The sequence below is a fragment of the Girardinichthys multiradiatus genome, chromosome X, assembly GCF_021462225.1.
Source record: "Girardinichthys multiradiatus isolate DD_20200921_A chromosome X, DD_fGirMul_XY1, whole genome shotgun sequence".
NCBI lineage: Eukaryota > Metazoa > Chordata > Actinopteri > Cyprinodontiformes > Goodeidae > Girardinichthys > Girardinichthys multiradiatus.
Window position 1 is genome coordinate 28,314,191 of NC_061817.1, and position 288,358 is coordinate 28,602,548.

Here is a 288,358-nt window from a genome sequence, read left to right on the forward strand (position 1 = left end):
ACTAACACAAAGATTAACCAAATTGTTGAAGGTCATATAAAAACAGGTTACTATTATATCAATGTGGCCTTTATGGTATGTCCAAAAGGCCAAAAAAAGAAAAAACAAAAAAAAGACCCACTGTTCTTCCTGGTGCATAATAATGTCCAGGCTCATGTGTCAATAGCATGCAGGCAATTACAAGAGGATGAAGGAATAGATACAATTAAAAGGTCCTCCACGACCGAAATTCAAAAGAACATCTCTGGGATATCATGTTTGGGTTCATCTGATAGCACGAGGTTGCACCGCATGATTTTTGTTTCTAATTTTCTAAATGTGTTTTCAAAGTGTTTCTTTAATTTTTGTTGAGTAATGTAAAATACGTGCGTAAAGGTTGTTATTTTCAAAAGGTACCTTTAATCTGACGAATGAGCCTCATCGGATATTATAATTTATAATTTATTGAATATGCATTCCGATGCATATTATTGAATATATGAACTCGGGAGCAACATGATAAATCTAAGGATTTAAAAAAGGCAAACCTACTAAAGGCACAGGACACAGAGCTCTGACAGAGAAACAAGGTAATAAAGTATGATGCAGTATCACAAAAGAATCGAGGAGGGAACAATGGGGGTCCGGGCCAAGGTCGCTCAGGTTCAGGTACGAGCTCGGCCTAGCCCGGACAAGCGCAGTCTGCCTGTCTCCACCCCCAGAGGGAAGGGGAACACCCCCTCGGTCCGGGGGCTGGTTGTCCCTATGGGGTATCGGCACCTGGACCTGGGAGTACAGAGTATCTATGACAGGGGTTCTCACACATTTTCAGCATGCGAGCTACTTATAAAACAACCAAGTCAAAAAGCTCAACCTACCCACTACAAAAATGCAAAACATATAACTATTTTCAAATTTATTAAGGATTCTCTGTATGTACAATGTTTGTTGATGCACCTTGCATTACTGAATAAGCCAATATTGCACAACACACATAATAATTATTTAAATTTTTTGTAATTACCTGAATTACTTGAGTCAGCTGCTTCAACGAATGCTTCTTTTACCATCTCTCCGTCCTGGAAGGACTTATTGTTTTTAACGATGACGTGACTCACCTGGAATGATGCTTCGGTGGCGGCTTTCGCTTTTGAAGTTTGTTGAGTGAAAAATGACTGCTGTCCGGACAACTGGGATTTTAGTTCGTCCGCCTTTCTCTTTCTCAGCTGGCTTTTCAACGGAAAGTCGATGTCGTATTTTTCATGAACAGTCCGAAAATGCCGCTCCACATTTCATGTCATCTGAATGGTTGCCCCGTATGTCAATCAAGTGACGGGATGTTTGATAGGCTGACAAATATTTTTTTTAACATCACGCTGCGATCGACCAGTACTGCCTCCACAATCGACCAGTAGATCGCGATCAACGTAATGAGCACCCCTGATCTATGGGGAGTATGAGTGAGTGTACAACGTCCATTGTTGTTTGTCTTTACGTTGGGTGCGTGGGTGTGAGTGTTTTTATGTGTACGCATGAGGGTGGGAATGTGTGATTGTGACTGTGTGTGCCTGTTTTTTGTGTCAGGGTGGGTCTTGGGCTGCTCCCTCTCGAATAGGCACCCCATCAAATTTGGGGCCTATTCCCTCACCGCCACACTACCTGCCGGTGGTTGGTGTCTCTGCCCGCTGCTGTACTTGTGGTTCTCGGTATCCTGGGCTGGGTGCTTTGGTGTGTGCTGGCTCACTCCCGGTGGCTGCTTGCCAGGGCCTGGACCCCTGGGCTCTGTCGGACCTCTGCTTGGGGAGTGATATGTTCCGTGCTCTCCGGTTTCTGGGTCCATGGCTGGATCTGCTTGGGCGTAGACGGCTGCCAGCGATGCCTGTGGGCTCGTTGCTGCAGCTCGCTGGGGCTTCTGCACTGTGGCTGCTGGGTGGTTCCCCTGGGACTCTACCCTGCTCTTCTCTGGGGGTTTGCGGTGGTCCCGGTGGTGGTTCTCCTGGGGTTCCTGTGCTCTAGGGGGCCTTTGGATGTCTGTGACTCAGATCTCCACCATATCTGTCCTGGGTCCAGGGGGGCAGGTCTGTGGCTCCTCACACTCACTGTTGCATATTTTTATGGAGAAACCTTGCATACACAAGCCCGCTCACACTCAGACCCACAGGTTTTTAGATTCAGGTGTTAACAGCTACACAAATGTTCTATATTGAGCCCCATTTACCACTAAATACATCTTGCATTAATAAGTACCGTGCACTTTTCGGTAAAAACGCTGGTAATATAAACATTTCTGCAGATGTAGAAGCACCTTGTATTCTCTTCATCCTTCTTTCTTTCCTCCATTCTATTTTCCTTATCTCCACTTTTCCTTTTTGCCCAACTTTTCTCTTTTTTGTGCTTATTTTTTTTTCCTTTTCATTTCTGTCTCCGTGTCCGTAACAACTGAAATAATCCCAAAGCTGTTTCTAATAAAGTTTCTTTTTATAAATATCAAGCAGAGCTTTAAAGAGTTAGCTGTAATGCTCCATCTGTGAAAATAAATCTGTTGGGCTTTTTCTTGGCACTCAGACAATTCTGAGCTTTACTCTGCCAAACAGGACAGGGATAAAAAAAAAAAAAAGGAAAGAAGGTAAGCTGAGGGAGGGAGACTAATTACCATGAGTGGGGCAAAATGCAAGGAAATAATCAAACCCAGGAAAAACGGTAAACAGAGAACTGACAGAAACAATTCCAAAAGTACAAAGAAAAGAACACAAGAAATAAGTAAGAAACTGAACCTAAAGGAATGAACTGATATGGTAACAACACAAAGAACATAAAAAAGCAAGAAAGTGGTGAAAATAAAAGCCAAATGAAAATCAAAACCTAACCCCCAAGGATCACGACAGTTTGGGTTACCCGCTGTTGAGGAATTTTGGAACTTTGAGAGAAACTAAGAAATTTTCAATGAATTCACATTTGAACATTTGTCTTACAATGGCCCACTGTTGTCCTTGTGTGTTAAATGGATCACCATCTACTGCTCTACTTATGACAAGCCGCTGAGCTGTCTACCAATATGAATGTTTATGGGTATTTTACATTTTCAAAGAAAACTGTATAACAAGATATTTAAAAGAAATCAAATTTGCACATTAATACTTGCAGGGTTATCGACCAAGGTGCTTGGTCCTTCCAAAAAATCATTACTGTGACAAAGGGGGAGAGTGGATTTACATGTGCGTGACAAACAGAATGCAGATGTAATTCTCTGCCAGCACTATTAAGGGTGTTCTCCATTCACTGCACATGGTTTGTGAACAGTATGGCATTCTAATTTTTTCATTTCAGATGTATGGGGCACACACATTGCAGCTTAAGCCCTGGAGCTACAGACTGCATGTCTCATCTACTGCAGAAGCCAAGGCCATAAGAATAATTTGTTTGGGAAACCCATCATAAAATCAACTGGAAGTAACATGTCACTCTGACTTATGTCGTGGTGGCTCATTTTATCTTTCGACTCTAAAGAATAATAGAAACATACAGTTTAGTTTCCCACTGTTAGAATGCTCTTCCTGAAAATGAAAATGGGGATAGTTTAGGGAGGATTCTCACAGACTTACAGTACCCTGCAGTACCTTGCAGCATACATGAGTCTGTGATCGCAAAGATAGCTAACAGGTATGTCCGTGGCACAGTCATGTTCTTGTGTGGTAAAAATTAAAAATGGAAAGAGCTGAAATGAGCAGATTTTACAAATTGTAATAAATTATAAAAACCTCTGTTTAATGTTTCATTTTATTCAAGTAGTATGACCAAGAACTTTTGGCACTATTGGCCTTTAATTTATAAGTTGATCGAAAAGAAATGGGGTGAGAGCGAGAGGGGAAGACATGTAGCAAAGGTCAACAGACCGGGACTCAAAACTGTGACGGCTCCCTCAAGGACTCTAGTCACAGTAAATGGGTTGCTCATTTTACCCCTGCACCACAGCCGTCTACGACCAAGAATCTTTAAATTCACATCTACCTACTTCCAATGAGAATACATTTTAAATGCACATTCAAACCCACCCAAAAACAGAACTCACAGAATCTACCTCTTCCCAGCCAATCTTGATTCATATATATATATATATATTTCTTTTACATCTTTTTACTCTGAAATTGTGTGTTTAATTTGTAGATTTCTATTTATACTGCAGGAGGCAATTTTGACAAAAAGCCAGCTGCAAAAAGCAGTGGTCTCATGTTGCTTTTTATAAAGTCTCTCACCATTTTTACAGATCATTCAGATATTTTTGAAGTACAAGCTGCAAAATGCCACGTTTTGTAAGTATTCATGCTGTGCCAAGTTTTTTGATGTGCTCCGCTGTGTATTTGTTTATGTCTTGGAGACAGAATATGTGATTTATAGTTAGTCTGGTGGGGGTGGCAGCAAGGGAAGCTGTTATGTTCTTCCTTTCCTGTTTATCGTGCGCTGCTGCTGTTCTCTTCAGCTTGCTGTACGTTCACCCCGATACACACCCTCAGGCAGTATGCCTTTCATTATTTCTTTTGAAACTTTCATCTGAAGTCTCTGAGGGATTAGCCCTCTTGATTCCTGACACAGTCAATGAAAACAAGCCTCATATACAGGGAGGCTTACAGATGGAGAAGCCACACTCAGCCCTCCCTTCATATCTCAATGTGAAGCTTTATAATGCTTTACACAAGATTTTTATTCCATTTTGGTACATTCAGATTTGCATTAATTGTTATGTGTGCTAGTTGTTTTTATGAAATTGGTATTGCATTTTATCACTGTTTTTAAGACAAACACCTATGCCTGCCAGCCTACTCCCAAGCATAATGCACACATGTTGACCTGTATTCTTATTACTTGCTAAACCAAGTGTAGATCAATAATTGTCTTATAGATAATAAACAGTGCACCTAGATATTTGACGAATGTTTTATTTCAGTAAAATCTAACCTGTGTGTAAAATAAAATTTTATAGATAAAAGGGGTCAAATGACTGGCTGTGACTGACAAAAACATTTCTTGTATATTTTAAACTCCAAATGTTTCATAATAAGGCAACATTAAAAACAGTTTTCTTTAACAATGATTAGCTGCTCTGAACGGAAAGACTTTATTGCAAATATTTGCTAATTCATGCAAAAGAAAGTCACAATGTTTCCCATCAAGGACAGAATGTAAAGGCATGTTTTACATGCACCTGTTGATGAAAATTTAGCAATGATAAAATCCTTTCCCCTTTCACTTTAAAAAGCAGTTTTTTAGCCACAGAGTGTGTCAAGATTGACATAAGCAAACCTAGCAGGACGATAAGATGTGTTAGGTAGGAAACTGAATAAAAATCTTTATTTTAATTTAGTGAAGGTTTTGTCAGATCTAAAATAAATTCAGAATATATTCATGTAGAGCATCAGCTTCTTGGTGATTTAAAATTGACTACAATTAAAATGTAGCTTTGATGGACTTTCAGTTTCAATGTCAGACATTTTAATTTCTGACAACAAAAAAATCCCACAAAAATCTCAGTGAAGGCAGCTTAGTTAGAAATTATTTAAAGAAGAGAATCAAATGGATCTATATAATGTGGCAGGGACCAGACTCCAAACTCTGTATAAATCTATGTGTATGCTATATAATGTATGAAGGCATCTGACAATCATGTACCACCATGATGTCTTCTTGTTATTAGAAGACTTCATCCAAAATTTATAATAGTAAAAATGTGACAATTTTTGGGCAGATAAATTATTTTACACTTTCTATATGGTGCAATGACTCTATTACTCTTTGTAAGCTAAACTTTAAAATTAGTTTTGTAAAGTGTTCACTAATCTAGTAGAATTTAGCAGGTGTCCTTGTGCATGCAAATATTTACAAGACTGAAAAGCTATGTTCTGATGCTTTTGACACCCTGGTTACTCCTTTACTTTAAATGTTAAAGGTTAAACGGCTTAAAAGGTTCTCTATATCAGAATGGTCTAAAAGCTATTTCTACTTCTTATTCTCTATTTTGAGTCTATATGTATGCATTTTGTAACTATCTGAGTTCACCATTTTTAGTTGAAAATCACAGTTTATTTGGAAAAACTGTAGGTTCCTTTGTTCAATAATGCATACCAGATCCCAGATGTGCTAACATGAATGCACTGTCGAACCAGCAAACATAACAGACAGGAGAAAGAATTATGAGACACACTGAAGGGTAGAGACTGTGCTCCCAGTATTATTATTGAGTTTATTTATTGCTAAGAGGTCATTTGGTGACCTACAGAAAATTATTACCTGACTTTATAGAGCTTTATAGTGATTTTCAGCTCTTAGTTCCTGTGTATGACTTATTCCTATATAAAATAAGTTCATCATGTGCTCAGCACCAAATAGGAGACAGGCACAGTTAGCAATTAGCTGATTGAGGGACTATAAACAGAGCTATCAGAAAAAAAACTGTAATTATGTTCCCACAGTGTTTGAATGAATGCTAACAGTGCACCGTAACTGCGGTACAGATAAATACCCAGGGAATATGCTTATTGATTTTAACCTAAGAGAGGTTAAGTAATAATGAGAGTTCTTCCTCTTGAACATGTAGATAAAATTGCAGTTGTAATGGCCTATCAAAATAACACAAAGTAACAATTGCATGTTTGATTCCAGTAATTTCATTGGAAGAAATCATTGTATGTCACAACTGATGCCTAACATCGGAGCCACACACTGGTCAGAGCAGACACTAGGCTGATGTAATGTCTAAGAAGCAAACCAGTATGAACTGTTTAACACACTAAACAAAGCTGCAGATAATTCAAATTTAGAAAACAGAAGGAAGCTAATTTATGACTGAATTTACCAAAGATAAATGTGTTGAGCCTAAAAAATAACAAGGATTTTCATTTAACATAGACAATCCTGGAGTCTATGCATATTGAAAGGTGTAATCAGTAAATGCTATAACCAAAATAAAATAAACAAAATAAAACAAAGACAAATCTAAGTACATGTAAAAGTACTAACCGATGACATCAGAAACCAAAGGATATTGAGCCAAAGGCAAAACCTGAGCATAAATACAAATACAAGTACACAACTTTTAACGAAGTTCTTCAAACTATCTGCCTACTGCTAGTTGTACAAGAGACACTTCAAGCAGGGTCAGTGATAGCTGGCAAATTATTTTAGTTTTCACTCCATATACAATGAAAGCACGAGTTATAAGTCTGAGTTCCTTTGGTATTTACATGTTGTGTGATGACACACTCCCTCCTTTGAGCTTACTCCAGTCAGCACTTTTATTACTTTGCACTTTGCTACCAAGCAGGTGGACCTAATCTATTTAGTTCGCCCTTCAGTTATGGTTTACTGTCCGGGGGACTGGACACAAGTGTCTCCAATAATCCCTTAATTAGGCAATGATGGACTGTTCATTTAGTATGCAAAGCTGCAAATCTTCCCTTACACTGAGTGGAGCCCTCTGCAGTCATATGGAGGCCAACGCTAATGATCTCAGCAAGTGGCAGCAATCCATTGGAGCGCTGCAGCAAGACCGCATTAATCTTACGGGTGATCCAGTTGATGAATGACCCTGGCCCAGAAGCCCTGGCAGATCCCACCTTAATTATGCTGAGGGAGCCACACCTGGGAGGCACCGGGGGGACATTGCTAACTCAGGAGTGACTCCGGAGAAGGGCTGTGGTTCACAGACAGTGTGTTCCATGCAGATCAGCCCAAGCACTACTGCATCACTTTAGTAAAAGAGAGAGTCCTTAAAGCAAGTTCAGAGAGGACATTATTACTGGGACGAGGGTACGCTGCAAAACGTGCAAGTGAAAGTCAATAGTTTAGGACACTCAATTGATAGATCATTAGAGAAAAGTGACTCTTAGACCAGACTCAAATGAAAGTCATTTGAGAAGTTGCTTTTTCTGCAAAGATGCTTCCCACCGAACATTTTCACCTCTGCCCTAATTGTACTCCATTATCTAGCTGCGTTCTGACATCTTTAAAGAAAAAAGCACAAAGCACAGCAGGCCGAGTGTTGCATCAGACTAACATCAACACCCTGAAGATAACACGCTGGCACGACGGGAGAATGAAAAAAAGGGAATGCAATCAAAAAGCATGAGCAAACATTTTGAGAAAATGGGAGGAAAACACCAAGTCCTCTTTAAACATTTCAAAGAAAAACATTGCAACCATATTCCAAGTTCACTTTGACAGAAATGTGACTTATTTATGGAAAACTAGTTTATTAGGTTTTAGATTTAGAAGCCAAAGTACCCAAAATAATGGTCTGTTTTTAAATATTCAAATAGCATAATTTGGTTTCCCTTCAGTGCCATTAGAAAAATAGGACAACACATGTTTAGGGAGAAAAATATGGAGTAGACGATTTCAAAATCTTAAAATTTTAGTTTGCTCCAGGACGCATAATTATGTCATGTTAATAACAAAAACAGTAAACAAGGTCTTACATTTGTCCATGTTAGAAAACAAAACATATTGCAATCTTTGATTCAAAATGGCAAGGCCTTCAAAGAGCATTTCTTGTCATTGTTTACTAATGTTGTTACGGACACTCATGATGTACAACAGATTAATTTTCCAAACTAAATGAGGAATAGATTCTTATGCTTTCAAACACTAAGGTTGGAGTTTCTTTTTTAATTTATATAACTTTCTGGTTTCTCTAACACAACACTTGAAAAAGGATCATTTGTCTATTTTAATGAAGTAAAGCCACTGTGACTTATGCAGGCACACTTTAATTCTAGAATTGTGCCGCTCAAGGTTGGAGTAGCTCTGTTACTTTTGATTCTGATTTATTCTTTTTTGGGAACTATTCCTCTTGTGGTGGATACAGTTGATTTTCTTTGGACGACTGTCCACTCTGGTGTCGGATGCTGTGCAGCTTGGAAGATTTTTCTTAATACTTTCTATTTTTGGACATTTGTTATGATGCATTGCCATGGCAACGGGGTTGTTTCTTACAACTGGGAGCAGCTGATTAATATCTCAAAAGCTCAAATAATACTTCAACTACAACCCCAAATCCCTGATGAGTTGAAAAGGAGACGCCGTGGATGCAGAGCAGGAGCTAAGAGAAGAGAGAGAAGGAGGAAGTTCAAACCATCTCTTCCGTCGATTATGATGGGCAATGTGAGATCGTTGGGAAACAAGTTGGATGAACTCCAAGACCTACAAAGGACCCAGCCAGAGTACCGGGCATGCAGTATCATGTGTTTTACTAAGACATGGCTGCAGGATCATATCCCCGACTCCAGTGTCTCTCTGCCGGGCTTTTTAACCATACGAGCAGACAGAGATTTAAAGAGGAGCGGCAAATGTAAAGGAGGTGGACTGGCAGTATTTGTGAACAACAGAAGGTGTCATCCAGGACATGTTACTGTGAAGTGTCAACTCTGCAGTCCAGATATTGAACTGTTGGCAGTAAGTTTTCGTCCATATTATTTACCCAGAGAGTTCACCAGTGTTATTTTGGCAACAGTTTACGTTCCACCTTCCGCTGTTGCCGACACTGCATGTGATGCCATCAGCTCTGTTGTTGCTAAGCTACAGACACAAAACCCCAATGCTTTTGTGGCAATTTCTGGTGATTTTAACCATGCTTCACTCTCTGCTACACTTCCAACGTTTCAACAGTTTGTCAGCTGCTCTACCAGAGAAAACAAAACATTGGATTTGTTTTATGCAAATGTCAAGGACTCATACATCTCTACAGCAAGACCTCCGCTAGGCAAATCAGATCACAATCTTGTTTTTCTCTGCTCGAAATATAAGCCCCTTGTTCAGAGGCAACCTGTAATAAAGAGGACTGTGAGAAAATGGTCACAGGAAGCTGAAGAAGCTCTGCAAGGTTGCTTTGAGGCTACAGACTGGGACGCACTGTGCCAGCCACATGGAGAGGACATCAATGCCATGACTGAGTGTGTAACCGACTATATAAACGTCTGTGTGGATAACATCATCCCCACCAGAACCGTGAGATGCTTCCCCAATAACAAACCTTGGATCACCAGTGACCTGAAGGACCTGCTTAACAAGAAAAAAAGAGCCTTCAGAGAGGGAGACAGATAATTATTGAGGAGTTTACAGAAGCAACTTAAGAGATGTGTGGACAGGGATGAAGAAGATCACAGGCTTCAAGCAGAAGGATGATCAGACTGATGGAGGTCTGGACAGAGCCAATGAACTGAACATATTCTTCAATAGGTTGATGCTTCCTTTGCTTCCACCTGTGTGTCTCAAGACGTCAGGTGAAGAGACAACTGGAGAGACTGAATAGGAATAAGGCTGCAGGTCCAGATCATGTCAGCCCTAGAGTCCTGAAGGCCTGTGCAGAGCAGCTCTGTGGGATTCTGCAGCACCTCTTCAACCTTAGCCTGGCCCAGAAGAAGGTTCCGGTGTTGTGGAAGACCTCCTGTCTTGTTCCGGTACCAAAGAAAACTCACCCATCAGTCCTCAATGACTATAGACCTGCTGCCCTGACATCTCATATCATGAAGGTCCTAGAGAGACTCCTGTTGGCCCACCCGAGTAAGTAAACATTAAACCATCAGGACCCCCTTCAGTTTGCTTATCGCTGTGGAGTTGGAGTTGAAGATGCCATCATACACCTGCTTCAACAAAGCCACTGTCATCTGGACAAAGCCAGTAGCACTGTGAGGATCATGTTCTTTGATTTCTCTAATGCATTTAATACAATCCAACCTGATTTGCTTTGTCAGAAACTCCAGAAGACTCAGGTGGAGGCCTCAACAATCTCCTGGATCAAAGACTACCTGACAAACAGACCACAGTTTGTGAGACTGAAGGGTTGTGAGCCTAACCAGGTAGTCAGCAGCACAGGTGCACCACAGGGAACTGCACTCTCACCATTCCTTTTCACTCTGTACACCTCAGACTTCCAGTACAAGACAGACTCCTGTCATCTGCAGAAATACTCGGATGATTCTGCAGTCGTGGAGTGGATCAGAGATGGGCAAGAAGCTGAGTACAGGAAGGTGGTGGACCGCTTTGTGACATGGTGTGGAAACAATCATCTCATGTTGAACGTGACTAAAACAAAGGAGATGATTGTAGATTTTAAGAGAAACAGGAATAAGTCAAAAACTATTTCTATCATGGGAGCAGAAGTGGAGGTGGTGGAGGAGTATAAATACCTCGGTGTTCACCTGGACAACAGACTAGAGTGGAGATGCAACTGTGAAGCCATCTACAAGAAGGGACAGAGCAGACTGTACTTTTTGAGGAAGCTTAGGTCCTTTGGTGTTTGCAGCAAGATGCTGCATATCTTCTATAAGTCTGTTGTGGAAAGTGTGATCTCTTCTGCCATCAGCTCCTGGGGAAGCAGCATCAGAGCCAGGGACTTAAAAAAGCTCAACAATCTGATAAAAAAGGCTGGCTCTGTTCTGGGGACTCCTCTGGAACCTCTGGATATCATTGTGGAAAGACGGATTCTTCATAAAATGAAGAACATTATGGAGAACCCTGAGCATCCTCTTCATGAGACTGTCCTACAACAACAGAGTGTCTTCAGTCAGAAGCTTCTTCAGATCTGCTGTAAGATGGAGCGCTACAGGAGATCCTTAATGCTCACAGCCATCAGCATCTACAACGGCTCTTTGAGGAAACCTTCATAATATGAGCTATAACAACATTTAATTTCCCTTTGGAATTAATAAAGTATTTTTGAATTGAATTTAATTTAATTTAATTTAATATCTGTTATAAATCAGTAGTTGTTGATTCCGTTTTCCTTGTTTCTTCTTTATGTCAGTTTAACTATCTATCTATCTGGAAATGTCTACAACAAAAACATTTAACCTACTGATCAACCTGCAGACCAGTAACACATTTAGGATCAAAAGGTCGGATGAAAATTGGATAAAGCCCGTAGGATTTCTCTTAAGGGTCACTGAATTTAATACACATCCATCACATTTTATCATCTAATTAGTCTACAGTGTGGCAGCCTGATCAACTCTGGAAGAAGCCACAATTATTGATCAGTTAAAGGATAGTATCTATCATTTCACCTCAGCATTGACCCTCCGGCCACTTAAAAACAGGAAAGACAATATCTTTGTAGTAGGAAGGGATGTGAATCATGAATGCAATACACACATTGTTTTGTTTGTACCACTCACAAAAGACTTGTTCTTGACTCTAATACCACTTGGCTAACTTAGGAAATACATCTCTAAATATTTGGCAGCTGGCCCTAAGTTGATGTTTTATTGAATTCATACCCGCCTCACTTCCAGTCCGCCATCTTGGGTGGCTCTGTGTCGCTTTGCAGCTCTTCACAACATTGCAACATTGCATACTTTTTCACCCATGGATAAGTATCTAGAGTCGTTACTGCCACCTGATAAGGCCATGTACCTCAAGAAAATTGCGGTCATCAACAAGGTAGATGCATTTGTACTTCCTGTTGGTTTGTTTAGCGCAAATCTGGACGATTGGCAGCAAATATCACACAATGAAGGAAGGGTAAGTTACAAAAAACTTATGTACAAAAAAATATGTGGCAGTCCATTAGCGTTCATTATATGTTTCTTTCTTTATGATTATTATTGAGGAAATATTGCGAAAAATAATTCTTGCATTTCATATATATATTGTTCATTTAATCGTGGAAAACACATTTCAAATATTACTGATCTATTTGAATTACAGTGAACAAAAATCCCTAATGTCCGATTTCAGTCCCCGTTTTAGATTAGCTGTCCTCGGGCTAAGCCGTCTCCAGAAATGGCCCCGATTTTATCATTTTATGCATGAGAAGAATTGTGGACTGGTATTACTGTAGCTGGGGGTTAAGTATAGATCGAGCTCATATAATCCAGCCTGACCAGACCCGGGCCGGGGGTCATAAAAGCCCGACCCGATCCCGACCAACACACCCAAATATAATCCGATATGATTAAATATTTTATTTGCGCATTCACTGCGAAGATATAAACTTTCGTGATTTTATATATATATTGTTTTAAAACCCCTTGTCAAATCAAGGTGTGAGCGCAAGCTTACTGAAGTAGGTCACAGTGCTGAGTGCTGGGTGGCAGTGCTAAGTGCTGCCACCCAGAATCAACTAATCAACTCACGGTCTTTGCAGACTACTTTCCCGGATATTATTACATAAAATGTAGGCGAGCATTATTTATTTACCTGTCACAAAATGTGCACTGCACACTTGGGCATGAGTGTGATTCAAGCCATCCAAATCCACCCTGGATATCCGATTCAGCCACAGTAGTCGACGTTGTGTACTCAGTGTTTTTGTTTTCTCACACTGATTTTCTATCACAGCTGGAAGACAGCAGAATGAACCATAGTTATGTTAGAATGGTCTGAAGTTTTGCTTCACTGATCGTGCTAAAACAAAGAAAAGAGGCTGCAGCTGCCACCCAAGATGGCGATCAAGAGGTGCAGTCACATGACCACAACGTGTAAGGGTGTATTCACACCAGGAAAGTACTTTGGTCCGATTGTTTGGTCCAGACAAAAAGCGAACTTTATTTTTTTTTTATTTGGTGCGGTTTGTTTTCACATTGTACTTTTTGCAAGTGAACTCTTAATTGTAAACAAAGCTCCGCAGGTGACGATCTTTGTTCCCATTGGACAGAAATGACGGGGGTGGGACAGAGCACAGACCCGGAAATTTCGAAAAACAGCTGTAGACGTGCTGCATGCCGCAACTCTGTTCTGCATATTTGTGCCGTTATTAAAATTGCAATATTATTGTGAGGGTTAAGAGCAGCTTATTCAACACAGACTTTGAGACTTTCCATTTATAATGTTGGAACCCCGTCGGAGAATGCGTGCTGAACGTCGACGTTCTCTACGTGCCTTGTCCCACAACAAGCCGGTAGCGTTGCTAAGCAACACAAAGTTTATCAGGTATGATTACCTTACAACAAACACCTTTGTTACCGGCTACGGTGGCTTTTTATGTCCAAAGAGACGTACGCTTTTTGTAGTTGGTTCGGATCGGGGCCGATTTGTATTCAGACCATAAGCGAACTGCACCAGAGTCCGTGTGGAAGCGGACCAACACCACCTCAAAAAGTGGGTCTCGGTCTGGTTGTTTGGTCCGGACCAGGGTTCGCTTGAGTGTATTCACACCTGCACAAAAGGTCCAGACCAAGGGGAGAAACGAACTCTGGTCCGTTTAAAGCGGACCAAAAGTGGCAAGTGTGAATACACCCTAAAAAATCCCCATTGCAATCCAAAGAATTTAAGCCAGCAGACTGTTACCTCTGAAGTGAATTGTATTGATTAAATACTGAGATTAGGTTATGATTTTGACTCACAGTCCAAGGTAAATTTTCTCCTGATTATCTGCTGTTACACATAATCACTCATTACATTTATTTACAAGTGAGTGTATCCAATGTGTTGTTTGTGACTAAACATTAAACTCATTATTTTATTCAAATGATTCAGGATAGAAAGACTCTAAAAACTGTTACAGACATATATTATCAATACATACAGGGGTTGGACAATGAAACTGAAACGCCTGTCATTTTAGTGTTGGAAGTTTCATGGCTAAATTGGACCAGCCTGGTAGCCAGTCTTCATTGATTGCACATTGCACCAGTAAGAGCAGAGTGTGAAGGTTCAATTAGCAGGGTAAGAGCACAGTTTTGCTCAAAATATTGAAATGCACACAACATTATGGGTGACATACCAGAATTCAAAAGAGGACAAATTGTTGGTGCACGTCTTGCTGGCGCATCTGTGACCAAGACAGCAAGTCTATGTGATGTATCAAGAGCCATGGTATCCAGGGTAATGTCAGCATACCACCAAGAAGGACGAACCACATCCAACAGGATTAACTGTGGATGCAAGAGGAAGCTGTCTGAAAGGGATGTTCGGCTGCTAACCCAGATTGTATCCAAAAAACATAAAACCACGGCTGCCCAAATCACGGCAGAATTAAATGTGCACCTCAACTCTCCTGTTTCCACCAGAACTGTCCGTCGGGAGCTCCACAGGGTCAATATACACGGCCAGGCTGCTATAGCCAAACCTTTGGTCACTCATGCCAATGCCAAACGTCGATTTCAATGATGCAAGGAGCGCAAATCTTGTGCTGTGGACAATGTGAAACATGTATTGTTCTCTGATGAGTCCACCTTTACTGTTTTGCCCACATCCGGGAGAGTTACGGTGCAGAGAAGCCCCAAAGAAGCGTACCACCCAGACTGTTGCATGCCCAGAGTGAAGCATGGGGGTGGATCAGTGATGGTTTGGGCTGCCATATCATGGCATTCCCTTGGCCCAATACTTATGCTAGATGGGCACATCACTGCCAAGGACTACCGAACCATTCTTGACCATGTGCATCCAATGGTTCAATCATTGTATCCTGAAGGCGGTGCCATGTATCAGGATGACAATGCACCAATACACACAGCAAGACTGGTGAAAGATTGGTTTGATGAACATGAAAGTGAAGTTGAACATCTCCCATGGCCTGCACAGTCACCATGCACAGTCACCAGATCTAAATATTATTGAGCCACTTTGGGGTGTTTTGGAGGAGCGAGTCAGAAAACGTTTTCCTCCACCAGTATCACGTAGTGACCTGGCCACTATCCTGCAAGAAGAATGGCTTAAAATCCCTCTGACCACTGTGCAGGACTTGTATATGTCATTCCCAAGATGAATTGACGCTGCATTGGCCGCAAAAGGAGGCCCTTCCACATTATAATAAATAATTGTGGTCTAAAACCAGGTGTTTCAGTTTGATTGTCCAACCCCTGTATATCGTAACAATTAATACAACATCTTTTCTTTTATCCAATGTTAAGGCAACCAAAGTGTGATATTGCCTTTACAGTGCCTTGCAAAAGTATTCTCCCCCTGGCAATTTCATGTTTTGTTGCCCTCACAACCAGGAATTTACATGGACTGTTCGAGAATTTGCACCATTTCATTTACAGAACATGCCTACAGTTTTGAAGATGTATTATTTTTTCATGCGAAGCAAACAACAAATAGGACTAAATAACATAAAACTTCAGAGTGTATAAATATTCACTCACTAAAGTCAATACTTTGTAGAACCACCTTTTGCATCAACTACAGTTGCAAGTCACTATGGATAAGTTTTTATGAGCTCACCACATCTTGCTGCTGGGATTTTTGCCCATTCCTCAACGCAAAACGGCTCCAGCATCTTCATGTTGGATGGTTTTTGCGATGATCAAGTCTCACCACAGATTGGATTGAGGTCTTGACTTGGACTAGGCCCTTCCAATACATTTAAATGTTTCCTTTTGAAGAATGTGAGTGTTGCTTTAGGAGTATGCTTCAGGTCATTGTCCTGCTGAAAGGTGGACATCTGTCCCAGTCTCAAATCCCGGGCAGACTGACAGAGGTTTTGCTCAACAATATCCCTGTATTTAGCACCATCCATTTTTCTTTTGACATGGACCAGTTACCCAGTCCCTGCTGATAAAAAAACATCCCCAAAGCATGATGGGCTACCACTGTTTCATTGTGGTAATGGACTTCTTAAAATTATGGGATACTTTGGGTTTGTGCCAGACATAGCGTTTTCCTTGATGGCTGAAAAGTAAAATTTTAGTGTCATCTGACCAGAGCACCTTCCTCCATACATTTTGGGATTTACCCACATGCCATGTGGCAAACTCAAAATGTGCCTTTTTGTTTTTAATACTAAGTAATGGCTTTTTTTCTGGTCACTCTTCCATAAAGCTTAGCTCTATGGTGGGTGTGGCTTCTTGTGGTTCTATAGACAGATGCTCCAGTATCTGCTGTGGAACTCTACAACTCCTACTAGATTCCCATTGGTCTCTGTGCCACCTCTCTAAATAATACCCTCCTTGCCCGATCTGTGTTTTGGTGGGAGGCTTTCTCTTGGCAGGTTTTTTGTGGCACAATACCATGTGGTTTCTATTTGAATATGATGGATCTGATTGTGCTCCTGGTAACATCAACAATTTGGATATTTTTTATAACCCCATCCTCACTTGTACTTCTCAAAAACTTTGTCCCTGACTTGTTTGGAGAGCTTCTCCTCTGGGGCCATTCAGAAGATGTGTGTTTATACTAACAGATGTAACACTTAGATTGCACACAGGTGGACCTCATTTCGCTAATTACAGGTCCTTCTCAAAATATTAGCATATTGTGAGAAAGTTCATTATTTTCCATAATGTCATGATGAAAATTTAACATTCATATATTTTAGATTCATTGCACACTAACTGAAATATTTCAGGTCTTTTATTGTCTTAATACGGATGATTGTGGCATACAGCTCATGAAAACCCAAAATTCCTATCTCACAAAATTAGCATATCATTAAAAGGGTCTCTAAACGAGCTATGAACCTAATCATCTGAATCAACGAGTTAACTCTAAACACCTGCAAAAGATTCCTGAGGCCTTTAAAACTCCCATCCAGGGTTCATCACTCAAAACCCCAATCATGGGTAAGACTGCCGACCTGACTGCTGTCCAGAAGGCCACTATTGACACCCTCAAGCAAGAGGGTAAGACACAGAAAGAAATTTCTGAACGAATAGGCTGTTCCCAGAGTGCTGTATCAAGGCACCTCAGTGGGAAGTCTGTGGGAAGGAAAAAGTGTGGCAGAAAACGCTGCACAACGAGAAGAGGTGACCGGACCCTGAGGAAGATTGTGGAGAAGGGCCGATTCCAGACCTTGGGGGACCTGCGGAAGCAGTGGACTGAGTCTGGAGTAGAAACATCCAGAGCCACCGTGCACAGGCACGGAAATGGGCTACAGGTGCCGCATTCCCCAGGTCAAGCCACTTTTGAACCAGAAACAGCGGCAGAAGCACCTGACCTGGGCTACAGAGAAGCAGTACTGGACTGTTGCTCAGTGGTCCAAAGTACTTTTTTCGGATGAAAGCCAATTCTGCATGTCATTCGGAAATCAAGGTGCCAGAGTCTGGAGGAAGACTGGGGAGAAGGAAATGCCAAAATGCCAGAAGTCCAGTGTCACGTACCCACAGTCAGTGATGGTCTGGAGTGCCGTGTCAGCTGCTGGTGTTGGTCCACTGTGTTTTATCAAGGGCAGGGTCAATGCAGCTAGCTATCAGGAGATTTTGGAGCACTTCATGCTTCCATCTGCTGAAAAGCTTTATGGAGATGAAGATTTCATTTTTCAGCACGACCTGGCACCTGCTCACAGTGCCAAAACCACTGGTAAATGGTTTACTGACCATGGTATCACTGTGCTCAATTGGCCTGCCAACTCTCCTGACCTGAACCCCATAGAGAATCTGTGGGATATTGTGAAGAGAACGTTGAGAGACTCAAGATCCAACACTCTGGATGAGCTAAAGGCCGCTATCGAAGCATCCTGGGCCTCCATAAGACCTCAGCAGTGCCACAGGCTGATTGCCTCCATGCCACGCCGCATTGAAGCAGTCATTTCTGCCAAAGGATTCCCAACCAAGTATTGAGTGCATAACTGTACATGATTATTTGAAGGTTGACGTTTTTTGTATTAAAAACACTTTTCTTTTATTGGTCGGATGAAATATGCTAATTTTGTGAGATAGGAATTTTGGGTTTTCATGAGCTGTATGCCAAAATCATCCGTATTAAGACAATAAAAGACTTGAAATATTTCAGTTAGTGTGCAATGAATCTAAAATATATGAATGTTAAATTTTCATCATGACATTATGGAAAATAATGAACTTTATCACAATATGCTAATATTTTGAGAAGGACCTGTATATGCACATGCCAATTTTAAATTTTTTCTATATTTAATTCTTCTTTTCTTTATATTTATTTTCTGTTTTCACTTCACCAACTTGGACTATTTTGTGCAGATCCATCACATAAAATAAATTAAAAATGTTGGAATGTAGGAAAATAGGTAAAAAAGCCAAGGAGGGTGAATACTTTTGCAAGGCACTGTACTAGGAGAACTCTGCCATAGACATCATTCAAGACACATTGGCATCAAAATGCGTCAGGCTAAGCTCTGATGCTGTACAACAGCAGACTAAGTCTGCATTATATGTGTTCATTTCTAGGCTCTGTTTATTTGTGACCCCTCAGGCTTCTGGTCTCTAGATAGATAGAATTCATGACTTTGCTCGCCCCATTTTTTCCTATCTTGCATGAATATAAACATTAACCAGATTCCTGTTTGTATGATTTGTGTACAGGTGAGAAAAACTAAATGACTTCACCAGAGAATTTTGTCAGTAAAACATTTGACAGGCAGTATCCAAACTGGCAAAATGTAATTTAATGTCAGCTGGCTCCAATTAAATTCCTATTCTCAACTGTGTAACACTCATTGCTCTTTGTTTCACAGTATTGCTCTGCTTAATACAAAAAAAAGATTCAACATTTTTTCCAAGGTGCTTCTCACCACATTGAATAAAAGAAACCATTCCTTCATTCATTCATTCTGCAGAAAGATAAATAGGAATATGTGTTTAAGTGACACTCAAAAGCATTTTCCACATTAATTGTATTTTCATTATTAAATACAGACAACTAGATAACTGAATATTAAAGAGTGCACTAAAGTTGTTATTGCTGCCATGCTGCCATGTGTCTTGTTTCTTTTTCACTTTATACATGTATTTGCAAGACTGAAACATGTGCAGGCACCCTTATTTGTGACTGCAAAGCCTATGGCAACAAAAAGAGAGAAAATAAATAACATGTCCTTATTGATTCTCCATTTTTTAGTATGAGGATTGTTGTGATTTGCAGCTAAGAGACATTTGTTGCTTTATTGGTGTTTTTTGCATTCAGTTGTATTACTGTACAAAGTCCCTTAACAATTTATTTTTCACAGATATAGTGATAGTCAACACCACATAAAGTGGAGTGTCCTAGACATTATTATTTTTATGTAGCCCAGTGGTTGGTTTCAGCTCTAGCCACTGACTTAAATCATTCAGTCAGGGTTCTGTATGTCTGTATCTGCTAAAACTTGCACACAGTACTTGTTTGTCTCAGTTCCGCCAGAGTTCAGAATCAGGTTATTTCATACCAGAAGACCCAAATCTCGAAGGTGCTGCAGCCGCTCCTGAGTGGTAACTATATTGAGAGGGTGCCTCAGGGCTGATGTATTTTACACTGACAGCACAGGAACATAATATTTGTTGAATTCTACAAATTTGGACAGAAATTGAGTAACAGTCATAGGGGTGTCAGGTTTTTCCAAACTCCTTTGTATTATTCATACTGAGGCAGAATCACAACCTGAAGGAAATCTGTTCCCACATTAATACTCAATTAACATATCAATGAGAGTGTGCCTGTTGTTTAAGATGGTAATTGCCTCCAGGATAACCATGTTTAATTTCCACAACAAAACTGCTGACCAAAAGATGTGCACGGCTGAAAAACTCCATACATTTGTTGTCAGTTAATTTGTTTTAGTAAAATGAAAGAGTGGTTGAAATATCGCATAATGAGGCTTTGTGTTTCATATAGTGAACAATGACAACCCACTGCTGAAATCATAAAATTTTTAATATTTACAACATATTTACAATCCTGAACACAGCATTTGCAGTATAACAGCAGATGTTTGTTTATTCTAAATGAAGATGTAGTAGAGCCATCTCACATAATACAATCAAAACATATGGTTTAATGTTAATGCAAGTTGCAGATAAGGTTCAGTATGAGAGTAGCACATTTGTGCCATATTATGTTGAATAATGTTGTTTTCATGCTACACTATGATGATGCTTCACTCACCTCTGCATGTTGGATACTTAAAGACATAAGCAAAACTGATGACATGGTTTTACTTTCTGGTTAAATCATCTGACTATAACCAGACAGTCATCCTTAAATATAAAAACATAAATACATTTATGAGTTAAACAATTCAATGACGTCTGCAAAAGCTGACACCACCAAAGACTGAATTCTAGACACCTGATCAAAATACACTATTCAGAACAGGAGCACATCAAAAGCAGCACACTTTCTTCATAGCCCTGACAGGATTTATTGTTCCACTAAATTCCTTTCATTTTCTCACGCTTGGACCCAAGTGTCTTTCAAAATCACAGCATACATGGCAAGATATGAAGTAGCGTGACCTCAGGCTTATGGTTTGTTGTTTCAGTGACATTCTTGGTGGGTTTGGTGTGAAAAAATGGATAATTATGAGAAAAAGCACCTCATGCCCACTGTTAAATATGATAGAGAATATAATATGTTGTGGGATTTTTCTTTTTCAAAGTCCTGAGAAAACTCAATGAAGAACATGGCACCACAAACTCGAAAGGTTTTAAATAAAGACCAGGTGGACTCTACCAGTAAATATAAAAATGGGTCTTTATTGAATACTTTACCAGAATTCAAAACTTACAGTATGTTCAAATCCAAGTAGTAAAATGGTTCCCCTAACACAAAAACAAACCTTATTCTATGGCTTCTAGTCTGGGGACTATCTACCTAGCTGGTAAACTGAAGAGAAGAGAGCATAAGAGATCCTTGACCTCTAGATGCTTTGAAGATTCTTCTACCTATATACTCCAAATATGTAATATGTTACAAGAGAAAACGACTGTTTTAGTTATGCTAAAAAGGGGGTTGTACAAAATATCAACATCAGGGGTGCTAATAATTGTTACACATGGGGATTTCAGTAAAAATAATTGTTTTAAACTCTGCATTTTTTCCCCACTGAATGTACTCACTAATCAAAGAAAGACTGGATTTTCTATTGCAATAAACAATGAGTTCATATTAAGGGGCTTTACACATCTTTACAGGGGGTGGCAATAAATGTAACCAGCACTGTATATCTGTGTCTGAAGCAGCACTTGTGAAACAGTGATTTAAGCCCTGCTAAATTGTTTAATTCTGCAAATACCTGTTGCTTGAAGGTGAATTTAACATTGGCCTTTAAACTCGACCTACTGGATCTTATGCAGTGGGGCTGTCTGGCCCTGAGTTCATCTTCAGTGAACACAATTTTTCTTGAGTGACTGCTTATTTGTAAACACAAATAGACGATATCTCATCATGAAGCATCCATGGGGACACACAACGCCTGAGCGATTTATGAATGGGTGAGATAAGACACAGAACAAAGGGAAGATCAAACTGCTCAATATATTGTCCCTCGTGCTCAGATTGTAACTTATCATCAGCTCGGAGAAGCAGCAGCCACCTTAATGAAGCTACTTCAAGGTAGTCGGAAAACAGCAGGACCTTACAAATGTGGCAGTTGGTGTTAGAGAGCTCTCTGCTTCACCAAGTGGCAATTTATGAATACAACAATTTCAACAAACCCATTGAGCTCTCCTACGCTCTCTTGATAGCAAAACATCCAGGAACCATTGTGCTCCAAACACTTGCCCATGCTCTCCTCCCACTCACCCAGTCACCTGGATCGCTATGGAAAGCTCTCGTTTGTCGCACAAGGGATATTTCAAAAATATGGAGCTGGAACGGAGAATCAGAACTGAGTTTTTCAGTTTTGATCTTTTAAAGAGAACGTTGTCTTGTTCTTGTTCAGTAAAAGAGAAAATTCATCCTTCACAGAAACATCATTGATCAGATTTCTGCATCTTGTTTTTATAAGGTGTATAGTGTGAAGGTTTTTAGAAAACAATTGCCTAATGACAGATTTAGCCTAGTTTGTTATGTTTTCTATTTGATGGAGCGTAATACACATTTTTTAGCCTATATTTAAGATGAACTATTTTAATGTCTTAAGATCGTAACTATGCCTATCCCTATTTCTAATTACGTTGAGAGTTTTTTTTAATATAAATTAGACCTGAACATCCTTTAATAACAGCTCAGATTCCTGTCGCACAAGACAAAATGAGCTAAAAACTCACTTCAAAAAAGGATCTTAAATATTCTTATAAATGGTAAATATACTAGTTTTATTTTTAAACACCACCGGTTCATAACTGAATTCAAGAATATTGCATATATGCTAAAATAGTCAGCAACAATAATGTATTCTTCCTCTCTGTATGAAAGACTGCACAGTGACAGGATTTTGATAAATGCTAAGGTGCAATGGTGGTACACTGACGTCATTTACCAATACTTTTTCAAGGATATTCACACCATCTATGGTTTCCATCGCCAGTAAACAACAAGCATTTAGAAATGACAAATGTGATCAAACAGAATGTTCATATAAATATTTCCTTTTTCAAAGAACAGCTTAAAAACAGCAGCAGCTTTTTATTCTGAGAACCAGGCCCTGGAAATTGTTTGTGACTGATTACTTATTGTGACAATGGCTCTCCTGGTGTGTGATGAATTAGATCCACTAATAGAGGGAGACATGTGGGTGACATGTAATTTTAGATCATCATATTGTGGGAATAGAGTGTACAAGTTGAGGTCCACTGAATATTCCAGGCAGTAATTAGAGTCAGTGCCCATAAATGTGTAATATGTTTAGAATATGATATGCCAAAGCAGCAGCATGGTACACAATGCATGATTGTTTTCTGCAACTCCTTTCTTTTAGATTTACAGAGGAAAACTTAATGTTCCCCTTGACTTGACATTTTGAAATCAGAGCATTACACTCTTATTTGTTTTATATATCAACAATTTTAATGTAGTTTAATCTAAAGTAAAAAAATTAAATCAGTTTCTCTTTAAAATGCATAAAAAGCATTGATACAGTCTATCACATTTTGAATATCTGACTGTCCAGGTAAAGTGCCCTGCTTGATCCATGTTTATGAATGTTTACAGGACTCCTAAACCCAGTGCAAACTTTTTCAGGGATTTCAATGACCTCTTATCTGTGATATGTGTTGATTACGACTGTTCATTGTGGGAGACGTCAACATTCATGTTGACAACCCTTAAAACAGAGGGCCAAAACAACTCTTAAAAACTTTGGGATGACTTAAAATGTTAAATAGTCAACACACAAATGGGGACATATTTTGGACTTGATCATCAGTAGGGGTGTAAACATTTCAAAGATCTTAGTAAATGATGTTCCCCTATCAGACTGTTATCTTTGAAAGCATAATTTTTCAACTCAATTACCCAAAGATATATTACAAGAAACCAAATTTTTAAGGACAGTGCAACTGAAACCTTTAACCAAGTTCTTCTTCACTTCTGTTCTAAATTTTTAGACTTGATTGATTCCATCACTCCCATTAAGATGATGGTTGTCTCTGGTAAGAAGAAGTCTGCATAGAGAAATGATCCACCGATAAGAAGTGAAGAAATGGAGTGCTGAAAAGCCAAACGGAAGCAGCGAAAGACTGGACTCCAGGATCACTATAACATCTATAAAGAGAGACTTCACAGATATGACTTATACTGAAAAATGCAAGGGGATTTTTATTTTCTGAAATAACCAGTAAAAACATTAATAAAGCTTGTGCCTTGTTTGCCAGGGTTGACAGGTTAACAAACTGTGTCTGTAGCATCTGAGCTCCACTCTATCAGGGCCTGCAATGAGTTTGCTAACTTCTTTACAGAGAAAATTCAGAAAATTAGAAGGGTAGTATGTGAATCAATATTTAGTCTAATACCAGTGTTGTGTTCAATCAAAATAAATTTGGACAAAATGACTAATCTCTAACAAATCAACTACAAAGGCTTAGAAGATATTATACATCAACTATGTACCTACTCCTGCTGTCTCTATATTCTACCCACAGCTTCCTTTTAGAAATGTTTGTCTGTCATAGCGTCTGATTTGATAAAAATAATAAACTCATCCCTTTTGTCAGGTGTTTTCCCCATGCCTTTAAAACAGCAATTTTTAATCCATTGTTTCATCACGACTGATGAGATAATGGACCAATTTCCCATTCAGTAAGGTTTTTTGAAAAAGCTGTGCTTCAGTGGTCAAGTACCTTCTTAACAATGACCAGTTGCTCTGAGGTTTTCTAGTCAGGTTTCCGTGCTCACCTCTATAGCTGTCCTGTCTTCGTTTATGAATGTGTTGTTGGCATTATATCTTTGCATTTAAAGTCTTCTCCAAAAAAAGTGCAGCAAGTTACCTCCTTCATTTTGATACCCTGTTCCCTGCATTGACTGTGCCAAGTGCACATAGCCTACTGAGATGAGAAAAAAATAATAATATTCTGCCCCTCAATCATGGAAGTAGCAAAAATCAACCACATTCAGGTTGTATTTTTATTTGACTAGACACATGCTATTAGAATCGTTTTTAGTTATGCTCATATTTTTAGTTATTTTTTATATTTTACAAAGTGTGAAATGTTTATGTGCATTTAACTCCTGGAATCTGGGTCAGGACATGCGAATATCCCAATGGTTGAATAAAGTATAAATGAAATAAGATAAAACTCATCATTGTCTACTTCAACTCATTATAGTTCACAAAACTTTTTTTTTAAAAGTTTCCTATTGCAATTCTCCACAAAAAACCAGCAGGGTGCAGACATGAGCTTTCTTTAAAAAAAAATACATATCTAAATAATGTTTCTGAGACTGATTATAACAGTGAACTCCAAACAGCCTGAATTAATTCACCTTATGATCATCTCTTAGATATCTCAGCAGCGGGAGTCTAATCTCCGCCAGCAGCCACAGGAATGATAGAAAGCTTCTCCATCACACAACTCTCTTAGATTAGGAAATCTGACGTTTACAGCGCTGTTTTCTGCGCGGACACGAGGGAAGGTGGGTGTACACACTAGTTGTGCTGTGTGGCTTTACTGTGCCTCGGCTCAGACGTGCTCACACAGCCGATGCGCATATCGTAGGATCCTACCAATGTGAGAAGGCGTAAGGACCGAGCGGCAGCCTTGTTGTTAGTGAGAAGTGAGTACGTTTTTGTGCAAAGGCTGTCGACTTTCCGCAGCACAAAGTAAATAGAGAGAAGCACAAATGGTTGTGTGTTCATTTGTTTTACGTTGAGGAGACTGGGTGGATTTGTAGGTTTTCTGTCTGAATGGGAATCCACTCTTTTTATCGCAGACGGGACTGGACTTCAGACTCAGCGGCTGATAAGGAGAAGCCTGTACTTTGAACACTCTGCTGTTCGTTTTCTTTCTTCTTTCTCCCTTCTTCATAAGATGCCAGGATTCCATCCATCATACACCGTCCACTTCAGGCCGGGCTGTTCATCTGGAAGGGCGCCAGACCTTCAGTCTCTCAAATATGCAAGTTCAGTCCAATAAATGGTGACGTTGTCTGTCAGCCCTGGAATAAGAAATCAATACTCAAGAAATCAGACACGATATTCCTCTGGAATTTTAACGAACTGTTTTCCCAGCCATCCTGATAAATATGCGCTTTGGTTGGATTAGGGTGGTTTGGTCCAGCTTGGCGCTTTTTTAGCTTGAGCAGCGCTGATGGTGAGAGATTCTTAGTGTTGATTTTGTCCATGCAAGACTCGGGGTGGAAACATGTCTGGCCACTGCGTTGAGAGGATCGCTGCTATCAGAGATGGCATTTTGGTCCAGCACTTCGGTTTTCACCTCTAAAGTGCCCCGGAAAATCTTATTCATGTTCACCCTCTCCCTCTCCGTCACCTACTTGTTCTACAGCTTGATGAGCTGCTACAACTCGCTGCACTTCCCGCTGCAGGACAACTATGTGTTTCAAGGTAGGCTGGTGACAGAGGATGCAACTTTTGTGACACTGAGGGAGAAAGTTTACTCGGCTTCACCAGGTTTCACGGAATTCACACAGGCTGTGAGAACAACCTCGGTTCCTACGGTAAGAGAGCGCGATGATGCCGAACAAAGGACGGTGGAGTGGATTAGGACGCAGACGTCTCCAACTAAATCTGCGGCGATGTTTCGCCCCACCGCGCCGGAGAGGGAGCACCAGGAGATCAGCACCACGGACAGCGGACTCAGGGTGAACTGCACCTCGGATTACGGGGAGAAGAAACTTCCCCAAGCCATTATAATCGGAGTGAAGAAAGGGGGGACCCGAGCCCTGCTAGAGGCTCTCAGGGTGCACCCAGACGTGAGAGCCGTTGGGAATGAGCCACATTTCTTTGACAGGAACTACGAGAAGGGGCTGGACTGGTACAGGTGAGCTCTGAAATCAGACCTTTTATGGGCTTAAACAATGCACTGCAGATTTAATTAAAATCACCACAAACCAGGCTTCTGTAGCATAATTTGAGCACTTGGTATATGATTAATGGTCACAATGATCTTTTGTGTGATTTACAAATCAGTTTTTAATGCCCGTCATACTTAGTGTGCAATACCAGCTCCGTTTCTTGTACCAAGGTAAAGAAGGAGACACAAAAAGAAAACAATAATTATTTAACATATTTTTTATCGGGCTCCTTTTTTAAACTATAATATCAGCTTCATTTAACATCCACAGCAAAACAAAAAAGAAAAAAAAAACACATTATCTTTTGACTTCTCTCTGACTTTTGTTCTACAACTGGGCATGAAATAATCCACCTTCATTCTCTTCAATGGATAAAATTGGTACTAAATTACTATTGTTCTTCGGTAAGTTATTTGCAGATGCTTACACTTTGGCACCTGCAATAGTCACTCTATTCTAAAGTGTTTGTGAAGAAAATTGTGTTATATATCTGGTTTATCAAAATGAAATACTTTTCATATTGCTATTTCCACCTATTCAAAAAAGTAAATAGCCAAACATTCCTTTTACTCATATAACATACATCACAAGTGTGCTACCTATATGTGCTGAAATTCCAAATTGCCTCTGAGAAATGCTGCTAATTCTTAAACCTTTTTGAATTGTTAACACTACCTTCAGTTTGTCTCTCAGGTTTATTAGCTGCACCTCACCGATGTGTTCATGGGATGTAGAAAAAAATCAATTTGAGGCCTCATTCATGGTTAATTGGCCATGGCTCATTTAGGTGTTGTTCTCACAAGTTTTTGGCCATACACACATTTTCAAATGGAATCAATGAGCTGATGAGAACGATGCTGACTCAAAGTCCCTTCTGCTCCTTTGTAGAACGTGGTTTGTTATGTTTGCCTTGTGGAACATCTGCTTTCATCCTGCTGCATAGACACGGGAACTCTCGGCTGCTCATTTAGCCAGTGCTAATGCAAGCTGTTTGATTATGCCTAACATGAAAGGCTCATTAGATGGGAGGACGACATCCTTACATAAATAATAACAAATGTGCTTTTCGGGTCCCTGAGATAAAAACTTTGAGAACTTTGAGATTCATTTTACTTCCAATATTGCCAGATTTAGGACATCCACCTAAGGATTTCATTCTCAGAAAATAAAAATAAAAAATAAAAAAACTTCACGAAAAACTCCATGCTTCACAGTTTATGGGGACTGAAGATTTATATTCTCATTTCAACTGCCAACGAGAATAGTTAAATGGTTAAAAAGTAGCAAGCCACTTTTCTTTTTCAGCGATAAATAAATTAATTTGACTGAAGCTTGCCTCCGAATGATGCATTACATGACATCTTTCTGCTCAGCTGGTAATGCTCTGGCTAATGTGCACTTAATGGAAGTGAAATTATGATCACTTACAGATGTTTGAAACATCAGTGTAGTTAAATGAGACTAGTGATCTCATAAAGTGTGATTCATAAATTTAGGACTGTCTAAGTAACACCTGCTCCACATCTTGATGAAGATAATAGATAAACCACAGGCAACACCACACACTTCATTTATAACTGTTTTTTTATGTGTGTGTGTGCTTTTTTTAACCCAAAATTCTAACCTTGTTTGGCACAGTATCTTAATCGCATTACACAGTCCTACACATATCCAGTTTTAGTTATCTCAAGAGAGAACTTGCATTGAGGGGCTTTATTTATTTAGAATTACTATGCTACCCTATATCCAATGTCAGGATCAGGTACCTGTTACTGACATCTGAAAAAGAGAAATGTCTTGTGTGTTTATCACACCAGATGTTTTTACGAAGTTTTATTTTTTGATTGATTTTATTTGTTGCATAACATTTTTATTTAGAACATTGTTCATTAGCTTTGATATGTACATTAATATTTCATTGTATGGATATGATTTAATTTTTGACTGTGAAGTGAATTTGATAGATTATTTAGTGGAATGTGCAGCATTGTTCTTGTGACCCAGATGTGCTATACGATGATTACATTTTTAATGGATTTTTCTCCTTTATTTCTGCACCAATAACATCATAACTAGCCAATTAAATAAGTTATTGCACTATTGGCAAAGTGTTTTATAAAGGGCTGTGTAAAACTGTGTAACATTATTGGCAAGTTATTATGTTAATGTCATTTTGTTTGCAATAGATCTGACCCACATACGGAGAACACTCCGGAGAACAGAATATGTAAAGGATGCTTATTGTGACAAAGATAATCTGGAACAGATGATTCTCCAACTGTATGTGAAGAAGGGAAGAGAACTGGTGAAAATAGGGAACTGAATGATATCGAACTAAGAACAATGAATTAATGCAAACAAGAGAACAGCTTACTAAATAGGTGTGGTCAGGTCGCCAGGGAAAGAGACATTCAGGATCCAGGTTTGTAGAAGTTTCTAAGATGCTGTTCAGCGTGAGCTCGGAGCAAACAGGAATGAGTTCAGTGTGCAGATGTTTACTTTGGAGGGTGGACAGGGTACGCTTACGGCTTGGTCCAGGAGGCGAAGGTAGCAGGGAACCGCCAGCTAGATGGGAATCCAAACGAAGATGGTAGATAGGAGATGAAATCCTCAAAACGTAGATAGTCTTGATCATCCAGAACGGATGGAAAGGACTCCGGACAGGTAGTCAGTATTCAGTGACATAAATCCTGGGTTCAGGTTTACCTAGCCTGCAAAGGATCGTAAACAAAGTTACACGAGGTCGAAGAACAAAGCATAGACTTGTGTTTGGCTTGAGCTTGTTACCACTGTGGGCAAAACACTCTGGCATCAAAGTGTTGGCAGCCTCCTGCTTAAGTACTCCTCAAAGTAATCAGTGGAATAAGTCACACCTGTCACGCAGCACACCTGAGAACTCCAGCACCGTCTGAAAACACTGAACACATGTGGCAAGCACAAAGCACAAACACAAACACAAACACAACCCAGATCCTGACAGTTAATGGCTGTATTACACTTGAAATGGTCAAAATTATTATGTCATTGGCAGGTATTATGTTATTCGCTGTTGTTACTTTATTAAATTGTACACCCACTGTTAGTTTTCTGACAGAGACCAAGGACAGAAAAGTAGTTTTATTTTTGACATGCCTTAAAAAAAAACTTGTTGATTTAAGCTGTTATGGAAACTTGATTACCTTTTGGAAATTGGAAATTCCTTTAACTTTCCTACTATCCTCAGTGTGCTGGGTGGCAGTTATAAAGGTGGGTCCTTGTCATGTTCATTGGGCCGTGGCTAAACGTTTCCCATTGTGTTTAGGCCCTAGGAAGACAGGAAGCCATCAGTTTCACTGGTGACTCTGTAAAAAATGATAATTTCTTAACATTTGTTTTCCCACCAAACATATATTCAAGTTAGGGACTGGTTATTTAAATAATTATCAATATGAGAATATGCTCCTGCAATGAAAAAGTGAATTTATTTTATAGGGGTGCCAATAAATGAGAAGACAGCAATAGGATATTTGTCCAAATAATTGAAGTAGAAATTTGGACGATTCAATATTTCTTACTGAGAATACACAAATATATGTGCCTGTAAACAAAACTGCACAGATACACAGATTTCTATAATTTGTTTTCAAAAATTAAAGTCTGCATCCAGTACCAAAAACAGGCTTAGGCCCAGGCTGATGCTTGGTGCTTTGTGCTTATGAGATCTCTTGAACAACTTAGCTTTAGTTCTTTAAGTATACATAATGAATTTATTTAAAATACAGTCTCATCGTTACCACACACAGAGGGCTTCCAGTAGCCAATCAACACATCTACCTTTATTTGTGGGTAAAGAGAATGAGGCATCACAGCTAGGATTTCATCTCTTCTCTTCATTTTTGTCTCAAACTGGTATATATACTCAATCATTCTTCAGTTGAAAATTCCTGACGCATTATAATTAATATGGCAATTTTTATCACCAGCTCTCAAGTCTTTGCTGTTTATGCTTTAGTGGAAAGATAATGTATCTCATAAACTGCACTAAAGAATGGCATCGATTATCAGTCATACACGAAGATGTGTGCTCGCTGAAGGTGAACACTCAAAGCAGGTTTAGACATGTTTAATGAGGATGTAATGCATTAGACATGATGACTGTTTGGTATTTACACTTTTGGTAAATGTCAAACAATGGTGCTTACTGAAATGTTAACTATTAGAATGAATAAAGATCTCTTTTCTCATGCCAGAAAGTATTATCTATTTTACAATACATATATATACATCTATATCTATATATATACATACATAAATATATATATATATACATATATATACATCTATATCTATATATATACATACATAAATATATATATATATATATATATATATATATATATATATATATAGGGTTCTATTCCCGACCGGGGATCTTTCTGCATGGGGGATCTGTTCTCCCCGTGCATGCGTGGGTTCTCACCGGGTACTCCGGCTTCCTCCCACAGTCCAAAGACATGCCTGTTAGGTTAATTGGTCACTCTAATTGCCCTTAGGTGTATGAATGAGTGTGTGCATGGTTGTTTGTGTGTTGCCCTGCAATGGATGGCGACCTGTCCAGGGTGTATCCCGCCTCTCGTCCATAGACTGCTGGAGTTAGGCACCAGCTCCCCCGCAACCCACTATACAATAAGCGGTAGAAAATGACTGACTATATATATATATAGATATAGATATAGATATAGATATATACGTAGATATATACATTTATATATCTATATCTATATCTATATATATATATATTTAGGCAGGTGTGAAAAAATGCGGTACACAAAGAATGCTTTCAGAAATATAAAAGATGATTGTTTCTTTTATCAATTTACTAAATGCTAAGTGAGCGAACCCAAATATACATACAGCCAAAGTCATTAAGAACTATCTTAGAAGAACAAGACTTACTGGAATTGATGGTTTGGACCCCACAGAGCCCTGATCTCAACATCATTGAGTGTGTCTGGAATTACATGAAGAGACCGAAGGATGTGAGAGAGCCTACATCCACAGAGGATCTGCAGTTAGTTCTGCAAGATGTTTGGAACAACCTACCAACCGAGTTCCTTGAAAAACTGTGTGCAAGTGTATTTAGAAGAATTGATGCTTTTTTGAAGGCAACGGTGGTCACACCAAATATTGATTTGATTTAGAGTTCTCTTCTGTTCATTCACTGCATTTTGTTGATTGATTAAAATAAATGTTTAACACTTTCATTTTTGAAAGCCTTCTATGTTTACAGTATTTTTTCACGCCTGCTTAAACTTTTGCACAGTACTGTATATTTATACACTACCAGTCAAACGTTTTAGATACACTTTCTCAATTTCTCACTGGGTCACCTTATTTTCATGACTATTTAAATTGTAGATTCTCATCAAAGGCAACAAAACTATGAATGAACACAAATGAAATTATGTAGTAAACAAAACATGTGAAAGAACTCTCAACATTTTTATATTTTAGATTCTTTGCCACCCTTTGCTCTGATTACTGCTTTGCTCTCTTAGCATTCTCTCCATGAGCTTCATGAGACGTCCACATTAAATGGTTTTCCAAAGAGTCTTGAAAGAACTTCCCAGAGGTTCATTGAGATACCAAAGGCCAAAGGTTAATATTTCAGTCATCACAGCAAAGTGATGACTGAAACTACTTTAATGAATCTAAAATATAAAACATATTTAAAATTCTTCTACAATTTCTGTTTGCTACATAATTGCATATGTGTTCATTCACAGTTTTGATGTATTAAGTGAGAATCTACTACAATGCAAATAGCCATAATCATAAATAACCATTAAATGAGAAAGGTGTTCTAAAATCTTTGACCGGTAGTGTAAAAATGATCAAAATATGGGTGGATAATGTTAGCAGTTCCTAGCATCTAATTAGTCTATATTTGTATTTTACCTTTAAAACTTGAACTGTTTGTGTGTTTACTGTATTATGTTGCAAGCTGAGTAAATAAGTATTTTTATGCAAATGCAAAAATTCTAAAAATATTGAGTAAAATTAATCAAAAAATACACTTTAAAATGATGCATCTGTTTCAAGGAGCTCCAGTGTCTTTGATGTGTCTTTGAAATGTCCTGTCTGGAGGCCAACCTGTGAACTGTGCAAATGTAGTAAAATATCTAACAAACTAACCATTGGATGTTGTCAGCATATTGACAGGTAAAAGCATCCACTCATAATATTTATCAGTATAAAACTTTACAGAATATAAAAAATAATATATGTGCTGAACTTAATCAAATAACAAGTGCTGTGAGTGGTTTAACACCAGCCTGGGGGAATTGTAACACCATTCGATGGGACCACAGATCCTGCATTATAAAACTGCAAAAGAACATAAAAATCTGAGCTTTAAAAGAATAATCTTGGTCAAACATAAAAAGTGATTTGAGGTTTAATAAGTTGCTTTTGAATTATGACTTGCCAAAAAGAAGAAAACAAAGAAGACGTATGAAAAAAGAGATTTGTAAACTGCATAAGAAACTGGCTTTATCTAAATAAAGCGAAACTCTTGTCATGAATTTGCAAGAAAATCACCAGTGTCTTAAAAGTAAAATGTGCTCACTTCAGGGAATCAAATTGCTCCCGTAAAAAAACAATTTTAACACAACATAAATCAGCTCCCTGCAAAGCAGAGCCAGAGTCTTACTGAGGTTTGCAAGCTTTAATATCTCTATGTTATTAAAATGACACTTTAACCTCTTTGCAATAAAAGCCAAAAGGATGTTCCCATAAATCTTTTTGCAAGACATCTTCCTACCCTTTTACTGCTGCATCCCTGAGCTCAGACAGAAGTCAGCAATTGTGCTAAGTCCAGTGCAGACTCTAGTTTCATTTCAGCAAATTCCATTCTACAGACTGCTACAATACATTTTTGTTGCCAGTTTTTGCGTGTCATCTTTTATTCATGATCAAACATGGCCTTTGTAAATAGATGTCACAGTGTTGTCATTTCCAAGGATTGTTTTACTTTGTATGAGTTGCAGTGTTCTATAATCAATAGATCATTCAAAACTAAAAGTTTTAGCTAAGCCAAGGTTGTTCAGTATGGTTTATTCATTTCACATGTACCTTATCGTTGAGAAAGAACAATTCTTTGCACAGGATCATGAAAAAAATAAAACATAAAACCTAATTCATGAGAAAAACTGTGCATTGAGGCTAATAAGCAGATGTGGGTTTTCTAAGAAAAAATCTGTTGGAGCATTTGGTTTTGTGTTGCCATTCATTGGTCATGAGAAAGGACTTAGTGACAGGAGGTGTTTAATGGAGATGTGGCTCCATGGGCAAACCCAGCAGTAGAAAGTCCAAATCCAGCATTTATCTCCTGTTTAGCCCTTCTTTACCTCTCTTGGTTTGCTTCATGGGGCAGCTTAGCTCCTGACTCCTTCCACCTGATTGGTAGCCGAGGACTCCACTCACTAAGAAGATGAGAAAGAGCAAGGTGGGCCAGATCCCCAAGCAGGCAGGATGCTATCCCCTCCAGCTGGGCCTGTGAGCTTTAGCAGTGCCTCCCTGTCCCACAGCTCCCTGATGTGGCAGAATCTGCCAACCCCTGATAAGACAACGCCAAGACTCACAAGGACGTACTTCTCAGTGCTCAGATGCCGATGTTGCAGTTGTGGAGTTAAACTTTTTAATTAGCAGAACACCCTTAAACTGTTAGGAGAGTGGACCACATCACTCAGGTCTTTCTAATTTCCCATCCCCTGTCCATTTGATTCAACTAACAAACATCACAGAGCTGTGAGACTTCACTTACAACAGAAGCAATAATGAGTATTTCCTGTTTGACAGTGTTTAAATTCAGCATAGCTCAGAAAGACAGCTCATTACTTCTCGCCACCTGCAGGCCAGTCAGTATATCTTTGTCTCACACACACACGCACACACACACACACACACACACACACACACACACACACACACACACACACACACACACACAATAACCTATATATATATATATATATATATGTATATGTATATATATATATATACACATATTTGTATCGGGCAACCACTCCGCCACGATATAATCTTTTCCACCTCGTTAGATCAATATTGTGATGAAGTCATGTACTTCAAGTAAGAATTGACTTCTTGTGGTGAAAGGACACTGGTTGTTGATTGTCAAACATTCAGCTGATTGCAAAGTGCAGTAGAGTGCCAATGAGTGCTTGTGCAATCTAAAAGGTAAAGGTGGAAACTCTCATATACAGTGTTGTGAAGAAGTAATGACCCTCTTTCAGAATTCTTCAGGTCAAGCTTTTTTGTTTCAGATCATCAAATAATTTATATAAAACAAAAACAACAAGTGAATACAAATGCAAAATAAGTTTTCAAATGATGATTCAATTAGTTAAGGGAAAAAAGCTTTTCAAACCAACCTGACAAACCAGCAACTGCCATCAGGCATTTCAGACAACTGCCAGTGAGTCTTTTATTGTGGTTGAATTTTGGCCCACTCTTCTTTTCAGAATCGTTTTAATTCAACCAATTTACAGAGTTTCGAGTAAGAATGGCCTGATTAAGATCATGTCACAGGATCTCAAACAGATTTAAGTCGGACTTTGACTAGTGCACATCGATACCTTTATTTAGCTATTTTTGAGCTAGGCAAAGGTAGGCCCACTGGTGATGAACAGTGCTTGATCTTCAGGTCCTTGAGAATCTCTCAGTAAAGAGCAGGATTTAAATATGGTTTTATAGATTCTGAAGCAGCAAAGCAATCCCAGAGCATGTCACTACCACCACCATGTTTTATGTAAGATGCAACAAAACCCACACCATTCAAAAGGTTCTAGTTTCGTCTCATCAGTCCATCTGTTTTGGCAAATGTAAATTTGGCCTTTGTGCCGTTTTTTGGTCAGAAGTGGTTGTTACCACAGAACTCCATTGTTTTTCAATCATGAAAACTGACCATTAATGAGGCAAATGCTGTCCTTCTTGGCACTTTTGTGACCTTCTGGATGAAACATCAATGCAGTCTTGGAGATATTTTGATAGATCAGCCACTCCTATGAAGATTCACCATTGTTCCATGTTTTTTGATTGATGAATAGTGGAATCCCAAAGCCTCAGAAATAGCTTTGGACCCCTTTCTAGACTGATATATGTTAATGACATTGTTTCTCATCTGTTCTTGAACTTCTTTGGATCAGGGCATGATGTATTGGTTTTTAAATATTTTTATCTACTACATGTTGTCAGACAGGTTCTATGTAAGTGATTAATTGATCCTACATGTCTGGCAGTATTTAAGCCTGCTCGTGGGAGGTAAAATGGAACTCAGCTTTTCAAAAAGTGAGGTTAATGACAGTTTATCCATGATTAAAAAAGGGTTGATTATTTTCACACAGTGCCAGCTTAGCTTAATAGATGAATTCATCATTTGAATTTGGAAACTGCTTTTTGTACTAACTAAGATTATTAATCTGATATTACAACTTGTTTAATGACCTGAAAAATTCAAGTATGACAAAAAGCAAAAACAGAGGAAATCTGTAAGGGGGCAAATGCATTGTTCACAGCACTTTTAATTTCAGTATATTATTTCGTTGCATTGTTATCAGTCATTGTGATCAGTTAGTTAAGTGTTCCTAGATTTTAAAATCTTTCTCTGCGTTGAGAAACTTTACATGACATTACATGCTTGGGAACGTTTTATCTTCTAGATGTTTTAATTTCTCTTCTGTAATCATTTATTTTTTTCTGATTTAACAGTTTAAACATCTACATGAATTTACAACCGTTCTACATAGCTTTATATGTCTAATCATATCTGCATAACTGTGCTAAATCCCTGAAAAATTACAGCAATACAAAATTCAAAAATTTAGTGTGAGATCTCAACAAAACATAGGTTATGTAAAAAAGTATAAAATTCCTGAGATAATAAGATAAAACCATAATGTTAAATATAACACTTACTGCATGCATGCAGTAAGATCACAATGAAATTAACAACAGAAGCAATCATGCTTATTTACTGTTTGACATGTAAATAAGAATAATTCTGAGACCAGAAATGTTTAAGTAACAAGATATAATGTCTACGTGAATTAAATGTTGGCAAAACCCTTATTAAGTAGTTACACCGCTATCTTTCTATTTGTTTGCATGCCATTTGTAAACATGAAGTAGTTATGAAACACAGCTCATTATTTCAGAGGAAAAAAAAACATTTTTCACTAAACATGTGCAATGAAGGTGTAAATGTATGCCCCATATAAACAAAGTGATTTCTTTAACTTAAGGTGAAACCTATCAATTTATTTAGGTTCAAAGTCAGTTTTAGATCATACATTAAATAGAGCCGTTTCCAACAGTTCACAAAGTTCAAGTTTGATATGCTGGAAATATCACAATTTGATGGAGATCAACTCTTATTGGGCAAGCTAGAGTGTTACTGTACATTTCCTTTCAGAAAGTTTTTATTTTTACCACTGATTCATTGTTGCTAAATTAAAGCACCTTTCCTTACAGAATGGCAGATAAGTTTGATCCTTTTTCTAGAGATCACTGATGATGTAATAACATACCATCCTATTTACATATGCATAGAAGAAAAATCTTTTGGAGAAGTTAATTGGAATAGTACATTTTATCCTGCCTTTGAAATCTATGTATTTGGTCGTCCATCTCTCTCACACACATTTGTCCCTTTCTTTTAGCCTGCTCTAACTACTCTTCAATCCTTACAGTAAAAGTCTATTTTACTTAAGGTTAGATTTGAATTCACCATTTTTCCCTTTTCTGTCATTTGACATTGCTGTGAGTTACAGTTTTCCATCAAGTCTCATATCCATTTTTTTCTTTCCATCTAAAGAGTGGGATCTAATTTAAAGCTGCCTATTCCTCTCATGCCGCTGGGTTAGTGTGAAGGACTAAAGCTTGTGTTTTTCTGTCCACAACACAGACAGACTGTCTGCAATAAAATGACATTGCTGCATCTGTTAAATTAATTATTTAATGCTCAAAATAAAGTATAGGCTGAAGTCACTTTACGCTCAAAGGGATTCATTTCTCCCAAAAGATTAAATGCATGTGGCAGAATTGGAGTGTTCTGCATCTAGTCTGGAGAAACAATGACTCTGCTTGGCAGAATGCTGGTTTACAGACGACTCTAAATCTCTGCAAATAAGGCTACCTTGGGACAAATACGCATGTCAATCATACTTGTCAGGATTCCAATTTCCCTTCCACATCTCCTGGAGCACAGTGCTGCCTGTGCTCCTTATTGGCTGGAAGGGATCTGGTCTCATGACACAAGCTGATGCATTTGTTCAGTCAAAGGGAAAACCCTGACAGGAATGGTCATGGAGCCAAGATACAGGGGCCTCTGGGAGTATGTTTCAAATGTATTTCCAGAAGCTGATAGGTGCTTCTGTAGTATGGTATGCTGAAGGATGGTGGAAAGAAAATGTTTGTGTCTACTTCTGGAACAAGGAGCAATATCATGTGAGTATGACCATTATGCACTAAATATATGCAGCAATATGCTGCATAAACATTTTTTTTCTATTCATTAAAAAACTTTAACAATTTTTTAAGAGCTAGACATTTGAGATTGTTTTATCAAAATGCATGTCATTTCTTAACAGCTATAATTCAGTAAAAAAAAAACAAAAAAACAAAAACAAAAAACTGACTGACTGACTTAATTAAATTATAGCAATGTGATGTGTTGAGACTCTAGAGGTGAATTGGCTTCCAGGATCTTGTATGATCGCCTGTCCCACCATCTTTGAAGTTTTTCATCGCTTTATACAGTTTACTCATTTATGCTCTTTTTCCCCAATCACCATGTGGCGTTCTGTATAATTTTAGCACAGACATTGTATGAGCTGTGTATTAAACACATGAACTCCACTTCTAACATGCAACTACGACATGCTGTTGTGATGAGTTAGCTTTGGAAATCTTCTCAGTGCAATCCTGATTCTCCACCGCTGCAGCAAAACATATTGCTGACATCTCTGCCACAGATACTCAGAGCATTTGATAACCTGGAAGTCACGAACACAAGCTGTGGCATTTGCCAAACTCCCCTGAGATTTTGGATTAAGTTACTGAAATGCAAAAAGGATGCTTTTAGGGATTATGCTAATTGCTAATTGCTGTATCAGGAGGTGATTGTTTTTCCAGGGTAATTTGGATTATTGGCATTAGAGATTCAGAAGAAAGTTGATGTGTTCTGCCTCTGTAATAATGTTGTTACCTGCTCTCAACCATGAAGCCAACTCTTCCCTTGTGGGGGATTTCACACGAGCAAAATATTGTCTGCGAGCTTGTGCACGCACAGTTGACAACACAATCACACATAATAAAATGAACAATGAAATATGCTGCAGACAAATTGAAAACATTTTAGTTTAAATTAGAGCTCATGTAACAACATTAGTCCTGCCCTGGGGTTAATGTGAAGAATTTATTTTGGCCTCCTCTGCTTCCTCTCATGTTCAATATTCATTAAATGTGCATCGCAGATTTTGTTAGCTCTAAAAACTAAATGTTGGAATCACAACATCGCATATATAGTCACTTTCAAATTATGCTAAAAGCTTTGTGTCCGTGACCAACAGAGGGCCTTGTTCAACCCAAACACGTTTTAGAAATCAATTATTTTCTATATACATGCAACCTGCCTTAGCAGTGTTTTCATTCCACTTGCACTTGTTAAGTAAATATAAATATCTAGGAATACCGATTTTAGAAATTATTTGTTTTTAATATCACTAAAAGCAGCTTTACTTTTACATATACGTACAGGTCCTTCTCAAAATATTAGCATATTGTGATAAAGTTCATTATTTTCCATGTCATGATGAAAATTTAACATTCATATATTTTAGATTCATTGCACACTAACTGAAATATTTCAGGTCTTTTATTGTCTTAATACGGATGATTTTGGCATACAGCTCATGAAAACCCAAAATTCCTATCTCACAAAATTAGCATATCATTAAAAGGGTCTCTAAACGAGCTATGAACCTAATCATCTGAATCAACGAGTTAACTCTAAACACCTGCAAAAGATTCCTGAGGCCTTTAAAACTCCCAGCCTGGTTCATCACTCAAAACCCCAATCATGGGTAAGACTGCCGACCTGACTGCTGTCCAGAAGGCCACTATTGACACCCTCAAGCAAGAGGGTAAGACACAGAAAGAAATTTCTGAACGAATAGGCTGTTCCCAGAGTGCTGTATCAAGGCACCTCAGTGGGAAGTCTGTGGGAAGGAAAAAGTGTGGCAGAAAACGCTGCACAACGAGAAGAGGTGACCGGACCCTGAGGAAGATTGTGGAGAAGGGCCGATTCCAGACCTTGGGGGACCTGCGGAAGCAGTGGACTGAGTCTGGAGTAGAAACATCCAGAGCCACCGTGTACAGGCGTGTGCAGGAAATGGGCTACAGGTGCCACATTCCCCAGTCCTGGGCTACAGAGAAGCAGCACTGGACTGTTGCTCAGTGGTCCAAAGTACTTTTTTCGGATGAAAGCAAATTCTGCATGTCATTCGGAAATCAAGGTGCCAGAGTCTGGAGGAAGACTGGGGAGAAGGAAATGCCAAAATGCCAGAAGTCCAGTGTCAAGTACCCACAATCAGTGATGGTCTGGGGTGCCGTGTCAGCTGCTGGTGTTGGTCCACTGTGTTTTATCAAGGGCAGGGTCAATGCAGCTAGCTATCAGGAGATTTTGGAGCACTTCTTGCTTCCATCTGCTGAAAAGCTTTATGGAGATGAAGATTTCATTTTTCAGCACGACCTGGCACCTGCTCACAGTGCCAAAACCACTGGTAAATGGTTTACTGACCATGGTATCACTGTGCTCAATTGGCCTGCCAACTCTCCTGACCTGAACCCCATAGAGAATCTGTGGGATATTGTGAAGAGAACGTTGAGAGACTCAAGACCCAACACTCTGGATGAGCTAAAGGCCGCTATCGAAGCATCCTGGGCCTCCATAAGACCTCAGCAGTGCCACAGGCTGATTGCCTCCATGCCACGCCGCATTGAAGCAGTCATTTCTGCAAAAGGATTCCCGACCAAGAACTGAGTGCATAACTGTACATGATTATTTGAAGGTTGACGTTTTTTGTATTAAAAACACTTTTCTTTTATTGGTTGGATGAAATATGCTAATTTTGTGAGATAGGAATTTTGGGTTTTCATGAGCTGTATGCCAAAATCATCCGTATTAAGACAATAAAAGACCTGAAATATTTCAGTTAGTGTGCAATGAATCTAAAATATATGAATGTTAAATTGTAATCATGACATTATGGAAAATAATAAACTTTATCACAATATGCTAATTTTTTGAGAAGGACCTGTACAGTACAGACCAAAAGTTTGGACACACCTTCTCATTCAAAGAGGTTTGTTTATTTTCATGACTATGAATATTGTAGCTTCACACTGAAGGCATCAAAACTATGAATGAGCACATGTGGAATTATATGCTGAACAAAAAAGTGTGAAACAACTGAAAATATGTCTTATATTCTAGGTTCTTCAAAGTAGCCACCTTTGGCTTTGATTACTGCTCCGCACACTCTGGGCATTCTGTTGATGAGCTTCAAGAGGTAGTCACCTGAAATGGTTTTCCAACAGTCTTGAAGGAGTTCCCAAAGATGCTTAGCACTTGTTGGCCCTTTTGCCTTCACACTTTTCACTGTTCAGCATATGTGTTAATTCATAATTTTGATACCTTCAGCGTGAAGCTTCAATATTCATAGTCATGAAAATAAAGAACACTCTTTGAATGAGAAGTTGTGTCCAATGTTTTGGTCTGTACTGTATATTAAGCTTAGTTGGAGGTTACGCTTAATATATACAGGGGTTGGACAATGAAACTGAAACACCTGGTTTTAGACCACAATAATTTATTAGTATGGTGTAGGGCCTCCTTTTGCAGCCAATACAGCGTCAATTCGTCTTGGGAATACCAGTGATACCTTCAGTGTGAAGCTACAATATTCATAGTCCTGAAAATATAGAAAACTCTTTGAGTGAGAAGGTGTGTCCAAACTTTTGGACTGTACTGTATATATTTTGAAAAATATATATTTCCTGTTGCCTTAGTCAAGCTGTGTAATTAATGGCCAAATATATTAATTTGCAAGTCATCCACCAGACTGTTTTACTATTGTAAAAGCATTGCAAAGTTGCAAACCAAGTTTTACCACTCACTGAAACAAATCTGCATAATAAATTAAATCCTCTTGCATATATGAAAAATAATTTGCATGCATATAGAAATTGTGTACAATCTTTAAAAGACATTACAGGGCAGATGTTGATTTTCTACTTTTAGCACATTACTGTTTTGACTATTATTATACTGTTAAGAAAACATTTGAAAAGAGCACCAGTCTCAAGATGCTTTGATTGGTAACTAAATGCCTGAATGAAGTGATTGTGAACAACAACTCTTTGCAACTTTATCTGCAGTCCTTAATGCTGTGGAAGATGTAAGTGAATGTACAAGATAGATCAGAATGTTTTAATTACAAGCCTATTACATGGCAAGGAGATTGTGCAAGAGCATCAATTCAGATCCATCAGTGAGAAATTAATTTGTATGCAGTGGCAGATGCTGGTCTTTCAAGGAGTGGAAGCTCAAGTTCAAGATCGCTGATTCACTGATTTTGCTGTCACAAAGGGATTCAGCCTCAGACAGATCATCAATCATCATGCAGAAGATGAGCGTCCGGGCCAGCCGAGGCCAGCCAACTGCCCCATAGACCCCCAGAGACGTTGAGCGACCGATGGGCGAGACAAAGCCCAGCATTTATCCAATGACTCGTCTCGTTTCGCTGCAGTCGAGGCTGTCCCATAGACCCCCAGAGACGTTGAGCGACCGATGGGCGAGACAAAGCCCAGCATTTATCCAATGACTCGTCTCGTTTCGCTGCAGTCGAGGCTGTCCCATAGACTCCCAGAGATGCTGAGCGTCCGATGGGCGGGACAAAGCCCAGCATTTTTGCTTCGCTATTGAACTCACTGTTTAAAGCACAGTGAAGCTGCGGAAATGAGTGAGAGGAAAGCCGCGTCGTTACCAGTGATAAGAAGCTGATTCTGAACAAAAGTTGAGTGCGTTGTAGCGCAGATTTAATCAATGACATGTACACACAACAGAATATATTTGACCACTTATTTTTTGACGTTTTAGAGGAAGCTGAGCTTCCCTTGCAGTCTTAGAGCAATCGCCACTGTTTGTATGCCACGATATATTGTTGCTTGAGTAGCCAATCACCAGGTAAATTAATTAAAAAGTACTAATGTGTTGTTTACACTAGGGATGTCCTGATTCAAGCCTAAACATGGCCAAGGCATTTTAATCAATTCATTTTTGAATAATTAGTATTAGTTCCTGACTGATATCATATTTCAAGACATGTGAGCTATGTGGTTAAGAACTGCGATGATGCAACTTACTGGGTGTGTGAGCAGTCTGAAAACCACAGTGCTTGGCCTGCTAAACCAAAGGCCGTGCATATGTTCTCGATCTATGAAATCTGAGTTTGTGCTAACAACCAACATGCTTTTCACTCTATACCATGATGTTCACTGTGAAGAAAATACTCTATGGGTGCTTCAATATTCTTTCTGTGTCACATGATCTGCTCTGCGTTAAGTTTGCTGGAACACTACCAATCAAATTACATGATGTTCTAAGTTTATGAAGGAGTATAAAAGTGTCTTCTGTAGGCTTTTTCCACAACAGGAGTTTTATCAGAAACATAATTGGAAAACGCTGAAACCTATGCAACTCTAATTTACACTACAGAAAACTCTGAATGTCAAGGAATGGGTATTTTCTATAAGATAATTAACCATGAGCAAAACAGAGCCACATTCCAAATCATTGGCTTGCAGGCTAGTAGATATGTCACCTTCTATCTCAGAGAAGCATAGTATTTCTACATTTTGCGTCACCAAGATTTTTTTCAGTGGAGTGCACTTTTTTTTAAATCTCTGCCAAAGTGGATTTACCAGCCTTTGTTACCTCCTGCAGTATCTAACGGTGGCATTCTAGCAAGCGTCTGTCAATGGAAGCATATAAGTTTCTTGGCTGAGTTTAAATTTATCTTTGTCATCAATCTCACAGGGTTCTGGCTTCTATAGGTCAGTGTGGCTTATTGGCAAAATAGCGACTTACAAATTAAGATTGTTAGTTTGATCTAGCAAGGTGTCAAATTGTCTCAAGGCAAGAAACAAAGCATTCACATGCATTTCATATTCTAATCTGGATATGGCTAGTATCCTTGTAAGGAATTTTAATATCAACGAAAGGTAAAAAAAAAAAACAACAACTTGGAAATATTCATGGCCTACTTGAAATATCAATGTACAGCTAATTACTGAAGTGAAAACATTTGCTTTGTTGAAGCTGTATTAATACATTCCCTTAACATGTTCAAAATGCTCAAACAGATAGAGAAAGAGAAAACACCTTTCTAAGACCAGAAAAAAGATGTGGACTTGAAGTGTTGAAAGGTGGAGCAACAACGTACAAATGCTATATTTACAGTGATAAAAATCTCATGAAAAATAGCTAACATCATCACAAAGTCAATAGCACTTTCACTGCTGCGAGCTCATATAGCCTATTTATGCCCACAGATGTGACATGTTACAAAGATTACAGGGACAAAAAAGATTTCTCAGAAACCAGTTCTCCCAGATTTGTACATCTATGTAGCTTAAAATACATTAGATGAGTAATTGACCTTTAATATGCTTGGTATTCCATTAAATCCTTGCTGTACCGCTATTAGTGAAAACAGAACCTGCATGTTTGACTGTTTTATCCAAACAGACCGTTTTCCTCAAATTAAGCAGGAAAGAAGAATAAATCAGATCAAATACCTTGCTACAGAGTAATAAAACTAAAGGCGAGAAGTCTATTGAAGTCATCCAACACAGTAAAGTAGTAAGTTTTAAGCCTTCTATTAGGATCATGTGCATTAGGACCCTTGACTACTCCTTGGGTTCTCTTTTAAATGAGATGTGAACTGCAGTTAGTTTTTCATTCCTTGCATCTTAAGTACGACCATGGTGAACCGACCAGAAGTTGCTTTCTACTCTAATTGACCTCTAGTTTGTTTCAAGTCCACAACTAGGGAGGAGGCAGAATCCTAACTATGAATTGATTTTTGAATGAGCATACATTTACTTTAAAATGCTTGCATGACTCATTGAAGGTATGCAGTGCAGCAGCCCTGCTGTCTTAACTGATTTGAGTAACGAACACGCATTCTTCTTGTGACTCAAGGTCATTTTATCATCGCAGAGTTAAGCAGTGTCCTCTGGTTTTTATAAAGAAACGATTTACCATGAAAGCCTATCTGGCCTGAGGTGAGAAGGTGAATACTGTAACTGCTTAATTTATTTATTTCAATTTATTGCCTCTGCTGTCGCATCATATGAGACATGCTGGTCACTGAAGGATTGAGGTTTCACAAAGGAAAGAGAGATTGCCTCCTACTTAAAAGGGCAGAATATAGTCTTCTGTCATGCTGGATTTTTGGGCCATCAAAGCCGAGTGTAAATCTGAAAAACTAAATAAATATATGTTTTTGGTAAAATTTGGGCTTTCAGGCTTGTTTTGGACAAGCCCTCTAATCAGCATCACACTGTTGCTATGCTCACAGGGCTGGGAATCTAATAAATGAGGGCTTTGTCAATGTGTCCACTATCGGATGCTGGAAGGCAGAGTCTTTTGATTTCAGTGTGTCAGCTGAAAAGCACTCCAGCACATTTTTTTCTTCTAGCCCATGTTTAACATTCATTGCTATCTTTTTCATCTATTATTTATCTCTATGGATCTAGTGTGGCATTCTGTTTCTGCTTTAAGCATACTAGAATAATTAATTAATCCCTAACATTATTAAGTTGGATACATGTCAAGCTATATCTGCCTCCGAACACATTGTCTCCAATTAACGTTTTCTAAATTTCAGATATAATCTGTAGAATACAAATGAAGCAGTCCAAGCAGCTGCTGGCACTGCGCTGTCTTAGCTCAGAGCAAACTTTCTTTTAAAGTCATTTTGCATCACACCTTTTCTTTACAGGAATAAACATGTACACTGCGCACATCGAGTAAACGCCACTAAGTCTTGGGGGTTTAGAAATTTAAATGCACCATGATAATTAGATAAGCAATGGAGCAGTGCTAAAGGAAGAAATTTCACACCTTGAGTTTAAATAATGTATGGTGTGATTTTTCTAGGCTGTAATGTGCATATGTTTTTTCATGTTGTTTTTATGGCCTTGATGTTCAATAAACACAGGCTGTTGGTGAAATCACATTTTATTTCAAACAATCTGTGTCTGGGTATTATGGGCTACACTGCAACAGTGTTTCTAATTCAAGGAGATGTACAATTTAAATCAAAATGCTTGAATCTGTGTGTTGATTAAATAAAAGTTAAAGGCAGACAGAATCTATAAAGGCAAAGCCTCTGATAGTGGAGTCAGTGCTCCAGCATGTTCACTTTATAAACCATTTCCTACAGCTCGGACAACAGTGAATTCAACTATAAGGCCCCAGAAAACTGCTTTCTTCCCCCACTACTGTGTTGATTGCGGGTAATTTCTTTCACCTGACATCCTAGATGTGAACTGACTCCTGATTACACATTTAAAATGCTTATTTACTCTGTACATTGCTTCCTCTTTTAAAAAATATATTTATGCTTTTTGACATACGTCAGCTCCTGAACAATGTTGGGTGGAAGAAAATAATATTTTTGATTTTTAGGGTTGACACTTTACCTCACAGAGGGATATCTGTAGAGGTGTAGAAGCAAAATTTTCTGATGTATAATGAGAGAGTGGGTTGTTCAGGGTCTTTGACTTCAGACAGGCTATGCCTCCTGCCCTGTATAAGTGCTAACCCACAGAGTCAGATGTAGTTCTTTTTCCTCTATGAAGCCATTGGTTTTTGTTTCCTCAGACGTTTTTCTCTTTTCTTTGCTTTTTGTGAAAGCTCAAAATGTGAAAAGCACAACAATGTCCACCACATGTTCTGTCGTTTTTTTTAAAGTTGCCAGAAAAATCATGCAGTGAAAATTAATACAATTATCCAGCCACCCTTTGTTCTGACACACCAACAAAAAAGAAAGGAAAAAAATAAAAAGTTTTGTGCATTTGTTTTGAGCAACCTTTTAATAAGGTTCTGAGGAATATGATTATTTTATTACAATCATTAAAATTAAGGGATATTAAATTAAACCTAAAACATTGTTTATTTTGGATGAGATTAAAATGCAGAGACCCCCCCCCAAAAAAAAAAGAATTTCTTAAAATTTTTGTAAGTAATAAAATAGTATAAAACAACACCAAAATGGTCCATTTCTCTTTTAAGGTGTGGAAATCTTTATTTTGATGGTATTTGCATCAAAGCCAGATGTTCTTGTGGTCAAAAACCTTTACATCATTAGTACATTTGAATGATTTTTAGACGTATCCAAATCAAGTTGAGTTGAATTTTTTTTCATGAAAGCTCTAAAACCAGAAATTACATTTTCCTACTACTCACAATTGATAGCGACTAGTCTAAGCACACATAACCTACAGCCTATGGTTCTGGAATGTGTTAAGAAACCAACCTTTACTCATTCATTAAGTAGCACTGTTTCTTATTTTGTCACGTAATTTAGTGTATCCTAAAACGTTGACCTTACGTGAGTCACAAAATGTTCTGTCATATCTATGAAATTTCTGTGGTGCTTATGATAAAGGTTGTAAACTTTACAGTCTGCAACTGCATTACGGCAAACTAACCACAATAAATTTAGATTTGATGCACATATACTGATATTGTAGGGCATTCATATTTAAACTCGCTGCACGTGAGGTCATGTCTTCTTCTGTGCATGTGAGTAATTTCAGGGACAGTTCACAGTGGAATCTGATGGTGGTTTAAATTTGATCTCAGCAAAAGAATTGAAATTGTGAATGAAGACCTGCAGTTGCAACACTCATATTCAAAATTATTTGGCAGTCTGGCTTAGCTGGATGTTACATTGCTTGTATTACATTATCAGATGTGTTGAAAGAGTGATATTTTTTTTTTCCTAAAGCATCAAAGCAGCATATCTTAATATACCATTGAGTGGCAGGACACATACACAATAATGCCACTGAGGTGTTTATTTTCAAACATTTTGTTTTATTTTGCCTTTTTCCTATCAGATATAAAACACTTCTAAAATATTACCGTGACATCTAAAACAGAAGCAGTGTTATATTACACCACTAAATCATAAGAATAGCATAAAAAATGTTCACTCTGTGAGGATGTTTATTGTTACTTTTGTGTGACAATGGCATTTAACCCTGGATCTAACTTGCATCATAAGCTTAATTGGAAGGTGCTGCTGTGTTGCTCTGCACCCAAAAGGAATCATTTACTTTTAGCTTAGAGACATTAGTGCTGTATTCATTCATTTATTATATGCCACTTAACTGATATGCTAATTATCTGGTGAAGCTTTTACGTTACGTTGAATAGCATGGGGAAATGACTGGATTGGAACTGTGACCCAGTGCTTTAGATGATTGGGTACCTACTTGTATTTCTAAATGCATTAAACCTGAGTACATGTTTGTTTTCAGGCTCATTTTAAAATTTGTTCCTCATAAAATGACATTTCTAACTCAATGTTGCAGCAGTCAATCCAGCCATGAGAAAGTTTAGGGCATCTGATCCCTCATACTGTACTCTAAATTAAAGATAAAGATTTTGTTTCTGTACTGTGATACATTTGCAGAGAAAATAGAAAAAATAAATAAATAAACAGTTTTCGCATAAAGAACATAAGAACACAAATTAAAATTTATTCTGATGTGGCTAGGTCTCTCTGGCTCCAACTATCGTGCTCTCTCATTTTAGGTCAAAAGCTTAAAAGGCCAAATTAGGTCTGGGACACTGATAAAATTGATTCTAGGGTATATTAATCAGTGCCCATTCTCTTGTGTTGTCATTATTTCTTTTAATTCATTCTCCAGTCAAAAATAAACACAATTTATACATAAATCTCTCTGATTATCTGACTTGTTGAGCAACTACTTATACTGACAGTGGCGACAAACAAATAAATAAAAATCAGTCTTTACACTCTGCAATCGAGAATAAAAAATCCTTAAAAGATGTGGATGTATTTCTCAGGTTAGTCATATTAAGGAAACTCCAAATCACTTTTTAGCATTGGCATTAGGGTATTTAATTATCATGCTGCAATAATTTAAATGACAGATAAAGCAAAATGTTAGTCCTTCTAACATTTGAGAATGGTCAGACACCAGCTGCATGGCTGCATTATTCCTAGCCTGTTTGTACAGTTTTAGGCTTTGGGTATAATTTCTGTCTCCTCTAAGAAAGTGTTTTTATTCAGTGCCTCGCCTTGCCTCTTTATACCTCCATTCCCTAATGCCTTGATTTAATGCCCTTTCAGAGGTCATATATTGTTTTGGCAACAACAGACCAATTGTTTTAATACTGCTCTATTAACAACTACAAATAAATCAGGACCCAATATGAATTTCCTAATTTCCATGTAACTTTTCACTCCCCAAGTTAAAACCTGTGGTCTATGTCCAGACTATTCAAATGTCTGATTAATTATTGGATACGTATGTGTACATTTTATTGCATATCATTTAGGGATCTTGATTAATCTGTTAGAGGTGTAGTGTTGGCTCCACTCAAGAAGCTCTTGAACAAATGTGTCTATTTCAAGCTAAACTTCTTTGTAGCTTTTATTAGTTTTCTTGTACTATTATTTTTTTCCTAAGTTAGTCTTAGTGCAATGTGAGAGAGCAGAAGCTTGTTATCACATTTTACCAATCATCCAAAGTACTGGTGTGGTTAGACAGAAATATTAGACTGTCACGATGTGGTTTTGGATTGGACCAAAGTGCAGACAAGAGCTCGGCAGGATCATCTTTGTAATTCAAAGATTTATTTACAAGGTCAAAACATAGCAAAATCACTGCAGGTTTCCCAAAGCAAGGCGTGGCAAAAGATTCCCAAGGAAAGGTAGTGCAAAAAACAAAGCATAATCATGGACGAGAACGAGGTGTAACGAACACAAGGAACCAGCAACAAACAATGACACAAAACCAACTAATATACTGAGGGATAACAAAGGGCAGGTAATCAGAGAAAACAGGGAACAAGTGTGACAAGGAGGCAGAGAAGCAGAAGGAACAGATGAAACAAATACAAAGGCTGAGGATGGGCAAAGTAACTAATAAACAATAAACAGAAACATAGATCAAGCAAACCTATAGACAAAGATAAATAATCAAATGGGGAATAAGAAAACTAGAATAATCATGACTAAAGTAAACAGAGAAACTAGAGGGAACATAGGAACAACAATAACAACCTAAGAACAAACAAAGAACCCATAAAGAAAACCTGAATACAAAAGTAAACAAACCTAACCACATTGACTGAATTAACAAGAAAGGAAACAGAAAATAAACTAGTAAACAAGAAGAGTGCAAAGGAACAAATAATAAAACACAAAGATACTAAAGAGAAATAAAACTAGAGAATCCAGGGAAGACCAAGAACTATAATAATTACAATATTAATAATAATAAACCATACAAAGTAATAAGAAAACAACCATAAAAGAACTTAAGAAGTAAACACTAGGAGGCGGAAGAGGGAGAAAAGAAAACATAATACAAAAACCAAAATAGAAAAATCTAAGCAAAAGGTAAACAAACACCAAGCCACAAACAAAGTCCAAAAATGTCACTCCGTGACATAGACTTGTTGATTTCAGCGTGTGCTTATCTTGGTTTTGCTCTGTTTAATCAAGTTTACCCAGAAAGGACATTTAATTTTCTTGATTTGCAAATGTTCCATCATGTTTATAATAGTGAACTGTAATTAAATATTTTTGAACAAAAATCTTTGTTGTATGTTTATGGTAAAGACCATGGTGTTTGTAAATCATTAGTATATAATGAGTGTATGTAAACCTCTATTGGGAGATATGTTTAAAAACTGTGTTATCACAGCCTTTGTTTGGGATACGTTGTAGCTGTATGTACTGTATTTACAGCATATGCTGAAATAGTGAAGTGGTGCTCTTATAAACACATACTTGTGTTAGGGATGTAAACATCAGCTAGTGCTTGACTGAACTGACTCAGACTGTGTAAATTAATACATGCATAAAGATAAAAAAACAAAAACAATAAAGAGACAGGACACCATTTCTATGGTTATACAGGCATCTATATTGTTTATGTACCATTAAGCTCACACAGTATTCTCCCCCTTACTTTTCACATGAAAGCGTTTATTGCTTCAGGCTAGTCTCATTGAACAGCAGCTTGTATGATCCAAGCTGCAACAGACATTAACAAAGCACTCTGAGATAAAACAAATACTAAAATTAAAATAACACAAATTAAACATAAAAAACAGTGGACATTGAGCTTGAACACATTTCCTTCATACATAATTATGATTTTGTGGAAATGCCTTTTGTCAAGGAAAGTTATTAGTATCAAACACTGATGAAAATGAAGCCGCAGTAATCAAAGATTCTGCATTAATTACATAAATGAACAAATTAATCTTGCTGCTGAAGATAAACACCATCAAAGTTACTGGAGGAAGATAATGCAATATGGGTCCTTGGAGAAAATATGTGAAAGTGTATTCATGTTGACAAAAGGACATGCATGATTTTAGGGCCACACATGATAATAATAATGATGATGAATATGTGCTTTTCTCAGACAAAAAAAGACATACTGAGCAATGGGATCATTAGCTATTCCATTTTTCTCATCTCGCCATTAAAAATGTACAAAGCCGCCATAGCTGCAAAAAATGGCAGTCGGGAATTTGTCCTGATTTGCAAAGCAGCCAGTAAAATGTCTCGGAGTGGGTGGGCATTCTCTTAGATGTTAAGATGTATGAATTATGCATTAAGCTGTTATTCCAATATTTATCACAACTGTATATGTGATAACCCTTATTGTGTAGGAGGTGGCATGTATGAGGTCACATGTTTAGATCTCATGGTAGCAGCTAGGTGACTACAAATAATTTAATGTCAGAAACAGTGTCCAATTATCTAATTTTCAGTTGTTCAATTATAGAAATCTCATTAGAAGTCTGCAGTAAACTTAAGTTGATTTCAAGAAAGCAACTAGGTAAAGGAAGATTTAATGGATCTCACGTTTTTCTCTTCCATGCTTAACCAAATTATGCACTGAAACATTGTTTATCCATCAAACTAGGCACTCTTCCAGCAATCCACTCACAAAGAAATTCAAAATTAATTGGCAACACCAAAGCAGAGTCACAGCAAACAGACAACTTCCTTCTTCTCCCCATGATGCAAATGATATTCAGAACAAGAAAAAGAAGAACTCGCCGTGTTTTATGTCTTATCCCCTTGGTTCTAACGCCAAAACACAGTTGGTTTGTGGAGTGTTTTACCTTATCCACCCACACTTCCCCCGGGTTCCAGCTGAAATTTCCTGAATAAAAATTAAAGCAGGACAGAGAGCTGCAATCGAGAAGGCAAATGAAGGATTGTGAGTGACGGTCTGATAATTGGGGTCTGCTCCTGCTCTCCATACTCTCTCAGATCTGGGGAGAGTAAATGAATAAGAGTCATGGAGGAGTAAAGCAGTCAGGCTTACTCCGCAGACGATACTATTTAAAGTATCTTTAAAGCTGGGGCGCACTCACACACCCCCTTGTGCTCTTAAAACAGCCCTTTAGTGTACTCTTCCTCAGATATATTGCATGTTCCTCACATGTTCTAGACGTTGCCCTCTAACTATTACTGTGGATAATGCTTTTTATTCATGTGTGGAGGCAAAGGGGAGAGTTGCTAAATGCTGCACCTTGGCGTGAGCTGTTTACCACTGAGCCACTCAGCACAGTGACACATGCATTTACTTTGACTAATAAATCATTGATGGTCTTATGTGCATCGATGTAAATGCAGTGTCAGTTTTGATACTTGATTAGCATTTCTGTCACTTCGCTTTACGTTTAACATAATTCCAGCTGTGCAACTCAATTCACGTTGCCCATGGGCCTGACTATGATGAGCCATTCCTCAAACTGACAGCCAGTCATAGCAGCGCATCAACAAATGTGTAATTCCACTGAATATATGAAGCAAATAAAATGCAATGCAAGGAGTATTTGTATGCTGTAAAAATAAGAACAAGAACTGAATATGGAAATTATCTTCTTTTTTTCACAGAAACACAAATACATAATTTTTGTTTTGTAAATGTGTGTGTTGTATTTTAAAGATAAAGTGTACTTTCAATGTTACCTTCAAATCTATTAAAGCAAATGTATGTGTTTCTAAAGTAAATGTTTTGTACCAAACATTTATTTTGCTATAAAGTATTATACAGTTTACTGTTGGATTTCTAAAGCAGAAATAAAAACTATCAATTATACATTAGTTTGATAATAATACTAAACAGGGATATTAAACTAAACAATTCCAACAAAACAGGAACCAATCCCTGTCACTTTGGTAATGAAGACAAAAAAGAAATGTGTTAATGGTTTCTGCTTTAAAAAAAAAACAAAAACAAAAAACATATTCATTGCAATTTCAAATAAAAAACCCCAAAAATGACTAAATTAGTCACAGAACAGATAATCCTATTTTCACACACACACACACACACACACACACACACACACACACACACACACACACACACACACACACACACACACATACACACACACACAAAAAAAATCACCTATATTTTGGAAAATGAATGTAAGGAAATTTCTCAAGCAGCTAAATTTTACTCATTTATCTTAGGCTTTTAGTAAAAAACTGTCCTCATAAGTAAGTTGCTCTTATGTTACAAATATGTGCAGTTTGAGTGACAAATTTGCATTTAGGATTTGATGTTGTATGAGGTATAATAGAACACACCTAAAGAGAGTTTTTGTGGAGAGGTTATCAGCAGTCAACGTCTTACCTGCAAACGACAGCTGTCTAAATGACTTCAGTTTAGATAAATAGAAACTAGTTGTCTGGAAAAGTTGAGCTAATGGCGAACTGGAGATGGGACCATCTTATATCAGCTCTTGATGAGGTGGCGGGTTACACCTCTTTATTAAGCAGTGGTGCAGAAACCTAAACCTAAGGGATAGTCTAAATATCTGATCAGGCTGACATGCAGGCTTTTGGACTTTAGAAGAAAACCCAGTGGGCAGCAACAGAACTGGCCATTACAGCCATACCAGTAATGTCAAAACTATTTTAAGAAGAAGATGAATGGAGGGACATTTGCAGCAGAACAGCATCACTTGGGGTTTGGAAGAGCTTGGAAAAAAATCAGATTACAAATCAAACTCCTAGACTGTAGGAGATTAAGGGTTTGGTGAATGATCTGAATCAGTTTTTTAACCGGTTTGATCAGACACTAACCTCTCCCCCAGTCCAGTCTCTCCAGTCCACTTTCTCCTGCTGCAACCCCCGTTATCGTCAACACCTGCTTACTTTTCTTTCCAGAACTTCAAACCTCTGAGCTTTCAGCCATCACCCACCCCTTCTGCTTTGGAGGACTCCATCCCACAGCCCCCCTCTCCCACCCCTATTCTGTCCCTTTCAACACTTGGTGAGGAATGAGCTGTGAAGGATCAGGGTGGAAAAAGTTGCATGTCCAGATGGCATCAGCTCCAGGCTCCTGAGGTGCTGCACACATCAACTGTGTGGCATCACGGGGTACATGTTCAATGTGAGCCTGAAAATGGGGTACCACATCTGTGGAAGACCTCCTGTGTGGTACCAGTGCCAAACACCACACATACAGACAGCAGGTGGATCGGCTGGTACACTGGTGCGGTCAGAACTACCTTGAACTGAACCCACTCAAGACTGTGGAAATGGTGGTGGACTTTCGGAGAACACCACCCCCATACACCCCCCTCACCATCCTCAACAACACTGTATCGGCCGTGGACCACTTCAGGTTCTTAGGAACCACCATCTCTGAGGACCTGAGATGGTCTTCACACATAGACACTGTTTGAAAGAAGGCCCAGCAGAGACTGTACTTCCTGAGGCAACTCAAGAAGTTCAACCTTCCACAGGAGCTGCTGGTCATCTTCTACACTGCCATCATTCAGTCTGTCCTGTCTTCAACCATCTCAGTGTGGTTTGGCTCATCCACAAAACAGGACAGGTCCAGACTGCAACGAATAATCAGGACTGCAGAGAGAATCATCAGGGCTGACCTTCCCTCCATCCAGGACTTATACAGGTCTAGGGTCAAGAAAAGAGCTGCCAAAATCTCTGCAGACCCCACACACCCTGCACATAAACTGTTTAGAGTTTTACCTTCAGGCCGCCGCTACACAGCACTGTTCACTAAAACCAGCCGCCACAGAGACAGTTTCTTCCCCAAGGCTGTTGCTCTGTTGAACATTCAATAGAGTACAGAACAACAGCATACAGATGTTGCAAATGCACCTTTTCTATTAGATATGTGTATATTGTACATTGTAAATTGTAAATTTGTATATTCTGTAATGCAAAAACAGAACAAAAGAGCAAAGTGTACCGGAGTCAAATTCCTTGTTTGTATGCACGAACTTGGCAATAAAGCTGATTCTGATTCTGATTCTGATCTGAAGAACCTCAGCAGCTAGAGGCCGGTAGTATCTAATGAAGACCCTCAAGAGGTTGGTTCTAACCATCTTCATCCTCGGGTGGGATCTGTTACAGTTTGCTAACCCGCCTGGCATCGGAGTAGATGGTGCCATTATCTAGCTCCTGCACTGAACTCTGACCCATCTATAGAAGCCTGGAAGCACTGTGGGAATCAGATTATTTGATGTCTCCCATGCTTTTAATAACATTCATCTGGGATATCTGAGGGACAAGCTGTTTCTGTCAGGAGTGGACCACCACCTGTTCCAGTGGATACTGGACTACCTCACTGGCCACCCACAGTATGTGACAACAAGGGGCCATGTCTCTGACTGTACTGCAGACCTCTGCTTCGCCTACCATCTTTAGAAGTTCTCCGATAACTCTGCCATAGTTGGCCTCATCACAGGTGTGGACAACTCAGAGTCAGTGGACACAGAACTTTGTGGACTTGTGCCAGCAAAACCACTTCCTGATCAATGTGGAACAAAATCAAGTAGCTTATGGTGGATTTCTGCAGATGCAGACCCACCACACTGACACTGGTGAACATCCGGGGAACTGACGTTGAAATAATGGACTCTTATAAGTACTTGGGTGTTCACCTTACTGTACGTATTCTTATTTTTTTGTTTTTTATATTTTTTACCTTTGTGTGTATCTGCATGCTTCTATTTGTGTTTTACTTTACTGCTGGTACACCTGAATTTTCCCACTCTGAGACAATAATGCATGTTTCTATTTTTTATATCTTTCATATTTCACTTCTATGTTAGGCATTTTATTTTTGATATTATTTTCAATACGGATTGTCAAAATAATTTCTATTTGCAACATGCCAGAACAATGAGAAGATGTTTCAAATATTTTTCATTCTTTTCCTAATTAAGAGTCAAAACTTGACATACAGGTCCTTCTCAAAATATTAGCATATTGTGATAAAGTTAATTATTTTCTATAATGTCATGATGAAAATTTAACGTTCATATATTTTAGATTCATTGCACACTGAAATATTTCAGGTCTTTTATTGTCTTAATACGGATGATTTTGGCATACAGCTCATGAAAACCCAAAATTCCTATCTCACAAAATTAGCATATCATTAAAAGGGTCTCTAAACGAGCTATGAACCTAATCATCTGAATCAACGAGTTAACTCTAAACACCTGCAAAAGATTCCTGAGGCCTTTAAAACTCCCAGCCTGGTTCATCACTCAAAACCCCAATCATGGGTAAGACTGCCGACCTGACTGCTGTCCAGAAGGCCACTATTGACACCCTCAAGCAAGAGGATAAGACACAGAAAGAAATTTCTGAACGAATAGGCTGTTCCCAGAGTGCTGTATCAAGGCACCTCAGTGGGAAGTCTGTGGGAAGGAAAAAGTGTGGCAGAAAACGCTGCACAACAAGAAGAGGTGACCGGACCCTGAGGAAGATTGTGGAGAAGGGCCGATTCCAGACCTTGGGGGACCTGCGGAAGCAGTGGACTGAGTCTGGAGTAGAAACATCCAGAGCCACCGTGCACAGGCGTGTGCAGGAAATGGGCTACAGGTGCCGCATTCTCCAGGTCAAGCCACTTTTGAACCAGAAACAGCGGCAGAAGCGTCTGACCTGGGCTACAGAGAAGCAGCACTGGACTGTTGCTCAGTGGTCCAAAGTACTTTTTTCGGATGAAAGCATATTCTGCATGTCATTCGGAAATCAAGGTGCCAGAGTCTGGAGGAAGACTGGGGAGAAGGAAATGCCAAAATGCCAGAAGTCCAGTGTCAAGTACCCACAGTCAGTGATGGTCTGGGGTACCGTGTCAGCTGCTGGTGTTGGTCCACTGTGTTTTATCAAGGGCAGGGTCAATGCAGCTAGCTATCAGGAGATTTTGGAGCACTTCATGCTTCCATCTGCTGAAAAGCTTTATGGAGATGAAGATTTCATTTTTCAGCACGACCTGGCACCTGCTCACAGTGCCAAAACCACTGGTAAATGGTTTACTGACCATGGTATCACTGTGCTCAATTGGCCTGCCAACTCTCCTGACCTGAACCCCATAGAGAATCTGTGGGATATTGTGAAGAGAACGTTGAGAGACTCAAGACCCAACACTCTGGATGAGCTAAAGGCCGCTATCGAAGCATCCTGGGCCTCCATAAGACCTCAGCAGTGCCACAGGCTGATTGCCTCCATGCCACGCCGCATTGAAGCAGTCATTTCTGCAAAAGGATTCCCGACCAAGTATTGAGTGCATAACTGTACATGATTATTTGAAGGTTGACGTTTTTTGTATTAAAAACACTTTTCTTTTATTGGTGGGATGAAATATGCTAATTTTGTGAGATAGGAATTTTGGGTTTTCATGAGCTGTATGACAAAATCATCTGTATTAAGACAATAAAAGACCTGAAATATTTCAGTTAGTGTGCAATGAATCTAAAATATATGAATATTACATTTTCATCATTACATTATGGAAAATAATGAACTTTATCACAATATGCTAATATTTTGAGAAGGACCTGTACTGTTAGTTTCCTTAGTATTAGGTAGCATTGCCTTTAGACTGTATCACCTGGATCAAACACTTTGGGTATCCTTCCACAACCTTCTCACAATGGTTTGTAGGCATTTTGGACCATTCCCCCTGACCGAAGTGGTGTGAAAGAGTCCAATTCGTAGGTTGCCTTGCTCGTACACACATTTTGAGCTCTTCTCACACACTTTTCACACTGGTACTGAGATCAGGGTTTACTGATGGTAACTCCAAAGCATTGGATTTGTTGTCTTTAAGCCATTTTTAACTAGTTTTCAGTATGTTTCATGTCATTGTCAGTTTGAAAGACCTACTGCTGCCCCGGCTTTAACTGCCTGGCTGGTGTCTGGAAATGTTTTCAGTATATTTAAACAAAGTTCAATCCATAATGTCATCTATTTTCTGAAGTGCAAAAATCTTACCTTTGGCAAAACACCCACAAGATGATACTGCCATTCATAAACAGACCTATTCAATAAAGCTAAATATTTTTGAAAATTTCATGGATTTCACTAGCTCAATTTGCTAAGTGAAACACATTATATAGATTAATTACACACAGGGTTATGCTTTAAAGCCTTTATTTTTTTTAATTAGGATCATATTATGCTTACACCCAATGGAAACACAACAATGAAGATTAGAAAATTACATCAGATCAATAGAAAATGCACTTTAATATAGAAATGTGGGCTTAATGAAAAAAATTTGTGTTTAATACCTGCTTAAAGGTTTTTGTTTTCAAAGGCTACTTTTAAACTAACCAGCGAGCCTCATCTGAATGTATATACCAATTAAATATGACAGAACTCCACAGCTGGGATGGTGTTTTCAGGAAGCTTCCTTGTTTTTCGTTCAAATGTCACAATGGGAAATATGGCCAAATGCTTAAATATTGGGCCCAGTGGTGTTGCCTTGCAGCGAGAAGGTCCTTGGTTTGACTCCCGGCCAGGGGTCTTTCTGCATGGAGTTTTCATGTTCTCTCCGGGTGCTCTGGCTTCCTCCCATAGTCCAAAAACATGAATCAAAGTATTGTTTGAACAAAGTAACTCCATGCATACATAGGATAATTGTGACGTGATAAAATATGAGAACCTACAATTGGTTCTCCATCTGTGAAACCCTCCAGGACAATAAGGGACAAGTCAGCAGCAGATACTTAATACATATCTTCATTTTAGTTAGTACGGTACATCAAACTGACTGGTCCTTTTATATGCAACCTTAAAATGTAATCCCACCTCCATCTTTAAATTCTGCTGCATGCACCTAAAATAAAGTAAATTTACATTTGTTGTTTTAATATTTAATTTCACTTCCTTGACTCATTTACCAGAAAACCTGTTTGCTGAGGGTCACTCTGAGTGAACAAAAAGCAGTGTAAAATGATTACAAAAAAGTTGAAAACCATTGACAAAAAGAAGAAAAAAAAAAAAACACTATTTAAAACATTAAGTTATTGACACTATTTCAGAAAACTGACATTTTTGAGTTTTTCAAGATTCACAGACAATGTGGGTGTGACCTTGGAAGCTGGCCATAATTTAATTGAGGGAAGTGCTTGGGGCACACAGTTAATATGGTGATGAGAGAATATGTTAATATCCACCTTTATTCTCTGCCTCATTCATCCTGGCTGTAGTAATACCTGTCCATATTAATACCAGATGCATGTCTTGTGATGAAAGCAAGCCAGCCAGGTCACCATTTACAGAATTCCTGTCAGACAAGAACCTCTCTGTGGACATAACTAGCTTTTATTTCTCTGTTTATTTTAGATCTACACAAACCAGTTCAATCATTCAAGTCTCATTCATGTGATGAATTATAAAATGTTTAACCACTTATATTTTCAGCATCAATGTACATTACAAGTGCGTCCTAATACATCTGAATATTTTCTTATTTTACTTATTCTGTTCAGAAAGATTAAAGTGAATGAAAACCCAAAATTAATGTTCTCAGAAAATTTGAACATCACATAATACCAACAAAAACTGCTTCTGTATTTTCTTTAACACAGAGGTGTTATCTAATATGCCACAAAATTATGAGGAACACACCCTCAACAAGTAGAGAAAGCTGTACAAAATATTTGCAGTAGGCTGTTCATAAAGTGACTTGTCCTATCATATTAATGGAAAGTTGAGTGAAAGGAAAAAAGACAGTAAGCTTTGAGAGGACTGGGATCTAAAGCCTTTTCCAGGGTTTTGTGGGAGAATCATTTGGCTTGAAGTGTGGCAAAAAAACTGCTTTAGCAATGAATATACACAAGCATATCAAGGACATGTGCTGCAACTGTCTAGTTAACTGTGTTACACCCCTCCTCAATCAGAGACAACATCAGAAACATCTTACATGAGTTAAGGAGGAAAAGAGCCATGACATCCGCTGTGTTGGTCCATTTTGGTCCACTGTGCAGCCATCTACCTGGAAGAGTAAAAGCACGTTATGTTTCCCTCTGCTGAAAGGCTTTATTAAGATCCTGATGTCATTTTCCAGCAGAACTTGGCACCTTCCAACACTGCCAAGAATACAAATACTTTGTTCAATGACCATGGTATTGCTGTGCTTGACTGGCTAGCAAATTTGCCTGACCTAAACCCTGTAGCGTATCTACCAGGATTTGGCTGAAGTTCACTATTAAAGTAACATGGTCTTCTTTGACATTTCAACACTGTAACAGGCTGATTATATTCTTGCAGTAAATTATGCAAAAAAACTCAAATAAAATTTTACAAAAATAATGCTTGAAACACATATATCAATCAACAGATTGATATATGTGTTTCTGATGTTATCATACTATTTTTTTGTATCAGTCTTTTGCAGAACCTGACTTTGGGTCATAAGAGTCCAAAATGCTGTGTATCTCTGGAGGAGACTAACTTAGAGTTGCACTCTTTTCATAATCAACCAATGTTAAAAATAAGAAAATAGTCTTGCTTTGAAACACTCAAAAACAGCTGTTCATTTTCTACAAATGTTTCTACAAATTGTTTAATACTTAGCTAATCATTTCAGTATGGATATTGTTTATAGTTAAAATAATTGTAGTTGATATTTACTGAATAATAAAAAGCATTTTAAGAGTAGGTGTTAGGATTGTTGCTAGTATGTGGTTTTGAAAGATGCTTTTGTTTTTGTTCTGTTAAAGAACCCTTAAATCTCCCCTGTAAACAAGATGCCAAATTTAGCAGTTTTCCGGTTTTCAAGATTCTTAAAAGCTAAAGCAGAAAAGAGATCTTTGATCAGATATTTTCAACCTCCTTGTTGAATATACTAATAAAACATTGTCATATGTGTAACCCAAAAGTAATGCAAGTCAGAAAAATGCCAAAATTGAATCCCAGACTCCCAAGTGAAAACCCTGTTGTATTCAAAACTAGCATGTGATAATGGAAAAATAGTTAGCTTGCATTATGTTTCTTGAATTGCCCACTACGTGCACATAACGAATAAAATAATAGAGTTGTGACTGTAAATGTAAGAACAAATCATTTCACCTCAAAAATAACTTACAGTTAAAGCAAAACAGAGCAGAGATTAAACAAAAGGAAGAACCATGTCTTACATAACAAAATAGTGTAATTATGTGTTCACTCATGGATTTATTTGTTTTACCACTATATGTAAAAACAGTGGAATGTACAAAATCCCACTAGACAAGTCTGGGTTTAGTGGTTTTCTCTGATTCTCATCCAAAGCTGGTCAGATAATATTATCTGTGGCTTGACCCTTGCTATAAGGCTTAAGGCCTACATTCTACTGAACAAAGCAAATCTTCTTTATTTTCCCCTTTGAGAATTTCTGAATCTGAACATAATGAATACTGAAAGAACTGGTATTGTTGTGCTTCTCTTTTTTTTGTAGACATTGAACTCTAAATAGCAGAACTCTAGAGTAAAACTGACAGCTTTTATACATGGCTTTCTCTAGTTATTAGCATTCATGCTAAAGATGTGTACAAAATACAAAGATCCCACTCTTTATTGCTCCTTGCTCTTATTACTTTAATCCTCCACACTGTATGTGGATGCAAAATGAATCTGAGTGTGTATCCAGCCTTGCTTGTCACAGTTCCAGTTGTTTCAAAACCTTTACATTTTTGCTCTAACTGCAAACAAGTTTAGGTGAGTAACTGTTGAATGTGCTCTTGTTTTTCCTATTTTGAAAAGCCGCTAGGTGAAACAGGCCTCTGTGTAAGGTCATATTCATACCCTAGGGCAACAGGAAATCATGTATTATTATTATTGCTAAAGCTTTTACCCACAACAATCATGTCTCCTTCTCAAACACTTCAGCTTTTGAAATCATAGGTCAACCATCCTTCATACTAATAATTGAAACATTTTATGCCTTTGAATCACAGTATAAACTTGAAAATTATGTCTAAAGAGTATTTTCTACTGCTGTATTTTTATGCTTATAAGATTGCTGACATTGGCATATAGGCCCAGACTTTATATAATGCCTTTTAACAGCAGGTAAATACCTTAATTGGTGTTACTGTGGTAACCTTCCTAAGGTAGTGATGTGTTTTACATCGTCCAGCAATGACTAGGTTTACTGAGCTGGAATGGGTGCAACTGTATGCCCAACCAGCAGAGGCAGTTTTACTGTGATTCCTCTAACTGAAAATAATGGCAAAGAAAACTCCTATCCTGTAAGTTGTGGTGCATTTAAATGGATTTATCTGATGGTATTGTATTTTTAGCTTAATAAATTCAAAATAATCAGACAGTGTACTGACTTCAAATGGAAATAATGGGAATTGTCTCGTTTCATTTCCTTTTGACACCATGAGTGCCAGTTCTGGCAGGATGTAACTTTTGTGAGAGAATATCATTTCATACATGAGGAACACGGTGCTATAACCAGGGTGTCACACACCAGAAGCTCTGACTAATACTAAATACACAAGGAAATGTTATAGAGAGCAATGTTAAGTCCCCATATTTAACCAGTCAGCTTATTAAATCAGTTTGTGTTTGCAACAATATTTCTTGACCTTTTACAATACTGTTAGAAAGAGCATATATGAGCAACTGGGTATACATCTTCCCTACTGCTACAGGCTCTGACAGGTTTAGTGACAAAACTGTATTAACCCATTACTGAGGAAAAGAGCTGAGTCTGCCAGTCCCTGCTCCCATTTTCGCAGACTGATCTCACTCTGGACAAAGCCTCACACTTTGATCTGTGGAGTGAGCTCTGCCAGAACATCTTAACTGCCTCAGACTTTTTCCTCCTGAGTCTTCTGTGCAGCTTGAATGTGTGCTTGTTTTACAAAGAACAAAAGGAATAGCTCAAAGGTTTGACTATTGCGGTAGCCAAAATGCATATTTTCAGGTTTATCACTTCATCCTTACTTTGATGGCAGTTTAATCTTCCAATTTATTTTTTACCCTGTAGCTCATTGTAATTTATATTTATCCTCAAAGTGGCAAATAATGATGACTTTCCAATTAAAGAGTGCAAGATTGATTTTATTTGGATGTACCTCTCCATTTTAATGAGGTAATTGAAATGGATATCAAAGGGATTTTTCTGTGCTAAAACTTTAAAGGCAGTTGATACTCTCTAGATCCCTCTTTTTAAATTTATTTTAAAATATATCTAAAAACATGTCTTTAGTTAGAACTAAGTCAATTGCTTTAAGCTGTTGGCATTTAACCAGCAAAGTGAAACTGGATCTAAGTGATGCTAAATAGTGGGTACCCTTGGTACTTCTTCACATTTTGTCCTTTACAATGCTTTTCTTTTTTCTGGCATAGCTTAATTCCATTATTGAATAATTAGGACACCCTAACTGAATAGTTGCAATGTCAATTTGGACACCATTAACAGAAAAGAAGGCTACATATTTCTAGAAATTGTTACTCACTTTCTGTAATTATATCTCTGAATTGCTAATTAAAATCCTTGTTAGAGGTTGTGATATTCCTTTATTTATCCTCTCTCCGATGAGTTCCATGCTCTTGTCATTCCTTACAGCCTTGCATGAGAGTAGTCCTTTGCAGGCACAAACACGCATGCACACATACACTCGAACCCACACACCATCAGCACCACAACTGCTGATCCTATATCTGCTCTTGTCATGCTGGTTGAATAAGAAATAGTTCTGAGCTAAAGAAAAGACAATACTGGGTGTTTGCACTCTCCCATTCTGGGGTTATGGTCTGAGGAAGCTGATTAAATATCATGGGACCAGCTGTCCAACCAGTTTAATCAGGAAATATAGTAAGTGGGTTCACAGTGTTCCAAAGTGTTCACACTCGCCTATTCTAAAGAATGAAAGTAGCCACACATCCCACTGCCTCAAGCCTGTTCTTTCTCTGCAATTTATTTATGCATTTTCTGTTGCAAACAGCAACTACAGGTCATTCTCAAAAAATTAGCATATTGTGATAAAGTTCATTATTTTCCATAATGTCATGATGAAAATTTAACATTCATATATTTTAGATTCATTGCACACTAACTGAAATATTTCAGGTCTTTCATTGTCTTAATACGGATGATTTTGGCATACAGCTCATGAAAACCCAAAATTCATATCTCACAAAATTAGCATATCATTAAAAGGCTCTATAAACGAGCTATGAACCTAATCATCTGAATCAACGAGTTAACTCTAAACACCTGCAAAAGATTCCTGAGGCCTTTAAAACTCCCAGCCTGGTTCATCACTCAAAACCCCAATCATGAGTAAGACTGCCGACCTGACTGCTGTCCAGATGCCACTATTGACACCCTCAAGCAAGAGGGTAAGACACAGAAAGAAATTTCTGAACGAATAGGCTGTTCCCAGAGTGCTGTATCAAGGCACCTCAGTGGGAAGTCTGTGGGAAGGAAAAAGTGTGGCAGAAAACGCTGCACAACGAGAAGAGTTGACCGGACCCTGAGGAAGATTGTGGAGAAGGGCCGATTCCAGACCTTGGGGGACCTGCGGAACCAGTGGACTGTGTCTGGAGTAGAAACATCCAGAGCCACCGTGCACAGGCGTGTGCAGGAAATGGGCTACAGGTGCCACATTCCCCAGTCCTGGGCTACAAGAGAAGCAGCACTGGACTGTTGCTCAGTGGTCCAAAGTACTTTTTTCGGATGAAAGCAAATTCTGCATGTCATTCAGAAATCAAGGTGCCAGAGTCTGGAGGAAGACTGGGGAGAAGGAAATGCCAAAATGCCAGAAGTCCAGTGTCAAGTACCCACAATCAGTGATGGTCTGGGGTGCCGTGTCAGCTGCTGGTGTTGGTCCACTGTGTTTTATCAAGGGCAGAGTCAATGCAGCTAGCTATCAGGAGATTTTGGAGCACTTCATGCTTCCATCTGCTGAAAAACTTTATGGAGATGAAGATTTCATTTTTCAGCACGACCTGGCACCTGCTCACAGTGCCAAAACCACTGGTAAATGGTTTACTGACCATGGTATCACTGTGCTCAATTGGCCTGCCAACTCTCCTGACCTGAACCCCATAGAGAATCTGTGGGATATTGTGAAGAGAACATTGAGAGACTCAAGACCAAATACTCTGGATGAGCTATAGGCCGCTATCGAAGCATCCTGGGCCTCCATAAGACCTCAGCAGCGCCACAGGCTGATTGCCTCCATGCCACGCCGCATTGAAGCAGTAATTTCTGCAAAGGATTCCCGACCAAGTATTGAGTGCATAACTGTACATGATTATTTGAAGGTTGACGTTTTTTGTATTAAAAACACTTTTCTTTTATTGGTCGGATGAAATATGCTAATTTTGTGAGATAGGAATTTTGGGTTTTCATGAGCTGTATGCCACAATCATCCATATTAAGACAATAAAAGACTTGAAATATTTCAGTTAGTGTGCAATGAATCTAAAATATATGAATGTTAAATTTTCATCATTACATTATAGAAAATAATGAACTTTATCACAATATGCTAATTTTTTGAGAAGGACCTGTATATCCATTGCAGAAATCTTTCTCAAGAAAAGGCAATTTTACATTGATGCCTGGCTAGGCAGGTAAATCCAAATGAAGACTTTTCCAAATGTGTCAGTGCTTGTCCCTATGTTGGCAATAAACATGGATGGATGATATAAAAAAAATTATATACAGTCACATTCAATAAATCAGAATATGTGTCCCGGAAAATTCCAGCCTGTGAGAGATGAAATTCTTACTGGTTGTTAGGTGATCAAATACTTATATCATGCAATAAAATGCAAATTAATTACTTAAAAATCACAGATTATTTCTGGATTCTGGATTTTCTGGATTTTTGTTTTAGATTCCGTCACTCACAGTTGAAGAGTAAAAATCAAAGACTTCTACATGCTTTGCAAGTGGGAAAACCTGCAAAATCAGCAGTGTATTAAATACTCCCCATTTTATACATACATTGTTGATACATAGCCTGGAGAAGACAAGGTGCAGTTGATCCTTGACACAGGTGATCTGCTCAAAATTTCTAAAAGTTTGTAACACAAGCAAGTCTACCCCTTTGGCTCAAAATAACAAAAGAAAGATTTCGGAGTGTTTGGACTAAAATCCAGTTGAGATCCTTGGCCTGGCCAAAAGCTATTCTGCCGAGAAGATTGAACTAAATTTACTCCGAAATATGAAAGACTGAGTGCTAGTTGTGGTAAACTCTTGATAGCAGTTGTTGTTGCCCAGGGTTTAGGGGGTAATTATTTTTCTCAGAAGGGCCAAGTTGTTTGGAATAGCTTTTTTTACCTACAATTATCATTTAAAAACTGCCTTTTGTATTCCCTCAGGCTAACTTTGTCTGATGTTAGAATTCGTTTGATTATCTGAAACATGTTAGTGTGACAAAAAAGCAAAAACCAAAGACATTTTAAGGGGGCAAATTCTTTTCTTACTGCACTATAAATATGTAAATATAGGTGTGATTTTGCTACTTAGTTGTCATGTATTTGATATTGTATTCGTCTTGTTGAAGCACAAGCAATCAGTGATGAGGTCTCACCTAATGAGCTATGATGAATGAAGCTCCTAGTAAGCAGCCCATACCGTGGATTAACACTGGTTGCGCGTTTGCTGCGCCTCTGCCTCGCCGCACACTTAGCCGGCATTTGCCACAGTCCTGATTTACATTGGATACGCACTCATCAGCTCCGTCCCACTACGAAGCCCAGAGGTGCTCCAAGAAGCATGCGAGATTGTGCGATAAAAGCCAGAGATAAATGCAGAAGTCTCACCAAATCAATTTGTTCTGTGGAAGATAGCATAAAACAAACAGTTAAAACTGCCTAATAAAATCATCTTGTTTTGGTTATATTTTGTATGTATATTTTGCATAATCACAACTAATTAATTTTGAGAGCAAAGATGCATAAATATATACATATATTTAATAATATGGCGAAGACCTCAAGAAAATGTGAATTATTTTGAAAATATGGATGTTGTGCTCGTTCAGTTTCCTGTTGGGGCAGTGAGATCTGTGTAGACTGTTTCCTTCTGCCTAATTCACAAGCCAATCAGGTAACACTGTCCTCCTTATTCATAAGGTACAAAAGGGGCATTTTACACCAACTATCATTTGTTTTTAACCATCACACAGACTTTTGGTGGTTTCATTGTTTTCCTGCTTTCTCACGCATTCGCTTCAATGTCCACTCCTCTGTCAAAAGGCATTAGGTGACATAAAGGCCTCAAGGCTGGGCTTCCAGGAACAGGCCAAGATTGAGCAACTTCAGAGGCAGATTATAGTTTTTCTATGTTTGACAAAATGCAAACATGTATCCTAGAAATAGTTGTTATTGCTCCCTAAGTCAGTATAAAAATAGAAATTGGTTACTTCATAATAAAACAGCTTATATTATAAAACCTCCTAACCTCTTTATAAAAACACAATAAAACTTTAAAATGTCACACAGAATATTAAGTATATATGACATGCAGTGTATTTTTTTTTACATGTATTACATTATTGGTGTCTTAAATAATTTATTTAAATCTTTTGCCTGACTAAAAGGTAAGCAGTGACTTATGCCAGGCTTGAGCTCGTAACAACCATATCACAAATGCACTGCCACAGGAGCCCTAGGGGGTTTTCCAAAGATGGCACACTGTGCACAACCCATGATGCTATAGAAAGAGTTGGAAAGCCACAGCTGACCCTCTCTCATTTCAGTGCACTCAGCACATTGGGCCCATAATGTCTTGAGTGCTTGCCTGAGCTTGTGACATCACTCAGTACAGCCATTCTCCAGTTCTAGTTTCTCCTTCGATATCTAGGCTAACAAGAATAGAATAACTGGAAGAGCAAAAGATTGAATGAGGGGTTTTGGCAGAGGGAGGCAAAGAAAGAAAAAGCTTGCCTGGGGCAGAGCACACCAGAGAGCTCTTTCTGGTACGCACTAATCTGGCCACCCACTAGTTGTGAACCATGTATCCCCTGTGTATGAAGTGTATTCCAGGACAAACCCACCTTTCAATCACTGTCACATGCTGGACTAATGAGTGCCAGAGGGCATGAGGTCAATGACTAAGCTGATTTGCCTGCTGATAAGTGATCCCCAGGAGGTGCAGTGAAACAACTTCTGTTAAGTCTTTTCTTTACCAGGATGCCTCTGCCTCCCTAAAGTAAAAAAAAAAAAAGCGTGTTTGCCCACTTTAGGATCTTCTCATATGTTCAGCACTGACCTTTTCAGGAAATCAAATGAAGCAAAAAAAACCAAAACAAAACAAAACAAAAACAAGAGTTGCCATTCTTTATGTAAGATTTGGTTTGTAGACCACGATGCTTGCACTTACCTTTGTTATCTGTGTTCATAAAAATTATTTTGGACTGAGAACAGGGCTTTGTGATGGCCTCTCCAAAACATTTATATTATTGTCATTAAGCCTCTTTGTAACCAATCTGGTGGTACGCTAAGGTGCATTGTGCAGACCAATTTGTGCCCAAGCTTTCATAGCCTATATCTGGAGATATTGCTTTAATATTTCCAAAACATTTTCTTTCTTTATGATGCTTTTCTTATTTTGTGAAGAGTACACCAGTCCCTCCCACAGTAATACACCCACACAACCTGATGCTGTCACACCCATACTTCACTGTTGAGATGTTGTTCTCAGGCTTCCGAATATTCCCGATTGTCCTCTAAATGTAACAACGGCCACTAATTTGAAACACTTGAATTTTTGTGTCACCAGACAACAGAACATGCCTCCAAAATGTTTTTTGTTCCTGAGTGTATTTGTAAACTGTAATCTGGCTTTTTATGTTGCTTTTGGAATCATTTCTTCTTCCTCTCTGAGTCGCTTTTCAGCCCATCTCAGTATATAACTTCTTTCACTGTGAATGACAACACTCGCTTACCAGCTTCAGCATCATGGAAAGGTATTTTGCTTTTGTTCTGGAGCTGGCATTCACATTCTCCACCAAAGTACATCCATTTCTGGGACACAGGACACGTCTCTTTACTGAAAGATATGATGACTGGATATTGCCATGCTGTTTTTCTTGCATACATTGTTGAAACAGATAAATGTGGCAACTAAGACTATGTTTATTCCACACCACAGATAAAAAAAAATTATGATCAGACCAGTCAGGAAGACAAGCTCCACACGTGTGGCACTGCTAGACACAGTTCAACAGGTGGCAGACTTGACAATGCTCCGTAAACTCAAGGCAGTCATCAATAACACCTCCCACCCACTTCATGCTTTTGACATTTTACAAAGAAACTGATCCTCCAAGGTGCAGGACAAAAGCAGAACTCATTCCTGCTAGCAGCCATTAAGCTCTTCAACAAACAATAATATCTGGATATTCCATTCACTCATTCAGTCAATGCTGTATATTATTATATACTGCACTTTGAACAGCTTATGTTATTAATATTTCCATATTACGCACTAGAACATACTAGTGTTTTGATTGTTATTATGTTTGTTATTATATCTGTTTTGTATTAAAAGACTTTGGCTGACAGTGAAGCACATTTGGTATAATACAAAGCAACAGCATCCCCCACCCCCCATCGCTTCTTATGTTTTCCACCAAGCACCACATTGTTGGCCCTTAAGCACACAAAAAAACAGTCAAAAAAATGAATAAATTACTCTGTCTGATGTAAATGTACAGCCTCTGATATAAACTACCAATCTTAACAGCTCATGAAAATGGCAGAGAAAAATTTAAATAAACTGCTGGAAATGGAAATGAAGAATGAGACTGATGGTGTAGTGGTGCAAACTCTGTAAATGTTTCTTTTTTTTTGTTGTGCTGGTCTTATGCAAAGAGTTTACAGCTAGATCAAGTTTAAAACCAGTCTCTAGGAAGTGATAAGGAGCAACTGTTTGCATGTAACTGCTGGAGGTGGCTTTGTTACATGATTTACAGATGCCATTCAGATGCATAAGTAATAACAACCATCTGAACTAGTTTGCATATGATTATGTACCTATTTCTGGGAAGTAAAGGACCTAGACATGATTATCCTAGTTTTAGCACCCAATTTCATTAGACTAGACACATGAAAGCGAAACTGTTTGATTAAAAAAGTGTTTTGTTATCTTTATATACACCACTGGTAACCTTTTTTACAACTGCTAACATTTGTCTTTTTAATTATTACCTTCATATGGCTCTCAGATGAGTCCAAGACAAAGTTATGGCTTCCACCTTTCTAATTATCCTATATCTTGCAAGAGTTTTTTTTTTTTTCCTTGAATTCTATGGTTGCGTCTCTCTGTCATTATATTTCCCTTTATCTGTCACTCTCTTAAGTACACCTGAAGCAGCATTGACGAGGCTGAAAGCTTTAATCTTCTTAAAGAGACAAAAATCAAGAGAACGGCAAACTATGGGGTAAGAACGCTGTCAAAAACAATGTGTATGTAAAGACGGAAATGCATGCATATTAGTCAATAGTTGCGCATAAGTAAAATCCAAAAGAGGTATTGTGTATTTTCTCTGTAAGAATACAAAATAAAATGTTACAGCTTCAAGAAATTACAAACACAAAGTTCAAGTTTACAGTTGTGGTTTATTCTTTATGAATACAATATGCTATAAAAGTTTGAATACGATTTCTTTTCTATGAGAATACGAATTTACATCCGCGACTTGGCGTCACGTGATCTCAGGCTGGTTAGTGGAGCACAGAGTTAGTCGATTCACGTTGCGCATGCGCTGTCACATTCCTCACCGCCAGTAAACGTAGTGCCGGGATTGGATGAGGGAAAAAGGTAATGGGAGATAATTCAATCTAAAAAGAATATTAGGAACACAGGGGAGATAGTGGAGGAAATCAAGAGTATTATAAATAAAGCATTGTTCTTATTTTTATGAAATCCAAAACTAAAACATAGAATATAGTGGGTGGAGTTAAACAATGATGTACAGGAGGTGGCGGTATACACCTCTGAATTTGCCAGCAGAAGAAGAAGAAGAAGAAGCAATAGTGCCAAGATGTTGGACCAAGAGCATATATTAACGACATTAAAACATATATAAACTTTTTAACATTACCTGCCTTTGTACCGTAGTTTCTTGGTCCATAATCTTGGCGCTAGTGCTGCTGCTTCTTCTTCTTCTTCTGCTAGCGGTACGCAACAAATTCAAAGCTAAAACAGTCCGTATTTTACATTTCTATAATGTTGTAAAGTTTTCAAGGTCGCAATGTAAACCTTAAAATTGTATGGAGTATTACAATATATAAACTTTTAAAATGCAGCTTGTCTTCCTTCTAAAAACTGTATTCAAAAAACGTTGCATTGTGTGAATGTACATGGAGCAAGTGTTTATTTTCAGAACTAAGCATTCAAAGAAGATATCAGAGAGACTGATGCAAACACTCTATTTACTAAATGAAACATATTTGCTTTAGTAATTTTATCAGAAGTACCTAAGTCTGTTGCTGTTAAAATCTAAGCCAGCTTTCACATGCTACTTTAATGTTCCTGCCTTCAGGATTTTTTATTATTATTCTTTGTGTGTATGTGTTGTCACTAGTCCATGAATGATGCATACACATGCAGAGCTGCAGGGGCTCTCAAACAGTGACCCAGTGTTGCTTCACTCCCAGGACTGAAAGGGAGAAAGGAAAGAAGGAAAAAAAAAAACTGTGACCGCCTGGAAGTGTGTTGTGACATTTTGGAGTGAGTGATCCACAACAAATGTCTATTAATGGAGTGTTCCATTTCATGGAAGTCTGTTGTATTCTTCTAGCATTGCACAGGTCATCCCAACTCTCTCAACAGAGGTGACGCTCCACCAAGCTGCACAAATCAGTTTCCTGTTTCACTTTGCATGAAATACTGCTTAAAATTGGATTTTGCTTCATAAGTACCTGTTTCTCTGATGGGAATGCAAGTGACACCTCCTCTTACATTAGCCTTACTCTGCAGTATTGGTGTGTCCATGTTTCCCACCTACAGAGTGTCTTGTAATCAGTGCTCAGAACTGGAAGAAAGAAAGTTATTAAAGTTAATAGATAAGAAACAAGACATTACTGTCCCTGTGTTCCACAAGAAAGCTACGGCTAAAGTACAAGTCACTTCAAGGAGTGTGTTTTTAGCTGCAACTGTGCCTTCACCATACCTAAAATGCAAAAAGCAACAAAAAGCCTGGAAAGTTAAACCTCTTATCTTGGATGAAGTCACTAATGACCAATTTAAAATTGAGCATATAAAATTCTCAGACCTACCCAACTTTTTTAAAGCTAGTGACAAAGCAAAATAACATGGTACAACATTTGATACTGTAAACTTAACCTGATTCAGGCAGAAACCAATACAATTTTCTCATTTCATATGTTGTGCAAAACATAAGAAATGCAAAGAATGCACCATCAGCATCATCATCAACTGGCAACAGAGAAAATCACCCAGATTCTGAACAGAGACAATAAAACAAAAAATTTAACTATTCCCGAGAAATTAATTATAATGCTATACATACTTGCTGCTTATGTTCAGCACTTATTTTTTCTAAACATATAATGATTTACTTTAATCTAGCTGGTCATAATAGAATGTAAATGGCCCTTTCCCCAAACAAGTGCTTGTCCAAAAGCTACAAACAAGTTTTTGTGATGACTGGCCATGAGACCTTTACATCACTGTGGAGAAATTGTGGCCCTCTCTATTCTCATTTCTTTGCAGAAATGTTTAACTATACTGAAGAGTTTTTGAGCATGAATAGCCTGTTTAAGGTTACGTCATAGTATCTCAATCAGTTTAGACTTTCAGAATTTCATTTCTGTGAGCCATTCAGAGGAGAAGTTGCAGATATGCTTTGGATTATTGTCCTGCTGTATAACCTAGGTGCACGTGAGTTTAAGGTTGTAAAGCGATGGATGCATGTTCTCCCTCAACATTTTTTTTTGCAAGAGAAAAGAATAACATGGTTCCATCAATTACAGCAGGTTGTCCAGGTCCTGAAGCGGCAAAGCAACCAAAGACCATCACATTGTCATGTTTGACTGTTGGTATGATGCTCTTTTTATAAAATGCTGTTTTAGTTTTATGCCAAATTTACCAGAATGCACATATCCCCATAACCTCCACTTTTGTCTTTTGAGTCCAGAGAATATTTTCCCCAAAAGTCTTGAGGATCATAAAGATTTCGTTTTGGAAAACGTAAGATTAGACCTTGAAACTCTCCTTGCCCAGCATTTTTTTATTGTTGAATCATAAACACTAACCTTAACTGCAGCAAATGAGGAATCAGTGCTTTAGATGTTGTTTTGGGCTCTTTGTGCTCTTGGAGCTTCACTGGAGTATCAGAAACCTAGAAATGGCATTGTTGCCATTTCCAGAGAGATGGAGGTCAATAACTTTGTTTCATATCTGTTCTTGGATTTATATAGGGACATGATGATAGGATGTTGCTTTTTTATTACTCTGTTTGCTTACTTTATGCTGTCAGATTATATAAAAAATATTGCATTGAATATTTAGATTGAACTCAGCTTTTGGTATTAATCAGTTCATGATTTAACAAGGGGGGCAATGATCTTCTTTCTTGATCTGAAACATTTATGTGTGACACAAAATCATAAACAGAAGAACACACATAGGGAATGGATATCTCATTTGTAGATGATTCACCAATCTTTAAGAAATTACTTGAGGATTAAATAATATCTATCTGCATTTCCCACTATTTCCATACATGAAAGACAGAAAATAATGTTTAATTGAATAGGAATTATACTTAATTAACATAGACTAATTAATCATTGGACTAACCTTTAATTGAAGCACACTGTAATTGCATTACTTATGGTATGGAACAAAATATCTACAAATATTCTGCAAAGTTTGAGACAAAACCTTTTCTCACAATAGCCAATTGCTGTGTCATTCAAATGAATGGAAATGCTCTTTTTCTCACTTATAGCCATCTGATGCTTTCGTCATTTGAATGTCTGCAAAAATGCACTCATTATAGGACTATTTGTATCATGTCATGTGTTCAGATTTTATCCTGAAAGAAAGTCGTAAAGGCAAAGGGAGTATTTCCTTTTCCATCAGCACATCCTTTCCCCTCAGTACTTATACCATGAACCAACATTGGATCTTGAAGCTGTAAGAAACTGCATGAATATAAGAGCCTACTTGCTAGATTACATTTAATTTGTACCATTTATCCTAGGGGATAGAGGGACTCAGACATTGTATTTCTTGAAAAGCTTCAGACGAATCATTAGAATAATGTCGGTATGTTGGGAAATGGATGAAATAATATTCCTTCACACATTCAGGCCCACTAAGGAATAAAGAAAGACCTATATCTTGCAGCACAGATATTCTTATGAAAGATTGTTTTGCTTCTTGGTTTTTTAATTGAAAACAGCAGTAATGTCCAGCTGTAAATTCAAATTGTTAGAGAGGATATCAAATGAAGCTTCAGGTAGCAGCTCTTTGTGGCACAGTTATCTTGGGGTGTGAAAGGAATTCTTAAATTCTCTGTCCTCATGCATACAAATAGAAGTAACACAGGACATTATGCTTCCAAAGGTCCAGAAATACTAATTACCTGCTGTTTACTGGGCTTTATACACCCCACCTTCTTGGGAAAATCAATAATTGCATACATAGGCCGAGGGAATGAATTCACCCTGATAACCATTAGCAAGAAAGAGGATGAAGTTCATTAGTGATTCTGTGAGCATGGTGAGTAATATCCAATATCAGAGACAACTAGCTCTGTTATGGCTTTGGTCTTTGTTCCTATCCAGGGGCGAGGGACACAAGATGGTTTTTTGTGACAATTTATTACACCTTTACATAACAGAAAAGATGAGCTGTTTACGATTCATCTTTATCTCACTCTTCCTGGTTTGAAATGCCAAACTGACTGACAATTATTGCATCCTGAAACTAGTTGCTTCAGAATTTTAAAATTATTCTAGCTGCTTGCATGACTCTCTTATTTTACTATTATACGCAGCACGCTTCAAGATCACAGTTACCACCCATTTTGCTGTCAGCGTCTCTCTAAATACATTTAGTGTCATTTTTTTACAGGCACTTAGTAAATCACACTTACATTTGCACATTACAGAAGGAAATGGGTGAAGCAAGGGCTTTTAACGTAGTCTAAATAATAATTACAGAACTGCAGTGCAGTAATTAGGGTATTTGTTATGCACCTATTTCCATCAGCTAAACTCTAAGTTATGTATCTGAGTCTGAATTATGTGCAGAAACCATGTATAATTTTTTTCTTGTCTCTCAAAAAAATTAAAGAACCTATTGTTGCTGGGAATTGTTGTGTGCAATATATATACATAAATATATAGATATATATCTATATATAGAAAGACAGATGCCGTTCTTTCTCAAATATTGACCTTTTATCTGTAAGTCATACTTGTCAAAATTACATTACAAGAAATAAAGGCTTGAAATATTTCATTGTATAAAACCTGATTGTTCTGACCTCAACCTTCTTGAACACATTTGGATGGATGATTTAGAGCAGAGGTTGTAATTCTGGTTTTCTCATCTATTTATAAACACATCCCTAAACCTTGTGAAGGATGTTTATAGAATAGTTATTAAAGTTCATATTGCTGACAACAGTGGGACCAACAACAAATTGAACCTGTTGGTTTTGAGTTGCTACATTTGAAACATCTGGAGAGGGTTTGCACATAGTGCTTTGCTGAAAAGTCAGCTATTTGGATTTTATTTAATGAATTTATTTGTTTAAAATAGACAAAAAAAACAATACAAAAAATCACCACACATCTTATTTTTTTCAAAATGCAGCATGTTGTGTTGAAGCAAAGTATGTTTTCCTATAGACATTAATTTATATATTTATTTTAATATAAGAAAGATTGTTATCAATATTTTATATTATTTTGTGAACAAACAGTCACAAAATATGATCATTTAGTACATAAGGACATGCATATATTTGTCTTTAAGTTCAATATTACTGTACTTTTCTGCTTTTAGTAAATGACTTTTACTCTAAGATTGCTTCCTGTAAATCGCTGTTTTGTATTTAAATGTAGGTAATACCTTGCCATGCCATGGCATGTGAATTTGTGAAAGAAATCATACTTTATCCCTGGAAGGCTTTGCACTACTTTATCAGCCACAGGAAATAGTATTTTGAGAGTGTAATTCCTTTTCAATGAGGTATATTTTAATGTTACATCTGGGAAACGTACATGGTTCTGAAATTAGTGTTGCTAAGCTGTAATTAGTCAAGGCGATTTAGATAGTTGCTGATGTGCACACAAATGACACAATTCAGAGCACAGGTTTTAAGCAATAGGCAGTTGAAATGGCAACATAGTGTATAGTGTAGTTAAATCTTTTTTAGGGATCAAAGCACAGTGAAATGTTGAAAATATGAAACTAAATACACAAAATCTGTACAATAAACCATAACAATAAACAATAAACCATAGAGTGTGAACAATAATAGACATTTCACACTGTAAGATGAGTTTCCATGTGGATCTAAAGGACATTGAAAAATAGTCTTGGAATGTAAACATTCTTTTTCTTTCCGGGTATATAAATAGATCATTCTTTAACAGATGTCCATCCTTCCCCCAGGTTCCACCAGTGCTTCAGCATTTTAAAGTGAAAAATAGAATTTATTGTGTGCTGAGGTACGCTTCGCTTCACTCTGGCAAACTTGTGTCTTTCAAGTTTTCTTTTTCTAGTCTCTGCGGTGAATTAACTGAATGTGGTTCTCTTTTTCTTATCTCCTAAGACGCATTTTGTTTCAGTTTTCTGAAAATCACAGATTTATTGGGGCTTTCAAGCTGTTGTTTATTGCAGAATAAACACTGCTTCATAGGAAAACTGTCTTGAAACAAATTACTTTTAAAAACACTGTGTATGGCAACTAGAAGGGTTTGAATGTGCTTTCTTACTATTTAAAATGCCACCGTATGACCCACTGATGTTTGAGCTAAGCTCCAGGTATATTTTTTTTTTATTGAATGCATTAAGAATAAACTTAAAAGTAGTTGCTTGTGTCTTTAGATCCTTGATGTTTAAGAAAAATGATCCAAAGGGAAATTTATAGTAAGTGCAGCAGAACTGAAGAGCAAAAAGCATGTCAGAAAGACTAAAAGATGCAACTGCACCTTCCCTCATAACAGTCTGCTAATATAGTAGTCAGTGGAAGTTTTTTAAACTATAATTTATCTGCCAGAGAACTATGGGACTTACTCAATGAATGTGGCCTGAGCCAGGGAGACAAAATGCAAGAAATAAAAAGGAATCTGTTTCAAGGGTGTGAGACTATTTATTTGTTTTTGGCTGACGAACATCACCCCCATTCAATTTTCATTAGACATTAAAATTTTATCAGCAACAAATATGAAATATCAAAGAGAGCGATTATACAGGTGTGCGCGTTGATTAACCTATGGTCAGATTATAATCAGTCTTCCTAAAATGTCTGCCCTGATGAGTTTATACTGGAGACAGTCTTGCCGTGAAAGCTGTAAAGCAACAGTGCTACAGACAACATGGTAGCACTAAGAGAACAAAGTATATTTGAATTTTATTTTTGTGCAATCTTGTCCATACTCATACCTAAAGCATAAATCCCATTCAAACCTTTTCCCCTCAACTTTGACAGCCTAACCCTTATGTATTTTATTTGTTCCAGAGCATCCTGGTGTAAATAATGGATTTCACATTTTTGGGGGGGGCACACTTGGAAACAAAGTGGTAAGGGCTGTACTTACAAAAACATTTTTCACATTTAAATATATGGTCACTCCCTAACTTAAAGTCTTCTGATTTATTAAGTTCATTATCATAGTTAAATGTCTTTAAAAAATATAAAAAACTGTGAAAATAAGATCTCGTTTCTCAGATTTGTTTTTGGTTCAACAGTATTGTTTAGCTCAGTGTTGACCAATGTATTTGGCCCTAATTTAGAAAGTGTCATTTTGTTCGAGATAGATCTGACCCACATACAGAAGAACATTCAGAAGCACAACTGAATTAGTGAAAGGTGTTTTATTTACAAAGTGATACTGGAAGGTGAATGGTAGAATCCCCAACTGCATGGAAAGAGGTCTGTGGGGGGATGAAGATAGGGCCTTATCTTTACTAACGACTCCTTTCAGATCATGGTACTCAGTGGGCACATGAGACAAATCAATAACCTCATCCTCCCTGTTGATCTGTTCAGGGAAACTCGGGGTGAAAGCTGACTATAGACAAGATGAATGACAACTAGTGGACCAGGACTCGATGTGACACTCAGACCAATCTAAATGAGGGTTATGGTTTTGTACAGGTCCTTCTCAAAATATTAGCATATTGTGATAAAGTTCATTATTTTCCATAATGTCATGATGAAAATTTAACATTCATATATTTTAGATTCATTGCACACTAACTGAAATATTTCAGGTCTTTTATTATCTTAATACGGATGATTGTGGCATACAGCTCATGAAAACCCAAAATTCCTATCTCACAAAATTAGCATATTTCATCCCACCAATAAAAGAAAAGTGTTTTTAATACAAAAAACGTCAACCTTCAAATAATCATGTACAGTTATGCACTCGATACTTCGTCGGGAATCCTTTTGCAGAAATAACTGCAGAAATGACTGCGGCGTGGCATGGAGGCAATCAGCCTGTGGCACTGCTGAGGTCTTATGGAGGCCCAGGATGCTTCGATAGCGGCCTTTAGCTCATCCAGAGTGTTGGGTCTTGAGTCTCTCAACGTTCTCTTCATAATATCCCACAGATTCTCTATGGGGTTCAGGTCAGGAGAGTTGGCAGGCCAATTGAGCACAGTGATACCATGGTCAGTAAACCATTTACCAGTGGTTTTGGCACTGTGAGCAGGTGCCAGGTCGTGCTGAAAAATGAAATCTTCATCTCCATAAAGCTTTCAGCAGATGGAAGCATGAAGTGCTCCAAATCTCCTGATAGCTAGCTGCATTGACCCTGCCGTTGATAAAACACAGTGGACCAACACCAGCAGCTGACACGGCACCCCAGACCATCACTGACTGTGGGTACTTGACACTGGACTTCTGGCATTTTGGCATTTCCTTCTTCCCAGTCTTCCTCCAGACTCTGGCACCTTGATTTCCGAATGACATGCAGAATATGCTTTCATCTGAAAAAGTACTTTGGACCACTGAGCAACAGTCCAGTGCTGCTTCTCTGTAGCCCAGGTCAGACGCTTCTGCCGCTGTTTCTGGTTCAAAAGTGGCTTGACCTGGAGAATGCGGCACCTGTAGCCCATTTCCTGCACACGCCTGTGCACGGTGGCTCTGGATGTTTCTACTCCAGACTCAGTCCACTGCTTCCGCAGGTCCCCCAAGGTCTGGAATCGGCCCTTCTCCACAATCTTCCTCAGGGTCCGGTCACCTCTTCTTGTTGTGCAGCGTTTTCTGCCACACTTTTTCCTTCCCACAGACTGATACAGCACTCTGGGAACAGCCTATTCGTTCAGAAATTTCTTTCTGTGTCTTATCCTCTTGCTTGAGGGTGTCAATAGTGGCCTTCTGGACAGCAGTCAGGTCGGCAGTCTTACCCATGATTGGGGTTTTGAGTGATGAACCAGGCTGGGAGTTTTAAAGGCCTCAGGAATCTTTGCAGGTGTTTAGAGTTAACTCGTTGATTCAGATGATTAGGTTCATAGCTCGTTTAGAGACCCTTTTAATGATATGCTAATTTTGTGAGATAGGAATTTTGGGTTTTCATGAGCTGTATGCCAAAATCATCCGTATTAAGACAATAAAAGACCTGAAATATTTCAGTTAGTGTGCAATGAATCTAAAATATATGAACGTTAAATTTTCATCATGACATTATGGAAAATAATGAACTTTATCACAATATGCTAATATTTTGAGAAGGACCTGTAGCCAAGGGAAGCCTAAAACAATGGAACCCTGAGACACTGGAAACACGAAGAAAGATATTTCTTCCCTATGGTTACCTGACAGTAAGAGTTCTAGAGGTTTGGTACGTTGGGTTATCTGCTGGAATCTCTTTCTGTCTAAGGCTTGAACAGAAGAGATGCAAGTTGTTCCACCTCAATGCCTGCACTGATGACTAACTCAGAATCTATCAAGTTCTGTTCGCTACCTGAATCCAACAGGGCAGACAAATTCAAAGTATGTTGATTAAATATGATACTAGCTGGTAGGCTGAATCTGGGGGCTTTGCAATTCTGTAAGTAGTACACCAATCACCCCTTCATAGTTGATGGACCCTGTCTTTTGGCTGCCTGGGGCAAATAGAACAAGTTGCTATGAAGTGATCAGGTGAGCCGCAGTAAAAACACTGCTTGGTTAGTTTGCGTCTCTGTCTTTCCTCAAAGTTAACCGGGTGCGCCCTAGTAGCATGGGCTCAGGTTCAGCTGCAGTTTGTTGAGGCGGTGTCTTAGCTGTGGGTAGAGAGCTAGTGGCTAACTGTGGTTTAAAATTAAACCTTTCAGCTCTAGATCTTCTTCTCTCCCTCATAATATTGTAAACCTTAATAGCTAACGAGATTGTTTCGTCTAGTGTAGGGGATTCCTCAATTAGGACCAACTCATCCTTTAAGGAGTCGTCTAAAGTATGAAAAAAGGCTAACTTTAAACCATCATTATTCCAACCAGAAGCAGCAGCCAAAGTGCAAAACTCGATAGAGAATTCACTAAGAGGCCTATTATGCTGCTTTAAGGCTCTCAACTGTCGACCAGTACTAGTCTTGTCAACAACAGGGGAAAACGTCTGCTTAAATTCTTTAACAACTTCTTCAAAAGTACAACCAAAATCTCTGCAATCAGAGAAACGGGCCTCTGCCCACTGTAAGGCCTTGCCTGTCAATAACCCAAGGACATACGAAATGTTAACATCATCATGGGGAAAGGAATGTGGAGAACAGTTGAAAACTAGAGTACACTGTAGCAAAAATCCCCTACAGTTACTAACATCACCAGAGAATTTCTTTGGGTTAGGTGAGGTGCCGTCATGTGAATGAGGAAGTTGTCGGGATAATGGTGGTGCAGCAGCGCCATCTGCATGAGCGGAGGACTGAGAACTCAAGGTTTGCTGAAGTATGGAATAATCTGTTCTAACTGTTGATGTGTATGGCGCTGTTGCTCTGAAAGGGAATGATGAGAGGTGTCATGAAAATGAATGTGGTTAGCGTGTTCAGATAATGTTCTTCAGAGTGCTTCTGCTGGGTCTTGTTGGTCAGAGTGTTCTGTCATTTTGTTCGAGATAGATCTGACCCACATACAGAGGAACACTCAGAAGCACAACTGAATTAGTGAAAGGGGTTTTATTTACAAAGTGATACTGGAACGTGAACAGTAGAATCGCCAACTGCATGGAAAGAGGGGAAGGAGAACTGGTGAAAACAAGAACTATAATCTTGAGGAATAAACAAAAAGTAGTTATGTTAATAGTAGAACGGCTTACTAAATGAGTGAAGTCAGGTCGCCAGGGGTAGAGGGAGTCGGGACCCAGGTGTGTGAAGCGGAGAAAATTCAGATGGTTTACTTGAGCTGTAGAGTGAGTTCTAGTGAGTTCAGGAGTTAATTCAATTTTCAGGTACTTGCGTTGGAGGGTGGACAGGGTACGCTTCTGCCTTGGTTCAGGAGACGGAGGATAACAAGAAGCTGCCAGCTTGGTACTTGGAAACGAAATCCAAACGAAATCCACCAAACATAGGTAATCTTGATCGTCCAGAAACTTTTGGAACCAAAGTAGAAGTTCAATGAAGAATGACCAGAAGGTTCAGGTTTCTGCCACTGAAGGTAAACACTCTGGCATCGAAGTGCTGGCAGCCTCCTGCTTAAATACTCCTCCAATGCAATCAGCAGACCAGTTGCACCTGTCACCCAGCACAACTGAGAAACTCCAGCACCATCTGAAAATTGACAACAAAAGTGCAGACAAAAACACAAACACACACACTGAACCCACAACAATACAATTATATTTTTGCAGCAAAGAAAGTACAGAAACCAGTGTAATGTGAATTTTGTGTTCTATTGTGTAACTTTTTGTATTATAGTTCTTCCTTAGAAAGCTTTAAAAATGTTGCACTGTAGAGTCTGTGAGAGGCTTATTTACCATTTATATGACATAAAAGGGTAGATTGCACATTTTTTCTTTATGTACAAGGAATCATTGATAATTAATGGTGTACTGGTGCTTGATAAAGTTACTCATTTTGCACAGAAATATTTAACTGCTACTCTTTATTTGATCCCCTAACCTCATTAATTACTCAAGCATATATGAGTTGAGATGTTCAACCATTTACTACACAAACATAGGACCTTACATGTTTCCATCCCAGTAAACATGCATTAAAATGGACAGGTTCTTGGAGCAGAGCTTAGCTTAGCTAAAAGGCCAGCTTTTAGCGCCTTTTCACCCCAGGCACATCGCTTGCAAAAGCAGAACAAGATACTTAAGCCAAAAAAGATTCTGTCATATATAAAAGGGGTTTCAGGTTTCTGTCAATTGTTTATCACGAAACAACAGCAAAAATGATGGCGAACAAATGGTGCCTTGCAAAAGTGAAAGTAACATATTTTACATTTTGTCAACCTGCAACCACCAACTTAAATAAATTGTATTGGGATTTTATTCAATAGACCAAAACAAAGTAGCACATAATTGTAAAGCGAAGCTGGCAGAGATTGTGTGAAGATGGGGCAATCCTGAGTGTAAACTGTTTAAAGGCTGCACAAGTCTTGAGATTAGGCCAGACGTTCACTTTTTGCCATGGCAGCAGCCCTAAACATGCAGGCAAAGCTACACTGGAATGGTTTAAATCAGGGGTGGATACCTCCAGTTCTTAAGAGCCGGTCAACTGCATTGTTTAGATGCCACAAATTCAAATGAATTAATGGGATTCCTCCACAGCTATCTTAGTTACCACCTCAACCAGTAATGAAGTTCTGCAGATCTGGAAACTTCTTGAGAACTGGTGTTGGGTGGCCTTGGATCAGATCAATGTATATGCATGTCTTAGAACAACTAAAATCAAATGTATTATTATTATTAATTACATGGCTCTCTTTACAGATTTGTATTAGTAGAATATCTTTAAAACCATTTACCAACCACAAAACGATACAAGGTTTTCATGGGTTTATGCTTAAAGCTATGCTTTTTATTGTACTTCTCAGCGATGTGCTGCATTGTGTTTGTCTATTATTGTTGTGGGTGACTGTGGATCAGTAGAAAGAGTTGTCATCCTCCAGCTGAAAAGCTTTGATTTAAGTCTTCTCTTATGCTATGTGCTGATGTGCCCCTGAATAAGTCACATAACCCCAAGTTGCCTACCGATGTGTTTATCTGTGGATGTGGGGAACTGTGTGAATGTAGCAGTAATGCTTTGAATGGTTAGTAGGATCTGAAAACTGTTATTTTAATTAAGTCTATTTTACATTATTTTTCAATAACAAACATGAAAGCTTATGTTTAGAATGGGAAAAATGTTTAAACGTTTAATGTTTATGAAGACATTTGTAAGCCGCCATAAATAAAACCTCATGCAGGAGTCCATTCTGCATTCCTATTCTTATGTTAAACCTCTTGATTGCTGTCTATGTTATGGAGTATAACAATTTAGGAACAGCTATCATGTTTTGACAGGGGTGTTTATTTTAAGACATGATCTGAGCCGCAGCTAAAATTGTTTGCTTGCTCAGTTCTTTTTAGTGTTTATCCATTCAGTCCCCCTGTCCTACCTGGATTAGCTGTGAATTAGTTTAGAGAGGGGTAAGCTCGACTAGACTGTTTTCCCTCTTTCTAAAAATTGTAAATGTCATTAAAGAATCAGAAGGCTCTGCTAATAATGTCTGGCTTGTAGCTTCTCAAGTAATTAAATGGGTGGGCTGGTACCTTTCTAATGTCAAACGGATTTGTTATCACTATTGGTGCTATAAAATGAGTGTCAGTAAACTGTAGTCTTAGCCTATGTTTCATTCCTCGCTTGGGCTTGAGTTGTAGTTTTGGACTGTTGAACTTTGCTGTTCTGAGACACATGGCTCGATTATTAGAAGGTCAAAGACACACAACAAGACACTGATCGCACAGCCACCCCTCAACAGGAATCATATCATCTCGTTTACAGCACAGTGGGTGGCTTTCACGGTGCTGCGCTCAGGATTGTGACCTGGGCAACTGTGACTGCTTGAGACACAGCTAGAGTTGGCGTTCCATCCTGAAAATATTTGTTTTCAGATGCAAATTTGTCATGAAGTCTCGTTACACCTCACGTTTCCTGACAGCATTGTCACATGGCTGAGTGCCACTCGCACACCGTTCAGCCTAATGATGTTGCCATTAATGAGGTAGTATTTGAGGACACACTCCTCAACATCCATTGAATTTGAGCACACAATGCATGCAATTTATAGATCTGGTACAAAAACAAAAGGATAAAAGGTTTTATTTTTGGTATGTATTTTTATGTGAAGCTGATACTTGTGTTTTTGTTAGAGAAGTCACTTCAAATATTTTCCTGGATTTCCAGTGTGTGGTATAACAAACTGAACCCATCTATTATGACCTTAATATCAGTTTAAAAAATCTGCAAATAAAAATATATATTTACCTGTCATCATGATATGTCAAACAAATGGGGGGAAATAACTATCCAAATAAAAAATACAGTGAGAGATGAGACATTTTTTAAGCTAACTGAACAACTTTTCAGATTTCATTTCAACACTGATTACTGTCCTATTTTTGCAAAGCCACTAGTGTGTCACTTATTAGTCTCATCAAAATTAACACCAATTTTTGATAATAATTTTTTTATGCAGTCTGCAACAGCCCTGGTCTTTTGAAATCCAAAACCCATTGTCAAGCTAAAATGAGTGAAAACGTATTTAGAAAGGGATGGATTATTTCTTAATTGCATCCACAATGCCCTATTTAAGTATGGTCAAACTGTGTTATGGAAGAGATTGATGTTTTGCTCAGAAGAGCAAAATTAGAAGCAGATCTGTCTTTGCATCTAGCAGTGGGATACACAAACTCTGGTTTACACACATTTGTACTTGCAATAGCTTTGTGAATTTACCTGTGAGTGTCATAAACAATACAGAGTGTCATCAATTTAAAATCAGCAACAATGCAATGATCCAGACTTAGTCAAAGTAAACATACGCTAGGCGTCCACCTTGCGTCCACCTTGCTTTCCAAAATCATGGGCATCCTTTCACACACATGCTGTTTGCTCCCAAGAATAACCTGGCACGAAGAGATGACGCAGATCATCTCATGTCTTTACCGACAAGCCAACTTCTGGCCGGCAGCTGAGGTAGTTGTAATTTACACGGTAGGTTTATGGATATCAGTCATGCTGAAAGTGACTCCCTAAGAGATGCGCGTGCACATAGACACACACAGAGTATTATGATGTTACAACATGGTGACTTGGCTGGCTACCAAAGCTGAGTATCATCCCTAAAACTGCCATATCACTGAAAAAAACATCCGGTTTTCTTTTTGACAGCTTTGGGGAGTAATTAAATCTGCTGCATATGTTGCTACTGAGCGTTTAATTATATCAGCCTTACACTCACCAGCATGACTCTTAAGTGCAAAATAAATATAAAAGCCTTTATTATTGAGTTTTTAGCAGACAGGTTGTGTTTATTTTTGAGTGTTTCTGGGGTTAAGATCTCAGAGATTTTTTTAGGCATTCCTGAAGCAGTCTATTTTGTTTCCCATCAATTTTTCATACTTGTGCCTCGGTCTGCTTTCAACTGGTGATTGGAATTAGGCAATTTGTGAGTTATAAACTGACCAAATTGAATGGTCCACTTTGGGGGGTTTGCAATAAGAGACGGTGAAAAGTGAAGAAAAACCACCACCTCTTCTCCATCCAGCTTCCATTCCCTAAACCCAGCTTTCTCTTCTGCTGATTGTCACTCTAGCTGTGTTTATCTCTTGCTTTTAGTGTTCTGTGACAAACCTCCTCTCTCCCTCTCAGTCTTTCCATGCTTACAAAGCTTTTAAACATTGATAGTGCCTGCAGAGGGCACACATTTCCACGTGGGAGGACAGTTGGTGACCTCAGGTGATTTTGAGCACCTGGCTCTCAGAGGAGATGCGCGAGGGACGACTCTGCAGTTTCTGCTTTGCTTTTAGATGCTGTGTACTGCAGACCCACTTTCTCCGACTGATGATTAATTCTTTTTCTTTTCACCACTCCCAGATGTGCCTTTGATCATTGTCTATTTTTTACAGTCTTTCATTGTCACCAAGAAGCAAAACTAGTAGAATGTATAAAGAAAAGCTGTATTTGTAGGAAATAATTTTGATAGAAAACAGTCTTTTAGTCACTACATCTTAAATTAATTTCAGATGTCTGACACAAGCTTTGAAAACAAACGTTTTCATCCTGATTTCCTGCGTCTGGCTGCATTTGTCACTGGTTTGAATCATAACAGACAACACATAATGGTTTAATGAGAGGGGCAGACAGCCATTTTTAGGATTTCCAACATATTTGGAAATCATGGCAATGGTCCTTGATGCTCTAAATTCAGCTTATTGTTGTTTATGCATCTGGCATGACACTATGTGTCGTAATCTCCTGGGTTTCCCAAAATGCAATGACATTCTATTTTCCAAAGACTGATGAAGTTTAATTTTTTAATGGATGCATTTAGTCATACCTCATTTGGTTTGAGGACACTTAACACTCTCAATTAGTTTGTCTTTTTCATCATTCTTTTTAATAATGATGATTTCCTGCTTCAATTCTCACATGCAATAATAATGACTTACCCAGCACACTGATTCAGCAGGTCAAATGACTGCACATGATCCCCATCAGCAGCCAGTTACCAATGACTTGGTGAAGTCACATATTTTAACTCATGCCAAACACACGGCTCTATATTCTGTTAAACTAAAGCGGTACAAACATGTGAGGGAGGTCAAGCATGACATTAGCTTCCCAAATTCCCTGAATTTGTTGGATTTTAAAGGATTACAGGGGTGTTTTTGGCTTAATGCAGCTGTACAGTTTCCAGATTTTGTTCTTGTAATGGTTGATCTTTTTTAAGCCTGTTTTGAATCTGTTGCTGCATTTAAATGTTTTGCAATTTACAATAACACAGTATATTTGATCAAAAAAGTGTTAGTTAACCAACTCTTACTGTGAAGGGGAAAAGTAAGGAAAATTGAGCAACAACCTAATAATTGTTTTGAAATAAAGTATTTATAAATAACTGCATAAATGAACTAATTCTAGTTTGAATATATTGCAATTACTGTAGATATACTTCTCCTTCAGCTGTTAAAAAGAAATCCATCTGTTAGGGAACGGTAGGTACACACCAACATTGTCTTTCACAATAGCTGCAATAGACGTTTAGAAAATAACTTAATAACACCTTTTAAGTGGCATCACTAAGCTCCTGTTCAGTAATAGTTGCTAAAAAATGTATGGTTTTCACATCTAGGCATCAATTAGTAATTAAGAGCTGTGCAGGGACCGACACAACACACTGCTAACAACACACTGAAGGGGCATGCTTATTTCTCATCCAGGTCTTAGTGGATATGAGGTTTGAGAGACAGGCATTGTAAGGCGTATTGGTCACTTCCTGTTTTCACTGTTGCACTCGGTGGATTGTTTGGTGTGTGAAGGCTCTCTCGTTTGATCTGATTTCTCTCTACTGTGATACCTCTTACTTGTCTTACTAATACATAAGCAAGTTAAGACATACTTTCTGTTGGTGCTTTTAACATTTGGGGACTTTCTGTATCTTACATGGTTTTTCTAGTAGTGGTAAGGGGTCGCTAGCTTAGCGTTAGGTTTAGCTCCACTATGGCTACCCGTTCTGCTGTTTCTCTCTCTGAGTCTCCTCCTCTCTCCTGGTCTCTCTGTCAGATGTTCAGTTACTCCTCTGCCTCCTTTAGTGATAATGGTACGTGTAATAAATTTAGCATTTTTGTAGCTTTGGAGGCGAGGGTGTTGGAATTGGAGGCCAAGCTCCGCGCTGTTGAAAAACCAGCAGATAGCTGAGGCCCCTTAGCCAGCACGGAGCCAACGAGGGTAGCTCCCCGTAGCAGTCCTTCAGCAGAGCCCGCGCAGCCAGGGCCTCAGGCCGATTGGGTGACGGTACGCAGAAAGCATAATTCTAGATCCCAGCCCACAGGTCACCACCAACCCGTCTACGTTTCTAAAAGATTTTCCCCGCTCAGCAACACACCCGCGGAGAAGCCAACTCTGGTAATTGGCAGCTCCATAGTCAAAAACGTGGCACTAGAGACACCAGCGACCAAAGTCAAATGTCTTGTTGCTTGCGACACTCAAGGTGGCAGCAGGTTGGAGTAGCTCTGTTTCTTTTGATTCTGATTTATTCTTTTTTGGGAACTCTTCCTCTTGATTTTTTTTGGACGACTGTCCTCTCCAGTGTCAAATGCTGTGCAGCTTGGAGGATTTTTCCTAATACTTTTCTACTTTTGGACATTTGTTATGATGCATTGCCATGGAAACAGGGTTGTTTCTTAAAATCGAGAGCAGCTGATTAATATCTCAAAAGCTCAAATAATACTTCAACTACAACCCCAAATCCCTGATGAGTTGAAAAGGAGACGCCGTGGATGCAGAGCAGGAGCTAAGACAAGAGAGAGAAGGAGGAAGTTCAAACTATCTCTTCCGTCGATTATGATGGGCAATGTGAGATCGTTGGGAAACAAGTGGGATGAATTCCAAGCCCTACAAAGAACCCAGCCAGAGTACCGGAGATGCAGTATTATGTGTTTTACTGAGACATGGCTGCAGGATCATATCCCAGACTCCAGCGTCTCTCTGCCGGGCTTTTTAACCATACGAGCAGACAGAGATTTAAAGAGGAGCGGCAAATGTAAAGGGGGTGGACTGGCAGTACTTGTGAACAACAGATGGTGTCATCCAGGACATGTTACTGTGAAGTGTCAACTCTGCAGTCCAGATATTGAACAGTTGGCAGTAAGTTTTCGTCCATATTATTTACCCAGAGAGTTCACCAGTGTTATTTTGGCAACAGTTTACGTTCCACCTTCCGCTGTTGCCGACACTGCATGTGATGCCATCAGCTCAGTTGTTGCTAAGCTACAGACACAAAACCTCAATGCTTTTGTGGCAATTTCTGGTGATTTTAACCATGCCTCACTCTGCTACACTTCCAACGTTTCAACAGTTTGTCAGCTGCTCTACCAGAAAAAACAAAACATTGGATTTGTTTTATGCAAATGTCAAGGACTCATACATCTCTACAGCAAGACCTCCTCTAGGCAAATCAGATCTCAATCTTGTTTTTCTCTGCTCGAAATATAAGCCCCTTGTTCAGAGGCAACCTGTAATAAAGAAGACTGTGAGAAAATGGTCACAGGAAGCTGAACAAGCTCTGCAAGGTTGCTTTGAGGCTACAGACTGGGACGCACTGTGCCAGCCACATGGAGAGGACATCAATGCCATGACTGAGTGTGTAACCGACTATATAAACGTCTGTGTGGATAACATCATCCCAACCAGAACTGTGAGATGTTTTCCCAATAACAAACCTTGGATCACCGGTGACCTGAAGGACCTGCTTAACAAGGAAAAAAGAGCCTTCAGAGAGGGAGACAGAGAATTATTGAGGAGCTTACAGAAGCAACTTAAAGTCAAGATAAGAGACAGCAAGGAGGTGTACAAGAAGAAGCTGGAGAGCAAGCTCCAACAAAACAATATTAGAGATGTGTGGTCAGGGATGAAGAAGATCACAGGCTTCAAGCAGAAGGATGATCAGACCGATGGAGGTCTGGAGAGAGCCGATGAACTGAACACATTCTTCAATAGGTTCAGTTCAGAAACAAGCTGCGCATCCTCCTCTCCTGCTCACAGCAACAGACAACCCACCCTCCTTTGACCCACAGGACCCACAGCTGTCCAGTAACACCTCACATTTTTTATCTTCCACCTCAGCCCTAGACCCTTCTGCTTCTACATGTTTGCCTTCAACCATAGCAGAAGATGCTGATGCTTCCTTTGCTACCTCCTTCCACCTGTGTGTCTCAAGAAGTCAGGTGAAGATGCAACTGGAGAGACTGAATCAGAATAAGGCTGCAGGTCCAGATCATGTCAGCCGTAGAGTCCTGAAGGGCTGTGCAGAGCAGCTCTGTGGGATTCTGCAGCACCTCTTCAACCTTAGCCTGGCCCAGAAGAAGGTTCCGGTGTTGTGGAAGACCTCCTGTCTTGTTCCGGTATCAAAGAAAACTCACCCATCAGTCCCCAATGACTATAGACCTGTTGCCCTGACATCCCACATCATGAAGGTCCTAGAGAGACTCCTGTTAGCCCACCTGAGTAGGCAAACAATAAACTTTCAGGACCCCCTGCTGTTTGCTTATCACTGTGGAGTTGGAGTTGAAGATGCCTTTTCACTCTGTACACCTCAGACTTCCAGTAAAAGACAGACTCCTGTCATCTGCAGAAATACTCGGATGATTCCGCAGTCATAGGGTGGATCAAAGATGCACAAGAAGCTGAGCACAGGAAGGTGGTGGACCGCTTTGTGGCATGGTGTGGAAACAATCATCTTATCTTGAACGTGACTAAAAGAAAAGAAGATGATTGTAGATTTTAAGAGAAACAGGAATAAGTCGAAAACTATTTCCAACATGGGAGAAGAAGTGGAGGTGGTGGAGGAGTATAAATACCTTGGTGTTCAATTCAATTCTGTTTTATTTATATAGCGCCAATTCACAATACATGTCGTCTCAAGGCACTTGACAACAGTTAGGTACATACATTCCAATTAGTCCTAACCATTGAACAGTGCAGTCAGTTAGTTATTTATTCAAATTGGATAAAAAGTTTTTTTGTCTAAGGAAATCCAGCAGATTGCATCCAGTCAGTGACTTGCAGCATTCCCTCCTCTCAGATGAGCATGTAGAGACAGTGGACAGTCACTGGCGTTGACTTTGCAGCAATCCCTCATACTGAGCGACAGTGGAGAGGAAAAACTCCCTTTTAACAGAAAGAAACCTCCAGCAGAACCAGGCTCAGTATGAGCGGCCATCTGCCACAACCGACTGGGGGTTTGAGAGAACAGAGCATTAACAAGTAAATGTTAATGGATGTAGCTCCTTTAGTTGTTTCACCTAGAAAGAAAGAACAGATAAACTCTGAGCCAGTTTTCAAGGTTAGAGTCTGAAAAAGAACACATATAATTAGTTACAGTAAAGCTCAGTCAATCGCCATGTCTAGGAGAGAGAAAGGGTTACACACTAAAAGACAGGGCCATGTGGATCATCGGTAGAGGGTGAGCATTAAGTTGCTGCCAGCAGAAGTTCGGACGATGCCCCTCTCCAGAAAGGTGTCACAGGTAGACACAGAGCCAGGCCAGGTGTAGCTTCTAGGAAGAGAAAAGAGAACAAAGTTAAAAGCTGAAATAACAGCAAATAATGCAAAATTGGAGAGTAGTGTGAGAATGTAGCGAAGAGGGTGAAAGTGGTCATTATGTCCTTCAGCAGCCTAAGCCTATAGAAGCATAACTACACAGATAGTTTCAGTTCAGATTATTTAGTTAAATGGCGCTTATTTACAACAATGTCATCACAAGGCACCCCACAAAGGGTCCCACTGATGGTCATTGTTATACTAAAAACCACAAGGATTGGGATACCTCTCTCTGTCAGACTGATTATAACCATTGGAAAAGAGAAGGGGTCATACAGGTAGCAGAAATGGAGGGTGTGTTTGCACCTCAACCATAACTGAGCCGGTTTAGGCTAAACCTGACTCCCCCTTACTCCATCCAACAGAGAGGGAGGGAGGCTCCCTCCTTGATAAACTAAGCCACTCTAACTATAAGTGTTATCTAAAAAGGAAAGTTTTAAGCCTAGCCTTAAAAGTAGACTGGGTGTTTGCCTCATGGACCAAAACTGGGAGCTGGTTCCACAGGAGAGGAGCCTGATAACTAAAGGATCTGCCTCCCATTCTACTTCTAGAGACTCTAGGAACCACCAGTAAACCTGCAGTCTGAGAACAAAGTGCTCTGTTAGGAACATATGGAACAATCAGATCTCTGATGTATGATGGAGCTAGATCATTAAGGGCTTTATATGTGAGGAGGAGAATTTTAAATTATATTCTGGATTTAACAGGGAGCCAATGAAGGGAAGCTAAAATAGGAGAAATATAGTCTCTCTTTTTAATTTTCATCAGAACTCTTGCAGCAGCATTTCGAATCAGCTGAAGGCTTTTAACTGCATTTTGTGGACATCCTGATAGTAAAGAATTACAATAGTCCAGACTTGAAGTAACAAATGCATGGACTAGTTTTTCAGCCTCCCTCCTGGATAGGATATTTAGGATATCACTGTTACGCTGATGACACTCAGCTTTACTTATCCATGACTCCTGATGAGCCCAATCAGTTAGATGGACTACAAGCATGTCTTGAAGACATAAAAACTTGGATGACTTTAAATTTTCTGCTTCTAAATTCCGACAAGATAGAAGTTGTTGTCTTTGGATCGGAGTCTTTAAAAAAGAAACTGCCTAGTCAATCACTTAACCTGGATGGCATTAAATTGACCTCCAATAATAAAGTAAAAAACCTTGGTGTTATTTTTGACCAGGACATGTCATTTAAATCCCATATTGAACAGGTTTCTAGGATTTCCTTCTTTCATCTCCGGAACATTGCCAAAATTAGAAATATCCTGTCCAGGAGTGACGCTGAAAAACTAGTCCATGCATTTGTTACTTCAAGGCTGGACTATTGTAATTCGTTACTCTCAAGATGTCCATAAAATGGAGTTAAAAGCCTTCAGCTGATTCGAAATGCTGCTGCAAGAGTTCTGATGAAAATTAAAAAGAGAGATCATATTTCCCCTACTTTAGCGTCCCTTCATTGGCTCCCTGTTAAATCCAGAATAGAATTTAAAATTCTCCTCCTCACATATAAAGCCCTAAGTGATTTAGATCTATCATACATCAGAGATCTGATTGTTCCATATGTTCCTAACAGAGCACTTCGTTCTCAGACTGCAGGTTTACTGGTGGTTCCTAGTGTCTCTAGAAGTAGAATGGGAGGCAGATCCTTTAGTTATCATGCTCCTCTCCTGTGGAACCAGCTCCCAGTTTTGGTCCGTGAGGCAGACACTCTGTCTACTTTTAAGGCTAGGCTTAAAACTTTCCATTTTGATAAAGCTTATATTTAGAGTGGCTTAGATTATCCTGAGCTATCTTCCTTATTTTACCTCTGTCTTCTTCCCTCCCTGTTGGATGGAGTAGGGGGAGTTAGATTTAGCCTAAACCGGTTCAGTTATGGTTGAGGTGCAAACACACCCTCCATTTTTGCTACCTGTATGACCCCCTGTCTTTTCCAATGGTTGTGGTCAATCTGACAGAGAGAGGTATCCCAATCGTTTTGGTTTTTAGTATAACAATGGGCATCAGTGGGCTCTAGATGGACAAACTGTCTACTTTTAAGGCTAGGCTTAAAACTTTCCTTTTTGATAAAGCTTATAGTTAGAGTGGCTTAGGTTATCCTGAGCTATTTCTGTAGTTATGCTGCTATAGGCTTAAGCTGCTGGAGGACATAATGACCACTTTCACTCTCTTCGCTACATTCTCACACTACTCTCCAATTTTGCATTATTTTCTGTTATTTCAGGTTTTAACCTTGTTCTCTCTTTTCTCTTCCTAGAAGCTACACCTGGCCTGACTCTGTGTCTACCTGAGACACCTTCCTGGAGAGGGGCATTGTCCAAGCTTCTGCTGGCAACAACTTAATGCTCACCCTCTTATGAACCACATGGCCCTGTCTTTCAGTGTTTAACCCTTTCTCTCTCCTAGACATGGCAATTGACTGAGCTTTTACTGTGACTAACTATGTGCTCTCTTTCAGACTCTAACCTTGAAAACTGGCTCAGAGTTTATCTGTTCTTTCTTTCTAGGTTGAAACGACTAAAGGAGCTACATCCATTAACATTTACTTTTCCTTCCCATAGAAAGGACTCCTGTATCAGTGCTTCTTTGTTCTCTTTGTGTCTCTGCTCTGTTCTCTCAAACCCCCAGTCGGTTGTGGCAGATGGCCGCTCATACTGAGCCTGGTTCTGCTGGAGGTTTCTTTCTGTTAAAAGGGAGTTTTTCCTCTCCACTGTCGCTACATGCATGCTCAGTATGAGGGATTGCTGCAAAGTCAACGCCAGTGACTGTCCACTGTCTCTACATGCTCATCTGAGAGGAGGGAATGCTGCAAGTCACTGACTGGATGCAATCTGCTGGGTTTCCTTAGACAGAAAAACTTTTTTATCCAATTTGAATAAATAACTGAATTTGACTGCACTGCTCAATGGTTGAGATTAATTGAAATGTATGTACCTGACTTCTGTGAAGTGCCTTGAGACGACATGTATTGTGAATTGGCACTATATAAATAAACTGAATTGAATTGAGAGCGTTTTCATTTTCTTCATGTAAATATAAACTGCTCTTAAAAAAAAATAAAAAACATTAGCCATGCCTATTTCTTTAAACACACCCACACTTGTCAGTAGATGTTTCAGTACTGTTTTATTTATGCACATCTTAATGTCGCTGCTGTACCTGCCATTAGCTAGAACATTTTCCACTTTCCCCTCAATTTCTTCATCTTCACATGAAGAGCTCTTAAGAGTTTTTAACTTGTAAATGATGATCAAGAGGAACTAGGAGATCATTCAGCTAGCCAACATTTGCGGAAAATGGAACAGGTGTCATGCTATCAATGGGAGTACACAGATTATGGAGAAAATTCTGGGAAAACAAAAATCACCAAACTTGATACAAAACAACCAATAGTATTTAGTCTTAAAAAAAAAAAACTCTTTAGTCTGTTTTGCCTTATTTTACCACATGAAAATCATCTTCTTTTAAACTGAGCAGATATTTAGGGAGTCCATATTTACACCCTTCGTCCTCATCACAGCAAGTGTGAAATCAAATTACTCATATGTGTCACTCATTTAGCAGTACAAACATTAACTCTGATGGATGAAAGTCCTGTTGAATGTGGAAGACAGACTCCTACCAGGTTAGAGAACATGATGAGTTTTCTATAAACACTTTCAGTAAAGTTTTAAGGAGATGTGTGTCTTTTTTGTGATTGTGATTTTCAGTTAGGTGTTAAAGGGTACCTTAATCTGAATTTCTTTCTGCTGCTCAAGAACACCACAACGGACTAAAACAAAACAGTGACATGATATTTTTGTTTATTCCACAAACTGATTTTCCATTTCTGCAGGATTATTGGCCTAACAATAATTACATCACTGCACACTGAAATATAATTCATTCATTACTGTCAGCAAATTGTTTCACATACCCAGACAAATGTTTACACTCTTCATAATTCAGCCCTTTAACATACACCAACAAATTGTACTTTCCTACCTTTTCTTACCTTTCAAATTCTGCAAAATTATTTCAAAACCACAAACAGCTTTTGTCCTACATAGCAGCAACCAACAGAAATGGCTCACTTTGTGTTATCAAAGATGTTCCCTCCTAAAGCTGAACATTTTCACCCACTGTTATTAGTGAAGTTTAATGGTCACACATTTGTAAATCCACTCAAGAACTTCCCATTTGTTCCCTACCCCCTACCTGCCTGTTTATCCAGGGACTTCAGAAGTCAAAAAGCCAAAGCAGTTGCGCATGATTTTTAGGCAGTGAATATGTGACGTAATTTTAACGTTTAAATGTAATAAAAGACGATCAAAACGGTGTGTGTGCCATTTATATAGTATACCTGCAGTATACCTGCTGTTGTTCTATTTCTGTTGTACTAGTAAAGCACATGATTTTTTTTGTTTTGCCGTGATCATATAATCTCAAAGGGCTGTATTGTTTTGCTTGAATAGCCTCCGTCTTTATGCCTCAATTGCTGTGTGAACAATCCATTACTTGGTCAAATACAGTGTTTTACAAGAGAAGACAAACATCCATATTTAATGATATTGTTTGTATCTGAGTCTGTTGTTCTCTCTTGAGTACTATCCTGGCTTGTGAGCTACACAGGTACAATTGAATCATCACAGTTCAAATGTATTTTTTATGTGACAATGCATGATCTGTTCTTTTTTGCAGCAGACTGATTAACCCGGTAAACTCCAGACTAAGCTTGATGGCTGCCTCACAAATCTGACATGAAAACATCAATAATTCAGCTACTGCAAGCCGAAAGCTGAAGAAGAATTGTTGCATTCTTTGTTTAGTTGTAGATCCAGTACATAAAATCTGATTTTGTGCAGGCAACATCAAACTTTATGGCAGGTCAATTTAGGAGCAATACGGTGATAAGGGGTAAAGATTGTCGTAGCACGCTTTAATTGCATTAAATAATTTGGTGTCCTTGGTTATCTTTGTTTTTCCCCCAGAAATTAGGTTTTTGGAGGCAAACAGAAAAAAATAAGAGCTTAACAAGCTTAATTACACAAAACAAAAGCTGTATTAAAAATCGTTTTTTCTGCAAGTGAAATTATAAACAAAACCCAAGCTCTCCTAGCATTGGGTTTATTCTTCTTCTTCTTCTTCTAATTATTATTATTATTATTGTTATGCATATTTAAAACAGCAAGTAAATCATAATTATTTAGGAAGATTATTCAGTCCTTTACGTCATATATTTCCTGTTTTATGTCTATAAAAAAGATCACCTTCGACCGCTCGAGGGCCTTATTAAAGAAAAACTCCCGTCTGCCCATTGGGGTCAAGACTTATCAGCTCTCACTGTGATATGTACAACCCCTTTATTGTAAAAAGCACTGAGCAGAAAACACGATAGTCTTTTAGGCGGTAAGGTCAAATGCTTTAAATTGAGCTAACTGATGTAACGCACTCAGTCTTGAGCTCCTAATGTTGCACTGAGAAACAGCCTTTGCGAGCACTTTGACTGCACAGCAGACTAATTGCTTGAAAACAGAAGTGACCTGATAACCTTACATCTCTTAAATCAAGTCAGTGGCATAGTTATCTTTAATTGGCTGCAGTGAGGTTTTAGACCTTGATTCATGCTGTATGTTCAATGGCATTTAACTACATTGACTGACATTTGCTTCCTATTTTCCTTCACAACATATTACAAGGGCACCCTACCAAGAAAGCTATCAAAACACTTCTACCTATGACGGTAATAGCCTCACCATATTCTTTCGTTCAGCCTTTGAAAGAGCTGTACACTGGGGGAAGGACAGCCATTTAGACAAACTTTATTCCAGATTTATTCCAGTGTTAAAATACAACAGCAGTTCAAGCAGGTGCATGGAAGAAAAAGGCAGAGTAACCCAGGGGTCAGTCAGATAAAGACAGAGTAGCAAAATTCTAAACTTAATAATATGAGACAAAAACACAAATGTTTGTGTTTTCATTTCTGTCATGTCTTGATAAATCTAAACATATTCTTATTTTGTTTATGGTAAGCAGAACACAGATGGTATTTCAGAGCACCTGTACCTGGAAAAATCCTGAGCGAGTTGATAAGTCTAAGTTAGCTGTTGTTCTAAATGACAAAAAATCTCCATGACATGCAGTCAACCAGCTGAAATAATTTGCTGTTGAAGACAAGCATTGTCAAAAACAGGTTTTGGCACTGCATTCCTTACTTGTATAACAAGGTTAGCAAAAAAAGGTGCATCTCTTAAATTCAGATGACAATAGATGAAGGTTGAAGTTGGTAGATCTGAAGATAAAGAAGGAGATGAGTCTCCAGTAGAGTAGTGGTGGTTAAGTTTGCAGAAAAGTTGTCAATATAAATACAACCTGATCTGAAAAGGCAAGAACAGCACACTGTAGCACTTGGTGATGGAAGTTAAAAAACATAGGTGTACTAAAGAATAAAAAGGCACAATCTTTCAAAAAAGAAGCTATTTCATAGCTTGTTGATAAAGTGCTCTAAGCACATAAAGGTTCCTTTCCATACTAAAGTTTTTTTTTCTAATTAAACTAAAAACACATCACTTGCACTTTACATAAAAGCATGACCCCTTGATGTTTAATTTTGTCTTATAATCTCTAATATAAGAGACAGCAAGGAGGTGTACAAGAAGAAGCTGGAGAGCAAGCTCCATCAAAACAATATCAGAGATGTGTGGACAGGGATGAAGAAGATCACAGGCTTCAAGCAGAAGGATGATCAGACCGATGGAGGTCTGGACAGAGCCAATGAACTGAACACATTCTTCAATAGGTTCAGTTCAGAAACAAGCTTCGCATCCTCCTCTCCTGCTCACAGCCAAACAGACATCCCACCCTCCTTTGACCCACAGGACTCACAGCTGTCCAGTAACACATCACATTTTTTATCTTCCACCTCAGCCCTAGACCCTTCTGCTTCTACATGTTTGCCTTCAACCATATCAGAAGATGCTGATGCTTCCTTTGCTTCCCCCTTCCACCTGTGTGTCTCAAGAAGTCAGGTGAAGAGACAACTGGAGAGATTGAATAGGAATAAGGCTGCAGGTCCAGATCATGTCAGCCCTAGAGTCCTGAAGGCCTGTGCAGAGCAGCTCTGTGGGATTCTGCAGCACCTCTTCAACCTTAGCCTGGCCCAGAAGAAGGTTCCGGTGTTGTGGAAGACCTCCTGTCTTGTTCTGGTACCAAAGAAAACTCACCCATCAGTCCTCAATGACTATAGACCTGTTGCCCTGACATCTCACATCATGAAGGTCCTAGAGAGACTCCTGTTGGCCCACCTGAGTAAGCAAACAGTAAACCATCAGGACCCCCTTCAGTTTGCTTATCGCTGTGGAGTTGGAGTTGAAGATGCCATCATACACCTGCTTCAACAAACCCACTGTCATCTGGACAAAGCCAGTAGCACTGTGAAGATCATGTTCTTTGATTTCTCCAGTGCATTTAATACAATCCAACCTGATTTGCTTTGTCAGAAACTCCAGAAGACTCAGGTGGAGGCCTCAACAATCTCCTGGATCAAAGACTACCTGACAAACAGACCACAGTTTGTGAGACTGAAGGGTTGTGAGTCTAACCAGGTAGTCAGCAGCACAGGAGCACCACAGGGAACTGCACTCTCACCATTCCTTTTCACTCTGTACACCTCAGACTTCCAGTACAAGACAGACTCCTGTCATCTGCAGAAATACTCGGATGATTCTGCAGTTGTGGGGTGGATCAGAGATGGGCAAGAAGATGAGTACAGGAAGGTGGTGGACCGCGTTGTGGCATGGTGTGGAAACAATCATCTCATTTTGAACGTGACTAAAACAAAGGAGATGATTGTAGATTTTAAGAGAAACAGGAATAAGTCAAAAACTATTTCTATCATGGGAGAAGAAGTGGAGGTGGTGGAGGAGTATAAATACCTCGGTGTTCACCTGGACAACAGACTAGAGTGGAGATGCAACTGTGAAGCCATCTACAAGAATGGACAGAGCAGACTGTATTTCTTGAGGAAGCTTAGGTCCTTTGGTGTTTGCAGCAAGATGCTGCATATCTTCTATAAGTCTGTTGTGGAGAGTGTGATCTCTTCTACCATCATCTGCTGGGGAAGCAGCATCAGATCCAGGGACTTAAAAAAGCTCAACAAGCTGATAAAAAAGGCTGGTTCTGTTCTGGGGACTCATCTGGAACCTCTGGAGATCATTGTGGAAAGACGGATTTTTCATAAAATGAAGAACATTATGGAGAACTCTGAGCATCCTCTTCATGAGACTGTCCTACAACAACAGAGTGTCTTCAGTCAGAAGCTTCTTCAGATCTGCTGTAAGATGGAGCGCTACACGAGATCCTTCCTGCTCACAGCCATCAGCATCTACAACGGCTCTCTGAGGAAACCTTCATAATATGAGCTACAACAACATTTAATTTCCCTTTGGGATTAATAAAGTATTTTTGAATTGAATTGAATTATTTTGCTGGAGCTTGCTCTCCAGCTTCGTCTTGTACACCTCCTTGCTGTCTCTTATCTTCACTTTAAGTTGCTTCTTTAAACTCCTCAATAATTCTCCGTCTCCCTCTCTGAAGCCTCTTTTGTTCTTGTTAAGTAGGTCCTTCAGGTCACTGGTGATCCAAGGTTTGTTATTGGGGAAGCATCTCAAAGTTCTGGTGGGGATGATGTTATCCACACAAAAGTTTATATAGTTGGTTACACACTCAGTCATGGCATTGATGTCCTCTCCATGTGGGTGGCACAGTGCGTCCCAGTCTGTAGCCTCAAAGCAACCTTGCAGAGCTTCTTCATCTTCCTGTGACCTCTTTATTACAGGTTGCCTCTGAACAAGGGGCTTATATTTCGAGCAGAGAAAACAAGATTGTGATCTGAATTGCCTAGAGGAGGTCTTGCTGTAGAGATGTATGAGTCCCTGACATTTGCATAAAACAAATCCAATGTTTTGTTTTTTCTGGTAGAGCAGATGACAAACTGTTGAAATGTTGGAAGTGTAGCAGAGAATGAAGTATGGTTAAAATCACCAGAAATTGCCACAAAAGCATTAGGGTTTTGTGTCTGTAGCTTAGCAACAACTGAGCTGATGGCATCACATGCAGTGTCAGCAACAGCGGAAGGTGGAACGTAAACTATTGCCAAAATAACACTGGTGAACTCTCTGGGTAAATAATATGGATGAAAACTTACTGCCCACAGTTCAATATCTGGACTGCAGAGACGACACTTCACAGTTACATGTCCTGGATTACACCATCTGTTGTTCACAAGTACTGCCAGTCCACCTCCTTTACATTTGCCGCTCCTCTTTAAATCTCTGTCTGCTCGTATGGTTAAAAAGCTCGGCAGAGAGACGCTGGAGTCGGGGATATGATCCTGCAGCCATCTCTCAGTAAAACACATTATACTGCATGCCCGGTACTCTGGCTGGGTCCTTTGTAGGGCTTGGAATTTATCCAACTTGTTTCCCAACGATCTCACATTGCCCATCATAATCGACGGAAGAGATGGTTTGAACTTCCTCCTTCTCTCTCTTGTCTTAGCTCCTGCTCTGCATCCACGGCGTCTCCTTTTCAACTCATCAGGGATTTGGGGTTGTAGTTGAAGTATTATTTGAGCTTTTGAGATATTAATCAGCTGCTCCCGGTTGTAACAAACAACCCCGTTGCCATGGCGATGCATCATAACAAATGTCAAAAAATAGAAAGTATTAGGAAAAATCCTCCAAGCTGCACAGCATCTGACACCGGAGAGGACAGTTGTCCAAAAAAAAAAAAAGAAATCAACTGCATCCACCACAAGAGGAAGAGTTCCCAAAAAACAATAAATCAGAATCAAAAGTAACAGAGCTACTCCAACCTGCTGCCACCTTGATCGGAGCAATTCTAGAATTATTACCATTTTCATGAATTTTTCTCAAATCCAAGTAAAGTATGCTTATATATAGACTACAATGAATCAAAGCCACTTCAGCAGCTGACAGATCAAAACCGCTTTCTAGTCAGATGTCATCACTAGACTATAATGGTACTAAAGTGACAGATATATTATATCATGGGAGAAGAAGTGGAGGTGGTGGAGGAGTATAAATACCTCGGTGTTCACCTGGACAACAGACTAGAGTGGAGATGCAACTGTAAAGCCATCTACAAGAAGGGACAGAGCAGACTATACTTCTTGAGGAAGCTTAGGTCCTTTGGTGTTTGCAGCAAGATGCTGCATATCTTCTATAAGTCTGTTGTGGAGAGTGTGATCTCTTCTGCCATCATCTGCTGGGGAAGCAGTATCAGAGCCAGGGACTTAAAAAAGCTCAACAAGCTGATAAAGAAGGCTGGCTTTGTTCTGGGGACTCCTCTGGAACCTCTGGAGATCATTGTGCAAAGAAGGATTCTTCATAAAATGAAGAACATTATGGAGAACGTTGAGTATCCTCTTCATGAGACTGTCCTACAACAACAGAGTGTCTTCAGTCAGAGGCTTCTTCAGATCTGCTGTAAGACGGAGCGCTACAGGAGATCCTTCCTGCCCACAGCCATCAGCGTCTACAACGGCTCTTTGAGGAAACCTTCATAATATGAGCTACAACAACATTTAATTTCCCTTTGGGATTAATAAAGTATTTTTGAATTGAATTGAATTGAATATACAACAACAGCAGACCAATATGCTGTGTTACATTCAAAAATCCCAATCAGCACGATAAAGTGGTAAACGTTTATATCAAACAGTACAGTCATGGTTCAGTAATTCAATCTCAGCTATTGTCTTGGGAATACTTAAATGAGGGGAATCATTTAAATATTTGAATCTTTATCATTTATGTTATCCTAATAACAATAAAAAAACAGAAAAATTAATGCTATGATTATTTTATTAAATATAATTTGAAGACAGCAACAGATAAGAAAATTAAAATGTTATAAAGCTTGATCTTTAGCATGCCATCTTTTCTATTCATTTCAAACACTGATACAGATATGTAACTTTTGGCTGTTTTGGCATTTAGAGGGCATAAAATTGTAATTATAATAATACCGCTTATTCCATAGTGGGTCGCGGGGAAGCTGGTGCCTATCTCCAGCAGTCTATGGGTGAGAGGCAGGGTACACCCTGGACAGGTCACCAGTCCATCACAGGGCACCATACAAACAACCATGCACACACTCATTCATACACCTAAGGGCAATTTAGAGTGACCAATTAACCTAACAGGCATGCCTTTGGACTGTGTCTTTGGTTATTCTTGTTGTTGGTTAAATGATTTAGGCTCTACTTACAGGAAAGAAAAAAAGAAAAAAACAGTTTCAGCATTGCTGTTAAATATTTAGGTCATATGGATATTGTAATCACGATAAAACTGATTAATCTAACCTGGTGTAGTGTGACTGCCTAAAGCAGTATGTATGTCAAATGAAGCACTAAACTTAAATCATATTTAGAGGACACTGAAGGTAGGTTTAGATAAAATGAAGCAAATGCCACAGCAAAAGCAATGGCTTAATTCTTGATTAGAAAATATGGACCTGGAAAGACCTAGAAAAATGTTGTTAGGTAGATATTACTGTTCTTTATTAAATGTGCACAAGCTTCCCAACGCCTGTCAGCTGTGGGGCAAGGAGTTTAGCTCAGCTGTGGTTGCGCCCATTGTGATTTTTGCGTGTCGCTGCCGCTTCATTTAAAATGGCCATAAGGAACAACAATGATGTGTCTTGACAGGTATTCAGAGCCACTTCAAAACTATTTCTTTTACAGACAGTTGTGTTTGCTTTCAGGGTTTGCACACTTCTCATTCTGGCTGAGATGAAGTGTCAATGTTTTACGCAGATTCAGCACATGGGGATGTGTATGCATCTCACAGCCATGTGCTGCTCTGTCACGGTCAGGGCAAATGACAGCCAGACGGGACTCTCTGTCACATCAGCTTGCAGCATGGGTGGAGGATTGTCTGGGGCCAATAAACATGCACTTGAAAACACCGCAAGAGAGTGTCATATTGTCAAAACAATATTTCTGCAAGAAAAATGTGATGTTTTTAAAGCAACAGGGAATGTAGTTAGACAAAATATGTTATGATCTGAATAAAACATTTTGGGTGTGCTATAAATTAAAGTAATAGCCTTGAATATTTCTTCTAAGTAAAGCAAGTAGTCATGGAACGCAAACCTTAAAGCATAAGATAGTTATATTATTACATCCACTATATAGTGTATCACTAAACGAAGGAGTCCTATCGGCTGTGGTTGGCTTGTGGGACTCCTGAGGCGGCTGACGGGTACCGTGAGGCCAAGCGTGCCGCGGCCAGGGTGATGGCAGAGGCAAAAACTCGGGCCTGGGAGGAGTTCGGGGAGGCCATGGAGAAGGACTACCGGTTGGCCTCGAAGCGATTCTGGCAAACCGTCCGGCGCCTCAGGAGGGGGAAGCAGTGCTTCACCAACACTGTTTGCAGTGGTGGTGGGGAGCTGCTGACCTCCACTGGGGACATAATCGGGCAGTGGAAGGAGTACTTCGAGTATCTCCTCAATCCCGCCATCACGCATTCCCTGGTGGAAACAGAGGCCTGGTGGAAACAGAGGCCTCTGGACTGGCAGACTGGGGTGGTGGTCCCCCTTCATAAGAAGGGTGACCGGAGGGTGTGTTCCAGCTACAGGGGGATCACACCCCTCAGCCTCCCTGGTAAGGCCTGCGCCAGGGTATTGGGGAGGAGAGAGGTCCGGCCGATAGTCGAACCTCGGTTTCAGGAGGAGCAGTGTGGTTTTCGTCCTGGCCGAGGAACACTGGACCAGCTCTATACCCTCTACAGGGTACTCGAGGGTTCATGGGAGTTTGCCCAACTGGTCCACATGTGTTTTGTGGACCTGGAGAAAGCATTTGACTGTGTCCCTCGTGATACCCTATGGGGGATGCTCCAGGAGTATGTAATCGGGGGCCCTTTAGTAGGGGCCATCCGGTCTCTGTACAAGCGGAGCAGGAGATTGGTTCGCATTACTGGCACTAAGTCGGACCTGTTCCCAGAGCATTTTCGACTCCGGCAGGGCTGCCCTTTGTCACCAGTCCTGTTCATAACTTTTATGGACAGGATTTCTAGGCGCAGCCGAGGGCTGGAGGGGTCTGGTTTGGGGACCAGTGGATTTTGTCTCTTCTTTTTTGCAGATGACGTGGTCCTGCTGGCCCCCTCTAGCCAAGACCTACAGCATGCGCTGGGGCGGTTCGCAGCCGAGTGTGAAGCGGCTGGGGTGAGGATCAGCTCCTCCAAGTCCGAGGCCATGGTTCTCGACCGGAAAAGGGTGGCTTGTCCTCTTCAGGTTGGAGGGGAGTTCCTGCCTCAAGTGGAGGAGTTTAAGTATCTTGGGGTCTTCTTCAGGAATGAGGGAAGAATGGAGCGGGAGATTGACCGACAGATCGTTGCGGCTGCCGCTATAATGGGGGCGCTGTGCCGGTTTGTTGTGGTGACGAGAGGGCTGAGCTGAAAAGCGAAGCTCTCGATTTACCGGTCAGTCTACGTTCCTACCCTCACTTATGACCATGAACTTTGGGTCATGACCGAAAGAACGAGATCCTGGATACAAGCGGCTGAAATGAGCTTCCTCCGTAGAGTGGCTGGGCACTCCCTTAGAGATAGGGTGAGGAGCTCAGCCATCCGGGAGGGGACCCGCTGCTCCTCAAAATCGAGAGGAGCCAGTTGAGGTGGCTCGGGCATCTATACCGGATGCCTCCTGGATGCCTTCCTCGGGAGGTGTTCCATGCACTTCTCACCGGGAGGATGCCCAGGGGACGGCCCAGGACACGTTGGAGGGACTATGTCTCTCGGCTGGCCTGGGAACGCCTTGGGCTCCCCCCCGAGGAGCTGGAGGAGGTGTCTGGGGAGAGGGATGTCTGGGCATCTCTGCTGAGTCTGCTGCCCCTGCGACCCGGTCCCGGATAAAGCGGAAGACGACGAGTACGAGTACTAAAAGAAAATATTTTTTGCAACAGGTAGCGCTAGAAGTGGTAGAACATATTAAAACACAGCAACATTATTAACACTATTAAAAGTATTCCTTTATGAAAAGGAACGATACCATTAGTTCATTTTAACCAGTCATTTCTGGTATCTGACCACTTAGACACATATATAAACAATATGCAGCTAATATACAGGACAAATACATGGATTTATTTGGAAATATTTATATAAATCTTAAATTATAAATCTTTAGAACATGCAAAACCTCATCTGTCAAACTGAAAACAGTGTGTTTGTGTTAATGAATCCTTTTTAGAATTATTAGTGGTGTACCTCAAGGGTCAGTGTTAGGACCTACACTGTTTACTATTTATTTAAATGATGTGGGTCCACATACACAGGCTTCTGTCCATCTGTATTCTGATAACATTGTTTACTGCTGTGCTTGCACTGTTGCTCTTGCTTCCCAGCATGTGCAGTCAGCAGATTGTTGTAAAACTTTTTTATCTCAGTTATTTAGTATTTTAAACATCGTCACACTGTATTTTAGTATGTCTTGTACTGTTGTTCTGTATGAGTTTTTACATATGTTCTAACAGGTCTCTCTTGTAAATGAGAACTTGCGTCTCAATGAGATTGCCTGTATTAAAAAAAGGTTTAATAATAATTTTAATTTAAAAAAAATAAACATTTTGAAACATTGACCTGAATTGCATTTGCTGTGTGGTATAACATAATATTCTCTGCCTAATCAAAACATCAGGTTTTTGTGATATTACAAATGAGACCATGAGAAATTATTTGAAAACTTTTATGTGACATATATCATGTAGAAATCAACTTAAAAACAAACAAATCATTTTGGGGGATATATAAAAAATGAAAAGCTGCATATTTGTACACCCTTGAACAATTACTTTGCTCTGGCATATCTTTAATTGATTTAAAAAAACATTTTGGTAGGAGTCTGTTAACCTCCCTGGCTTTTTAACAGGTTGGTTAATCTTTGGAGAGCCACTGTAATTAACTTCAGCTTTAATGCACTATAGTTGGTGTAAAACATCTTTAGCTGAAAATATTGCATTTTATGTGGTATAAGATGTATTTGGCACGACTGATCACGCATAAATCCCCTGTTAATGGTAAAATCATGGTGTAGGAATGTTTGGACAGTGGTTTTTATTTATTGAGAGATATGCCATCTGATTTCTTTGAAAACTCAATCATATGTCAGAATGCTCATTCAGTCATGACTTAGTAGAATAGGATGTATTTTGGAAAGCAGATTGACACACCCAAAGCGAAGAATTTTGTGGGCTATTATTAATATTATTAATATTGATTTATGTATGTTTTAGTTTGTGTCAGTAAATGTGCAGTATTTTTCTTTAATATATATATATTTTTATTGTATTCTACTTTATCATGTTCCACTGAACAGCTGTTAAGAGAATAACAGGGAAATATCTTAGGTACGCTGTGTTGCAATACAGTAATTAAATCACCATAACAAATATCTGATTTGATTAGTTGCATGTCAGGGACATGCAACTAACCAAAACTGATCTTGGGAGGAAAAAAATAGCCTTTAAGTTACACAAACACACAAGTGAGACATTTAATTATGCCGGCGATTTCAGAGATAAAGCAGTTAGCTTTACACGAATCTTCCAAAATCTTTACTGAGATGAAAACAAACCTAATATCCTTCAGAAAAATCTCTCTAATGCTAGTCAAATAAAACTGTACTTTCCCTTTAAGCTCTTAAGCAACATGAATAATTACAAATTTCAATGGAAAGGTACAACACTGTGGTCATAAGATTAGTGCCTGTCACAAGCTATGCATTACATTGTCATGAATACAGAACTGTCCAAATAAGGTTTGTGCTTTATCTTTATTAATTATATAAATCTCTCACAGACTTCATCATTCTGTCCTAGAAATGTCTCAAGCAGTTGAAACGAAAGCCTTGTTTCCCTGTCCTTACTACAAATCTGTTTAAGAAATGCATTGTGTAAAAGAACTATGCTTGTGTGCAAAAAGTTATTATCATGATTGTGCATCGTCTTATTTGGACATATACAAGAAATGAAAACAACAAAAAAATATATGTATATTAGGTTTATCTGAATGTTTTCTAACAGGCCTGAGGTTGTTCACCTAAGGGTTTTTATTTGAGCGGTGATAAATAATGAACATGCAGAGAAAGAATAAAGCATTCTCTAATAGCCTTCTGTCTCAGTGAGGTTAAAGTCATTGCATAAACAATTTATAATGAGGCAATCATTAGGCATACCTGCAATAATATTGTTTCTCATAATAAATCCTGAAATTCTCCTGGCTCAGAAACCTTGTGCCCCTGAAAAGCAGTCGCTGCTCGTACTCAGCTTGTTAAAACTGGAGAAACACGTTGCATTCCAAGGCAGCTGGTGAATATTAAAATAAATCATCTAAATTGCTGAAGTTTATAACACAGTGTTCATATGGAGAGGATTAATGGAGAAAATTCATCCTGACAGGTTTTTAACTACTCAGACACATAAACTGTCCACTAAAAACATGTATAATCCTGTAACCATTTTATTTTATCTGAGATTATCCATGTTGAAAGCATTCAGTGTTTCATAAATTCTTCAACTTCCAAGTAGTTGGAGGACCATCAGCTGACATTTTTACTTTAAAAACAGGATTCACTAATCCAAGTGGTTTGTGTTGCTGATAACACCAGCATCTGCCCAGAAAGATGGCACAACTTGATAGCAATTCATGTAATTATGCTAAAATGTAGCAAAAACGACTGCATTTGTGAGGTAAGCTGATCTGTCAAACATGCAAAAAATTTTTAAAAGTCTAAATTTAAAGTGGCTAAACCAGACAGTGCTAAATGTGTCAGATTCCATATTTTTGAATGTTTCTTAATTTGCGGTAAAGATTGAGCTCATCTTTTCTGTTTTTTTCAGTTATAGAAACATCATTGTAAATCAGAGGCTTCCTGGTCAGTTCAGCCCTTTGCCAAATACAGCCGTTTTTTCTGACACATTCCCTTCTTTCATCCTCTTTGTGCCCATATATTCCTGGTGAAAATATAAAATTATTTTTCTAGTAAGTTTTTTTTTAAAGCATTGTGAAGGAAACATGCTCAAATCTTCAATATGATCTTATTACTTTTAATGTTATTTTCTGAGGACTTTGTATTACATACGATTTCCATTGACTGTGGTTTTAATTACTGTTTGGGTCAAAACTACTATGAACAACCTCCTGCTCATAGGTAATCATTGGAGTCACAGAATCAGAATCAGCTTTATTGCCAAGTTGTACATACAAACAAGGAATTTGACTCCGGTACACTTTGCTCTTTGGTTTTGTTTTTGTATTACAGAATATACATATTTACAATGTACAATATACACATTTATAATAAAAAGGTGCATTTGCAACATCTGTATGCTGTTGTTTTGTACTCTATTGAATGTTCAACAGAGAAACAGCCTGGGGGAAGAAACTGTCTCTGTGGCGGCTGGTTTTAGCGAACAGTGCTCTGTAGCGGCGGCCTGAAGGTAAAACTCTAAACAGTTTATGTGCAGGGTGTGTGGGGTCTGCAGAGATTTTGGCAGCTCTTTTCCTGACCCTAGACCTGTATAAGTCCTGGATGGAGGGAATGTCAGCCCTGATTATTCTCTCTGCATTCCTGATTATTCGTTGCAGTCTGGACCTGTCCTGTTTGGTGGATGAGCCAAACCACACTGAGATGGATGAAGACAGGACAGATTAAATGATGGCAGTGTAGAAGATGACCAGCAGCTCCTGTGGAAGGTTGAACTTCTTGAGTTGCCTCAGGAAGTACAGTCTCTGCTGGGCCTTCTTTCAAACAGTGTCTATGTGTGAGGACCATCTCAGGTCCTCAGCGATGGTGGTTCCTAAGAACCTGAAGTGGTCAACGGCCGATACAGTGTTGTTGAGGATGGTGAGGGGGGTGTATGGGGGTGGTGTTCTCCGAAAGTCCACCACCACTTCCACAGTCTTGAGTGGGTTGAGTTCAAGGTAGTTCTGACTGCACCAGTGTACCAGCCGATCTACCTGCTGTCTGTACACTGAAAAAAATGTTACTTTGAACCAACTTAAAAAAATTACTCTAATTTGTTACAGCTAAATTTATCAGTTTTACTCAAATCATAATTCTGATTTCATAAAAGATTTGCATTTTAATTTACTGTAAGACAAAAAAAAAATATTTTTCTTGAATCATAAATGTAAATTGAAACAAACTAAAAATATAATTGTTGCCAAAGATTATAAACTTTTTTAACACTTTTGTATAACTCATTTTTTCACTTAAGTTAAACTTGATTTTTCACCTTGGCACAACCCGATTTCTGGCTTCAAGTACAACTCAATTTCTTATCAAAAACAAATCAATTTTTCTCTCTGGTAGGACATGTTAGTTTGAGTGAGTTCCTAGTACATTTGTTCTTTGGACTTAGTTAATGCAAACACTCTAATTTGTTACATGCAATTTTTTTAAGTTTTATCAACCTATAAATTTCAGTCAGTGTAATAAGACAAATTCTACTTATGCATAGAAACCTTTATTTCTTCAAATTCACAAAGCTCTCGTTTTACAAAAAACAAAGAATTTCTTAAAACCAAGATATTTTCAAAATCAACATGCTAGAAATAAAGATAATGTCTCCCCATATATTATGGTGTGTTTTTTGAACAAAGACTTTTTCATGTACAAACAAAAGTACAATAAAAAGTAAAGCACTTCCGTGTTATTTACACAGTACTTGCTAAAAAAATGGAAATAAAATAAAAATACACCAAACAATAGGCGAAGTGATTGTCCTTCCAATGCCTACCCAACCTTCATCAATAAACTCGTTTTTACACTTCTTCAAAAATACACTCAATTTGAACATCTCACTCACACAAAGTTGAGATTGGTAATGTAACAGCTTTAACAATAACATTTAGAACACCGTGCAAACATGTCTAAGATGAATGACAGAAAGAACCATTTAAACAATTAAAAAAAAGAAGACAGATACTTAGTTTGTCTTTAAAGGTCTGTTCCTTCTCGATGCAACTAACAAAAATTATTTAACACTTCCCTAGAGTTTATGTGAATGCAAATAAACTATAAAAGGCAAAAGGCAGAGTCCAAATGTCTCTGTGGATGATCCAAAGCTTAGAGCTTGATACTGAGACTACAGACTCTACGTGTCATTTTCTTTGGTTCTATCTCCATGAAGTTTTTGCAGTGCATCAAAGGTGTATTTGAGCTCTACAGGATAGCTCAAGTTGAGCGTATAGATCAAGCCAAATACCATAGCACATGCATGTGCGATTGATGGCAACTCATTAAGGACTTTCACACCTTCAATGACAATCCCAATGTCATATGGTGCCTGTAGAGTGTCCTCTTCGCCATCTGATGACAAACACTGCCATTGTACATTTCGCAAGGGCGAGTCCAGCTTTATCCTTCGTCTTAGTTGTGTTAAAGCATTATTTGTACTTCACTGAACAAATTTACACATTTAATTCTAAACGGCTTTTCGTAATGTCTATTTTCGTCAGCCTACAAACTATCAATTTAGCTGTAAAGTCTTAACCTAGCTCGAGCCACGTTGCCGCAAAAACCAATTCAAAATTAAAAGTCTGTAAAATAGCTTTTCATCACACCGCAAACCAATCTACAAACAGATAACGCTATGCTTGATATAGAATTAGAAAATATTTAATCCTTACCTCGTGTAAACCGGCGTTTCGGTGAAATCTTCTGGACCACGGTGTACGTTGTCTTCTGAGGCGGAGTAATGGCGGACGCAAAAATCAGCACCGATCGATGTGAGTGACGTCATGTAGTCACGTGACACGATCACCTTTGACTTAAAGTAAATATTTATTTGGACTGAAATTGTTTCAGTTAATTTTGTCAATAGTTAGTGATTTTTAATTTTAGGTAAAGTGAAATTAACAGTTTCAAACCAGAAATCCAAATTTTCCATTGCAACAATATACAATTTTAATTCAACTAAAATACAGGGAAGTTTCACTTTTTTCAGTGTATGCAGACTCATCACCGTCCTGGATCAGTCCAATGACAGTGGTGTCATCTGCTAACTTAAGGAGTTTCACGGACGAGTCTGATGAGGTGCAGTCATGTGTACAGGGAGAAGAGGAGTGGTGATAGAACACACCCCTGGGGGGCACCAGTACTTATTGATCTGGTTCGGGAGAAGATGCTCCCCAGTCTCACCTGCTGCTGTCGGTCGGTCAGGAAGCTGTTGATCCACTGACAGGTGGAGGCTGGGACGTTGAGCTGGGTGAGCTTCTGGTGGAGGACGTCTGGTATGATAGTGTTGAAGGCCGAGCTGAAGTCTACAAAAAGGATCCTGGCGTACGTCCCTGGGTGGTCAAGGTGTTGCAGGATGAAGTGTAGACCTAAGTTAACAGCATCATCTACTGACCTGTTTGCTCAGTAAGCAAATTGCAGGGGGTCCAGCAGGGGGCCCGTAACGTCTTTCAGGTGCTTCAACACCAGCCGCTCAAAGGATTTCATGACCACAGACATCAGGGCTACAGGCCTGTAGTCATTTAATCCTACGATGGTGGGTTTCTTGGGAACTGGGATGATGGTGGATCGTTTGAGGCAGGAGGGGACCTCACATTTCTCCAGTGATTTGTTGAAGATCCGTGTGAAGATCGGAGCGAGTTGATTTGCACAGGCTTTCAGGCATGTTATCAGGTCCTCCAGCTTTCTTTGTTTTCATGCACTGAAAGAGCCTATTTACATCTTCCTTGGAGATCTTTAGTGCAGGCAGAGGATCTGAAGGTAGGGGGTTGGTTACTTTATGGGAGGAATTTGTTCCTGAATGGGATGTGGAGGAGATGGTGTGAGGTGTGAATGGCTTCTTGTCATGTCTGCAGTAGAAGCCATTCAGACGGTTGGCCAGGCGAGGACTCTGTTCAGGAATGGTGGGGGGGCTCCTGTAGGCAGTCAGGTTTCTCAGACCAGTCTATACAGCCGAAGTGTCACCAGTAGAAAGGCTGTTTTTCAGCTTCTCACTGTAGCTTCTCTTGGCTGCTTTGATCTCCTTTGTTGGTTTGTTCCTGGCCTGCCTGTACCGGGCCCAATCTCCACTGCTGTGAGCTTCTTCCTTTTCCCAGCGCAGATTCCTGAGATGTGGAGTAAATCAATTACTTATATGGAGACTATAGAACATTACTTTAAATTATCTTGCCAAAGCGATAGATAATTTGCAAAAGTTGAGAAAAATGTACATGTGGTGGGTACAAAACATCTCGCTGCAGCCTGCTATATTTCTTACCTGAAAGATTCTGGTATGAAACAACCAAAACTGCAAAAGCCCAAAATAGTAAAGAACAAAATGACCAGTACCCAAATTACAGATGTTTTAGATTTGCTTTGCAGTTTAAGCCAAAAGTGGTATAACTATGTTGGTGAATGGATATTTTACATCAGAAGAAAATAGCAGTTCTTAAGTACTCTAACTGCTGAGTGTTGACATGGACATGTTTTTATTTATTGAAGACCTAATGCAGTGCTAAAACAAATCCTGAAATAAGGAGTGAAGGTGCATTGAGGGGACCACTGTCACAAATTTCTTTAAGTCTGCATTGTCTATTCCCAGCTTACCCTAAATTTTGCTTCAAACAGATGTATATAAACAGAGATATCAGTTTCTTTGAATACATTATTGGCATTTCAGTGACAGAATCTCTGGAGATATCCTCTAATGAAGCGGTTTTCTATTCCTTTAACACGTATTGATTAAGTAGATTTTTTTATTTTTTATTTAGAGAGATACAGTATATCGTGTTATGAGTGATAACTGAAAATTACAATAAACGTCTGCCACAAAGGGCTTTTGTTCCCTGCTTCTGTAAGCTCTCAAATACAGCTTGATGCCTTCTGTTTCATCGCTGCTTTTATGAGAATATATTGCTTGTATGTACAAGACTCGTTAGGAAATTAATTTATTGTGTAACATTACACACCCCAGTGTCCCATTCAATTTATGAGCCCAGAATGATTGTGAAATTAGATTCTTCAAATGAGCTGAGCTTTTATTTTATGAAAAGGGAGAGTCCATATTCACAGAAGCGTGACATGAAGAGTTCAAGGATTGGTCAGATTGGCGTTTATACCAGGACTGTTTTATGCTAATGATAAATTGGTAAACAGCTCGCAGGGTTTTATGATGTATACAGGCACAAAACTCACTGGGCTGTTGTACAAGGTTTTTTATTTCAGTTTTAGAAAGTGGTATTGAATTTTAAGCAATCCTTGACATGCCATATTTGTTATGTAAATAGGATGTCTAAAACACTTTCTGTTTGCTTTCATCTTAATGTGCTGGGACTCCTTAGACAAAAATATTATTGGTTAAGGATATGTTCAACTGAAGAGTCCCTGCACAAGAGAGAACAAAGCTCAGAATAGCTGCAGTGCAGTTTGCTCTGCCAAATCATCTGATCACAAGACTTAATTGAATACTGACGTGAAATGCAGAAGGCTGGAGATAGCGAAGCAGGATTCACAAGTAATTAAAACATGCTACTCAGCCTATATGGTTAAATTGCTTTAACTCATTTATGCACCATGTTGGATGTGTACTTGTTTTAGGAAGCAGTTATTGATAAGGAATTTTCATGTCAGCAATTTATTTGCTTCTCAGAAAATGAACATGCAGTCAACTGTTTAATAAACCTGTAGCTGTTTTGCTTTCTAAGTAATCAAGATTCAACCAAGTAGTGTTGATTTGCATTTTAAGACAGATAACGTTGACAGATGTGGTTCGATGACAACACTTACCTTAGTTTAACACACATCAATTTGCGAATATGCATTCATCAGCTAATATGTACGTGCACTGAGGTGCCATGGAGCACAGTATGCCTCTTGGTGCATTATCCACTCAGCAAGTTGTCTTTGGCAGAGATAGGGTCCAAATATGTACAGTATATGGTGATGAATAACAACCCAAATGTGGTTCATATCTGTACTGCCAAAAATTTGGACCATAGCTCTGAAGGAACAAAAGGTAAATATGCACTTTGTTTCTTTAAGAATACAAGAAAATCTGATGCAAGGTAATGATTGTGTACAGTGGCGAACAAAGGCAGCGTAAAGCAGGTGGAGGTGCCAGAATTGTGCATTTTCTCCAATTCAGGTCTCAGGTGTTTGAGTCATAAGTCCTACTCAAATTCCAAGTCTTTTAGTCTCAAGTCTAAGTCATGTCTCAAGCCTTCTGCCATAGTCTAAGTTAAGCCTTGAGTCTATGACTAAAAACTAAAATTCTGGCACAGATGACATGCTGTGGAATCAGTCTAAGACAAAATTCCTTAAGGTTACAATTTTTTAAAAAATTATTTAGCCTAATTTAACACATGAACTGATGTGAATAAATTGATTTTTAAACATAACATATAACAAATAACATAATAACTACCACACTAAAATGTATGAAATAATGAGCAAAAATATATATAGTTAAATAAGAAAGGGTATATGTTTCTGATGTGGTTTTATTTGATAACCAGAAGTGCATTTGTAATGACACTAGTTTAACAGTTATTGAATATGATGTCAGAGATAGGTTGTGCATTTGGTTTATTTTATTTTTTTTAATAATCCAAAGTCATATTTGTGAGGTCATTATTATGAAGCTAAAAGCTAACGTGAACAGATTATTCTAAATGTCAGCAAATAAAATGCACCCTTTAAAAGGAAAATCTCTGTCAGATTGACAGCCTGTGCCTTACTTCCTAGAAATGTTTGCTCCATGATTGCATTTAATAAAAACAGACAACATTTAAAAGCTTTTACAGCCAGATTATGTCAAGAATACCAACGGCGAACCCATACATACAGTACGTAATGCTGCTTTGTCATCCAGTCATTTGCATACTATGGTTATACAGAAGAGAACTCAGTTAATCGTAACATTTACTCAGATGATGTACACATACTGGGTCAATAACCCCTGACTTACACCACGAGATAAAATGTTTTCATGAGACTTGGGTCCTAAACAGTAAGCCCAAGTGAAATCTCAAGTCTTTGGAGCATGACTCTAAGTCAAGTCTTTATCCTGTTACACAGAATTATTTTATCATATCCATAACATCAAGCATACACTGTATTGCATGAATATGGTTTAATATACAGGAGTCAAACACCCACCATCTCTTAGTGTGCAAGTAAATCATGTTATGTGGGCCAAATGTGCTAAAATTAAGAAATTCTTTTTTTTTTTTTCATCCGCCTTTGCTTTTGTGAATCAGTGAAATTAGGTCTTGTGATGCTCAAAGCGTTTTGTGGGAACGATAAAGTGAAACTTCTGTGCCCGGGACTTAATCACACTTGATTTTAATATCCATCACCCACTAGCCTCCATTCCTTGCACACCCCCTGCTAATTTGTCAACGGGGAGTATTAAAACATTTCAAAACAGAAAAGATTTCTTTCACAAGTAGGGGCGTAGTTGCTAACAGAGCTTTGTGTTTTGGGTTCAACAACAAAACTATTAAAACTGATATTTCTTTTCACTTTCTTATTTTATAACAAGCACCTGTCCTAATAAATTAGCAGTTCATCAGCTCCCAAAAGAATAACTGAAACTGAAATGTTTTCTGTTTTTTTGTGTGATTACCAGAATAAAAACTAATGAAGTCTAATCTAAAAAATAGATTGAATAAAGTTGTAAATCTATAAAAAAAAAAATTAAATATCAGGTTGCTTGTATCACCTAAATTTGAACAAAGAAACCTGATCCCTTTCTTATTAGAATGAAACAAAACATGTGTGGACGACAATAGAAAAGAGCCTATAGAGATGAAGGTTTAAGATTGGGTTTTATTCTATCTATAAATATTTGACACTTTTCTTTTTTAAGCTCTCCCTTTGGCAGTCTGGATTACAGAAGCTAATCTGTGTATCTCTAAAACATTATTCTGCATTTGTTATGTGTTTAAAGTAGATTCACTTGCTGTGTCGAACTACCTCTGCTGGGGAGATTAAGGGTGTGTACTGGGGTTTACTGAAAGTGCTCAAACAAGCTGCTCAAAGGGCTGAGGGCTATACCAAGAACCATTCAAGGATTACATCCTCATATCACCCACCATTGTGAGTATTAAAAACAAGTGAGATGTTCAATGACTTATAACAGCCATTTCACAGGTGAGGTGTTTTCTGTCCATTTCCTCAATGATAAAGAATATCTTTGTTTTTGTCCAGAGCTGCAAGCACCTCAAATAAAGCAGAACCACCATAATAAAAAGGTCAGAGGTCTTGCAGAGGGGTTCTGTGCAGAAAAAGCTTTGGATGTCGTTCACAAAATACAACAGTTTGGAGTTTTTTGAATGAAAAAGAGTGGGAGGGAGCTTGCCTCGCTTTTATCTTGAAAATTATTAAATATACATGACAGAAACCAGAAGCCATGATATGAAGTAATTTTTGCTATAAAGAGAGACATTCAGTAGAGTGGTTGCTTAGGAGCTATTTTCATGTTTTCTTTCTGACAGCAACCCACTCATGCTGTGGAGTTAGGTCCTGTTCATAGTGGACTCCCTGTCTAATCCATTCCTTTATCCCCTCAGTCTTTACAGCTACGACGCTTTGCGAGGAGGAGCGGCCCGCAGAGATTATAGTGCTAGATTAAATCTAACAGTGATTGAATAACCAACCATTATATGACTGTGGCAAATTAATTTCCCCATTGCCATGTCAGCTCGAGTGACACATTTCATGTATGGAACAAACTGTGAACTGCTAATATTAGATGTAGTCGTACATTGTAGACTTTTTATAAAATAGTTAACTCAAAGGCTTTTTTTCAAAAGTTACAGTAAAGAAATAAAAAAATACGTGCTCAAGCCAAACTGTGCTCTTGTATATATTACAATGGCTGGAATGGTTTAAAATACTTCAAATCTCACTGCACAAACTAAATGCTCATGCATTAAACACATTCTGTGCTTGCCCCAATGTTGTTGTAAATAAAACTGTCACTCAGTTGATTTAAACACGAAGTTAGATCAACAGCTAGGGCTGTTAAATCTACGCCAAACGACAGGAAGCTTAGAGCACTTTGAACTGGTCATAGCTGGTATTTACACGGAGAGCAAGTATAATATCCATCATAAAAATGAGCTTTTCTAAGTGGGGAAAAATACCCCCTGCTCATGTGCTTGCATAATGCTGAAAGATAAATATCTCATCCGTGATAGCAGCTCACATGGCAGGTGAACTGTTTCATCTTTTTCACCCCTCCCAACAATCTGTCTGAACTGCGCAATCTCTGCCAGCTAAAGGACAATTTGGATTAGCAAAAGCCCGACTGATAGGTCAGCTTAGCTCCTAATGGAGCAGCTTAGGCCTTGTCTGCGTGATTATAACATTCTTAGCAGCCTAGTTCCTCACATCCAGATGTTAAAGCCCAAACATCCCTGTCCAACAAAATAATTTAGTTCACCGGGACATAAAATCAAGCAGCATATTGTCACATGCAGTGTGATAAAAAAGCTAATTGATGCTTCTTGTTTTAACAATTCTATTTTCTTTAACCCATTTTTGTAGTTTGATCGTGAAAAATCAAAGCACCATAAATAGTTCGATAGTTTGATACTAAAATTAACTCCATTTAAGGTTTCAAGGATATTTTTAAGTGTAATTGACCATGATTCTCCTCTCAGCACAATGTGAGCATCTTCAGTTCAATCAATAAAGCACTACAACAGGCCGGCAGAGGTTTAGAGGTTTTAGAGGTTCATAAATGGTGCTGTCAATAATGGAAATAAGTTGAAAGGAATATTAATTGAAAAATCTATAGTTTATTCTTGCATGTTATGGTCTCAAAGTTTATGCAAACTATTGTGGGCTTTAGTTGTTTCCAAAGACCCTTTTTCTTCTGAGGACAACTCTCACCCCAATTACTTTTCTTAATTATCTTTGACTAAAAAAGTCAACACAATTAGTAGGTATTTTCACAGAAATAATACATTTGATGTCTTCCTTTAAATTGGTGTGTCTTTGTCACACAGTACACCTTTACGTTTTGGGATCATGTGCTAGAGAAAAGTAGTTTGGCTGCTAATTGAACACATGAGCAGCACAAACAGGCAGCCAACCCTTTCTAATCAGCTGCAGCAGGGCAGCCAAGAGCTTTGTGAAAGCAGGCGACAGAGAGATAAATATTGTGCTTTTGAATGCCCTGTGTAATTCTTTGGGATCAGAAAACTGGGATTATCCAGCATTATTATTTCATCTGAATAATCTGGGCCTACATCTTGCAGATTGTGAAACAATAAATGGTGAATTTATGCCACCGTGGACAGTTTAGGTTCAGCTAACTACGCAAACCATCTGGTCTTAAAAACATATTAAACTAATTATGAATCTAAGAGAACAAAAGGGTAGGAATAGGAAGAAATTGACTACTTGTACAAGATCAGAAATGTATTTTTATGGAGGTTTTATCAACATTATCACTGTGTTTAAAAATTTTACAAAGGTAACAATGTCTCCAGTGCTGATTCTGTTTCCAACATCTTAAAAGCTTGAAAGACTGATGTTGTCACTAATGTGTAAAGCCTATTGCAGTGTTTCAGCAGTCAAGACAGAGAGTGCAAATCCATTAGCTGACAATGATCTAAGGTGTTTAGGAACAAAGATCTAAATTTAATAAAGCTGATGAGGATACTAAAATGCACACTGATAACTAGTTTCTTCCCAGTGTCACTTTTGCTACATTTTACTCTTATTTCAATATCATTTGAAAAATTAATACATTGTTTTCTAGCAGCACAGTGGACATCAATCTTTTATAGTGGATAATTAGATGGGCTAAATAATCCGTGAATGCATCTCAGAACCAGAGTTGTGCCAAACTGTTGGACTTTGTCAAAATGCACATTATATGTCCATTCCTCGTGCAATTTCCTTCATATCTGCTGCAAAAATAATCAGATTTTTTCGATGCCATCACAAAGGTCCAACATGTTCTCAGTGTTCCTTATGTTGTATAAAGCATGATCATAAATAACATTCAAAGCATTACACACTGCAGTGCACAGTGAGCACATCAGTAGCAGAAATGTAAGACAACATCAACATGATACACTGTAACTTATCATTTGAGTCCCACCATATTTAAAATGAAATATGCTGTTTACAAAGGACTATCAGAGTAGTCTCATAAATATGATCCAAATCTAACACCACACACCAGCAATCTGCCAGATAGAGTAACTGGCTCCCCTCCTCTGGAGAGAAAATCCTTTCTGTTTGTCACATTTAGTTGCTGACCATCAGCAAAACATCACTGGGGAAACATCTCACATAGCTTTTTTACATTTTATTTCAGAGTTTTGCAGGTTGCGATGCAACTTAAATTGTTGAATCTATGCACCACCTTGAGACATTTGTAGCACTTCCCTTAATAAAACTGATCCTGAGTTATTCATTGATTCTCCATAAATAACATGATTCATTTAATGTATGATAAAACACTTAAATAAGGGAGTTCCCAATTGTATATTTGTTATTTCCATGGTCCCTGTTTTGAGTTGTTGTTTAAAAGTGGCCAGAAAGGAAAAGACACAGGATGACACTCCAACAGCAAAATGAATATCTTAGAATTGACCTATATGGTAATCTGCTAATGCCTTAAAAATATGTAACCAATAAGGTTTTACATTATAATTATCTTTAACACTGAAGATCTCCCTTAAAACACCATAAGCAAGGTGAAACTTGATGGTGACTGTAGGAATGATTTCCTTCAGAGGGGAAGAGGAAACTGGTCAAAGTTGACATAAAGATGGAAGGAGCTAAATACAGGGAAAACCTGCCATAAAACCTGCTAGAGGTTGCAAAAAAACAACAACTTTGAAACTGGTGTAAAATCATCTTCCAGCATGAATACAAATCTAAACAGCCATCACTACAAAAACAGCCTGGACCTAAATATAATTAGGAATCTGGAGAAAGGCATGAACGTTACTGCTTAGTGATGCAATCCATCAAATCAGACTGATTATGAGATATTTTTAAAAGAACAGTGGGTAAAATCTTAGTCTTTATATGCAAAGCTGGTATTGACATACACCAAATGATTTGTGGCTGTAGTTGTAGTAAAAGGTGGTTCTACAATGTATTTACTTAAGGGGACCGTGCACACATGTACATCACACTTTATAAATTTATTTGTGAAAAATGTGATAACCATGTTCTATTTTCTGTCATCCTAATAGTAATATAATATTTTATTTTGGTCTTTCACATAAAATCCAAATAAAATGCATTACAATTAATGCTTTTAAACATAATGGTTAAAAGAGAACACTGTAAGGAACAATAGGAGGCAACGTATTCAATGAGGAAGGAGATCTTGCTATTTTTCTGAGCTACTTTTGATTCTTGTGAAGGCAAAGGCAGCTAAAATTATTCCATCGGGCCTTCTAGTCATTTTCACTTGTGATCCACAAAACTTCCTGCAACGTTCTCCTTTTGGGTGTCACACTGACCTACCGCTTCATATGAAACTCAAAAAGGAAAGGAAAAATATTTTCTTTGAAGGGTATTTCTCTGTCATTGTTTGAATTTTAACAGAAAGTTTTACCAACAGTTCATGCACCAAATATAGGCAGCACATTGCCAAAGTGTGATCATTTTTACATTTGTCTACATATGAAACTTTAAAGTTAATCAACTCTTACAAAAAACAATGTAAAACAGAAATGTTTGGTGACTTTAATAATCAACTTTTTTTGATTCTGCATCTTTTCATAATTTCAGCATTGTGGAATGCTTTTGCTGGTTTTCTTATGTATTTACACAACAATTATTGCCCCTCAGGCTCATTGTAATGTGAAATGCTGTGTCTGTGACAGCAGTTCAGTTCGTCTTGTTACCAGTGGATTGCCAGTTCAAATCCCCGCTCCCTCCATCCCACTTCGCCCGGCTTGCCTGCTGATGGTGGTCAGAGGGCCCAGTGGGATGTACGGCAACCCCACTCCTGTCAGTCTTCCCCAGGTCAGCTGAATGGGTGAATGACTAATTGTAGTGTAAAGCGCTTCGGAGTCCTCAGACTTGATAAAGCGCTATACAAGTGCAGGCCATTTAACATCTGTTCAGTGTGTTCTTAGAAATGGCAGGAACCTTCTCCTTTTAAAAGTTGCATCTTGAGACGTTACAACAGTTCCTTGGAAAGGCTGCCAACTAATATGAGTAGCACATGAAAAAAATATATATTAGTTGCTCTGAAGGAATTTAGGGCTATTCATTTAAACTAGTACCCCATATGCTGCAGCTAAACAGGTGCAGGGTTTTGTCAGTGGTTGATTTAAATGATTGGATCCAGCCAGTTTTCTCAGGCTAGCAAATCTATCATGTTCAAACTGTCATATTAATTGGTTCTGCTCAACTGAACAGGATCGGCAACATTTCCAGGAGGTAAATTTCATCCTTTGACTCTGACGTACTCAGGTGTAACTTTCAATTAGAGTTGCTTTTTGTGCTTTTCTTTAAACTAATATGCATTTTGATAGGATTTTCAGGCTGCAAGAGACCTTTTTATGCAAGAAGGCAGCACTTAGAATCCTGTAATCAGTGTAACTGCACTTAAAAAGGAAAACAAAAAAAATCTAAAAAAGAAATCTGTATATATTGACTTGGCTGTTAATTGTAATAATACATGTCCTTTGTTGCCAGTAAATTGTGTTTGTGGAGGTCTGTTTTTGGTCTGACCATAAAGTTAGCAAGAACTGTCATTTGCTGATCCTGTGGCAAGGAAACTAGGATGTCATGATAGCCTCCTTTTAGCTGTGACTATCAGGGGTGAGTATCGAGGTCAATTCAGATCAAACTGTTGGAATTTTATCCTGAAGTGCTCCCATCAGCCCATCATAGGATAAAATAAGAGGCAAAAGAGTAAAGAACAAAAAAGACGATAATCTTCTTCAAGGAGTGACACACTGAAGCTCTTCTACTGCACAGATGAACTATTAAATAAGGATCAGTGCTTTATGTTTATTTCTAGATTCATGAGGAGACATCACAGCTTTTCTACATGCAGTGATGACAAGATTAGAAACAGACGGTTAAAAAAGGAACGAATCTTCTTAGCGACTGTAATGTAAGATAAGATTGCTTCCATTTTCTGTCTGGATTTAATGGTATGAATATGAAGTGCATCATTCTAAACATTCTCTTTATTTCCCTCATTGCCTTAATTTATTTCATTATTTTGCTTCCAATGGCCATCTGAGCAGAGCTTCAGATCTCAGCACTGTAGTCTAGTGATGCAAGCAGAGAAGTACCTGGCTTATCCACTGTTGGAAGTGGGATGTTCTTTGGGGGAAACTCGGGAACAGAGTAGGGAATAAGGTTTTGATCAGGACCAGCTGTCAATGCTGTCCTCAACTATTCATGTCCACAGTTATACAGAAGCACAAGATAGTAAGCCTATTTAGAGAGAGGAGAGTTTATGATGTTTTAATTAGTGAAACTCTTTTATTGTTGTTGCAGTACAACATATTAAACATTGCTGAAAACATTTTACTCAAAAGTAAGTATCAGCGATGTTTTAAAGGTTTATATCAGTAAAATTAAAAATCACGCATTATACCAAAGGGCACAATTTTATATTCATAAAAAAATGTAAAGATGAAATGCAATAAATACAGTCCCTTGCAAAAATATTTACACCCCTTTTCACATTTTGTCACAATCAAACACCTCAATACATTTTATTGAAGTTTTATATGAAAGACCTACATATATTGTCTCTCATATTACTTTTGAGAAAAAAAAGCACAAAAAGAAAAAAGCACAGATTTAAAGCTGGTTTGAAATTGAACTGTAATTTTCACAGCTATATCTGAGCGCAGACAGTGGCTGCATGTCTTCTGCTTCTTTCAAAGTGTTAATGACATCAACTTCAGAGCATTGGCAGTGCTAAAAGGAATCTTGCTGATATTAACACAGGGCGATGCCAGACAGCATTGAGAACAGCAATCTGTGTAAATGTGAAAATAATTTGCAGCAGTGTTCAGAGCATGTTTTAGCTTATGCAAGACTGGAAAGAAACTGCATAAAGGTTTACACAAAGAGACAGCAAATGCAATCATGTTTAATTGCAAAGAACCATGTTAAGAAATAAAATAGAACTGAAACACTATGATTGACTGGTATAAAAATGCTATGCCTCTAGTGAAATCTACATTGTTACTAGGAACACATGCTGATAATTTTGTGATCATATGCTCATAACAGCAAGGTCAGTCAGTCCAGAAAATATTATTTGAGAGACAAATTTGGGTTGCACACTGTAGCCTAAATGAGGCAGGGAAACGTGTGGTATTGCTTTTTATCCAGGTTTATCCAGAGTTCATCCTGTCTGTAAAAAATAGAACACAGGAAATGTGTCAAGTTAAAGTGTGACAATAACAATCTTTCTAAGAAAAATCACATCACTCCAGATAGAAAGCTGGAGAATTTGGATGATTATTCAAGACCAATAAACCATAAAATGGCAGAAATACTTAGTATTTGGAAAAAAAAAGTTTGTAAAGCTTGATTCTTGAACATTTTATAAACTTAATTTAATTAAGTTTTAAAACTTTTATTTAAAACTAACTTAATTTGAGTAGAATTATTTAGTTCAGAAAGAAAATTCCATTAGAAGTAACAAAATCCCACAGGGTGTCAGTGACTGTGCCATTGACACCTTTAACAATATCTATAAGATCAATTTAACAGGTGAATATTTTATGTTATATTTATTAAGGTTTTGCAGAATGTTTGGAAAATATTTAGTGAGACCTAAATTGGTTCCTGTTTCAGACAAGACATAAGAACATGCCTTTCAAATAAGGTGTGGGTGTGCTGACATCAGAGATTTTGGTTCACATTGACATGATAGCATTACACAGTTGTTGCAGATTGGTTGACCACACATTCATTAATCCATAAATCTTTTAATTAAACACAAGATGGTCTGAGCATTGTGACATGGTGCATTACTTACCTGGAAGATGCCATCCGAGGATGGGTACCCTGTGGTCATAAAGGGATAAACCTGGTCAGCAATAATATTCAGGTAGGTTCTGGCATTTACACAATACTGAACTGGTGCTGAGGTGCCTAAAGTGTGCCAGGAAAATGTTCCCCACAACATAACAGCATCATCACCATTCAAAACCCTTGGTACAAGGCAGGATGGAACTGTGCTTAATTTTGTTTTTCGCAAAATTTTTACCTTGCCATCTGAAAGTCACAGCTGAAATTCAGATTTATCAGACCAGGCAACATGTTTCCAATCTGTTATTCTTTCATTTGGATGCGTGAATGATAGCCTTAGTTTCCTGTTCTAAGAGGAGTGACACCTGTGTTGCTGTGGTCCATCTGCTTCAAGGCTCGACATTTTATGCAATAAGAGATAATATTTTTGCACCAACATATATGTTATGGTTGTACAATAGAGATGTTTTAAAGCAAACAGAGTGCCTGTAACAAGGATGACGAGTGGTCTTGGCCTGATTTTGCTCCCGTAGTCTTGCTGCTGCTCAAAAGTTGTAGCACACTGCTAAAATATTTAACATGCTCTATCATATTGCCTCTTTTCATGTCTTGAATAAAGAAAAAAGAAACTGTTCACATTTATTTTTACACATGTTTAGTTTGAAAGACCATTGGCTTAAACAAGAAGGCAACCAAGGCAAAATATGCTGTATAGAAGATAGAGGAGATATGGTTTAACAAGCCAAGAAATGGACTGATTGTGTGAAGATTGTGATGGATAAGGACAAAGAGACTTAATGTGAATATGGGTGTGACAGTGACCTTTTAATCTTTCCAAATGCAAGAGTTAAAAATACATGTCTCTGGTTTGAGGGAAAACAAAAACAAACCAAATCCTCTGCAGTTACTTAAGCCCACTATGATCACTCAAAATTGTTTTTGTTTTCCTCCTCGAAGTTGCATCTTTGCAATACATTGCCTCCTACTCCACAACAGACCCACCAGGACCCCTTGCTCTGGCCTGTGGGGATTTTTGCTAATACCATCGTTGAGAGCTAAGCAGCAAATGATTCATTTGACCAGCCATTGTTTTTTGTAATATCCACTTTGCTGTAAAATCATGTGTTTTTGTTTACTTGTACTGCTCAAATCACATGTCACTCAGAGAGAATTAATTGTGTTATTCATTGCAAGCTGACCACCATATCTCTCCCTTCAAATGTCCACATTGGGTTTTGTTAACAAATGGATGCTCATACCTTTGATTAATACTTGCAGACCTACATTGGGTTATACAATAAAAGTACCGCATTCATAAAATTTTGATTGTTTGCCTGCAGTTAAAGAAAAAACAGATTTACACATGGTAGAACTTTGAGAGAAAAATATTTTGTGTATGAAAAGGACTGAAAAGTCTATACTTCAACAATGTCAATTTAATTCTTCCCAGAAACTATCTTAAATAAAACCACATCCTTACAAATGAAATCCTCTCTGGTACTGAGTCAACATCGGCATACTTTACAAAAATGAGACATTTGTATAAAAATCTCTTTGATACAATACGATACAAAGCAAAGACACCAGTATCAGAAGCATAGTCCACTGGTGCAAGCAACCCAGCTATTGTGAGATATACATTGACTACAGAATGTAAAGCAGATAATAACCCATCGAGGATGGTGCATAACAACCTTGCTTTTCTTTATTGGACCTAATTCTGCTGGGCAGCCTTGGTGACACTCATAACACAGAGCTCAGCCAAACATAGGGAAGGTCCCTGACATACATCACATGCATATTTGAAAGGTGAATGCTGAGTTATATGCCATGTCCCTTTGGTTCCACGCCCCATTCTACACGCTCTAAAAGCACAATCCACAATCTCGGCGGATCGACATATGATGTGAATGACAAAGTGATCCATTTAGGTGGTCCATTGTTGCCTTTTTATTGCAAATCGATGATCGGAAAGTGGCCTAAGTGCTTAACCTTCAAGCTTTTCATATGGAGAAAACATTACTAGAAGGTTCACTAGCAAGGACCACACCAAAAAGACATAAAATTAAAGGTTTGTTTGAAGGAAGGGGTCGAGGGGATGGATGAACTGGAAGTAAGGATTAGGTCATCTGGGGTCATCTGTATACTTTTAGACCATAATGAGTCATAAATGAAAACAGTTTCAAAAAGCTCAACCTTAGTTTCAGGACACTGGTTCTCTAACAAGGTAATGATCCAAAAGATACAGCTCAAATAATGGGTAAGAAAAATGGGCTATTTTAAATGGCCCTCCATTAACCCCAGTCATAATTCATTTGAATGTCAACGGAAAGATCAGAAAATAGTCATGGCATGATGGCCAGCTAACTGTTTGATTGCGTTTTGGCAGGGATTTCTGCAAAAGGTGTTGCCCTAAAATATTATATTAAGGTTACCATCTTTTTGGTCTATGCCTTATTTTTTATTTTATACCCCATCACATTATTGCCTATTTGCTATGTGTTTCAAAGGGACAACAAGATATGCTGCCTTAGGTTAATTATGCTCCGGTATTTCCCTTCTATGCATTTACCTCAGTTAAATGCAAAAATGTAAAAATAATTTGATCACCAGATTAGCCACACTGCTGATTTTTATGAACATGCCAAAAAAGTGTGTTGCCATACATATGAAAGAGAATGGGCAATACACACAACTCCAGAGTCCAAACAAAATAATGGGTGCATGTTTCAAGAGAATGTCATAAACCTAGATAACCAGAACTCACTGTTAATCTTTCTTTACTTTTTATTGAGGTCAATGTCAATGTGTTTCTGCCAGATGCATTTATCAGCATACTTACATATAAAGAATTAAGAAACATATACATATATCTAAAAGAAATCTCAATATTTTATATCATTCATTTCAGAAAGTGAAACCCACATGTTATACAAATTCATTAGCCTTTATTTCATGTTTTTGTGATTATTATGACTTACAGATAATGAAAACCCAACATTCGAGATCTCAAAATATTAGAATATTACTTAATATCTATAAAAATTATATTTTAGACTGAACAGAACAGAAATGCCACGGTCTGTTCATTTCTATGCATTCAGTACTTCTTAGGACCTCCTTTTTCATAAATTACTGCATCAGTCCACCATGGCATGGAGTCGATCAGCCTGTGGCACTGTTGAGGTGTAATGAAAGCCCAAGTTGCTTTGATAGAGGCTTTCAGGTCATCTGTATTGTTGGGTCTGGTGTTTCTCATCTTCCTCTTGATAATACCCCATAGATTCTCTATGAGGTTTAGGTCAGGCCGGTTTGCTGGTCAATCAAGCACAGCAACACCAAGGTTACTGAACCAGCTTTTGGTACTTCTGACATTGTGGGCGGGTGCCACGTCCTGCTGGAAACTGAAATCAGTTCATAAAGCTTGTCAGCAGAAAGAAGTATGAAATGCTTTAAAAAGTCCTGGTAGATGACTGTGGACCTCAGAAAACACAGTGGACCAACACCAGCAGATTATGGCTGCCTAACATAGCACCCTAAATCATCACTCACTATGGAAACTGGCCTTAAGTAACTGTCATGTTCCTGGGCTGTTTGGTGATGGTTTTTATTTGTGTTCATGTCTTTCAGCATTTTCCTTGTTGTTTATTATGTTTTAACAGGCCTTGCCATATTCTGTTGTTTTTGTCATTTGGGTTTTGTCACATCAGTTCATTTCTCTGTGTCCATTATTTTTAGGCGATTCTCTCTGTTTATTCACTTGGTTTATCTTCTGGTTTACTTTAGTATTTTGTACATTTTTGTATTGCTTCTGCTAGATTTCCTCCCTGTGTTTCTCTTTGTCTGCCCCTGCTCATTTGCCCTTCTCTCTCAGCTCTCTCTCCCTTCATTCGTCTCAGCTTTTTCTCATCTCCTCCTGATTACACTCACCTGTTTACCATGTCTTCTCTCCACTCTTCCCTCTGTATACATTGCTCTCTGGTTGTCTGTCCTTTTGTTGGTCCTGCTACAACCCTTACATCATAACAGCAACATGGATTTCCTGACTCTCCACTCTTCCTCTAGACTCTGGAAACTTCGAATTCCGAATGAAATGTAAACTTTCCCTTTATCTGAAAAGAGGACTTTGGACCACTGAACAGCAGTCTGGTTCTTTTTCTGCTTAGCCAAGGCAGGTCATTGTTTCTGTTTTCATTAGTGGTTTGACATGAGGAATGCAACATTTGTAGCACCTGTGTTTGGTTTGCGTGTGCATAGCTTCTTTTGATGCACTGACTCCAGCCTCAGTCCAATCCTTGTGAAGCTCTGCCAAATTCTTGAATGGATCTTTTTTGCCAATCATCTCAAAGTTGCAGGTAGCCCTGTTCCAGGTGCGCATTTTAATATCACACTTTTTCCTTCCACTCAACATCCCATTAATATGGTTGTATACAGCACTCTATAAACATCCAGCTTCTTTAGCAAAGACCTTTTAAAACTTAATCACTTTGTGGAGTGTGTCAGTTATTGTCTTCTGGACATCTGACCTGTCAACAGTCTTTCCCATGACTGCGCAGCCTACCCAGACTGAGATAATTTATAGGCTTAGGAAACGTTTGCAGGTGTTTTGAGGTGTTAATTTATTGAACTAAACTATTTAAACCCAGAGTGTATCACAGACGACATACATACTTTAAAATTTTGACAGAACAAGATCTTCCTCAGTATCCACTTTTCCTCATGTTTTCAATACTCCAACATACATAACAAGATTGCAATGATAGACAGCAGGTTTTTTAAATAAAATAGTCAACTGAATCAATACAAAAAAGAGCTAAATGTGATTTGTGGACACTGTGGCATAAACAATAAGGGATGCTATTAAACGTTTGTTGGTTTTACGTTTTTTTCTTTGTTCATTGTGCATGAGTACCAACACATTTCTGCACAGCTGTAAATAAGGGCTTCAGCATCCTCCACAAGCCGTTTTGCTGTGGGTGTTTGGACATGGGGGAACCTTGATTATCTGCAAAAAAGTATCACAAACACAAAAATGTGATATAATTGCTGTTAATGCATATTCTGAATGATGAATCAGCCTTTGGAATTGACTGGGCATCCTCCAGATTTGAATTGCACATAGAGTAGGTGTGAAATGGATTTTCCAGCCAAGTTTTTGTACACAACCCTAATCCAGCATTGGAAAATGTTTAACCAAATCAGTTTCTCTAAATACTAATGTACTGCTTGGAAAATTAGTTTGCTAAATGTAAAGTTTTTGGCAGCAAGTCTTGATTAATTATGCTTCTAAAGTATAGAGCATTAAATATTACTCAGTAAAGAGCATGGCACTCTGTGTGTCTTTACACTCCTGTTTTCTATGTAAATAAATATATGGACATGTGTTAAAAATGCAAGAAAATAAATGTTGTGTGTTATATTCTCGATGTGAAGCAGTAAACAGCAGATGGCCACGAAGGCCTCTTTAGCGCTATGGATTTTATCTAACTACCCACCTGAATGACCTGTGCTGAGCATAGCAGCTGATGCAGAGAGTGGAAAAAAGTGAGAGTTAACAGTTTGCTCCTGTTTACTTCAGTTCCGCTAGACTGCAAGGCCAGAAGAGACATTTGCCATGCATGGAGAAATTAGCTTGTTTATCAGCGTTTTGATTTCCATTCCGCTCGCTGTCCCACTGACATTTTAGACGTACATGATCCATGACTGATTCCCAATCAAAAGCACAATGACAAAGTACTTTGCTTGTGCCATTTCCATTGTTGTATAATTAAATGTTTGACGATAAGCACTGAGCATGATTAGGAAAAGGGCCTTGTTATGTGCAAGCTTTAAAAAAAAATAACCTTCAACAGTACACATCTGTCCTGTCAATTAGATATGCTCCAAAGATTACTAGAGTGATACTGCACCTCATGTCCACATTGGTTGCTTCAAGGTGATTTGAAGTGGTATAATAGTTTTATTTATTTTTCCACTTCATGCTGGTGTTGCACCCTCAGATATCCCACTGTACTTTGGAGTTAAATAGAAGACAGCCCCAAAGTCCTTGAAAGGTTGCAAAAATCTTTAGCCATTCATTAAAGTTGGGGGAGGGCTAGGTGTGGCGAGTGAGGAAATATAATTAAAACTAATACTCTTTCTAGTCACCAAGCAATCTGTAGATATGTTTGATATCCCATTACAGGCACAAAAGTAACCACAGTTATATACTGTCAAGAGACAAACATAATCCAGAGGGAAATTACCCATCAGGAAGGCAATACTGCTACTGAGATGCAATTACCAGGCCACTTGTGAGACTTTCAGTCCAGTGTCCATGGATGAATGTGTGAGGGGGGTCGATATGTGCATAACAGCTCTTATATTTAGTAGACCAAATTGTATTCTTTCTTGGAGAACAGTTAATTTAGAATATGTCCAAGATGCAAATGATTGATGTGACTATATCGTAACAACTGTGTGTTTGTGGTGCAGGGCAGTGTAATGGAAAAAACATACTGCTGCAAAAGGGGAAAAAAGTCTTAATACTGGAGTGATGGAGAAGTTCTTGCAGACTTTCACGATGCCTGACTGATTGAGCACAGATTTCCCAAAGCACAATCTCTGCTACCGTTTTATTTCGCATAACATCGCAAAATTAAGCAGGAGCTGTGTTCATATGTGTTTAGTTGTTCAATAATCTACATGTCTCACAGAGGATTTATTGTACCAATTTAGCACTAAATCACATATCCTACAAACAAAGAAAACTGCACGGATTGAAAGGAACATGAGTGTAAACATTTGATAAGGATTCGCCCAAGGCAATTGCTATGCTTTTTTATTGATATAAAAATGTAAACCACAGAAAGAAGACTTGGCCCTGCTATGTCCTGCTATACATATTTTTTCTTACAGGCCTACTGAGCTGAACAGAACATTTATGGCAATTGGAAATAGCTTCCTGTTACCCCCGAGATAAAGATCTCAAGTTCAGACTGTTGCCAGCATACTACAAACCATTTCCTTTTATTTGATAATTAATTATAGCTGCCTTCCATGTAACCTTAGATGTAGTACGGGGGGAAGAACAGATTTCACCTATTGCAATGGAAGTACATGTGGATAAGAAATAAAACTGCCTGCACAGAGTTTGAGCCTGGCATGCATAATAAATGTATGACAAAACAATACCCCAGGCACCCCAGTATTAATGATATGCAGTGAACTCATTATTAAAGTTCCAAAACAGCTCCTGGAGTAACACAGATGGAGTCAATTAAGCAATGAGCATACTTGCTTGCCTGCCGTTTCATCTTCCTTCTTTTATCTCTGGCATATTACTCCATGGATGTAATTAGCTGTATGTTTCTCCCTACAACATAATGTCCAGTGATAATACCAGTTATTTTCCCTTGTAATTTCAAATAATACTCTGCTAATAAATTTACCAAATTTGCTTTTACCATGTCCTTGGGTGTTTCTTTTGCGCTGCAGGAGGTGTTGGGGATAATACTATCCTAAACAACTCTTTTTTTTGTTTTCTCTCTGTTGCCAGAGACCTGATGCCTTCTACGCTGGAGGGGCAGATCACCATGGAGAAGACACCAAGCTACTTTGTGACTAACCATGCCCCTAAGCGCATCCACTCCATGGCCAAGGACATCAAGCTTATTATTGTTGTGCGTAATCCTGTCACTAGAGCCATTTCAGACTATACACAGACCTTATCTAAGAAACCCGAGATCCCCACTTTTGAGGTTCTGGCTTTTAAGAATCGGACGCTGGGGCTTATAGATGCCTCCTGGAGTGCTTTGCGTATAGGAATATATGCACTCCACCTGGAGAGCTGGATGCAGTACTTCCCTCTTTCCCAAATGCACTTTGTAAGTGGGGAGAGGTTGATTGTGGACCCCGCCGGAGAAATGGCTAAAGTGCAGGACTTCCTTGGACTGAAGCGGATTGTCACAGACAAACATTTCTACTTCAATAAAACAAAGGGATTTCCATGTCTAAAGAAGCCAGAGGACAGCAGCACCCCGAGGTGCCTTGGCAAGTCCAAAGGAAGAACTCACCCCAAAATTGACCCAGACGTGATTCGGCGGCTGCACAAATTCTACAAACCCTTTAACATGATGTTCTACCAAATGACTGGCCAGAACTTTGAATGGGAGCTGGAGGAGGACGGTGTTTCCCGTAGCTCTCAGGACTAGCATGGCACCACTTAACCACACCACCAGCCTTCTCACTCAAAAAACCATTGCCCCACTTCATCTTAAGAGAGTAATTGAGTGCCCCAATCAATTATGGCTCTCCTTGCAGTTTGTGTATGCATTAGCAAGAGTTTACTGACATGCTTTTTCTTGAAGATGGCAAACCGTTATGTATACTAAACATAAAATATATTTATATTTGTGTAAATGAGATGATTTATTCGTTTTGATTTAAAATCATAGAATTGATAAAATCACATTGACTATGGCAATGCATGTGATGGGTTAAGTGTCCTTACCTCATAAGCCCTAAGGGTTAACTCTGCCCATATCTTCTCCCTTTACTTTCCTGCTGTTTGTTGCCCACACGCCCACTCACCAGCATCTGACACAAAAAAAATACTTTATTTTAACCAAGGCCACAAAGTGCTCTGTATTGTTTCTTTTAACATAGTCTTGCTGCCGAAAGGAGAACCTATAAAGTATTATTATGGTTTGACATAAGCTCACCCTTCATGTTGTCCATATTTTGAATGGAGACAATCCTTTTAAGTCTACCAAAGTGCTCATTTATTCTGTTTTGTCACTGCTTTGGTTGCTTGGCAATTATTAATTACACAAAAATTCTAAAAACTAGCTAATGTACATTGGCCATCGTTCAACAGTTTGTTTGTTTTTTTCGCTGCACAGTTAAACATTGGTATACTGATGATCATAGACTTTAAAAGTTTCTGTTGCCCTGATTTAATTTTACAAATAGGTCTATATGTTTCTTGTGCATCCAGACAAGATTTTCAGTCCCTAGAACAGTCAAAATATCAGCTAACTGCTATGCTTCTGTTTTCCTCATGACCCTTCTTTTGTCACAGTAGTACATGTCAACAAAGGGGAAGAACAACACCATAGGACCGAACAGGAGTTTGTTACTAAACATCTGCTGCAGCACGATCCTCTGTCATTAGAGATTAATGGTGTGTTAAATAAACTGCTGCTGCTGGAACAAAGTCAATGTCAGACAGAATTTGCTGTCAAGGTAAAGCCACATACAGGTCCAGGTAAATTACCAAGCCATTACTGTATGTGCTTAACTTGAACGAGAACGCTTCTGCCTGGTAAATGTGGTGTAACATGAAGTTTATTAGCAAAGATGTGATCAACAGGGTTTTGTTGTGAAATTTGCCTAAGCAATGGTTCACCGTGACTCATCATCTTATTTTCTGTTTTGCATAACTCACTGTGTGTCTGTGTTTTGTCTCTGGACTTTTCATCAATTGAGACAATCAATACAGTCAATGAGTCAATAAATACAGTCTGCTTCACATCACTGGTTGCTACAGCTATGATGCATTACTCTCTTAATTCTTCTTGTTCTCTTGTCATGGATGGCTGGATTGGTTCACTCTCTCCAGACCTCTCTGTCACCCCGGGGAGGCCGACACCAGCAGCTACTTACACAGAGCAATTGATTCAATCAAAGTAAGCTCTGTGCTGCCCTTTACAGCACCAAGCCTGAACACTCACCTCGGAGTTCCGCCATTGCAGAGTTACTACTTCCACTTTGAGGCTTTTCTGGGCTGCCCTCCCTTTGTGTTTTCCTGACAGTCTCTCTGCACTTTTACCTCATTCCCATTTCTCTTTTCCTCCCTGTTTCTCTGCTTACACGTTCCCGTGTGAGGTGATGTTGCATGTGGGAAAGCAGCTTTACATAGGTGCTCCACTGTAAAGATAACTGAGTTGCAAGTATGACAAGTTAATTATACATTTAGAAAAAAAGAAATTTCATAATTTATTCAATGACATTGTCTCTTTGTGGTTTAAAACATGTATAAACCACCTTCCAACCCCGCAAGTTCCTCCTAATCAGTGTAAATATGCTCAAAGAAATCCACAAAAGACCCCCCGCAGTGTTATTAGGACAGACAAGGAGTTCATTTTCTTTCTATGAATATGCACTTTTGCTGTCATTTGCATTTTTCAGGATTACACACTTGAGAGAATTTCTCTCCAAAGTGAAATGTGGAATCCAACCTCTCATTAACAAAAACACATATGCACATACACTTTTTTCCTTTTACACCCCTGGCCTGTTTTTGAATCAGGCACAGCACCGGGGTACATCCTGTGAGTATTAAAGTACATGAAAGGCATGCTAAACTACCCTTTATGTGTTTCTCCCAGTGGGGGCAACTCAATGCTATATGGTTCAACAGTCTTTCAGGTGTCACCTATGGATGACTGATTTAAACTTGCATCTAATCACAAGTGGAAAACAATATATTTATTAAAGGCGCTCCATAGTATGAATTGTTAAAGAGACAAATATTATGATTATTTACCTGTAGAATTTATGTGTTGAAGGGCTTTAATATGTACAGAGTTGTTAACCCTTTTCTACCATGATTATGTGTATATTTAAAGGGTGGAGTGAACGAAAAGAGCTCAAAATAAACTAAAACTGTGAGACTACTTGGTTTTGTAAACATAGATTAAGTTAGACTGAAGTTAATTCGTTGTTCACTTCATCTGACAAAATGATTAGCAGCTGTAGAAAGAGGAACAATGGCGTCAATTTCCTCAACATTCCACCACAACATTTGGTTAATTTTTCTGTTGTCACTGGTATGTTCAGTTTGATGCCTGCTGTCACCTAATGGAGAGAAAAAAGACAGAAAAAATGTTCTCTGCATTATTTCCCAAAGGGAATTTTCTCAGGGTGGCCTACAGTCATGAATTTAAAAGTTTCAGCTGCCCAGACCCAAGGAGGAATCTCTTCCAACTCCTTATCATTATCTTTTTCATCAACTAAATGTGGGGGGATTGACGAAGAAGACATCTTGTTGTAAGGCAACCGACTGCAAATCAAAATTCAAACATCTATCTTTTTCCCTTCAGCAAGGCTCTGAATTTCCATCTTAAATTTATTCAAGCACTGCCCTGGTTTGTGAAGTAGAAATAATTTTCCATGCATTTCAGAGTTGGAACTGATGTTGACACAAAAACTGAAGTAACTGTAGAAGACATCACAAAGCTAAAAACCATAGGCGCTGAAATCATTTTAGAAGCAACCTTTTATTGCACATGGTTCCAGTGGCCTCAGATCAGGGGTTCCTGCCATTTCCACAGATCAGAGCCTGTACTAAAAGTAATCAATTTCATCTAATGCTTCTTCCGGAGTCAGGAACTTCCCCTTTAACCACCTCAGGAGACGAAAAGCATCTTCTCATAAATCTTGACTCGGTTCTTTCCTTTCCTCTGTGATGGGTGATTTTCCCATCCCTGCTGCCCGACTCTAGTTGTGACTTTTTGCACACAATATTATTTACTATAGGTTTGTATAGGTTTCTATACTTCTGAAAAGGTAAAACCAAGATTTTAGGACTAAAATATTTCACATGCATATTAGTATTAATGATTAGAATTAGGTGTTAGAATTTGCAAAAACATGCACATTTCACACTCTTTTTACAAGAAAACAGATTCACTTACAAATAAATAAAAATACAAACTAGTCCAGTACTGCAACTAGCATCATCTATTTCAATGTTATGCTGTTAATTACTTATTCATTTTCCATGTTTTGAATTAAAGGGATTTGTGTTCAGATGCAGGATCAGAGGAGGTGTTGTGAGGCTTCAAAAGTAAAATGGATAAATACATGATCCAGCCAGCATCAGAGCTCACGTTTATTATCTAACAACCAATTAAACCACAATTGGTGAAAGCTAAACACACTGATAATGAAGACCAATAAAATAGGTATATACAATTAATGAATGTTTAATGAATTTGGCAGAGAAAGGCATTGGCTTTTTGAAAATATGCTATCATAATGTGGATTAATCCAGTTGCAACAGAATGATATTGACCCCGTATTGTCCAAGTGGTTTTAATTTATTAATACACACACAATAATCTACCAAGCAATTGTTACCTAATAAAATTGTGCATCCTTTATTTTTGCCGGAGAGTACTCAGAATGCTAGTTAACTTGCTCGTAGAAGTGACAATACATCTCTACTCATATAATAAAGAATAACTGCTTTTAAAGGGGACATATATAAATCAAAGTCCACATTTGTAACCTTTAAAAACATTTTGTTGTGTACTTGGAGTCTGTAGGAGTGCAGAAAAGTTTAATTTAGTCTCTCCAGGTGTTGCAAAAATATCTATATTCTGCTTGGGTCATATTTTTCAGTCTGTTCAGTTTTCTCTATAATCTGTTACGTTTTTCCAACTGTTACATCACAGTATTTTGCTGTGGAACAGCAAGGTCATAGACTTCCGGCTGATCAATTTCGTGTATCCACCATATTTATTCCTTGCTGCGATTTTGTAGTCCAATCTCAAGTATGCCTACGCTGAAAGAGGATACGTTTGGTTCGGTTACACTGTTCCCCAGCATCAGAACCTCTGCGAAGTGCCTGGTTAACTTAAATTTTTCATGGAAATCTACTCATGTCATTGGGGAAATTCCTATTTCCCTGCTTCAAGGAAGAGTGCCTTCTGCATCCTCCGCCAGTATCAAGAAGGATTTGCTGAAACACTTTTTTCTGATTAAGGGGTCACCTCCTTCTGTCTATGGAAACGACTGACACAACAATGTGGTAAGCTGCAAATAATGCTAAATAACATTAATTTATTGTGTGTTGATATGACCTCCTGGCCATTGTTTAGATAGCAGAAGCATTGTGCCTTCTGTTTATGTTAGTGCTGTGTGCTGCTTTTAGCTCCTTCAGGACATAATTGTACTGTTTTGAATATTTTACATAAACAGTTGTGCATTGTTTTTGTCGTTTTTGTCGTTTCTGCGGCGCTAGATAATTGTTATCAAACTACAAAAATGGCCGAACGGGTTAAAGCACAGCACTCGTTGACCTGCAGGCGGGCGGGGAGTGAAGTACCTCGGTAGAATTTAAAGAGACTGCAGCAAAACAAGTTGCTCTCAGACACACCTCAAGACACGGGGTAAATGAGGAGCCTGTGGAGCAACAATAATATGGAATTGAGACCAAAGCATTGCAGTTCCACTTTATATACACCACAACTGAATTATTTAAATGTGAAAAGGAAGGATTTAAAAGCATGATATGTCCCCTTTAAATTTTTGAGATTTGGCAGGTTTTAGGCATAGGCCACTTAGGCAGTTGCCTAGAGCTCTAGGTGCTGAAGGGGATCCCAGTCTGGCTGGCAACCTTTACTCAAGCTGCGGTGAAAAAAAATAAATACAGAAAATATAAACAACAGTCCTGGCGCCTGAGCCATCTTGTTCCACATTCTGATGGATCTGCCACTGCTGTCAATCAACTGTGCTGGAAAGGAAAATTGAACCTACCTACTAATGCACCACAATCAGCTTATTGGACGGAAGTAAGTAAATAAATGTTTTAATAAATTAGTTCTGTGTCTGAGAATTATTGCTAACCTTTCCAGCATGTTCTTTATATTACAGTTGAGGCTAAATAACATGAGCAGGTGGATTTGATAATTGTTGTTACAAACTAAAGCTAGCATATGATTTGTAGCTTCTGAAAGAGCTTTTTCATTTATTTAACAGCGGAATATGTGGAAAAAAATTAATTGAGATTTTTTTTAAACCCAAAAATATCCTTTTACTCTATGTTAAGCCCATTACTATTTATGGTTTAAATCCTATTGTTGCCCCAAGATGCCAAAAGTCTTATTATTCTTACTTTAAATCACCTGTTAGGTGTGAACAGAACGTGAGTCTCTGCTTAGTTTTTCTATCATTTACTGTCCTTTATTTGTTCCTTTTACACAGAAATAAGAGCTACTGTTTTTTTAACCGTATCCTGTCCGGCAGATGAAAGCTCAGAATTGTCATTAGTGCCAAGAAAAAGACCAACAAATTTACTTTCACAAGTGGAGCATTGCAGCTAACGCTTTAAATCTCTGCTTGATATTTATAAAAGGAACTTTATTAGAAACTGCTTTAGGGAGAGAAGGAGAAAAGAATGGAGGAAAGAAAGAAGGATGAAGAGAATACAAGATAACACCCTGATTGCTTCAACCCTTCATATTAACAGGTGTATCTGTTAACACCTGTGGGTCTGAGTGTGAGCGCACTTGTGCATACAAGGTTTCTCCATAAAAATATGCAACAGTGATTGTGAGGAGCCACAGACCTGCCCCCTGGACCCGGGACAGATACGGAGGAGATCCGAGCCACAGACATCCAAAGGCCCACTAGAGCACAGGAACCCCAGGAGAACCAGGACTACCGCAATCCCCCAAGAAAAGAGCAGGGGAGAGTCCAAAGGGAACCACCCAGCAGCCACAGTGCAGAAGCCCCAGAGAGCTGCAGCCGTCTATGCCCGAGAAGATCCAGCCATGGACCCAGAGACCCGAGACTCCGGATCATATCACTCCCCAAGCAGAGGCTAGACAGAGCCCAGAGGTCCAGGCTCGGGCCAGGGCAAGGAGCCACCGGGAGTGAGCCAGCACACACCAAAGCGCCCAGCCCCGGACACCGAGAACCACAAGTACACTGGCAGGCAGAGAGACCAACCACCACCAGGTAGTGTGGCGGTGAGGGAATAGGCCCCACATTTGATGGGGGGCCTAAACTGATCCAGGTGAGGGAACAGCCCAAGACCCAACCTGACTCAAAAAAAGCATACACAGTTACAATCACACATTCCCACCCTCATACGTACGCATAAAAACACCCACGCACACTCACACCCACGTAATCCCTGTTTTAAATCATTGGAAAGGATAAGATCAATCTTCCAACCCTCTTTTCTATCAATTGTTGTTTTAAATATATTTCACAAAACAATCTGATTGTTACCTTCTTAGTGTTAACAAAACAACACAACAAAGCTCTGAATGGAAAAGCAAATGACATTGTTTTTTGCCACCATTTATACATTATTAGCTGGCAGGTTAAATCATTGGTTGCTTAATAATGCTACAGTAGATACTGTAGCTGCAACTATATAAGAGTGTTACAACCTCCTTTATTAAATAAATCCATAATCTCAACCAGGGGAAGCAGGGGGAGCCAATCCATGATCTTGCTTAGGGCACCTAAAGGGCTAGAGCCAGCCCTGCCTACAGGTCTTTCTTACAGAACTTATATGTTACTATCTGGAACTTAGAGGGTCCTTTTGAAGCTGAGCTGCAGTGTGAAAATATTTATTGCCCAGTACTTTTTAGACATTACAGGTTTCTGTCCAGGTGTTAAAGGTCACTTTCTGCCACTTACAGGGTACTTTTGTGAACAAGGATGCATCATAAGGTGACTTGTAACCCAGTGTTTTCTGAAAGTCAAAGCTTCCCATCCAGAAGTTGCACATTCTTTTTGTAATTCTAATTGTGACTCTGGTGGGGTTCTTTCCCAGAGTAAACAGGGTACTTCTGGTTAGAGGGCTGCCAAACAAGGTTACTTGTAACTGTGTGCTTTCTAGAACTAGCAGGATACTTTTATGGATTTGTTGATTTGTAACCTAGTAAGTTTTGGACATTAGCGGTTATTGTCAGGAAGTTATATATTAGTTTCTGGAAATTACTGAGAGGCTTTGTTTGATCGTTGTTAAAAGGTAACTGAAACTTGGGAAGGTCTAAAATGTAACATAAACATTCATTATGGAGCATTAAGTTTTCCTTCAGTTTTTGTTAAAATGGATTTTAAATGTGGAATATTGTTATCTTTCTCTGACTTGAGCATACTACATAACTAAACAAAACCATGTAAAGAGGAAGAATAAATCTGATTTCTGAAATCTCAATTCTTATCCATCGGGTGCCAGTGTCCTGCAGGTGTTTGATCCTGCCTGACAGCTAACAAGCCACACCCGGTCTGTATCTGCTTGGCACAAGTTGTAGCACATTAACCATCAAGGAGAATCAGAGGGATGATCAAAAACTTTAAGAACACCAATTCTCTTGGGGACGTTTTAAGGCTCCAGGCCAAAACAAGGGAAAGGCAAGACTCCTAATGTCTCATTGGTATAACATCTTTCTTTAACATCTTTCTCTGTCACCCAGAATTAGTTGTATACAGATAAGAAAAAATTATGACTAAGTACAAGTACAAGGTCTGATTAACAGTGTGCATGTAAGTATGGTAAGATAATGGTAAACAAGCAATTTAACCTAAGCACAGAGCAGTGCCACCTAAAATAATCGCAGCTGCTTCCCAGTTACCGGTTCCAGTGTTCTTGCTAAAAACTAATGCATCTCCAATGTATGCATCTCCATACATTGCTGTCCATAGTATGAATTCACAGCTTAATAGAATTTTGGGCAAAATATGGTAGAATAAAAACAGAATCTAAAAAAATCAACAGGAAATGTATTTTTTATAAATATATAAGCTAAGGAATAGTGGAAACATTTTATTGTAGATTAGGGTTGCAAGATATTAGAAAACCCTGCAATTGCGATAATAATACATTTTGCAATGATGATATCAGGTATGATATGCATGCCTATTATCTTCTTTCCTCTCTTTCTCATCTGTGCTTCCATTACTCAGTGAACTTTAGCAAGGGCAATGCCATTTGTGTCCAGTGTGAGCATCTGCTGTCATGCTGTCAGGTCCTGCAAGCATCAAAGTGCAACCTGGTAATAATATGTAAACACAATTTATAGTAATTATTTATGCATAGCTTTGTCGGAAGGTTTACCCTGATCGTTGCTGGATAAGAGCAAGGTGATCAGTTGTTGGGTATTGATAATCAGTAAACCTGAGAAAACAAGTACACCTGGATCAAATTAAACACCTTAAATCAGTGGCAAAATAATTTTGAAATCCAAAAGATAAAAAACACTGAGATCTGTTTTCATAGAAACCCAACATTCTTGTACAAACATATTTTTCATGTCCGTCCAAGCAAGTCTTTCTTTGACTTTGACCTCTATCACCATGGCTTGCTCAGCGCAGGCCATCTGGTCAAGGGCTCTACCAACAGATGCATTATTTTTGTAATCAATACATTCACATCCCAGACAGTTCTGCTTTGAAACACAACTAATTTCGTTATCAATCCATGCAGGTAATGATCTCATTAATTCACTGTTGATTCATTTTCAGCTGAGTGGATATTAACCTTTAGCCAGTAATCATTAATTCTCTGTGGGAGAGGTGTGGTGTGCTGTGATTGTATCTGCATAAACAAAACAGTTATTAGGATCCCGACAGTAGAGGTCCTTCTTGATGTCCAGCTGACTTCTAACACTCAGATGATTGATTTATTGACCGCAGTACACTTCAACCACCCAAGTTGCTCATCACTCATTTCACACGGCCAAGTTCTGGCCCAGAAGTGATGAGGGGAATCATTTGTGCTGCTTTGTCCAGCCATGCGTGTGCTTTCAGGACAATTATTATGCTCTGAATATTCATAGCTCTGTAGTTGGGGATTTATCTAGCACCACCTGGTCAACATATTCCACTTAGCCTAATCAGGCAACCTTGTTTTTCAAAAAGGTAGGGCACTATATAAAAAAAGCAAATAAAAACTAAAACACCATAACTCTGCATTACAACAGAAAAAATCCCAGATGTGAAATCCCCTGTTGGTCGAAAATTTGCATTGGAGGCAGTTCAAAATTAAAACTTTAACTGATTTGTATCTAAAATTCTGTATGTATGGGGAAGCATTTTTTTTTTTTCAGAACTACAACAACTAGTCACATACGTTTTCAAATGCCTGTAGCGTTATGAAAGAGAATTTTTAAACATGTTGCTGTTGTCAGAATAAATGTAAGCATTCCTTCTTGAAAAAGTTAAAACAGAGCAGTTTCTCTGCCCTGCGCCATTTCATGAGGTGTCTAATTTCGCATTCTAATCTTGGTCTCCTGCTTTTTTAGAGAAATCTATATCCTTTGCTATGTTTTTTTTTTCATATACAGGTTACGTTAACATGTCCTTACACTATTAGATACAGAAGTATGTTTTATCTGTATAGCTGTGCTACAATGTGTGTTGTCTCCTTACTCATTGAATAATCTGACAAAAAGTACGCTTCATTAAATGTGTCAGTGTGTTGGAATTAATTGCAACTTCTTGAGAAGATCGAAGAAAATGGAACATGTTTCCCCCCTCAATCCCAGCTACAAACTGGATTTATTTCTGTAAATAGGTTTAATTGTTTTATACATTTTAATCAGTTATCCCCTATTCCTGCAATACATGTCGTTCTAGCACAAAAGCTCTGCACAAAAAATCACGGGAATCAAGGGTGATTTTGGTTGTAAGCATTACCTTTGCCACACTTGGATGCTTCGCAGTCATGCATAAATGCCTCAAACAGCAGCTACACTTGTTGTGAGGGAAACAAAACAAGTAGCTAATTAAGTCTATGCAGGGTCTCATTTTGAAGGCAACTTTTTTACATATTTACCTAACTTCCTTCTATGTATATACAAAACTAGAAAGCATACTTCTAATCAATGTATGGTTAATCAGACTTTGGCACCAAAACATGGCCTTGTACAGACACCTGGGCCAGCAACTGTAAAGCAGCAAAGCATCCACTTAAAATCTGAGCATCAACTTAAATTTGACTTGACATATTGATTAATAAGGGTGGTGGGGATAATGTGGTATTATACATTTGACTGAAGATGAGTTCTGCTCTGTTGATTGGCTGATTAATCAGCTATCAACTTTGTAATGCTCCAAATTTATTTTTATTTAAACCGTTTTTTTTGAATGACCTGGATTTATGTCACATTTTGGCATAAAACATTGTTATTGTGCAAAGGAGATAAAATACTGTTTATACTCTATGTCTAACTTAAAATCACAATGTCATGTTTGTTTGTTTGACTCATTGAACAGACATGTTGAACTATTTTAAGGGATTTATTGAAACAATAATATGGAGAGCTGAATCTTCTGGGTTCCAGGCGGGATTCAGACTGAGGAGGAGAGGTAAGTAGTTATTTGGAGGGAAAGTGATGAAGGTGATGATGGGGGTGAATGGAATAAGAAGAGGAAAGCGCTAACTGTTGAAGATGAGCATGGAGGTCCAGGGGAGGTGAGCAAACCCACAGTCTGAGGGTGACAGGAGCCTGTGTTTGATGGTCTGAATATTTGTCATCTCTGTTCATTCAGAGGTGAGAAAAAATCCCACATTAAGAAATAATTGTACTTTGCACAACTCTTCTTTTGCCCAGAGGACAGTACTTACTCTTTTCTAATAACATTTTTCTAGGTTGAAAAATACAGACAGAGGGATATTTGGCCTATTCTTCTTGCACAATCTCTTTAGATTGTTTAGAGTCCTGGATTGTCTCACATGTGCACTTTTCTTTAGCTCACCTAAATCCTTTTAAAGTTTTCTATTGTGGTCTGGAAACTATGATGCCCATAGAAGAAGGCTGACTTTGTGTCTGGTGAAACACTCCTGTATTAAGTTAGCAATTTGTTTTCAATCATTAACTTCGATCCAAGATCCAATTTCAACCTATTTTCAAGTTTTTAAACCAGATTTGTATTTAAAATGCCCTGGTATTTCAAAGAGATCATGATGTCCTGCACTCTCAGTCTTATTTGACCAAATTGCGTGATTTAAGTCTATTTCAAAATAATAAAATTTATGATGGTAGGACAGAAGAGGCGTACTGCCGGCATCCGTCCCAAACAGTGCAGAATAATATGATTTTAATAATAAGGTTTTTTTGTTGTTTTTTTATCTCTGTTACAACTCACTGTGCATAGGAACACGGTTAGTGTTGTATCTGTCCTTGTACAGTGTCTAAATGAAATGAGTCTCTGATACCCGGGGAAAAAGAAGCACATGGATTACTAATTAGAATTTTCTAGAAACTCTAATCAACTTAAAAAAGCAAAGTTTAATTAGAAAATGTTTTGGTTTCAATTATTTTAAAGACATTGTCAAGGGGGACCATATGATAATTGTGCCACCAATGATTTTGGTTTTAAATCAATTATCTCTTTGTATTGGAATATTTTGCTACTAAATATATGTTTATAAATTAAAGGTAGGATGTTTTTCAAACAAATTCAGTCTGACACATTTAGTTTAAGGCTTTTTACACATCTTTACCAGGGGTCCCTATATTGTAAGTGTGGAGGGCACACTTTAGGGATTTAGAGATCAGATCACAGTGTTTGAGTTTGCTAATGAATTCTTAAGTATGTTGGCTATTGTAAATAAAGTAAATGTAAATCAACTGTCTGACACTGCTGAAAGTTCCCTGTATGAGGGCTAAATCTCACTTTAGATCCATGTTTTTCAAACACTTTTTTTAAGAAATAAAGGAGAAATATAAGATCAAACAAAAACAACATGAAGCTGCAATGATTGGGTTAAAAACTGCAGAAATGTAATATAGTCACAGAGGGCTGCCCTATAAAATATAAATGAAAGATGTGTCAATATGGTTTTCCTTGTCTCAAATCAAGCCCTGGTCTAAGCTGTATGGGGAAAAGACAGCTCTTTCATTTCAACACATTTGATTGCTTTTTGTTGCATATGGTCATGGCAGCAGTTTGCATTCTCCATCATCGTGGTTTCCCTGCTAATTGTCTCACAATGACACACCTCTGCACCAGCAGTACCTCTCTCAGCCAGGAGATAAAGTTTGAAGGAGTACACTTGAACCCATAAGTGGCAGCCATGAATCTTAAGGTGGAGGAAAGCATCCCAGTTTTGAATGCAAACAAGACCTGAATCGTGATTTGAGGTACCGAGTGCAGCAGAGTCTGAAATGTAGCATTTCTCATAGCAGATGGTTACAGTTTTGATCTAAGATTCAATTTATTCCTCCACCTCAGGACTTGTTACATCGTCAATAATTTAAAATTTTACTGATGTTGTTTAATCCACTCTATGTGTTTTGGTCCTTTGCCTTAAAAAATCAAGTTGTTCAGGCGTTTAATGATTTTAACATAATTTCTTGCTACATTTAATTGTAAAGATGTGGCTGATTTCTTCAAATGTAATCCACTTTTTTGATAAAACGTTCATTGTTTTCCCTAGAACAACATAAATCAAACAATGGGTTGGGTTTAATCTTTTAGTGTGTAAGGCATCATTTCAATAAGTTAGTTCACTGCTATCGAGTCTGTTACAACCATTGCATGCCAATGCTGACAATGCATAAATGATGCAGGAGTCAGTCACGTCAAGTTTTACCCCTGAATAATCTAACTCCAGAGCAAAACACTGCAGACCATTGTTAACGTAAAGGAAAAAAATGGTTAGAGTTGAAAAACACCAAACATGCTTTGTTAGTAGTCATAGAGATATGGAGATTATTAGACCTGCATGTTTGTTGAAAATAGTAGTATTAGAAGCCTTTCTTGTAATTTACCATCTGATGTTGCCGTAAAGAAGACTGCATTATGTGTATGTTTCTTGGATCAGTTGGGAATAAGGTTCCAGGAGCTTTATTATAATGAGCATCCTTGGGATTATACAACAGCCAGCAGGTATTCCTGGCCCGCTGTCCATGCCCTCAAACAACAACCCTGAATGTTTATATATTCAACAAATAAGACCATTTCTTGTTTGCAGGAAAAGCCAATTTGTGAATTTTACATCAGAGACCATTCATGCAAAGACTGTTTATAATCAAGGAAAAAGAAGTGGATTCCCACAGATGCAGAGAGATTCTGCAAACTATTGATTTGTCTTCTTCCCTAGAATAACAAATCAACACAAAGCCTTGCACAGGTAAAGGCACCAACAAACACTTAAAAAAAAAAAAAAAAAAAAAAAAAATATATATATATATATATATATATATATATATATATATATATATATATATACAGGTCCTTCTCAAAATATTAGCATATTGTGATAAAGTTCATTATTTTCCATAATGTAATGATGAAAATTTAACATTCATATATTTTAGATTCATTGCACACTAACTGAAATATTTCAGGTCTTTTATTGTCTTAATATGGATGATTGTGGCATACAGCCCATGAAAACCCAAAATTCCTATCTCACAAAATTAGCATATTTCCTCCGACCAATAAAAGAAAAGTGTTTTTAATACAAAAAACGTCAACCTTCAAATAATCATGTACAGTTATGCACTCAATACTTGGTCGGGAATCCTTTGCAGAAATGACTGCTTCAATGCGGCGTGGCATGGAGGCAATCAGCCTGTGGCACTGCTGAGGTCTTATGGAGGCCCAGGATGCTTCGATAGCGGCCTTTAGCTCATCCAGAGTGTTGGGTCTTGAGTCTCTCAACGTTCTCTTCACAATATCCCACAGATTCTCTATGGGGTTCAGGTCAGGAGAGTTGGCAGGCCAATTGAGCACAGTGATACCATGGTCAGTAAACCATTTACCAGTGGTTTTGGCACTGTGAGCAGGTGCCAGGTCGTGCTGAAAAATGAAATCTTCATCTCCATAAAGCTTTTCAGCAGATGGAAGCATGAAGTGCTCCAAAATCTCCTGATAGCTAGCTGCATTGACCCTGCCCTTGATAAAACACAGTGGACCAACACTAGCAGCTGACACGGCACCCCAGACCATCACTGACTGTGGGTACTTGACACTGGACTTCTGGCATTTTGGCATTTCCTTTTCCCCAGTCTTCCTCCAGACTCTGGCACCTTGATTTCCGAATGACATGCAGAATTTGCTTTCATCCGAAAAAAGTACTTTGGACCACTGAGCAACAGTCCAGTGCTGCTTCTCTGTAGCCCAGGTCAGGCGCTTCTGCCGCTGTTTCTGGTTCAAAAGTGGCTTGACCTGGGGAATGCGGCACCTGTAGCCCATTTCCTGCACACGCCTGTGCATGGTGGCTCTGGATGTTTCTACTCCAGACTCAGTCCACTGCTACCGCAGGTCCCCCGAGGTCTGGAATCGGCCCTTCTCCACAATCTTCCTCAGGGTCCGGTCACCTTTTCTCGTTGTGCAGCGTTTTCTGCCACACCTTTTCCTTCCCACAGACTTCCCACTGAGGTGCCTTGATACAGCACTCTGGGAACAGCCTATTCGTTCAGAAATTTCTTTCTGTGTCTTACCCTCTTGCTTGAGGGTGTCAATAGTGGCCTTCTGGACAGCAGTCAGGTTGGCAGTCTTACCCATGATTGGGGTTTTGAGTGATGAACCAGGCTGGGAGTTTTAAACGCCTCAGGAATCTTTTGCAGGTGTTTAGAGTTAACTCGTTGATTCAGATGATTAGGTTCATAGCTCGTTTAGAGACCCTTTTGATGATATGCTAATTTTGTGAGATAGGAATTTTGGGTTTTCATGAGCTGTATGCCAAAATCATCCGTATTAAGACAATAAAAGACCTGAAATATTTCAGTTAGTGTGCAATGAATCTAAAATATATGAATGTTAAATTTTCATCATGACATTATGGAAAATAATGAACTTTATCACAATATGCTAATATTTTAAGAAAGACCTGTATATATATATATATATATATATACATACATATATAGATTTTTTTTTTAAAGGAGGATGGTGAATTAAAACATAACCTTTTTGTCTGAAAACGTTTGGGGGCAGCCACTAATTTGAAAATAAATAAAAAAGTCTTATCATTTAATTAAAAATAGTTGACAACAGAAATTACACAGTAAGATCTGGTTCACATTAATGCATATACAAAATACGAGTCTCGCATGTAGGAACTCAAGTGAGCCACAGCTGAAAGAAACTAAAACAAAGCAGAATAATTTGTTGCTGAAATATGTGAAAACCAATGTGCAACTCTTGAATATAATGTTACTGTTCAGGTTAAGCAGAATATTTGCAATGGCTTCAAGGCCAAAAACATGTCACTATTTGATCACAAATAGTTTTTTGTTGATTTTGTTAGCATTTAAACAAATGACTCTACCCTACAAAAAAGAAAACATTTGTCCGTAGAAAGTTCGTCTGCAGAGAAATGAATGTAGCTCACCACTACGACTGAGTGTCCAAAGGCATTTACTGTGTTGTGACTTGAGTCAAAAGGAAGCCCGGGGCCATGCAGACGCTAAAACATTTTGAAAGCCATTACAGCTCCTTAAAACTCCTCACCAACCCACCTTTATATGCTGTTTGTTTCCTGACCTATTTTTGGAAAAACAAAACTGAACAACTTGACGTTTGTGGCTCTCCAAGCTGATGGTAAATGGCAATTTATGTGTGCAGGCTCTAAAATAAATTACCCACTGAGAAAAGCTTAAAAATTATATGTTTATAATATCTCTCTTAGTCATAGTTTTAGAGTGAATTTGTGGTAACCAGGAGACTCCAGAGAATAGGGAAGCCTACCAGTCCTAAAACCACACACAACACTTTACCTTTCTATTTTAACACTGCCTCCCAGACTGGAGCTTCTAATTTTAAAGTGTTTGATTTGGCTTAGAGTCAACCCCCTATGAATTCTGCACACAAGCACAGTGTGGTCCTACATATTTTTGTCATCATAGTTCATACTGAGCAATAGCAACTGTTCAAACACTGTAGAGATGATCTCATGCTAACCTTTCTGCACGTATTAACTGCTCACACCTCCTTCAGATAAAAAAGAACTGACAGAGATTTCCCCATCATAACAGGAATAATTGAACCTCTGTAGGTTTGACATAAAAACTATCTTTTAGGATGACATGGGACTATAAGGTTAGTATTTTAAAAATTCATCTATTGAAGCAGATGTTAAATATTAAAGATGACACTGAGGATTACTATAAAAAACAATGCAATAAATATAGTGCATATATATATACAGTGTTAATATTGTATTATAAAAATGTTGAAGTGTACCCTGAATTATTTTAGATTCATAGCTTTAAAATTATTGATTTAAAAAAAATTTAAAATTAGTATGTTATAGGATATTGAAAGGATATTGAAGAATCACCAAATACTTGCACATGAGCTGTTAAAATTGCAATTTTTGTGATATAAATAATGAGATCACGGTGAATTATTTTAAACTGTCTCCACCTTTTACTGTGATATGTGTTCTGATATATTCAACTGAGAAACCAAAAAATCTGAAGGGGAGAAAATGTAAAATACAATAAACAGCATGCATAAGTGTGTGCATACTTAAACTAATTCCACTTTGTTGAAGCATCTTTTGAATCAGCTATAATCAAAATCAAAATCAAGTACGTTTTTGGAAATACAAGGAATTTGTTTTGGCATAGTCGGTGCAATACAGTACACAAATTAAACAGTATAAATATAGCTACAATATAAATATAAATATATGTGCACAGTTTTAAGTGAGTGAGAGTAAATGTAGAGCAGTATGTAGAGCAGTATAAGATGCGAGAGCGGTACAACAGTGCAGGTGATCAGTGTGCAAGTATGGCAGTGCAAGTAAAGCAGAAGTCCAAGCTGAGCGTTAATGTAACACATAGAGTTGCAAGTTACAAGTGTCCTTGATGAGGGAGCTGATGTTTGGCTCCCACTTGAGGTCCCGGGAGATGATGGTTCCCAGGAAGCGGAAAGATTCCACAGTGTCAATTGTGGAGTCACAGAGGGTGATGGGGGCAGGTGGGGCTGGGTTCTGCCTGAAGTCCACAACCATCTCCAATGTCTTTAGAGCATTGAGCTCAAGGTTGTTCTGGCTGCACCAGTCCAACAGATGGTCCACCTCCCATCTGTACGCGAACTTGTCACCATCAGAGATGAGTCTGATCAGAGTGGTGTTGTCCGCAAACTTCAGAAGCTTGACAGACTGGTGACTGGAGGTGCAGCTGTTGGTGTACAGGGAGAAGAGCATAGGAGAGAGAACAGGTGGGGAACAGGTGCTGATGGTCAGGGAGTCAGAGATGTGCTTCTCCTGCCTCACGCGCTGCTTCCTGTCAGACAGGAAGTCAGTGATCCACCTGCAGGTGGAGTCGGGCACACTCAGCTGGGAGAGCTTCTCCTGTAGCAGAACTGGGACGATGGTGTTGAAGGCAGAGCTGAAATCCACAAACAGGATCCTGGCATAGGTTCCTGTGGAGTCCAGGTGCCGGAGGATGAAGTGAAGGGCTAGGTTGACTGCATCATCTACAGACCTGTTGGCTCTGTAGGCAAACTGCAAGGGGTCCAGGAGGGGGTCGGTGATGTCTTTTAGGTGTGAGAGCACAAGGCGCTCAAAGGACTTCATCACCACATAGGTCAGGGCGATGGGTCTGAAGTCATTAAGCCCTGTGGTCCTTGGCTTCTTGGGAACAGGGACGATGATGGAGGACTTGAAGCAGGCTGGCACATGACATGTCTCCAGCGAGGTGTTAAAAATGTCTGTGAAGACTGGAGACAGCTGATCAGCACAGTGCTTCAGGCTGGCTGGTGAGACAGAATCTGGACCAGCAGCTTTCCGGGGGTTCTGTCTCCTGAAGAGTTTGTTGACGTCCCTCTTCTGGATAGAAAGAGCCTGGGGGCTGGTGGGGGGGAACTTCAGGGTGGGGGTTGGAGGTGCCCAGGCCCCTCTTGAGGTTGGGGAGGTGGGGGTGGTGGATTGTGGCTGCAGCTGTAGGGGGGTGTCGTGGGGGATGGTTGCAGGATTGTCCCTTTGTCTTTCAAAACGGCAGTAGAACAGACAGACGCAGAGTTGTTGGCTGAGAACTGGTTTTGAAGCTTCTCAGAGTACAGTCGTTTGGCCTCTTTCACTGCCTTGCCAAACTTGTACTTCGCCTCTCTGTATATGTCTTTGTCCCCACTCCTGAAGTCCTCTTCCTTATCCAGTCTGGTTCACAGCCAAACCTTCCAAGTTTGGCTGTGAACCAGGGTTTGTTGTTGTTGTAATTCACCCTGATATAATGTATCTGATTGACAACTAAAAAAGTTCAGTTATCCAAGTAAAATGCCCTGACATTTGCTTTTTTGTATTTAACACACTGTAAAACATGGTGGTGGCACCATAATGATCTGGGATTACTTTTCTTTAGATGGAACTGGGAATGTTCTTAAGGTGAAACTGTTAACCTTTCCCAATTTTTTTTTTTTTTTTTATCATTACACTGTTCAAGCATACATCCAAATGAACGAAATGGCTGTACTTGAAGTTTTGCAATGACGAGCCTATCATCCAGAACTAAATCTGAAAGAAAATGTGTGGTCACCTGAATGGGTCTGTAAATAAAGAGTCCCAAAAACTTGAACAGGTCTTTTTTTTCTGTAGAGGTCAAACACTGTCAAGTCAAGATGTGGCATGCTGACAGACCTCTGCCAAAGAACACTTAAAGCTGAAATTGAATCAAAACCTAATACAACAAAGCGTAATTTAAAGGTTGTGCACATTAAAACACCCAGGTTTATTGCAACATTTTCCATAAATAGTATACTGCCCAAATAAATGAAAGGAACACTTTTAAAACACATCAGATTTAAATTGAACAAAAAAAAATCATGCTGGATATCCATGCTGATATAGAATGGGTAATGTGTTAAGGACAAAAGGATGCCACTTCATTTGATGAAAATGAAGACTAGTTAATCCGAAATCATTGAGAAATTTACTGAAAAACTGATCCAACTGAGGCTAGTTCAATTTGCTGAAATGCCATTGCAGCATCTGCAAATGTTACTCAGTTGTTTGTATGGCCCCCACATCCTTGCATGCATGCGTGACAAAGTTGAGACTCCTGGACAGTCTTAGGTGCAACCTGGTGGTGTCGGATGGACCTAAACATAATGCCCCAGAAATGTTCTTTTTGATTTAAGTCAGGGGAGGCCAGTCAATAGTATCAATTCCTTAATCCTCCAGAAACTGCCTGCATACTCATGTCACATGAGGCCAGACATTATCATGTACCAGGAGGAACCTAGTACCCACTGCACCAACAAACGGTCTAACAATGAATTTAAGGATTCCATCCCAATACCTAATGGCAGTCAGGAGGCCAACATATATCCTGTACAGGTCTGTCCATGGTTATGCCTGCCCAGACCAACACTGATCCACCAAATCTATCATGCAGAACAATGCTGCAAGTAGTAAAACCTTCACCACAGCTCTCCAAAGCCTTGTATGTCTATCATGAGCTTAGAGTGAAAAGAACAGGGCGCCAGTGCCGAACCTGCCAACTCAAGTATTCTCTGGCAAATGCCAGTCGAGATCCACAATGTCGGGCAGTGAACACAGGGCCTACAAAAGAATGCTGGGCCCTCAGGCCACCAGCCTGATGGTTTGGTTTGCTCAGAGACATTTATGCCAGTGGTCCGCTGGAGTGACCTCCAGCAGGCTTTGGCAGTACTCATCCTTCTCCTTGCACTGCCTGCCTCCTGGAATCTCCTCCATGCTCTTGAGACTGCTGAGAATCACAGCCAACCTTCGGGCAATGGCACATATTGATGCGCCATCCTGGTGGAGTTGGACTGCCTGAGCAACCTCTTTAGGTGCAGGTATCGCCTCGTACTACCAGTAGTGACACTGACCCCAGTCAAATGCAGAATTACTGAAAAGCAGTAAAAAAAAATGAGGAGGGAAGAAATGACTGTGGCTTCCACCTACAAAACCATTTCTGTTTCTGGGGTGGTCTCATTATTGCCCCTTTAGTGCACCTATTGTTAATTTCATTAGCACTGACATCAGCACATTACCAACATTAACACATTAACATTGGCACTGATTAACAACCCCCCCCCTTTACTACTTAACTGATCAGATCGATGTTCCAGAAGTTTAACTGACTTGATATAATACTGTGGTTGAAAAGTGTTCCTTTAGTTATTTAGAGCAGTATGTTTTGTTCAAATAAGTTATTAATTAGTTTTTTTCAGTTGAATTCTGCAGAATATTCACAGAACACTAAAATAGAAAAAAAACATTGTCCTATTCTTTTATATTACGGAGTAATATTTTGTTTCAAGGCAGAATTCTCATTTGTTATATAGCTATAACAACTTGAGGATACACTGTGCCAGCATAACACATCATTTAGTTTCTGTGGAAGTAGTGTTCCCTCTTTCTAAGAGAAAAAAAATCAGCCCTCAGCAGCTGCAGTGAGCTGTAGATGACAAGGTCAAAAGGAGATGGCAAAGAAGTCTTAATTAAAAGTCGCTGGTGATGCGACCCAAATTCAGATTGACCAGTCATTTCTTTACTGACAAAGAATCATTACATTAGGTGTCAGAGGAGGATCAATATTCTGACAGGGTGCGGTACCCTCATTCCCATCTCACGCTCCAAACCTATGCATTGACTGCAAACTTAAAGCAACAAGAAGGATGAGGTCAAAGATTTGTTCAAATCAGCACCTCCATCCCCACAGCTAAGACAGGGGGAATCACTCTTCGTTTGTTGAGGCAGACTGTACCAGCGAGGCATCATTAAATTCCTTCTCACTGCTTATTGTGCATAATTCATATTCAGCCGCTGAAATATAAATGTTGCTGTGTTGCAGAAACTCTGCGAGACCGAGGCACAAGATCAGGGCCAGAACCAGGCCCCTAGTGGGAATTCTGGTTCAAGGAAAAACGTACAGGTGAGCACTACTTTGGCCAACACTGAATCGCCTGCAGCAGAATCAATTTTGAATGTTATCATGAGACAAGCAGAGAGAAGACAAAGTAGGAAAACCACTTAATTGGATGTTATGTGATTTATTATTTTTTAATTTTTTATTTTCAATTATGCTTTGCGAAAGATCTCTGTGATGCCCAACTAAGATATTAAAACCTCACCTTATAAAAATGCATTGAAAAGATAGATGTATGATACTCATTTTCCTATTGATTAGACCAGCTACTAAATATTCTGTAAAGGCTTTTGGACAAGCTTTACTCTTTCAGACCAAATGATTTATTTTGTTAGTTTAAAAAAATCTATAAATGTCAGACAATTTTTATCATATTAACATATTTAACTTTGAAAGGAGAAAAGAAATATTATATGGAGACAGAAAAAAAAGATTTTCTTTTCCAAGAAAAGATAATTCTGAAACAATCGGTTTACTGCAGTTGTAATATGTGCAGGTCTAATAGGGACTAGTTAAAGGTTAGCTCAACCAAACCACAAAGCAGATGATCACAAGAGACCTCTACAAAAGGAAAAGTGAGCCAAAAAACAATAAAGAAAAATGATGGATGGGAAGCAAAGACAATAGCTGCAGTGGATGAAGTTGCACTCTGATGCATTATGGCTCTTTCTGCAGGGAAACGTAATACAAACAATGTCCGTCTGCAGGTGCAGGGTGAAGAAGTAAGAGTGTCTTTACCCGCTAAGTGATAAAAATAATTTTTTTAAAAGCTTTTTTATTATTTGCTCGCTTTCGGATGTATGCAAACCTGTATATGTATATGTATATGTATATTTCACTGTATATGTCACTGCAACATTCAGAGTGAATGTTGCAGTGACATATACAGTGAATAATACACTTTCACCAGACCCTGACCTGTTATACCCTTGTCTGCCTCGTCTTAATGTTTGTCAATATGTCAAAGTGCATTTTACTGTTTTAGATTTTTTCAAAGCTATATTTAAAATTTATGATAAGTCAAAACTTTAAATACAGATGTATGCATCAAACTCTAAAGGTGGGCATTACTTTTCATTCAGTAGAATAATTACATGTTGGAAAAATTAAAGGTGAAACAGCTCCAGACATGAGATAGTATTTTGTCTATTGGGCAGTGGAAGGAGTACTTCGAGGATCTCCTCAATCCTGCCATCACGCATTCCCTGGTGGAAACAGAGGCTGGGGACTCGGGGTTGGACTCTTTCATCACCCAGGCTGAAGTCACCAAGGTGGTTAAAAAGCTCTGCGGTGGCAGGGCTTTGGGGGTAGATGAGATCCGCCCTGAGTACCTCAAGTCTCTGGATGTTGTGGGGCTGTCATGGTTGACACGCCTCTTCAACATTGAGTGGCGATCGGGGACAGTGCCTCTGGACCGGCAGACTGGGGTGGTGGTCCCCCTCCATAAGAAGGGTGACCGGAGGGTGTATTCCAACTACAGGGGGATCACACTCCTCAGCCTCCCTGGTAAGGCCTACACCAGGGTATTGGAGAGGAGAGTCTGGCCAATAGTCGAACCTCGGCTTCAGGAGGAGCTGTGTGGTTTTCGTCCCGGCCGTGGAACACTGGACCAGCTCTATACCTTCTACAGGGTACTCGAGGGTTCATGGGAGTTTGCCATGCGACTGTGGCTCAGTAGGAAGAGTAGTTGTCTTGCAATCAGAAGGTTGTGGGTTCAATTTCAGCTTTCTCCTCCCATATGTCAATGTGCTGCTGGGCAAGGCACTTAACCTCTAGTTGCCTGCCGATCTGTGTATCGGTGTATGAATGTGTGAGTGCGATTGGGTGAATGTGGCTCTAGTGTAAAGCGATTTGAGCGGTCTGTATAACTGGAAAGGCCCTATATAAATTCAGTCCATTTGCCCAACCTACATGTGTTTTGTGGACCTGGAGAAAGCATTCGACTGTGTCCCTCGTGATGCCCTGTGGGGTGTGCTCCAGGAGTATGGAGTCGGGGGACCTTTATTAGGGGCCATCTGGTCTCTGTACAAGCGGAGCAGGAATTTGGTTCGCATTGCCAGCACTAAGTCGGACCTGTTCCCAGGGCATGTTGGACTCTGGCAGGGCTGCCCTTTGTCAGCGGTCCTATTCATAACTTTTATGGACAGGCTTTCTAGGTGCAGCCAAGGGCTGGAGGGGGTCTGGTTTGGGGACCAGAGGATTTCATCTCTTCTTTTTGCAGATGACGTGGTCCTGCTGGCCCCCTCTAGCGAAGACCTACGGCATGCGCTGGGGTGGTTCGCAGCTGAGTGTGAAGCGGCTGGGATGAGGATCAGCTCCTCCAAGTCTGAGGCCATGGTTCTCGACCGGAAAAGGGTGGCTTTTCCTCTTCAGGTTGGAGGGGAGTTCCTGCCTCAAGTGGAGGAGTTTAAGTATCTCGGGGTCTTGTTCATGAGTGTTGGGACCCACAGCCATGGTTACAACATGAAAGAGTACAGACTTTCCTGGAACTTTCAAAATAAATTGCATTAACCTACTTCCGGCACAGCCAAGCAAACTGTAGCAGCGGACTTCCCATGATGCCACTGGCTGCATAAAAGCACCCCCTTTCCAATGGTACGACCTCTTCCACGCCGGTGATCATCGGGATAGGAGGAGACAGCGCGCTAATGTCTCTTTGCTGGCAACAGACATAAACTCTTTAACTGGATCCAAGGGTGTCATACGATCCCGCGATTATATGCACAAGTTAAGTACTGATGTACTGATGAATTACTGTTGAAAGAATCCGGTATTCATTCATAAAAAGGGGTAAATTAAGCTATAAGCATTGCTGACATTCTCTCTGAGGCCTGCAGAAGCAAACTGTCCCAGAGAAGTCCCCAGTAGAGAAGCTGTCTCTACAAGCTGAGTGAAGCGGTTTTCCCTGCCTGAGAGAAGGACAACAGGAGCCGCGTCACTGTGGTTACGGTAACGTGCAGTTTGGCCGGCCGACAGAACAGCTGCCACTCCCCACAGCCAAGGAGGTTAGCTGTAGCTAACCATTTAAAGACTGTGGACTTTTCTTCAAACTTCGCCGCCTTGGACAACGTTCCTCACCACAGTTCATGAGGTTAAGTGTTTGGGCAGAGAAATAGAAGGATTTAGATTAAAATGATCTAAACGTTTTACATTTTATGAAGTTTGGTTTTGTTTGTGTTGAACTCAGCTATCTTGGTGCTAGCAGAATATCTGCAGCACACGTGCTCAGGTTGTGTTCTTTGTTTGTATGTTTTTAAAGTTAAGACAAACGTTACTTGAAGGGTGATTTTAAACAGAAGATTGATCACAACGCGTCGTTCGCGCTTATGCATTTTAACCCTTTTATTGACAGTATTTTTAAAGGTGTGTGTTTTGATTCTGGTGCCTCCTTTGTTAGCTTTGACTGCTAACAGCTAAGGACACATGCTTGCTGCCAAATAATATTTACCCAGAAAGGTTTAGTTTTCAATCTAGTAAATAATGTGTCCCTAACATCATTTTACTAAATTTGATAACTAAGTAAACACCATTAAGCCCCATTTCCCCAGAAAAATTAGGCTCTTTTCCAAAATATTCTTTTAAATATTTTACCATTTTCTTTAATAATATTTCTTTAAATATTACTTTAATAAATAAAGGCAGCTAATGAGACCCCGCTGAGAATTAGTCATCCAGAAGGTTGGTTTTATTCAGCAGATCATTCTCAAAACATTATTTTATTAAAATAATATTTTATGATCTTGCATTGTGGAGGGTTGTCTAAAGGTTCGCTGATTATTGCCTAAGTTAGTTCCAAGACTAACTTAACTTCACTTCTAGGTTCTTCAAGATAATCCTTGGTTCTCAAACATAAATAACATTGAATGGTAATGTTGCATCACTCCTTCGGTCATGGTTTTCAATCATCTTTAATCAACTTGTTTATATTGTACATAACTCATGAGTCTTCGTTATTCTTTCATTCTGCTTGGTAGTTAGTCGGATTGTTTTAGCATAGTAAAGAGTTTGTTGATTGAAATATGTTTGACTTTTTAGTTGACTTCGTTTTGTTAATAAATTCTTGTATTTTAAGAAATTGTGTGAATTCATTTCATACATGTGCAGAGTTTATGCTGTTCAATAATGCCAGAGCTCGTCTCACACCTTTCTATTCTGTCCTAATACCATCGCCTTACTGGGCTGGTATTCACAGGACAACCCTTAACATACCGAAATATTATTTGATAAAATATAAAAATATTAATATTAAATATTAATTCATATTCTCAGATTAATAATCCTAACACGAGTGAGTGAAGAATGGAGCCGGAGATCGACAGACGGATCGGTGCAGCTGCCGTAGTAATGGGGGCGCTGTGCTGGTCCTTTGTGGTGAAGAGAGAGCTGAGCCGAAAAGCGAAGCTTTCGATTTACTGGTCGGTCTAAGTTCCTACCTTCACCTATGGCCATGAACTTTGGGTCATGACTGAAAGAACGAGATCCTGGATACAAGCGGCTGAAATGAGCTTCCTCCGTAGGGTGGACGGGCACTCCCTTAGAGATAGGGTGAGGAGCTCGGCCATCCGGGAGGGGCTCGGAGTAGAGCTGCTGCTCCTCCACATCGAGAGGAGCCAGTTGAGGTGGCTCGGGCATCTATACCGGATGCCTCCTGGACGCCTTCCTCGGGAGGTGTTCCAGGCACATCCCACTGGGAGGAGGCCCAGGGACGGCCCAGGACACGCTGGAGGGACTATGTCTCTCGGCTGGCCTGGGAATGCCTTGGGCTCCCCCCGGAGGAGCTGGAGGAGTCTGCGGAGAGGGACGTCTGGGTGTCTCTGCTGAGTCTGCTGCCCCCGCGACCCGGTCCCGGATAATCGGAAGATGACGAGTACGAGATTTTTTCAAAGCTTTATTTAAAATTCATTATATGTCAAAACTTTAAATACAGATGTATGCATCAAACTCTAAAGGTGGGCATGACTTTTCATTCAGTAGAATAATTACATGTTGGAAAAATTAAAGGTGAAACAGCTCCAGACATGAGATAGTATTTTGTCTACAGTGAAAACTTGTTCACTAGGAAAAATAATAGATTTGCTTTTTGGCTGCTTAGCGGGACATGGCCACACACTTCTGATTGGTTAATCAGACACTTGTGGGAGTCCTCATAATTGTTTTATCACGAGGACTTTACCTGTCAGCTGACCTATGATACACTAAAAAGCAATACGCCTGAACTAGCAAGAAGCTGGCCACCTGACTCGGAACCAAACCCTTGCACGATTAAGTGGCCTGATTTTGGACCCACAAAATATGCACTCTTGTCCTGTTTAATCACTGCAGTTCTGGTGCAGTTTACAGTTTAGGAAAATTAAAGGAAACCAATTAACCTAAAAGTCATGTTTTTAGACTGTGAGACAGAACTGGAGAAGCCAGAGAAATCTCACGCATGCAGGGAGAAAACATACAAACTTGTGCAGAAATATCCCTGGCTGGTAGTCGAACCCAAGGTCTTCAGCCTACAGCTAGGCAACAGTGCTAACCACTGTCATTGTGCCAAAAGATTGATTATGATAAATTTAGTCTAATAAATTAGAATATGCATTCTAATGAGGCTCATTTAACAGATTAAAAGTATCTTTTGAAAATAACATTTAAGCAGGTATTAAACATACTTTTCATTAAGCCCATATTCGTGTATTAAAATTTAGGGCAACGGTGTCTCAGGTGCTAGGGGTTCCTCCTGTAACTGGTGGGTTGCCAGTTCGAACACTCGCTCCATCTGTCTAAGTCGTTGTGTCCTTGGGCAAGACGTGTCACCCACCTTGCATGCTGATGGTGGTCAGAGGGCCCAGTGGCACAGATTGTATGCCAGCCCCACTTCTGTCAGTCTGCCCCAGGGCAGCTGTGGCTCCGATGTATCCTACCACTCTCAGTGTTTGAATGGGTGGATAACTGATTGTAGTATAAAACGCTTTGGAGTCCTCAGACTTGATAATGCGCTATACAAGTGCAGGCCATTTACCATTTAAAATAGCTTTTTATTGGCCTGAAAACATCATGATGAACACAAATAAAGGCTTGTCTGTGTTTAATTAATCTGTATAATGTGCTTCACTCTGAATTGAGTTACTGAAATAAATTAACTTCTCAGCAATATTTTATTTTGTTCATTATGCCGTAGTTTAATGTAGCTCATCAACTGTTACACTTGCCTGGAGCATATGTCAGTCATCCCTTGCATTTTCCAGCCTTCATGTTGAGACATAATGTTGCTGTCGCAGCATCTTTTGTTCACTACAGGAATCACCCATGAATAAACTGGTGTTGAAGTCCCGGCTTGGCTTGCCTTCAAGTGAGCTGCCCCTCTTGTGCACTGATCCCTACAGAGTGATTCACTGTGCTATCACTTGCCTACATCCAACCAAATCCCTCTGACTTGGCCCTCTTTCAAGCCCCTGAAACATTATCAGTCAGCAAGCATCTTGTTCACCATCAAGCCACAAAGCGCCATTAACGGAAACGTAACATGCTCCAGCTGTTGCCGCTTTACTCTACCAAAATGAAAAACTTCCCAGATTGAAGTGCCACCTGTGCCCATGCTGATGGACTGGAATCTAATCATTTCAGCATATTGTGAATAATAGATTTTAGAAATAAGTTTTTACATTGGACAAGCCTTTGTCTGCTTTTATCATTAAACTGCCAAGGTGTACCGTGGACTTGTAGGAGTGGTCACTGAGCAATGGCCTTGTGAGAAGGTTATACTCTGGCTATAGCACAGTGCTAAGGATGAGAGCACAGAGTTTAGGTAGTTGATCCTATCTATGGTGCTTGTTCATTTACCTTTCCTGTCACAACATTTTGTGGAGAAGACATGTAATGAATAACACAGCAGAAGATAAACAGCAGGGTAATTACAGAATAATGAATTCACCTGCATTTCACTGTCAATGTTGGGAGAGAAACAAAAACTTGCAGGGTGCTTGAAATTGCTGCCTATCAGCCAAATAAACTAATTTACACCATAAGAAACACCTACAGGAAGTCTTCCTTACTAAACTCTTCACAGGTTTGCTTCTTAAAAACCACATCTGGGCAGCTATCTATGAAGACAGTATTTTTAGTTGTTTACCATTCAACTTTTATTTGCAGTGGTATTTTGGTGAACATTTCAGCTGAAACAAAACACCGTGTATTTTAGCATTTATCAGTTAAATATGTTGAAGAAACAAAATGTTTGATGTCACATAAAAATGTAAATATGTAACTTGGATTTGGGCTAATATTGCTTGTGCAGTCAATGAAGGCACTTATAAAGTGGCTTAAGGAAACAATGTCTACATTTTAGAGTGCCCATCACAAAGTGTAAATCTTAGTCCTATAGAAAATTTGTGAGCAGAGCTGAAAAGTTGCTGCCAGCAAGGCAAGAACAAATCTGACTCAGTTATACCTGAGAATCTTGTCTAAGAATACCCAAAAGCATTTGACCCATGTAATATAGTTTAAAAGGCAGTTGTAGCAAATACTAAGAAAATGTATGTAAACTAGTGAATTCTGAAAGCATATATTGCATTTTTCTGTCATTGTTCTCTATAGGTCCTCCCACAGTCCAAAAATATTGGTTACTCTAAATTGCTCTTAGGTATGAGTTTTTTATGTTCATGGTTGTTTATTCAATGATTCTCTCTGCTTCCCTCTGATGGACTGGTGACCTGTCCAGGTTGTATCCTATCTTGTACCCAATGACATATGACCCAATGACCCTTAATGTGAAGACTGTCTGAGATTCAACCATTACCATATAAGCTTCAGACATTCCTCATATCTATCTATGTATTTTTCAAAGCAGGGCATGCAGCTGCTATGTGATGGGGTAATATGGACATTTTGAATCCAGCTGAGCATATTTGGCGGTATAATTTGGAGAGAACTTATAGATCTTGAGGAACAACATCACTGCATGCAACCAATGCCTCATGGATTTGTCTAATACAGTATAGGCACCATCATTACCCAAGAGTACAGTTACTGCTGCAGACCAGCCGCATAAAGCCACTGCTGAGAACTTGAGTGTTTTGCTTTGAACTGGAGGCGTAGTGTGCTATTCATGTTTGAAACTCGCATTGATTTAATTCCTGTCAATGAAAAAATGTCTTTCCAGTCAGAGCACTTCAAGGTTTGCATTTACTTACTCCCCAAAATACTGAAGGTAATTGATGTTTGTTCATATCAGAGCAGATTCACAGGACTGTTTTGCGTTTCGCTGTCGGAGTTCTCAGAAAATTGCACGATAATGGATCCATAATTGCTTACATTCTTGCTATTCTTTCATGCTGCACCCTTGCGTGTCTGTTCTACTTTGCTTCAAGGATCTTTTAACATGCACATTTTATAAATCAATGTTGGGGAAAAAAGAGAAAAAAACAACTAAACAGAGCCAAATATGTGTTATCAAGCTTTAGAATAAATGTTTGTGGTATGGCTACAGTATGTTACTCCATGTGCATGGAAGTTGAAAATATGGTTGTTAGTTGTTAGCTGGTTGCAGTTTGCAACTCTGCCACAAAATGCCAATTTGAGCTTTATCGCTAAAGCTTGTAGAAAATAAGTAGCTCCCATAAGTATGGTTAAATAAAAAAGAGTTGTTCATCATATAAACTGTAAAGAGTAACTTGTCATAATAGAACACAAAGCTTTATGGAATATTTCTAGCATGCTGACATTTCACCTTGTAGAAATCATAAACCATTCTGGGATCTTTTGGTAGCCAAGGAAAAAAGAGTCCCGCTGCAGAAGGAGAGATGTGGCTTCAAACAGTTGGTGAAGATGGTCAGTGGAACACAGAATGTGGTGTTTTCCCAAACCTTTAAATATGAAATCAAGTCATGAGCTGAGGGTCTGCCTCTCTCTGCCCTTTGCCTTATTTCTTAATTATGAAAGCAGCTGCTGGTGTTTGAGGTCCTGTTGTCAAATGCATACAATCATCTACCTCTTCTGTAAAATATGTGTTCTAAGTCTGCACATGCCACCATATCATTGTATATTGTGTTAGTAGTCAATCTTAACGTCTCTTTTCACTGCAGTAACCTTTCCATTCACCCACTAAAGTTAGTTTTCTTGGGCCATTCTTTTACTTCTGTTTTCTACCCTCTACAGTAGCAGTGCTGGATCACATTTTTTAGGGTAGAACTCCGGACACACTGGGCATAAGCTTTGGGGTGGACCTTGATCTATAGTATTGTGGTGGGAGGGTCCTTAAAGCTTCTCACTGGTTAGTTTGAGTATTTTGTTTTCAGTCATTTGTTTCAGTCATATTCTTGAATAAATTTTACAACAGGAGTAATTGGCATGTTAATTTAAATACACAACATTCAAAACCAGTCACTCATCTTTATAAGTACATTGATTTACATTGTCACAATAAAGAATGAAATCTAACTGATTTCATTTGCATCAGGGGAAATTAGGATTAAGTTATATAAATAAAGTCTGTACTTTCACTTTTAGTCTTCTGTGAACTGAGAGAAAGTAAACAATATTGTCAAAACCAGTTCTTAGGTATTTAAATGTCGCAGTGTTTATGTTCCAAAACACATATTAAAACAATCAGAACCTAGAGGATTGTGTGTTATTGATCAAAGTCTGAATAAAGCAGACATACTGCAGCTGCATATGTTAGTAACTCTGAGGCTTTGCTTTGAGGCATGTTGGTTTATTGGATGACCATAAATGTCCTCTGAGTTAGGGAATACTTTTAATTTAGAGTGTAAATGCTATGAAATAATGAAAAGTTATGCCTTAGATCACACGCTGAAATCCTTACCGGACCTCTCCTGTCTTTTATGTCCTGTTTCTCCTCTCAATCCAAAAGCAAATAAACACGGAAATCTGCTTGGGGAAAATTCATTTAAAGTTTGATGCAGTGTTTCATAAGGTTTAAAGTTAATCTATATAAGTTATAAAATGTGATTGAAGTGACGGATTCATCGGCTTAAATTTCAGCAAATGCCTCTGTCCCACACTTACACTCAGGAGTCAGGATCACTGCAGTTCATTAAAAATCCATTCTAGTAACACATTTCTTCAAAGTTAAGTGACAGCACTTTGCTTATAAAGTATAACCACCATGAAATAGTCCAAGAATAATGTTGGATTGGTCTGATTTTATTGCTTTTAATCACAGTCAAGACTCTGCTTTTGTGATGGGTGGAGGTCTTGACTCTAGATCAGTGAAGCTGAAGCAGGAACATCCCTGCAGGTAGGATGAAGACCCTCTCAGCATCAGCAGACTGTTACAATAATCTTAGAAAAAGATGCCTATGTTAGCTTCTGCTTTGTCTCCTTAGGTTACCCTCAACTTTCAAGACCAAGACCAGAAGAAAACTCACTTGGTTGTAAGCTTTCTCCTTTCAGTGGCCGGAGAAAAAGAAAAAGAAAAAAAAACACTCAGTATATGACTGACAAAAAAATAATTTGTGAAATTACACAATGACATAATTTTGCAAAACTCTGCTAAATTCCATCTCTCCAAGGTTGATCTAACCCTAACTTAAAGAAACTAACCCTTCTGAGGCCCTAATAAATCTGATCTACCTATCAACTCACTCGGGTCCCTGCTTAGATGTCGTCGTCGTCGTCTTCCGCTTATCCGGGACCGGGTCGGGGGGCAGCAGACTCAGCAGAGACGCCCAGACGTCCCTCTCCCCAGACACCTCCTCCAGCTCCTCCGGGTGGAGCCCAAGGCGTTCCCAGGCCAGCCAAGAGACATAGTCCCTCCAGCGTGTCCTGGGCCATCCCCTGGGCCTTCTCCCGGTGGGACGTGCCTGGAACACCTCCTGAGGAAGGCGTCCAGGGGACATTCAGTATAGATGCCCGAGCCACCTCAACTGGCTCCTCTCGATGTGGAGGAGCAGCGGCTCTACTCCGAGCCCCTCCCGGATGGCCGAGCTCCTCACCCTATCTCTAAGGGAGTGCCCGGCCACCCTACGGAGGAAGCTCATTTCAGCCGCTTGTATCCAGGATCTCGTTCTTTCAGTCATGACCCAAAGTTCATGGCCATAGGTGAGGGTATGAACGTAGACCGACCGGTAAATCAGAATCAGAATCAGAATCAGAATCAGAAAAGCTTTATTGCCAAGTACGTTTTTGGACATACAAGGAATTTGTTTTGGCGTAGTCGGTGCAATACAGTACAAATTAAACAGTATAAACATATCTACAATATAATATAAATATATGTGCACAGTTTTAAGTGAGTGAGAGTAAATATAGAGCAGTATAAGATGCAAGAGCAATACAACAGTGCAGGTGATCATTGTGCAAGTATGGCAGTGCAAGTAAAGCAGGAGTCCATGCTGAGCGTTAATGTAACGCATAGAGTTACAAGTTACAAGTGTCCTGTCAGCAAAAAAAGGGGGGGTATGGGGGAAAGGGAGAGTGTCAAGGTGGTTTCCGGGCTTTGTTAACCAGGCTGGTGGCAGATGGGAAAAAACTGTTCTTGTGGCGTGAGGTTTTGGTCCGGATGGACCGCAGCCTCCTGCCAGAGGGGAGAGTCTCAAAGAGTCTGTGACCGGGGTGGGAGGGATCAGCCAGAATCTTCCCGGCCCGCTTCAGGGTCCTGGAGGTGTACAGTTCCTGGAGCGACAGTAGACTGCAGCCAATCAACTTCTCAGCAGACCGAATGACACGCTGCAGCCTGCCCTTATCCTTGGCTGTAGCAGTGGCGTACCAGATGGTGATGGAGGAGGTGAGGATGGACTCAATGATGGCTGTGTAGAAGTGTACCATCATAGTCTTTGGCAGGTTGAATTTCTTCAGCTGCCGCAGGAAGAACATCCTCTGCTGGGCTTTCTTGATGAGGGAGCTGATGTTTGGCTCCCACTTGAGATCCTGGGAGATGATGGTTCCCAGGAAGCAGAAAGATTCCACAGTGTCAATTGTGGAGTCACAGAGGGTGATGGGGGCAGGTGGGGCTGGGTTCTGCCTGAAGTCCACAACCACCTCTACTGTCTTTAGAGCGTTGAGCTCAAGGTTGTTCTGGCTGCACCAGTCCAACAGATGGTCCACCTCCCATCTGTACGCAGACTCGTCACCATCAGAAATGAGTCCGATCAGGGTGGTGTCGTCCGCAAACTTCAGAAGCTTGACAGACTGGTTACTGGAGGTGCAGCTGTTGGTGTACAGGGAGAAGAGCAGAGGAGAGAGAACACAGCCTTGGGGGGAACCGGTGCTGATGGTCAGGGAGTCAGAGACGTGCTTCCCCAGCCTCACGCGCTGCTTCCTGTCAGACAGGAAGTCAGTGATCCACCTGCAGGTGGAGTCGGGCACACTCAGCTGGGAGAGCTTCTCCTGTAGCAGAACTGGGACGATGGTGTTGAAGGCAGAGCTGAAATCCACAAACAGGATCCTGGCGTAGGTTCCTGTGGAGTCCAGGTGCCGGAGGATGAAGTGAAGGGCTAGGTTGACTGCATCATCTACAGACCTGTTGGCTCTGTAGGCAAACTGCAGGGGGTCAAGGAGGGGGTCGGTGATGTCTTTTAGGTGTGAGAGCACAAGGCGCTCAAAGGACTTCATCACCACAGAGGTCAGGGCGACGGGTCTGAAGTCATTAAGCCCTGTGGTCCTTGGCTTCTTGGGAACAGGGACGATGGTGGAGGACTTGAAGCAGGCTGGCACATGACATGTCTCCAGTGAGGTGTTAAAAATGTCTGTGAAGACTGGAGACAGCTGATCAGCGCAGTGCTTCAGGCTGGCTGGTGAGACAGAATCCGGACCAGCAGCTTTCCGGGGGTTCTGTCTCCTGAAGAGTTTGTTGACGTCCCTCTCCTGGATGGAAAGAGCCGTCCTCGGCGTGGGTAGGGGGCTGGTGGGGGGGAACTTCAGGGTGGGGGTTGGAGGTGCCAAGGCCCCTCTTGAGGTTGGGGAGGTGGGGGTGGTGGATTGTGGCTGCAGCTGTTGGGGGGCGTCGTGGGAGATGGTTGCAGGACTGTCCCTTTGTCTTTCAAAGCGGCAGTAGAACTCGTTCAGGTCATTGGCGAGGCGTCGGTCGTTGATGGAGTGGGGGGCTTTCGGCTTGTAGTTGGTGATTTGCTTGAGCCCTTTCCAGACAGACGCAGAGTCGTTGGCTGAGAACTGGTTTTGGAGCTTCTCAGAGTACAGTCGTTTGGCCTCTTTCACTGCCTTGCCAAACTTGTACTTTGCCTCTCTGTATATGTCTTTGTCCCCACTCCTGAAGGCCTCTTCCTTATCCAGTCTTAACCTTCTGAGTTTAGCTGTGAACCAGGGTTTGTCGTTGTTGTAACTCACCCTGGTGCATGATGGTACACAGCTGTCCTCACAGAAGCTGATGTAGGAAGTCACAGCCTCTGTGTACTCGTCCAGACTGTTGGTAGTAGTCCTGAACACATCCCAGTCTGTACAGCCTAAACACGCCTGGAGATTCTCCACAGCCTCACTGCTCCACTTCCTTGTCGTCCTCACAACAGGTTTGCAGAGCTTTAGTTTCTGCCTGTATGCAGGAATCAGGTGGACCATGATGTGATCGGATTGGCCCAGTGCAGCACGTGGGACGGCGTGATAAGCGTCTCTGATGGTGGTGTAACAGTGATCCAGAATGTTGTCCTCTCTGGTCGGACATTTTATAAACTGTCTATATTTGGGGAGTTCGTGGGTGAGATTACCTTTGTTAAAGTCGCCAACGACGATTACTAAGGAGTCCGGGTTGGTCCGCTCCACACTCAGTATCTGGTCGGCGAGCATGCGCTGTGCGACCTGCACGTTAGCTTGCGGCGGGATGTAAACACCGACCAGGATGAACGAAGCGAACTCACGGGGGAAATAGAAAGGCTTACAGTTTATGATGAAGGATTCCAGGTCTGGAGAACAGTGCTGCTAAATCACTGTCACGTCGTTGCACCAACCACTGTTGAGGTAAAAACAGATTCCTCCACCTTTCGCTTTGCCGGAGAGTTCCGTGTCTCTGTCCGCTCTGTAGAGCTGGAATCCTGCCAGCTGCAGCGCAGAGTCCGGTATTAATCCACACAGCCACGTCTCCGTGAAGCACAAAACTGCCAATGAATAAAAGTCCCTGTTTTTCCCCAATAACAGTTGTAGTTCCTCCATTTTGTTGGGAAGTGAGCGCACGTTAGAGAGAAATATTCCAGGTAACGGAAGAGAGAGCTGAGCCGAAAAGCTTCGGCTCAGCTCTCTCTTCACCACAACGGACCGGCACAGTCCCATTACGGCGGCAGCCGCACCGATCCGTCTGTCGATCTCCCGCTCCATTTTCCCCCCACTCATGAACAAGACCCCGAGATACTTAAACTCCTCCACTTGAGGCAGGAACTCCCCTCCAACCTGAAGAGGACAGGCCACCCTTTTCCGGTCGAGTACCATGGCCTCGGACTTGGAGGAGCTGATCTTCATCCCAGCCGCTTCACACTCGGCTGCGAACCGCCACAGCGCATGCTGTAGGTCTTGGCTAGAGGGGGCCAGCAGGACCACGTCATCTGCAAAAAGAAGAGATTAAATCCACTGGTCCCCAAACCAGAACCCCTCTGGCCCTTGGCTGCGTCTTAGATGTTATGGTCTCAAAAAGGTGTGATTCTCCTCAGCTTCAATGTTCTTCTTTTCTTTGTTTATAAGAACAGTTAATAAAAATAAATTCATAGAAATGAATCAAAGTTGATCTTCTTAGGTGGTGGTGAAATACCCTAATTTTCAAATTATTTTGTCATTGAGTTAAATGTGTCTCTTCATGAGATCTAGGGCTATTCAAAAAATGTCCAAGGCTTCAACATAAGGCTTAAGGTCTAATGACGCCTATGTTAATAGTTAAGGAGGGCTTAATTAACATTTTTTCATTCATTTTGTTTTTATTTTTTTATGATTGATATTTTCGAGTTACAGCTGCTTTAATTTTCACATTACTGCAAAACATGCGGTTTCAGCTGAACCGATCCTCTTTTTTTCCTGTTACATGCTTTGCAAAGTTGAGTCTATTGCTCACATTTCTATATTGTTACACAATAAATCAATGAGTGTACAGTCCCCTCTGTAGAAACAACTGGATCCATAATAGATGACTGAATGGTCGGATGGAGTGAATGATCACATTGAAAGTGATGTTTTGTAGAAAATGATTAAAATTGTCAGTTTTGATGGGGAGCTGATGACTCGATGCAATTAATTTAGTTTCAATATATATTTTAATCACATTGAGGAATACATTCTTGCATCCTCAACCTATGTTTTCTGTCAGAAAACATTACCTTGACATGGCAGAGTACATGCACAGATGCTGCGGAAAGTGGCCCAGGCCGTGATCTGCATGGTTTCCTTTAATTATTCTTTAGCCTCGTTACACTTGACACACTTTAACCTATACTTACTAGCAGCAGTTCCGGTAACTAGACATGCTTAAGTTAGTTTGTGTTTGCTAATGAGTCATTTAAAATTTGTCCTGGTTTTGAGTTACCTCGAAATTTGACAGTATCCTCTTTTTCATTTCCAGAGCTGTATGTTTATAAGAGCAGGCTGCACTATGAACAGCAAATAAATAACTGAGCCCACTGTTTGTCTGAGCAGGATCTCATACCATTTTAGGAGCTCTGCAAACAATTTCCTGTAAGGTCAAACAAACAGAGCTTGTGTTTGTAGGGAGATGTGAAAGGAACTGTATCTGAACATTATTATTAGAGTTTCATACTAGTATCATTTTTACATCTGAATACCTCACAAATAGTGTTAAAAACTTGTTTTTGTCCACATATCTTTCAGTTTGTTCAAATCAAGTTACATGACACCCCAAACATATATTTCTTAGTGTTTTTTAGCTGCCTGTGGCTTTCCTATGATCATCCGGAAACTACTGGGACGCAGTGACTTAGGACTGACCTTGTCCAGGACAATCGTTCAAAGTTATTGAGCTGGGAGGGCAATGACAATTGAGGAATGCTCGGTAACACCAGCGAGAATACATCACTAGCTAAAATTGTCTCGATATTGACCCACACGAAATGAATTGACTCATTTTTGCAGCTGCCGCTGCAGAGATCCAACGGAGGCATACAAGAGAAGACATAGGCAGCGAGTCTGTGCAGGTTATGCAAAATCCAATTTATTCCCATTTATTCTAGTGAAGCCCTACAGCATTTCTTTCTTTCTTAAAGGAACCTCATTAGCTGGTAGTCTGTTGGACAATGATGCTCTTTTGTTTTCTCTGAGATAAATTTGCAATTTTCTGATTTACATGGCTTTTGCAGGTAGATGGTGAGAGCAGGAAGATTGTTGTTGATTTACAAGTTCATGGTGAGCAGTAAACCATTACCTTAAACCATTAACTTTCTCATTGTGCGAGATATTTTTCTCTCTTCAGCTTCCTATGCAGAGATTCTTGATGAATCTGGCTGTTGTGAAAAAATATAAAAGTGACACTTCCATTCTGCATCTGTTCATTTTGTTTACAGAAAAAGTTCATGTGAAATGTCTGTGGGATACATCAGTAAGTAGTGCAAGCATAGCTAAATCGTATACTTCCATTTCTTTTTTTAAACTGAAAAATCATTTCCATCCGGAAATAGTATTTAAAGATGGAAATAAGAAGTGAATTATTTGTCATGTTTCTGTTTGTAAAATCAACAGATTTTGAAAGTTTGATGTCAACCAGACATCAAAGATGAATCAAGATTTGGATTAACTTTGAGGCAAAGCAAGAAAATATTGCAGATGAGACAGACTCTTTCTAGAAACTAATAGCACAAACACACAACAAAGCCAGGAACCGGCATGAAATTCATGTTGGAAATTACACACTAACATTTATCACTTGCATGTAAATTAACAGTTAATGTAGCACTAGTTACCTGTAATTTATCAGCACAAACAGCTCTCTCAGTTGAGCAATAACAAAACACACACTCACACAAACACACACATGCCTAAACCCACTCAGCTCAAAGGAAAGGAGGATAATCCATCAGGCAAACGTTACCTGCTTGTTTACTGTAACCTGCAGTCGTGGGAGTGAAGCTGAAGTAGTAATTTGTAGGAGCAGAAGTTCATTGGGACAAAGCTTATGAATTATGAATAAAACATTTTAAATGTTTTTGTTTTATTATTTTACACTTCATTTTCTACAAGTCTTTTTTTTATTTAATTTTGAATTAAATTAGAAGGGATTACAGTTTTTAGTTTGTTGTTTGGTCAGTGGTGACTCTTTTGTTAGCACAGGTGGCTCAATACTAAGCACTGAGCCAAATTAAAACTTGAAAACTGACACACTGAACAAGCCAGTGCTGCTGAATGCAAAAATTCATTGGGCTCATAGCAATGAACTTGTCAGTGTAATACTGAAAATATCTTGAATATATACATGCATGGACTTTATAGTACAAACTGATAATAAATTGTTGTCCTTCACTGCCATATGTTGATATAGTGTACATTTAATTGGTAACATTATTTATATATAAAGTACTTTAAACACCAATGTGACCCAAATGCGGTACAGTTCCATAAAACAATGAAATAAAAACATAAAATAAGGAATAAAATACCATATCTACAATAAAACCAATAGAATATGAGCAGTTAAAACAATTAAATAAAAGTATAAATCATATATAAAATTTGCCAGATACACTGAACTGGAATTAAAAGTCAAGGGAAACAGATGAGTACTTAAAAGAAGACTTTAAACAATCCACGGTATTAGCCATCCTTACAATGAGTATAAGATCATTCCACAGTTTGGGGACTGCAACAGAGGAACATCTGTGTCCTTGGCTCACAAGACGAGTCTTAGAAACATCTAAGACCAGCATGTTACATGACCTTAGAGTTCTGCTGGGAACATGCTTGTTCTGATAAGTAAGAAAGTGCCTAAATGTTTAAGCATTTAAAAACCAAAAGTAAACCATAAAACATACAGGCTGCCAGTATAGGGAGAACAATATAGGACTAATATGCTTACACCTTCTACTGGACAGCAGACGGGCAGCAGCATTCTGGCTAGCCGCAGACAACGCAGAAGACAGTTGTCCATCACAATATAGAGAGTTGCAGTAGTCCATTCTAGATGTAACAAAAGAGTGAATCACCCTTTCAAGAGCACTAAGATGTAAATAAGTACACTTAATGAAGGACAGTCCATTATTGTCCAATTTTCTTAGTTTTAACTTTAAACTGGACATTTTATGAGTTCTAGTAATGTAAGCATACATGGAACCTTTATTAATTATTTTACAGTTTTTTGTAAGAGAATATTTTGTTGTTAGATCACAGAAAATTATCAGGCAACTGCAATTAGTCAGTCAGTCATTTTCTACCGCTTATTCCATAGTGGGTCACGTGGGAGCTGGTGCCTATCTCCAGCAGTCTATGGGCGAGAGACGGGGTACACCCTGGACAGGTTGCCAGTCCATCACAGGCAACTGCAATTAAATACATTTTATTTATTTTAGAGTTAGAGCTTTACTAACAAATTAGATTCTTTTAAATTTATTTCATTTTGGAGAACTTTTATACATTTTCAAGTTTTCACTTTTGTTAGGCATTTTTCTTTAGATTTTTGCAATGCTTTTTTCTAAACAAAACAACCAGTAAGTTGAGATTTTTAACATGTATACTCTTTTTATTTTATTTGTGTATTGACTCCTTTACTTCATATGTATTTACTGAATACTATTAAATGTTAATAGTACTTTAATGACTCAACAAATAGATATTGTGACTTATACCGATGACAATAAAGTTTTTATTTTGTGAAAAGTTTATGCTGGCAATTTGTTTTGATAAATGTTTTTGTTTCATTTGCAATATAACACAGACATTTTTAGTTTCTCACTTACTCTAATCTTTTTAATTTATTTCAACTTCACTTTCTAATTCAGTGCTACAGAAACCGGCTTTTATATTTTAGCACACTGGGTCAGCTCCACTGCTCAGTTGACAAGGGCGGGTGGACAACACTCTGCTCGGATTCTCCGCAGCGGAGCTGGGATGTTATGTTCACCCATTTCTCTTTGCTACTGTCCTTTGATAAGTGTAGCTTTGGCAGAGGCAGAGAATACAGAGAAAAAAGTTAATTTTAGGACGGATTAAAAGTTCTGTTTGTTTTTATCTAAGGAAGAATACACAGTTAACCAAAATAAATTAACAAGATTACAGATATTCGTACAAAAAGAGATACATTTTAAAGTATTCAGTGGCAGATATAGGCTTTGCTTCACCTTATTATTGTAATATATTTGCTAACCAGTCAATCACATGACTAAGATGCTCTTTTTACCTGTTACAACAGTTATATTTAGATCTTCTTGTTAGCAGCGTGGCAACCTGTGGTTTTCTTCCTAATTTCCTTCTTTGACAAAAATAGATTAGCCTATTAATTGCATTACATTTATTCATTTTGGTCAGAGCAAGTTGTTTTTAGAAACTATGTCAGATATGTTCGTAGCTTAGTGAAGCGTAATGCATAGAACCTCTGACAGATAGGCACAGCTTTCACAGCATCTTTGTTCAGCTGTGCTGTTGCATTGAATGGATAACCACAGATTTGATGCAATTGTTGTAATGAATGGCAATTTCTGGTCATCTGGTAGAAGAAAAAAATTATGTAACTGGAAAAAATTGTAAATCATAAACATTCAAAATACAAAAAAGGTAGCATGTTCTCTGGGATCAGTGACATATTTATTTTACACAATCAGAAAAAACCCTCTCATCACATTTGGGTTCTAACATTCTTGCAGAACACTCTCAGAAGGGACCTCTTTTATGGACATTTATTTAAACATTTGAATTTTGACCACCCAGATAATATTGAGTTACGATATCTTTCTACAAGAAAATGTTTACCTGTCAGCTCTGGTCCACTGTTGTGTTAAAATTATGCAATGATAAAATAGCTACCCAAAAATCCAATAACCACAGTTTCATCTCCAATCTTCTTTGTTCTACCATCTTAACTCCTACAGCTCATAAGTGTTTCTCTATAGCTCATTCTAACCTTGTTTCTATCTCTTCAAATGTTGGAAATGTTTAATGTTTATGTATTCTGTGCATTGGCTGCACAGTGGTGTATTGGTTTGCACTTTCACACATCAAGACGCTCTCCAAGTTCAATCTTTGCCAGGGTTTTTCTGTGATGGAGTTTGCATGTTTTCCCTGTGCAGGCATGATTTTTCTTTAGATACACTGAATGCTTCCCAATGTATACAAAATGGGCCATTTTGACCTTTGGAGTGTGGGTTTCTATTAGTAGTCGTTTTTCTCATTTGTACCTGTGCTGTTCCATCATACTTACATCTTATTTTAATTTATTTTTCACTTTTTTATGTTTTTAAAGCAATATCAAATTTTATGGCACAGTGCCCTCAGTTTTCTGTTCTGCCATTTTGACATCTTAAAATTCCCCCTTCCAAAAAAACTACCTAGCTGGACCACCTTTTTTTATGAACTGTCTATAGTTAAATGACTTTTAATTTTCTTTCAGTCTTTATTTAGTGCATATATTTTTTATTAATAACAATATTATATAATAATATATAATATATAAATAACATAAAATAAAATATTCTGCATTTCAGTAATTAGTAATGTGTTAATCATGATTTACTGAACTGGACTGTTCAGCTGATGTCTGATTTTATAATCAGAATTCCTTCTGCTTCCACTGACCTCATTTCTTTCTTGACTGCAGCATAGAAATGTTGCATTAAATTAAAAATCAAGACAATAAAGTGAATATTTCATGTTGCTAGAGAGCTTAAATTCTGCTCTACAGAGGCTGGAACATCAAATCCACTTCGAGTCCATGACTACAATTAAGATGCACTGCTTTTGAGGATTTGTTTGTGATAAGACAAGGAAATCAAGTAAAACTGATGTGAATCCTAATCTAAAGATGAAGCCCAAGCTGTTGGTAGTGACTGCATTTTCAAGATCTGTGTCAAATAAAAAGGGGCCTTCTTAAGTTACCTATCTGAAAAGCAAAGAGTAAAATAAAGAAAAACAAATCTAGTCAAAAATTGATGGTTGAACTAAATCTCAGTAGAAACTCTGTTGTCTCAGTCATGTGAAAAAAAATAGAAAGTTATTTTGAGGGTGAGACATTATATAGCAGTGGCCCAACTTTGTGCTCTGAAGCCTGAATACATTTGGTGGCCTGTCACCTTGCTGCTCACCTTGTCACTGTCTTAGTTACAGAGGTCACAACTGTAAATAGGAAATTGTAATAGGCTCTATACAGTATGCTAAATGAAGTGCAACAGAACCCATTAGAGGCTGAAAACTGCTGTCATGAAATTTTGTTTAAAACGAGAACAAACTTTTCTGAGGGGAATTCTTCACTAAACTGTGCTCCCTTTATACACGCACACACAAATTTGACCTCTGCATTTATCCTCTTCGAAACAGTGAACACCAAACTAAGAGCCATGAGGAAGTTTGGCCCAAACACCAAAGCCAGTAAAAGCACACATGTTTCTTTCAGGAAGGAGGTACAGATTTTGGGGAGCACTGAAATCTGAAATGAGAATATTGTCAGTTTCTTTCACTTATTTTTGGCAGAGGAATGGAGATAGAAATGATACAAACTTTTCAAACACCAATTGTTAAAGATAATATAGGAAATTTGTTTCTTGACACTGTGATTGCTCTGTATATCAATTTTCTTCAAATACTAAATGTGCAGTAAATTTCCTTTAAGGTTTTCTGCAGTAATTGGTTACAAATAATAAGACAGTAAGATAATTCTCTGCAGGAGATGTCTTCCTGCAGCACAAAATACAACCCAGTGGCGCAAAGGCCACAGAAAGAGGATGTGATGCTAATCATGCACACAATGATGCTCCCTATTTAACCATAATAACACAACCACAACTTTGTGTTAATCAATACAAGATCTGTTATTCACAATGTCAGTGAGTGAGTTGAAAAAAACTAGCAGGTCAGTACAATCATGGGTATGGCAGATATTCTTTTCAGCTAGTGAACTTGCTCAAATTGCATTACAGATAATCTTCCGCTTTTTACTTTACATAAAATCACAAATAATTTATACCTCACTAATTTTGTTTTTCTCTCTGCTGGCTGATTTGGTTAGAGTAGTTTAGATTTATGGCACTTACTCGCTTTGCTGTCCATGTCCAATTCTTTCTACACTACTGTGAGCCAAATTAAGTTAGCATGCTGTCAACAGTAATTTTGCAGATGAATAGAAAGGCTTTACTTATGGACATAATCAGTCAAAAGCAACAAGTACAATCTTTGCCCAGAATTATCATGCCCAACTGGAGTAAAGACAGATCCAGTCCAGTCTAATGCACCCTGTCAAAACTCCCCAAGAGAAAATAAATTAAGTCCTGTTTTGGTTGATCAACACTTGAGATGGTCAATAAGCACATTGTTACTCTAAATATATATATATATTTTTTATTTTTTTCAACAGAAGCTGCTGGTCAACCATTTACCAATTGTTGGTTCACAAAACTAGCAGTTTGTGAGTCTGTTTGTGTGTGTTTCCAGCCCACCGTCTCTTGAATCAGCTAATGGGGTTATCTCAGGGTATGGAGGCTGTGTTACAGTTTAATAGATTCATTGAAAGCAAGTAGATCAGTCGTCTGTAATCTGGGAAAGGTCTGACTTGGTACTCAGGTGAAGAGATAAATCGTTATAATCTGGACTCGTGAGAGGGAAACATGGAATATAGGATGAAGATGGAGGTGAGATGCAAATTTTAGGTGAACTGTGAAAGGGCTGATGATGGAGTTGTTCTTGAAATGACAGAGGAGTCTGGGTGCAAGCTTCTTAGAATAGTCTTTGAGTGGCAAGATAACCAAACCTCTTGTCCAGATGAATAGGTCGAAGCAGGGATTATTTTCCTGTCAGCCAACTTTTTATTGAAGCAGGAATCCTCCTTGTTTTTCGATCTCCCTGAAAAATGGTTCTGGGGTTGTGGAAGTGATTCCTCTAGTTGCTGGGACAGCTTAAGCAGTGCTGGCAGTGGGCTGAGCTGTGGAAGAGAAAGACAGAACAGGGTTATCTGGAGGACCAGCAAATGACATCTTGGAATTGGTAAGACAGTTAAGGGTTTGCATCATTTCAGCCTATTGTTGGTTCAGGGACTGGAGGAGAGATTTGTCCTGAGCAATGAAGGAGATAGATAATTTGCTATAATTTGGACAAATGGAGGAAATATGAGTAGTCAGAGAAAGATGAAGGATCTTACTGGTGGTGGAGGTGGATGGAAGTTCTCCAGGAGGTGGTGAGTATACCCACTGAGGCTGAGTCTGAGAGTTGATGGTGACTGGTGGCTTGTTGGCACGGAATCTCTCTCTCTTATTTTATTTTCCATGTGGAGACACTCAGTAGAGCAAGCGATGTTGGAGGGTAGACAGGCAGGTCAGTGGAAAGTAGGAGCCGCACCTGCTGGTCGCACCCTGTAGAAAGTAGGTGAGAGAGAGAACACCACAACACAAACACCAACATGCACACAGCTTTGTAGGCAAGGCACTTTCTGAATCACAGCAAAGGCAATCAAATTATTAGTGTTAAACTTGAAATAATTTTACTGGATTAAGCAGATGGAGTCTCCAAAGTGTTTATGGACAATAAGAATCACAACAAAGTATTTTAGGACCTTACACAAAACAGACATACACAAGCAAAAAGGTTTAACACATGCAGTCTTAAAAGATTAATCAATCTTCTCTGATCCAATCTGGCAAGTCTTCTGGATGGATTCTGAAGTTGGACATGAGTCTTCAAAACCATTTGTTTGGCAACATGCACTTCCAGGAGAGAAGTCAACACGAAGCACTGATCAACCACCCACACTAAAAGTCTACAAAGAGAACTTTGAGTAACAATAGAGCAATGTCGGGTTATACTTTACAGTCAATGGTCCATCTAGTACTCCAGTACCCATCCATTGTCTGTCTAATCTTTGCAGGATTTTGCGGGGTGCCTACCTCCAGCAGTCGTTTGGCAAGATGTGTGATACACCCTGGACAGGTTGCCAGTCCATCACAGGGCAACACAGAGACTTATAAGACAAACAACCATTTACAGACACTGTTGGAAAAATGTATATAAGTTACCATTGTTTAGTTTAAATCATGTTTATGTCTGAAGTTTTACTATAGTTAAGATGATTCGTATGATTGCTTTTTTAGTGTGAAAAAGTGTTTGTGGAAGGTTAAGGAATGCGTTCTAGAGTGCATCACTCCCTGGACATGACAAATGTATACCATATATGGGAATGACTACTCTTTTAAGTTGAAATATCTGTAAAAATTGGTTGAACCCATTCCCGCTTTTTGCTTGTAGGAATGTGAGTTGTAAATAAAAGGCTGGTTCAAGGATTTCTCCCTTTGTAAGAAGGAAGTCGCTGTTCTGGCAGAGGACTGTCTCACCCTTGCAAGTCAAACTTACTTGGTTCACCTTGTGTCTTATTTTACACTTGTCATGGTTTATCAGCTTTCTAACTCTAATAGACACGTTCATACCAAAGGGGAATTTCGAGTAACTCATTAACCTAACATCATATTTTTAGACTGTGACTGGAAGTCAGAATGCCCGGAAAGAGCTCATGGATTAACAGATAAACATTTTTTTTAGATTATAGAGTGACTTCTCAAAGTCCTAGTTATGCATTTAATCACAACAACTATTGATGAATAAAAGTGAGGTCCACTTTTTAATTCTGAAACATTAAAAAAATCTATACTGAGAAATAGTTAATTATGGATTATTTCAAAACTTTGTTATTTTGCAAAATAAGAATGTAATAATAGTGGCTGTGGTTTCATTTATAAGGAACTTGAATAGGTGTTGTTTTGCATTTCGGATAAATAACCTGACCATAACGAACTAGCATCATGATATGCTTATCATATGTTGCTGATTCTGGGTCGCCACCTGTGAGAATAAGAAGTTTCGACAAGAACTATAGCTCTACACCATTTTTTTTTGAGTGAGCAGGAGATAAACAGCTAGAGTTGGTTAAAGTTCAAATCTAAAGATGGCAGGCTAGACTACAGTTAATACCTATGTAATGCACCAAGTAGGAAAACATTTGCATTTACTGGCTGTTAGCTCAATAATTCTCAGTTTACGATTTTCAAATACAACTATGAAAACTTAGTGGAATGACATTTTAGATATAGAAAAAAAAATGTCTTCTACTCTTCAATTGATGGATAGCTTCTCCCGCTGGATTTACTATAGCTCCAAAGGGTTAATGTGCAAATCTGCAAAGGACTGTTTCACAGTTATGCTGTTTTTAGGATGACGAGCTAAAATAGTCTTGTGACTCGGTTACTTCTTAATTAGAACCTGAAACATTCTTATTTTTAGACCCTTTGTTTTGAAAAGTTCAGCATATAAAGTTCCAAAAAAATCAGTAAAATCTGGCATGGTGAATTCTTTCTTGAATTACTGTTTGTATTTTAGTCCTGAATAATCTTTAAACACTCTGATGGTTTACTGTGTAAAATTTTAACTAATTTGTAGCGAATATCTGTAGCATATACTATTTCAATAAAATAAATAAAAGTAACTGAAAGACATACATTTAAGTTATACAATAAATGATTAAAAACACACTGATTATAAGAAACTGCAAAGTAACTAAAGTGATAGACTGCAAAATATTGCTGCTTTTTGTAAGCCAAACATTATCAAGGGACTAGAAGTTCAGAGCACAGATGGCAAACATACGTTTCTTTCTAAATCATAACCTTGTCCTCTGGACAACCAGACCCTGGAGGGAAGATCAAAGAGCTTTAACGTTATATAGAAGGGCAGAAACAGAAGCATATGCATCTTTTCCATTTGGATCCTTGAATTTAGTTACATTGTGCCTACTGTAGTCACAGTGACATATAGTTTGTACATGACACTGTTGTAGTTTAACACTTTTCCTCACTCTTTTTGTGCATGCACAAATGTAACTGGCAACAATGGTTATTCTGCACCAGCTTATCAAATGTGCCAAAAGTTACATCATTGAGACCCCTATCCTCCCACAGAGGGAGATGTTTGAGGTTAAATAATCCACCCTTATAGTTAAAAAAATTTAAGTGTGAACAACAGTTAGGTTTGTGGGAATATTGGAGTTTTGATGAGAAGTCTTTATGCACTCATCATGGCCTTCAGTATCCCAAAAATGTATTTGTATTATTCTTTTTTTTTTTAAAGAATGGAAAGAATATGAAACAGAAAACTAAGAAATGCTGTGATATTTTACAACCGTATCAGGTGAACAAGTATGAATTTATTTTGGTTTTTCTCAAATCCACACAGGGTCAAAATTATATATACGGGGTTCAATATAAACATACACCCTTGTTAATATTTTCTTAATTTTCCCTCACCTAGTTGCATCTTGACCACAAGCTTATAGTGGCAATCAATATTCTTGCATAACTCTGGCTTGATATTTGACCACTCTACCAATTTTGACATTAGCAAAGCCTTGCATCTGGATGTGATTTGTGTTTAGGAATATTGTCCTGCTGGAATATCCAGTTGCATCAGAGTTCCAACCATCTGACATAAACTGTCACCCTCAGATGGAAGGAAATTTGTTATAATGTTCAGGAATAACAATACACCACCAAGGTTCTGGTCCATCACATACTGGAAACTTCTGGAGCTGCTCTTAGCAACGTACATTTAACATAAACATATGCTTAGGACAAGAAAGAAGGCCCTGTGACAAAATCCACACTTTCATGCTAGACTAAAATGTGCAGCTGCCCAGACTGAGATTTGTAGCTACCTTAAAATGTACAATGTATGAAGGACTCATGGTGAGGCACTCACAATTAACTTCAGTGTACCAACTGTATAGCACACTTAGGGTCAAGTCACATCAAGTTGATTAATTGCACAAAATAGGTAGGATTGAAGTTGAATGATTGCCTCCAAATTCTTCAACTATACCTAAAATCAAAAGCTAGTCAGTTTAAATATAAACCCAAATGTGATGTTCCAACAGAACAATGAAAACAAATACACATAAAAACTGGTTTTGTAATATATAAGGCAGGATAAAATCAGGCTTCTAGAATGGCCCCGTACTCAACCCCATTGAAAATGTATAGACTAAGCTAAGTCGGTGCCAGGTATCATATGAGGAATAGTCAAACATCCAGTCAGAATTATCACACGACCTTGTTGACGGCTATAAAAGGTGTCTGCTTTTCTCATCTCAACTTTCTAAGGGACCTTTAATCAGTCATTTGTACCTTTGTACCTTTGTATCAGTCATTTCATCCCTGGGTGGACTGATGAAAATCCACACAAACCTGTGCAGTAAAATATTTTCTAGAACGTATTTAAGTTGTAAGTACATTTTTATTTCTCCCCAAATAAAGGACGATTCAATTCAATCAGTGAGAGTTATTTCAAAAAACAACAGAGCACATTTGCCAAAATACTAATTTGAAAAATCAATTTACACACAAAATAATAACAGTATTTAAAATAAATTAAAATAAATTGCCACATGCCACAAATGCTGTTCCTTTGCTCTTAAAAGCATTCTGGGATGCCTGGATGTCCTAGTTCAACATCAGTCACCAACTGATGTATCCTCCAAAAAGAAAGAAAAATGCACAGAGCGATATTGAAAAAGTTGGCATTATGACTGTACCTGTTCTGTGACGGGTGGCTTTTTACTAGTACAAAGTAACATAAACCCTGGAAAGACTGCCCTGCGAATTGCACAGCATTTCAAGTAAACATAATTTATCAAGACTGTTGAGAAACAATTAAATAACACTGACCCGTTACAGCTGACATGGGTTCTGCCCAGTTCCAGGAAACTGTTATGCCTTCTGAGCTGCTATTGTATTTTGGTGTTGCATTTTAGTCATGCATGTTCTTTGTTCTGTTTAGTGTTGTATCAGTTTTCTTTGTCTACATTTTTTTCTATACTTAGCAATTTCTTTAGACAGGTATTGCATACCTTCTGACAGTGCTGACAAGCTCCAAATATCTGAAAAGCTTTGATTCACAGGCTACTTTTCTTATTCTTGTTTTACACACATTGCATCTGACTATAGACGAGGCATCTTTAAAATCCCTAGTCTCATTAGATGTCAGGTTGTTCTGAATAGCAGGGGATGCTTGACTAGGACAGTGTAAATCTGATTTGTTGCTTTGATCAGTGAAGCGGGCTAGTGTGTTCAATTTAATTTTTTACTTTGAGATGCATCAATGAAATATGGTGGTGGAGCTGCAGGCCATCAAAAATGTCCTGTCCAAGAAAAACTCTTATAATGAGAAGACAGACATAATGGGTTTTCTTATTGTCACTGCACCACATATGCAATTTGAAGTAAATGTTTTATTTCTGCACTGCATTGACCTGGCATACATTAAATAATGCTTGCATATGTAACATATATAATAACACACACATTCTTTACATCGAAGATTAAACAAATGAATATAAGATTTCAAATTCTTTTTGAATTATGGCGCACATGACACTAATTTAAAAACACAAATTTAATTATGTTTAATTAATATCTTAGATGCTAGACTCCAGCGTTGGTTACCAATGTGGCCAGTACAACATTTCGAAACAATGCCATTAGTCCGAAACATTAAATGTACGAGAGCAGCAAAGACCATTTCAACTCGTTCATTTCCCCGTTTTAATAACAATTCATTTCAAATTCAAATTAAAGAATATTTCACTGCCCAAGATTATGTGCTTGGATAGAACAAATTATGATAAAACAAGGGATTGATGCTTTGTGTCTATATGAGACCCGCAGAAATGCAGAAATTAATCAATGACCATATAAAAATCTGCAGTAATAGCAGTAATCTGCAATAGTAACACAGCAGTGCACAGAAAAATGCATTTTTTACAGAATGGAATAGAAATATCCTTTATTATCACACAGTGGGTAAAATTAGGTATTTCAGCAGCAATGTAAAAGACAAATGGAGGCACACACGTACTCACAAATGTAAAAAAACAAAATAAATTCTGAAAAAAGAATAGACTGTACAGTAAAGGAAAAAATGTACAACATACAAAAAGAAAATGAAATACTGTACAATTATAAAAAAATGCATATTATAATATTTTTATAATATGAATAGTAACAGATAGTTCAACATTGTATTGTTTGATTGATTGATTGTAACAAATACTACTGGGACATTGTAAATTTAGTGACATCCACATGATGCAGCATGTAAAGCTAGTCTCACTGTTACAATCCTGACAAAAAAGGAGCTTAGCTTGTAATGCAAATAATATTTAATAATAATGGACGAGCAATTTAGGGCAATTTCAAAATTATACATATAAAATTTTACCATGGTTAAACCACAATAAGGTGCAGAGATAGGACCATATTATTGTTTTGCAGGTCACAAGTGGGCCTTACTCTAAACTCTAAACTTTGAGAGTTAAATAAGTCATAAGGCCAAAAATGTCATTTAATCAGAAGAACAAAAAATAAATAGATCAACAAATTCCAGAACTTGCAGCCTTTTAAAGGATATACTACTTTGCCAGAACAAAAGAAAATAACTTGATCCTTAGGCATTTGCTTAGGCCTGCATTCTTCTAATGTTTCCATAATGCTATAATGTTGTCATAGTAGAGGGTTATGCTGCATAAGGCTTTGTATGTGTGATTCTGAACAGAGTTTTAAAAATCTTTCCCACATTGTGCACACCTCCTTGATGCCACTGGAGAAGACCTCCTTTCCACCAGCATTGTCTTCTTTTCTGTTATTAAATGGTTCAAAAGAAAACCAGAGAGGGAACATGAGAGACATGCTGCAGCAACACGTTGAGACCCAGAACCTTTCCATCATAGCACACTTTTTTGGTTGGTGTAAGAGATTGAGTATTTTAAAGTCAAATGGCTCAAGTCTGTGTGAAGTCACTGGTGTTAAAGTCAAAGTAGAGTTCCAAGTCTTCTGTGACAATAATTATTTATTTGTTGTTCCCTGTTCCAATAATCAGACTTCTGGGACAAACCTAGCCTCCATAGACATTGCTGAAAAAGGAAAGATGACACTGCAACGATTCCATGTGTAGAATATCCGTAAACAGAAACTTTTATACTGAGGTCTGGGGTTGGAGTGGGAGTTGTTTGGCATGGTCTTTTTCCCAAATTTCAATTATATCACAACTTTTTTTTAATTTGCAAACACTTTCATGGTTCATCCGGACAGATCAGATTTACTGGTAGGCCTACAAATATTTTTTATGATCCTAAGTACTACGATTTTGTTTTGCTGTTGTCATATATAGCATTCCATATTTGGTTAACTCTTTGCTTTAGGCCTCCTGGTTTTTACTTGAGTTCTCTTCTTCATGTATTGGTTTGTCTGATTTTAGAGCTTGTCATAAGCTTTTTATTAAGGGGATCCTTTTGCGTTCTCTTTAGTATCCCTTCATATTATTTTGTGTTCATTATTTACTTCCCCTCAGCTCTTCAGTTCATATCCCCACTCAACTGCACTGCAGTTTATTGAACTCACCTGTTTCCCATGACAATTGATACATTCCTCTGCTTTTTTTAAACAGGTCTGTTTCTTTAACTCATCATTGGATCCAAAGCTGTACTCTCATACTTCCTATTTCACCCAAGGTTTTTCTTCTTGTTTGTTCTTGTAAGCTTTTGAGTTTCTTCATTAAATTACCCTTTTCTCCAACTACCTGCTGCTGGTTCCACTACCAATGCAGTCATATTAAGCATACAACTATCAAATTTGGAAATCTCTACATCTCTGTACACTTTTCACGCATACTTGATTTTCTGAATAGTTTTCGGTAATACCACTAAAGTAATTTGCAGAACCTAAAACCATTACCTTTCTTTCATCAAAATCAAAGCGGCAAACCTTTCACTATACTTTGAACATGATTCACATCACACTGCTTAACCTCTTTCTCCGGTTTAAAGTAACAGTTTCCTTACTTGTTTGGCAGTCTAAAAAATGTAAGTACTTCAAGCTGGTAAACTGACTGCATAATGCAGCTTTCATTGCCAACTGGTTATATAACACTTAGTAACACTACTGGCTCATTCACCAACCTTCAATCCTTGAACACTTTCCTCTATGGCAAGATGGGTGGAATAAAAAGGGCTCAGCCATTGTTGCAAGAGTCTTTGATGGGTTAAGGACACTAATAGTTTTCTGTAAAAAACTCCACCACCTGAGCCACAGACATCCAGGTGTAAATCTCACAATGGTGTTGAGACACCCTTTTCCATGAATTTCACTCATGCACTAAAATGTAAGATGTTTATGGTATAAAACATTTTTAGACTTTTTTCAGGTGAACATCTGCTTGAATCGAAAATGTATTTCAACCTGAGAAGACTCACAATAAGAAACACAAAGAAGAGGGGGTGGAGGTGAGTCTTTCAGTTGGAATTTTTGTCAGATCTCCATTTCAACAAAGTAGTCACTCTGTTCTACTTTGTCATCAGTGGGTTATGCTTAGAAAGTGCTTATAATGGAAAGTGCAAAAGCAATTGTATCACCTTAATGAAAGGAAACGATGGTGGAAGACAACTAGGGGTTTAAATTCTTTACAGTATGTTATACATATTGTAATTAATCTACATTGATTACATTTTAGATGTAAGGAATATGCATGACTGAAACATGCTGATCATTTTTCATTAGTATTTCACAGTGCCCTTTCTTTACACAACAGGACACCATGTTTATGATATCTTTATTTAGTAATGGGTATATTCATGTGGTCACGCATATAGTTTAAAATAAGCTCATTATTATCAGTTCATGTTGCAACCAATGCTGCTCCTGTAAGGCTCTTAAAGTGGAGCAGTGCATACACTCAAATTATTTGCTCCTTGTCAATTCGGACTTCATTTAAAAATCTAATTATAGACTTTAATTAGAATCATTTAATTGTGATTTCATTTCATACATATCACTCTCACTTCTGTGTTAGCATTTCATTAGAGTTGTAACATGAAGTGTCTGCTGTGCACCTACTAAACAAAGGAGACATATTTATTGCTAAAATATCATACTTTCAAAACAACAGTTATATCAATATTTGTAAAACCAAAAGCTGATGGTGTACAGTGTGCATTAGAGTTCCTGGATTGTGATATTGTATATTTTTTAAATTGAGTTTCACAACTATTTTTATTTTTAGAACAGAATAGTACAATTAGTCACTGTAATCCTTTCAAGAACCATATGCCAATGACAATTACTTGCTTTGAACAAGTACTGAGGCAAATCAGCCATGGCAGCATACTCAGGACCTCAGTCTCATAACAACAACTGAACTCTGAATGGTTCACTGCATGGGTTTATTAAGGGTAGTAAACTAATCCAAGAAGGTAGTAGAATTTTTCCAGAAGCCAATCTAAGCCACACCAGGTTCACTGCAAGTGACACTGCAGTGGCTGGCTGTATCCGCTAATTTACCCTTTCGTACTAAAAGTGTGGTGGCCCATAATGTGATGAAATCAGCCGACTGCAGAGCACTGTATCATGCTGGCAGCATGCCAGAGATAACACACGGAGGCCAGCTGAGACACTTACCCTTGTTGTAGAATCTCACAAGAAAAAGTGAAACACACCACATTCTGCAACACAGCCTGTCATGATGATGACATTTGGGACTTAAATACTGTTGCTTATATTAAAGCACAATTGTAGAATTAAGCAGCCAAGACATGTGGAGAATTGGGATGTAAGGGCAAGGTCCAACTGCTGTCTGTTAACATCCAGAAAACTTTGCTTTGAGGACTACTGAGGGTGCAGCTTCGTTCCTCCCTCAATTTGATGCTTGGTTTGAGCTTCAGCAGGCTGTCTTTACTAATTAGATGTCTAATCAAGTAACTGCAATTTGATCTGCTGAGTCACTACTTACAACCAGCAGTTGAACAGGTTTACTTTGTACATCTGCTGGTTGGCGAGTGTAGGTTTTAGTAAACAAGAACCATTTAAAATATTCTGGGTGTTGGCTATTATTGTCATGATTCGCCTGTTATAGGTCTAGTGAGTTTTGAGTTTCCTTCTTGTCTGTTTCTCAGTACTTCCCTGATTGTGTTCTTTAGTTGCTGTCATTCTAGTTCATTCATTGTAGATTAGGTTCATGGTTCATTTTGTGCCTTGTTACATTTAGATATTTCTGTTACTTCCCTGAGACTCCATGTTCTTCCTCATCTGTGATGATTAGGCTCCCTCCTTTAGGTGCTCTGCATTTTCCCTGCCACAGCTGCTCCACATTTCATCTGATTAGCTTTTCTAGTTCATTGATCATTTCTCCACCATGCCTCTCTGTACATGAATGTAAGCTTTTTGATTTTCATTGTTCTTAACGGGATTCTACTGTTTGCCTGCCTGCTCCATGCTAGTTACTCTGGCCATGTTCCGTGTCCTACATATCAGTGACAGTTACCTGTTTTCATTAAAACGTTTCCACTTACCATCTGTCTCCAGAGTTCCTGTTTGCATTTTGGTCTTGCAAGAATCCACCACTGTGTGACAATTATGGTCAGATTAATTAACATTTATTTAGATGTTACTGGAAAGATGTTGATTTAAATGCTTAAGTCTAATATGCGCTGCACATAAAACATATTCACCCAGCTTAGATGTTTAACCCTTTATACAGTATATGATATCATGGTCAAAACAATTTGTTGTCCTGGACAATAATTTGTGAAGCAGTAATAATTCTAATAATCTAAACTAATAAAAATATAAACTGAGAAAATAACTGCATAAATATTTACCTCCTTTGAATCAGTATTCAGTAGGTGCACCTTTGGCTGCCATCATAGCACTGAGTTTGTGTGGATATGTCTCAATCAGGCTGGCACATTTGGACATAAATCTTCAGGTCTACTACATTTCTAGTGGATCCAAAACACCTCGCCCAGAAGACATGCTTCCCAGGTGTCTAAACCACATCAATTGGGTTCCTCCTAACTGGAGGAGCAGCATCTCACCCTAATTTATTTTACAAACCTTGTTTCACAAATCAAGAAAAGTTGTTTTTTTTTACCCCTTTTTTTATATTAATATTTTAGTCATTAATTTTCTGCAGGTTTTTGCTACACCCTGTGGGCTTGCATAATGCTCCAATGCGACATTCTTAATGCTGAATATTTCCATAAATTTAGGTTTTGACAATTATACTGTTCCCCAATGTGACACAGTGGGAAACCAAAAAGGTAAGATTGATTTGGCCATTAAATGCATATCAATGTAATGACAATATATTTATTTACAAACATAACTAATTTAAATACAGCAATAAACTCTGTTAGCATAATTATTAAGCTTCATCAGCATGCTTCACATGATGAGATATTGCTCAATGAATGTAAGCAAAACATAGCTATCACTGTGTATAACTTTCCACACAATAATATTTATTACACCAATTAAATGTGGAAAGAACACTGAAATATATTCAGAGTGGCTGGAGAGTGTCAGGCTATATATTTGACATCTACATTAGCCTGTAGAACAATCCAACTTCTTCGTAAAGACAAGGTTTAGGAACACTATTTGAAGTGGTTCAATTTTGAGTAAAAATATAATGAAAACAGCTGTAGGATAATTATTTATCAAAAATAATGGAATTGCAATGTTGAATGAGATTCTTATCTTTCTGATAATAAATCTTCAAAGAGCTTCAGTGTATTAATTCCCTTTGAACTCATTTTTATCATACAGCAGCCACAAACCTCAATATATTTTTTTTCTGGAAATGATATGATAGAGCCATGTGATGGACTGTTGACCTGGGTACTCTCCACCTCTTGCCCAATGACCTCTGGAGATACCCACCAACACTCAACACAACCTGCATGGATAAGCATGTATATGCAATGGATAAATAGATGTATGGATGATATGGTAGAGCAACAGACAGGAGTGTATAACTGTGAGGTGAAAGAAAAAGGATACGCAGCTTCAAAACTGTTACAAATAAATATCTGAAAAGTCTGGCATGCATTTGTATTCAGACATTTGAGCATACTTCCTAGCACAGTAGCTCAAATTCAGTTAGAATGGACAGTTTCTGTGGACACCAATTTTGAAGAATTGCCATACATCTTCAAGTAGATTTAGTTCTTGCCTTTGACTGAGCAATCTATGCTTTGATCTAAATCCTTCCATTTTTGCTCAGGCTGTATGTTCAGGGTTGTTGTTCTGCTATAAGGTGAACCTCAGCCCCAGTTTCAGGTTTTTGCAGCTTTCAGCAAGCTTTTCTTCCCTTGTATTTAGTTCCATGTGTCTTCCCATCAACTCTGACCAGATTTGTTTTGATTTCCAAGGCCACATGACAGTTAGTACACCTTTAATTAACAATTAATTACTACCAACATTTCTTCTTCTTAAGTACCACCAATGTCATGTGTACCAGAATTTGAGAACTATGGCTTTATTGTATCCTTGGTACTGTAGAACACGCAAAGATTAATACTTATTTTGTAGTTACCTAACAGTACATTCACCATCTTTAATTTAGCTGTTGAGACACTGGACATGTTCCAAAATTGACCAATCTACATACTAAATGGATCATTATGAGTAATTGTATCTCCTGTAAGCCAGATATGACAGGAAATGGTTCTGAGATGGTGGACTGTACTCAACTATCTGTTGAGTGACAGTCTTTCGAATATTATAGCCCCCATTTTGGCTAACCTATGCTGCAAGTGATCTATTCACCAAGAGAGAGTAACTTGATGGTAAAGTTACATAAATGAAGGCCAGAATAAGACTTCAAATAGTATGTATATATTTTTACATGCTTTATTACACTATAGACTATTACAGGTTTTATACACTTGGTGGTAACACTAACTAAAAATGCATTTAAATGTAAAGTTTGCCAGCATTTGCCACAAATTGTGATCCTGCTGGCATGTTTGACTCTGATGCTCTTTCCATAGTTAAACAATGCAGTAGCATTTATTTTATTCTTGCACAAATTAGACCAAAGTCCTAACTTCACAGTTTTAATTTAAATACTCATCACTTAAAATCCATCTCTCATGTGTAACTGATCCATGCTTTATTAAACATTTTCAGTAATTAGGGACTTGCTATTTTTCTACCTAAAAGCATGATTCTGCAAGTGTGGTTTCAATCACTGTGTCTCTTTGCTTTGCTGATGCTTAATTTGTATGCAGCCACTTTCATTGCCTGCTCCTAGGAGAGCAGAGGTCCATATAATAGCTATTCCAAGTGCCTGGCTTTGGAGATTTCAAAGGGATGCAACAAAACCCAGAGAAAATTTAGATTAATACAGATGGATTAATCACTGCTTTGGTATTTCATAGAAAAAGCCAGCATTGAGTTCAAAGAGGGGAACAGTTGTTAGTTAGGCACACTTGGGGGATGCAGTATTATCTCCATTATCACTGTAGGTGAGGCCTATACTTCAGTTATTGACATTTTTATATACTTTTTTTTCATTGATGTGCAACTATTTTAATTGAAGAAAGGGAATATACAAAAATAGTTAAGCCCTGCATTTTACCTCTCTGTCTTTAATATCCTAAAATAACAACTATAAAGCAGAGAGCTAAGTGCAAAAACCATGTATAGACATGACTCTTTCCTTGGATCATCCACAGAGATTCACCTCGCATCTCTTAAATGAGATCTTGTGCTTAATTATGCATGTAATGTGTTGTCATAGGGATTTCCTCTAAAGTGTGTAATTCGGCTTTGTTCTGCTGTTGCTTTATGATAAGATGTATTAATTGCTCTGATTCACACTTTAATGTTTCCCTAACATTCAGTATGTGAGAGAGAACATGGCTGCTGGATATATTGATCTGATGAATACAGTCAACAGAGCTCAAACACAGTTGAGTGTCTTGTTCAATGAGAATATTCAGTTTTTTTTTCCTCTTGGTGAAATGTAAGAAGTTGGGTTAAAATAAATTGGTTTAAGTTGGTTTAAAAAGCTGTTGGATTTTGCTTTTGAATGATTTAACATTATTCTTTCCAGGTTTTTGTGAATGATAACAGAGATGCATTTGTGATTGCCTCATTATCTCATTAAACTGCATTTTTCTCCTGACATTTCTGCCTGTAATCCAAGGCTCAGTGTGAATATTTGGGGTATTCTATGCATTTATCTTAGCTGCAGCTATTTTTAACTGGCTCTCAGACTAATATGTTAGGTTAGGTTTAGTCTGATTAAAAACAATGCAGTGCAATTATATCTGTGGACCTTGTGAGCTAATGCAGGAAATATATTTTTTTTTTTTAGTAGTAAGGAACGAAGTGCTATGTTTGGGCACTTTAAAAACAACAATTGCATCTGGCCCACAAGATAATTTCATATATCTATTATTTATGGCCCACTAGTAGGTTACATACAGTTTATCGCCAAAGGTATTCACTCACCCATCCAAATAATTGAAATCAGGTGTTCCAATCACTTCCTTGGCCGCAGGTGTATAAACTCCAGCACCAAGGCATGCAGAATGTTCTACAAACATTTGTGAAAGAATGGGTTGCTCTCAGGAGCTCAGTGAATTCCACTGTGGTAACTTGATAGGATGCCACCTGAGCAACAAGCACAGTCATGAAATTTCCTCGCTCCTAAATATTCCACAGCTATCTGTCCTTGGTTTTATAAGAAAGTGGAAGCGAATGGAAACGACAGCAATTCAGCCATGTTGTGAAAGGCTATGCAAACTGATGGAGCAGGACCAGCGAATGCTGACCCGCATAGTGTGCAGAGGTTGCCAACTTTCTGCAGAGTAAATTGCTACAGACCCACAAACTTCATGTAGCCTTCAGATTAGTTCAAGAACAGTGCGTTGAGGGCTACATGGAATTGGTTTTCATGGCCAAGCAGTTGTATCCAAGCCATACATCACAGAGGGCAATGCAAAGTTTCGGATGCACTGGACACCAGAGCAGTGGAGGCGCATTTCCTGGAGTGATGAATCACGCTTTTCCAATCTGATGGACGAGTCTGGGTTTGGTGTTTGCCAAGAGTACTTGTCTGGCTGTATTGTGCCAAGTGTAAACTTTGGTGGAGGAGGGGTTATGCTCTGGGGTTGTTTGTCAGGAGTGGGGCTTGGCTCCATAGTTCCAGGGAAATTATCTCTGAATGCTTCAGCATACCAAGAGATTTCCATGCTCACAACTTTGTGGGAACAGTTTGGAGATAACTCCTTCCTCTTCCAACATGACTGTGCACCAGTGCACACACCAAGGTCCATTAAGACATGGATGAGAGAGTTTGATGTGGGTGAGCTTGACTGACCTGCACAGAGTCCTGACCTCAACTCGATTGGACACCTTTGGGATTGAATTAGAGTGGAAACTGAATGCCAAGTCTTCTCATCCAACATTAGTCTATGACCTCAGAAATGTCCTTCTGGAAAAATGGTTGAAGATTCTCAGGAACATGCTCCTAAACCTTGTGGACAGCATTCCTAGAACAGAGGAAACTTTTATAGCTGCAAAGGGTATAGCTGCAACATCATATTGAACCTTATGGATTAAGAATATGACCCTTATACTGTATGTGAGTCAAGGCAGGTGAGCGAATACTTTTGGCAGTATAGTGTAGCTCTCACGCCGATAACACTACATATCCTACAATTCCCATAATCACTACATCTACTTGCAGCTTGAGACAAATAGGTTGAAATAAGTGAATAAGATGTGCTTGAGAGTCAGGCCTGCTATGTTCCCAAGTGCAATATTTGAGTTGCAAACTGTACAATGAGTTCTCATAAGACTTCATTCACTTTGAAGCACAATAAAACAAGTCGAAGCAGTTATGGAATATATTCACATTTGATGTGGACAGAGCTCCTGCACTTACCCAGATGACGTTTATAGAACTGCAGATTAAAAGCCCTTACCATGGGTCCCACCCAGTTTTTGCCCTTCATATCCGGCTCCAGCTCCAGCTCCACCTTCAAGTGTTCAAATGTAGTACATGTAGAGCATTAGTAGTACAGACCTTTAAGTGCAACTATTCTCTGTGATGCAGATGAATAAGGCAGCATACAGACCCTAACATACAGATGTGCACCTACAAAGTTTTCCACCTGATCTGAGAACTTTTAAATAACCGCAGTAGCAAGTTATTGTTTCCCCATCTACATTTTTTTCTGAACAGCTGTAGTTGCCTCACCTATATAGAGCAACATGCTGCTTGTTCACGGCCTCACTAGCCACTGAAGATAAACTGAACTAAATATTAATGAACCAATTCTTCTTTGTAAAAATCTCCAAAAATCTTAGATATCCAGAATGGAATTTTTCCCAACCACAATTAAGATTTTAGCTATTTCAAACATTGTTCTTCCTAGAACAAATTACTTTTAAATTCACTTGGATTGGGTATGTAGCAGCACAATTCCACAAATGGATTATTCTTATCTAGAATGAAGTTGAATTCTTACTAGGAAAATATCTAATTTGAGATATCTATGATTCAAATACAAAGGTATAATTTTTGGTACATTAAACTGACTTGTCATACTTGCAGACTGCTCATAGTTGGCAGATTCTAGTGACGCCCCAAACTAGCAGCTGTTGGATCTGCAGGACAGTGTCCAGGAAGTGTGATCCACGTTCAATAGTACAGTGTGAAAGTGAACCAATCCAAATGAAGGTGTGAAACGTTTTGGTATTCCTCACCCAATCAGAGTTCGCCAGACCATCCTGTTGTAAAAGAACCTTATTTAAAGTGATAGTTTAAAAAGAAATGTTGAAAAACAGTCTGATTATTTTGACCTTTCTGTCTACCTATTTTCTAAATCTTAGGTGAGACTACTTTGCAATCAGTTCCAATCAATAAGCCCCTCATTTAAAAAGGAAGGGATTTGTTATTAAATCAAGTACAAATTATGTTTTCCTGACAAGTCAAAGGATCTAACAGCTTTAGAAGTCATGCATGAAGCTCAAAAACACAATCATGTTGAACCTGTGGCTCAGGATCAGCTTTAGTACTCCGAACACGTCATGCTGGAGCACAACAAGGATACTGAGGCTGAATGCTTAATTTGTGGCCAGTGGGATGCTTTATCCACAGATATAAACAAGTGCAGGGCCTATTGCATGCATCGTCACGTGGGGCGAACATGAACTGAATGGTTAAATAGTGCGGGACCTCCTTGTTAACCCCCAGAGCACAGATTCCAAGCATTCATTCAAGTCCCGACTTTGAAAAACCAGTTGTGCATAGCAATTGGAATCATAACTCCAACGATCTAGCAGAGATGCGCATCAAAAGTGTTTCATTACCTTGGACTCTTCAGAACTACAGCATTAAGACCTCCTGAATTCAATTGACAGACAAGACAAATTACGGAAGATTAATGTTTCTGTGAGAATCAGACAAAAAATCTCTTGCAAGTAGATTTTTTGGTGTTTTGTGTGGGGCTGAGGAGAAAGCATCAGCTGAATTCTTGTTGTAAAAATCTGTGGAACACTTTCTTAAATCCAGAACTTAACTGTTCTTTACATTAATTTTGTAGGCATAACATTTACTATACATGTGTGTTTTTATTATTTTTTATGTCCATTGAGCTGTTACGTCCTGAGATTCTTAGGATCTATCTGATCCTGAACACTGTTCTGTGACTGTATGAAAAATCCTTTACAAATGAACGATTTATTATTTGTACTTTTGAACTGAATAGACTTTTTCAATGCATTAATTCTTTTTTTTCTGTTTTTCACCATGTTCTAACTGTCAGGATCTGTGCCTTGTCTGTTTGTTTGGTGCTTTTACTGTGCTTAGCCCCTAGATGGCGTGGATCCTGGAGGAGAGGTGACAGGTGTTCTCTATTCCCTTGATTACCTGCTGAGGAGTATTTAAGAAGGATGCTGCCAGTAACTTACTGCCAAAACATTATGAGATGTATGGCTGGTATTGATTGGGGAGCGGATTGAACATCATTAAAAATAATTTATACAGGATTAATTAGATCAAATATTGATTATGGAAGTATAATTTATGGATCAGCAGCAAACACTCATCTTATAAAATTAGACAATATACAACATGAAGCTTTAAGAATTTGTACAGGAGCAATCAGAACCAGTCCAATAGCAGCACTTCAGGTAGAGATGGGAGAGTTGCCATTAGATCTAAGAAGGAAACAGTTAGCAATAAATTACTGGATAAACTTACAAAGCAATAATCCGGATCATCCCACACGTAATATTTTAAAACCATGCTGGGAAAAAGAAAAAAAACAAGTTAAGAGTTTTGGTTGGATTATCAGTAACATAGCAGAAGAATTTCCAATATATGAAAAAGAAATAAGTTCAATGTTGCCTTTGCCAGTAGTGCCACCGTGGCTGTTACCAAAAGCAGTGGTGGATATGGCATTGATGAAAAAGAAAAAGGATACGAAATGTAGTTTAGATTCAAGTATAATACAAGAATATATAAGCAATTACTATCATTATGTCCAGATTTACACAGACGCATCAAAAACAGATGAAAAAATAGGAGTAGCATTTATAATACCAGAATTTAAAATAAAAGTAGGAAAAAGAATTACAGATGGATTATCAGTATATTCAGGAGAATTATTAGCCATATTGTTAGCAGTGCAGTGGGTGGAGGATATAAAACCATTAAAAACAATCATTTGTTCAGACTCAAGTTCAGCATTATTAAGTTTAAAACATAATCATTCAGAGGGTAGACCAGATATTTTGTAGGAAATAAAACATACTTTATTTAGAATACAAAGAATGGGATTAATATTAGTGTTTTTATGGGTACCAGCACATGTAGGAGTTAGAGGGAATGAGAAGGCGGACAGGATAGCAAAGAAGGCAACACAAAACAACATTAGCTTTATAATAAATATTAGTAGGTCAGAGGCAAGAAATATAATTAAACAGAGAATCAGGAAAGAGTGGCAAAAAGGTGGGATGAAGAAAAGAAAGGAAGATGGTTTTACAGAATCAACAAGATAGTAGGAGAAGTAAGAACAGGAAGAAGGAGCAGAAAAGAGGAAAGATTAATTACAAGATTAAGAATAGGACATACAGGACTTAATTCTACATTGTTCAAGATAAAGAAACATAATACAGTAAAATGTGATCATTGTGGAGAGGAGGAAACAATAGAACATGTAATATTGAAGTGTCAGAAATATGAACAAGAAAGAACAATTTTAAGGAGAGAATTTGTAGGTATTAAAGAAAATTTATTTTGAGAGATACTTTGCAAAGACGTTTAGGTAGCAAGCATATTCAAATTATAATTAGATTTTTCAAAAGCACTAAATTAATAAATAGAATTTGATTGTTGTAATAGTAAATAAGATTTAAAACCATGAAGAACCACACTCCATACCAGTCGGTGGCTGTAATGCACATCATAACGTTATTTGCCAACTGCCAAAAAATAACAGAAGAAGAAGAAGAACTTACTGCCAGGGTGTTGCCCTTAGTGGTACAGCCTCAAGCCACATTACCTTGTCTTGTCCTTGCCTTGAACTTTTAGTAATCTGAATCTGTTACCTTGCAGGATTACCTGAACCTGACCTTGCCTTCCCTGTGAAACTCTGCCTGGATTACCCATTTCTGGAAAGAAGCGATCCAGCTCCATGAACAAAGACTCAAGCCTCTCGTTACTTTGTTGGACCACACAGGTTGGCAGCCTCCTGAATTCTTCGCTCCTTTAATCTCCATTCAAGAACCCTGTCAACCCTCCTCCTTCCACTGCACCTACTTCTGAAACCCCTGAGATGGGCAGAGGCCCGTTTTTCAAATTGTTTGGACTTTGGTTGCACATTTTCCGAGTTTGAGGAGGAGTTTTGACAGGTTTTCTCCAGTGAAAGAGACTTAACCGCCAATGCTCAAAGTTTATGGTCTCTTAAACAGAGAAACCAATCAGTTGCTGAGTTCTCCATAGATTTTCGCACCATTGCTGCAGCTTCAGGATGGAATGACTGCACTCTTAGAGCCGCTTTCTTCCAGTCCTTAAATGAACCGTTAAAGGATGAGTTAGCATTAGTCGACGAGCCTAAGACCCTGAATGGGTTAATCAAGTTAGCCGTCAGATAACCCACTTCTCCCCACTTCTGCTTCATATAATTCAGGAATAGAACCCATGCAGATCGGGCAAACTCAGCTTTCCCCAGAAGAAAGACTGAGATGCCGTCAATCCAATCAGTGTTTTTACTGTGGCTCATTTGAAAATTTTCTTGTAAACTGCCCTATCCGTCCCTCGGGACTAAAAGGCCAGGTCCGTCAGTAAGTGAGGGGAGACTGGCAGACCGTCCTCTTACCCCAAGACTTAGTTTGCCTGCCACGTTAATTTCACACTGTCCTTTTCAGAATCTTTCCACTCTTATTGACTTGGGTAGTGACCAGAACCTTATCGATCAGAGGTTAGTTAGTGAAGCTCAGATTGAGACTGAGCCACTCCCCACTCCTCAATCAGTTTCTTTGTTGGATGGGAAAAGATTACCTCGAATCACACACAGAACCAAACCGTTGACTTTCATCCTCTCGGGAAATCATAGGGAGGAGATTTCTTTTTGTGTTTCCCATCGCATTAAATTCAATCGTTTTGGGTTTTCCTTGGCTCAAGAAACATAACCCTCACATTAACTGGGCAGAAAGCCAAATAGAATCCTGTTCCACTAACTGTCTTTCTTCTTGTCTACAGTCAGCAGTAGGATCACTCCCCACTGAGTCAGGGCCAGCAGAAAATTAGATTTCCGATCTTTCAAACATCCCTCCAGAGTACCATGATCTCAGGTTAGTTTTTAGTAAATCCAAGGCTTTGTCGTTACCCCCACACAGACCCTATGACTGTGCAATAGATCTGCTTCCCGGTGCCCCCCTGCCTTCCAGTAGGCTCTATCACATCTCTGGTCCATAGAGAAAGGTTATGGAGGACTATATTAATGAGTCTCTTATGACTGGGTTAATTCACCCCTTTTCATCTCCACTCGGAGCTGGGTTTTTCTTTGTGGAAAAGAAAGATGGTTCACTCCACCCTTGTATCGACTATAGGGAGTTAAACCAAATCACAGTAAAGAATAAATACCCCCTCCCTCTCCTTTCCTCGGCATTTCAACCTGTTCACAGTTCAACAATTTTTTCTAAGTTAGATCTCCGTAACGCCTACCATCTAGTTAGGATCCGCCACGGGGATGAGTGGAACACCGCCTTTAAAACCCCGTTAGGCAATTTTGAATACCTGGTTATGCCTTTTGGACTAAGTAACGCACCTGCAGTGTTTCAGTCCCTCATCAATGATGTACTTAGGGATTTTTTGAACGTTTTTGTCTACCTTGATGACATCCTGATCTACTCCAAGGACATTAAAGAACACACCCGTCACGTCCATCTAGTTCTGCAAAGACTTTTGGGGAATAGACTGTTTGTAAAGGCCGAGAAATGTGAATTCCACAAAAGATCAATCACATTTTTGGGATACATCCTGGAGGGTGGACAGGTTCGCTTGGACCCTGAGAAGATCAAGGCAGTACTGGAGTGGCGTGTCCCAGACTCCCGCAAGCAGCTACAACGGTTCCTTGGATTTGCACATTTTTATCGACAATTCATCAAGAACTATAGTTTAATCGCCGCACCACTCATTGCCTTGACCTCCACAAACAGTGTTTTCCTGGACAACAGAAGCTGACAAAGCTTTTCAGGCATTAAAAGAGAGGTTTTCTCAGACACCCATACAAGTTCATCCTCCAGACAGTTTATTTTGGAGGTAGACGCTTCTGATACAGGGGTTGGTGCCGTGCTTTCTCAGCAGTCTGCCACAGATGGAAAACTCCACCCATGTGCTTTTTTTTCTCGTCGTCTCACTAGCACAGAACGGAATTACGACGTGAGAGATAGGGAGCTCCTAGCAATTAAGTTAGCTCTCGAAGAGTGGAGACATTGGCTGGAGGGTGCTAAGCACCCCATTTTAGTATGGACCGATCACAGAAATCTGGCCTACTTGCAATCTGCAAAAAGACTGAACCCACGCCAATCACGTTGGTCACTGTTTTTATCTCGTTTTGACTTCTCTATTTCTTACAGGCCAGACTCCAAGAACGTCAAGCCGGATGCTCTTTCCAAGTTTCTCTCACCAGACTCCACCAAGAAAAAGGCTGAACCCATTGTGCTGTCCCATTGGACCTTTGGAGCCCTAGTTTGGGAGGTGGAGGACCTTATTGACAATGCCCTACAAAATGAACCGGACCCTGGAACAGGTCCTCCCAAAAGGAAGTATGTCCCTACGTCTGTTAGATTTAGACTCATCCGCTGGTTTCATACAGCCAAATTCTCAGGTCACCCAGGGGTTAGAAGAACCATCTCACTCATTTCTAGGCGATTTTACTGAGTATGTGCAGGCTTGTTTGGTCTGTGCCAGACAAAACTCAAGCAATCAGTCCCCCTATGGGTTACTTCAGCTTCTCAGTACGCCCAAACACCCTTGGTCACACATCACTCTTGATTTTGTAACTGGTTTACCCATGTCTAAAGGGAATAAAGTCATCCTCACCATAGTTGACTGTTTTTCTAAGTCCTGCCATCTTGTACCACTAAAAAAACTTCCATCTGCCTTTCGAACTGCCCAGCTGTTGGCTCAGCATGTTTTTCGCCTTCACGGCATGCCTCAGGAAATTTTGTCAGATCGTGGCCCCCAATTTATCTCTCATGTTTGGAAACAGTTTTGTTTGGCGCTTGGAGCCAAGGCCTCCCTGACTTCTGGTTATCATCCCCTATCTAATGGACAGACAGAACGCATGAACCAACAGATGGAGTCCATTCTCAGATGTATGACTGCTACCGAACCTCTTGAGTGGAGTGCTTATCTCCCCTGGGTAGAATATGCAATCAATTCACAAATCTCATCTGCAACCAGCTTCTCTCCCTTTGAGATTTCCCTTGGTTATCAACCTCCTTTATTCCCCGCTGATGAGAGACATAGGCATAGCATCCGTTCGGCACCACATACGCTGTTGTAAACAGATCTGGGGAAATGCTACCAGAGCTCTCCTTCGTACAGCAGACCAGAACAAGAAATACGCTAACCGCAGACGGCGGCCTGCTCTGATGTACCATTCTGGGCAAAAGGTTTGGTTGTCCTCCCGAGACATCCCGTTGAAGGCTATGTCCAAAAAACTGTCTCCTCGTTTCATTGGCCCCTACACTTTCGACTCAGTCGTCAGTCCTCTGCTCTTTGTCTGCGCCTGCCTTCCAGCCTTCGTATCCATCCTGTGTTTCATGTTTCTCAAGTCAAACCTTTCGTTTCCAGTACTTCTGGAAGGAGGGTGTGGGTCAAATCTGTTAAAAACAATATGACACTAACATATTTATTTGATGGCTGGCTATCTTCAACCTCTCTTGGAAGTTATGTAAACATGACACTCTGCTCCCTCTGCCCCCTCCCTTCCCTGAGGACATCTGTGGACCTGCTCAGAACTTGGCCGGTTGATGTACATTCCAACGAACCATCAAGGACAATGGCCTCTGTGACAGTGCTTCATGGACTTACTTGCGCACACTCACTTGCACACACACACATGCTCAAGATAAACATATGCACCCCTCACACCACCTTCACCGTTCCCGGCATGATGTTGTTTTGTCAACTTGTTGCTTCTTTGTGCTGAGGTTTTTTGCAATGTCAAACTGTATCCTGCTAAGGATAAAGTGTGAAATATGATTTCTTTTCCCTCTACTTACCTAATGTGGCCTCTTTTCTCATCTAGCAAGGGCAGCGCCTGTGAGTGGGCAGCAAAGCCTCGGTGACCCGTACCCCCATTGTCTTGTGTCATGATGTATGTTTGGATGGGTTGTACTGGAATTCTAATTACCCTCGGGGATCAATAAAGTATCTTTGAATTGAATTGAATTGAATTGAAAAACAGTTACAGAAAAAAATTCAAATCTTTACCATAATTGAATTTATTTATTTAAAGAATAAATTAATTTGTATAGGCGCACACCTCCAAGTGATCCTATGAAGTTAAAAAGAAAGCTGAGAGCTCTAATAAACCTTTCAGTAACCATAAACCCACACAGCCAGAGTTGCTTTGGCATGTTTCCATGACCTTCAAGGCAGGAGTTGGTTGAGCACCAGCAACGGCTCCCCTGTGGCCCAGCAAAGACTAGGCGGAAATAGGAAATTGATGGATAGTTTCTCTTCACGGAAATTATAATTTCCATCTGTTCTCTTTTTTAATCAATAATCTCCTGGACAAAGGAGTTGGGTTGCAAGACAGAATTCCTTTCTTCCAAAAATCATCTAGATCTGGCAAAAATCTCCCAAAACCTTGTTGGATCTCACTGTGTTGTTGTTGTTAGATGACACTTAAACAATTCTGGAAAAACAAAATGGTGCTTACAAACCAGCAAACCAAAAACGCACTATGGCCACAATTAAAAATGGTGGTGGCAAAATCATGACACTGCTGACTATTTATATATATATATATATATATATATATATATATATATATATATATATATATATTATTATTATTATTTTTTTTTTTTTTTACTAGAATCTTTACTTGGCTCCAAACATGTGTGGAACATTCTGTCCCACACAAACTGACTTCACAAGATCTAAGTTTTGGAATAGCTGAGCGTCCAGAACTAATTTCGAAATTTGGAGGTACAGTGGTCAAAAATTGTCAAGGCAAGATGAGAGACGCTGTCAGACACCTATACCAAAGAACATTGAATGCTGAAAAAGAATCAATAAGTGCTTCAACAAAGTATTAGATTAAAGATGTGCACAGGTAGGGTTGTTGCACATTTTTCCTGCAAACAGATTTTTTATTTTTTCTGTTGAATTGTACAAGTTAAATGTTTTGAAATGAATAATCATAGTCTCATCTGTTACGTCACAAAAACCCAGCATTTGTCAAAAGAGATGTGTAAACCTTCGAGGCTCGAATTAAACAAGACTGAAGCCAATTTAGTCGCTGGTTCTTGGTCACTTTGGTAAGAACCAATGAGAAAGATAAATCTTCAAGCATATTTTTTTCCAAGTTTAGCTAATCTCAAATTTAAACAGTTTTTTAATATTAAGGATCTTCAGTCAAGAAAACTAAAATAAGATAAAAGCCTCCTTTGTTGCATAAACTGAGGTCAAGAAGATTTTGTGTGTGCCTGCTACACATTCATAGATTCATTCAGTTATTTTTTGTTTACTTTAATAAAGTGAAATTGTAACACTAACACTACTAAACATATCTGCAATTGGTACCTTACAAAGTTCAGAGCCCATGTTGTCAGTTATGTGTGTTCATTGTCTGCCTGAGCATGATGCCAGACATCATTGTGTGTAACAACATTTCTAAACACCTTGTTTTGATGATAGGAGGGTGTCAGCTGTGATTTGCGACTTTGCTGCATATGATTCCTGGTTATTTTCCCCGCCACTGGTTGAGTCAGGTGGTTTCCAAGACCATTAAACCTCACCCTCTAATTTTAACAATCAGCATGCCTTCAACAGGACAATGAGAGGCAAATCATCTGTAGCATGATTCAGTTAAAATCAAAACTTCTTTCCAAGCACAACGTGGATATCAATGACTTAAAGGAGATAAGAGAACAAACCATTCTGATCCTAATCCTACTTTGTACTATTTCAGAGAATAATAAACTTTGTTCTGTCAATATAATTTGAAAACTTTCAGGAGCATTAATGATGCTGTCAAATGCTTTAAAATGTCATTTCAAATCAATTTCTGTTTAGCACAACTATGTGGATTTATATTCAGAACGCATTACTGTCCTGGATAAATCAGTATGTTACAAAAATCAAACATTTCATAATGCATTTTTTGTTTAAATATTTGCTATAGTAACCAGAAGTAATTCTGTTGGAATAAACATGTAAGACAGATTTTGCAACATTTGCTTTAGATTCCCATATTCATACCCTGGATTTTGACTGATGCTAAGGCAACTGCTTTCAGAAACAAAACAGATCTAAGCAAGAGTGATCAGTTTAGGATACACTGACCAGCCACTTAATTAGGTACACCTTGCAATTATCTAATTGCCTTTCATCTTTTTTAGATGGCCTAATTTTTTATGGATTCATAGAGGTGTCTGAAACATTTTCAGAGCTTTGTCCATATTGACATTGTGGCTTCATGTAGTTGCTGAAGATTGTTACCACATTAATTTCGGTAGGCTGTGTTCAGTTGGTATATTACCCCAATTCATTAAACCACCACCATCAACCTGAACTGTTGATACAAAGCAAAATGGATCTATGCTTTGTTTACACCAAAAATCTCACCCTACAATCTGGTAAATGTAGTTGACATCAAGGACCTTTGGACCAGACAATGTTTTTCCAATCTGTTATTGTACTTGTAGCCTCAGTTTCCTGTTCTTAGCTGACAGAAGTGGCACTCTGTGAGGACATTTGCACTGTAACCCTTCTGCTTTACGGGCTGACATACATTCAGATGGTTGTGACAAAAAGGTTATTTGAGATTCTTGTCTGTTTATAGGGCATAATCAAAGGGCTTTTGTGAAATACAGTATGGGTCAGATTTTCTAGCAAAACAAAACTAATGTTGTTGAACAAAAAGCGAAAATACTTCTTTGTTGGTATTGTATGCTGTCACTGACAAAATGCAATATTTTGTATATATTTCAACAGCATGAATTAATAGTCAGACTCCAGGAGCAAAACGAAATTGCATGAAATATGAGAAGAAGATGCAACTCTTTCGTAAATAAATCCTAATCCCAACCTTTTGAATAATGCTGCGGGTATCATGAAAAATAACAAGCAAATACACAGGTCTCAACAAATTCAAAGTTTCAAGATTTAAACCATGTTGTTGGTTATCTCAGCTGTTAAATGAACTGTTTAGAAAACAGGGTTTTACTTTGGTTTCTCAAAGTGTGCTGTTTCCACAATTGTGTATGATGCTGCTCTTATTATTCTTCTAAAGTGTTCTGAGTGCATTATCAAAAAACACATGCAACTAATAATTATCTTGAGGTCCAATTACAGAAGTGTTAGTCATAAGCAGAGGCCTTTGTTAATCAGGAGAAGAGTGTTGTTGCCACTGTGATGTGAAAATGCATGCTGATCTTGATAATTTGCAGGGAAAGCATTGCTTTTGTGGGTGCCCTGCTGTCCATAAAGAGCAAGGAATTCATTAAAGTCAACTTACATTTTCCTGTTTGTTAGTGTGAAGACACAATCACCATGTGAGCACACAGAGGCAAGTGAACATTCGTTTTCACATAGCAGCCTCCATGCTAAACAGTTATGGAGAATGGTGCTTGTAATTTATTACTCCATCTTGTCACCATTAAAACAATGGGAGCCCTGGAAAAAATCTACAGATTTTGTTATATTTTCTAGGTGTTCTCTTGGATAAAATGTGTTTTTAGTGCCTAAAAAGTATGATCCAAAAGGGAAGCTGCTGCCTTGCAGTCCTCTGACATCTGACAAGTAAAAAAATAAATAAATAAAATCTGTTTACATTATCACTTGATAACAATGGGACATCTTCATTTCCTGTGTGAACCCATGAAATAACCTTGTCAAAGAAATTTTACATCCCATGCTAATGACTTTTTGTTTGCTCCAGTCACGCAAGGTCATCATTGTTAGGCTACCAACACAGTCTGTGGCCTGAAGCCTTTGGTGACACATACAATCCTTGATGGCGAGACACTGACCACTGATTTCTTATGTTGTATCCGGGGAGAGCAGGAGAGAACATAAAAATCTTTTTTTTTTCTTTCTTTTATACCAGGAGTCTGAGTATGCATCTCTTGTTCAAACCATGCTCAAAAAGAAGAAAAATAAATTTCCCCTAACAGATTCAGATTCTGTGAGCTTTCAGTCAATGCATATTAGGTTTATCACTTTCTTGTCCCTACACCTTGTTGATGCCTCCAGAATATGACTACATTGGTATGGGAGTGGAGGCTTAAGCTGTGACTATGACATCCTTCTTGGTGCATTATCTTCACACTCAATCTCCTTGGGGTAGATGGAGTGCACAAAGGAAGTGCTCTCACCAGTTAAGGCCTAACATGTAACTAGACATTGCTTTTAGGGGTTGGCTGTTAACAGGGTTGACAATGCTCTTTTCTAGCCTTCAGAGTGAATATTCCTTGAGTCTCCTGCTCCAGAGACCATGTCTTTATAGATGATGGTTCTTTTTTTAAGCAGCGGGCAGGGTAGGTCATTGTTGTTAATATATTTAGTGTGTGTAGGTTCACAAGGATTGTTTTTCTATATGTGACCAGGACTTTTCGTGGTGCTGTGTGGCTCAAGACCATAAATATAAATATTACTGTGCCATGTTTTTAGTCCATTTGTTAAGATAATACAGCAGTAGCTAAAAAAAAACAAATCTTTTCAGGTTTTATATTTAAGCCTTTTTAATTAGTATCTCGGGTGAGCTGGTGGGTTTGCTGGCAGTGAGATAGGCAGACCCACTAGTTAAATCTACAGCTGCCTGTAAAATAGTTCATGTTTTAATTAGATAAGTAGAATATTGATGAAACTATGATGCCAACTTGATTTTTTCCTAAGAAGAGATGAGGTATTGTACACTGCATGCAATATTTGATTTTATATGCTCATTATTGGACTGTTTTTATCGTATATGTCTGATAGGACTTTCTCCATCAGGGCAGATCAGTTGTCCTTTGACTCCGCCTCTCTAAAATGTGGCATTCCACAAGGTTCTATTCTGGGTCCACTATTGTTTTTGATTTTTTACATCCTTCCATTAACTGGCATCTTGAATTGTTTTCTGATTGACCTACCACATCTATGCAGATGACATTCATTAGTATAAGCCCTACAAGCTTAGGCTGTCCATCTCAATTCAATGTTTAATCAGGACCTGGCTCTCCTGCAATTGTCTTGCTTTTAATGAAAACAAGAGGAGAACCCTGATCATAGCTTGTAGTCATCTGCATTGTAAAATCAGCCAGGCAGTTGTTTCTTTTTCCACAACAGCCTGGTGTAAGAAATCTAGGAGTTACTGTATACAGATTACATTGTTTTAAACCCTGCTGATCTAGAAAATATTAGTAATGCATTTGTGTCATTGCGTTTAGGTTATTCTACTGACCTGTTTGAAGGTCATGACAAATCACGAATTTCATGGCTCCAAGCTATTCAGAATACAACTGCCAGTCTTCACAAAAATCCAGTAAATAAACTCATATTACACCGAATTACAGTTTTGTGCAAACGTTTTATGCAGGTGTGAAAAAAATGCTCTTAAAATTATACTATGTCAGCTGATTTAAAGAACTTTTAGAGTACCTTTTCGAAATATCTTTGCAAATATAATCAAACATAACTGGTCTCCTTTAAAAACAAATGATTATAACAGTGTCATTATGTGAGGTTTTCTCCATTCCACCTATGAAATGTTCAACAATTCTCTGCTTTTTGCTAGCTAATATTTTTTGTGCTTCTAGAAAGCTTTCTGTTGCTGCATATGTAGACAGTTGTGATCTTAGATATAAGTGCCATCAATGAACTATATAAATGTAGACTAAATAGACTATAAAATATTCACCTATCAATGATATCAATAAACATCATTGCACCCTTGCTCAACAGCTCCTATTGAATATTTTGAACAATTGTGATTCACAAATTGTGACTTTTTGCAGTGTTTTATTTTCAGAAAATTGTGAAATCTGCCTAAAACACTACTCTTACTTTTCAGCCTTATCAATAATCACAGTTATCACAAGAAAATCTGAAAATATTTCTGCTGGGTTAAGATCAAGATCCTAACAACCACTCTGGCTCAGAAATGTCTGAGTTCAGACACGCAAGAAGAATCTCATTTTTCATTTATGCTTTGTACTGAGTATTCAGTGTTATTCAGTGCTAGAGTATTGTTAACACACGCATCAAAAAAGTATCTCTAGCCATAGATCAGCATGCTTTAACAGCAAAACTGAAAACCTTCTAAATGTGCATTTGATTTCTATGAACATATCTTTTTGTCTGCATATTTCACATCACGGCATTACACACACAAAAAAAAAAAAAAAGACGTGAATATGCAAAATTAATGAGGTCCATGGATATGCCAAGGAGACAAAAGTTAGGAAAGTCTGACAGTTCAATATGTAGAGTAATTTTCTATTTTAGCTGCGAAACTACTATTAAAGAACAGGGGAGGTTTCACATGAAAGCAGATGCAAATCTCCACGGAGCATCTGCAGCAGGATTTGAGGACTTGTCTCCTGCACCCAGAAGGGGTGTGCAGGGAGCTGATCTGAGTGGAAGACTGTTGGTAATAAGATAATTAAGGAGCAACTCACATGATCTGCAGCTGCACCAATTGAGGGAATTGTTTGTCAAATCACGTTTCCTGAATCTTATTTTTGCATCCAGATGATGCAAAACATACTTTTGTATGTTCTGAACCAGATTTTTTATGTTGTGATAGATATACGGTACATACAGCCGTAAACCTTACCTCACCTTTCCAAAGAAACCTCAATAGTGATTAGATTTGTTTTCTGATAAATACTACATTCAACATTTTAATTTCTATCTCCATTACAGAATTCTGCTACATTCAGTTTGTTTTGCCGAATAGCATCTCTGTCAGTTCTTTAAAAGCCTTCATATTGGTTATGTTTTTCCTGGATTTAAGTCACATATGTATTGGAACGATTGATATCTAAGCATAATTACATCTATAAAAAGATGTGAAGGCCAGCTTCAGCAATAAAGACACAATGAAAAAAGAATTCATCAGGCTTCTATCAGTAATTATGAGTGAAAGCCTACATTTAATTTAAAAGCATTATGTGTTGTGTGCTTTCAAAAAGGTGAAGTGGCATGGTCCTCTTTTTATACATGCAAATTCATTGCTCTCAGTGAAATTGAAAACAACTTTGATGAAATGAGTGAAGGCTTTCATGCATACTATGGATACTAAATTATGTATTTTTTCACACTTCTTTTCTGAAGATATTGCATATTTATCTTAAATTATAATGATTTATTTAGTAGTTATATCTAACTTCTCCCTTCATGGTGCTCTAAAATCATACAATTGCTTTGACTATAGTACTTGTGGTAAATGGGTTTCAGGTAACCTGCAGCCCGTGCCACACACTGTGATGCCCACAGTGGGGCTTTTAATGTCGTAGCATGTAGATGATTTATTCTTTAAAACTTGTTAATAAAGCTGCACATAAGTCATTCACAGCAAAAACAATTAGCAAAAAGCATAAATATAGCTTTATTCTGTGTATTTTTTCACATACACTTAGTTATCCAAAACCTCATTTCAAATCACATCATCTTTATGTATGTTGACAGATGTAATGCTTGTACTTGTATGTATAGGCAGCTTTTGGCTAACACGTAACCCTAAGCATAATTAACAGGTTCATCATGCTTGAGCATGGAAGTATATTGATGCAAAGTGTCTGCCAGGTCCAAAATGTCTGCAAAAACTCAGAAGGGACTGCAAAGACTGTGCACACCAACAATGTGCATGCAAAAACAAAGTTTCCATTCACAAGGTCACACCAAAAACAAAACAGACAATGAAGACTGGGGCTTGGCTGCAAACAGAAGCAGGAAAAACATAATGAAAGCTTGTTTTGAAGTATTTCTGTTTTATCACTTCAGAACTGAAAGAACTCATAAAATATTCCAGAATCCTGATGAGAAATTGCCCACAATAATTTTCTTTTAAATAGACATTTGTCAAAATAAGGGTAGTGTCTCATTGGTGTCCCAATGAAAACCATAAAAAAAGCTTCAATTAGTAGATAAACAGTAACTGAAAACATTAAACCAAATAAGTCTAAGCCACCTATGTAAACTACAAGGGAACACTGAAGATAACTAGAGCCAACTCTAAGTGGTGAAAAATGTTCATTGGCACATTTTGTCACATTGAACAACACACTTTATATTTTATTGGAATTTTAGGTAATAAGCCAACACAAAATAATGCATTATTGGGAAGCAGAAGGAAAATCATACATGGTTGTCAACATTTTGTTCAAAACTTCAAAGGTTGCGCGCTTTACCCCTGTGGCACCGCTGCACCCTGATTTATTGTTTATTAAACCAATTATACCTGCAAACATTTCAGGGTATCAACATTGCACATATAGAGACTGAGACTTTTGCCTATTGTTCCTTGGAAAACTTAATCTCAGTTAGATGGGATAAAGAGCATTTGTGACCATTAAATTTCAAGACTTGTCACAAATGCTAAATTGGACTTAGGTCTACACTTTTTGGGCAATTCTAACTGATGAATATGCTTTCATCTAAACCATCCCATTGTAGTTCCAGTTGTGTGTTTTGGGGTGTTGTCCTGCCAAATGATAAACTCCCTATCCCAGTCTCAAGCCTTCCAGGCTCTAATATGTTTTATTTCAGGATTGCTCTCTCTTTAGCTCTATCTGTCTTCTTATCAACTCTGACTAGATTCCCTGTCCCTGCATAGAAAAAAAGCATTACACTGCCACTACCATGTTTCACCCTTGTTGGTTATGTGTTCATAGTGAATAGGTATGATCCTAACATAGTGCTTTGTATTTATGCTACACAGTTTAATTTTGGTCTCTTTTGACCAAAACACCTTTTTCTACATGTTTTTTGTATCACTTTACAAGCAGGACTTGTCACTCTTCCACAAAGGCCAGATATGTGGGGTGCACAATAGTTGTGCTGTCAACAGATTCCCATAACTGAGTTGTTGATCTCTTCAGCTGTTCCAGAGTTACCATGCACCTATTCACTGCCTCTGGTTATAGGTTTGTGTGTAGTCTGTCAATTTTTGTGGATGGAATTGCAGTTGGGCCTCATGCTTTTCATTTTCAGGTAATTGACTGAACAGTGCTCTGTGAGGTTTTTAAAGCTTGTGATATTATTTTATAACCCAACCCTGCTTTAAACCTCTCCACAAAATTGTCCCTGACCTGTCTAGTTTGATTTTTGTGCTCATGATGCTAATGTTGTCTGACAAATCTCTGAGGGCTTTCACAGAAAGGCTGTATTTATACTAAGATTAAATTATATGGTGAACTCTACAGGTCCTTCTCAAAATATTAGCATATTGTGATAAAGTTCATTATTTTCCATAATGTCATGATGAAAATTTAACATTCATATATTTTAGATTCATTGCACACTAACAGAAATATTTCAGGTCTTTTATTGTCTTAATACGGATGATTTTGGCATACAGCTCATGAAAACCCAAAATTCCTATCTCACAAAATTAGCATATCATTAAAAGGGTCTCTAAACGAGCTATGAACCTAATCATCTGAATCAACGAGTTAACTCTAAACACCTGCAAAAGATTCCTGAGGCCTTTAAAACTCCCAGCCTGGTTCATCACTCAAAACCCCAATCATGGGTAAGACTGCCGACCTGACTGCTGTCCAGAAGGCCACTATTGACACCCTCAAGCAAGAGGGTAAGACACAGAAAGAAATTTCTGAACGAATAGGCTGTTCCCAGAGTGCTGTATCAAGGCACCTCAGTGGGAAGTCCGTGGGAAGGAAAAAGTGTGGCAGAAAACGCTGCACAACGAAAAGAGGTGACCGGACCCTGAGGAAGATTGTGGAGAAGGGCCGATTCCAGACCTTGGGGGACCTGCGGAAGCAGTGGACTGAGTCTGGAGTAGAAACATCCAGAGCCACCGTGCACAGGCGTGTGCAGGAAATGGGCTACAGGTGCCGCATTCCCCAGGTCAAGCCACTTTTGAACCAGAAACAGCGGCAGAAGCGCCTGACCTGGGCTACAGAGAAGCAGCACTGGACTGTTGCTCAGTGGTCCAAAGTACTTTTTTCGGATGAAAGCAAATTCTGCATGTCATTCGGAAATCAAGGTGCCAGAGTCTGGAGGAAGACTGGGGAGAAGGAAATGCCAAAATGCCAGAAGTCCAGTGTCAAGTACCCACAGTCAGTGATGGTCTGGGGTGCCGTGTCAGCTGCTGGTGTTGGTCCACTGTGTTTTATCAAGGGCAGGGTCAATGCAGCTAGCTATCAAGAGATTTTGGAGCACTTCATGCTTCCATCTGCTGAAAAGCTTTATGGAGATGAAGATTTCATTTTTCAGCACGACCTGGCACCTGCTCACAGTGCCAAAACCACTGGTAAATGGTTTACTGACCATGGTATCACTGTGCTCAATTGGCCTGCCAACTCTCCTGACCTGAACCCCATAGAGAATCTGTGGGATATTGTGAAGAGAACGTTGAGAGACTCAAGACCCAACACTCTGGATGAGCTAAAGGTCGCTATCGAAGCATCCTGGGCCTCCATAAGACCTCAGCAGTGCCACAGGCTGATTGCCTCCATGCCACGCCGCATTGAAGCAGTCATTTCTGCCAAAGGATTCCCGACCAAGTATTGAGTGCATAACTGTACATGATTATTTGAAGATTGAAGTTTTTTGTATTAAAAACACTTTTCTTTTATTGGTCGGATGAAATATGCTAATTTTGTGAGATAGGAATTTTGGGTTTTCATGAGCTGTATGCCAAAATCATCCGTATTAAGACAATAAAAGACCTGAAATATTTCAGTTAGTGTGCAATGAATCTAAAATATATGAATGTTAAATTTTCATCATGACATTATGGAAAATAATGAACTTTATCACAATATGCTAATATTTTGAGAAGGACCTGTATTTGCTAATTAGGGTACTCAGTCAGTCAGTCATTTTCTACTGCTTATTCCATAGTGGGTCACAGGGAAGCTAGTGCCTATCTCCAGCAGTCTATGGGCAAGAGGCAGGGTACACCTGGACAGGTTGCCAGTCCATCACAGGGCAGCACACAAACAACCATGTACATGCTCATTCATACACCTAAGGGCAATTTAGAGTTACCAATTAACCTAACAGGCATGTCTTTGGACTGTGGGAGTAAGCCGGAGTACCCGGTGAGAACCCACGCATGCACGAGGAGAACATGCAAACTCCATGCAGAAAGACCCCAGGCCAGGAATCGAACCCGGGACCTTCTGCTGCAAGGCAACAGTGCTACCAACCGCGCCAACTGTGCCACCGTGCAGCCCCCGGGCAATTAGGGTACTTCTGAACGAAATTAGGGTACTTCTGAACGAAAGTGGTTTCATTGGATTTTATTTAGAGGTTTCAGATTAAAGGGAGCCAAATACATATGAATGACACTTTTAAGAATTGTAATTGTAAAAGGAGTTTAAAATTCTGTCCCCTTTCTTTCATTTCCATGATGTGCACTCATACATGTCACACAAAATCCCCCGTAAATAATCAAAGGCTGTGGCTGTTAATTAACAAAATGTGGAACAGTTGAAGGGGCGTAAATACTTTTTCAGTGCACTGTAAGCACAAAAATGAGCAAAAGATAACAGCCAGCAACCTAATGACCTAACTTCACAGCCTTACTGTCTTGCAAGCAGGAGAAAAGTATCTGCAAGGATACCATTAGATTGTGAAGCAGTTTATTTCATCAAGCTGTGAGACTACTTAATTCATCTTTTACACTATAACTCAACATGTAAGTTTTTAAAACAGGATAATATATTCACTTGTGAATAACTTGTCAATTTTTGTCAGTTGCGCAACGAGAATGGATATGCAATTTCATTATTCTCTCTAAAGTTGTTATTTCATCTCAATATTTTCCTCTCATTTGTTGAAGGTGTCAGAGACCCAACGAGAAATTTACCAGGCTCTCAAGTGCTGGTGTTCTGCTTTTTTTCTGCACTAACCAGAATGAGAAGGGGAAAACATCTTACATCATATATTCTCACGTTTTTCCATTTAACATCCAAAAGGATTAATGTTTGAAAATAAGTCATAAAACATCGTTCTGATGAACAAAGGATTCGCTAAATTTCCGTTAAACCTATCAGGATGAATGGTAATGTATTGAGTGGATTCGAGTACATACCCTCAGTTCTTGAAGCACATTTAATTCAACTCAGTTCAATTCAGTTTATTTATATAGCGCCAAATCACAACACATGTTGTCTCAAGGCACTTCACAAAAGTCAGGTACATACATTCCAATTAATCCTAACCATTGAACAGTGCAGTCAGATTCAGTTATTTATTCAAATTGGATAAAACGTTTTTCTATCTAAGGAAACCCAGCAGATTGCATCCAGTCAGTGACTTGCAGCATTCACTCCTCCCGGATGAGCATGTAGATAGTGGGCAGTCACTGGCGTTGACTTTGCAGCAATCCCTCATACTGAGCATGCATGTAGCGACAGTGGAGAGGAAAAACTCCCTTTTAACAGGAAGAAACCTCCAGCAGAACCAGGCTCAGTTTGAGCAGCCATCTGCCACAACCGACTGGGGATTTGAGAGAACAGAGCAGAGACACAAAGAGAACAAAGAAGCACTGACCCAGGAGTACTTTCTATGGGAAGGAAAAGTAAATGTTAATGGATGTAGCTCCTTTATTCGTTTCACCTAGAAAGAAAGAACAGATAAACTCTGAGCCAGTTTTCAAGGTTAGAGTCTGAAAGAGAGCACATAGAGTTAGTTACAGTAAAAGCTCAGTCAATTGCTATGTCTAGGAGAGAGAAAGGGTTAAACACTGAAAGGCAGGGCTATGTGGATCATCGGTAGAGGGTGAGCATTAAGTTGTTGCCAGCAGAAGCTCGGACGATTCCCCTCACAGGGAGATGGAGTCAGGCCAGGTGTAGCTTCTAGGAAGAGAAAAGAGAGAACAAAGTTAAAAGCTGAAATAACAGCAAATAATGCAAAATTGGAGAGTAGTGTGAGAATGTAGCAAAGAGGGTGAAAGTGGTCATTATGTCCTCCAGCAGCCTAAGCCTATAGCAGCATAACTACAGAGATAGTTTCAGTTTCAGTTTATTATTTGCAACAACGTCGTCTCAAGGCACCCCACAAAGGGTCTGGAACGGCGTGGGGCTGCCAGGGAGGCCAGACCAAACCACTGAGTGCCACAGCCCGGCCACGCCAGAACGGGCCACGTGTAGGGGCACTAAGTGAAATAATAAACTGATAAAGTTTGTCCATATAGAGCCCACTGATGGCCATTGTTATACTAAAAACCACGAGGATTGGGATACCTCTCTCTGTCAGATTGATTATAACCATTGGAAAAGAGAAGAGGTCATACAGGTAGCAGAAATGGAGGGTGTGTTTGCACCTCAACTATAACTGAGCCGGTTTAGGCTAAACCTGACTCCCCCTTACTCCATCCAACAGGGAGGGAGGAAAGCGGGGGTAAAAAAATAAGAAAGAAAGCTCAGGATAACCTAAGCCACTCTAACTATAAACTTTATCGAAAAGGAACGTTTTAAACCTAGCCTTGAAAGTAGACAGGGTGTCTGCCTCACGGACCAAAACCAGGAGCTGGTTCCACAGGAGAGGAGCCTGATAACTAAAAGATCTGCCTTCCATTCTACTTCTAGAGACTCTAGGAACCACCAGTAAACCTGACGTCTGAGAATGAAATGCTCTGTTAGGAACATATGAAACAATCAGATCTCTGATGTATGATGGAGCTAGATCATTAAGGGCTTTATATGTGAGAAGGAGAATTTAAAATTCTATTCTGGATTTAACAGGGAGCCAATGAAGGGAAGCTAAAATAGGAGAAATATTATCTCTCTTTTTAATTTTCATCAGAACTCTTGCTGCATCATTTTGAATCAGCTGAAGGCTTTTAACTGCATTTTGTGGACATCCTGATAGTAACGAATTACAATAGTCCAGCCTTGAAGTAACAAATGCATGGACTAGTTTTTCCTGGATAGGATATTTCTAATTTTGGCAATGTTCCGGAGGTGAAAGAAGGAAATCCTAGAAACCTGTTTAATATAGGATTTAAATGACATGTCCTGGTCAAAAGTAACACCAAGGTTTTTTACTTTATTATCGGAGGTCAATTTAATGCCATCCAGGTTAAGTGATTGACTAAGCAGTTTCTTTTTTAAAGACTCCGGTCCAAAGACAACAACTTCTGTCTTGTCTGAATTTAGAAGCAAAAAATTTAAAGTCATCCAAGTTTTTATATCTTTAAGACATGCTTGTAGTCTATCTAACTGGTTGGGCTCATCAGGATTTATGGATAAGTAAAGCTGAGTATCATCAGCGTAACAGTGAAAATGTATCCTATGCTGCCTGATAATTTGACCTATTGGAAGCATATATAAAGTAAAGAGAATTGGCCCAAGTAGTCCATTTAACGTGGTTCTAGTACAAAACTCCACTGCTATGAGAATAATTATGTGAAACATTTGCATGGAGAAAAAAATACACACAATATGCTGTAAAACATGTCAAAATTAGAATATTATAGAAATTTCTCATACATTTATGGCACACGTTATATATTCACTAAGCCACATGTATTATAAATAAGAGACATTTTGAACAGGTGCCAACACCTTTGCAAGTTCAAATTCATATTTTCCCTTTGCATCCTCCATGTGCATGTTAGGTTAGGCTTCTTTTGTTTTAAATTTAATTGCTGCTGGCAAACACTGTGCAGACACGTAATGTGTTACTTTCCCATCAGATCTTTTGCACTTTGTTGTCAAAGAATCTGTTATAATTTGCTCAGCTGCTCTATCTTAAACATTGTCATAGCTGTTGATTTTACACACGTTGGTTGGTGGCATGCAGAACTTTATTTTTAATTGCCAAAAATATTGTGTAGAGGAAAGTGCTCTCTGAAAAGTCAACATCTTTATACTTAATAAAGATACAAATCATCATAATGGCTCAAACACAACAAAATCAGATACCTATTAGGGACTATTTTCACACAGAAATACTTTGTCATATTTTGTGACATATAATACAGAGTATTACATACTGTAGCTCTCAAGAGTTTACAAATATGTTAAAATACCAGGTTTTTGTGATTTTGTGAAGAATGAGACCATTGCAAATCATTACAAAAGCTTTTCCCCCTTTGAATAAAGATAAAGATAAATTAATATTAAATCTGTTACAATAAGCAATGTAATAAAGAAGTTGCAATAACATCTTTGATGTGTCCACACTCTTAAACTAGGTTCAAGTTTTCTTTACATTCCTTTAATTTTCATTTCAGTAAAGTAAATGTATTTATGTCGCAAAATATCCCCTTGTGCCTAACAAAGACAGCATTAAAAAGAAAACATAATTCAAAAGGTCAAAAAGAGATCAAATCATGCACATAATTAAAAAAAATATACAAGCATTAAACATTACCATACACATCTGACATCAATTATAAAAAATGAAAACAAACAACATTGAGCCAAAAGAAAACCATTTACATTGCGGTGGCCACGTCATGATTTGGATTATTGTTGTTTTTTGTTTTGGTTTATTTTGTCAGTATGGATGTGAGTATAAACAGTCAGTTTTAATCAAAAAACTCCAGATCTGGAGAGCAGAGACATTATTGTTAATAACAGTGACTCCAAGCATACATCCACTTTGGAGAGCCCCTATACATAGGACTGACTCAAATGAAAGTGCCTAGTGTTTGTTTTAATCGTAACACTTTTCAAACATTTAACATGTGTGTTTTATTGATGTACTGTGTAAGATAGACTTTAATGGAACAGGGTAATACATAATACATCAGACTTTAAAGCATAGTCACTATTTGTCGGATTAATTAATAATCCGTCCCATATTTTCTGTCACAGAAATTAAAGAGTACCAACACTGAAGCACATACTGTTTTTAACATGAGAACAGCTGCCCAAAAACCCAATTTCCAGAAAATTTCCGTTTGAATCATCCCAGTTTGTTGCAGAATCTAATCTAAATCGTGTGTCACTTCTGCAGGTAGCTGCTGGCATAATGCCCACTTTGACCAATATGCTGATGTCAGATATGCCAAGGTTTTTTGCGTTATTTAAAGCCATGCCAGGGGGGGAAAGCATGTGTCATCAGTGCTGAATCCAGAACTGTTTGCTTCACACCAAACAACAAACCTGCCACCCCCTGTGTTGTACACTGACCTGCTACAAAGCCACTTCTTCCCAGCTGAAGCACAGAGTACTTTGACCGCTACTTTATGCCGACAGCCATCAGACTTCAGAGTGTACAGAGCTTCCTGCCCCACTGGCCCTAGCCTCAGACAGCCAGAGTGTGCTGAAGCAGAATAACGGTTAATGCTCTTTCTGCTCAGAGCGACTCAGTAGCTTTGCTTGCCTAAGTAATATATGTTTAATGAGTGCATGTCTAGGAATGTTAAATATCTTGGTACATAATTTTAAAGTATATGATTCCCTCATTCTTTCTGTACAAGACATTGTCAAAAAATTTATTTTATGACCATTTACTTAACACCACTGTTCATTTGTGTGACATCCTGCAGAGGTAATGAGGAAAATGCACACCTGTGCATTTCTACTGCAAATATTCAACAGTTCTCCGTACGTGCAGGCTTTTTACACACAATTTCAGTGTATCATTACTAATGGTAAAATGGTAAATGGCCAACACCTGTATAGCACTTTATCAAGTCCAAGGACTCCAAAGCACTACAATCAGTCATTCACCCATTCATTCACACATTTACACACTGACAGCTACATTGTAGCCACATGTGCCTTGGAGCAGACTGAAAGAAGTTGGGCTACCATACAATCGTCACCCCCAGGCCCTCTGACCACCATTAGCAAGCAAGGCACGTGAACTGTCCAGTGACACAACAATCTAGAAAAAGTGGAGCGGGGTTCAAACCAGCAACCCACTAGTTACAGGACGAACCCCTACCACCTGAGCCAATGTTGCCCCATAATTTTTTTTATTTTTGCAAGAATAAATTATAAACATACTTATTACAATTCAATTCATTAAATAGTTAAAAACAGTAAGGACATTATGTTATATACTGATGCAATAGCAGTCATTGGGTGACATGAGGATAAACTTTGGATCGTCATCAGTCCATCACTGGAAAGCATTATTTTATGTGGCGGATATCAAAGTTTCCTAATATAATCAAGCTGTCAAGGTTAGAACCAAGAACCAATTTTACATCACCCTTCAGTTCAGAAGATGAGCTAAATTTAATGACAATGAAAACAGATAACTCCACCAAAAACAGCCATCTGCTAACTATAGGAATTAAGCAGAGAGGAACAAGATGAAAAATGTATCAACCTTTTGTGTTATCAGTCATATTTGCGGTCCTGTTCCTGAGGGGATACAGCTCGGTCGTCGGGCAGACAGAATTTGCATGTATCATGCAAACATCATGCTGAGAATTCCCCTTTCTTTACTTATGGCTCAATTCTTATAGAGCCACTATTTACAATCAGTCATTAACTGCAGGCTGTAAGTGATGTGCATCGTTTAGCACTCCTCATTTGAAGCTTCCACGGTTCATTGCATGCATAAGATGAGTGCAATATAAAATGTCAATGGCATTTGCAAATGCACTAAAGCCACCACACTATTGGATTAACTGCATCTTTAACATTATCTCTTGTGTTTGTTGACAGTTATTTTTTATTAATGTTATGTGCCCTATTGCTGTTTAAAGCATATGTAAATTCTGTATTTCAGTAGGTTGGTATGTTGGCACAAAATAAGGCCTTTTACTGCAAATAGTTTTAAAATCACAAATGTTGTACTTTGCAAAACAAAATGTATTTGTGCAGGCAGTTAGTGGTCACACAAAACATGTATGAACTTTCAGCCTGCAGTTCAGTTTCTGCATCTTCATATACTGTGCCTTTGCACAGGAAGTGTTCAGGTACGATAACAAGTTGCACGTCTCTTGTGTTTTGGAAGCAGTCTGACCACAGCGCTCAATCACCGCAGCTACCTGTAAAAATGCAGACAAAAGAGCTGTGAGGTATAAAAAAGCTCCACAGGTTATGTTTCCTTATGTAAAGCACGACTGAAAAACATGCAGTCATGGTGCCTGCAGACAACTGGATTGATTAAAATGGTAGCATATCTCTTCCACATGTGAGACAGATGGGTGGAAAATACGGTCAAAATATTCTCAAATGTTGACACATCTTTTAATAGTCTGCCCTTATAAATCAGTTAGTTGATTTAAGTTGAACAGAAAGTGCTTACACACTCAGGGCCATAACATAAGTATTGCATTTAAAGGATTCCAGCCTCATTAAATGTGCAATCTCAACTGGAGACTGTCTCTAAAGTATGCATGCAGCTTTTGGTAGAATGTAGCAATGCATTAATTATGTAGTTCTCTACATTATCCAATCTGCACATTCATTTATACATAAAGGTTCCATATCATTGCCACTCGTGGGATAAAGTTATGTTGATATTCATATACAGGCACCATAAAGTTTTTGCAAACCTAATAAACCTCTTGTGGTGTCAGTGTAAATTAAACAACCTTTTATATCTACACCGAGTGTGCAGCAAATTGTAAGCCCTTAGCAAAAAGATCTAATTTAGTTAATCGTATATGAAAATTTAAGCCCCATGTGTTTTTGTGTATAGCTACACATGATAAGATTAGAACAAACACAGAAAGCCATGCGTGCTAGGAAGCTCAATGGCTGAACTGTTTTGATAAATAAATAGAAACATTTAAAACTGCATAGAAAACTACTTTTAAGAAAAATACAATGTTGATGTACCAATGTTTGTTTGAAATTATTTTGAAACTATTCACAGCCCACATTTTCTTGTGTTACAGCATTGTTTTAAATGGACAAACTTTTTCTTATGTCCTCAAAATACTACACACAATGCCCTATAACCACAAAGTGAAAAAAGATTTGAGCAAATTTGTTGAAAATCAAAAGACAGATATATATTTGGCTGTGCACTGGGTATTTCCTACCATTTTTATCTATGGATCCTCTCAAGTTCAGTCCTGTCAGATGGGCAGCTGTAATAGGCAGCCATTTTTAGATCTTCCAAGGATGGATTTCAGTCTGCGCACTGGCTAAACTACATTACATCATTCAGACTACTTCAGCCATCTGGGTTTTTGATTAGCCAATCCTGCATTGCTTTCTAAACCAGAGAATTCAAAATTCAAGTGGCCTCGCATGCATATCTGGGCACTCTACCACAGAAGCCTGATTGGTGGAGTGTGTTTCCAGTGTTTGACTTTTTGTATGGTTCTCTTATCACCACGAGGCAATGCTGGAACTCTACCTAACTAACAATTGGGTTCTTGGTTTTCTTTCTGACCTAAGTTCTTTTTTCCCTGATTGCTCAGTTGGATCAAACATCCAGGTTTAAGGAGGGTCCTGGTGGTTTCCACCTGGTGGTTTCCAAATACTGGAGACAGGGTTCCTATATGGTCTAGAAAAGTCAGGAAAAACACAAATTCAAATTATTATTATTTTTTTTTAAACCATATACAAAATAAAATTGTGTTTTTCCATATTGAACTTCAACAGATGTCATAGGGCTGACAGTTGATGATCTGAACTTTGAAGAGATTTATTTCAGTTATTTCACTCTATTCTGGAAAAGAGATGTTTAACAACACAAATGTGGATTCTGGGGAAATTTTTGTCCAGTCAGAAAAAATATAACTGCCACAGAGGAACTTTCCAGCAGTTAAGCCTGAGCCCTAATATGACTCTTATGAGCCATGAACCATGATGAATGGTAGCACAGGCTTGTGGCTGAAATAGGTACCGCGATTGTTTTCAGAACCTAAACCAGAATGAATCTATGGCCCTGTTCACACTGCAGAAAAATGTGGCCTAAATCAGATTTTTTGGGAGTCAAGTGACCAGGTCATACTTTTTAGAACAAGTGTGAATGCTCATATCTGGTCCATATTTGACTTTTTCAAGTTACATTTGAGCCACATTCATATGTGGCCCTGAATCCAACTCGTATCTGATCTTTTGGAATGTGACTCCAGTGGGAATGACCAAGATGGATTAGATGTGACTTTGACATCACTTTCCATTGCATAATATTCTAATAAAAAAAAAAAAAGAAAGAAACGCTGAAATGTCTTGCCACTGATAATCTTATTGATGAACTGTTTCATGGCTGCACCATGGCTTAAGAAATGTTTATTCTGCCTCCAACATTGTTATTAAAATTGAGAAAATGTTCAATCATATTTGTCACGTTAAATAAAAGTACAGTGTTGAGTAAATTACCACTTCAGTAATCATCTTTTTTTCAGCACATTTTCTTGTTTTTCTATAGAATGTGTGAAGTTATTTACTTGCGTCTATGTGGTCCAGGTTTATTGATCCTCTGTGCTTCTTTCCACGCTGAAATTGACCCTGCTATTTTGTCTATCAGCTCGCGTAAGCAGCTTTGCCACTAAGCTACTGCATTACCTGTGTGGTGAACTTTTCTGTCAACTTCCTTTTAATTTTGCTTTTCTAAAGTTGATTTACTGTGCATTTTTTGATTGAACCAGATAAATAGTTATTAATATCTTTTTACAAATGAAAATCTGCAAAGCATGAGACACATATGTGTTTGGCCCTGCAAAATCTGATGCCCACAAATAAACTCTAGTGCATCCACTTGCCTTCATAAGTTATCTAATTAGTAAGATAAGTCTACTTGTGTGTAATTTAGTCTTAGTATAAAACCAACTGTTCTGTGAAGACCTCAGAGCTTTGTTAGAGAACCTTGATAAACAAACCGCATCATGAAAACAGGACAGGAATAAATATATGGAGAAGTTGAAAGCAGGATAAGACTTTAAAACAATATCCCAAGCTAGGAACATCTAGCATAGCACTGTTTAATCCATCATCTGAAAATGGAACAAGGACATGATCCTCCACCTGAACTAACAAGATTAGAAGAGAGCTATTCAGAGAAGCAGCCAAGAGGCACATTGTAACTCAGGATGGGCTGCAGAGATTCACAGCTCAGGTATGGAAAATATGTCAAATGGACAGCTGTTAGTCATGCACTCCACAAATAAGGCCTGTTTATCTGAAAGAAGAAAGCTACTGTTGCACATCTCCTTAAAAAAACGTCCTCATGATGAAACACGGTGGTGATAGTACCATGTTATGGGAATGCTTTTGTTCAACAGGAGAGAGACGTGTGTTGTCAAATCTTGTCAAAGTTTATGAATAGGAGTATAAAACTAACTACAGGGCAATACTGGAAGCAAATTATGTTCAAGGCTGCTAAAAACCTGAAATTGGAGCAGAGGTTCACCGTTTAGTAGGACAGCGACCCTAAACACACAGTTATAGCTGCAATGGAATGGTTTAGATAACAGCATATGTGGTGTCTGAGAATAGACTAGGCCCCATGTTGGGTTTGGAGCACATTTCTGAGCCAAAGTCATCACTGAAAGTGATCAAAAAAGGCAAGGTATAGATGCGTGAATGTGCCTGAAGACAGCCGAAGCTACAGCCTGGTAAAGCCATATATGGAAAGTGTGTGTCTGTAGGGAAGACTGTGCTTTTAGTTGGAGCTGCATGCTTAGAGGTAACAAAGCCAAATGAGAAACGGTGTGTCTGTGCTGTAATTACGTCAAAAAAAGAGGATGTTTCTAAAACTTAACTGGGAATCCATCCAAATTCTACTTTGATCCACCTGATCCGATGCAGCCATCTGAAATTTTGATAAGGGCCTGGTTGAAATAAAACCCTCCTTTATTCAACTAAATCCAGGTCAACAGTGTCTTTCCAGGATCATTTCACATTGACAAGTGACCAAAACCTGTCATAGACAACACGTCTTATACAGTGACGAGTAAAGGATCTGTCCTAAATCTAATCGCACATTTTTAACAAGCCTGAGTAAAGAAATCTGTTGGTTACACACTATTCAATGACTGAGTTCAATTTCTTTTTCAGAGAAGAATGGGCAAAAAACGTCAATCTAGATATTCAAAGCTGGTAGAGGCATACCCAAAAGGCTTGCAGCTGTAAATGCAGAAAGAGGTCGTCCTATAAAGTTTTGACTCAGGGTGGGTGAATTGAAATGCACTTCACGCTTTTGTTTTTTGACAAACATTTTTTAAACAATTTTTACGTTTTATTCCACTTGCATTTGTTGCTTTTGTGCAACTCCAACACAAAAAATAAATATAGAGCGAATTATGGTTGAAATGTAGCAAAATATGAAAATGTGGTATGAGTACATTTGCAAGACACTCCAGGGTTATTTTTTTTAGGAGGACTATTCTTTATTTTAGCACAGCTATAGCCAAAAATCCAGTTGTGAACCATAATTGTGGAGAGACAATGTAGACTTCACACGTTGTCCTTCAGTGCTTATGCAAGAAACCTGTTTAGCACCGTCAGGGCTTTTTTTTTTCAGGCAGTGTAATTTATGATTTTGTTGAGTTTCCTTTTGTTACTGATTCTCCTGAAGATGCACATACAAAAGTCTGCAAAGAAAGCTTTGTCCTCCAGGATAAACTTTAAAATTCCAGCATTATCTTGCTAAAAGTGTTCCTTAGCTCTACCTTCCATAGAAATGTATTCCTTCCTCTCCATCAATTTTGCATTATTTACACTGACACTACGTTAAACATAAAAGAACAATAAATGCCATTAATAAATATGCCCGCTGGGGCCAAATATTAATATAAGGACTTTTTGTATGACTGATTTTTACTGTACTATTAAAGTTCGGTATTATAACAATATAATTATGAGGAAACAAAATTATCAATATTGTTTGAATGATGACCAAAAACATTATGAAGTACCGCCTCTTGAAAAACACATTTGCTGGATCTAGTTTAACTGCTTCTTCCACATCAATGTAAGAGTATATTTTATTTCTCTGACCTCTCCGTTTTATTGTTAATCTGTCTTATTTTTGTTGTGACTATGAATCTGAATATATTATTTAATATTTAATATTAATACTTTAATATTTTATCAAATAATATTTCGGTCTGTTAAGGGTTGTCCTGTGAATACAAGCCCAGTAAGGCGAAGAATGATCTGCTGAATAAAACCAACCTTCTGGATGACAAAATCTCAACGGTGTCTCATTAGCTGCCTTTATTTATTAAAATAATATTTAAAGAAATATTATTAAGGAAATAGTAAAATATTTAAGGAAATATTTTGGAAAAGAGCCAAATCTTTCTGGAGAAATGGGGCTTAATGGTGTTCACTTAGTTATCAAGTTTAGTAAAATAATGTTTAGGGAAATACTATTTACTGGATTGAAAACTAACAACCTTTCTGGGTAGATGATCTTTAGTAGCAAGCATGTGTTCTTAGCTGTTAGCTGTTATAGCTAACAAAAGAAGCTGATAGCTTAGCACCAGAATCAAACACACACCTTTAAAATACCGTTAATAAAAGGGTTAAAATGCATGAGCGCGGACGGCGCGTTATGATCAATCTTCCGTGTTTAAAATCACCCTTTAAATTAAGTGCGTCTTAACTTTAAAAACACACAAACACAGAACACAAAACTGAACATGTGCTGCAGATCGCCTGCAAGCACTAAGATAGCAGAGTTTCACAAACAAAACCAGACTTCATAAAATAAAACACGTTTAGATCATTTCATCCTAAATAACTTCTCTCTGCCCAAACCCCTAACCTCTCATGAACCGTACTGAGGAGAAGTTTGAAGAAAGCTCTGTGAACAAAGGGTTAGGTTCAGCTAACCTTCGTAGCTGTGGGGTAGGCAGCTTGCTCTGCCCACCGACCAAACTGTACAGTTGCTACGGTAACCACGGTGATGCGGTCCCTGTTGTCCTCCTTTCAGACCGGAAACTGCTTCACTCGGCGTCGTAGAGACAGCGTCTCTGCTGGGAACTCTCTATAAATAAAGTTTGCCTCTGTAGGACTCAAGTCAAGCAATGCTTGTACCTTAATTACCCTGTTCATGAATGAATATACCGGATACACGAACAGTAATTCATTCGTACTTAACTTAGTGCATATGATCGATGATCGTATGACACCCTTGGTTCCAGTTGAAGAGTTATGTCTGTTTGCCTGTGTCTCTCTGTCCAGGCCCCTGGGTGACCCGCGTAGAAGAGATCGATTCCTTGGTTTTATACGGCCAGTGGCATCATGGGAAGTTCGCTGTTACCCCCAATTCCTAAGATGTGCCAGAAGTAGGTTCATGCAATTTATTGTTAAAGTTCCAGAAAGGTTCGTGCCGCATTTCCTGTTGTAACCATGGCTGTCCCAACATCTTCTCTTTTAAAATGTCAAGAATTAAAACTTCTCAGTAGAAACTATTGATTTTGTGAGACAGCATTTGTTCCTGGTGTGTGGTTTTGTGTAAACATCTAGATTTAGGACATTAACATTTGAACCTATGCACAAAAAGCTCATCAAGGCTCTTTTAAAAAGCTGTTGGTGGTTTTTCAAATGATCTATTAATGTAAAAAGAAAGAGAGAGAGGAGGTGAGAGTTTATACAGAGGCACTGTATACACAAAGCAAGGCTGCAATAAAAGCTTTGACAATAACACCTTCTCGTTTTATTGCTTTATTATATAGAACAAACATGTTGAAAGTTCATGCTGGGGTTTTTCATTTCACATATCATACTTAGTTGTTGATGTTCAACATTTCCCACTCCTTTTTGCTCCAAAACTGTAAATTAAAGGTATTATTGGTTGCTAACTGCTAAGTCTGGAAAGGAGGAGGGTTAAGTCACACATTGAGTGAGATGTCAAGAGTCTTTGACAGCTACCTCCCTGCTACTGTGTTGCTTAGCTGTGTTGACAGGTACACAGCTAAACACAAGTTATAGCTGGAGACGTATAGAAAGTGCAGTAAGAGAATGTTACTATACAATATCCTTAGAGTAAAAATTGAGAGTAAGCATTTTAGCTTCAAAAATAATCTGTGACAGAAAACATGGGTGAGCTCTGTGGCAGTATAGGCAAGGAGGACAGATCTCTCCTCAACCACAAGATAATGAAGCTATTATAACGTTGGATTTAACAGACAGAACAACCCAATCCTGAGAGACATGGATGCAACAAAGTTTATTGCATCGCTTGGACTAATAGATTGAGCACAGAATAAGAACTCATTGACAAGAGCTGTTTTTGAGACTTAAGCTTATCAGGTAAGAAAGCTGTTTCTCTTATGGTTGTTTTACCCTTTTATGCATCCTGTCGGTGTAAATTATCTTCAGAGGTCCACAAAACATTTTGAGTGCTGGTAAACTATCATGGGTAAATATGGAATATGTCAAGAAATATCCAGATGCTATATGACTTGCTGAGGTAAAGTGGGCCATTCTGGTCACACAATTGTTGAGAGATGCATAGCGTGTCAGAGGTACAATGTTGGTGATAAACTGGAGCATAACTACAACATTAAAATGCTGCCAGAATTGTTTTATTTCTGATATTTGTTCTTTTCACAATGGTCATTTGTTTCTATGGTGAATCACATGCAGTCTGAGCTCATGATAGGCTGCTTTTAAGTCCCTATATAGGGTGTCCGTTTGTTAGATCTCTGAAACAACATTTCTCAGGACTTCTTCCTTCTCACTGGATAAATAACCATATATATTTTAACTTTATTAATTGAAACTGCAGCTAGCTAGCCATAATTTAGTCTTGTGTGGCCATTGTGTTATAGATGGATGCCCATCTATAACATAACCATACAGGGGTTGGACAATGAAACTGAAACACCTGTCATTTTAGTGTGGGAGGTTTCATGGCTAAATTGGACCAGCCTGGTAGCCAGTCTTCATTGATTGCACATTGCACCAGTAAGAGCAGAGTGTGAAGGTTCAATTAGCAGGGTAAGAGCACAGTTTTGCTCAAAATATTGAAATGCACACAACATTATGGGTGACATACCAGAGTTCAAAAGAGGACAAATTGTTGGTGCACGTCTTGCTGGCGCATCTGTGACCAAGACAGCAAGTCTTTGTGATGTATCAAGAGCCACGGTATCCAGGGTAATGTCAGCATACGACCAAGAAGGACGAACCACATCCAACAGGATTAACTGTGGACGCAAGAGGAAGCTGTCTGAAAGGGATGTTCGGATGCTAACCTGGATTGTATCCAAAAAACATAAAACCACGGCTGCCCAAATCACGGCAGAATTAAATGTGCACCTCAACTCTCCTGTTTCCACCAGAACTGTCCGTCGGGAGCTCCACAGGGTCAATATACACGGCCGGGCTGCTATAGCCAAACCTTTGGTCACTCATGCCAATGCCAAACGTCGGTTTCAATGGTGCAAGGAGCGCAAATCTTGGGCTGTGGACAATGTGAAACATGTATTGTTCTCTGATGAGTCCACCTTTACTGTTTTCCCCACATCCGGGAGAGTTACGGTGTGGAGAAGCCCCAAAGAAGCGTACCACCCAGACTGTTGCATGCCCAGAGTGAAGCATGGGGGTGGATGGGTGGTTTGGGCTGCCATATCACGGCATTCCCTTGGCCCAATACTTGTGCTAGATGGCCGCGTCATTGCCAAGGACTACCGTACCATTCTTGAGGACCATGTGCATCCAATGGTTCAAACATTGTATCCTGAAGGTGGTGCCGTGTATCAGGATGACAATGCACCAATACCCACAGCAAGACTGGTGAAAGATTGGTTTGATGAACATGAAAGTGAAGTTGAACATCTCACATGGCCTGCACAGTCACCAGATCTAAATATGATTGAGCCACTTTGGGGTGTTTTGGAGGAGCGAGTCAGGAAACGTTTTCCTCCACCAGTATCACATAGTGACCTGGCCACTATCCTGCAAGAAGAATGGCTTAAAATCCCTCTGACCACTGTGCAGGACTTGTATATGTCATTCCCAAGACGAATTGACGCTGTATTGGTCACAAAAGGAGGCCCTACACCATACTAATAAATTATTGTGGTCTAAAACCAGGTGTTTCAGTTTCATTGTCCAACCCCCTGTAGGTTTCTCTTTAGAAACTTTCGGTTGTGTTCCCAGCTGCCTTGAACACATTTTTTTTTCATGCTCTTTTTACATTTTCTCGATTTCACAAACAGAAATAAAAATGTTTGTTGTGAGCTAGAAGCATGAACACAATTGAAAGGAAAGGGTTTTACATTTTTTTATATTTACAATTTAAGAACAGCTTTAGTAACACCCACAACCACACTACTTAACAATTTATGTCACAAATTTTTAAATAAAGAGTTGATCAGCACATAACCAGCTGTAACACCCCAGCATGTTGTTGTTTTTTTTTTTTTTCTCTTTTGGTTATTTGTAAATTTGTGAGTCACCATATGTATGCTCCCCTAGAGATTAAAATCTGCTCTGCATATATATTTTAGATATAAATGTAAATTCTATTTGTTTTCACCAATTTATCAGTTTGTTAATTTAAAATGCTAGCAAATCTGCTTTTAAGTATTCAGGGATATAATGCTTGTTGGAACTCACTCATGAGTTTAATGTGCTGTGCAAAGGCAAAAGACAGTGTAGGAAAAATACTTTAGAAGTCAATCCAACACTGAACTGCGTTCAGTCAGATACTGTTTTCACAACATAGCTATATGTTCCTCCCAAGACAGGCCTCTCCAACATTCCATGCAATTATCTTGTCAGTTGTCTTGTTGCCTTTTTTGTTCAACTCTCAGGAATCTATATTACGGCCACACTGCAGATTTTAAATTTGACAGCAGTTCAGTATTAGTTTCACCTCCTTCTGTGCTGTCTCCTGCAGGTTTTCCTCTGCCAAACTCACGGCAAACATGTTGACCGAGGCTGGAGAAATGTAGCACATTAGACTAACATAATAACTCAGCCTCATATGATAAACATCCATATAAAATTTGACATATACAGTATAACTAAAATCATTACATTTGAGTTGCATCCAATTAGTAACAGCATGCGCCTTAGTTTTATAAATCTAACAAAAGTGTCTATTGTCTATTGGCTGTAAGGACTAATTTATCTTAGTTGTGATGGCGATATTAAAGTAGGTCTCTTGGGGAAAGTCAGCAGAGGCCTGAGGCTTTTCTCTGACTAGAATACATATCATCAGGATACAAGAGACAATGGAAGCACTTTGTGAACTAACAAGGGCAGTGTTACCTGAGTGCTCAGGTGGTTTTCATTTCTGAGTGGTATTGACAGTAGTTATTTTCTGAATCAAAGGCTTTCAGCACAAAGTTGTACAATGCACCAGTATGAATTGATATAGTGACAAAGGCTTCAGTATCTCTGGAAAGATGAAATCTGCTTTTAGACAAACACCAGATTTTTCTGTAACCACATCTTTGGTCAATACAGTTCTCGCCCTCTGGACAGGAATGAAGTGTTTTTGCATGGACCATTAAAAACCTGTTTGTGCTTGAAAGAGAAATGTACCTTATAAACTAGACCAGAGGAAAGATAGTTACCACTGTTGTCAAAAACAGACCATGCTAACTACTCTTCTGTTCTTGATTATATCACTGATGCTATCATGTTATGCTATTGCAAATCACCAACATTGTCTGCATTAAAATTTGCATTTAGTTACAATAATTCCTGCATTCAGAAGGACCTCCATTTAATGAGGAACAGCAAAACAGCTAGTAATCAAAGTGTCAGAAATCTAATCTATTGATTCTGGAGGCTTGAATATAATGTTTTCTCACTTTTCTTGTGCACATAAGCATGAAAAATATTACATAAAGGCCTGTTTAGTTTTAGGAAGTGTTAAAAAAGTGCACAGTAGGAGGAAAGAAGGCAGAGTTCCAAAAACGTGGAACTTGACGGAAGAGTTTTGGTTTTAAGACCAATCCTTTTATATTTTATTTTTTATTTTACCCTGAACATTTGTTTTCCCCTGCTGTTTCCTTTTACTTGCAACTTATTTTGCTATACGCAATCGAAGCCAAGCAGAGATGCACTATAGCTGCTCTCATAAAATCAGTCTAAGTCTTGAAAATTTGCCATTTTACATTACTTGGATGACAACACATTCTCAAATGATATTTCTATTCTCAAATGTCTAAACTATTATGCCGCTGCTGCTGAAGAAGCTCAGGATATGTAACAGTATTGTATACAAGCAGGGTTGAAAACAAAAAAACGATGAAATGTTTCAGTGGATGGATGGATGGATGGATGGATGGATGGATGGATTAAAATCTACTTTCAATGAGGTTTTAGTTTTTTAAATGGCAATTTATTTAAGAAGAACTGATTAGGCTTTTTTACATACATTTTAGTTTACTATAAAAGAGAACTGGGACAAGCGGGATAAGCATTTCACTTCTGACTTATGTCAAATGTCAACACCATCTCCAACTCCAAATAGGACTAAGTTGCAATTGCACCACAGGGTTTTGAAAATATTTTTTGATTGACATTATGTTCCTATAAAAGCACAATATGCTGAGCTTACATGAAATGCAATAGCCAGCAGCTTCTCACAAGTCTTTCAGGCAAGTATCAATGAGTGTTTGAAATGTTCTAACAGAAAAAAAAATGATTTGAGTGAAAAGGAAGGTTAAGGTGTTTTGTACAGATCAATTGGTCAGCACAGTGGATAGTGAGAGATTCAAAAGAAGCTTTTGCTTTTATGTTTTCATTTTCATTTTATTTCAAAATTTTGTTGAACATAACAGCAGATAGTAACAGCAATGTTTAAATGTTAAAAAAGTCTGATCAATATGCAGTATTATTCTTGCATAAAATCTTTTGGAACTCCACAAATATGAATTTATAAAGAAAAACAGAATAATCAAAACGTTTCACTTTCGTTCCATAACAAGCTCAGTGTACAAATAGTTGTGACAGATATAGTCTGTATATAATGACTCACAACCTTTTTTCTTTTCTGTAAGGCTCTTTTTGTTTATCTTGAGCCCTTTCACTGACGATTGGAGAAGGCCAACAAAAAACAACTATCCTTGGTGTCAGAGGTAGGCAGAGCTGAATTGGAAACCATGGAAACACATCGCTTGCCTATCTAATCCTTCGGCCCTGCCAGACAATAGACAAATACCTGCGCATGCCCTGTCCTCTTTAACACCTGCATGAAAAGAAGCCTTCCCAGTCTAAACAATATAGAAATACACCAGAGAGGAAATGTTTCAATAGAACTATATCTACATATCACAGATAAACAGCCCTAGCTGTTTTTCCTGGTCTTTATATAAAGGTGCATGAACAGTTTAGGGACACATTAGATTTTTTTAACAAATGTCAAAAATAAGCATTCATGTTTTTCTCCCTAGCTGTTCTTTTTTACACCTGGATGCTTAATCATACAGCAAATTAAAGTGAACAAGTATTTGTTTTTTTCCCTTGCATTATGCTCCACTATATCCACAACAGAATGAGAGCTGTGGCTACAAGCCCCTCCTGCTGTTATCAATTTTAGTCACACTCAAATAGCAACATTTTGCCTATTTTATTATTTCAGATTATACAGTATGGTCCTCCTCCCTTATCCCTGTAGTACAAGTAAAGGAGGTGATTAAAAGACAGAAATTAAACAAATGAAGGTTGCAGGCACAATACCAATTTTGTTTTATATTTTTAAAACAGTAAACCAAAGGTGTTGGTAGAGGAGATGAGGTGATGAGATAAAAACAAGAGACCTCTTATAGTTTCTCCATCAAAGTGATTCCAGTGCAGCAATGTAGCCAGTGCCTAATATAAAAATGTTTCTTTACATTTCGACCTAGAACAGCACCAATTCCATGCCATGAAAACTATTGTTACTATAAAACTAAAACTCTTGTTTAAATCTGGTTACTAACAAAACTAGCCAAAATGTCAGAGTTCCAATGCAGCATTTAGTTTGTCCAAACCAAGACAGAACAGTTACGTAAAAAGGTTCAACACTGATATAAAGTAGACGCAACAGCGTTAAAACCTAAGCTCGTTCCTCACAGAGCGACTATATTTTCCATTTGTGAAGTTAGTCCACTGTACTCCTTAAAGTAACATAAAAACAATCAGTCAAAAGATGTCTTATTATTAGTTTCTAAATAGACATGTCCGGTTTGGAAACCTCTGGGTCTCATCTTTGCTTTTTGTGAATCGTGTGGTTTTGTTAGCATCTTCCCGCCATCACCCCCAGCATACATTGGAGCACTTCGCAGCCTAGTGTGAAGCAGACATATACTTTTCTAGGTGTCCTGCTCACAAGTCACAGTAGGATGGAGCTGAATGTCTAGTTCTTCCTCCTTGACAGGTTATCTCTCTGACCCAATCTCAGATAAATAGAAGTGAAAAGAAGGAACTAGGGAAGGATTGAACGAACGAACGAACAAATGAACATGCCACGTAGTGAATTGTACCAAAGATTAATTATGAACAATGAGCATAGCTCTAGAGTACAGAGGAATATATTCACGGTTGTATGTAAATCAGCACTGATTAAAGTGTTGTAATAAACCAAAGCAGAGTTAATATTTAAATAGCATCTCTTATAAAACTAAACAAACTAATATTTTAAGTGTTTTACCCAGTCATGATTAACTTTGATATTGTTTTGTAATCAGTGGACCTGAGACAAATTTTAATATCAAAGAAACTATACATGTCTGCATAGGTTGATGACCTTGAACCCTTTTTTTTTTCATTATTTAGAATGGCTGGTGGATAATGTGATGAACTGTGTATTCACATATTGTAAAAAAAAAAAATTTGGAAAATAATGTTGTTAATAAATCTAATAAAAACTCTAATTTACAGTATTTCTATGTCCCACACCAGGCATGGAAAATGCTTGTCCATACAAAGCATCTAAACAATTGGGAGCCTTAATATAATTGCAAAACAGCTTAAAAGAGGGTAAAAGAAAACATAATTCAATTATTGCTTTAATGAGTCTGTATCTCACAGACTTCCCTGTCTTTTTCTGACAAACATTCGTATTAAAACAACAGAGTTTACAGGGTGGAATAAAGCTCCCAACAGGGCAGAGCATGTTTCAAAAACAGGATACAGAGAACAAATTTTTGCCATTTGATGTCACATGTTGCAGTAGCTGCTCATTTTTACATTTACAACAAAATAAAATGTTAGCTTCCTACCAAGAAAGGGATGTGCTTATACACAAATACTATGCATGGCATTTGTATTCTCCATTCTGATCAGGGAACTTGAGCCTTGGAGTTAAAAACAAATGCAGCAGAGCCCAACAGCTGAAAAGTGAGGTTATTGTTTCAGCCTAAACAAAACCAAAAAGACATCTTGATGTTAGTGGACTACATATCCAACTGCTACTTATTACTTTGCACAACTTACTTTCACACCAGTGCTTTGATATGTTTGCTATTGCTTTGCACATCTGCCAATAGCATGCACCCTCAGTGTACTTTGATTAAACGGTGTAGATTCTGCTTACAATGGCACACTGCTGAAGAAATATACGGGATGCTATGGTAGAATATAAAGGCCAAATGTTTAGAACAAAAGCAACATCTTTGGATTTGCCCTCAGAATACCAGCGCCATAGAAAGAGAGGCAACAACTAATGCTCACCCTCTACCGATGATCCACATGGCCCTGTCTTTTAGTGTTTAACCCTTTCTCTCTCCTAGACATGGCAATTGACTGAGCTTTTACTGTAACTAACTGTATGTGCTCTCTTTCAGACTCTAACCTTGAAAACTGGCTCAGAGTTTATCTGTTCTTTCTTTCTAGGTGAAACAACTAAAGGAGCTACATCCATTAACATTTACTTTTCCTTCCCATAGAAAGTACTTCTGGATCAGTGCTTCTGTGTTCTCTTTGTGTCTCTGCTCTGTTCTCTGAAAACCCCCAGTCGGTCGTGGCAGATGGCCGCTCACACTGTGCCTGGTTCTGCTGGAGGTTTCTTCCTGTTGAAAGGGAGTTTTTCCTCTCCGCTGTCGCTACATGCATGCTCAGTATGAGGGATTGCTGCAAAGTCAACGCCAGTGACTGTCCACTGTCTCTACATGCTCATCCGGGAGGAGGGAATGCTACAAATCTCTGACTGGATGCAATCTGCTGGGTTTCCTTAGATAGAAAAACTTTTTATTCAATTTGAATAAAAAGCTAACTCCGACTGCACTGTTCAATTGTTAGGATTAATTGGAATGTATGTACCTGACTGTTGTGAAGTGCCTTGAGACAACATGTGTTGTGAATTGGCGCTATATAAATAAAACTGAATTGAGTTGAATTGAATTAACATTTTGTGGATGTTTGATTTCCAGTTTTCATCTGGGTCAGTCTAGGACATTTTAAGTGTCAGATATGTCCCTTTACCCATAAAATGCCCAAGTCTGCTCTAAGCCAAATAGACAATAAGCCACAATCTGAGACTAGTTGTATCTGTAGCGATACAACTTGCCCCATAAGGTGGAGATTTGGATCAGACATGGGTTGGGGTCATAAAGGCAATACTGTTTTTTAAAATTCTGATGGGCACTATACAGTTTTCTTGACAACCTTTGGTATGGTGACAAAAAAACTAATTTGGCTTTCATTTTAACAGAAATTTATAATTGAGTTGAATCAACATTATTTACAGTGTTTTGCTTGAAACACTGACTCTGGCACAGGAAAAGCAGTGGAACTTGCAAAGAACATCCAGTATGCACTGTGGGCTTCAGATGCCAGGAAATGCATGAAAACCGAAAAGGAAACAGTTGAGATTTGGAGGAACAGAACTCTTCAAACTCGGATTCCGATCCTGGCACACCAGAAAGTGAAGGCGGAGGTGCAGCAGCTTTTTGTTTGCCAGTATGGCCACAAGATGGTTTACAAGGGAAACACATCCTCCCCTAATGGAATGAATACAATTATTTATTTAGTGTGTTCTTCCAAGATATTTGAAATGCTTGGCTACATTTAGCCCATAGCCTAATCATAATGAAACAGCAAGCAGTCAGAGTTGCAGAAAGGCATCTTACTGGAAGACGAGAGAAAAACTGTGCCTGAGGCTCTGTTAAATGATGCTCCTCGTCCACAGTCACACCCTCATTTCTCTTCTTGTCAATACAATGCTCGGTGGCAGAGAAGGGTGAAATATATCAAAATATATCTCTGTACAAATGACCGTCCTTAAAACAAATGTGCCCAAAAGTGCTGAATATGCATCATACCTTCCTAATGAATCTACACTACCCAAATTCTTTTTGAAATTAAGAATAAAATACAAACGATGAGAAAGAAAATGCTGGAAAAGTATCTTGTTTTTAATGTCAGTCATGTTGATACCATGTACAGTACTTCTTTTCTGCAGACACCTTCTGTAGTACAGTCAATATTATAATGCAGAAAAGAAAAGAAGCTCATGTTGTATCTTTCAAAATGATAATTTTTCCATTTAATTTTAGGTCATTTACTGGTTGACAGAATTATATCTGAAGATGACTAATTTTCCTTTGACTCTCCTCTATAATAAATACCATTGATGGAAGCATTTTCAAACCACTTAGAAGAAATAGAAAATGTTGTAGGGGACTAATCCTGCCTTCGTTAGTTGTGCTATTATGTTAGTCCATACTTCTCAGTGTCCCTGCCAGCTCAGAATAACCCATAGTTTTCTATATGTGTCTCTTTGGCACAGTTATTTTAGTTTCATATTTAATTCTATGTTGGGACCTACAGCCATGGATTTCAACACTAAAACTCTGGTACGAACATTCCTGGAACTTTTCAAAATAAAGTGCATTAACCTTCTTCCAGCACAGCCAGGAAAGGGGATAACTGCGGACGTCCTGTTGCGCCATTACCCAAAATAAAGCACAACTCCGAAGGGGGGTAGCAGAGGACGTCCCAGTGAAGCCACTGCCCGTATAAGACCCCCACCCTTCCCACATATCGCTCTCTTCCACGCGGCCTTGCAGAGGGACCGGATAGGAGAGGAAAGCGCGCTGATGTCTTTTGCTGGCAAAAAGACATAAATTCAACTGGATCCAAAGCCATACGATCATCGATCATATGCAAAGTTAAGTAGAATGAAATACTGTCTGTGTATCCGGTATTTTCGTTCATGAACGGGGAAATTAAGGTGTAAGAGTTGCTTACCTTTCTTTCCGAAGCCTCACAGAAGCAAACCTGTGTCGCAGAGAGAGATCCCCGGCAGAGAAGCTGTTTCTACAAGCCGAGTCTGAAGGAAGTTACTACGGCCTGCACAACCGTGTTACGGTAACGAACAGCTGGGCAGCGGACAGGCCGAGCCGCCAGCTCTCCGGAGCTAACTCTTTTGTTCACAGAGCGAACGCAGAGGTTAGCTACCGATAGAGTTGCCAACCGTCCCTTGAAAAACGGAATCGTCCCGTATTTAGAATAAAAAGTACGCGTCCCGTATTATTAGGTGGATCCGACTACGCCAAAACAAATTCCTTGTATGTCCAAAAACGTACTTGGCAATAAAGCTTTTCTGATTCTGATTCTGATTCTGAAAAATCTTCACTAAAATGTCAATAGAATCAATAAATGATGGGGTGCTTTATATTTAACATTACGGTAAATTCATTACCAGCCATATCCTGCTCTGTGACCAATGAGCTGACAGAATATTTCGACTCATCTCATTGGCCAGCAGGTACTGTTGCTAAGGATAGATACAGGTGTTACGTCGATTCGCGTTTTCCCATCAGATACGGTTTCTCCAGCGTCTCCTCCCCGCTTACGCGACAAAAAAGGCGAAGTTGTCCCACTTTCTTGCAACTGTGCTCTCGTCGATCGATCGATCGATCGATCGATCGATAGATAGATAGATAGATAGATAGATAGATAGATAGATAGATAGATAGATAGATAGATAGATAGATAGATAGATAGATAGATAGATAGATAGATAGATAGATAGATAGATAGATAGATAGATAGATAGATAGATAGATAGATAGATAGATAGATAGATAGATAGATAGATAGATAGATAGATAGATAGATAGATAGATAGATAGATAGATAGATAGATGCAAGTTATTCAGGCAGCTGACATCCCCAACATCCAGGCTATTGTACCCTTTGTCCTCAGCATCCTTTCTTCTAGTGGGTTTGTGGAAAATATTTTCTCCATCATGAAAAATAAGTGGACTGATGTGAGCAACAAATGTTCTACAGAATTAATGAGAAGTGAGCTAATTATCAGTCTAATTAATGAAATGTCCTGCTCAGAGTTTTACTCGGTAGTCCTGAAAAACGAACAATTCCTTGCAGCAGCAAGAGCTCAAATGAAATATAAATGGAAAAAATAGGTTGTTTCTACATAATTCAGTACTGCATTTTTTAGTTCACTAGTTCAATATTTTTTTCACTACACCTGTACAGTCATGGCCTTTAAGGCACAAGTGTTAATGTTTACAACTTTTCTACAGACTTTTTGTTTGCACTAAATGCACTATTACGAAAATGTTTTGCATTATACTGTTATGCTTTTTTATATTGTTTTAAGTTAAGCAGGATGGAGGTCTTTTCAATAGTGGTTTATTTATTTTAGAAGGATATTTGCTTTTGTCTAGTAATTTTATTTTGAAAAAAGAATAAATTATTTTATAAATTGCTGAATAATTGTTTTTCCATGGATATTTGTATCAGTCAAAAACATGCATCAAATTAAATTTGGGTTTGAGTCAAATGTTTCCAAAGTCATTTCACACAAAGAAAAAGGGTGAAAAAAATCACCAGGCCGGTAGAGGTGCAGACAGTGGGGTTGGACGGCACTACCAGGAGGTGTCCCTTATTTATTTATTAAGAAGTTGGCAACCCTAGCTACCGAGCCAACCGCTTGTTGACTGGATACCTTCTTCAAACTTCGCCCTTGGACAACATTCCCTTAACATGGTCAGAGGTTAGGTTTGGGCAGATTAACAGATAGGTTTAGGATGAAATGATCTAAACGTTTTCATGTTATGAAGTTTTGTTTTGTGGAACCTGGCTATCTTTAGAGCTAGTAGGCTAGCTACGGCACGCGCCGGTTCTGTGTTCTTTGTATGTTTTAAAGTTAAGATAAACTTTATTTAAAGGGTGGTTTTAACCAGAACATTGCTCATAACGCGCCGTCCGCGCGTATGCATTTTAACCCTTTTATTAACCCTGGTATTTTCAAAGTATGTGTTGATTCTGGTGCTAAGCTATCTTCTAGCTTAGCACCTTAGCTAGCTTCTTTGTTAGCTCAACGGCTAGCCGGTAAGACTATTAAACAGAAAGGTTGTTGATTTTCAAGCTAGTGAATAATAGGCCCTGAACATCATTTACTAGATTTGATACCTAAGTAAACACTATTAAGCCCCATTTCTCCAGAAAGATTTGGCTCTTTTCCAAAATACTCAATAATATTTCTTCAAATATTATTTCAGTAAATAAAGGCAGTTGATTAGATACCGTTGAGAATTAGTCATCCATGAGGTTGGTTTATTCAGCAGATCATTATTTAAAACATTATTTTATTAAAATAATATGTTACCTGATTTTGCATTGTGAAGGGTTGTCTAGATGTTGCTGATTATTGCCTAAGTTAGTTCCAAGACTAACTTAACTTCATTTCCGGATTCTTCAAGATAATCCTTGGTTTGTTGATTTAAATATGTTTGACTTTGAGTTGACTTATTTTTGTTAATAAATTCTTGTATTTTAAGAAATTGTGTGAATTCATTCCATATATGTGCAGAGTTTATGCTGTTCAATAATGCCAGAGCTCGTCTCACACCTTTCTATTCTGTCCTAATACCATCGCCTTAATGGGGCTGGTATTCACAGGATAATCCTTAACAGAACGAAATATTATTTGATAAAATATTGATATTAAAATATGAATATTAAATATTAAATAATATTCTCAGATTCATATTTACAACATCTGTCAGGTCAAATTGTTCTCTGTTTATCATAAAATACAGTACAACTGTGAATTCAATTCATCTCAGTTCAATCCAATTTATTTATATGATGCCATTTCCCAATAAATGTCATCTCAAGGCATTTTACAAGACAAACATTTTGAATTCTTAACCAGTTATACAAAACACAATTAAGTGCAGATTTAATTCAAATCAATCCAATATATTATAATATATTATAATTCATCTAGATCAGTTTTCAACTTTGAAGCTAAACATATACCTGATTAGGACATTAGTCAATCAATAGTCAATACCTACATATATTGTCTAGGTTTAGACCAAGCGAAAGTGATAAGCTTAGACATAAAAAAAATAAATAAATAAACAATGCAAATGCCAGCAAGCATAAATTAAACTTGCAATTTGATTTAGTATTAACTAACTTCATCCACTTTTCTGTTGTGGTAATAATATCAACGTGTGATCAAGTACTCATTGCAATAGTTAATAATGGATACAAACATGCATTTTAATCTGTGTCGTTAAAGTTGCTTTCAGGATATTATCAGAGCCTAAGTTCAGTTTGTTTCACAGGAAATATGTCATTTGTGCTGGAAGTGACAGTCCTGTGACAGAGTTGTTTGGAACATAGAGAGGATACAGTGCTGACAAAAAGAAAACACTTTTTAGGCAGCAATATCTCATCATGTCATCTAAAAAAAGACAGCTAAACACTGAAGTACTTAGACAGGACTACTTTCTATGGGAAATACAAACAAAAAAGATGCTCAAAATTGATGGCAGCAAATTCTCTACAGTGGCTTTATCCAACTAAGAGACAGATAAAAATAGAATAACTTGCCCAGGTGTGCCTTTTATGTAAAAGAAAGTGAATGACTTTATGGCAGAAAGAATTCCAAAATAAGGACTTAACATCTATAGAGACTGCATGACTGTAAATGACTCACAAAGATAAATGTTGGACCCAATATTCTGATAGAAAACAGGGAATACTGCTGCATCTACAAATTTAAAATGCCCCTCTATTTAGATTTAATATGGTGACAGAGAATTGCATTTCCTGCTACTGAGCATATGACAGCAAGCTTTACGACTGGTTGAGGAAGCAGATGGCCCTAAGCTGGATATTTTGCAAAATTTATATTTTTTTCTCCATTTTTCCTCCAATCCACACTGAAAAGGAGATTTTTAAAAACTCCGTTTGTGGTGTATATGCAAAGACTGGCTCAGCAGAGTTTGATAACAACAATGACAAAGAGACCACTTTGCACATGAATTATTGTGTTAAAACCCACAAAGACAGTGGAGACAATTGATTATTAGTTATTCCACCACTCTCACTGTGTCTTCCTTGAACTTGAAATGTAAGATGAAGAAGTTAATGACTGGTCTCTTTTCCCAAAGCAAAAGTATTAAACTCCACAGTGTCTTTCTTAAGAATTAGGAGTGTAAGCTAATAATTTTTTGACTACATGGGGGTCCTCATTGCCTGAAAAAAGGTATATGTTGTGTAGCTTGCAGTCCCAGCTGGTCAATTGAAAAACTGTATAGAGTTTAAGATGTTTTCTGTAAATATGTATATATACAATGCTTTTACAAAAGAGAAAGTCATGGTTGAATTGGTGCAAATATGCATGGTGTTGATAGATCTGGGCACTCTGTTAAGTGTTCATCAGAGAGACAGGCTGGGGACAGAAACTTTCTCTGTAGAGGCTGGTTTTTGCAAATAGTGTTCTGTAGCACCAACCTGAAGGTAAAAGTTTAAACAGTTCAATTCAATTCAGTTTTATTTATATAGCGCCAATTCACAACACATGTCGTCTCAAGGCGATTCACAACAGTCAGGTACATACATTCCAATTAATCCTAACAATTGAACAGTGCAGTCAGATTCAGTTATTTGTTGAAATTGGATAAAACGTTTTTCTGTCTAAGGAAACCCAGCAGATTGCATCTAGTCAGTGACTTGCAGCATTCCCTCCTCCCGGATGAGCATGTAGAGACAGTGGACAGTCACTGACATTGACTTTGCAGCAATCCTTCATACTGAGCATGCATGTAGCGACAGTGGAGAGGAAGAACTCCCTTTTAACAGAAAGAAACCTCCAGCAGAACCAGGTGTGAGCGGCCATCTGCCACGACCGACTGGGGGTTAGAGAGAACAGAGCAGAGACACAAAGAACAAAGAAGCACTGATCCAGGAGTACTTTCTATGGGAAGTAAATGTTAATGGATGTAGCTCCTTTAGTCGTTTCACCTAGAAAGAAAGAACAGATAAACTTTCAATGTTAGAGTCTGAAAGACAGCACATAGAGTTAGTCACAGTAAAAGCTCAGTCAATCGCCATGTCTAGGAGAGAGAAAGGGTTAAACACTAAAAGACAGGGCCATGTGGATCATCGGTAGAGGGTGAGCATTAAGTTGTTGCCAGCAGAAGCTTGGACAATGCCCCTCTCCATAAAGGTGTCACCGGTAGACACAGAGCCATGCCAAGTGTAGCTTCTAGGAAGAGAAAAGAGAGAACAAAGTTAAAAGCTAAAATAACAGCAAATAATGCAAAATTGGAGAGTAGTGTGAGAATGTAGCGAAGAGGGTGAAAGTGGTTATTATGTCCTCCAGCAGCCTAAGCCTATAGCAGCATAACTACACACATAGTTTCAGTTCAGATTATTTAGTTAAACGGCGCTTATTTACAACAATGTCGTCACAAGGAACCCCACAAAGGGTCCCACTGGTGGTCATTGTTATACTAAAAACCACAAGGATTGGGATACCTCTCTCTGTCAGATTAATTATAACCATTGGAAAAGAGAAGGGGTCCTACAGGTAGCAGAAATGGAGGGTGTATTTACACCTCAACCATAACTGAGCCGGTTTAGGCTAAACCTGACTCTCCCTTACTCCAACCAACAGGGAGGGAGGAAGGCTCCCTCCCTGATAACCTAAGCCACTCTAACTATAAGCTTTATCAAAAAGGAAAGTTTTAAGCCTAGCTTTAAAAGTAGACAGGGTGTCTGCCTCACGGACCAAAACCGGGAGCTGGTTCCACAGGAGAGGAGCACGATAACTAAAGGATCTGCCTCCCATTCTACTTCTAGAGACTCTAGGAACCACCAGTAAACCTGCAGTCTGAGAACAAACATTATTCCATATGTTAGGAACATATGGAATAATCAGATTTCTGATGTATGATGGAGCTAGATCATTAAGGGCTTTATATGTGAGGAGGAGAATTTTAAATTCTATTCTGTATTTAACAAGGAGCCAATGAAGGGAAGCTAAAATAGGAGAAATATAATCTCTATTTTTAATTTTCATCAGAACTCTTGCAGCAGCATTTTGAATCAGCTGAAGGCTTTTAACTGCATTTTGTGGACATCCTGAGAGTAAAGAATTACAATAGTCCAGCCTTGAAGTAACAAATGCATGGACTAGTTTTTCAGTGTCACTCCTGGATAGGACATTTCTAATTTTGGCAATGTTCTGGAGATGAAAGAAGGAAATCCTAGAAACCTGTTTAATATGGGATTTAAATGACATGTCCTGGTCAAAAGTAACACCAAGGTTTTTTACTATATTACCGGAGGTCAATTTAATGCCATCCAGGTTAAGTGATTGACTAAGCAGTTTCTTTTTTAAAGACTCTGGTCCAAAGACAACAACTTCTGTCTTGTCTGAATTTAGAAGCAAAAAACTTCAAGTCATCCAAGTTTTTATATCTTCAAGACATGCTTGTAGTCTATATAACTGGTTGGTTCATCAGGATTTATGGATAAGTAAAGCTGAGAAAATGTATCCTATGGTGCCTGATAATTTTACCTATTGGAAGCATATATATAGTAAAGAGAATTGGCCCAAGTACTGAACCCTGTGGTACTCCACAATTAACCCTGGAGTTTAAAGATGATTTATCATTTACTTGAACAAACTGGAATCTGTCAAACAGATAAGATTTAAATCAGCCTAGCGCTGTTCCCCTGATCCCTACAGCATATTCCAGCCTTTTTAAGAGAATATTGTGATCAACTGTATCAAATCCAGCACTGAGATCTAACAGAACCAGTACAGACACAAGTCCATTATCTGAGGCCATAAGAATATCATCAGTGACTTTCAGCAGAGCTGTTTCAGTGCTATGATGAGCTCTGAAACCTGACTGAAACTCTTCAAACAGGTCATTGCTGTATAAATGCTCACACATTTGATGAGCAACTATTTTCTCAAGAATTTTAGATAAGAATGGAAGATTGGATATAGGTCTGTAATTTTTCAAGTCATCCCAATCAAGCGAAGGTTTCTTAAGTAAAGGTTTGATTACAGCTAACTTAAAAGCCTGTGGTACATATCAATTTACTAAAGATAGATTAATCATATCTAAAATGGGGCTGGTAATCAGAGGGAACACTTCCTTAAATAATTTGGTTGGGATTGGGTCTAACATACAAGTTGAAGGTTTAGATGAAGCCAATATTTCTGATAACTCAGGAAGCTTCACAGGATCAAAACAGATCAAAACACAAATCAGATTCTGCAGTTATTTCTAATGTTGTCTCACTTGCTGAGGATGAAGTAATCATCTTTGGGAGTATGCGCCATTTTCTTTCCAATTTTCTAACATTGTTCTTTAAAGTATGCAGCTCTGAATTAAGCCAAGGAGGCTGCTTCCAATGAATGATTACCTTCTTTTTCAAGGGGGCTGCATTGTCTAATGCATCACGCAATGATGAAGAAACACTATGAACAAAAGAATCAATTTGTGAAGGGGCAGAAACAGAAACAGTTGGGTCCAGGATGTGAGAGGTCAGCAAAGATTTCACCTGCCATTTTTCTGACCCTAGACCTTAAGCTTAACAATTATTTAGCCATCCTTTGAACATTCTTCTTTTCAAAAGTATCTGTTTAAAAAATATCCAGAGCTACGGCCTACATCATAGTTACAAGACTCAACAATAGGAGCATTTCCACTTGGAAATCGAATAAAATCCTCAAAACAGTTTCTGAACATTGAAAACATTCATGAAAAACAATATAGTAATTTATATGTTCATCAAATATATCATGTATGACCTGAGTACAAAGTGTTCTTTCATTATTGGCTGATATACAACCCTGAGAGTAGTTATGAGAATTGGATTTGCAGCAGTATGATAGGAAAAGTTGCCCACATGTATTCTTCTCTGATGCTGTAGTGCCCGACCAGCCAGAGTAGAAATGGTGCCTCAAGGTCCATAAGAAAGGAAATTTGAGGAAAAAAAAACTTTTTTTTGACCTCTAAATCCCTCTTGTGTTTAGCCCTGGCCAATATAACTGACCTTGTCTTGACACGAGCACCACAGGAAAAAGCACTAATTCGGTTCAAAGTCAAAGCCAAGAACTATTGGCAGAACTTGTAATTTTAAAACACTGGATTTTACATGATCCACCGGTTACCTCAGGCTGTCACACATTTTAGTTTCACTGTCTAGTTATATCTCTTACTCAGCATTTTTTCAGATGCTACAATTTTTTCATTTAGAATATTTGAACTTAAAGTGAACTGAATTGATTTACATTTAGCTTATAAGAAAGAATAAATTCTAAAGATGTTCCTTGGGTGAACATGTGATGGTCTGAGTTTTACACTGTGCTGCTTTACAACATTGCTACCTGAAGCAGTACACTTTGGGGTTTTTATCATAATGTTTTTTTTTTCTTTATAGTATTTCTGTCCTTTAAACCATATGATACAAATGAAACTCTAAAATTCAGGCTGTTTAACTGCAGAGTTAGATTTTCTTGGACATTGTCACTTGAATCTTCCACATACTCACCAAATATATATATATATATATATATATATATATATATATATATATATATATATATATATATATATATATATATATATATATATATATACTTTTATGTCAAATGAAAAAAAAGTCAAATATATTTAATATCCTAAAGTAAGTTTTACACTAAAACATCTCTCTGGTGCAGCTTGTTTTGCTCATATTCTGTATTCCTCACAATGGATACAGAAATCCTGTTGGTCTAGTGTTTCAGGGTGCTCAGCTTCATCCACTTATTAAATATTAAACAGCACAAACAACATTTCTGCTTGCATTTCCTGTGAGTTTCCTCCATTTTCATCTGAAACTGTTTGCAACATAGATAATATAGGTAATTTTTGACTTTCAGACCTCCTTCTTGTAGTCTCCTTCTCCTTTTTTGATGCCACATAAGTAATTAAGCTAAATTGACTGTACATTTTATTTTCATTTAGTCTAGATGCCTAAACAATTTACATTGGTTTTTTATTGGATTTATTAATGAATTATTTAGATTATCTGCACCTAATGAAACAAATAAACTGTATTTAAAAGCAGTTAAATGTTAAACACATCAAATATCTTCTGTCCACTTGTTAATTTTCTCATCCTTCCCTTGTATTTGCATACTGCCTTGTTCTCCTTATAAAACTGGGATGAGCTCTACCTGTTTGTCCTCAGGGATCCTTCTGGCAATGCCTCATCAATAACCTGGCTTACTGGCAGTCTCTGCCTGCTGACTTAAATTCTTAATGAGCACAGCACATCACTAATGATGGTGTAAAGTCAATGTGGTGTTGCATATCACCTGTATCAGCAGATTTAACTAACTATACTTCAATATACTGTGTAGCAATTAAAAAGTATATAAAAGAAGTAAATTATTCATGGAAAGGAAGACACTAATCAAGTGCAATGTGCAATATAGGCTGCTGTTAGGTAAATGTTTTTTTTTTTTTAATCATCAGTATGAAAAATGGAACGGCCATAATTCTGGCTGTTCTGCGTTCACTGTCTACACATTAAAATTGGCAAGAGGCAGCGTCATACTAAAATGTTTAGGATAAAACATAACAGTTGATATATAAAGAATTTATCACCTTATGGGTATCTTAGGAATATTACAGTTGCCTATAGACAAAGGAGGCCTGGGCCTCCAAAATAAAATTGTATTTTATGCCATGCTTGTTTTTTCATGAGAATAGTTACATGTTCATCTTAAACCCAAATCTTATATTGACTCTTGGTCTGCTTCACCATGGAGCTTATTGGTTGGTGACAGAAAAAAATGTTACATACAGATACTGAAAATAACCGTATCATAACTAACACCATCAGGGCAAGGGGGGGTACGTGTTACTTGTGAGTTATACCAGAATAATCTACTAATGACATTTCAGCAACTACAGTCACATTTCAGTATTTGCAATGTACATTTTTACGGCTTTCTTCAGGTTCGCCCAAAATTTGACATTTTCACAATCCGGTCATGCATGATGACCTGGAGAGATTTCTTTTGACCTGGAAGGCTCACTTTGTTTCTGTCTTCTACTCATTGCTACAGGCCCATAGCACTGGTATTACAAATATATTACGGAAATGGGAGGGAGATCTGGGTAATCTGTAGATTTATGATGACTAGGAAGAAGCCATAATTGTGTTTAGGTCCTCCTTCACCTGCAACAGGTTAAGGGAAAATCATTATAAAATTCTGCACCACTTATATTTGACTCCAAATATATTAAATAAAATGGCTCCCCATGTATCACCTCTATGTACAATTGGAATTGTAAATAATTAAAAAGTTCTGGGCTGCCATATCTCAAGAGCTGAGATATGGCATCTTCACGGTCCAGGCCAGGAAAGACTCTATTTTCTTTTTTTAATTCTGGGTCCTCCCTCAAAGGAAAGTAGCTTACTCCATCACAGTATAAATTATGTAATAGATAGCTACTGCTGGCTCATAAACGTATTCCCATTAATTGGATAAAAGATAAACTACCTACTGTCACACTGTGGTACAGGGAAATATTTAGAATCCTCCCTCATGAGAGAATATGTGCTGTTTCAGAAGGAAACACTAAAGTATGGTTTCCTATGTTTATTTACCTTATGAGCCATCCTGCCTGTTGAGAAGAGGTCAGTTATTTTTTACAAACTGGTACTCAAACATGAAATATTTGATGTTTTGTTTTTGCTTTCTTTTTTTGTGGATAGATTCTTTTCATTTTTGTTGTTATAATTGTTTGTTAGTGGTTTATTGTACTTTGAATGTGTCTGTTGTGTGTTGAAAACTAATAGAAGTTTTGAAAAAAAAAAAAAAAAAGACTTTATTTTTCCAAGGAAATTACCTGGGAAGTTAGTATCATCTCTCATTAAGTTGGCATCTCAAATCATTAAGATTTGAGGCGATTAAAACCTCAAAGTTTCTTTTTTTGATAATATTTGCAGTGTGAACTGTATTAACATAAGACTTTACTGATCTCACGACAGAGAAATGTAACTGTTATTGTAACAGGAGTATGATCAAATGAGTTTGATGAACATATAACTTTAAGAATTGTGCGATGGAATCAGTCAGTCATTTTCTACCGCTTATTCCATAATGGGTCGCGGGGAAGCTGGTGCCCATCTCCAGCAATCTATGGGCGAGAGGCAGGGTACACCCTGGACAGGTCGCCAGTCCATCGCAGGGCAACACACAAACAACCAAGCACACACCTATTCATACACCTAAGGGCAATTTAGAGTGACCAATTAACCTAACAGACATGTCTTTGGACTGTGGGAGGAAGCCGGAGTACCCGGTGAGAACCCACGCATGCACGGGGAGAACATGCAAACTCCATGCAGAAAGACCCCCGGCCGGGAATCAAACCCAGGACCTTCTTGCTGCAAGGCAACAGTGCTACCAACTGCGCCACCGTGCAGCCCGCGATGGAATCATTTATTTATTTAATACATTTAATAATTCCATAATTGAATGGTGCATTTTGTTATGGCTTGCGAGATATAGGACCCCATAATGCAGACGAGCAGGCAGCGTGATGGTAAGTGCAAAAAGGTTTAATAACAAAAACTCACTCACAGCAGGAGGCAGGAACAAAACAACAAAAGGGCAGGCGAGACAGGCATGGCATGATCGAAAAACAACAAGACTTGGTTTGAGAAATGTTTCCACGCTGAATGACAGAACAGGTGTGTATTTATGGAGTGTAAACCAGGTGGAGCAAGAAGACAGAGTAGTTTGGAGCAAGTGAACCGGATAAAGATAATTAACAGAGAACACAACGTGACAGGAGCAAAACATGGATTGAACAGAACGCAAATCCAAGGAAACTAACTAATAGAACTATAACTAGAAAAACATGAAACAAAAGCATAAACAGAGAAATAATAAACAGAAGCATGATTCAAAACTTGAGCAGTGAAAAACATATAAGGAAAAAACCCAAAACCAAACAACCCCAAATCATAACACATTTAATTCTTTAATAATGTAGAAATAATAAAAGGTACAAATAAATTATTTAATAGGACATTAAATGGTACATTTATTAATTTTATGATATATTTATTTATTTAATTTGGTCACTTTTTTGGCAAAAAGTGGAAGAAATTTAATATGTGATATTTATTTCATATTTATAATATATTATCGAAAGTCCAGCTGGTTTCAGGCAAGTCAGACAACTTTGAAACCAGTCAGATCCCTCTTTAATTAATCTTTAAATGTACTTGACCAGAATCACATTACAGTTTCATAATTGCAATGTACTTCTTAAATACAGCATGCAAAAATAGTACACAGTGTTGTAACTAAAAACAGTTGTAAAGCTGAGTTGTGAACAGATGACATGATCCTCCAGGTCGACCAGAAAGTAGAGTTCCAAGGAGGAACATTCAGAGCCATTAAGGAATGGAACATGATTTCAAGTAGTTTGGAAAGATGTATGGACCTCTGTATTTTCTCCCATGATGCTAAAAAATTGCTCAGTAGAAAGCAGTGCTGTCAGCATGAATCAATTGATATTTGTTAACTCTAGACTGTATACAGTGTTGTGCATTTAAAAAAAATTAATGAGTAAAGCATATGAGTAATTGTATATTTTGACTGCTTGTTGTTTTTTGTGTTATTTTTAAGATGTAGTCAACATTTATGGATTTATATTGTAATTATATTGTTTGTCTACAAATAAAAATTAGCCAGTGGCTAAATATAGTGTCATGCATTTCTTCTCTTATTCCTGTACATGGTCCTAAATAAATGAACTCAATCTCAAACATGACTGACAGACCTAATGAGTAAGTCAGAGAAATAAAGTTGTTTCCAGGGGTTACTTACTGCTAATAATATACTAATTCAGTGGTCCCCAATCCTGGTCCTCAGGGCCCAGTGTCCTACAATGTTTTGGATATGTACCTGCTCCAGAACACATGAATGAAATGTCTGCATTAACTTCACAGCATTCCTGCAGAAGGCTGTTAATTGGTCATTCATTTATTTTAGATGTGTGACAGCAGGGGAATGTGTAAAACATGCAGAACAGTGGGTTCTGAGGATCAGGGTTGGTGTACTAAGTAACCTGAAGTAGCTAATTAGAGGGCAAAGCAGAATTGGGAGAGATGGTATAGCTAATTGTCTGACTAGTAAAACATGAACGTAGGGGTATTAAATGGCCAACAAAACACTATTAGTAGTGCTGTGGAGGATACTGGGTTATAGGTTATTTTGGGAGTGGGCTCCAAAAGTAAATTCTGTGGTCCCATTCAATCTTGGACCAGGTGTGTTTCCATGTTTGTTTCCAATCAACGTTTGTAAAAATCTGCCCATTTAAAAAACAATAGCTGTAAAAAGTACTGTTGGTTATTGTTCATTTTTGGAAATCTCAGAAATGCAAAAGTTATAATTTCTTAAAACGTTTTAATGCAAGAGATTAAAAAATGCTTAAAATGAAACGGAGGAGGTAAAAGCAGAACAAAGTCTACACAGCACAATAACACACATGTCAGTCATGATATTACATCCAGTTAGCAGACAATTCACTTCATTGTTAGGAGTTGTATTTATTTGAGATTTTATGTAATCAAAAAAATGTTTGTCTTCATGCAAAATAAATAACTTAAAACGTTCCTCAGTTGTGGTGCTACTAAAAATGCCCAAATTAGGTGTTGCTGATTCGTCACTAATTGCAACTTTAAAACAGGAAATATAAATCAGTCTAAATATAATAAGCCAGGATTTATATATGAATTTTAGGTTCCTCCACGTTTTGTTTTGTTTTTTTTGTTACAAATGTAATCTGTCTCTTCAGTGCAAGTAGACAGACCTCTGAAAAATTTAATACATTGTAAAAATCTGATGCCAACCTTTAAATGAGGCTTAATTACAGTTGTTGATTCAAGAGTGATGCTTGCAGTTTTTGTTCACTAGAATAAAAAACAGAATATACATCAATTTGACACAAACAGAAGTCCTGCAGTCTGGCATAATTAATCATACTGTGACACAATCTTCATCTAATGAGTTTTCCCTTATTGTAACTGATTTGGCATAAAATGCTTTAGAGTTCTAAACTATAAAGTAAAGATTGAGGAAACTGACGTTTCTGTAAAAATAATCACAACACAATTATACCCAAACAGACCACCTGAAGTTTCTCTAATTTTGAAAAATATCTCACAAGGATAATGGTATCACTGCAGAACAGGCCAAGATAAAATCATGAACTGTAGAATCAGCATGAAACCCATCTGAAGATATGCCTTGCGTACAGAAAATAAAATACAAAAATAAAATAAAATACTTTTATTCACCATACAGGGGTTGGACAATGAAACTGAAACACCTGGTTTTAGACCACAATAATTTATTAGTATGGTGTAGGGCCTCCTTTTGCGGCCAATACAGTGTCAGTTCGTCTTGGGAATGACATATACAAGTCCTGCACAGTGGTCAGAGGGATTTTAAGCCATTCTTCTTGCAGGATAGTGGCCAGGTCACTACGTGATACTGGTGGAGGAAAACGTTTCCTGACTCGCTCCTCCAAAAACCCCAAAGTGGCTCAATAATATTTAGATCTGGTGACTGTGCAGGCCATGGGAGGTGTTCAACTTCACTTTCATGTTCATTAAACCAATCTTTCACCAGTCTTGCTGTGTGTATTGGTGCACTGCCTTCAGGATACAATGTTTGAACCATTGGATGCACATGGTCCTCAAGAATGGTTTGGTAGTCCTTGGCAGTGACGGCACATCTAGCACAAGTATTTGGCCAAGGGAATGCCATGATATGGCAGCCCAAACTATCACTGATCCACCCCCAAGCTTCACTCTGGGCATGCAACAGTCTGGGTGGTACGCTTCTTTGGGGCTTCTCCACACCGTAACTCTCTCGGATGTGGGGAAAACAGTAAAGGTGGACTCATCAGAGAACAATACATGTTTCACATTGTCCACAGCCCAAGATTTGCGCTCCTTGCACCATTGAAACCGACGTTTGGTATTGGCATGAGTGACCAAAGGTTTGGCTATAGCAGCCCGGCCGTGTATATTGACCCTGTGGAGCTCCTGACGGACAGTTCTGGTGGAAACAGGAGAGTTGAGGTGCACATTTAATTCTGCGGTGATTTGGGCAGCCGTGGTTTTATGTTTTTTGGATACAATCCGGGTTAGCATCCGAACATCCCTTTCAGACAGCTTCCTCTTGCGTCCTCAGTTAACCCTGTTGGATGTGGTTCATCCTTCTTGGTGGTATGCTGACATTACCCTGGATACCGTGGCCCTTGATACATCACAAAGACTTGCTGTCTTGGTCACAGATGCGCCAGCAAGACGTGCGCCAACAATTTGTCCTCTTTTGAACTCTGGTATGTCACCCATAATGTTGTGTGCATTTCAATATTTTGAGCAAAACTGTGCTCTTACCCTGCTAATTGAACCTTCACACTCTGCTCTTACTGGTGCAATGTGCAATCAATGAAGACTGGCTACCAGGCTGGTCCAATTTAGCCATGAAACCTCCCACACTAAAATGTCAGGTGTTTCAGTTTCATTGTCCAACCCCTGTATATCCACAGGTGAAACTAATCACACTATGTCCATTTGGACTAATCTATTACAAATTCATCAATATATTCCCAAAGTGTCATTGTTTTCATTACCTGAAGATGGCCTCATGTTTTGCTGCTTTAGTTAAATAGCTCAGAGTTTCAAAGCCTTTCAAGTTCCATGCAGTCTTCTTAGTCCACAGATTTTTTCCAGTACCCGAAGCTCCAGTGCTGGACTGTGTCTGTGAGCCAAGCTAATCTTTCCAGCTGCTATCCTGGAAACGGCTAACAAATCACAGACTCAGAAACAGCATATATTAGGCAGGCTTTTATGGGAATGCATAGCCTTACAATGATCTATCTCCATCTACTTTTGTTGATAGTCATTAGGCTAGCAAGAATAACCTGGGCTGGTAAATAAAAGGTCCATTGAGTGCAAGTCAAAAGTGATTGGCTGATCAAAACATTCATCAGAATTTACTGTGATTCAGTTTATGGCTGAAAGTATTCAGATAACTCAGCAGAATGTCTCTTAGTAATGCCTGGTGATCACCGGCATGAATTTAATGAGTGGCTCATTGTTTTTCCTCAAACAAAACCATACTAAGACACAGACTGTCTTACAAAAAACTTTGAATCAATCTCATTTTACATTGTCATAATACAAATAAGTTTTTTCCTCTGGAAATTTCAAGTCATTTTAAATATTTAGTGTCCAGAAAATTATTATTTATTCATTTTATATATATATTTATTGCTTTATTATACTTATTTTATTTCTGAAACCACTTAGGGCCCTCTCTGAATTCCTTAAAGGACATGAATGATATATACCATCCTTGAGAGGAAAAACAAATAACTGACCATGCAGAGTTAGAATACGGATCCCACACCACCTTTTTGCAACATTTCTATTTATTTTTAAGGACTATGCATTTAATAGCTGTCTTTAGTTTACTGGACAGAAGAGTGAACATGATAGACACATTCATGCACACTCTAGTGGCATTGTACCAGTGTTGGTCCATGATGGTGTCCCGGCATGCTGCATTCTTCAGGGGACACAAATCAAGCTTCCATTGTAAGCTCGTTATTCATCACTGTGTGTTGGCAAACCACTCCACTCTCACAGTGGGCAGCTGGCAGTACCAGCACTACCATGTCAAAATAATGATGGGACAATGCAAGATTTTTTATGCCATTATGAATTTTATTTGTAGTCTTTCAAAATTGCAATGTACTAAACAGAAATACCCATAAGAAAAGTCTTTTGAGGTGTTATTGATAATCCTTCCTTCATGTGTATTTTTCTGTTTGTCAAATTCCTGTTTTAGGGTTTATGATAAAGTATATTCTAAAATGTTTACAACAATACTGGGGAATATTTACATTTTCACCCATATGCTACGACATAAGCTGATTCTAATATGTGATTTTTGACTATTTTGTTTTTGCACAATCTCACTACATTGTTCTGAGTTCTCTCACTTGCTCTCTTCTCTTCAGCTCGCTGTACAGGGGACCCTGTAGTGAGTTTTGGTGATCTATAAGTTAGTGTTTTTTTTACCTGACCGTCTTCCTCATTGTGTGTGTAGTCAAAATAATCATGGGTCGCTGTTCAGCCAAGTAGCCAGCGGCCAAAAGAAATGGGCCCTTGTGACATAAGTACAGAGGGAACAGGACATCATGGATTACTGATTAAAGTTTTGAGACACATTAAACTGAAGAAAGAAAAGTATCTATTTTCTTAAAAATCCATCAGTTACATTTATTTTATAGGAATTCTTAGGATTGCAAGTAAGTGTAGCACCGATGGTTATTGTGAACAAAACAACAACATAAAACTATGCTATGGAGTGCATTTTTCACAAATCAATAAATGCCCTCAATTGAAGGTTGAATTTTCAAAAAGTGTAAGTTTATACTATTACATTAAAAGATTTAAATATCTTTACCAGTGGTGCTAATAATATGTGGTGAAGAATGGCAAACTGATGCTCAAGCTCTAAAAGACCTGTGAAGGTAAATGTTTCCCAAAATTATGCAACCAAAATGGAGACACAGTGTTTAAAGGGTATAAACGCAGACAGAAATGTTATAAAGGGCAGTGAAATAATAAGAAAATAATAGAACTATTGTAACACAAATGTTAAAATTATGGGTTATTTTAACTCCTAATTTAATTTACCAATTATACCCATAACAATTACCCAGTGGGGTTTGCTTAAAAGCTACAAAAAGTATGATAGCAAGCATTAAAAAACATTTTCTTTCTGTTCACAAAATATTTGTAAGTCCATGTGTGCAGCAACCAAGCTTGACAATCACAAGGTCAGGTGCAAAAACCAATATGAATTAATCCTTTAGTTCATTATGTGGTGCTTCATATGGCCTTCAAGGCCAGAATATTTTAAAAGACCCTACAGAGTTCTCTTCCTTCTTCTGACTGACACAGGTATATACAAATAAGAGACTGGATTAGTGATTCAAGAACATAATAAAATAACTTGATATTTGATATAGTGCACCAACTGGGATCAATAAAAAATAGGGTGTCCGTGATTAAAACCCTGATAATTGCCAGCAAAATGTGAAAAAGTCTGTGAGGTCTGCAGAGCTAGAAAGCATAGTTTAAACCACTGAAGCAAAGGTTTACACAGATTAGACTTTATCATGACAGAGGCTTGTTGGACCATTTGTTTGCTAAATATTGGACCATTTACACGTTGCTGGGTGCCACTATGCATTCCGGCGTCATCAGCCATTTTGTACCCCAGGATAGTCCGCTACTACAGATCCCAGCGGGCACCGCAGCTAATAGGACAGGTGTCGCAGCTCTGATGTCACAGTGGGCTATATAACATACTCTGAGACCGCCCACCATTGCTTTTCACGCTGGAAACGCGGTTACCACGCAACTGGAGCATCACTCTTGAGAAGAAATCCCACGTGGACTTTCATTCTTTCATTATTCCCCCCCCTCCCCCATCTTGTAGATAGTCAGAATAGGTTCAGTGGTGCGGTGCCCCACCCCACTGTAGTCAGCAGCCATGAACAATACCTGGCTGTGGATCCAGTAGGAGTAAATAGTTCAAGGTTTAGAGGCGAGCAGCCTTCAAACTTGACTTGCAGTTCGGCCCTCTATGATCCCTCACCTCCGACAAGGCGACAGGAGAACCGTCCCTGGGATTCAGGTGGTTCCAACCATCTGATGACTCAGATGGGTCGACACCAATCCCTGAGAGTGGATTGCGCACCCACCAGCTTGAGTCTCTGGCCAAAGACATAGAGCGTTTCGACCCTAATAATCCAGAGTCAAACATTGATGATTATCTTAGGGAAGTTGAACGCTGTCTTTTAGATTTGTACTGCCCATCAGCACGGGAAAAATTGAAGTTCATCTGGAAGACAACATCCAGCGTCCATGCAGTCCGAGACCGTTATTCAACCCTCTGTGAAGCTTTAAGGGAAGAATATTCTGTGTACACGGACCGGGCCTCCGCAACACTTGGTGCTTTCGCTATCCAGCAAAAGAAAAGCGAAGCACCCAGGGAGTATTACCGGCACTTGAGAGTCACTTACTTCCAAGGACGCAATGCTCCCGGCATTGAATCGGAACATGCTTTTAAATCCCCGTTCCTCAACAACCTTCATGAAAGTGTGCAATACGATGTTACTATGTATTGCAGAACAAAGACCATGAGCATGCAAGAGATCCGGAAATATGCTCAGATGGCGTGGGAAACACATGCTCGCTCAGCCAAGGGATCAGAGGGCGAGGCTAGGGTTTTACAGGTACAGACAGAAAGGAACAGCCTTGCGTTGGAAGATCAGGAAATGCCTTCAACCAGAACCCATGTTAAGAACAGGTTCAGGGAACAACGTAGGTTTGGTCAGCAGGACCGGGGGGGCGGTACTGAATACCAACCACAGTCAAAGTTGCTGGACCGCTTCCGGTCGAACAGACGACCTGACCATCACTTGAGGCTTAAAGGTAAAAGTGATGGAAAAGGGTGGAACTGACACGTAGAAGGGATTATGGGGAAAGAGATGGAGGATGCCTTACGCATGATGGTGACAGAAGCGGTGCGTCGAGCCACCACGCCACCACAACCCTTGAAACAGGAAGCCAACCCTCCAGTTAAACCAGACCAAAAATCCCTGTCAGCATGACTAGGTGTGGACCCAGTTTCCACAACCATCAGAGTCTATCTGATTGGATCGGGAGACAAACCTGGAAAACTCCAAGAAACCATTGGGACCTCTCCAGAAGAATCACCACAAACCATTTTTCCAAGGTTCTCAGGTAAACTGAACCAAAATGAACATACATTTTACCTATACTGTCCCACCAGTATAGGAGGACATGTCAAACTGAGTTTCCATTTTAAAATAGGATCAGAGATCAACCTGATATGCTCAATCATGTTTGAGGAGGTGAGTAGAGCTATGCTCTCCCTCAATGAACCATTTCAGGCCGAAGCTTGTGATGTAAGCATCACCAGCTGCACCCAAAACGATCATGCATCACTAGTTGGGTGGAGCTGGACATCACACTCGAAGATATGGCTCTGGTGTACCCCATCTATATGTGCACATTAAACAAAGAGCTTTTTCTTGGTGGCCAGGACCTGCTGAACAGGCTGGCCCTTCTCACTGACTGCCACCAGGACCAACTCTGGGTCCAGGCGGAGGTGTAAAAACCACTGGGTGCGAGCAGCAAACCATCCTTTGTGACCAACCAGGTCACCAGCTTAGAAGAGCCCAAAGAACCTCTCAGGCCCTCGTCGGTGCCAGACATGAGCACTTCTGGGACACAGCTGCACCCACCCACCCAGAAAACTCCTCCCAGATGCAGTCATGCATTGCTTTGCTCTTTAGAGAACCCAGGTGTGAAAACTTACAACCCCAAAGTGGTGGAAGGTGTACACCTGAAAACCATGTTCATACCAGAAGTGCTTATAGCACTCTGGCTGGAAAATTCATCAACCAGTAGAGAGCTGTATGACCGCTAGTGCCAAAAAGATCCCCTCTTCACTGAGGCACAACAAAGCCACAACCTCCATTTAGCATACGGGCTCCGCCATCTCCTTAAGACAGCCAGAGTGTGTACCTCCAGTGTGCAGATTGGCATAAAACAGCTCTCCCATGCTTTGAGCATTGTTACAACAGACCAAAGGGGGTCACATTAACCTACGCCCATTACTCTCCTGTAGGGAGCCATAGGAGCTACAAAGCCACACTCAACACACTCCAACAAATGGCGCACTGGCCTCCAATGTCTCATGACACCCAGGTCTACATCCAAGGATGTTTAACCTGCTGCCAGTTTTTTCCATCCCAGCCAATCAGTCAACCTCCGCTTCAGCGAAGGGGGGTTACATTATTTTGGTTCCACCTTCAGACCAACCGGGTCAAACCAGCTCCAAAAGTAGCAGGAGGTAACAAATTCCTCCCAACTGTGACCTGCAGCTTCATTAAGTGGGTTGGATGCTTGTCAGAAAAGATTGACACCGTCATCCCAGCTGCTGCTCTTTTGCTGAACCAGATGAAGCTCTACATCGAACTCTCCTCCCCAAGAACAGAGCTTGTCTGCATGTCCGGGAAAGGAGAGACCAGTGTGTAGGACTAGTTTAAACAGGTGCATGTTTCATAAACTCACACTAACATGCACTAATCACTAACAACTTTCTTCAACAGAAACAGTTAAAAATATAACTACCTTCTAGGACACAGTATTAAATGGTAAGTTGGCACGATGATTTTCCATTAACACTCACACAGAAGTGATTAAGAATGATGTAAAGAACACACACATTGCCAGAGATTCCATGCAAAATCTTTTTAAGAGAGGTTGGTTCATCTGTAGACAGCCCACCAAGGCACAGATACCTACTTGCCTAGTTCTGCTGAACTTAGTAGGGAAAATCCTAAGTCCACCCCGGCAGACACCTTGCAACCTCCACAAACACACCTGGCTTATAGCCTAAGTACTGCAACTCAATTATTCTTTTCTCTCTCTTTTCGCATCTAGATAGTTTAGAGACAGGAGTTATATTAAACCCCATCATCATTTGGAAGAGCTAATGGTTTAAGCCTAAACCTGTTTTAAATGTTGGTTTTAAGATAACGCATCGCATACAGGCAGGTCAAGCGTTTACAAGTCAGGATTGATTTCCTCACATTCATTCCCCCATGGTTCATAGCACCACCTTTGCCAATAATCATAATCCCAACAGGCTGATGGACATGATAAGACTATGTACACAAGTGAATCCCTCACTGACTTAAATATGTGTGTCCTTGTTTTTTTTTTATTTTTTTACTAAAAAGATTCATGGATGGTTGGATCCATGAATCAACCTGTCATCTCTGTCAAACTTGAATTACTGCTAAGTGGCAGCTGTCACCAAGTCACACACTAAAACGTTACCAGATCCTACATTTAATGACCTGTGCTGATCTCAGAGTGCTAAACTTGTTATTCTTCACCACTTTCAAAGCTTTTTGTGAAGCCAAGGAGCTGAGAAACAAATGACTCATCTTAGTTTCTATTTAAATATTTGTATTCTCTGAATTTAAAAATTAAAACAAAAAAAATACCACTAATAATTTGAGCCTGGACCAATACGTGCCTTAAAACTCAGTGATGTGGAAAAATTGAGCAGCTAATTAGGCTGCAGCAGTTGACACAAGCTGCAGAGCCGCATTGATTCCTCCTGTGAAGGTGGGAGGTTCTCAGCAAGAGTCAATTTCACTTTCTTTATATATATTTGAAAACTCTGCAGCTGGTGGTCCACGGGCACCAGCCCCAGGCAGGTGATTCAATTTATGTGCTTGGAAACAGATATGTGATTTTCCAAGAGGCCAACTGATACATGTATCTGAAACTCAGGAAGGCTCTGTGCCCATAAATCACTGGATGCATATAATTATGCACTAAGGGCTGGAAGCAACAATCCCTTTTGGGATATTGGACATTTTACTTCTCAGCATAGCTTAGCTCCTTTCGAATCATTGTCCTTTCTTTTGCTACTAACACCATATTTCTCCATGAACAAAAAATAACACTGCTGTTTGCTCTTACAGGAAGTCCTAAATTGGCACAGATAACCATATAAATCTAAACTTTACTGTCACTTGAACATAAGTATTGATTTGTCTTTGAAGAGAATATAAATAACACTCAAAAAAACAATTCCACTCTTGCTCCACCTTCAGTAGAAAAATTTAGTGGGCATCCATGATTTGACGTCAGTTTCTTCTGTTTTGTGAAATTCTAACAATTACATCTCTCAGTGGGGCTCCAGGATTACGCATTTCCTAAGTGTTGACTGAATGCAATCAACAGCATGTGTTAAATTCCCACACCCACATTCTTAGAAACAAATCCCTCTTAGAAACGCAAACAACAAAGACTTGGCAAAAACATACACAAAGACACAATTATATAGATATTTTTACTCATTGCCCATTTTATCTGTTCTTCACAGCTCTCCCAACTCAAAGAGTTGATGAGGGGGAATAGGTGTTCCTTGGATCTGGCCCACGCTGACAAAATATAACAAATGTAGATGCTTAATTTAAAGAATGCTGAGCCAACATTGAAACAATTTGTACATCTTGAAAATGGGAAAAACAACTGATTACTGGGAAAAATGTATTCATGAATAAATATGCTGAATAATGTTTTAGACCAGAGCTCTTTAAAATGTGGAGCGCACCTCCCCTAAGGGGTGCCAGAGTTCTACAGGGTACGCGACATGAGAAAAAAAATTCACCAGAAAAAGTAATTGGGAGTTTTTTGACAGTATTTTAAATGGATTATGGTCAGAGCAGAAAGTAATCCATACTTTTAGCACTGTAAATGACAAGGCAACTGAAGCATCATATCATGTGGCATTACACATATCTAAAGCAGGTAAACCCCACAACATTGAGGCAGCAAAAATTGTAAACTCATTAAATCCCATTCCATGAATGCTCATCTCTTCTCTGCTCTCTGCAATGACATGGATGCTCACTTCCAACAACTGCCGCTGTGTTTTGTGGTCCTATGGCTGCCCCAGGCTTAAGTCCACACCCACTTGTTTGATTTGCCTATTCCTTTGCCGAAATCAGTTCCCCACTGGTGAAGCATATGCAGGACATGAACTGGATTGCAATTTTGGCATATCTTTCACCCAATAAACACACTGAATAACTCTCTGTAGGTCAAAGAGAGCAATATCTTTTTAGTACATGATCAAGTCTCTGCATTCGGGAGAAAGTTGTGGTGTGCTAAACAGGGCTCAGTGGAAATGTTCCCAACGTTGGAAGATGTTGTGGAGAAGGCATAGCTGCAACTGAACACTACAACAGTTGATCATCGCGTATTTGTAGGGGGCTCGTGAGCAGTTAGCGAGGATTTTGGAGAGGAGAAATCCATTTTCATTTCTAGCAACACCCAGTTTTGCACTTACAGTGCAAGAGGAACAGGCCCTTGTCGAACTAAACTCTAATATGTACTTGAAAAAAAAACAGAAGTGAAGTGTCACCTGCACACTTCTAGCACACTTCCTTGACCTTTTCCAAAAAAAGCACTACAGGTACTCATCCCGTTCACATACCTTCTGAATGTTGTTTCACCGCCTTAACATTGATCAAAAACTAATACTGGTCAAGCCTGCAGGTAGAGGAGGATATACATTTATTCCTGTCAACAGTGCGTCCCACATCAGATGCCTGTGCATATCAAAAAAGCAGACCCATTGCTCCCATCAGGATGAGGCAAGAAAAAAGGTTTTGGTGATGTGAAATGTTAAAAAACTAAAATGTGTTAAATGTGTTTTTTTAAAAAGCACAGGTGTTTAAAGCATAGCAACAACAAAATTGTAACAGAAAGAATAGCAATAATAAAGAACATGTAGCTATGTCATCACACAATGAGGAAAGAGACTGTTGGAACACACAAACCTCCCCCACTCCCTTCTCTCCTTACAGATGTACTGTACTGTAAATCAATAAGTCTCCTTACTATTGGCATGATTGTGAGCTGACAGCCTAATTACCCCTCTGGCGTGACCTTTAACTCACAGAAATGAGCACAAATAAATGTTGATCATTTAAAGTCATTCTTTAACTCGTTACAAACTAGAAGGAACAAATAAAGGGAACATTTTTGGCACTGTAATAAACATATGGGGCGGATCCTGCCTTTGGGTTGACAAACTGGAAGCAAGATGGTGTCTGAGACAGCTAATCGACAGTTAATCTCTATACAGTCCTGGGCCACTTATTTCACAACAAAATGTGGCACCCTTCCCTCTTTTCTTTACACTGCCTGTGTTTCTGTACCCTCATCACCGGAATTTGGTGTGTGTTGACACCAGGAAATCTGACAGAGATGTGGACAATGGACATTTCACAGCTAATTCCAACAAGTTTTCAGAAAATGAGGATAACATTACACAAGGTGGAATTAAAGAGTTGGGTGGAGAGACAGTATAATCTATTATGACACCAATACCTTGGTAGTTTTAAAAAATGTATTCAGTGTCATCTCTACACAGCATTTGCCTTGGATGTGCAAGGAAGAAATAGTCCTTTAAAAGCATCCTTGGTACTCCAAACTCCCTCAACAAATTACCTCAAGGGACACGTAAGCATTCTTCAGATCTCGACTGGACATCTGGACTTAACAACCCAGCTTCCACGATCCCCTCAGCGTCTATATAAGGCCAGGATGGACGCCGTACTGCTCCTCCTGAATCGGAGGGACCCTCGTTTCTATTGCCATGAACTGGGTGGCCCAATGTGTTGTTGAAGAAAAACTATAGCATTATTGCCATCACAGACAGAAATGAGGATAGTTTCTCAATCACAATTGAAATTGAAAAACACACTCACTGCAATGTATGACCTTTTACTCGAAAATGTTTTGAAACAATGAAACATAAAAATGTGACAGCACTAATTGTATTAGCTGAGGCTTAGTTACTTTAAGAGGATCTCAGTTTCAAAGCTAGCTTTTAAAGAATCTGAACTCTGACAGCTTTATTAAGAGTGTCTGTGTTTTTTTTCTGTTGAACTTGTTTTCCACAAAAGAAGCACAATGGTGGTGGTGCACATTCATCTTTGTACTGAATTTGAGCACTAACAAAGGCCAATCAAGGGCTGTTGCTTTCTCAAGAAAAGTAGTAGCTCATTAGTCTCCTTCCTTTATCTTAATATTTAAGCATGTATAAAATAACAGAGAAGTTCAGAAAATGTAATCACTTATCGCTGTCATTTATTAGTAAAGGTATATTGGGTGATAATTTGGTATCAGGGAAAGTGTGAGATAGGTAGATTTATAACAGTTTAGGTGCTGATTTATTGCTAACTTTTGTTTTGTTTTAACTTACATAACTGAATATGTCTCTTAATTCAATGTGCTTTATCTTTTTATTGCTTCCTTCCTAGACCTCTAATGAGGAGCATGTATTTCTGTTCAAAACTGAATCATCCTGAATGACATCTAGCCAGTTTGGGGCCAGTTTGCTAATGATACCATACCAGAGCATAAAGCACCATACAACACAATCCTCAGATCACAGGGAGTATTTAAACCCCTCCACCATGTTTGGTTGGTGATTCTGCTAAGCCAAGAAGAAAAGCTAGCAATTTACCCACCCATCTATGTTCTGACCCTCAATTATGAGATGTGGATAAAGACTGAATAAACTAAATCGTGCACCAGGTTACATCAGTATGGTGTCCGGGCTCAGCCTAAGAGACAGTGTGAGGAGCTTCATTATCTGTGTGGAGCTCAGAGTAAAGCCACTGCACTGCCAAATTGAAAGGAGGTTTGGGCAGCTGATCTGAACACCTCATGTTGGCCTCCTTTTAGAGACCCAGAAGACAGTATATACCTTCTGGTCTGGGAACACCTTGGGATCTCCCAGAATGAGCTGGGGAGTTTCTGTGGAGACAGAGAGGTCTGGGTTTTTCTCGATGGATGGAATACTTTCTGGATTTTGTCACTCCGTTTTTTGATTATTTACTCTGAGTTGGTTGTTTTCAAAACTGCTGCGGGTTTACTCGGTAAAGTATTACTCAGTGGTGGCAAAGTGAGCATGGTGTCATACCAGAGGCTCTCATTAGCAATGTGGCTAATTATTAACACCCATAGACATGGTTCTGCAAAGTTCTCCCTTATTCCTTAATCCCATTTAATTAATTCTCCTTCATTTACCTTCATTGCAATAAATCAAAAGCACAGGTTTCACTTAATTTGTCAAATTTTCGTTAGCTTTATCACTTCATGCTGTGTGGCAAGAATTACTCTGAGAGCAGTTTAAGTGAGGTTGGGATTAGCTTGAAGTAACTAATAAATAGATTCACCTGCTAAAAAAATACATTACATTTGTTCATTATGTTTCAGGGGCTCAACATTTGTTGATCAGGCTAGAATAATAACCTGATTCTAGGCACCAGATTCTAGAAACATAAGGCTTCCATTGTTAGTCAGTGTGGTAGTGCATATGTCTGACACGTTTTTGCTCTCATATTGTTTTTCAGCATAGGGGTTTCCTGATCCTTTGAGCCCTTTGTCTCTTCTCCAACATTTATACACTTTTTTTGAAGCTCAAAAGGCAGTCCCAGAGGTTTTAATTAGAAAACTGTGGTATATCTGAGTGTACTCCCTTTAATAGTAGAGTGATCTCCTGAGTGTTGCTGAATGGTTTGGGGGAAAGAATTGTGCTGTCTCTAACTTGGGTTAATTGGGTTTCTTTTAACTTCTCCCTGCAACAATACAAAAGGGGAACAGGGAGAATACTTTTTGTGTCCTGAAAATGTTGTATTTCTCCCTGACATTAAGAAAAACCTGTTGTGGTATTAATCTGATTTTCATTAGGTAGTCTGTATTTAAATTGCATTACATCTGAATATCCAGTTTGTTCTACACAAAAACATCAGATTACTGAATTTGTGAAGGTGTTAAAGGGGTGACATAGACCCTTTAGCCATATTACAGATAATTTTCCAGACATACAGTTTGAACATGAAAACTAACATCTTGCATTTGTGTAAACACTGTGTTCTGTGTTTGATGTTTGCTAGTTTAGTTAAGATGTATTTAATTTAATAATGGAGAACTAATACACCCCCTGTTCAGTGTACCCTTTTACACCAGAACATTGATCTTTATTACCGCTTTCATCTCCAGTACCTACATGTGAACGTTTCACACGCATGCACCTCTCAGTTTATTTGTCTTTGTAAATAAGCATTTTCAGGAAGTATAGAGATAAATGGAAATAAAACTATGCATTAATATCTTTGTATTATACTCTATTTGCAGTATTTTTGCATGGCAGGTAAGAAACATCTTGTTGTAGACGGCCCATTTTGGTATCCAAAACGGCACAGATACCAAAAGGCCAAGGAGCAAAATGACAATGCATGCATACTAAAACATCAACACAGTTTTCCTGTTTTCCTAAAGACATTCTGAGCTAAAAGTTTGTTGTTAGGCAACTCCGGAGGGTCAGGAGCAGAAATCAGTATTAGTAAGTATTGTGGGGGTGTAACAATACATCCAGCTAAATAAATGAGGCAGTAGACAATATTGATGGGACTAAGACTGGACAAGATTTTAGCAATATGTTTGGAAAAGTAAACATCTCATTTTTGTGGTTACAAGCAAAGTTTTTACAAACCTTTTAAAGAACCAGCATGCAGCATAGAAAAATATCAAGTTCAAATTTGATTATTCCATACGTTAAGATTTTCTAGCAAAGGACAGGACCACCATCCCCAAGGCCAATGAGGCACAGGGTACATGGGGTACCAAATGCCCCTACCTAACCCATCTGCCACATGCCCCAGTGCAGGCCAAGCCCTGTCATCCCAGTAACTAAGCATCTGCACAAGCACCCAGGCAGCAGAACTGTCAAGCACCGAGAAGGAGCCGGCATTCCACAGCAACCGGCATTCAGCACAATCAACAGAGGAGAGGCACCATGGCATCTGGCTTGGTCTGAAAGCCCAGGGAGGTGAAGGTACCAGCCCCCCAGCAGGAACCAGCTCAGAACCTGCAGCCCACAGCTGGCACACATTATCTCTGAGAGCCATAGGCCGCCAGCCAGGAACTCACCATGCTACTACATGGCCCAAGGCCCCACAAAAACATCAACACACCAATGGCGGTCCTTTTTTTATTTTTAAAGTTCCATTAAGATAAGTAAAGGGGAAAAATAATTGTAGCTCATAACCCATTTGTCCTCTATTCAACAACATTATTGTGTTTTTAATACAGGGTGTTTTTGCACAAACCGGAAATTATTAGCCAACACATCTTCTGCACCTGGGTTTTTGTCATTTATATAAAAGCTCTGTATTTTATTCAAAGCACAATGATTTTACATTTCCACAGTTTTCTCAGTTCTTCTTGCTACTTCTCCTCTCTCTGCATATTATCATCTTTATAACTGGATACAAGACAATTATGATCCAGTTAAGATCAAATTTGGTACTTACTTCAATGGAAAAATTGGTGACAAGACAATTATGTTTTCAAATGCAATGCTTAAATTTTGTTCTTAAATTTGTTGGTAATACAATTCAAATTTTGTAATAAATGTAAACTGTATAAACCTTTAAATCCAGACATTTTAAGGCTACACAAATCCCCTCAATGTCTGAACAAAGAGAAATATGAATCTAACATGGTGGGCAACTTTATCAATACCAATTACCATATTTAAATAGCAAATAATCATTTCTAAAGAAGCCCCTCTCATTTCCTTAACCTCCCTTTGTTAGGGAGGTTGTGATGGAGAAAAGACAAGACCTAAAGTCATAAATATACACAGGATTATTAGTAGAACACTTTTAAGAACAGGGGGGAGCACAACTTAATTTCCCATGTCTAAAAGATAAAATATTCAGTGATAAACCAAATATAAGTCATTTGCCCTGCTTATAGCCTGTTTTGATTTTTGCAATCAGCACGCCTAACTGAATTTAGTTGATTAAAATTAGTAAAGATTAGATGAAAAGTTTATTTCCTTTCTTTCAGTTGAAACTAAGAATAAATAATTTGATGACTGTGACACTGTTGAAAAAGGTCAAAATCTTCCCCTTGATTAAAAGTAGAAATTGCAGCTCTTAATGTAAATTCTCTCCAAAAACTCAAGAGGCTCCATCTGCCTTTGAAAGGTTCTGTGCAAGACACCAGTGCACTTTTTAAAAAAATGTATACCAATCCACTCTTCAATCAACCGTATATGCTTTCAATAATTATTAGGCAGGTTGATGTGCATCACAGTATTAAATGGCTACACACCTGTTGCCATGATGTCTTTGGTCATCGATTCCTTTGAGCAGCTCGTATTGAAGCATCTGAAGGACGTCTCTGGCCACCCTGCTGGACTCCCTGCAGTTTGCTTAACAGACAGGTCTGCAGATGTTTGGGCCTACATATCATCCTACACCACCTCAACCACCCAGGGACCCATGCCAGGATCATCTTTGTGGAATACAGCTCGGCCTTCAGGACCATCAGCCCAGACATCCTCCACCAGATCCTCACCCAGCTCACAGTGCCAGCCTCCACCTATCAATGGATTGCCAGCTTCCTGACAGACAGGCAGCCGTAGATAAGACTGGAGAGCATCTTCTCCTGGCCAAGAATTACCAACACTGGCACCGCCAGGGGTGTGCTCTCTCCCTACTACTATTCTCTCTGTACACAAATGATGGCATCTCAGTGGACCTGTCTGTGAAACTCCTGAAGTTAGCAGATGACACCAGGACTACAATTAACAATTAGCCCCACAGAGGATCATCAGGGCTGACCTTACCTCCATCCCGGGCTTGTACAGGTCTAGGGTAAGGAAAAGGGCAGCTAACATCTCTGCAGACCCCACACATCCTGGACACAGACTGTTTAGACAGTTTCTTCCCCCAGGATGTCTCTCTGATGAACACTTAACAGTCAGAGTGCCCAGATCCATTGATACCATGTATATTTGCACCCATTTAATCATGACCTTCTCTTTTGTAAAAACTCTGTATATATACTGTACATATTTACAAAAAAACTGAAAGCAACCAGGAACTGAAGCCAAATCCTTTGTTTGGGTGCACAAACTTGGCAAATAAAGCTAATTCTGATTCTCATAAGCATCATGATCTCCACAAAGAAATTTGATAAGATTATGTTCACATGATGTTTTGTTTCCTTCAGAACTATTGGTTCTCAGCTATGGACTATTGTTCTAACAAATTAGGTTCTATACATGAGATGCTTCAGTTGACTTTTTTGTTAACCTAGTTAACGCATAAAGACTCCACGTCAGCTGACCCGTAGATAGCTTGTGCTTTTATTTTATATTATTATAAATCAGATCCAACATCCTGCTACATACAATATGTAGCAAAAAAAAAAGAATATGACAAAATTGGGTGGTTGGTTGTGCATCCCTACATACAGCTTTTAATTACACTTTGGGATGAAACAAAATTATTATTTTATTGACCTTTACCCAAAGCTTAGTAAAGGAATCACATGTTTTAAACTGTAATGGAAAACCTCAGCTGTAATGAACTCACTTGTTTTTGAGCTAACTTATAGTGAGATAACAATACAGGAGGTTGACGAGAACAAAGTTTTGAAGTCGCAAAGATGATGTCCCGTAGTTGACATAGTTCTTCCCTAATTGAGTATGTCAGGGATCAAGTCATAAAGAATGGAAGACAGAGGTGTTTAATTCAAAAAGGTGGGTTTTATTTTGCCAAAAATATGAAAAGTAAGTAACAAATCCAAAACTTGTACAAGCAGGCAATTAAAAGAGGTCAACTCACTAAACTAGACCCAGAAATCATGACTAACCAAACTTCAAAGAAACACAAGACAAACTGTCCTTCTCAACTGACACATAAATAAACTTAAATACTGGTTTAGCAAAACCATTTAACACACAAGGGGAAGACAAAATGGCTGCCACATAACAAACTAACACAAAACAATGAAATAAACTCCAAACACCCTCCAGGCAGTGAAGCATGTGGTTCAGTCCAATGAGGCTGTCAGCAGTACTTCAAGGCCTTCAGCGCTTTGCAATTCCTTTTGCCAACCAGGAAAGAGAAGCCAAATCCCCAGGTAACTGAAACAGAGTAAGAACTGTTAATACAACATGGAGAATTTTGACCTTACAGTGTAGATATGTGTGCAGTCCATATAAATAAACATTGTAAGGTGTGATGGAAAATAAGCTAATTTAATAAACAAACTATATATTGAATGATCAGGAAAATGTATTTGAAGTAGTGACTACAAAGTAAACTAAAGTGAAACAAACTAGTGGTGAGCTGTGGATCTTACCATGTGTGGCTTACCATCACACAGTACCACATGCATGTATGAGCAACAGAAACTCATAAGCCAGTTATTCTTTTTCCATTCACCTGTGCAGATGCATGAGTAAGTGGACATGAGGATGCATAAGATTTGTCAGTGAAAGAAAGTGGGAAACAGCTGTTATAAGTGTGAACAGAAGCCTTGGTTACAAATCCCGAATGTTTTGCTGTTGGGAAAGAAATCACTGAGCCAAGAACTGATCTTTGAGCTGTGGCCCTTTTAGATCACTCCATCAGTCAGCGGTCTAAATGTTATTTATACCTTGGGATTAGCTGAAAGGTTCTGACGTAAACTAGGGGGTTGAAGTTAACTCAATCAATATTATGACATCTCTGCAGTTAGTCACACACCTGTGAAGATTTTAAAGCTAAGATGGGATCATGGAACAAGTGTGATATAGTGATATGATACAAAGCAAAGACAATAGCAGCTGCACAGCCCGCGGGTGCAGAGAGAAGTGACCGGTGGTAGTTCTTGAATGAATGGTGCAAGTTTCTGCTTCTGTAGTTCACAAATCATAACAACAAAACAAAATCTGTAATCAGTATAGAAAAACTCAGTCCAGGTTGTCCTCAATCAGGTATAATGCAGTTCCCATGCTTTCTGGCAATAGAATGTACCTAATTCCCAAAAAGAACTAAATGTGCATTTTGTGTTTTAACAAATAGAATAATCTTTTATTAAACTAAATCTGTGGCTTACAGAATCTCTGAGTGGAGAATTTGACAGTTCTGGACTTACCATACTAAGTAATCATAACTAGTGGAATGCATCTACAGATTCCTTAAAATTTGTGAAATAGCCCTGTAACGTAGTACTAAATTAAAGTCTTTGACTCAGATACGAACCTTTGCACCATGGGAACAAAGTGGTGTAAAGCCAAACTGTTTTTCATTGCTTGGGCAGAACAACACCATGGAAAGCTTACTCCTCTTTGAAAAATGCAAAAATGTAAGTAAGCAACAGAAAATGTGTTATTTTTTGTGGAGTTGTTTTTATTTTTCAGTTCTTGTGCTACCCCCTGATGATATGGCACCCTGGACAGTGAGTCATATTGCCTATTTAATTAATCACTACTTGAAGACACCAGATGATTATACGGTGTCTGTCTAAGAAATATGTTGATAAGCAGAAGCTGATATGTTGAATATTATTTAAAACAGAGAATGCATTTTGACAGCCTGCATGAGATCCACAAACCAGAGCTCAGCCAGATATAGGCAAAATCCCCAACACATATCTTAGGCATATTACTCAGAGAAATGCTGCTGAGTTGTAGGCAACAAATCTTTGGATCTACGATCCGAGCTGCTTATTCAAAACAGAAAAATGGAATACTGATTTTAGTGATTTATTTAAACCAGTCACTCATTATTTGGTCTCTAACTACAGTTTTGGCAAATTCAAGGTTTGGGACTACATTTCCTCAAAAAAATCTAATGAATCTAAAAATCCAAAATCTAATGTTTCTTAATTTTTCAGGAGTGCTGAGTTAAAATAGCAACCCTTTTTTCATTAATTGCATTTTCTATCAATTTCTACATAGGATCTTGTGCAAAATATTTATCTCAGAGATAAATTGCAGGTCAGAGTAGTTCTGTTTACTATAGAGATGAGAGTGAAACACAGAGTGAACAAGTTGTTAAGTCTTCAGATTGAACTGCACTTTGCATAATGTTTCTGCTGTTTTTTAAATAAATTTCACATTTCAGACCAGGTAACATTGGTGCAGACCTGATGGTTTAGCCAAAAATATTTACAGCCACATAGCTAGAATCCTGCAATAAGACGAGAGTCACTGTGGAGAAGCCTACACCTTCCCACACAGAACAGAATTTTGAGAAACAATAGACAACAGAGCTGAGCCACAGATTTCATATGGTGCAGTAAAGCCACATGAGCCAAACTGAATTCTGACAATAAAAGATGGAATCAATGGGAGTGCTTCACATCTTCTACCTCATTGACGGTTTATTTCATGGATGGCAGCAAACAAAACTGTGTCTGATTCAAAATGTGTGAGTGCCTCAGCTCTCATTCTCTCATGTATTCTCTTGGTTACTTTAGTGCTTAGGCTTTTAAGCTCAGGAGCAGAGTAAGACAGACAGCACGGGTCATGGGAATGTAGCAGCCTGACTTACGGCAAATGCCAAAAATGAGACAAAGTCTCAGAGATTCACGCAATCAGAGTAATTATCAGACATAAATGAACAGAAAGTGCAAGCATCTCAAACGAACAAAGTGATTTCACAGATCACTGACGCCCTTTTCTGGAGATAGCAAATTAATGGCTTTTCTATATATTTTTTTCCTGCGCTGCAAGTCCTCCTGAGTGCAATAACATTGAGCGTAAAGGGCTTGCCATCAAAGAGGTGAGATTGTTTTCTGCCCTGGATGTAGAATGAAGTAAATGGGGAAACTGATAATGAGATTCACTTAATTGTAAATTAACAGAATCTTGTTAATAAGATTCTGCTAATTTAAGATTTATTTCCTTATTGATTCATTTACTCCTTCTGCAGCGAGTGTAAAATGATGTGAGAGGATAGTTACCAGCAGCCCTGAATGATTAAGAATTGAATTTACAACATGTCATTAATCACACTGGAGATCATGAATTAGGATGCAGATTTACTTTGTGCCTGCAGTTACTGTGAGCATCAGCCTGCAAAAACCATTGAACTCAAATTGTTGCTGATATGGTGTTGTGAAAGTCATACCACTGCCCTGATGTAATTTACTTTTTGCCATTTCTCATGATATGTACATGTGTGTGGCAGCCATATTAGGTGTGTACATGTTTCTAATAACAAAATGAAGGAGGCTTTGAAAGAACAAGTATTGAATTGGGTTTTAATCAGTTTGCACATTTAATACACAACAATGAATTCTGGAAATGTCTTGACAGGATCTTATTGAACAAGCAATTTGAATCTACAAAGATCCCTGCAGGGAACCTACAGCCTATTATCCAACAATAGATGCATCTGTGAATTTGTATTTGTCTAAGGTTAGTCAATATATTTACACTCACTTTGTAAAAATGATATATTGCCTGTTTAAGCCACCCTCATGTGACTTATTCTCAAACTTGCCAGCAAGAATCCCTTTTTTATTTGCAAGTAGTGGATGATCACCTCTGGAATTGTGCTAAATCTACATTTCCAAAATGAAGTATGTCAATGTTCATTTACCAATTTTGATGTAAAAAAGCTTTCTAAGAATAACTGTTAAATGTTGGTAAATACCATTACATATCATTTAGCAAAATAACTGCATAATCTGGTAGGATTAGTAGTCCTGTCTCTGCTATCTTATTCATCTGTTTATTAATATGGCTGAAATCCAAATAATGCTGTTGTGAGATGGAGTTTTGGGAGGGTATAATAAAAGTAGGATGAACACATTTAAGCCAGAAAAAGAACTGTACTTCACACAAAAGGAAATAACAAATGGCAGCAAGCTCCCCACAGAGATATTTAAAGTGGCTTAAAGACTTACAACCAAGCTGTTCATAAGGCAACAACTAATATATGAGGATACATTTAGATAGAAGGGGTATTTTAAGACAATGTGACGTGTCTGATCAGAAGATTTTTTTTGTGATTAAAAGTTTTTTGCACCATTACGGATGGGGTTTGTTGAAGAAAAATTGTATTTTCTAAAGAAAGATAACAATGATAACCATTCAATCAGCTTTATTAATTTAGCCTTATGAGGGAGACAGGTCTTTCAGTATCAGACGTATTACTGAGCAGAGCTGAGACCAAATCCGATGAGACAAAGGCTGACACGTCCTTATATCAGCTTAGCAAAAACGCCATGTGGCCTGGCACCGCCTCTATGAAGAGCAGAGGTGAGAATCAACCTAACTTTCACGCAGACATCTCGACTCCTCTGTGATAAACATTTCCCCTTTAGCTTGTAAATGCAGTGGGGATGACCAACAGGAGGGAGCAGGAAGGAAGGTGGAAACCATTGTCATTTCAGACGGATCGTCACCTCAGAAGGACAAAAGCAATTAACATTTTTACATCACAGGTTACAGAAGTTTTTGTTAGATACTGTATATTTTTCACTCTATCCACTGGAGTCCAGTGACAGTGTGATTTTCAACACTGCTTCTGATACTTTGCTTTGCTGTTGATAATGTGAAGCCCTTCTGAAGACCACATGCAGTTTAAAGGTCTGTAGCTATTGATTTACAGCACTATGTGCCCCAGGATCTGCATACCTGATTTTACTTGACCTAGAACTTTGTTTCTGAGTTGATATTCATTAAATTTCCTTCTGCAGTGTTGAAGGGAAACGACTGGGGTCTCAGAAACATCAATTGACTCATTCAAAGCAAAGTTATACTTGGTGCCTTCTGAATAGCTGCATCCTTTCATATTTAAAATGAGTTGTGACTCAAAAGCAAGAAACAGCAGACAGGATAAAAGTTTAAACAGTTTATTAGGAAAGGAAATAGTTTAATTCAGGGAATCCTACTGTTCAGCTTGGTAATGGAATCTGGAAGGAAGAGACAGAGGTCAGTATGGCCTAGATGGGTTTGTAAGTTGAATGTTTAGATCTGAGTTTTAATATTAATGTACCGTATTTTCCGCACTATAAGGCGCACTTAAAAACCATTAATTTTCTCAAAAAATGACAGTGCGCCTTGTAATCCGGAGCGCCTTATATATGGATCAATTGGTTAATTGGTTGATCCATACTGGTTGTACACGGCGCTCTGTCAAAATGTTTCAGTACGACTGGTAAACTACAAAGCCACACCGCTTGCAGCATTACGGCTACCGTAGTCAGGGGTGTCACCGAAGTAATAGCGGTAAACACCTGTACTGTGCTTACTCCTAGTCCAACACCACTTGTGTGTGTATAACGACCCCAAAATTGCACCTTTCAAGAGACACGCTTACGATGCTGAGTTCAAACTCAAGGCTGTCAGCTACGCAGTCGAACATGGGAATAGAGCAGCAGCGAGAGAATTCAACAGTTAACGCTACTATATTGTGAATGTACTAACGTTTGATTTAGTGCATCAAACTGTTTCTTTTACGTGTTTACTGAATCAGGGAAAAGTTCCCTTTCACGTTTTAACTAACGTTTGATTTCAACTTCAACTTCATAGACTCCAATGCATTCCTAACGTGCGGTTGGCTCTATTCAATAGAATTCTATGTAGAGGAGACCTTACCATGAGAGTGAATGGAGTTATCAGAACGCTGGTTTGTAGTGTATTAATAAAGTTTGACTGACTGACTTATCTGACTGTTTTGTTGACATTCTCTTTAGCACAGCTCCATCTAGTGGATGCATAACGCAACCCCAGTCAAACGTTTGACTGCAGTAGCTTCTATTCTATGCGCCTTATAATACGGTGCGCCCTATATATGAAAAAAGTTCTAAAATAGGCCATTCATTGAAGGTGCGCCTTATAATCCGGTGCGCCTTATAGTGCGGAAAATACGGTATGTTAAAGGCACGGCAGGAATGTAAACTGAAGATCCAGAGTTGAAGACTTCGAATGAGGATGAAGCTCCAGTTACATAAGGGTGTGGCAGTTGGAGGACAGAGAGGTAGGGAATGCAGCTGATTTGGTTGTTTTCTTCCCTATATTTCATTCAAGCAGCTTCTCCTGGGGCCCGCTCCACGATTCATGGTTAATCGAGGTAACTTCAGATTCAGTTAGAGATCATGAAGCTGGTTCACTTCTTACGTAAATATAACACAACCCCATGCTGGAAACCTAGCCTATTCTGGAGCTTAGAAAAGACTTTTGGAAGAAAGCAAAATGTTTCAGTGATCACATAGGTGAGTACTAGAGGTGAGTCCTAGAAGAAGCACAACTATAACAGACAACCAAGCACTGAACCTGAGGAGGGCTGCATTTTAAATACTCAACCAGGTGGTTATGGGGGAAATTGACTGCCAAGAATCAAGAGCACATATTTTCAATTTGAGAGCAGGATTTCATTCTGCTTGTACTCAAACGTAGTAATTCCTGCACTCAAAACTAGTAATGCTTGCACTAAAAATTTCTGCTTTCTTTCAAATATACTCTGTTCTCTCTCAAATCTTTGTTTCTGCGCTCTAATCTAATGCTTCTTGCATAGATAAGTTTTCCTCCTACTTGCTTCATCCTCCATGCGCGCAAACTTGTTCTCTGCTCAGATCAAAACTGCGCTCTCAAGTTTCTTCCCTGCTCGCAAATTGTTTTTGCTCTCTCTCAGTTTATAGTCGTACCATCTCCTAGCAACCATATAAGCCAATAGAATGACAGTGTGAAACTGCTAGGTCACAGGCTTAGTTGGGACAGAAGTTTTGAGTGCAGGCATTACTAAGTTTGATTAAAAGCAGAATGAAATCCTGCTCTCAAATTGAAAATATGTGCTTTTGGTTTTTGGCAGTAAATTTCTTCCATAGGTGATGAGCTAATGAGCTTTAGGTAGGAAAGAGAAAGAAGAAAACAAACCAAAAAACAGGGTATAAAATGGTATACAAATCAGTAGTTGTAGAACCGTAATTTGTTGCTTAAATCAGAACTCTTCTAACTGCCTATTGAAAAAGTTAAATGAAAAATTGCCATTATATTTAGAAAGCTCAATCATAGAAACCACTTAACTTACACAGAGTAAAATTTATATAGGCAGAGTGAAAGAGAAATTGTATTTCTCACTGTTTTAGTTTAATTTTGTTTCTTATTTTAGATGAGTGAGCATTAGCAACCCTGCTAAAATCATGAAAAGGCAAAGTGAAATGTAACATCTTTTTTAGGATGGAAATCCAGTAAGATTGCTAATTCCTGTGACAGTTACCAGGCTAAGTACGAGTCATGCAAGCTGATTACAACATATTTCTTTAATTTTATTGTGTGGTTTGTTTTTAAGTCTCTGTTGGTTTCAAGTAATCATATCTGTTACTTTGCTTTTAATGATATTATTCTGTACACATGAAAAATGGACTTAAAAAGATAAAATCACATAATAAGGAGATGTAATCTTAATTTGTTTTTATAAATAACATCAAATATTATGTGTGAACCAGGGGTGGCATTAACCAAATATTTTCCGGTTTTGACCGTTTTATTTTTTAAACAGTGCCAAAAAAATCTGAAGACCATCAGTCATTTTGACAGATTGCAAGTAACACCCCTTGGCGGAGAGTTAGCATATTAATTAGTTGTTTTATCCCACTGAAGGGGGGATGAGCCGCTCTCATTCAGAGTCTTGCCAACTGACTCCTACCAGAAGGAAGTAGTGAGACTTTGCGCTCAGGCCACAGCAGGTGATCTGTTCATATTTTAAGTACAATCGTTTAATTTCATTGTTCATAAGTAGGTAGTGGGACCACGTTTAGCGTTTTTGGTCACTGGGGCGAAAAAGTTAAATGTACACATCTGGTACTGGTTGATGTGGGTTCTCTGTTCAGCTTGTTCGGACTGAATATCATTAAAATGAATGAAGATAAATGTTATTGAATGTCTAATCATTAGCATTTTAAAACATAAATTGATGGGTAAAATAGATTGTGACTTTTTTTTACCCTGTCGGTTAAAATGATAGAAAACAAAAAAGTCTAGCGCAACCTCTGGTGTGAACCTACATCAAATCTTTGATAATTATTGAGGTAACCAGACAAAATAAATCAAAAATAGTTTTATTTAATCCAAAATATTGAGGTTATGTAGATTTTGAAAACTTTTTTTGTCAGTCAATCCATATAACTGCCTTCACCACTGTAGACTTGTGTGCCACATCAAATAGATCATCTGCAAAGGACTGACCTGTTTCAAATAATTAGTATTGCATAAAGCATATAGCATGACTTTTAATAACATGCTCATATCCAGTCAAAAAGGGAATTGGGAGGTTCTTGTCAGGGGGGGTTAATATGGGTTGACTGGGTCTTTTCAAGAATAATAAAACCATCAGTAGGTCATTATACTGTATCATACTTTTAATTATTATTTTGCTGCTGAGCTCCTGAAGAAAGGAGTTATTTCCTCTGGCCCAGCAGAAAACTAGGGTTGGGATAACTCCAATTTTAAAAACTAGAGAAAGAATTTTGTCATGATGGAAACACAAAGAACTGATGGTTAGTAAGCATTGGCACCAGTTATGCACTGACACTGGTTGAAAAGGCTGTGGAACAGGAACAAGGGGAGGCGCACAGCAGGGTTCAAAGCAGTGGTTATTTGTGAGATCATGAGATGTTCACACTGCCGTCACGTCAGTGTCAGGTCCACAACAGCCTATGGGGCACACTTTATTTGAAATGAATGTTTGTGGAATTTCTATAATGAATGAAGATCAGACATTAACATCCAGACCATATATTTCAAAAGGACACTTTAGTTAATATTTCATAAGTATTATATAATCCATCCAGAGGTGTCCCAGAAATTATCCATACATCCATCCATACATCAATCCATTCTGTCATTCTCATATTACTTTGATCTTTTTTGTTTGTTCAGCCACCTTGTTTAAAAAGTGGGTGAGATACCAACCAACGTTCAGAGAAAAACTTTGCAAAGTGTTCACTTAAAAAAACTGCAAGAAACTCTAACCCTGCAAAGGAAGATTGAAATGAGGTGTTCAAAATGTACACGTCTTCTTTCTATATATATATATATATATATATATATATATATTACATTTTATTCACCTTTTTATGTCATGAGGCTTTCTTTAATTTGCACTTTTTTACTCACCTGTTCCACAGTATAAATTATCACTGTCTTGAATAAATGACGACAGTCTGAATTCCTGTTACTGAGACGAGCTGCATGAATAAAATCCCTCGAGCCTGATTCTGAGGAGGAAGCAGCTCAGCTCTCCTGTTACTGCAGCAGGAGGAGCTTAGTTTTTTCATCTACCAGACTCAGAATTCTCTGACTTAGTTAAAAAAATATATTTTATCTGTGTCACAATCACTGGTTACTGTTTGCATAATCGAGCTGTAGCAATATTGGATAATTTCTTTGTCTCTGCTTATACTCTTTTTCTTTTTACTTTGACTAATTGCAAGCCCTGTGAAGTGGGCAGTGATTCTGTAGAACACAGCAGAAACAGATCAGTTTGTTTTAAGCAAATATATGGAATAAAAATGGCGAGTGTGTTGCTTAATGCATGTTTTTTTAATAGATATGTATTTTCATATGTCTTCCTTCGTGAGATCTTGGGCTTTTCTAAAAAACCATCCTGGCCCTCAACCCTGAGAGCCTAGATCTAATAACGCCTATGTTCCAAGTTATAATGAGTTACCCTAGGCTGGCTTCTTAACACAAAAGAAAACTAGTTTTTAAATGGCTATTGGAAAGAATTCACAAGATCCACAATACCTTTTATCTTGGCCCTTAAATATTTCTGTAATTCTTCAATGATTTCAGTTTTTATTTACATTTCACACAATAATCCAATTTTCTTAGGAAAGGTTTGGGAGCTTGAAGGTATCTTCTTTCATATGAATTAATCTTTCATAATAAATGCAGCATTAATCTATGATTCACCCTGCTTTTGCTGTTAATTATACTTGCAATAGGGACTGTTATTTTTCATAAAATAGTAAAACTTTTGCCAATTATTGTGCTCTATCTTTGCAAAGCAAGATAGAGGACAAATACATAATTTGATTAATTCTTACAACCTTGCTTAAGATTTTGCCACAGGGTCCAAGAAATTACTTTATTCCTTTGCCTTTAGTCTCTTTGAACAGCAAAAACAAAGAGTCTGATTTGCAGCCTTTGAGATGTGAGCCTCCTAATCAGCAGCAAAATTTGGAACCATTTTGACCTTTTGATAGCGTCCACACTCATCTTTCCTCAACGGAAATCAATATTGTTTGATGTAAATGACTGGTCAGAGCACATGTATAGCCATTATCATTAGCCAAGGTTAGGAACAAACAGAGAAGAGAGAATTTTGTGAACTACTTCCCTTCAAACATTCTGTACTCTCTGTACTTCACATTTGTTTTACTGTCGCCTAAGAACCATAATTTCCACACTGTTCTGAAGGCGATCGGATTAACCGCACTTCTTATCTTGGGCCTGCTAAACTTTCTGTGTAATTATTCACACTTATGAAGCAAACCACAAAATAAAACCTACATCTCAAAGCCATCCTTATCACCTTGCTGAAGCTGGCTCAGGCCAAAGAACCGGGACGTCTGCTAAGAGTCACTAAAAATAAAAGCGAAAAAGGTTTTAGCCGCCCTCACAATTTAAAGGAGACACTGAGCTGAGTTTGGCATGATTGCCTGAAGTTATTAGCTCACGGTAATTAAGTTTGCATTATTCTCCTCTAACACTGGAATGATTTCATTCAGCTCTCCATCATTGTGGCCCAGGCGTTTGCTCATCTGACACGTGGAGATACTCATGAGCTGACCCAGGGAGGGTATGAAGACAGAGACCCAGCAAGACAAGAAAGAATGAGACAGAAAAACTGTCCTCAGCAGCATGAAAACCACTTAAAAGCCTGTCAGTGTCTTGGAAAGATTTTGTTTGCAAGGATGTGGGATTTAAATTTCTGAAGCTCAGACATTAAAAAGGGTGAAACCAATACAAAATTCTTTGGGGTGTTACATTTTTGTTTTAAAGGTTTATGCCATCTCCTTTCCTTCATTTTCCTCTTCCTCTTTTCCCTGTCCAACTCACATAATAAGCGCATTAACATCCAGAACTTGCTGTGCATTTATTGATGGACTGGATCTGTCTGATGCAATGTTGCTGCAGTCTGGCATCTTCCATCGTGCAGTGTGTCAGGAGTTACTGTCATATTGTGACCACACTGTAACATGTTCAAGTTCTGTACAATTTGTGAAACTGTACAGTGTGTACTGGACTTACATTAAGTGGGACATCATTCCAATATCCAAGTAATGACTTCTGAGGTACATGAAATGCAGCATTGTCTTTTCAATCATTGAATCCAGGTCTCATTTCCAGTGTGTGATACAGTTTGTTTATTGGCATAATTCTTTGTGCACAATTAGGACTGGTAAAGGGTGTATTTTGAGCTAAAACAGGATCTGAATCCCTTAAACTCCCAGAAATTACACCTCACTAAACAGCAAATGAGAGAAAGATTTAAATAGAGGATTACACAGTACCCATATTGTTGAGAAGGCAAAAGACCAAAGACTCATCAAAGAGTCATTATAAAGCAAAGGTGTACAGGGTAATGTTTAAATTGGAATTAAATCTAAGATTTTATGAAGAAGATAGAGAGAATTCGAATTTGCCCATTACCCTATACCACTTGGCTCCAAACTACAAATGAATATTTAACAACAAAGGATTTTCCAATGCTTTTGTATCTTTCATTCACATAGAAAGTTTTTTTTTATGAAATAGAAATGTTAAAACTATTTTCAAAGTGGACATTTCTTCAAATGGTGCATCTTTACAGTCGTGTTCACTACAGTTTTGTGTGGAAAAAAGTAGAGGTGCCCAGGTCCAGTCCTCGAGAGTTAACTATCCAGTTTCTTGAGACATTCTGTGTTCGAATTAAATTATTGTGTTCAGCCATAATGACTATCAGTACTTTTGGAGGTAAACGGAGGAGGTTTGCAAGGCTGAAAACACCATCCCAACTATAAAGTATGGAGGAGTACGATGAAAAAAAATATAAAAAATCAGTGGAAATTTTAAAGTAATATTTCAAGATGTCATCCAGGAATTTGAAGCTTGGGCAAAATTGTGTGTTCCAAATAGCTGGTGAAAATAAACATTTATCCAAATTAGTTATAAAGTGGATAAAGGCCAACAGGCTCAATGTCTTGGATTGGCTCCAATCTGAGTTCCTCAGAAAGTTTGTGGACAGAGCTGAAAAGGTGTGTGAACAGGGTGACCTACAAACCTGACTCAGTTACCTCAGTTCTGTCAGGAAGAATGGGCCAAAATTCTACCAATATATCCATAACATCTCACCGAGTCAAACAGTTTGAAGTTAATTTTTCCAAATACTGTGAAAATTAAAGTTTTGACTTTTAAGAAAGTAACAATATATTGTATTTTATTGGTAAGCCTAACTGATCTAAAAAAGAAATCGGTCTGCTTTAATACTGCTTTAAAAAACAGGAATGTTAAATGTTAATCTACACTTATATATAAAGCAGTAAAGTTCTCTCTCTGTTTGCTAACTTCAGTTGCTGGAGAAAAGCAAATTTTAAAGAACAATTGAACTTCTTTTTCATGAGGTGAAGGAAATTGCCAAATCTAATTGACTAATTATGTAACAGGTAAGATTTGTCATGATGTAAGCTATAAAAGGGCAGCTGGTAGTGAGGAAAAGTTTTATTATTGCAATTAAAGCAGTGGCATTCTTCCTGAAGTGCACTACCTCAGCTGGGCTTCTGTGATTGCACACTGCATGCTTTACGGGATCAAAAAACATCTCTTCCCCAGATGTTAGCAATAAAATACCTCCAGTTCTCTGTAGGATAAAAGGTAACTTTGTTATTTTCACTTTTTACATTTGTTGACTTGTGCTCAAAACTCAACATAAACATTATGAGTGAACTGGGAGAAAGAGGATGTTGCTGACCGACCAAAATACATTTTTCTATCACTGTCTTCATAGCTTGAAAGGCTTCCATATAACATACCACCCCACCAGTGCAACTGTAAAAAAGAAAAGATTTCATACAGTGACAGTGGCCAAAAAGACACATCTCACAAAAACAAACAAGCATAGTGCAGGAAAATGTGTACAGTAAACTGCACCGATGCTGCTGTGGATAGGCCTAACTTGTTCTGTCAGGGCTACAGAAAGCTGCCTGAGAAGGCAACAAAAATAAACATAGCCTTCTCATCTCACAAGTCTGATAAAAGCTTATACTGTTTATTAATTCAGTGGCCTTTAGCATGTTTTTGGATAACTCTGGGTTTGCCTGTCAGTGTGTCTCTGTGTATAAATAAATGAAAACAAGTTGCAGCCTGAGCTGTGGACACTGCCAGCTGTAACAAGAATGAAATTTATTTTTCAGTCTATCTGTCTATGTTATATTAGCCATATCTTCTGTCCTGTTCAATGTCCTTTAAAACTGCATGAGATACCTTTTATAGCTGCAGTTTGTTGTTAAATATTGGCGTACCTTTCTAAACTATGCGTTGTTTGTCTACTTAGCTCAGCATGAACAAGGTAGACAATGAGTAAAATGCAACATAATGAGCAGAGAACTGCTGCAGTCCAAAGGTTAAAGCAGCAGGCATCTGGGGAGCTAATGAAAATGCTCAGTCATTACCCATCCAACCTCTGAATTGCCCTTGAACAAGGACCTTAAACCAGCAGAGTGGCCCAAACTGGAACTGGGACTGCAGCTCTTTATTCAAAGTTTTGTTTTGCTATGAAATATTTTAATTCTGGTTTTCTCTCCTTTAAAAAGTGTATCAGTTTTCTCAGATAACTTAACCACTAAACACTGGTTAAGCAATGTAGTATAAAATGGCTTTGCTCTGCTTTGGATTTGGTATGATGAACTATGTTAGAAGTTAAACAATATGGAACAATGTAAGTACTTGGAAAAAAACACATGTATCACATTTGTATGTACCAAGATTTATGTTTCTTACTTTTTCATGAATGGCCTCAGAAAACATTGCTATTATCTTGTTGTTTAACAGCATGAGCAATGGCGTTGCTCCGTGTCTGTGCAGTCTTTATGAGCTCATCTACATTAGCTCAATGTTAATGGGTTACCAGATAAATTCATCTGTAATGGATTTATTAAGGAATTTCCCTCCTGTGAAGTTACAGATCACATCTGTTGTACAGGTAAATAAATATTTGAAGCGTACAGCAGTCTCCTTATGTATTGGCATACCTGGTAAAAAATATTTTAAAAATTATTATTTTTTAACTTCCTTAAATTTTAGTTTATTTATTCGGCTGCAAATAATTTTAAGGTGAAGAATAATCTTTTTTTTTACTTCATCAGTGGCACACGTCTTTGCAACGGTTCCTATAAACAAATTTAACTGACTAGGTTTTTATTTCTATTTTTGTTTTTGTTTTTTTTTGACGATGAGAGTGTCTACATATTTTTAATTTATAATCCATGACTTTCTGTTTGCCTGGGGTACAAATATGACTTGATACAGATGACCGCTTGTTTTGTTTTCAGATGAGAAATACAAGAAAACATGCAATTAAAGTCAGGAAAATTCACTCCTCACCGAAACTTGCCCATATCAACAGTCAAAGTAAAATTTTTAAAGTAGTATTTTTCCACCACACACAGTGAGGAGGATGGTAAGGAAGATAAATTAAATATACAGCACTCACCATAAAAGAGTTGCAACAAATTTTTCAGTGAGTGTTTTTACAAATCTTTACCAGCGGTGCCACTAAATGTGAAGGTCATTATAAGACATATATTTATTTTAAAAGGTGCACCTTTAATTTGCAGTCAAGGCCCTAAAGCACAATTTGTTTCAGCAAGGAATTTCATTATTTAAGTAATACTACGTTTTTTTGGTAAGAAAGATTTTGGCAAAATGGCAGTTTTATATAAGAGACATTAGCACTAATCCTCCTTACAGATTTGTACAATGAATATATTGTTTTCAGCTCTGCTTAAATCCCTTTTGTCATTCACCTCAGCCTCTGCTCCAGTCGAGCGGATCCTTTTCACAATGAGAGTGACTTGGCTAAATTAGTGGAAAAACAGAGACCAAATTCAAACTGGCTGTTGTTTGGATAATAATCAGAAGTCCGCAGGATGGGTATGGCTGACATCTTCTGTCTTCATGGGGACCCTGTAAACAAATCTGCAATGATGTTGGTGGGGTAACATGTTGATTTTGAAAAATATCAACTTTGTTTTGTTTTTATTTGTTTTCACAGGATTTTTTATTCTTGCTAACCCAAAATCAGTTAAGCTGTTTAGCTGCCCTCTTTAGATGCCCTCTAATCTGAAGAATTTGAAGGGGATTCTTGTCTTTTTGTAAGAGATGTACACTGTCCAGGGCCCTGTGTACCCATTTACATTTGAAGTCAAGGCACATATAGCACATTTCAGCAACAAGACAATTCAAAATGCTTCACATGATGCAAATGTAAGAAAAGAAAACACATTAAACAAGTACAATGCAGTGGTAAATTAAAGGAAAGAAAAGAAAAGTGGGACTACAGGCTGAAATCAATGTTTCAGTTAAAAGTTTAAATAGAACAGTCAAAGGCAACTGTAAACAAATTGGGTTTAAACCTTGATTTAAAAGAATTCAGGCATCTGTCATTTTTGTAGTTTTCAGGGAATTTGTTCCAGATTAGACTGAATGCTGCTTTTCCATGTTTGATTCTGATTCTGGGGATGCAGAGCAGACTTGAACCACAAGGACTAAGTGGTCAGGAGGGGTTGACACAACGACAACAAATTTTGAATGTATTTGGTGCTAAGCCATTACGTGATTAAATACTAATAGAAGTATTTTAAAGTCTATTCTCTAAGGTATAGGAGCCAGTGTGAGGACTTGAGAGCCTGGGTAATGTGCCCTACTTTCTTAGTTTTGGTGAGGACATGGGCAGCAGCGTTCTGGATCAGCTGCTGCTGCCTGATCAACTTTTTACGCAGACCTTTGAAGACACTGTTGCAGTAATCAATTCAAAGAAAAACACGTGGATGATTTTACGAGATCCTGCTAGGAGATTAGTCTTTTAATCCTGGAAATGTTGTTCAGGTGATTGAAGGCTGACTTAGTGATTGGCATTATATTCCTCTGAATGTTCAGGTCTAAGTCCATCACTACACCAAGATTTCAGGCCCGATCTGTGGTATCTAGCTGTAATATTTAAAGCTTTGTGCTGATTCTTGATCAGTCCTCCTTTGTTCCAAAAATAATTACTTCAGTTTTGGTTTTTTTCAACTAAAGAAAATTATGGCACATGCACTCATTGATTTCTCCTTTGCATCTTCCCAATGGTCGCATGGGTTCATGGTCACCTGGTAACATTGTAATGTAGAGCTATGGGCCATCTGCATAGTTATGGTAATTTATCTTGGTGTTTGTTATAATTGAAACATTGCCTGCATGGTGGTGCAGTTGGTAGCAGTGTTGCCTTGTAGCAAAAATGTCCAGGATTCAATCCCCAGCTTGGGGTCTTTCTGCATGGAGTTAGCATGTTCTCCCCGTGCATGCGTGGGTTCTCTCCGGATACTCCGGCTTCCTCCCACAGTCCAAAAACATGACTGTTAGGTTAATTGGTCTCTCTAAATTGCCCTTAGGTGTGAATAAGTGTGTGCATGGTTGTTTGTCCTCTGTGTCTGTGTTGCCCTGCAATGGACTGGCGACCTGTCCAGGGTGGACCCCGCCTCCCGCCCGTAGACTGCTGGAGATAGGCACCAGCCTCCCCACGACCCAATATGGAAGAAGTGGTATAGAAAATGACTGACTGGCTGACAGTTTGTAATAATCTGAGCTATGGGAAGCATGAAGGTAATGAATAGGATGGGCCTCAAAGTGGAACCTTGAGGAACACCTTGATTTTTGTCAGCTCTGATGTAATGTTACCTATTGACACAGAAAAGTCCCTGTCTTTGAAGTAAGACTCAAGCAAGTCAAGCCAGTCAATTGCTGCACCAGAAAGACTTGAAGATCAAGCAATGGTATACTACAAAGATCAGAAGGCATATCTGTTCTACTTGAATGAAACTTTCAGCTGGACAGAGGAGAACTGATAATTTATTGGAATGTCTTCAGGGAAGATATAGAAACAATAAAAATACTCCAAATCTACCACCATTGCAGCACTCTGTGTTGCTGAATTTTTGCACATAAGTAATGCCCCAGGAGATGTTCACAAATGATCCAGAAACAGATTAGGGAGCCAGTGCCCTGCAACTCCTTCTCACTAGTAGAATTTCTGCCTGTCTGCTCGGTTAATCTAGGCCTGGCAGGAAACAGCAATACTTGTGTGAAATACATCTGTGTGTTTTTTTTGGATAAACACACACTGTGTACATCCCTGAAAGCTGTACCACTGAGCTCTGATCTTTTATCATCTTCTCATCATTGGGTTTCTTTTGGCCGGAACAAAGGCAGCTCACTTCAAGTGTCTGTGCTGATATTTAGAAAGTGGCATATTGTTTGGATTAGACGCACTCAAAGATGATGTGACCTGGAGCTTAAAATACTCGTGCACATTAAAATGGCTGTTTGTAGCTGCTCATTTGAGCCTTTCGGCTGTGACTTCTTCCCTGCTTTGATGAAAGTGGAGCCACAGCATGCTTGTTGAAGTATCGCCTTTAGCACCTGGCTGTCACATCAGTGATGACTCTTTCTCCTCCCAGCACTTAAAGCCTGAGATGTCTCAGAGTCTCTGCTTTGAGCCACACAGGGCAATAATAGCCGCTCAGTGGAGGAAATTGCAAAAAGTTGAGAACGACACTGTTAACTGACTGAAAAATGAATTTTACACAATGAGGCCTGTTTTACCATTGAAAAGAACAGTAAAGCTTATAGTGGTGATCATGTGCAAATTGTTATAAACCTTTAAATAATAATTATCTGAGTACCTTTGAGTTAGTATTCTCAGTGAGGTGAAAAAATATCCAACCTAAAGAAAAATCTTTTTTTATATATGTTTATTTATTTTCCTTACAATATCAAGGGCGCCACACTTGCCACAAGTGGATCAGCATCTATGAACTTTTAAGTAGTATTCATTATAAATATTGGGTGTCACAAAGGCCTATCTTTTCAGGCTGGACTGGACAAGAACCCCAGTTAATCTTGAAACCACACACAGTTGGCAGGATGGTAAGAGAAGTCATTAAAAAACAGTGTTAGAGAAATCCAGCAAGAAGAGACATGTTAATGTGGCCAACTGTCCAATAAAACGATTATACACATGATACATGCCAACCAGCTGTTTGGCATGTAATCTAAGAAAAAGCTTTTTTTATCATACAATCACAAGCATGAAGGTGTTGAGTTTGCTAAAAGCTCATCAAACTTTAACTAGAACCAAGTGCTTTGGTTTGATGGACTAAATTAGGATGAATGTATGGCACAATTCCTCGTGCAAACTGTTAAATATGGTGGAAGATATGTTATGCGGAGGGCTTGTTTCTCATATAGATGTCCTGGAAACATTGACAAAAACACAGCATCTTGGGTTCTTAGAATTACCTGGACCTTTTAAATAAAAATCTGGAAGCTTTTGCCAGAAAACTAAAAATGGGTTGTCTTTGGATTTTCCTTTGGAATAAAAACTCCAAAACATGTGGCCAAATGAACACAAAAATCTTTCACCAGACACAAAATCAAACTTTGACTCACTGTCATCTTAATCTCCAGACCAAAACCTTTTAGAAAACCTGTGGGTGAGCTGAAGAGAAAAGAGTGTGAGAAAGGATCCAGGACTGTGGACAATTGTGAAAAATTGAGCAGAGGAATGGTCAAAGAACTCTCTTTCTGCCAATATTTTGAAATGTTAGATTATGTGCTATTATTATCATTATTATTTATTTTTCTTATAAAGCTTTTTACAAATAAAATGAAACCAAAGTGCTGTGCAGGTGAATAAAAAATTTAAGATAAAAATAAGGTAATAAAAGCAATAAGCCATAAAATATACAAGGTTGACAATATAAGCAATAAAATCAGCCATAACATAGATGAAACAAGGACAAAGTGTGCTCTCTGGAATGAAAGAGTGCTTAAAAAGATGAGTTTTTAAAAGAAATTTAAAATCGTTCAAACTTCCAGCAGACCTCACTGAAAAGGGGAGACTGTTCCAGACCTTAGGAGCTGCGGCTGATAAAGCTCTGTCGCTTCTGGTGACAGGCTGAGTCCTGGGAAAAAACTAAGAGCTTCTTGATATCTTAGAGATCTACTGGGGATGTCTGGATGTAAAAGCTCTTTAAATCACCAAGATGGCGCCGCAGATGGTCGCCTCGGCGTGTTGGTGCGCATTGTTTTGTTTTGTTTTTTGCTTTAAAACGGTCTTCTTGATGGTACCCGGAGCTCTCTCACCAGAGAAGAACATCAGGGCTACTACACCAGAGGAGTTATTTCCAACTTTTCTGCCTACTGCTCTGGAATTTTTGGACATTCTGGTCAAAGGTGCGCTTACCTTTGTTCACGCGGTGAAACGGGCTGGGGTGCTGGTACGTCTTCGCCAGCGTGGACTACAAACACCGTTACCTGGAATATTTCTCTCTAACGTGCGCTCACTTCCCAACAAAATTGAGGAACTACAACTGCTGTTGGGGAAAAACAGGGACTTTTATTCATCGGCAGTTTTGTGCTTCACGGAGACGTGGCTGTGTGGATTAATACCGGACTCTGCGCTGCAGCTGGCAAGATTCCAGCTCTACAGAGCGGACAGAGACACGGAACTCTCCGGCAAAGCGAAAGGTGGAGGAATCTGTTTTTACCTCAACAGTGGTTGGTGCAACGACGTGACAGTGATTCAGCAGCACTGTTCTCCAGACCTGGAAGCCTTCATCATAAACTGTAAGCCTTTCTGTTCCCCCCGTGAGTTCGCTTCGTTCATCCTGGTCGGTGTTTACATCCCGCCGCAAGCTAACGTGCAGGTCGCACAGCGCATGCTCGCCGACCAGATACTGAGTGTGGAGCGGACCAACCCGGACTCCTTAGTAATCGTCGTTGGTGACTTTAACAAAGGTAATCTGACCCACGAACTCCCCAAATATAGACAGTTTATAAAATGTCAGACCAGAGAGAACAACATTCTGGATCACTGTT

The 288,358-nt window shown here is 38.7% G+C and overlaps 1 protein-coding gene and 1 long non-coding RNA gene across 2 annotated transcripts; one reads left to right on the top strand and one right to left on the bottom strand.

The window, feature by feature from the left end:
* The first annotated feature begins 25,648 nt into the window (after positions 1 to 25,648).
* Positions 25,649 to 134,708, top strand: LOC124862315 (heparan sulfate glucosamine 3-O-sulfotransferase 4-like). Its single transcript, XM_047356154.1, has 2 exons — positions 25,649 to 27,017; positions 132,733 to 134,708. Exons 1-2 carry the CDS (start codon positions 26,422 to 26,424, stop codon positions 133,385 to 133,387), a joined length of 1,251 nt encoding a protein of 416 aa, XP_047212110.1. The 5' UTR covers positions 25,649 to 26,421; the 3' UTR covers positions 133,388 to 134,708.
* A 146,229-nt stretch (positions 134,709 to 280,937) lies between these two features.
* Positions 280,938 to 283,398, bottom strand: LOC124862346. Its single transcript, XR_007036904.1, has 3 exons — positions 283,246 to 283,398; positions 281,197 to 281,269; positions 280,938 to 281,081 (listed from the first exon to the last, which is right to left on the bottom strand). It is a non-coding gene; the product is annotated as an uncharacterized LOC124862346 (long non-coding RNA).
* Between the last annotated feature and the right edge of the window lie 4,960 nt (positions 283,399 to 288,358).

Excerpts from the sequence above, each read along its gene's own strand:
- LOC124862315 (XM_047356154.1), top strand. The coding sequence starts at position 26,422 with ATGGCATTTTGGTCCAGCACTTCGGTTTTCACCTCTAAAGTGCCCCGG. Across the intron at positions 27,018-132,732 it reads AAGGGGCTGGACTGGTACAG|AGACCTGATGCCTTCTACGC; the intron begins GTGAGCTCTGAA and ends CTCTGTTGCCAG.